Raw genomic sequence first — 288,358 nt, 5'->3', positions numbered from 1 at the left:
ATCCTTCTGTTTGACAGATAGAGGTAGCTCGTGTTGAGGTGCATTTAGCAACACACGAGACCATTCTCATTTTCACTGCAAACTCAGAAAGTGAGTGCACTCAAATTTACATATATTAACAACAACATTGTAACTAACCATTGAAGGTTGAATATATAGAGTCATGTTACTAATTTCACTATAGGCCTTTCTTCTGGTTATCTGTTAAATAGTTTTTAGTAATAATGTATGCTGTGTGATGATAATGCAGATGTAAAAGATGCTAAACCTTCAATGAATACTGAATTTCTGACTTTCTAAGGTTGTCTTCTGGTCCCCAATGCTTTTCAGGCCGTAGCCCCCTTCTCCATATATTGTAAAAAAGAATGCTGTTCGAAAATCCATAAACTTGGAATAATAATATAGAACACTGGTCACCATGCTTCAATGACACATACTGCTGATATGGATAGACGTTGATTTGGCATACGGTTAGGTCAGCTTGCTCACATGATTGCAAGTGGAAGTGTTGTTTAAATTAAATAATTTTTTCATCACAAATTTATACTTGGTAAATTATGTTGAAATCATGTTAATGTACATTTTCTAACACAATAACATTTTTGGGAGAAACAAGGACGATGTGGTAACCCTGAGACCCCCTAGACCCAGGTAATAAGCCAAGTCAAGTCTGCTGTTTTTATGGTGAAAGAATTGTTCAACATTTTGATAAATATGATTATTCACCTTCTTGATGAGAATAAGATTAGATAATTAATACCCCTCTTCTATTTGTCCTTCAGTAAGAAGCTAGAGCCAGTAGCCTTTTAGCTTTACTCTGCTTAGCATAAACAGCTAGCCTGGCTCTGTAAGGGTAACAAACCCTGCCTATTTGTTTGATCTGAAGTGCTAAAAGACAATTTAGATGATTTAAAATGTTTGTTTCTTTTCGTCTCCTGTGATTGCTTTGCAGCTAGCTCTGGCTTTAAATGCGCCAGTTGCTGTTTCCACCTGTTTCTAGTCTTTATGCTAAGCTAAGCTAGTCGTTTGCTGGTTTTATCATGAAAGCGGTATCATTTAACTCTTGGCAACTGAGCTAATACACGTCCTTCTCCAAACTGTTCCTCGGATAATTGCTCAAAAAAAAGAGTTTTTTCTTAGGAACTTAAAAATAAACTTAAAGGATGGGAAGTTGGATGGGAATAAACACCAGCTTAAAAGATTTTAGCAGTTCTTATTGATTGATTATTACAAATTTGTTAAGCCCTGCCAAATGTTTATCATCAGTCAACACACAAGAAAGTAGTACCACTTTTTAAAGTCTCCATGTTATTGTGGGCCTTTAGAACCCCTGAAAAACAGTAGCGTAGTGTGTCTGATTTTGAAAATTCATCTAAAAACATGAATCTTGAATCGTAGCTAGCTTGAAAGTTTCACAGTGTTGCTAAGTTGAAACTCTTTTCAATTGAGAAGGTTTCTTTTTAAGTTAATTTCTTCAACAGCTCTGCATTTATGGCTCAATTTTCTGATCCGCTGAAGGTGTTTAATTAACTCATAAGAACCCTGACTGGCATCACATTGAATTTTAACACCAATTAGTTTTCTAAATACAGACTTGGGGGCCTGTATACTTTACACGTGAATGTCCAAAATAAGACAAGACTTTAGTAAAATTAAAGCAACTAAGTGTCTGTAGGTAACAGGGGAGACCTTGTGCATGGTGAGCTTCTGGTTGCTATGATGGGACATGGGAACTCGGCACTGCAAAAGTGAAAATAATGCAATGTATAAAATCCGACAACTACACCCACTTAAGCTTCAGATCAAACAGAGCCGCATTAAAACCATGTCAGTCACTTCAAGCAGTTACAGTTAGGGTGCTCCCGCCTGCACTTTAAGCTCTATCTATACTTTCTCACCCCATAAATCTTCAAAGACTTTACATTGTTCAAACCGCGATGAATAACGAGCCCTCCACTATACCACTAGAGCACAGTTTTCCTTTATATTGTACAGTGGATAAAACAGCAATAGACAGATCTTTGATATGCTAGAAGCTCCTTCCTATTAAATAACAGAAGGAATTGCTCATATGTCCTTAATAGGAGGGGAGGTGTCTGGAGTCTTTTTCATATTAAAGTGCAGTGGAGGCCAGTTCAGCCTCCACGGTTCTGCACTCCCACGCAAGTTGCTGCTCTCCAAACATTAATAGCAGTTCTGTAAAACTTAAAAGCTGGCGTAAAAAGCAGAGACCTGAGCAAACACAAGCTCAAATACACCCAGCAGCCTGATCTGTCTTTATTTCCCTGCAGGGTCCTAGAGGCATGCAGTTTAACTCTGCGCTGATGTCACCAAGAGGTAGATGCAAATATATTTTATGCTGGACCATCCTGGTGATTTTGATTATGAGCTGTCTGTGTTACCTATTTCACAGTCTTTAGAAGTAGAGAGTGTGCATTGGTGTGAAACCGAGATGAAAGTCTTTCTAACGTTCTTGACTGCAAATAGTGGTGCTTACAACTGCAAACTTGCCTATTATTGAAGGCATACCAATGGTGCTTATTTTCAAACTCTTGTGCAGAGACGTGCTGTCTGCAGCTCCCTAATCCAGCCCAAACTGGGCCATGAGAGACAGCTCTCCATGTTTGGGTTGAATACCCCCAGGCAGCCAAGGAAGAGTTTGTTCAGCCTAATCTCCACTGTGTGATGTGTGACTTCTTCCCCTGCTGTCGTACTCGTGTAATCTGCTGTTTGTGCCACTTTAAGTCCAGGCTGTAGCGAGGGGTTGAAGCGGGAGACTACATGATGGGAACTGTCATCTCCGTCCCATCGATGGGTGCTGCCAGTATCCTGCTAATCCCCAGAGTAATCCCACCACCACAACAGATAAATCAGACACAGCATGGCAGGCAGGACAGGGCTCTGCAGCCCTCTGCACCAATAGTATATACTGTGGTGTATGCACACATGCACAGTGTTAACACAACCACTTTACATGAAAATTGGCTCTCTCGCATGATTGATGACTAAATTGATGTTTACATGTCTCGACAAATAAGAAGAATGTGTGAAGCAGCTGTGGATCGCTTGCATTTTGAGTGAAAGTGAGTCATTTTCGTGTTAGGAAAAACAAATGATGCAACTGGAGATGTCAGTGATTGAGGTTCGTGACAGTTGTCACGTTGTCCAAAACTTCTTGGTTAGGATTAGTGAGTTATTCCAGAAGCTTTTTTTTTTTTTTTTTTTTTCAAAAAAATACAAAAAACAGCTTTTCTAATTACTGTCTGAAGAAGAACACTAATTATTGAATGTCATTTTTTAAAAAAGAAATTCAGGTAAATGTATCAATTCTGGGCTTTAAATGGACCAGACCCACATTCTAGGTTCTTATGAATCAAGTGGTGTATTACACTTAAGGCTGACTGCTAGAGGAGGGTAGTAAAACAAAATAAAGAGACTTCCACAACGTGGGGCGGATTTATTGCTAAAGCTGTTAGCAAGCTAATTGTATATGGGAAGAGAAAATACTGTCAGACTTTCCCACTATTAACATGCTACCTTGACAGCAGTGAGTACAAGGGGTGTCATGATTCCCCAAAATCCTTTATTCAATTAGATTTTTGATTTTAGAGTCACGATTTTATTCGATTCTCAAGCTTTTTTCTTTTTTTTGCTATTTTCAAAACACTAAGATATGAAGGCTCGACACAACATGAAACATTGCTTGTAGTATCACCAGGGTCTCTATACATGAACAAGAGCATTGAGAACATTGTTTGTGTACAAGAGTTTACTAAAAAAGAAAGTTTTTCTAACAACTCACCTTAGCAGTAGCTTGTTCGCTCGAAGCCATCATGGCAGCCGAGAAGTATCGATCTCAGAATGCAACGTAACTTTGAGGAGAGTTAAGGTGGACCTCTACTGTCTTCTGGCAACAACTATCCATGCGATATCTCACATGACTTTTCTGGCTTTTGATTTTAGTATTGCTTCCTATATGAGGCTCCTTTTTCAGCTTCAAGGTACTTCAGTATTGTTTTTTGCTAGCGACAAAATTATCCATGCATTTATATGGAACTAAGCTTTAGGAGTGTTCCACCTTAACTCTCCTCCATGTTGCATCGCATTCGGAAATAGAGACTTCTCGATGGCAGGATGGCAGCGAGCAGAGGAAGCATCTGAGTTGTCCAAAAACTCTCTTTTTAGTAAACTCTGTGTACACAAACAATGTTCTCAATACTCGGGTTCATGTGTAGAGACCCAAGTGATACTACCAGCAAAGTTTCATGTTGTGTCGAGCCTTCTTAGTGTTTTAAAAATAGCAATTTTGATGCTATCACTAAAGTGCCCAAATCAATCCCATTTAAAATGAGTTTGACCTGAAAACTAAAATACGGTCAATCTTAAAAGTGCCTCTTTCGTCGTAATTAGGCTTTTACACGAATGTTTGACTCATATACATTCACAAAAAAAGCCTAGGTTGCATTTTGGCAAGAGTTCCACTTTAATCATAGCTATTTTGGATTAGTCTAGTCTAGGATCATTGGTTTTATGTCATGCTAACTCATTCAATATTTAAATTCTTCGTCTACATGGTATCATGAGTGATATAATCTCCATTATTCATTTGCAGTGTACCACACTAAGGACATATTGTCAAATTTAGATAATTTATTTATGATATAAATGTAACAATAACTTAGGGGCAGGGTTTAAAATCGGCACCCGTCACTCGCCAAATGCATGTAGAAATATGTTTTGACAAGTAAAATAAATAGGTCACATGCCATTGGCGGGCTGCTGAAATTTGCTGACTTTGCTATATAACTTTCAACATAAATGCCAAACAGTAAAACAGACACAGTTTACAGCTACAGCAGATGTAACTGGAAGGAAATACAGCTCTATTTATTGTATTTTAGTGCTTCCTCTATTTTATATAAGTATTAATATGCAGATTTTTTCTCACTAGCTTCCATGTCATGTGGCCCACTGACTTCTGAAACAGATTCTGTTTCTATAAAAAAATATATGATAATAAAGAAAATAAGGGTAAAAAAGTTCTCTAATGCTCAAGAGGTTAACATATTTTCAAGCAGCAATGTCAACTTCTACGCTATTTTGTCTCACATCTTCTGTCATTCTGAAGCCAAAAATGTCACCAGTAGTCACCATTTAAAGGGTTATTTTCATATTTTTCCTCTAGGGGGGCATGCCCCCGGACGCCCCTATAGGTTACTGACTCAGAGCACTGCTGCTACAAAAAAATCTCAGAGAAACACTGTGTTCGAAGAATTTTGGACGTGTGGGCCGAACTATTTCTTTCTAAGCTGAAGCCAACAACGGGACAAACTAAATATAAAGAAAGACATAGTGGAGTCGTATATTTTCCTGCTTTTTTGTCCTTTGCCAGTCACACCTATGAGTAGTAGAGGAAGAGGAAGAAGTAGTAGTTTAGATAGTTCCCTACTAAAAAACAATCAGTGGACAATTAACAATTATCTTTATGCTGTTCAGCGTTTACTACAGGTAATCTGTTAGTTAAGGTCGTGATTGTGAACACTTCAGTGGCTGGTCAAAACATATTTTGGCAGGTACCCCCTAAGCAGAGTATAAAATTTGATTTTTGACCTGCCATTGGCAGGTAGGTCAAAAATCAAATTTTGTACCCTGCTTAGGGGGTACCTGCTATCTAGTGTCCCTGTGTTGTAACTGCAGTTGTCACTCTTCACATCTCCTGATCAATGGAAGTGTGTATGGACACGTAGCTCTGTGTTGCTTTGGCAGTCCAGCAATCTGTCGGAAGAGCTGGCTGTAGTTTTCTCAGTTAAGTATACTTCTTTATGATGCCTGTGGAGATGTCCTGCCATATTATTCCTGTTGCCTGCAGACATGTATGCTACATGTACAAAGTATAACTTACAAATTGTGGTTTTCTTGTCAACAATGCGAACGTTGTTGACATAATTCACAGAGAACACAAAATATTCTGATTTCAGAGAAGCAAGAGGGGGTTCAAGTTCAGTTGTGATAGTGTGTGTCCTGTATCAGCGGTTGCCATGGCGTCTTATCATTGGCTGCAGCTTCAGGTGAGAGGAGGTAACTCTTCCAACTGCAACATGCTATGTGTGTTTTTGGCACAGGGGGCAGGGCTAAATCCTCAATTCCGCCTTTCATTTCCAAGTTCAAATTTGTGACATCATTATAATCAATATCCGACACACAGTGGAGTACAGGTATTGATGACAAGAATGCACATATGGACAGTACAGAGCCTCTGAGCCTGAGGTTAGCAGCATTGGGACATTTAACAGAGTTGTTTTTTCATGTATTCATTGGACTAAAAAAGCGAGTTGTGGGACACGGTGAATGAGCCGCTAACATATTTCTTCCTGCTGGCCAGAGAGACACATAACATTGTTCGAGGACCATCATTTAAACTGACCTATGTTTTGATGCACAACTCTGTGACTCATGTCTGTGTTCTTTCTGGAACATCATAATTAATGTTCCTCCACGCTGTTGTGGTTCACTTGTTATTTTCATTTTCTGTTCAGTTTTATGTCACTGTATGGTGTAGAGCACAAAAGTACTCCTTAAGGAAAATGTGGTTTGGGTTAAAGTATACCTCTCTACAACCTTAAATGCCTGTTTGAGAGGCTACATCATCCAATATGTGTATTGATAACAGATTTATCAAGTCACAAAGCTATGACATTACAGAATACACAAATCTTGATTCTGGTATTGCTTCTGTGGTTTCCCTTTTTATTTTGAAGTTTTACCCTGTAATGTTTTGCTTTTATTTCCTTCTATTGCTTATTTCCTGCCCTATTTCTGTGTCCACCTGTGTCTTGTCTGTAATCAGCCCTTGTGTGTTTATAAAGTGAGTGTGCTCCCTCATGATCTTTTTTCTTGGACATTCTTAATGCCCCCATGCCTCAGCCGTCAGCTCCAGTGTATGTACCGCTCTAGCCACCAGCCTGTTAGCCTCCTGTCAACCCCAGTGTCTGCTAGTCAACCGCCTGCTAGCCTCTTGTCAGCTCCAGTGTCAGCTAGCCATCAGGCTGCTAGTCTCCCCTCAGCTCCAGTTTCTGCTAGCAACCGACTAGCTAGCCTCCCATTAGCTCTAGTTCCTGCTGGCCCCCAGTCAAAGATTGTCTCTAAGTTGATGGGCACCAATAGTGTTGATGCCTCGACCAGGCCCCAAGTGTCTCCTTTCTAGGAAACCTGCCTAGCCTACAAGGTGTCTCCCCCAAAAAAGCAAGGCTCCCAACCACATCCAAACTGCCCTGGTCTTCTGTTCCTTGCAGCTGCCCAGGTGCCTGTGTTCACAGCTGCCCAGTGTCTCATAGCCAAGCCTGCCCAGCACCACAGAGCCAAGCCTGCCCTTCCCTGCCCTGCCCCGGCATGGTGGCCGTGTCATCATCAGCGCTTCAGCCAGTGGTTTCCCATCAGCAGCCAAACCGACCTTCACCAGTGGTTCCCAGACTCTTTTATGATGGCAAAGACAGACATCAATTATGAAATTCCTGGAATAACACCAGCATGGCGAGATTAGATTGCGCATAGTCAGGCAGTGCACATTCATGTGGTAGCAGGAGTGGCTCTGGAGGTGAGGTTGAAAGGTTGGGTTGGGATTTTTTCGGGTCTGAATACTTTTAAAGTGTTGCCTGTTCATGCTTGTTTCTTTAATCTCACTCTACCACCATTAAGCAATCGAGGAGAAATGTTCTAACTAGAGAAATCATCAAACTTCCCAGATAGAATTTACTTCTGTTTTTCCCTCTGAATCGATGGCTATATGAAAGCTCATTGAAAAGAGAGAAATGTCTAAACAAGCAAAAAAAATCTGATGTCATCCTCTTGTGTAGACTAACAGCTGTCTCAAAGTCTCAAAGCAGATGGAATCTGACTGGGTTAAAACCAGATGTTTGATTGTTGTAAAAAAGCTTCTTTTTACTGTGCAAACATTTCGCCCTTCTCAATTTTTTTTTCTTTTGTGCCTAATGAGGAAGCTTTGATGTCTTGGAGAGGGAAATAATTCTTACTGGAGGCTGCCGTCTTGACAATTATCCAGGAAATATATGAACAATAGTGACATAAAACAATAATAAGGTCCTTACATCTTAAGATTTGTTCCCTTTTAGAGCCAAGCGAAGAAAAGAATACATCGTAGGCAATTATCAGACAGTTAGTTTGTCTCCGAGATCATTTGTAACACTCTGAATCACCATGTTTTAATGATCATCTCAATAATTTCCAGTTTAGTTATCCTAAGGCGGTTGTAGAGGATATATAATAAGTGATGCAGTATTCAGGCCATAATTAAGCATAGATATCTCTATCCACACTGAAATATCTCAACAACTTGAATGGATTTCTAGAAAATATTGTACCAATATTCATAAACACATGATGAATAATGACTCCTGCTCTGGCATGATGAGGTTGAAATGGATTTGTTCTGAAATGTATCAACAACTAGACCGCAACTTAATTTATGCTCCCCAGGGATAAATTGCAATCACTCCTGTAATGCTGGGAATTTCCATCTGGAGTCGCCATAAGGTCAAAAAGATTATTTGTCTTGATGATGAAACACCTTCAAAAGTAAGTACATTCCCATCAGCCTTCACTGTATTTTGTGTTGATGCTTACTAGTAGATTTTTTAATGTTGTGAATTTGAGTAAAAGAAAAATATCATGTTAAAAAAATACTCAAGTGAAAGTCAGCCATAGGAATGGTACTTGAGTAAAACGCTCTGATTCAGCATGTAACCTGCAAAGTAACTAGTTACTAAAGTTATCAAATAAATGTAGTGATGAAAACAGTAAAATTGTATCCTCTAAAATGGGGTTAAGTGGAAATATAAAGACGTAGAAAATGCAAATACTAGAGAACAAGTACCTCAAAATTGTACTTAAGTACAGTACTTGAATAAATATACTTTACTCAAGTACTGTAAATAAAGTTACTTTCTATCACTGCAAATGTTTTCACTTTTACATGCTGTGTAGTGCTGCTGTGTCAAAACCAGTGTTTTTATACACGACACTCATACTGCAGTAAAAGTGACAGTCACCGATACAAATAGTGTTTGAGTAAAAGTCTTAAAGTATCTGACATTAAATGTACGTGAGTATCAAAAGCACAAGTTAAAGTAAATTCTGCATGTACCAGTCTACAGATTATTGGAATCCGATATTCAGCTTTTTTTTTGGATTAACACAGTGTTTTTTTTTTCTTCTTTTTATTTGAATAAATTAAACTAAACATGTGCTTAGTTACTTAAGATATCAAATAAATGTAGTGGAGTATAAAGTAATATTTTCCTTTAAAAATGTATTGTAGTGGATGTACAAAGTAGGAAAATTGAAAAAAAAAGTAGCGTACACGTACCTCAGAACTGCACTGAAGTACAATTCAATTCAAACTATATTTCATACTCTCAAGCAATGAAAAAAGTAAAGCATAGAATGTACACAACTTGAGTAAATGTACTTAGTTACCAGCAGGGTATAAAATTTTACCCACCAAAATATGTTTTGACCGGCCACTGAAGTGTTCACACTCATGACCTTAACTAACAGATTTCCTGTAGTAAACACTGAACAGCATGAAGATAATTGTTAATTGTCCACTGATTGTTTTTCAGTAGGGAACAATCTAAACTGCTACTTCTTCCTCTTCCTCTACTACTCATAGGTGTGACTGGCAAAGGACAAAAAAGCAGGAAAATATACGACTCCACTATGTCTCTCTTTACATTTAGTTTGTCCCGTTGTTGGCTTCAGCTAAGAAAGAAATAGTTCGAACACAGTGTTTCCCCGAGATTTCTTGTAGCAGCGGTGCTCTGAGTCAGTAACCTAGCAACACTAGGGGGGTGCCCCCCTAGAGGAAAAATATGAAAAAAAACCTTTAAATGGTGACTACTGGTGACATTTTTGGCTTCAGAATGACAGAAGACGTGAGACAAAATAGCGTAGAAGTTGACATTGCTGCTTGAAAATATGTTAACCTCTTGAGCATTAGAGAACTTTTTTACCCTTATTTTCTTATTATCATATATTTTTTATGGAAACAGAATCTGTTTCAGAAGTCAGTGGGCCACATGACATGGAAGCTAGTGAGAAAAAATGTTCTGCATATTAATACTTACATAAAATAGAGGAAACACTAAAATACAATAAATAGAGCTGTGTCATTCATCCAGTTTACTAATACAATCGGCTGCTGGTTTGGAGTCACTGGGCCACATGACATGGAAGATATCAAAAAAACTGCAACTATTTTGTATTAAGATATTTATGCTAAGTAATATAATGACGGTCCCTAAAACAGTCTCCATGAAGTTCCGTCGTGATAAATGAATGGAGTTGCAGAGTGACATGAAGACATCAATCAAAGGAACAAAAAACATTGACAGCGGTGGATGGTCATTATTGCGCAACTTGATACATTTTCAAAAGTTGAATGACGGTGGACAGCGAGGGACAAATTTAAAACACAATCAGTAGATGTGCTGTAGCTGTAAACTGTGTCTGATTTACTGTTTGGAATTTATTTTGAAAGTTATATAGCAAAGTCGGCAAATTTCAGCAGCCTGCCAATGGCGTGTGACCTATTTATTTTACTTGCCAAACCATATTTTTACACGCATTTGGCGAGTGACGGGTGCCAATTTTAAACCCTGGTTACCAGTGTTTGGTAATGTAATTTTTGAAATCAAGTCATTATGTTACAAGATTATTAACATTAAACTAGCTACTTTTCTGCGTTATCTACTGAGAAAAGTAGAGTACGTTAGAGTTACCAAAACAAAAACAGTAAAACCCCTGAGGTGTCTGCACAGTTACACATTCCGAGCTAAGATTTAACTGCAACAGTTTGTTTTTCCTTATGGTGAGTTAAGAAATGTGGCCAGTGTAGTGTTTACATGTCCAGGGGCCCCTACGGAGCACTAAAACTGAATTTATCTCTCATGCCATGAGGTTTGGAGCTGACTTAATGTATACATTTCCATATAAGCATGAAGAGACAATCCGGTCAACTTTAGGCTGTAAGCTCTAAATCTCTCATCAGCAGAGTTAAGTAATATACAGAAGCTATTCCAGATGGAGTGGAGATAGGTAACTCCATTGGCTAGATGGACCCTCAATCCACTAAAGTGACCAATTAGAAGAAGCAGGTAGGTGCAGGCGATTGGACTTTAAAAAGGGCTGCACCGGCATAGAAAATTAGTCGGTAATTGTTAATTATCTAAGATCGAAGGCTCGATAGGATTTCTGATAGAGCAGAGGGCAAAGCGTTGGGCATTACTTTGCTATAGATTTTTGAATACCAGAGTGTGGCCACACTTGTTCGGACGTAGGCTTGAGATCTGTTTCAATAAAAATCACTCTATCATTCCACCCAGCCTTGCCTCCGCAGATTCGTTTATTAACAAACTACACGCTGACACCTATGATGAAGACAGCCCAGAAACTACACCCCTTTGCGACCTTGTATCCAACTGTACATGCACCTTTGGATGTGTTGACTCTACCGTCATTTTTTTCAAAACACATTCCCACATACAAATAATTAAACTTGCATTTCACCGTGACGTTGCTCTTGTCCTTCACCCAAAAATTCACAATATTGGGAATATTCCCACAAAGTTAATGCTGTCCTCTCTGCCATCTCGCTACTTTGAATTAGCTAGCTACACATGCTGCTGACACAACCGTAGGTTTACCTTCTGCTGGCACCTGCTGAGCCGCAGGAGAGAACAGAAACCGTGACGATGTTTCAGTGATTTGATTTTATTTTTAATGGTGACAAAAGGAAAGGGAAAAGACAGCAATTCTTTCCCAGTAACGGATTACATGAATTGCAGAACTAACGCCTTAAGTTATTTGTTACAACAAAGTAATCTGAGTACATAACAAATTGTAAAAAGTTACACCTAACACTGTTAGTTACATTCCAACATTGCAAAGCATGCTAACATGCTAAACTAAGCTGATGAATATCGGAAATAGTATACCTGTTAAAAAACACATTTTAGCATGCTGCCTTTAGCTCTGTTGTGCCAAAAGTAGTTACACATAACGCTAGTACGGCAAAAGATTCTTCTTTTTACCTGAAAACAAGTTTAAAAGTTTAAGAGGTGTAATTATACACACATCACACCAACACCTCCCACATTCTCCATACCACAAGAGTTTAATAATGATAACATTTTCATTGTACTTGGATCACCGATTTGGTGAGCATGTTAAAAAGAAATGGACACACCACCATTTTGTATACTTCATGTACACCAACAGGCTGACCAGCTCTGTGATAGCAGGTGTGGAACAGAAGTAGTTTCCCACTTTGGGGTCATAAAATCTTTTGTTGAAACAGTGTAGAGGTTAAGTGGTAAAATGGATAACAAAATACTGGGACTGTTTTTCATCTCTGCATCCATGACAGCTTTAGTGGATTAAATTTCTGTTTGGGTGACAGCTGTAGAGGTCAGACAAGGAGACTAGACAGACTCTTATTTCAGTCTCTGGCAAGCTGAGAGGCCTTGACCCAAATTGAATATGTTTGCCAAGAGGACATGTACATACTCAGTATGAGGAGGCTGTTGGCTGCAACAATGAAGAGAACCAAGAATAGATGATAAAGTGATGTCTAGCCTTGTCTATAACAAGACAAGTGAACTAAAGGGCAAAGATGGCAGGTTATTTAAGTGCAAGGACAGTTAAGTACAATGCAGGCAGGCAGCAAAGGTATTAATCCAGTTTCAGAGTGGCCCATAAATGCTACCCAGTGGACCTATGAGGCTGATGAGGTTGATGGAGGGGTCACTTTGAGTGAATTGCAACACCCCATTGGTTGAACATTAAGGTCATGAGGTAGACCTTGGTAGAATCAGATTGTCAAGGATGAGAGGTGCCGGGGGCAACGTTCAATAAAACATGAGAGCAATCTTCTCACCAGGAGTAAAAGTGCTTTGCAGTTCAACTCCAGGCAGCCCAAACAGATTTCCCCTGTGAGCCAAAAGCACCGCTGCTGATCATTCACCACGGCTGGCAATCCAAGCTGCCATCAAATCGACAGCCGTTGCCAGGAATAGTGCTGAAAATTGGTCAAACTATCACACAGTATCTGACCTCTGACAAAGCTTATCTTGCACAAGAAAACGTATGGAGCTGAAATGATAGTGTCAGTCTGCTCCAGCTCCTCTTTCTGCCTCATTAGTTGCTGATATTGGATAGGTTATCTCAGCTTACAGCACATTTTTAAAGTTGTATTCAGCTCACCTTATCCTGAAAACTCTGCAGCGGAAAGGTTACATTTTTGTAAGAATATCACACCTGAAACTCGTTATGAATATCATGATTAAATATGTGGCCTCTGCTTCCCCTATATGTCTCCTGTGTAGCAAAAAAGGTGTGTGTGCAAATGATGGCTACATCCTGACTTTGTTCCATGGCTGAAGACTGCCTGCTACAGGGCATGAAATGAGGAGACAGATGATAAGCTTCTCCCTCACGCTCTGGGGAACACAGTCAGCCATGATGGAATGAATCATGACAGGCAGGAATCTAAGAAATAGATAAGTATGTATACGCCAGCACCCCATGATGCATTCACAACAACAACATTATGGACAGACCGTGGTCTCTATCCATACATGACCTCTGGATTCTTGGAGTTCTGGATGCAAATATACAAAGTGTTTGTGTCGCAGTTCAAAGTAAATTCCTGCACATGAACAGAAACAGCAGCCTAAATATTAAAGCAGTAAGTAGCACAGACTGTAAACATCAAACTTCCAAGTCTTCCCCTTCAGCATTCTTAAAGACTCTCTGCAAGGCCTGAGGGCCCCCACATCTTAAGCCCAATTTCCCTTTCACTGATAGAGTGCCAAATTCCAGGAATTACCTGGCGAAGTGCGATCGGGTCCAGAGGATTAACACGAATATTCTCTTCCAAGAGTCAGACGTTTTTTTTTTTTTCACGTCCAGAGGGTGGTTTAGAAGGCCAACAAGTTGATGTCAGAGCTCCACATTAATTTATGTATATTTCTTTTCGTGCAAGCTCACAACAGCATGACAGGCAGGCTGAGCAGTTAGTCAGCCATGTTATTAGATTTTTTTTCTTACTGGGGAGGTTGGTAAGCACATGAGGAGTTTGAGGTGAGGCAACATGTCAATCTAACCGCACGTGAATGGACAGACATTGTATGTAATCATGTTATGTCAAACAAATGATCAAGTGAAATGTGTAAATGTCTAAATAGTCAATCTGGAAATGGTGCAGCAGTGCAGCTGTGCTGCCATCTAGTGCTACAGGGCTGCAGCTCGGTCAGCCTGCAGTGGGATGTGAAATGAATTCAGCTCTGGACTGCATTCATTTTCTTTTCATTTATCTCCTGTGAATTGTGTGTGTGTGTGTGTGTGTGTGTGTGTGTGTGTGTGTGTGTGTGTGTGTCTAGGGATTGTGCCTTAGTACACACTTTTATCCAGAGCATCTAAGAGTGCCAGAAGTACACATGTCTCTTGTAAGGGTGATCCCAGAGGGAATCAAAGCCACAGTCCTGGCAGTGTTATTGCCATGCTCTATTCGTTTAACTTCACAGAGAGTATCTGTGTACATGGTTTTTTGACAGCATGGTTTGTAGTTCACCCACATTACAAATAATTAAATTAATGATTAAGTAATAATTAAATATGATAGTACAAAAGTGGACGTATGAGTGATTTGCAGAAACACTGACTGCCAACATTTTATCCTGGTGACCCGGCTGGCTAATGAATAGAACTAGATGCAGGTCATTAACTCTTATTGTGGCAAAAGCAGCACAACTAGTCCCTTACTGGACCTACAGTAGAAAATATTCTTGTCATTTCAGGTGATACAGATGTCACCTGGAGTTTTGTTATTGCTCTGCTGTCCTCCACAGGATGCTGTTGTGCTGTGGCTCTACCCTGTGATTGACTGTGTATGCAGCTGGATGAGCCACACCAGGACAGAGCCACTTATCACTCCAGGAGCAATGAAACAGGAAGAGAGATGCAGCCTGGACCGCACACTGTGTCATCTGTCAGCCGGCCACCTAGGTGAACTGGAGGATGAGAGGAGATGAGCAGAACCGAGATTTAGAGCTGGCCCTCCTCACATTATCTTCCCTCACACCATTGCTCATGTTGCGAAACTTCCTGGAGCTAAGAGCCACTGGAACAGACTTTACAATCTGGGAATAGAGGGACAGCTGAAGGATGAGGGGAGGCATGCAACACCATCGGCCGCACACTGTTGTGGCTGTATTTCTAATGAGAATTGGACTCCAAATCACTTTATTTATTAAGTACAATGGGTGTAAGGGAATTCGTCTTGTCAGCATTGCTGCAAGGACATATCGATAACTGCGCAGCAGTACCTACAAGAAAAATCTCAGGACATTTATTATCATTCAAGGAGTGGAGGTTACAGTTTGATTACAAAACTTCCACTTCAATCTTGTCCTTAAAACCTCTTCTGGCCTGCTGGCCGTGGATGATCCAAGGGGATTAAACAAATGCATCACACAGTCAAAATAACTCATTTATCCAATCATACTTGAAAAAACAAGCTCTTTCCATAAATGCCTACATGTGCAGTTCAGTCAACTGTTCAATCTGCTGTGTGTGAGGCAGCCGGCTACGCAGACAGGCACATCTCTCCATCCGGTAAGAGCAGAGGGGGGGGATGGTGCGTTCAGTGGAGCTGACAGGTACCTACCTCTCATCCACTATGATTTATTTCCACGTGGAGCTCGGACGTGGCCAGTGCATCGGCAGGTCAATTTGGTTTGGGTAGAAGAAGAGTTGTCTGATTGATAGAGTGGGGGCTGGCCATGTTCTCTACGCTTGGCTACCCCTCCATCAGGGCCCCTGCTATGGCCGATTAATCCTCAGCACACAGAGCAGAAGCTCTGGCAGTGATTGTGTGTGTGTGTGTGTGTGTGTGTGTGTGTGTGTGTGTGTGTATTTGTGTGTTTGGGTAAGCCTCCGTCTCTGACCTAAGACTGCCTCTTCCTGGGAGCAAGCTGTCGTTTGGCTCATGTTGGCATGAGTGCATCCTGTTAGTTTGTTAGGTTTAAAAAATATATGTTTATTTCCGTAATATAAAGCCAAGAAAGTTATCTGGAGTCCTCCATTACCTGCTGTTGTTTAGAAATTTGAATTAATCAGATACACCACTAGATGGCAATATTGGCTAAAATATGTTTGGTAGTCTTTTAAAGAACGGCAGAGCATGCTGTACATGGTGGTCTACAGATATCTGGAAGTTATTTTTAACCATTTAAGCTGGAATACCAAGTCCTTGACTCCAAAGCTGTGTCCGTAAATCCAGTTGATTGTTATCCTTGTCCCTCTTTGTCATTTTGAGATCTGGCATCATAAATTCAAAATGGCGGATGGAAGGAGGAGATGCACCTCTGGAAGAACTAATTGATTAGACTTGATTAGTTTAATTGACCAACAAAATGAAATAGTCATGGTATGTTATCTTAATATTAATATCAATTAGCAGAATATATCTTCTGCACACTGCAGTGAAAATTCTAGTTGTCATGTGGATAAAAGTTTTTCTAACATCTTATTTTGTTAAGAAACATGTTTTATCTGTCTGTCTTTCTGAAATTAAAAGGATTTAATGGTTATTACTAAAGGACTGTTAAAGGGATATTCCGGTGTAAATTTAATCCATGGTCTAAATCACCGTGAAACTGTGTTAGACTCCCTCTCGAGAGATCAAATTATCAGACCGCTAATTTACGGAGTTTTATCAACCTCAGAAACAACCACACGACAACAATACATTGCAGTCAATGGGTCCAAATATAAACTGCCACCAAAAAGCCACAAATAATGCTCAGAACAGCACCAAACTTCAGCAACAGTACAAATAGGGTCTCAGCACATAGTCCGGAGCAGTCTGCTAACTTGATCTCTCGAGAGGGAGTCTAACACAGTTTCACAGTGATTTAGACCATGGATTAAACTTACACCGGAATATCCCTTTAATACCATTGATGCATCCCTAAGCTTCAGTTTTTGAAAAAGTAAGAATAAAAACATACATTAAAAAAGTATTTCTTTGTGATTAAATACAATCTCTGTTTGTATTATATGTATATATTCTTCAGGTAAACTCATCTTCTCGAGCTATATTTCTAAACATCTACAGGCCACCTAAATACTGCACATATTTCTTTGATGACCTTGTTGAGTTACTATCTCTTATCTGCACTGACTTTGATTGTGTGTTAATTGTTGGTGACTTTAACATCCATGTCGACAAGCCTGAGGACAGATGGACTAAAGAACTGTGCTGTGTCCTTGATAACTTTGGACTCACTCAGCATGTGACACAACCCACACACAACAGGGGCCACATCCTGGACTTAGTTATCTCAAAGGGTCTGAACATTTCTAAGGTTCTGGTATCTGATGTCGCTCTCTCCGACCATTACTGTGTTTTCTTTGAGAGTGATATATCAGTGCACACAAATGTTCAAACTCAGGTTGTCTCAAAGCGATACATCACTGAAAACACTGGTGACATATTCATTGATGCTTTCTCTTCCACACCACCCCTCTCTAGGTTCTCTGTCAATGACCTTGTACTTCATTTCAATTCCAAAATTACAAATGTCATGAATGCCATTGCACCCACTAAAGTGAAGGTGGTCTCTGGTAAGAAAAAATCTCCTTGGAGAAACGCCACGCTTGTCAAGATGGAAAAAAGGGAATGTCGAAAAGCTGAGCGCAGGTGGCGAAAAACAAATCTCCAGGTTCATTTTGACATTTATAAAGAGAGACTTTACATTTTTAATTTAGAATTAAAAAAGTCAAGGCAGTCCTTCTTCTCAGACATTATCACCAAGAACAAAATAATGCTCGTGCCTTGTTTGCTACTGTCGACAGGTTAACAAACCCTCCTGTGCCAGTAGCAGCTGAACATCTGTCTACCAGGGCCTGTAATGAATTTGCATCATTCTTCACTGCCAAAATTCAGAACATTAGACAAGCGGTCATTGCCACTCTACCAGGTACTGGAGGTGTGTTGTCGTTTTGTCCACCTAAACCCAACTCTAATACCCTGACACAATTTGATCCAATTAATGACAAAAACCTTCAAGACATTATACAGCATTTGAAGTCTTCCTCCTGCAGCCTGGATATTTTACCAGCAGGGTTCTTCAAAAAAGTTTCAGACTGCATGATTCCAGACCTGCTACAGATTGTTAACACATCTCTTCTCTCAGGTGTCTTCCCCCAAGCCATTAAGACAGCAGTCATTAAACCACTCCTGAAGAAGAGAACTCTAGACACATTAGTAATGAATAACTATAGGCCCATTTCAAACCTCCCAATTTTAAGTAAAATAATTGAAAAAGCTGTCTTTCAACAGCTGAACAATTACTTAATAATAAATGGCTGTTTTGATGCTTTCCAATCAGGATTTCGACCACATCACAGCACTGAGACGGCCCTCGTTAAGGTCTTCAACGACATTCATTCAAACACAGACAGCGGAAAAATCTCAGTCTTAGTATTACTGGATCTCAGTGCTGCGTTTGACACAGTCGACCATAATATACTACTGGACCGACTGGAAAACTGGGTTGGACTCTCTGGTACAACACTAAAGTGGTTTAAATCTTATCTAAATGAGAGAGATTACTTTGTGTCTATTGGTGACTACACATCTGAACGGATGAAAATGACAAGCGGAGTACCCCAGGGCTCCATTCTGGGGCCTCTACTATTCAACATTTACATGCTCCCTCTAGCTCAAATAATGGAAAACAATGAAATTTGCTACCATAGTTATGCAGATGACACACAAATTACATAACCATATCACCAGGGGACTATAATCCCATACATACCCTGAGTAGATGCATTGAACAAATCAATGATTGGATGTGTCAGAGTTTTCTTCAGTTAAACAAAGATAAGACTGAAATAATTGTTTTTGGATCCAAGGAAGAACGACTTAAAGTCTCTGCTCAGCTTCAGTCTGTAATGTTGAAAACTACAGACCAAGTCAGAAACCTTGGTGTGACTGTGGACTCAGACATGAATTTCAGCAGCCATATTAAGACAGTTACAAAGTCAGCCTACTATCACCTTAAGAATATATCCAGGATAAGAGGGCTTATGTCTCGGCAGGATTTGGAGAAACTTGTTCACGCATTTATCTTCAGCAGACTTGACTACTGTAATGGTGTCCTTACAGGACTCCCTAAAAACTCCATCAGACAGCTGCAGCTGATTCAGAACGCTGCTGCTCGAGTCCTAACAAGAACCAAAAAAGTAGATCACATCACTCCAGTTCTTAGATCTTTACACTGGCTTCCTGTCTATCAAAGAATAGATTTCAAAGTCCTGTTGTTGGTTTATAAAGCATTGAATGGTTTCGGGCCAAAATACATTTCTGATCTGCTGCCGCGTTATGAACCATCCAGACCTCTGAGATCGTCAGGTACCGGTCTGCTTTCAGTCCCCAGAGTCAGAAGTAAACATGGAGAAGCAGCTTTCAGTTACTATGCGCCACATATTTGGAACAAACTCCCTGAAAATTGCAGGTCTACTCCAACACTCACCTCTTTTAAATCAAGACTTAAAACATTTCTTTTTGCCACTGCTTTTAACTGAAGTCTTTGAACTGCATTATTACTCTGAGTTTTTTTTTTTTTTCATAATGCAATTTTTAATGTCTTTTAAATGAAATGTTTGTCTTTTAATGTAATTTGTGTGTGCCTGTAAAGCACTTTGAGTTGCCTTGTGTCTGAATTGTGCTATACAAATAAACTTGCCTTGCCTTGCCTTGCCTTGTAAACTTTACATGACAACATTTTTGAAAAACATCACTATTAATACATTTTACCCCAATCGTTGTTTCTGTTGCCTAAAGCTGGTTACACACATTTGCTTGATTAGAAGCAGGCATCGCCTTCATTTACACTAACCTTGATGTTCAAAATATGCTCAATTCAGAATATTATGAATAGGAAATTGTTCAACCGTTAAGAATATAAAAGTGGATTTAATCATGGATGTACAAAAAGATGCTTGCATTTATACGTTTGCGGATGATATACGATATACCAACAATTAACTGTTTGTCCTTGGGTTATCTACACTTGTGGTCCAAAGTTCATGTGCACTTGCAAAGAACATGTATATCATGGCAGTCTTGAGTTCCAATGATTTCTACAACTCTCAATTTTCTGTGATGAAATGAGTGGAAGAAATATTGCTTTGTCACAGCAAACGTTTATGATGTTTGGTTCAATAATGAATTAATTATCTTCTGAAAACGTGACCAAATCTGCTGCAACAAATACGGCATCTTGAGCAATACATTTTGGTGATTATAGAAAGTCGTGGTAATTGAATTGTCGGCTTAACGGCGTTTGAGTGATTCTGATTGATATTGACTCAGCCACAAACACTATAATGGTTTCTCATTATGGTGTGGTCCACGGATCTGAAGGTCTACGGACCATAGCATTGATCTGAAAGTGCACATTATTGATTTGATCAACTGTACAAACAACGTGTAAAGATTAAAGTGCATGGCACAGATGTGTCAGGAAGAAAACAAAAAACACAGTCATCAGGTCAGGTCAGGACGTTCAAGAGTAAACCAGAAAACACCAAAAAGCAAGTCTGCAGTGAATTACAAGCTGCTGGGAGACAGGTGTCAACAGTCAAGTGGGTTTTGCATCAACATGGGCCTAGACAATGCTCCAGATGTGGCACCTTGAAGCTCGACTGAAGTTTGCGGCCCTCCCAATGTCCTGACTTGAACCCTATCGAGAACATGTGGTCTGTGCTGAAGAAACAAGTCCGTGCCAGGAAGCCAACAAATTTAGTTGAACTTCACAGATTCACTCAAAAGGAGTGGTTAATAATTCAGTTAGAGGCCTGCCAGAAGCTTGTGGATGGCTATCATAAGTCCCTAATCTAGGTGAAAATGACCAAGATATATATCAAGAATTAGAATTTGCATATATATTTTGGACCAAGCAGATCATGTCATGTTTTCAGAAGATCTATAATAAATTCATTATTGAACCAAACTTGAACCAAATAAATGTTTTTGTTGTAGTTTTTTTTTGACAAATTAGTATGTGTGCTACACATTCCATCATAGAGAAAAGAAAGTTGTAGAAATCAAGACAGCCATGATATACTGTACATGTTCTTTACAAGTGCTTTTGACCAATTTTGACCACAACTGTAGATATAAAGCAAAACATCTCTGTCTTGTCTGTCCACTATTTGCATGTCTCGAGAACCACTGAGCAGATCTTTTTACTCTTGGAAGGTTCATTGCTTTGGACCCAAAGAATTGCAGTGTCTCAATTGGTGCAATTTGGACTTGCATCACCTTCTATATTGATACCACAGCAGTGGGGGCGTGGTTTCAGCATTCTACAGACTAAAGTTGGGCTAACATATGATCCCTTTTTGACATGACCTGATGGGGAAGCAGACATAAACAAAACAGAGATTAGCATGGTACAACCCATTTGTTGTACCGTACAACAAATTGCTTTAGTAATGCATTGCATTGACACAAAAAGAAAGCTAAACAAACCTGGATGAGTGGGGAGACAAAGTCAACACAGGTTTTCTATCCTTCAGCGAGAACTCGAAATTAGATTTTAATTTTCTGTCGACAGTAGTATGCTAGCAAATGTTAGCCTCAAGGGCTGAAATGTATTTCATTGCTTGGCAGCTGCACCAGGATACTCTGTGTGCTAAACAGAATGTTTTAAACGGGCACTGCACTAGTATAAATACAGTTGACTTGACTTCATATGTGGACACATTTTTGTATCAAACTGTTGTTTCTGATATATTAAATAATGGCTGTAGTTGTCCAGTTATTGAAACATTGCTGGCTGGATTCCCCTGGCTGCTTGTCAAAGTATCCTTAACCTCCTGACTACCAGGGAAAAAAATATTGTCCAATCACATTTTTTTTTTAATTCCCCAATCTTTGTAAGGTAATTAGAATACTGAAAACATTTTCTTTGAAAAAAAAAAAGCTTTTATTTTTGCGATATCATATGTCCATGTTACGACCCTCTTGTAACAGTCCACTACAGTGGACACTGGAATGCCATACATGTGAAACTGAACCTTGATGGCAACCAAGGTGCTTCTGAGAATGACTGCCTTTCTTTTCATTTGAAAAAACAGAACAAAGTGGAGGAAATAACTACAAATGTACACTACAGAGGACATTTTTAAACACATAAATACTATGCTAAAATACAGTTAAAAAATTCAGACAATGTTTTAATGTGTTGTTAAGAGACTTATATAAAATATGCCAACAACATTTCAAGTCAAAATTTGCTCAATAAAAAGTATTATGTGTTTACTTTCCTCTTCCCATAAAATGTGCTTGCCATTTTCCTAAATGAGGAAGAGAAAGGTACCAAAGCCCCACCCCTTCACATTTGGTATCATTGAAAAGCCCTAAATGTCCTCTGTAGATAGCAAAAGGAGTTAATTTAGTAGTATAAAATGGGTGGGAGATATCCAGGTTTAGAAATGTCCTCCACAGAGGACAAATTTGAACCGTTGGTAGTCAGGAGGCTATGCAAGGCACCAACCCCAAAATTGCTCCATTGCAGCCTCTACCATCAGTGTATGAATATGTGCGAGAATGGGTGGATGTGACAAATGTTGTTTAAGCGTTCAGTAAAAAGTGCTACATAAATGCAACTCCATTACCATCCATCCATTTACCTGAGCTATTAAGTGAGTGCAGAGGTACCCCTGGTTGGAAATCACTGATCCAAGTGTCAGCTTCACTGTTGGTTTCGTATATGCAATCAATAAGACATTATCATATAATGCTACTGAAACAGTCTCAAAAGCAGGCAAATGAAGGAGAGCAAAGAACTGCTAACTCTCTGCTTTATCAGTCACAGCTGCACAGCTGGCCTGCTCCCTGTAGTTCACTTCAATCTGCCTCTCCTGGTGCTTCCTCTCAGTGCCCACCCTTAGCCTGGCTGTGTTGGATGAGACTTAACAGCCCCTCAGCCCTTCACATCTTCAAGGCTAGCTGTGGTCAAAGTGATGCCTGATGTCCCACTGACCCAGCCCACCTCAGAGCAGATTTGCGGCCTTCCTTTTGGCCTGAAACCCCCCAAAGGCATTTTATCCCTTTATCCGGGCACAAGATCAGTATTCCAGATCAGGATTAGGGTCAGTGTCTGGATCAGTTGTATCAGATATCTATTGAAGCATATCTCTCCATCTCCCTTTCTCCTCTCTAGCTTTGCTGGTCCACCAAAAGGCGTTTTATCTTGTGTTCTCCGTCTCCTCTCTCCTGGAAATGAGTGACACATCAGAGATAGCCTTCAACTAATCCCATCCTTTATGTTCTGTGAAAGTAAGTTGTGAGCCTGTAGCCCTTTTGCACTTTATTTGTTGTCGTTTGAAATCATACTTAATGTCATGCTCAACGTCAGATGGGAACTCGCTGCCTTTTTAAATTTCACTCAGTCCGTGATGTGCCTCTCAGAAACACAGGAAACTTAAACATCAAAGTGAGACAAGAATTCTTCCAGTCAAGCTGTTGGTTATTGTTGGAGTTGCTCCAGGAAACAGTTGATGAATGCATTGGCAGCGTGCCTTTCAAGCCTGCATTGTTTTGGGTTGGTTTTGGTTTTGAAAGCTTCCCACTCTGCTGTCATCACTGGACTCCAGACACCAGGGGATGATATATGCAAGGCTGTGATGATTAAAATTAAACTTCACCCTGTTATATATCTCTCTAGCATCCATAAAAACCACTTCACAGCTAAATATCAGGCTTTCTTTGTTAACTTTTCTGCCTTGCTAACATCTGCTGTCACTCACACTGAGCACCTTCAACATTGTTCGCTCATCTGTCCAGCAGGTGTTGCTGCAGAGCTGGCGTTCCCGCAGAGGGACATTAAGTGAGGCGATGGTATGAAAGCGGACCGATCCCCAGAGCTTTACCTGACCTCCCATTCCCCTCCGCTGCACACACCTTGTCAGCAGGTTGGGCCTTATCTCTCCCCGACTGAACTGAGCCATTGAATGCACACTTGACCTTGTCACTATCTTGTACCTGGCTTTGTTTCCACTCTCCTTTCTACCTTTTGTGCGTTTCCTGACTTTCCCTTTCCACACTATTTGAAAAAAGATAAGAATAGAGTCTATTTACACCCCCCACCCTCACCTCCCTCATCACACACACTCTCACACACACACCCTCTCTTCTATCTTTCTCTCTCCTATGTTTATGAAAGAAGGCTTGTGTTTATAACAAAGTGAGGCCCTGATCATGACCTTCCATTGGGGTTTGAAGCCTAACAGTCAACACCACTTTCTTTATCTCCTTTGCAATATAGTGGAAGGGCAGAGGATCATACTTTTTTTAATCATAGCACAAAGCATATTTAATGTTGTATACATATCCTCTTCCTGTTAAACATTAAAGAAAGAGACGAAGAGTTCTAAGGCCATTAATCTCATCGATTATGTGCAGCTCAAGGCCCAAACAACAAGAGAAAAGTCATTTCAGGAGCACCGTGCAGACCTGAGAGTGATAAGAAAACAATGTGATTATAGCGATTAGATAATCACAGGTGTAACTTTAAGCTCGCTCACATGTTTAGTTTTTCCATTAAAGGTGCAATATGTAAGATGGTTAAATGTTGAGCCTCATGTGTGTTGCGATTTAATGACCTAGTTATGACTCCTGTGATGATGTCATAAGGTAGTGCTGTGTGGTCAGACACTTGACCACACAGGAATAAGTGTTGAGGTACATTTTCTTATAAAGAAGTCAGAGCCTGCTAGCTGCTGATAGCCGTTGTTAAGCAGTGTTGTTAGCATAGCTAAGAAGTTTTATGCTCGCTCCAATGATGCAAGGGCCTCCTAGAGAGAAGTAAGTGTAAGACTCATGGCTTGGTTTTGCCTTTTCGGTTGCCTGTTTCTCCTCATTTTATTCACTGGAGTTGATGTTTTTCTTGTCAAGCAACCACCATTGCTGATTAAAATCTATCTGATCTGAGTATCTGACTCGGGCAAAAATGATTACGGATGAAGTCAATTTCAAGTTTCATTTGGTCACATCGTTTATTACTCATCACTCTCTGAAGTATCAACTGATGTTAACCAGGAAGTTATAGTGACAGATGAGTAAATAAAACGCACCATTACCTCAATAACATTTCGTATTTCTCAGGGTTTGAACATTCAGAATAATGTAACTGACAAATATATGACAAAAGTTTAGTTTTTTTGTTTTTCATATTTTGTACAGAAATGTGTCATATTATTTCTTAAAGTCTACATAATTATCCAATACTTACCTACTAGATTCATTGAAAACATTTCTCAATCATATCTATGAAGCTACAGCCAGAAGAATGTTAGCTTAGCTTGTCATCAAAATGGGGAAACAACTCGCCTAGCTCTGTCTGAAGCCAGGTGCAAAAATCACCATGCACATAACCCCTCTAAAATCACTTGATTTAAGATTTGTTTTTCCCATGGATTATACAAACAAGATATAACATGTTGATAAGTGAGATTTGGAGGTAGCTCACCTCTGGCTAGCATGGCGCTGTGCAACAGTACAAGCTAGCTGCTGCCTCCCTGTTCAGCTAACCACCTGGTCAAGTTCATACAACCACTTCAGACAGGGGGCAGCAGCTACAATAAAAATGTAAGCTTAGAAAAGGTTGTTAAGGTGATATGCGGCATTGTTTTGAAGCTCCAGAATTGTTCTGTGGGCTAAAATTCACCTAGCTTTCTATCGGCATGGTGGTGAGTCGTTTTGACTACATTTTTGGGTGAACTGTTACTCATACTGTAACTTACACTGATGCACTGTATTCCAGTCTCATAGTAAAGCAAACAATTGCAATTATGAATAGTTTGATAAGCCGAGCACCAGGCGTTTTTGTCCCGATACATTTTCTACAGCATTTCTTAAATTAAATGAATGAAGGAAAACTGTGACGCTCTTGTTCTGACTGTAACCATGAGATGCACTTGTGTTTCAAAGTCGCTTTTGAGATGCACTTGTGTTTCAAAGTCGCTTTTGGAATTACAATATGCATATGCTACCCATAAAGCAAGCCTCAATATATCTGTCTATCAAAAGGTTTACTGACAGCATGCAGAGAGATGCTCGCCTTTGATTCTAATGCTAAGAGCATAATTTATGTAAGATGTTTGAATGGCTTTTTCAGTAAGAATAGATTAAAGGGAGCTTCATGCTTGAGGAGTCAAAAAAGTGCCTGCAAAGCACTGTTTTTAAAACTCCTGGGGATGCAAGAAGGTTGATGAACAGGGCGGGTGCAAATGGTGATTAGCTCAAGCCATTTACTACGCCAACAAAACAGTGTGCCAATCACAGCCATCCCTTGAGTTTTCGCCTCTTTTCTGTAAATATGAAAGACCTTGTCACGACAGTGACTTCAAACGTGGCAGCGGCAGGCCCCATACCAGGCCATGGTGTCTCCCTGAGCCCTTCCCCTCCACACATCAAACCTCGGCTGACAAAAGCAGCTCTAGGTGGCATAATGAGACGCACCGCTCCTTTCAACTATGTGTGAAGTGTGACATTCTCTGTCTTCTTGTGTCATGTGTTGACACTGCAGCCTATGTGTGAGGAGTTGACCGGACAGTCCAGACAGCACCCCCGCTCCTTGGACACTAGCCACGAAGGGCAGCATCAAAGCCCTGCAAGTTCCTTAGGTCAACAGTCAGGGCCGTGTACACTCACACATACACACACAACTCACTCAAAGGGAGAGAGCAGTTTTGGTGCAGCCCTCCCCCTCGTAGCTTCCTCAAGACTGTTTCTTGTGTGTCCAGAGGAAAGCCTGCAGACCAAACGTCAACTGATAACAAAATTTTCATGAAGCCTTCTTGGGAGGCAGTGTCAGTTTCAAAGAACAGTTCACCCAAAAACGGAAATTCAGTCATTATCTTCTCACCCGCCAAGTTTCGTAGTCCATGGAACATTTTCTGGAGCTTCACATCAAAACAGCGTTGCTGCATTCTCCTAGACAAAAAAACAACCAAGAAAAACGAAAATGGACTGGACATCCCAAACTGATTTGAAGTGATTTGATGTTGTTTACATATTTTCTAAAGCCAAAATCGTAGATGCTTAGCTTAAAGTCTTAGCCCCGCCTAAAGCTACAATGATTATTTCTATCTTAAAAAATGCTGTAAATGACATCTTTTCAAATAGATTTGGGATCTCGGTGCTCACAACTGGGGGAAAAAGCCAGGAAATAGTTCCATACAGCTCGTCAGGCATAATCCAAGTCTCCAAGAGCCCAAAGATCCCAAAATGTATTTAAAAAAATATTATTTACACCTTTTCGAAAGCGAATCTTCTATAAAAGTGTTAGCGCACACCATGACTGAAGCTACAATGAAGATTTGTATTTGGTATGGAGCTTTGGGACTTGTTTTATAATGTAAAACAAAAAACAGCTGACAAAAAAATGAAAAGCTCCATATGTGTGGCATAAACCCGTGGCAGAGATTCATCTGCTTTTGAACCACATTTTCCCATAAACAAATGGCTGCATTGTAAACATAGTTTACCTGCTGATATACTATGCATGTTACTGGAGGGTACCACGTTGCACACATTACCTTGTAGTCCCTGCTGCTGACATGTTTAATATATTGCATCTTGCGATGCAGCGCAAACATTTTTGAGGATGTGCATAACCGATGGTCCAAAATACTTTAGACAGGTTGGACACTTTTAGCTTTATAGCTACAGTGAACATTTTGGCCTAAATCAGTTTGGGATTTCAGGGCTGGATAAGCTGTATGGAGTTACTTTATGGGTTTTTCTTTCAAGTCTCCAGCTATTTTAGTTGTTAAGGAGAATGCTGCAATGCTGTTTTGCTGTGAAGCTCCAGAAATGCTTAGTGAAACTTCAACCGAATTTCCATCAGCATGGGTCTGAGGATATAATGACTGAATTTAAATTTTTGGGTAAACTATTCCTTTAACTGCAGTGCAGTTTAAGCTCTATATTTCATGCGCACATGCTCCCTATCAGATAGGAGATACTGGTCAGCATACTTCTGCCTCGTGACTGACTGGTATTTTTGGAGGTGATGAGGGCCATTATCAGTGGATTAACGGAAACTAAGATGGTGGGGGCTCACAGTGTTGGAACATACTGCCCTAATTCTCCCTCGCTTGTATCCCATGTATTATCCTTGTCTACAGGCGGGCAGATAAGATCCACTGGAGAGACGGAAGCTACGCAACCACCCGCTGCATACTCGCATATGACGACAATGCAAGAGCCAAAAGTAAAAGGCAAGTCCAGTAAACTGCATAAGCCTTGCCTCGTTCCAATCCACTGACAGCTTTTCAAGAAACCTGGGCTCTGAAACCTCCGGAGGCACATAAAGTAGCATTCAACGTGTCACAACACAGCCAAAAAACAAAGACTGGTTTCTGCTCCCTGGAAGCACACACAAAACAGCTGCATTCATATCCAACCACCATTCATGCCGATTCATGGCATAATACAATTGGACAGGTGGATTGATAATCTAATATGGCTTAGTTTTTTTTTTATCCTATTCCTCTCACTTTTCAAATAGTTTACTTGGAGCCTGAGGGTGTGAGCCATCCTGTTTTCTATGGCCACCGAATTACCTCAGAGCATGCAGTGCCTAGCTGGCTGCCAGAGAGGGAGGCGAGTATTGTTTTCATGACAGAGATCAATGGGTGGGTGAATGTGCTTTAATTCTGCAGGAGCTCCTCTCCCAGGCTAATAAATGCAAGCCTCCCTGCTGACTGGGCTGTCGTGCTGAGCCCAGCGGGGGTCAGCCTTTTTGTGTTCCTGTGCCCAAATTATGGAACCATCAATACGCTCCCTGGAACCAGTCAATAGAAGCCTGCTTTGTGGCCGAGGGGAGACCAACTTCAAGGCTAATCAAAAATAAAGGAGGAAAAAAAAACTAAGCTCTGACACATTTACCAAATAAGATCAGGATCAGAACATAGAGATATATAGCACATTCAGAAATTCAGAGTCGCTTGTATTGCTAGTGCAACAGATATTGGGTGTGCCCCTCCAGCCAAACCTGTTTTGACACTTTGTTAATCATTATTTACATGTTGCAAATACTTTAATGGTCCATGGTGTCAGTGTGCTATAACTGAAGCTGCAGCCACTTCTGGATCATTGTAGCTGTTCTCTAAATGTCTATGCAGGGAGGTACATTGTTATACTGGCTCAATTGTATCCAGAAATGTAAGGTAGACTTACTTTTGTCAGTTCAATTAATGAAATCCATTTTTCCAACATTGGTTTGCCTTTGAGGGTTCCTAAACACAACGTTTTTAACAAAATACTACATTTGTGTTGCCTGAACGGGGGGATTGTTGTGACACACTTTCTTTTGACAACGCGTGGCCACTGAAAACTGTTGTCATGCATGAGGCGTGTTTCCATACTGCCTTACTGCTGCATGTAGCATCAAGAGAATTATTGAGTATCCGGCTTCAAAAAACCATGTAAAACTCTGTCCTCAAAATCTCAAACTTTTTTCCTCGCCTCTTGCCTTTTCTCTCTCTTTTTTATTTTTGTTGGCTTCTCAAACATCAAGTTGTCTCCGGATTTTCAAACGGGTTGAAAAATAAGAGTTTCCCCAGCTTGCAAGCACATTCAAAGGGCGCGTTCTTCAGATGTGCCACCTTGCAGCGTGGCGGTGGCTGTGCAGGAACAGGATCATTCAGATATGCTAATGGATCAGCGGGGTAGCTCCAAGCGCGGCTTACCCTGCTTTAAAAGACAGCTGCCTTCTCCCTTTCTTTTCATGCCCTACTCTCAGCCTGCCTCTCTCTTTCCCACTCTGCATTGATAGCAGGTTGAAATTTAATAACCATTAAATTTCTACTAATTAGACAGATAGAGCAATTAGCCTGGTGCATGTAAATCCAGGTTGTGAAATATGTTGGACAAAGAGAGTTCAGAGGATGAGTTTGGGCAGTCGTTGAGCGCAGATGAGGTTGGAGTCAGTGCAGTGTAATGATATCATGCTCAATGCGGGGAGCTGCAGATAATAGAGCCAGTGCCCACCGGCCCTCCCCTTGGTAAAGTGGCCCTCTGTGTCAGTGCCTGTGTATGAGCCATTGGCGCTGCTGCCGAAGCCCCAGTCCCACACTCTCCTGGGCTATCTATTCTCTCCAGCCAGAGTCATGCTGCGCAGGAATCCTGGGTGATTGGGTTTCTTTCAGGGGCCTTATAGTCAGTCATAAATCGGAGGGGATCTTGCCCGGCCCCTCGCTCTCGCCCCTAACCCTGGCTCCAGCTGGCAGGGGACGATTGTTGGAGAGCCGAGGTCATTGCAGGGTCGCTCTCTGTGGCGCTTCTTAACTCTCCTTGCCTATTTTTTCCACCCCTCCTCTCTTCTACCCCCCTCTCCTTTTTCTCTGTCTCCCGGCTGAGGTTGCTAGGGCTTGGTATTTTCTTTTTAAGACCATGTTGTAATTACAGAGGAGCTCCACTCCCCTTGCTGCCTCTGGCTCCCTCTCCTCTTTTTTTATCACTGCTGATTGGTGGTAAGAAGCTATACTGGGGCCATCTCAACCCCACAACCGGCTTTTGTGCTGCCTCTTCCCTGGGCACACATAGAACTGATTCATTCACATCTCCTAACCTTTACAGAAGTAGAGAAAGACCAGGGTGGCCTCCTCACGCCAACCGGACAGCAACCAGAGGAGTTGAGCACCTACAGAGTGAGGATGGTGCAGGATTCCCAAAAGTCTCTGCAAAACAAACTGTAGAAAAACAGGTATTATCTGTTGCAGTGTGCTGTAGTCTCAACTCAGTGGTAGACACGCTGTTTTTACTTTCTTCAAGGACGTTATGTTTTCACTCGTGTGTCACACGTTCATTTGTTGGGTTGGTTGGTTGGATGGTTGGTTGGTTGTTTGGATGGTTGGTTTGTTGGTTGGTTGGTTGGTTGGTTGGTTGGTTAGTTGGTTGGTTGGTTAGTTATCTGGCTGGTTGGTTGGTTTATCAACAGTATTACACAAAAACCACCAAACAAACTTCCACAAAACTTGGATGAAGGATGGGTCATGGACCAAAAAAGACCCCATCAACTTTTGGTGGGTCTAAAAAGAACGGGTCCATATTTATGTTTCCTGTAAAACGGTAAGGTAGGCAGGGACATGTTGTTGTTAGCCAATAGTGCTAGTGCTGAATGTGAGTTACCCGCCCTGCAATAAAAATACAAAGTCAAAGTCAAAGTAGGCTCTGTCTGATCCAAGACTGACAGCTGCCAATTTGACAAAACAGGGAATAAAGTGCTTATCTTGCCAGGTTTGAGTCCTGATAACCCGGCCTAGGGCTTAATCTTATTCAGCTAAACAGGACCGCAAACATTAGCTGCCCAACTAAACAAGAAAAGGATAACTGTCTAACAGCAGTTAAACTCTGTGAACCAAGCAGGTACTAGATTCCCTGATGTCAGCTGCAGTTGGTCTCGAAATTTGGGTTCGGTTCTGACAGCAGCTGCGATCACTTGGAGGCCGGTACAGTTACAGGCTAGTTACACTGGGGGCATGAGCAGCACTGATGTGCCGTGTTACTTGCGTCTCATGCGTCACCTCATCTAGAGATTCAGTCAAACCTACACACGCAGTTCTCGAATAGACAAAAACAGACCTGAAAACCACCTGTAGACAGTCATATCGACATCATATCAGCGTTTCACTATTGTTTTAAAGTCTGTATCTGAAGAATATGTCACAGACATGAAGAGAATACACATAACAGTTGATGGGCAGTTTTTACCCTGTGCTCTCGCTTTTTCTTTCTCTCCCTCTCTTTCCCCGTCTCACTTTCTCATTAAGACATAAGAGGGAAAACCAGTAAACACTGTCGCAAGAAAATATGATCCATCCATCCATTGTCTGTAATCACTTATCCTTTTCACACCTACGGACAATTTAGATAATTAAGGCGAAACTCTCGCCAAAAAGCAACCAAGGCTTTATTTGGGATTGCATATGGGTCAAACCTTCGTGTGAAAGCATAATTACGATGAAAGAGGCACTTTTAAGATTTACAGTAGTTTCGGTTTTGGGCATGTTAATTTTGAACAGGAGTGCATGGGGCAAGACATGTGACCTGACAGGCAGGAGAGTAATGGTGAACCGCTCCTCAAGTGTGCCTGTCAGGTCGCACTCGGGGATCGACACTTTTTGCCTGGCATGACGGCGACGCGCAGGAGCGCAGCAGCTAGCGTGAGTAGTTCAAAAACCTTCTTTTTCATAAACTCTGTGTACACAAACAATGTTCTCAATGCTCTTGTTCATGAGTAGAGACCCTGGTGATGCTACGAGCAAAGTTTCATGTTGTGTCGAGCCTTCTTAGTGTTCTAAAAATAGCGATTTTGATTCTAGCATGTCTTGCCCCATGCACTCCCATTCAAAACTGACGTGCCCAAAACCGAAACTACGGTAAATCTTAAAAGTGCCTCTTTCATCGTAATTATGCTTTCACACGAAGGTTTGACTCATATTCAATCCTAAATGAAGCCTCAGTTGCTTTTTGGCGAGAGTTTTGCTTTAACCTGAGTTTTTTGCATTTCTTTGGATTGTGGAAGGAAGCTGGAATACCCGAAGAGAACCCATGCAGACGCAGAGAGAACATGCAAACTCCACACAGAAAGGCCCTGTGTAAAATATGATCCACTTTGACCAATGAATAAAGTTATAAATGTATGTTTTTTTTATACAGTAATCAGGGAGAAACACTGCACTTCAGCAGCGTCCTTATGACATGATAAGTTAGCGCTGTTCCCTCACTTACCGCTCGGTCCTGTCCCATTTCTAGACACTGAAGACTCTTTTTTTTTTTTCTGCACCTCTATGGAAACATGGTGAAAGCACCTCATGGATAGAATGAAGGAGGAGAACTCAAACTCTTGTAATGTATAATTCCGTGAATCATTAATAATAATATTATTTTTTTTAGATATGGGAAAATCCATATTTTTTGATTTTAGATATTTTTACTCTTAGATTTACTTATCATTACTGGTGAAAGCTTTTATAATACAGTTTGTAGAAGCTATGATGGGATTTTTTAAATGTGACAAGTAAGCCATATAATTTCTTTGCTTCTGGCATTGATAAATGGTATACTGTGGGCGATTTGTGACAGAAAACATGCCTTTGAACCTACCTGTGGATTTCAAACTTATGTAAGCACACGTGATATTTATTTATTTTTTTTTAAGATTTTTTTTAGGCATAGACACCTTTATTTAGACAGTGGATAGATTTTTGAAATGGGAGAGAGGGGGTGTGTGACATGCAGCAAAGGTCCGCTGGCCACTCAACTACCTGGGCGCTGCACTTGACATTTTGATTTAAAAAATACAAATTGCGGTGTCATTTTCTTTGGTATATATTGTTAAATAGGTTCAGAACGTGACCATGGATGTGATGTAAAATGGTTAGACAGGCATTTTTCAATTCAGCTAGACTTTTACATTGTAACTCTTTTTATATGCTATTATTCTTATACAACACAATGAAGACGATGTCTCATTCTGGATTGTTATGTTGTCCTGGTGATTAGCCGTTAGAGATATTATGGGTTTAATTATGGTTTAAATGTGGTATAAAATGTTGAGTTGTACAGGGCTCTCGAGTTTGATTTTGGATTGAGTGACATTCCAGCTTGGATATAAATCTGCTGTGTCAGAATCAATTAGATTGTAATTGCATAACAGTTCATTTTATTAACTTGGTCTACAAAACTTGGTTGCCACAGGCTCCGGACGCATTTCTTTCCTGTATCGGCCAATGGTTGCGTGGGTTTTCTTGGAAGAGAGAGTCTGTGTTTGCTGTTTTAAGAGAACTACACCACAGAGAACATCAGGCACTGCCCCAAATTGTCTTTTCTGTGTGACTGCACCCCTCTGCCAACATCTGGGACCGTAAACCAAGATCAAAAGTGACAGTGAAAACAATAGTGTAATGACAACAAACACACATGCCATTGGACAATAAGAGGGAGGAGGAGTCCCCTTGGACTACACTTTGGCCAAGGGGGGTCCTCGCAAAGAAGAGACGAGTCGCTTAACTTTGCAGCTGCTCTTGTGCTGTCTTTAATTTAATCTCATTTGTAATATAACAAAAACAAGCTGTAGGTGCAAACTGCCAAACAATTTTGTGGGAAGAGCTAAAGTCACACAGTTCATCATTCACTGCAGCTGCTGCTCAAACCGTCCTGGCCCTGAGATGCAGCAGCTAATCATAAATACACTGTACGTATAACTATTAAAACACGGTCTGGAACTAAATGATTATATCCGCTTCACAAATCCTTTTTTCATTTGATGCTATGCAGAGGCTTGTCTTTCCCCTAACACACTTCAAAGCAAACAGAACCAAAATATCACAAAAATGCGTACAGTGTAGAGCTACAGAAGCATGGCTTTTCTTTTATGTATATGGAAAAGTGCCACAAACTAAGCATTGTTCCCTATGAAATAGGATACAGGCTTGGAAGAGCCATTGTTCTATTTCAGTTTGCTTGAATCTCCTCTGTTGCATGCTGGCTCGCTGCTTCACCGTTCTGACTTCTGACAAACAGCATCTGCACCAGGGACGCCACTTCCTCCCACGAGGCAGATGGGAACAAACCCAGTATAATCACTTCAAATAAACAGGATGCCATTAATTGTTTGCCCTATCAATTGAAGTGTGTCCCTTGGTATTCAATGAGAACTTGATTAATCGTTTTAACGGTTTGACTTATTGGATGCCAATGAGGAGAGATAAATTGTCTGGAAAAGAATGAATCAGTGGTTGAAGCCCACATTACTCTGCAGAGGCCAGGCTTATTCATAACTATAGACGTTTAATCCAGTAATACTGGCTGCTGTACTATAACCTCATGTGGCTGTAGAGAGCCGAAGTGAAACAAGAGCTTCAAGGTTTTATTCAAGAAAACGTCACTGAAAATCATACTGACATTTGTAGTGATGGAATAACTGTATGGCATTACAATAACTTTTATTAAAAAACACAAGATCAAACATAAGATCTAATACGGATGTTTCTTTATTTATTTTTTGTGTGGACATCATCTCCAATAAGCCTTAAAAATTGTTTCTCAAACTTTTTACATCATGTAACACTTCAGAAAACATTAGGCTACCTAGCACTACCATAATGACGATCACCGAAATACAGTATAGGTGAAACTGCAGCAGTGCCACTTAAGTGGCCACCAGCACAGAACAGAACCTCCAGTTTTTTGTGATGTCCATGTAGCTGTTGTTCCTATGTAAATGAGTGAAATGCGTCCTCCAAGTGGACTCCAAAAAGTTCAACATGATGATTTACATGCATAGTCTGTTTTCATGTGTTCCTTGTGGCATTTTTGTTTTTTGATGCTCAGCCAAGTTTTTAAGCTTTATCAGTTGTTTTTTTTTTCACTCAGGTTTTTTTTTATGATCAAATTGATTAAAACAGGTGGATCTAAATGTGCTTACAGACTACAGATGAGTGAGAACTCTGCTGAAACAAGTTGAAGAGTAACAGAAAACATGTAATAGGATTTAGTAATTAGGATACAAAAAAAGGTAACTGTTTTCTATGAAAGTAACAGGAAAAAAGATGTAATTATATTACAGATAGGTTTCCTGAAAACAAAAGTGGATTACTAACTGAATTACACTTCTCATCCAAGTAAAATGTATCAATATCCATATTTGCTGGGTAGCTGACTGAAGTTCATTCATTCAAGTTGATGTAAAAACAGATATTTCAATTGGCTGAGCAGACACAAATAGAGATTCTTGCTCATTCCTGCTATAGACATACCAATGTCTTAAATGGACACGTATACGGAGGTATAGTTGGGATTTTTATTTTTGTATCTTCCTAAAAATGTGTACTTATTTGAAATAACAAAGGTATTCTCTTGTCATAACAAGCTAAGTAGAAGATAATCATTCATCTCAGAATGCAGAATGCAGGTTTTCCTTCGAGGTCAAGGAAAAGCGTTTAGGTAAAGACACAGGAAGTATGTCAACCACAGTCGACTTAATCTTAATACATGCCTGCAGAGTAGACTGATACCGTTAATATGCATGCAAGCATGACAAGAAAAGACGTTAGCTTCATATTTCTGAGCTCAGACAAAAGTGTCAAATACTTATCTCACAATGGACTGCACTCAGTAATGACATTCACACATGACATATATCGCTTACACATATCAGATGTCAGCACCGAGCCATATGTCAACAGACGTAAACAAACACCTCCAGACAGCAGAGCAAACAGTTATTAGAGAGGGAGCAAACAGAACTGAGGACTTCTTGGCTGTGCTGTTGGGTCTGTCTGCCTCGACATCGTCACAGCGGCAGGTTAACAACTTGGCCATGGCCAGATCACAAGGGCTGTGACGGCTGGATGAAAGAGCTTCACCAAAAGGTGTTAATGGAAACGTCCTGAACCTGAAACACCAGCCTCTCTGTCAAAACCACAGAGGGAGAGGAGGAAACAGACACTTACACGAAAGAGAGGCTACAGTTGTTTGTCCAGACTGAGAGGGTCATGGTGGTGACAGCATATCCTATTCTTTACGGTGATATCTAGAGGATAGGGGACAAGGGTGTCAGTCGTCACAAGGGAGCGAAGTTGGGGATGGGGGGGGGGGTTATGTGTCAGCTCGTGGAAGACAAGGGGAAAGCTGATGGTGTTGTCTTTCACTCCTGCTGACCTGACTACTGTCACCCTGTTTGGACAGCTAACAGTCTGCTCACACTGAAGCCAGACTGTCAACAACACTTGACACTCAAGAAGCCACTTAAGACAGAAGTTTTGTTTACCCAACGTTTGGTCTTCCTCTCAGACGAATAAAGGCTTAGATCCTCTCAACATCTGCAGTGGAGATGAAACAGAATAATAGTTGGAGGAAACTATTGAAAAGGCTGCTGTCACCCAGACCTCAGTCTTATTGTAGGAACACCTGGTACATGTTGTGGAAGGATCTGCAGGTTAGATGGGTTGTCACTGTAAGAACCGCAGAGAGAAGTTACAACATGCACAAACAGACAAAAACAGATCTCGATTTTGAAATATTGTTGATTACATAACAAAATGAACACCAGGTAAAAGACATCAACCCCATGGGTGTGTTAAATCACATTTAGATTTGAAGAGGTGCACAGTGGCTCATACTGACTTCAATTATGACAAACAGAAATAACATCAAGATTCTGTTTGATACTCCTGGTGAGTTATAAAAAGATAAAGATGAATAGAGACAAAAAAGAAATTGGGGGGAGAGAAAAAAATCTTCAATTAATAAAAAGAGCGCAAACACATATTTTACAAACTTTTCAACTATTGTTTTAAGTCTGTCTCAGCCAACTTACAGCCTTTATAGCCACTTTATTCTCGCAATCATTCCAGTAAAATTTGTATGTTCCTCTTGACTGGATTGCCATGATTGGTCCTAATAAGAAACTCTTGTTTTAAGAGAAATAATAACGACTTCAAAAAGCAGACAAAGAGCTCTAAGCTTTAGGCCGTGAATGCGTTTAATAACAAGCTTAAGGGCTCAAACCTGGTCTGAGTCTGTCACACCTAATCACATCGTAACAACAACAGCCATCTTTGAGCACTCAGTGTATACTTTTTCTTTGCTTGACTCACTGGCTTCTTATCAGAGCCACAACCAATAAAACTGCTGTAAAATCCCTTTACTCTGCATCAACATCCTCTCACCGTGACAAGAGGCAGCAATGGCCTCATCTGCAGGAACTATGAGGAAAGAAAAAGGAATGTGTGTTTGTGTGGTGTGTGTGTGTGTGTGTGTGTGTGTGTGTGTGTGTGTGTGTGTGTGTGGGTGTGTGTGTGTGTGTGCGTGTGTGTGTGTGTTACGTGTGTGTGATGGATAGATAATGAATGCATATTGTTTCATGTGTTGTTAAGTCGTAGGAAAAACCAGCCTTTCCCCAAAGATACCATCCTGTTTTACTTTAGAGATAAAGCTGAGGCGTATCAAACAGGATGTATGAAAGTCGCATGTCAAACAGCTCCAAACAGGACGACTTCTGTCTTAGTGGCTCCGTCTTTTGACAGTGTTGGATAGCTTACAGGGTTGGAAATCACTTGGTGTTAAGTTTGATGTCATGTCTGGGACACCTTCTTGAACACCGAACACGCAAAGTCAAACAGCCACTGCACTTGCTCAGAGTGTAAGAGGAGGAGAAAGGCCCACGGGCACGTTCCATGACTGGGTTGCCAGCAGCTGTCTCTCTGATGAGGCCTGAAATTTGTGAAAACAAGATATTTTTACTGCTACTATCAATTCAGCTCATTTCTGAGGCGTTTTACTGCAGTTTAGATTATAGATAAAACGTTTGCTTGATAACAACACTCCTCTATCTCCTGAGGACGGCATCTTAAAATGTGTAATCTGGATCGGATTGATTCAGAACGTGAAATCTTCGTTTTCTCAGTCATTGATCAAAACGATCTCATTGACTCTGTCCGTGTATTTCAAAGCTCTGGCAGGCTGGATCACAGTGATCCTGATCAGTGTCGGGTGGTATTACTTTTGAAAATAACATGGTAAATTACAAGATTAAGATTAAGATTTTCTCGTTTTGCAGAGTCACACCTGCACACTGACACAACGCAACGGCACTTACACATCCCAAGGTGGCTGCATGCTGCCTGCCAAGAAATAGGAGAGAAACAGAAACAGGGAAATATGGTGCATTTCTTACAGTAATGGATTACTTATTAGAAAACATAAATCAAGCCAGCTACTCAAATTGTCACATATTTAATAATGAGGGCTTAATGATTTCTTAGGTCATGCTAATGGGTGCTAACTTGACCCTGTTGATTGCTTTGATATGGAACTAAGGCTTTATTTGTGATTGAATATGAGTCAAACCTTTGTGTAAAAGCATAATTACGACAAAAGAGGCACTTTTAAGATTAACCGTAGTTTCGTTTTCAGGCAAGCTAATTTTCATTGAAGTGCGGGGGCACTCGTATGCTAGCATCAAAACACTAAGAAGGCAACATGAAACATTGCTCGTAGTATCACCAGGATCTCTACACATGAACACGAGCATTGAGAACATTGTTTGTGTACACAGAGTTTACTAAAAAGAAAGTTTTTGAACAACTCATGTTAGCAGCTGTATCTCCGGCGTGCTGCCGTCATGGCAGACAAAAAGTGTTGTTCCCCGAGTGCGACCTAACAGGCAGGAGGGTGATGGTGCACCGCTCCTTAAGCATTCCTGTTAGGTCGCAATGTTCTTAATTCTCATGTTCATGTGTAGAGACCCTGGTGATATTACGAGCAAAGTTTCATGTTGTTTCGAGCCTTCTTAGTGTTTTAAAATAAGCAATTTTGATACTATTGTACCAGTGCCCCCGCACTACATTGAAAATTAGCTTGCCTGATAATCTTAATCTTAAAAGTGCCTCTTTAGTCATAATTATGCTTTTACATGAAGGTTTGACTCGTATTTAATCACAAAAAAAGCCTTGGTTGCTTTTTGGCAAGAGTTTCACTTTAACTTGAATATTTCATTTTTATGATACTTTTTAACTTCCACTCCATATCATTATACCTTGCCATTCTTTAAATTTCTTCAATTACTTGGTTCTTTTAGAACTCAAACAGCTTTTGAAGGGGTACATTCAGTTCATTGTTCAAATGTAATGAACATCTTTGGAAACGGTATATGTAAGGAGATAAGCCTAGGCTACCTGTAAATCTATGTAAAACCCACCTCTGAGATCAATCCAGATCTCTGCCTTATATTTTGAAATACCCTATTTCAGCATTTTATCTGGATTAAAGGTAGGATGGGATTTCCAAATCTGAATCCAAATCATCAGGATCAGAAATCTTTGGCTCTGCTTTGAAATACATGATTATCATATCAGAATTCAATCCAAGCAACATAATTCTTTGAGATCCTTCTGAAATGCTATCTGTCTGTCTGTCTGTCCGTCTATAAATCAACCTACAATGGTAGGATCTTTACACTAGAGGTTACACCATTGTAGGATAATTTTTTTACACTCAAAAATTGGACCACAAGCTTGATCACGCAGCAGCGTCTCTGTTCTGGGGAAGGAGAATGACAGGTTATTTAGTGCTGTTTTGATATTTGAGCCTGAGGAATTCCTGCGGATACACTGATCCTTCTGTCTGAGAGGGAAGCTTCATAGATGAGGTAAGACTGCTTACAGCTATGAAACAATATCTGAAACAGATTAAAAGACATTTTCCTCTGCTTGATTCATAGTCCTTTCAGCGCACCCAGGTGTTACACCTCACAACAGAAAGGTGAAGCGAGCATAAAAGATGTGCAAATGCACCCTTGCGTGTGTTTGGGAGAAGCAGAAAACAAAGCGGGTACTTTTTTTTTTAAGCTGCTGAAACCTCCAGTGTCATCTGACAGATGTTTTAGATTTCTCATCAGCTTTCCAACAACTTTGCGACATTAATCTACTGTAGATAAAGACTGATCTGCAAGAGTGTGTAAAGATCCAACATGAGAAGAATTACATCGGAAACAGAGAAACACTCTTGGTCTGCGGCGTCTGATTGTTCCAGCTTGTCTTCATACCTGCTCAGGTTTCACTGCAAGGCTTGTCAATTCCCTTCGCGGACTTCAAACGCAGCACTGAATCCTTCACCTGCACCTTCACTCATCCCTTCACACCTTTGCTGACAACCCGCAGCGCAAATACAACAACTGTAAATGATGCATAATTACCAAGATTTGAGTTCTAAATAACAAAGACATTTTTCTTTGCTGTTGCGTTATTATTGGAACATCACATTCGAGCTCACTCTCTCTAATTAAAGCTGACATCTTTCCCATGTGTAGTCATGTGCTGCGCGGCGCTGAGAAAACTTCGAGTCTTTGTGCTCACACGGAACATAAAAGCAAGTAAAAATGGCCGGAGAAATGTCTGCAAAAGACACTCTTCAGTGTTGTTGTAAATCTAAACTTCAGAGACGGAGACTCCACATGTGGTTCCTTTAAAAATGCACCAGATAAAAAGACAATGACAAAACTTGGCTCTGCACGCCTGCTTCTATCCAGAGAATCACATCTAATAACAGAACTAGACAATGCTGTTCCAATGCTCGCTCTTGATGCCACTCTCATGCTTGCCATTAGATGTTCTCATTATTCTTCCCCGTGTCTCAATGCAAAGTGAAAACAGATTTTGACGGCAATGAAAAGTTACCCAATCACTTAGATCTCTCGCGCCCTGTGAAATCAGTTCATCCCTGATCATTATGACAGTGTTTTTCTGTCTGTATCGATAGTCATTTCCTCTCTCCCTGCAGCAGCCTCACAGTCTCCGATGCTGGCGCTGAGCACAGCACAGTCCCACGGAGTGCAAGCAAAGGAGGAAATCAATGGAGAAAATATTGCTGCAGGCTCACACATTTTTATCTTGCTTTGAACGAGTCAGCTTTAATTTTGCTTTGATCTCAATTTGCTGCTTTTGGGATAGCTTGGCTGCACATTCAACCAGGAGGAATAAGCTTCCACCAGGGCTTACTTACAAAAGACCCTTTCAACTGAGGCCTTTATTTTGCCTATTTGCGTCAGTGTCCATTACTGCGTTACAAGGAATAAAGATACAAGGAATCAAAACAACTAATACTACAGGACTCTGACACACTGGCGCACATCAAATGCGGACACTCCGCCAACTTCACTTTATCTATTCTAGTCAGGGAGGATTTATCGGCCAAGCAGAGCAAATGTTGGACAATGTTTGCGAGGGGCCACAATAAAGAGATCCTTAGTGTTGCTGTCAGAAACGGCTCAGTGTTGTTTTGGGGTAACAGGTTGACAAGATGCACAGCTGGCGTTGTTCTCACTGCTCCGCCACACCACTCTGCTCCTCCACACATCATTAGAGCTGACACACCAAAGGGATGGCGATATCATAGCATCACCTAAGATCTGCTAAAGATGTCTGCCTCATCCTTTTCCAAAACCAGCGCATTCTTTGGAGGGGAGTTGTTTGGGAATTTGTTTCTCTTTTATAAAGCAGAGACAAAGGGGAAGGATAAATGACCGGGCAGAGAAAAGACCAGCGCCTTGCTGGGGAGAAAGGGAAGGGTCTAATCTCATTTGGTCAGAGGAGGATGTGTGTGTGTGTGCGCACATGCATGGCTCCGATGCACAGTGTGAGGGGACTGTGGGAATGGGACAGGAGGGCCGCTCTGGTGAATGGAGCTTCCAGAGCCAGAAGCAGTGGGGAGTCTCCCCAGGCGCGCTGATTCCAGGCCGGCCACTCAAGGAGGGATTAGACCAGAGAAGGCCTTCCTGATTAGCAATTCACATTCAAGTGCCCCCACGAGGACCCTGGGTAATAATATTGCCATCAGTGTCCTTCACTGATCCCGGCAATAAAATGTTTACCCCCTTTTTTTACTTTTTGTTTTACCACTCCTCCTACATCTATAATGTCCACTAATCACTCTCATGTGTTTTGAGAACACAAAAGTTGCCCAGCTTTTGCGCACTTCTCCGTCGTGACTTTCGACAACTAGAATGCGTTTTGCAAGCAGTTGACTGTAACTGTTTTGGTTCATTTCTATGTCTCAAGCTGCTGAACTTCAACACCCCCTCCCTCCCTCCATCCTCCTCCTTCTCCACTTCTTCCTCCCTTCCTCTTTTCTGTGCTGTTAAAGGACCACCACATGAAAGGGTATGATGTAAGAGCCCTAATATTGCTGTTTCAAAGCAGCCTCAACACTGACGTTATTGGGCTTCATAACAAACAAGAATTCATTACAACACTGTTTATTGCAGATTGGCTGACAGCTCATATAAAAGTCCATGCTTATAATGATACTAATCTACTCTATAAACACTTGAAAGGTTACAATAACGCAGTGACTTCCTCTTATCAACCACGACACACAATGAATGAGGTCAGCGGGTTAACCTTCAACTGATGGGAGACTCACCATAATAACAGCAGTGAAACAAAGCAGATTTTAATGGAGCAAAGCAAAAAGAAGAGTGAGACAAATTAGTCCTCATTAATAAGTTACTTTATTGAACTATTTAAACCATATGAGCAAAGAATACTGCAGGCTTTGATGTTGACAGGGGTCTTCAATAATTAATTGCTTGATTCATATGCGTTTCCTCAAAACATCTGACCCTTTACTGAAAACTGGTGCTCTTATTAGAGCTCCGGCAGTTCAAACGGGACAGAAAAATACCATGTTTATTATAAGGCAGAATTATCTCTACTAGCAGCTGCAAAACAATCTTTAAAAACTGGGATAGGACAATTTTACTATTGATGCTTTCCCATCTTCTTTTCTTTCTTTTTTTTTGGCTCCAACCTCTTCAGAAGTCGTAGATTAGTGATAAGAGAGAAAATAACAGATGATGTTGATAAATAGGATCATCCTGAGCTAAACGCTGAATGCGTGCGATCAGGAGGGAGAACAGGATCCTTGGACAATGCGCAGGGCATGTGGACAAATAGTCTCACCTCCAACTGAGTGTGTTGTTTCTTCTCATTGTGCTCTCTGAAAGAGAAGAGGAGGGCCTTGGTTAAGAAGATTATAGTCCTACCCCACCCGTACGTTTAATCAACATGCCCTTTCAACGCCAACAACAATGCCAAACATGTCTAAAACGTCCCCCATCTCTCCCATAGCATACCTCACATGTTGGAACAGCATGCCAGTCATCCAACCACAGCAATTAAGAGGAAAACTAAGATTACTGATACGGAGTTGGTGTAAGTAGATCATATTTCTCATCAAAGACACGCCGGTGTCATTTGCAGAAATGTCACCATCAGTGGCGTGTTTGATACCCGTCTAATTTCAGGCTACGCAAACAAAAATGTATTAGCTTCAGTTCATTTTAACTGATCAAAACTCCCTTAAGAACCTAAGGAGCTTTGCTTTCCTCACCCTTCATTTCTTTCATCCATGGTTAAATATGTAAATAAAATGTCTAAAGTCATTCTTCAAAGGGGAACAAAAGAAAAAAGGGGGCTGAGGGAAAAGACAGCCATAAAATTCCTCCGATTCTCCATAACATTAGCCAGAGGGGGGCCAGCTTCCAACCAGAGCCTAGCAGCAGGGGAGCAAGCTCGCTCCATAGAATCACACATCACAAATCCCACACACAAAAAAAATAAAATATCTTTTCAGCTTCAGCCATCAAAGGGCCCCCTCCCCTTTCACTTTATTAGTTACAGAATTATCTCACAGTTGCTGATTTCTCAGAGATGGCGGAGCTGCGCTGCTTTTCTTCATCACACTGTTATGGTTGCAAAGATGAGATAAAGTTGGTGTGTGTGTGTGTGTGTGTGTGTGTGTGTGTGTGTGTGTGTGTGTGTGTGTGTGTGTGTGTGTGTGTGTGTGGTGGAGTGTGTGTTGTGTGTGCCCTTGCCTGCGTGTGTCATGCACATGTGTGTGTAGAAATTGAGCTATAGGCGGGGGCTGTATATGAAACGGGGTAAAAAAAAATCATAAAAGAGGCTGTAGTTGCTGCAGAGGCTACAGATGCTAAAGAGTGAACAGGCCTGATGATTCCTCCCTTTTCTTCTCACTTTCAAAGAGATACCATCATGACCAGCTAAACAATCATGAAAGGGAGGGACGCAGAAGGAGAGACAGGAGCGAGAACTGAACAAAGGCGACGAATTACCACAAACCAGTAGACTGTGTCTTCTTATTAGACTCTGTGACAGTATTATCTTGTCAGCTTCATTACACCAAAGGCAGCGATAATAAGGGCAGATATTTGCTTTAAAATATGCCAGACAGGGTTTCCTGAAAGCTGGATGATCGGTAAATGAAGAGCAGAATCGGCCGCGGCTCTGGGAACGCATTGATGTTACATTATTCTTCTTCACATTAAAGCCGTCATCTCTTTTTGTTCTACTCCTACACATCAGCTCCCTAATAAAAGTCTAGTGGAGAGGGAGGGACAGAGCAGGCATGTCAGCTGTTGTCCTTGTCTTTGTGAGGGGTCACAGTATATGAAATGCATGCTGCTTCTGCATCTGGGCTTTTTTTTAACAAAGGGAAATGGTTTGCATACAATTATGAGTTTCCCACCAAAATTATTATAACTCAACAGAGAAGGTTCAAAAGGCTAGAAATCAGACAGCGTGGCAGCCAAAGATATGACTTACAGACTAGGGAACAGATTAGCAGCTGAACATTACGTATTACTTTTTCACTCCAATCGAAGGGATAATACGTTGGCAGTAAACATTGCTGCTAATAACTGATACATTCACATTTGTAACTCTAACAGCCTATCGACGCCTACAAAACGTGTCGTAGTTACAAACAAGTAGACCGGCAGGCCAGTGACCACAATTCAAGACTGTGTTTCAACATTTGTGTGACACCACTGGATATTACCAATACATCTATATACAGAAACAACTAAAAAGGTCCATTGCCATTGATCCCCAAAATGATAGTCTGTATCATTGTTCCCAAAACAGCATGACTGTTGCAGTGTACACTTGAAAGGGATAGAGGACCTTCATCACATGCTCGAAGTCTGGTTAGATTTAGACTTATCTAGGCATTTAGGTGGTGATTCAGTCTTGTGATGTTAAGAAGGTGACGTGCAATGACGCAAAATAAAGATAATTGATAATTTCCCTCAAATGCATTCAAACTAAAGTAACAAAGGAAGAGAGTACAGTTTTCTCTCTTCAAATTACTGCTCCTGACTTCCTCCTTTGCAGATCACTTCAGCCGCTAGAGGTCACCACCTGACTTCAAGGAACGAAAAAAACAGTCATAATAAACCGCTTTCCCAGTCGACCTATATGGTTGTTTTTCTGATGCGGATGGCCTGGATATTTTTGATGAAGGACCATAAAGTTTTTTATCATTTGTTAACTTGACACCACAAGATTTTTTTAACGAGACCTCAAGACATCTCCAGCTTTGTTTTCGGGCAACCACACCAGTTTTGACATAAAACATGATCTTTTCCTGACCCTTAACATGTGGTTTTTGTGCCTTAATGTAACCAGAACATAGGCGTAGTGTTGAAAATTGGACTTAAAGAAACGTCAAATTTCAGCACAAAGAAATGTAAAGTCTCAACATGGCTGTGGTTTGCAGAAACCTACATCGCCAAACATTTATTGAGTGACAAGCATTTTCTCCTCAACTTTGGACCAACAGCTTCAAACATTAACAGCTGGATAAAATCTGAGAAGCACACACTGCATAGGAGTAGGGTATTGTGTTCATAAGTGTATTCAAACCCTATATTTATGCTCCTGCTGCATACACTGAGTGCTAACAGCTGAAATGCCACCACTAAGATATGCTGTGCTTAAACCATTTAGGCACGCTGGTGCCAGGTTTCTCATCTTGCCCGGGCACATTTCTGAAATAGTTCTAAAAGCACTTTAGTGACCCTTGTAAAAATGTACTAAAAGCACTCCTGTTTACTTCTGATCAGTGTTGCAGCCTTGATGAGGACCATGGCGGAGTATAAATGTCACCACCACACACTTTTTACAAGGTAATGTGAGTGAGGTCTGGAGGATCTCACACAAAGCCATACACATAAAAATGGCCTCTTAACCTGTTCGTCTCTCCCCCTTCTTCTCGTGAGCAGACTGACGTAACATGTAACCAAGATGGGTTTCTTGTGCATCGTCAGGGTTTACTAGTGCTGTTTATCCCAGCATTCTGTGTATTGATGAGTTGTCTTTGGTTTATTTTATGACACACTGTGACTTTGTACTGCTGTGTCTTTTGTAGGCCGTCTCGCTGCAGGAATTGTTTCGCTTTAACAGGCTAATAAAAACCCATCCATCCATTCATTTTCTCAAGCACTTATCCTGTCCAGGGTCACAGGGGGCTGGAGCCGGTCGCATGCAAGAGACAGGATGTATACAGGGAAGTTTAACACAGGGCTAGCACATATATATTCAGTATAGCATCCATACTCACAGCAAGATGGTCATTTGACTGAACCTAAATGTCTTTCTGTGCATACACATATTCTTTACTCAACCCAGGTAAAAGCTTCATCAAGAGAAAAACTTGCTTTCGAGAGTAGAAAATGAGTGAACCAACTAAAGTGCAATAAACGATCAGGAAAACAAAGTCTTATGATGCACAAACAACACGGTTCTAAATCTGATCTAGAGATTTACAGTCACATTGACGAGGAGTACTATTATCAAGATCTTTTTAAATTTGACTTCAACTCAATTTCAGGTCCTTCTGTAGATTATTCCAGGAATTTTGAGCAGCATATTTAAAAGGTATCCAGCCTAATACTGGTCTAACTCTGGGGACCAACATCTGTAGAATATTGTTAGCGTGCGGGCCATATTGAATTCGGTTTTTACATACAGATAAGAAAAAATCAGCCCAAAGAGATTATACAGAAAAATCTCTGTGGACATTGCAGAGAGATGGCCGTTTTGGCAGCAACATACAGAGTATAGTGGTGTGGGGAGTTGGAGTGTGAGCAGAAAGTAGAGCGCTTGAAGGAGACCCACATATGAGGTCAACTATCTAAATATTCTTCCAGCCACCACTGATTCATGTGCAATCGTAAGAAATTATTTTAAAATAACACAAATCACTATTCAGGCAACAGTTGGGCCGCTTGTAAGTACCTTGTTCTCCACTGAGTTGGACAAGATATTATTTGGAGAATGTTCATCGTCCGATAAATTGGATCTTATTAAATTGTAAGAAGGAGTATTTACGGGTGCATTTGTGATATCGCTCCCAGCTGATCTAAAGTAGAGCCTGACTGATACTTGAAATATGGGGCCAATGCAGGGAGTAACTGAAGGGAGTAATAGATTCTGTTTTCAAGCGATACAGTGGATATATTGGCCAGTATTTTTAACACATATAACACATATACACATGTCAAATTATCAAACACTTAGATAGGTCTGTAATGGAAGCAGGAGATTTTACATTTGAATGATAAATTGTCTAAGAATGACATCAGTGCACTGAAACAACAAACTAATTAAACAATACACAAGCATTCTTTTGTGCATTATGCTCTGTAAAAACATGGTACTGCATATCGGACAATATATGCAGCATTTAGATACAGATAGCTCTGTGTTCCGTGAAAAGTCATATGGGCCAAAACTCACGACATTGCTGTGACGGTTCATTTATGGCTTAACTAGAGAAATGGACGCCAGGCAAAGTGATGAAAATACTAAAACTGTCACTGTGAGACATGGCAATTGAAGACTCACAGCAATTTACTAACAATTTAGTAAAAGGAATGGAATCTCATATTTGTTTACTGGATCACTTCCTTAATTGGAAAAGACAGGATGTGACTGCAAAGTGCTGTTGAGTTTTACACTATGATAAAATTAAATAGAACACACACTGATCCTACATTATTTATGCCATCATTATAAATGAATCTTGCTTCTATTAACATCAGAGTTTCATACAGACTGACAAACACTTTCTTTGTCAACCGAATAAAACTGTTATTTTTCATTTTTCATTTCAGTTGTCTTCCTGTTGTTGTTATGTGTGTGAATATTGAATGCCAACTTGCCTACTAATAAATGAATAAAGCCTATTCAGTTGAACTAAAGTGATAAACCCATCAGAATCTTTTACTCACAATCAAAAGTTCCATCTCATTTACGTGTGTGTGTGTGTATATATATATTATTACATATCACATTATATAGTATTATTTAAAGGGAAAATTTTACTCATCTCCATATTACACTATACATCAGCATTCACTATGCAGGCATGATTTTGAGAGGTTTGGTATAATCATCATATTTTAGTTTTAATATACTAGAAATCACTATGGAGGATTCCAGTCAGTCTACAGGAAGTTGTCAATGTCAATGATGAAAAGTAACAAAGTAAATGTTTTATCAAGTACTGTACACAAGGACAAATCACTTTTGTAATTGCTACTTTTGTACTGCTGATTTTTTCTTAAACTCAAAAACATTTCAGGATTATGTTATTATATTTACGTTACTACATTTATTTGATAGCTGTTACAAGTAACTTTGCAGGATGAGATTTCACACAGAGAAAAACACAACATATGGTGCATTTGTATTGAGTAAACTATTAAAACAGCATATAATGCAGTTAAAATCAGCTCAGTTGAACGCTGCTTGGATGTTAATCAAATAATCAGAATAATACCTTTATGTTGCTTGTTTTTACTAAAAGCGCTTTATTTTAACAGTGAAATGTCATTCTTTTTACCCAAATACTTATTCCAGCCCCTGGAGAAAAGCATGAGCTCTGTTTGTGCCGCCATGCTTTTTCAGTCCTGTCTGTCTGTGCAGAAGGGAGAAAACTGAACCAACTTTCATATGAATTCTCTCATTATTTTTTGGTGTATCCTTAGTTTGAGTGATAACATATACTGTATGAAGTCTGTAATGCAAAATGGAAGGTTGCACTGGTCCAAAACGAAAGAAAAAATGTATGTGTTGTTAATTGCACAAAAAGCATGGACTACAGTCATGCAAACTTTAAATGTTCTGTTTTTCCTTATTCGTCTCCTATTTCAAGGAGGTAAAATGAATTCTAAACATTTCGGAAAGCAACACAATGGGGTCATTAATAAATATGACTCATATGTGCAGTGAAATCATGACTTGTATCCAAAAGCTGTGGTTTTGGTGCGTCTGGACCGGTACCGCCTGTGAGCCATATTGCGCAACATTCTGGTTATCTCATAAAACGTGTCTTCGTCCTGCTGTAGTTTAAGTTTGTGGCTCAGCACAAACAAACAGAGAGAAGGAAGTTCACTGTGAGCCTTTGAAAGTGCTGTAATGAACAAGCTGTTCCGCACGATTTGAAAATAATCCGCGTGTCAGTGTCATCTTTCTTATGCAAAGTAGCTGTCTTTGAAGGCGGATCTTTTGGCAGGTTAGACCGGGACGGAGGCTCCGACCAGCTCAGACGAGCGCTGCCACCAAACGCATCGACTGCCTGCAGACGGGAGGAGCATAATCCTGCATTTCTGGGACACATTTGTTGCCACCACCGAGGATATTTATTGAACTTTATTTTTCGCTGATTAACTAACTATTTCGGCGCCTCGCGTGCAGCCGTCCCCGCCGCGTAAAGGACCGGAGGACATTTATTTTTGTTTCTTTTTTCCAACTTGTCGCACCAGGACTGAAATCGCGCTGCTTTGCACACACAGATGCTCATGAAAAGTATCAGAAAGCGAGAGTCGTTTGGAAACATGACGGGAACAAATCGGAACACATGATCCTTCAGTTTCACTCTCAGCGGACCGACATGCGACGCGCAAGAGGCTGAACAAGTAGCTCCAACACTTCAGAGACAAACTGAGCGCATGAAAGCATGGACCTGAACGCACGCTACTCCCAACGAGAAAGCATTTTCGGATCATTGCGGGATTTATGTTTTTAATAAACTCTCCAAACCTAAAATGAGGAACTGGTGGTCTTGCAGCAGATAGTTCTGTAAGTTTTTCAATTTATCTGACGGAGGAAGAGCAGCCAGGTTTGACTTTTTTTAATGAAAGAAACCTGAGTGTTGTTGGCGGTGGTGAACATTTGGCCTAATTTTTTCTTTAAATCAAGAGGACACAATGATTTCATCTATTGAACTGAGCCTCATCTCTGTGCTGCTGGTTCTCTGGAGCAGTGGGGGATCAGCCATCAGCTCAATAGACCCGGACTGGTCAGGAGAGGGGAGATGTCAACAGATCAACATCCCCCAGTGTAAAGACATTGGCTACAACATGACTCGCATGCCAAATCTTATGGGCCACGACGACCAAAAAGAGGCAGCGATAAAGCTGCAGGAGTTTGCGACGCTGATACAGTTTGGATGTCACAGTCATCTCAAATTTTTCCTGTGTTCGCTGTATGCACCCATGTGCACGGAGCAGGTTTCCAACCCAATCCCAGCATGCAGAGTGATGTGTGAGCAGGTCAAACTGAAATGTTCACCTATCTTGGAGCAGTTTAGCTTCCCCTGGCCTGACTCTCTGGACTGCTCCCGGCTGCCAACCAAAAACGACCCAAACAACCTCTGCATGGAGGCACCAAACAATGGCTCCGACGAGCCTCCCAAAGTCTCCCACACCCAGCCTCCTGACTTCAGGCCACAGCGGCCTCTGAGCGGGCAGGATTTGCACCTTAAGGACAGTGGCAGCAAGCAGACCTGTAGCAATCCTGGCAAGTTCCACTTTGTAGAGAAAAGTGAGTCATGTGCCCCTAAATGCTACTCCAAAGTGGACGTGTACTGGAGTCAGGGAGACAAGCAGTTCTCCCTGGTGTGGATAGCCATCTGGTCCATCCTCTGCTTTGTCTCCAGCGCCTTCACTGTGCTCACTTTCCTCATAGACCCACAGAGATTCAAATATCCCGAGAGGCCGATCATCTTCCTCTCCATGTCCTACTGTGTTTACTCTGTGGGCTACCTCATCCGACTCTTTGTGGGGGCTGACAGAATAGCCTGTGACAGAGACAATGGGGTCCAGTATATTATCCAGGAGGGTCTGGAGAGCACCGGCTGCACTATTGTGTTTCTCATCCTGTATTATTTTGGCATGGCCAGCTCCCTCTGGTGGGTTATCCTGACCCTCACATGGTTCCTGGCTGCAGGGAAGAAGTGGGGTCATGAGGCCATTGAAGCCAACAGCAGCTACTTCCACCTGGCAGCGTGGGCCATCCCCGCCGTCAAGACCATCATGATTCTGGTTATGAGGAAGGTGGCGGGGGACGAGCTGACGGGCGTGTGCTATGTGGGCAGCATGGACGTCAAAGCTCTCACAGGATTTGTTCTCATTCCTCTCTCCTGCTACCTGATTATCGGCACCTCATTCCTGCTGTCGGGCTTTGTGGCCCTCTTCCACATCCGGAAGATCATGAAAACAGAGGGAGAGAACACAGACAAGCTGGAGAAACTGATGGTTCGCATAGGAGTCTTCTCTGTGCTCTACACTGTCCCCGCCACCTGCGTCATCGCCTGCTACTTCTATGAGAGGCTCAACATGGACTACTGGCGCATCCTGGCAGGGGAGCAGAAGTGCGTAGACAGCAGCGGGCCGGAGTCAGATGAGTGCGTCATGAAGACGTCCATCCCTGCTGTTGAGATCTTCATGGTGAAGATCTTCATGCTGTTGGTGGTGGGCATCACGAGCGGCATGTGGATCTGGACCTCAAAGACGCTGCAGTCTTGGCAGAATGTGTTCAGCAGAAAGCTGAAGAAGAGGACGAGGGGGAAGGCTGCCAGTGTGTTCACCAGCAGCAGGCCTTACATCAAACCTCACCCATCTCTCAAAGGGCACAGTACTAAGTATGAGCCTACACGGCCTCCTCCGACATGCGTCTGAGCTGGCTCTCTTTGTATAAACCCAAAAATACGTGTAAAGCCCTTACCTAAACGAGACTTTGTAATCAGAGTGCCATCAAAAGAATTAAGGTTTATGTTTTATTTATGCAAACTCCATTGAAGACCATGAAATGTGGGGTTTTTTTGTATCTTGAGCCATCTCATGCAACAAGAGCTGCCTTTGTTTGAGGAAAAAAATCTGCTACTCCTGGATTCACTTATCCTATTGAGGAACTTGGTTGAGGGGAAAAAAAAAATCGTATTGTTCCCGAGACAAAAAGAGTGGAATAAACCATTTGGATGTGCCATGGGGTTACTTGAATAATGTGCAATAGATGTTTTCCTCACAGGCAGAAAAAGACACTTGTACTGTTAGTGACAGATTACAGACAATAAAAGGACCCCACAGACAATGGAGGCGAATGGTCAGAGAGATGAGTGTTGTGTTTGGAGGCTTTTTAATGGAAATTGAGGCAGTGTCATATATGTTTGAACTGGTGTGAGAGCAGCTGTTGAGAACTGCCCATTATGAGGCAAATCCATGCCATAAATTAATCAAGCACTCATTATTGAAAAGTTATTTGTACACACAGTTGAGTTTTCCATTGTTTTGTCTTTTGCTGTTTTATAGCACAAGGGAACGTTTGTATATATTTCTAAAAACGTCAGATTTTATAGAAAAATTAATAAAACGTTCTAGTTTTAAATGTTTGTAAAGCTGCAATCGTGTGCTGCGACTATGTGTTCTTCCCTCCATTCTCATCCAGCCGCATGAAGCTTGTCCTTTTATTACTGCAGCACTTCTGCTTTTCCACGCTTGCGGTTTATCTGCAGACAGTCATTTTAATACATCATAAAAATCTAAATCATTAACCTCAATTTGTGAATATGATGGTATGTCAGGGCTAGGTTTTCACAGTGTGTTTGGCTTTCAGAATAACTTCTGACAAAAGAGACATTTTACTAAAGCAATAACTGACTGGTTTTATGATTATTTCAGAACAGCTCATAAATGTAACACATACTTTATTAAGTCAACACAGACCCGAAGCATTATTATCAGTATCTTATTCCTTAAATGTTAACAATAACATGACAATGGGATGTTTACGTGTGTCCCTTTTTATTATAGACTTTAGGAGACTGAAAGCAAATTAAAAAAAACGTCTTACTCAAGTGAAAGTTAAGATATCATGGTAAAATATTAGTCAACTATATGAAAGTACTTGAGTAAAAGCCTTAAAGTACCATATATTAAATGTACTTAAGTATCAAGAATAAGAAACTGAATTCTATATATAGCTACATGTTTCTACAGTATATAATGAGTACTAAGGGTTGACTAGGTGTTACCCTGGCCAATGCTGTTTTCAGCAATTTTACAATTATTGGAATCTGTGTTTTTTTTTAATCCAGTTGCCAATGAATTAACATGAACGTGTGCTGCATTACCTGTGATGCAGCATGTAATCTGTAAAGTAACTAGTAACTTAATGTAGCGAGTAAAATATAAAATCTTTGCCTCCAAAATCAATTTTTGATATCTTGGCACCATCTTTATCTTTTGTTTATAAATATTTATAAGGAAATAATGGGAAATGTGTGCCTATACCTATGCATAGATGTAGTGCAGTGTTGTAAAAGATTACCCAAAAGTCATACTTGAGTGAAATACATGCATTTACATACATATATATATGTGTGTGTATATATATGTGTAAATGTGTGTGTGTGTGTGTGTGTGTGTGTGTGTGTATATATATATATGTATATATATATATATATATATATATAAATATATATATATACATATATATATATATATATATATATATATATATATATATATATATATATATATATATATATATAGATAGATAGATAGATAGATAGATAGATAGATAGATATATATAGTCACATCCAATATTCGGCATTCTGATAATCTGAGTCAGTATTTTTATATCTGACCGCAAATGAAATAAATTAATTTCAAAGAGGGGTGCTTTGGCTCTGATAGAGCATGCAATCTGCAAAGTAATTAGTAACTAAAGTTATTATATAAATGTAGTGCTGTAAAAAGCACAGTATTTGCCTCCAAAATGCAGTGGAGTGGAAGCAATACTCAGAGTACCTCAAAATTGACTTAAGTACAGAACTTGAGTAAATGTACTTAGTTACCTTCCATCACTGAATAGCAGCATCTCTATTCTTTTTTTTTTTTGGATGTTTTATTCGGAAACAATTTGACATTTGTGATTGAATTTTAAATCCCATGTTAAGTTGGGAGTGATTTTAACACTTTAAAGTTTATTCCTGTGAAATTATCAAAACATTTTTTTTTCAGGTTTGGTTACAATTTTGCAAACAAAATCCATACTATATTTGATGGGGGAAAAAACTTTTCATAGTCATACAGCGCAAAACGAAGATGGCAATGTCATCCAAAGAACAAATTAACATTTGCTGGTTGTGTTTGACTAAATGTCCTAGCTGCAGTCTACATCAGAGTTCTGATAACCTGTCACTGTCTTCATGCTGGATATTTCCATAACCCTCTGTATAGTTTTTCACCTCAACTAAAGTGGATATACAACTTTATTTAAATCCAATCTCATCTTGTACCCCCCTTAATCACCCTTCCTTGCTGTGTTGCATGTGTCGGTGTGTATCAATGAAGGGGTTATACAATAATCCAGCTGTCCTTCAGGACAGGATTAGACCATTTAAAGGGAAGAGGATTGGCTGCAAACCCAAAAATACAGAATATCAGTCATCTCTTCTTATCTTATCAGCAGGGCACGGTGGCATTTCTAAAGACACATCTGGCCAGGATTTGAAGTAGTTACATATTGACTGAAGTGGCTTTTTAAAGCGTGAACAGACTGAATACATTGTGTGGTGTCCTGAGATGTTTGGTGTTAAATGATCCTTACACCGTCAACAGTTTTAAGGTACACACATCGAGAGCAACAAGTCTGGTCTTGACTGTTAGCAGCACAGAGCTGTCAGAGCAACAGGAGAACATGGATACTTAAAAGTCATTTACAAGTACAGTATCTCAACCTTTTAGGATGGAAACACATGCAGTGATGGAAGGTAACATTTACTTAAGTACCATTCTTGAGTACTGAGGTAGTTGTCTTTACTTGAGTGTTACCATTTTCTTTATTACTTTATTATTTTATTACTTTATCTTCCACTTCTTAACATTTTGGAGGGAAATATTGTACTGTTTACTTAATGATGTAATGTAACTAATGACATTTACTCAAGTACTGTGCTGAAGTACAATTCAGAGGTTGCTGTACTTTACATCAGCTACTTCATACTTCTACTCCACTACATTTTGAAGGCAGAATTTTGTAGTTTTTTCAACTTTATTTACCATAGAAACTTTTAAGTTTCTTTGCAGGGCAAAAGTAGCACATTTTAAAATGAATTTATCTCTAAGTGGATTAAAAAAACAGCAGATTCCAATAATCAGAAAAATACTAAATATCTTTATTTTATAATCGCTCAACCCATACAGTATGTACATACAGGTACATGTATATGTATGATATAAAAAGTATTATTTACTTTTACTTGAACTTTTATTTTTGATATTCGAGTATATTTATATCAGATACTTTAAGACTTTTACTCAAGACTGTCACTTTTAAATAATTTCCCAGTATTTGCCAAAGTAATATTTTAACATATCATAACTTTTGGTTTTTGGGGGTATTTTTTACAACACTGTTTTAGCTCCACTACTCTCATTGCCACTTTTATTGTTACTTTTCAGATTGCATGCTGCATCAGAGCCAAAGTAATACAATTTTAGATTAAGGTTTTCCTTTTTTTTTTTTTATCTGCAATTGAACAGACAAACAAACAAACAAAAAACAATACAACACCGATGAACAGAAATATACTAAAAATCTAATCAGATAAATTGCCAGGATCAGTTGATCAATAATAGTAAGCATACATGTAAATATATGCATAAATGTACTTAACTTTTACTTGTCCCTTTATACATAAGTAAATTTGATGCAAAAAAAAACTAAAACTTTCAATGGTGTTAAGATCCTAATATGAAAGGGTAAAGCTATAGTTTTCCAGGCTTTGGGAGGTACTACCACATGTGTGAAAAAGTAGTATAAAGCCCTTTGTGGCTGCTGAGGAAGCTGCATGTAATCTGATGGATTGCCTCCAGTGATGTTGCTCTGTGACCAAATTGCATTGTTGATAATGTGGGCACCAAGTTTTGAAAAGCAGTCCGCTAGTTTAGCAATGCAGTCTTTTAACACTGTTTGATGCGTTATGGAGGGTGAACAATCATCAAACTCAGTACAGCAGAACCGGAGAGATTTTTTTATTTTTATTCTACCCAATTTATTTTTTCTTTTCAAAACCAGGCACCTACATCACCCATAATGCAACTCAGCCACTGAGTGACAATTCATCAAATTACGTGCAGCTTCCTCAGCAGCCACAAAAGGCTGTATACTACTTTTGCGAACATGTAGAAGAAATCCCCAAAACCTGTAAACACATCTTGACACCTTTAATTGACTGACCCCCTGTACAAAGTGTCCCTCTGCCAGGCATATTCACATTATCACAGAACAACTGCACACACAAAAATTGATGTATAATTTATTTTTTTCATTAATTTCTTGTATTCGTTTTGCCTGAAACACCACAGACCCCACTTTGGCCAGCCCTGCTTTACAACAAATAAAATGTGACTTCTATTGACAGCTCAGGTTGGGCACTAACCCAAAGTGTTAGTATTTGACAATCTGAAGATTTGAGTCAACAATCAACCATATTTCTCCAGGAAGTGAGCTTTACATAGAATACAAACATGTACATACAACAAGTACTTTTATTACCAGATGCTTAAAGACTCAAGCACTACTCATATGAGTGGCTTTCACTTTTACCATGTTAATATATTTAACACTATATCTGACTCAAGTGTAACTTTTGGTTAGACTGATCACATGTAGGAATAGTGACAGGTTAGTAAGCATAAGAATGAAATTATGCTTTTTAGTATTTGAAAAAAAAGGTTCAGTTTTGTAGTATAGGCCCTTTGTTGCCTTTATCAGCCTTACTTTCAAATCCTTTTTGAGAGTTAAAACCTATGGCAGAGTCCTCTCTGGTCTAATAAAGTTTCAGAAGTGTAGTAATGCTTTTTCCCGGAGGGCATTCAAGTTCCAGCGTCAACCCAACCCGTTTTAACAGTCAAAAGCACATGACTCACAACCTTTATGTGGCTGAATCAAAGTCAGCCACTGTCTATTGATACTCCGAGTTGCGAGAAAGGTGTGAGTGCTTCTGAGAGCTTCAACAGAGGCCACCTGGATAACAGCCCCTGAGGTGTGTGGGAAGGCTGTAAATATAAATGACAGTTACCACCCCCCTCCAGGGCTTCTTCAGCCAAGCAGCCTTCACTTCTCTTCTTCTCCTCTCTTCAAAGGGAAAAATCCTGCTCAGAGCAAGGGCAAAGTATTTCTAGCAAGAAAGTTTTTTTAATTTATTTATTTTGAAAATCAAACTGAACTGTATGTTTTACTGGATTTAGGCCTTTAAAAGTATAGATCTTATTTCATCCGATCACAGTTTATCCAGCCAAGCGTGTCTGGCAGCAGACCGAAACATCTTTCGTCTGCTATTGCTGATCAAGTTCTGTTCTTTGTGATGGCATGTTTAACTGGCAAACTGGGGAAACCCACCACAACCATGTGACTAACGCTGATGAATCTCAGACACACAAATTCATAAACTCCACCGGAATGAATGCCGTCACCCCACACCCATCTACTTCCTGTCTCTCATTCCCTCTGCTATGCCCGGCAGGAGAAGAGGAGGCTGTGTTTCCTTATGATGTTTTGGCAAAAATGAGCCCCTGCCTGTGATCGGTGTTGTTGAAACGGCATCAGACCGATGATAATCACTAGATTTAATTCAATGTGACTGATGTGCCAGCAGGCCAGGACATTCAGCTTTTAACACTCAAAAATTGAGCTGATGTTGAGTGAGTTTGTGGAGTAAAACACGAAATAAAATGACGGGACAATTAAGCCTCGTCTGCATGTCAAAGGCTGATTTCGTCACTCATCAAGCCCTTAAATCTATGCCACAGTAACAATAAATGACTCCCCCCTTTTCTCCGTGCCATGTTATTGTTTCTAAGGCTGTGGAGGAACCTGTGTACCTTTTCTTTGTTTGCTGATGTTGCAAGCAGTCATAAAGTTCTTTGACACGGTGACATAAATCAAGTTGCAGGGATGACTGGCGGCTGAGGCAGCTCCTCTTTGATCAGGCTTTGTGGAGACGCCCCATGTCCTCATCCTCAGCTGCTCCAGCAGCACCTGTTTACCAGTTCAGGCCTGTCTGTTTGGAAAGCAGTGCTTAGCCTCTCAATGTCATAGACTCATACATGACACACACAACATACACACAAAGGAATTTTGCTTGTGCTTGGGGATGGGTGGGTGTCTTCCAACATGTATGCTCCTAATGCGCTACACCATACTGATTCTTGGCACTCGTTCCTCTTATTAGACAGCTGCTCTAAATGTAAATCTGTCGCCTTTTGGAGAGCTCTGCCTCCTTTGGCTGTAGTAGCAGAGAAGAAAAATAGCTAGTACACCATGACAACTGAAACAGCTTTGTTGAAGCTGAAGAAGTAACATGGGGTAAAAGGGTTATTGATGAACAAACTTTACAGAGAGAGCTGCAAGTTTCACAGACCAAAGTGTTATCAGAGAATGCAATGAAAGCACTCTTTCATCCCTCAAGTTCTTCTGCTACATAAAGCCTGAGTTCTGAGGATTATGGTTGAAGGAGGTGTGGGTGGGCTTCAAGTTCTGAATCGATCTATGTAGCAAAGAATCTAGGGCAATGTAAGAGTACATTATATGTGCCCAATCTGCAGTTACAAGCGCTAACAGCTCATAGACACACACACACCTCAGTCTGCTGTGGAAAGCAGTTGTTCCCAGCCACTGCTGAAGGTGAGAGTAATTACATAAAAACCTGGCAACAATGAGTTTTCTGCCTGCGAGGCGGGGGCAGGGCACTTTTTCAAATGCATAATGAACCGCTTCGCAGGCCCTCTGCTGATCAAACAAGTGTTTGATAGTGGCTTTGGTTTGAAAGAGGACTGAATATGTTTATTTGCATGTGGAGAAGTGAGTGACTTTGAGGTGGAGATCAGGCGGATTAGTGTTAACTGACAGAGACCTGTGCAAACAGACACTCCCCCTGCATACAAGCAGGACAGCGACGCACTTCCCCACAGGACTAGTTCAACAGAATCAGACAGACCGGAGCATGGCGACTCCAGCTACTTTTCATGCATTGTTCTTTTTATGTCAGGCTCCTCCCATACTTTCTCTCTCTCTCTTTTGTTTTTGTTTTCGGTGCATGTAAAAGCATGAAAACTGATTGTTGGCACACCTCATGTGATAGAGATGAAAACACCAATAGCTGGCAGATACTCATCAAAGATATTTTCTTAGAAATCATTTAGAAAATCCCTTGATAAACACAATGTGCACTGTGAAACATACTGACATCAGATAACCATGTGCAAGACGATTTTAAAGAGTAGACACCAGACCACATTAAAATGCAACCGTAGATTAAGCTGCTTCATCATCTTCTCTTTCGATGTATACTTAATAATGTTTTTTTCTATTCCATTGCCAGACAAAACTGTCAACAGAAGCTGAAGAAATAACTATGAAGAACAAAGGCATTAATCCCCAAACCAATAGCACAACATTCTGGGAAAAGATCATTCACCTTCTTTCTGAGAGTTAGATGAGATGATCAATACCACTTTTAAATATTAAGCTGCCACAAGCACATAGCTTGAAGCCTGATAAAATGGATTTGATGGAGTTCACATGTGATGTGTCATGATGTGATGATGTGATCTCCTTAATCCATCTGCCTCTCAAGGTAACCTCTAAAGTCAGGATTTTGTTACTTTAAAGGAGCTCTCCTTTTTATTGGCCATACGTGAGCAGATTGCAACGGGACGTGAAAAATGAGATCTTCCCTGTCTCTCTCGGTTGAATGCACAAACCTGTGGATGATTTGTTGAAGTTGTTTAATGCTGCTGGACTGTCGATCTCTTTGAAAAGGACTCGGGTTGAATTATCGCCAGCAGTCCAAAGGATGTGACTGTATGTATGTTCTCCAGTGCCTCGTCTCGGTGCCTCTCCGCTAACAGAGAGCAACAGTAGCTAAAGTTAGTTTCGAAATGGTTTCCAGTGACATAAACCAACAACCAGCTACAAGCACAGCACAGGAGTTCCACAGAGCCCTTTTAAGAAAGAGCCAGGCTAGCTGCTTGGATGCTATAGTGCTGCAGGGATGACATATTGTCACATGACTTCAGTTTCACTCTCACTAGCTTCCCAATACACTGCACTATACACAATAGTTTCTCAAACTTTTCACACCATATGCCACCTCAGAAAATATTAGACTCTCCAAGTACAACTGACGTTAAAATACAGCAGCATAAGGCCTACTCTTTTTAGCTTATTGTTTTGTGGCGTTTTCTGCTATTGCTAGCAGGTGCTTTGGACACTTCAGCGGTGTTGCTTAAGCAACATAAGTGGCTAGCACTTGTGCTCAGTCCATCTTGCCACCACAGTTTGACTTAAGCTCGTAGCTAATCATGGATGATGTATGCATTTGCAATATGCATTAACATGGCTATGAAGTGGAATGAAACAAAAGTATTACAGGAAAGACAACATTTATTTCAAAAAATATTTCAGTCGAAGCATTGGAATTCAAAATACAACATTCTGCAGTGTGTTGACAGTATAAATGTATGTTTTTGAAATAATCTTGTATCGTAAAACAAAGCATGAAACCACAGACCTTATTTTAAGCGTTTAACCCATTTAAAAACTAATTGACTGATCGGTTTATAGACTAATTCCTGAAGCAATCGATATGTAGTAATACTGCAAAGCTAAGATGACTGGCTGCTGGTTGTATAGTTGGTGTGCAAATGCCAGAGTAGTATCACTCTCCTCATCTTATTCTGTAAGAAAGGGAATTAGCTCATTTCCAAACATTTCAAACTATCACATTTTTTTTTTTGTCAAGAACATCAAGTAAAACGCAATGCTGACGTTCTCTGCCGCCACAAAGACGGATATGCAACATTCAGCACAACACCGTCAGATGTAAGGAAGAAGTAGTACAAGGAGCGCTGGTACCCATGCGCTGCAACGTGACTGAGGAAGCGAGAGATTGTGTGGCTAGAGGGATGTGAATCGTCTGGTGTCAGCTGGAAGCAAGGTTTCGCCATGGTGATTTAGCTGCAGACTCTAATCTACCACCTTCCTAATCCACACTGCTCTCATCATTTTAAAACACAGCTGAATCAAAGGGGCAGCTTTCTTTTGTCAGCGGACACTCTCATATATACAGCCCTGCACATATATAGGCTGGTTGTGTTGACTGATTGTCTTTGAAATTCAGTATGCTTCAGAAAATCAATGAGATTCATGTTAAGTGTACTACTGCATGTATATGTGGCTGTAAGCAAATGTGTACCAATGCTTCTTTTTGTCGTTTAAGTGGCGTTGTTCAGAAAATTTGATGTAGGCAGTGACAGCATTGGTGGAGCGAGCCGGAGAGAGCCACAACAGGAGACTGTCTACATGTGTATATATTTCTGTGTGTGACATTGCAGACACTATAGCTGCTATGGAGGCATAGACAGAGGGAGAGGGATGATGATGGATCTGGCAGGGCTCATGAGCACCGCTGGGAGAAAATGCCTGTGGTTCAAAGACGCTCTCAGCAAACTTAACAATGAAAGCTGGCACAGAGGGGGAGAACATGAAAGGAAGCTACACTATCATCTCTCACATAAACTTGGAGAAAACATCCTGGTCCTGCTGGCTGAATATAGTTTAAGCAGACATTTGACAATTTTTACATAAACTCAAGACACAGAGACACATAATAGCACTACTACTACTACTACTACTACCCATTTAATAATGAATTAGTAACACAACTTAATTACAAATTCTCACACCAGATCATTTTCGATGCCATCTATGTCTTGCTTGAGTTAACATTAGCAGTCTTGAAAGGATGGTTCCCCCCCAAAATCAATTATTTTATTAATCTTTTTATCCATCTAGATGTTTTTGGTGTGAGTTGATGGGTTATGGAGATGTTGGCCTTACAGATGTATGTCTTCTCTCCAATATTATGGAATAAGATAGCACTAGATGCACTTTTCTTTCAGGAAATCATGACCCGGTTTCTCAAGATAATCCACAGACTTTGTTGTGAGCAGTTTATGTTTGAACTTCTGCAAAACCACGGCAAAGAAGAGTGCATCTACTCATGAACAAGAGGCTAACTAACTAAGCTAACTAAACCGGCTAATGATAGTCCTACAGCTCACCTAAGAAGGACATTTACATGCCGTGCTCCCGTGAGAAGTTTGTAGGTGTAGTCTGGTAGAATGAAAAAAGTTATATACGCCAAACAGGCATAACATTACGACCACCTGCCTAATATTGTTGGTCCCCCTTTTGCTGCCAAAACAGCCCTGACCCGTCGAGGCATGGACTCCACTAGCAGCTGAAGGTGTCCTGGGGTATCTAGCACCAAGATGTTAGCAGCAGATCCTTTAAGTCCTGTAAGTTGCAAGGTGGGGCCTCCATGGATCGGACTTGTTTGTCCAGCACATCCCACAGATGCTCGATTGGATTGAGATGTGGGGTATTTGGAGGCCAAGTCATCACCTCAAACACATTGTTGTGCTCCTCAAACCATTCCTGAACCATTTTTTCTTTATGGCACGGTGCATTATCCTGCTGAAAGAGGCCAAAGCCATCAGGGAGTACTGTTTCCTTGTAGGGGGCACATGGTCTGCAACAGTGCTTGGGTAGGTGGTATGTGTCAAAGTAACATCCACATTGATGGCAGGACCCAAGGTTTCCCAGCAGAACATTGCCCAAAGCATCACACTGCCTCCGCTGGCTTGCCTTCTTCCCATAGTGCATCCTGGTGCCATGTGTTCCCCAGGTAAGCGACACACGCACACCCAGCCATACATGTGATGTAAAAGAAAATGGCTACAGCCCCCTACGCAACAAACTGCAATGCATTGTGTATTCTGACACCTTTCTATCAGAACCAATATTAACTTTTTCAGCAATTTGAGCAACAGTAGCTCGTCTGTTGAATTGGACCACACAGACCAGTCTTCGCTCCTCACGTGCATCAATGAGCCTTGGCCCACGACCCTGTTGTCAATAGGCGATTTGAGGGGAGATGATGGGGGTTGTCAGCAAAATGACCAAAATAACAGTAGACAACCTGGATGTGAGGCATATAGACATCCTGTTTGTACACCTACGAATGACCTTCTTCTCCCCAGCCTATGATCAGTGGGTCATGCCTTTGCCATAGTAGGATTCAGCATACATCCTGAAGAAATTGGCCACATCAACAGATGAAAAAAAACATTTGCTTTTAATGAACAACCAGGATGCAAGGCCTATCATTACAACGTGTTTTAAACAGGGGGTGAATACATGTTGCATTACATAACACTCCATTCACTGTTTTTAGTCATTCATGCAGTACTCCAAAGTTGATTCTGCTTCAACATTTTTACTCCAGTCAGCTGCTACTTGATTCACTGTATTCTGTCTGAATGGGGCCTTAGTCTAGTCTGTCTGACTTATCAATCCTTCATCTAACTGAGGTTGGTAAGAGTTGGAATTTATTGCACTGACCAGAGCTCTTAAAAGAGCAAAAAGAGACTGTTTGCCAGTCGCAGGTGAATCAAACAAGCCGAGTCCATCAGCCCTGTGGAAAATTAACAAATTGCTATCCTCTGATTGAACTCTCTAACTTTTTTACATTAAAAGATGGATCAAGTAGTATAAAACAAGTAGTACAATTATTTAAAGAACTTCTGTACTTCAGCTGATATATTTTTTAATATGAACACATGATGATAGCAGAAGGAAGTAAACCAAAAAAAATCATACCTTGTCTTTTCTTGCATTTGGTTTGCCCATAATAAGCTGTGGTGTTCAGTTACTTGGTATCCACATTGATAAGATTTGCAATTCAAAATCTCACTTTTACATAATGGTAAAATACAAAGCAACACAACTACATTGTTTGTCAACTTGCTCATGTTTATTCTGCTCAGGTTTTGGCCAAGTTCACTTCAGCATGCCCAGAATCCTTGCAGAGATTTTCTTTTTTCTTCGGGCATCAAGTTTATATGAGTGGGCATGCACAACACAGAACATGTGTTGCTCTACAGCAGTCCAAGACAAGGTCCCATTTTGCTCCCTGCTTGCTTTATGCAGTGACAAGACTGGAAGCAATTTGGGATAAGTATCGAGGAACAGTTGAGGAGATGATAAATGACTTTATTGTTGGGTTTTGCAACCGTATCTGATACCAGTGCATGTGTTCCTTTGAGTAATCAAGCTTTAGCATGGTAAAAAGAATCTTGGTTTCCTGGACGCTGGTGGCAGGCCAGATTGTCTGGTCCTGATAATAGTAATGGGAGTGATGGCAGCAGCAGCTAATCTGCACAGAGAAGGGGTCAGGGCCCACTTATCTGGCCTGAGTGGAAAATAACAGCCCACTTAAAGAGTGAGATCTGTGATTGCAGTATGACAACCCGACTATAGCACTATTGCCCCTCTGCAGCCTTTGTTTACATAGGTACTTTCGGAGTTTAGACCGTTTTTTTTTTTTTCATAGTGACATTTATTTCCTGAGCTTTTGATGTGGAACTTCTGGCTGCTCGAGGTTTGTTTATGTTCCTAAACGTGTCAACACTTGAATAAAAAACACTTGTATTTTTAGTTGCAATGGTTTAGGAAAGTAAAAATATTTATTTCATTGTACATGTCAAAGAGCAGATGTGAGCATAACTAGGACTTGCATGGCCAAATAAAAAAAACCTGATTGTAGTCCACGAAACAGCTGTCATAAGTACAAGACAGGCCCAAGCCAAAGGCATGCCATCGCGCTCTGTGATAATGGGTGTTGCACAAAAGCATGCAAACTATGTGTCCACATATTTACTGCACAACACCTGCGCGGCATGCTTATGAATGTTCATATTATAGTGTATCATAAGTGAGAGAACGGCTGACATGGAAATGAAGGACTAAATTTAGCTCCCTGTTTGATCAGAGCCTCGGGTCACAGACAACACTTTGAACCAACCAGGCCAGATTCACAAAACAACATGAAGACGAGTCTCTGTTCTTCTGCTCTTCAAAGGAAAGAAAGGAGCATTGCAGCAGACAACAAAATGTTCTATTAAGCAGGAAACACATGACTTGATGCGGATGGGGACTAAATTGATTGGTGCTGTGTTTTTTTGACATTACCAGGAGCTTGTTCACATCCTCTGTAAATGTGTTTGATCAAATACTTTATGGTGTCTGGTATAGAACGGATTTTTATCACAGTGGTTTGTACCCCCTCATCCACGTCAGATCCCAATCAAATACCTACTTACTATTCACATCCATCATAGCCTAACTCAGAAACACATGGAATTTTATCATAGAAAAATGAATGAATAAATTCAAGTTTGGTCCTGTGTTGTTGGCAAATGCTAGGCAACTCTGAGAAAAACAGAAAGCAATCTGTTCATTCTGCATCAACAATAATACCACTTGGACACACTAGGTGGAGGAAAATTATGTTTCCACTTCAGACCTCCGGTGTGGAGGAGGCACATAGTGGTAAGGTGGCAGATTGCAAAAAACGTATACTTCCGTATCTGTTAATTAATTCAACTGTGTATCATCAGTTTCTCTTGATTAATTATTTCAAATGTTTATTTTTAGTTAACCATCCACTCCATTCTTTTTGCTAACTCTTTAAAATGTTTCCTGTCCTAGCACACAAATTAAACCTTTTCATTGGTGACTTTTGGCAAAATATGTCAGCTATTTCAATCAATCAGTTTGATGAGTGATATTTGTAGCTAACCTAAGCTGTAGCTCAGCAGGTAGAGCAGGTTGGCTAGTGATTGGAAGGTCGCTGGTTTAAATCCCTGCTCTGGGCTGAGCTGAGCTGCATATCGAGGTGTCCTTGAGCAAGATACTGAACCCCAAATTGCTCCTGATGTGCGGTTGACACCTTGCATGGCAGCCTCTGCCATCAGTCAGGGCCCTGCGGTGAGCTGGCAACTTGTCCAGGGAGTACCCTGCCCTTGCCCAGAGACAGCTGGGATTGGCTCCAGCAAAAAACCCTGCAACCCAATAAAAGGGATCAAGTGGTTAAAGATAATGGATGGATGGACATCTGAATTCTAATATGTTTGTTTTTGTAATGAATTAGTTCATTTTTTCAGTCATGAGGCATGACTTGTTGCGACATGCGACTCAAGTTGCAAATTTCCTTTCCGTTACAGTCAGTCAATCTGCTCGCCATCTTTCAGTTATACAAAGAGTGAGTGTGCATATTTGATGAAGTCGGTCAGAAAATGTTTGCCCAGGAAGGGCAAAAGTTTTTTATTTTTTCCAAGCTAGCCTACTTTGAGCAATTTTTTCAAATGTTAATTCCATTTTAATCATTACTTTGAACTATTAACTATGTTTAAGCTGTAGTAATTTCTTTTGGTTAATTATTTCATTTTTCATTTTAGATCACTATCCGGTACTTTTAACTCTTTCAAATATTTATCTTGATCACAGCTTTCTATTTAAAGCCTTTATCCATTACTTTTAGCAAGTGATTTTGACATGTTTTCTCACTTTCTAAGCTGTTTTAATGCAAATGCTATGGCAACTTAAGGCTTTAAAGTGTTACAACCAGTGTTAGGGGTAACTTGTTACAAAGTTATCCATTAGAGTACTCGAATTTAGTAATACGTTAGTTCTGCAATTCAAGTAATCCATTATTTAGTACTACCGATTGTTGGCTGTAAAGAAGGCTACAAAAGACAGTTAAGTCAATACATTCAAAGGTACATGTATAGGTGGTTACACACCGCCGGGTCTATTTGACTGACATGCCGCAATGAGCCGCCAAAAAGGGTTCTGCCTTAATTTTTGGTAACTCTATAGTGCTGTAACGCATTTTCCTTTCTCATTAAATAACACAGTAATGTAAAAATTACTTTTTAATGTCAGTAATCTTGTAATGTAATGAGTTACTTTTAAAAGTAACGTTACCTAACACTGGTTACAAATGACACAGGTCAGAGGTGTCTCCTGTACAGTTTTTTGTTGTTAGATTAGCCTGATTACGTTTGTTTTTCACCTGCAAACAAAAACGTGGATATAGTTTTCTTATTTAAGTCATCATTTCATTTTTTATTCAGATGAGCAGAGTCACTCCAGGGTCTTTCCACCTGGCAGCTGCAGAAGTATCCCCTGCAGCAGAAGTGTCTCTGGTTAGAAATTACTGATCTAGCAGACAACAAAGTAACTGAGCCAACTTTAAACTCGGAGCAGGAATGCGTGTGTGCTGATTAAGTGTTGTTTAACCCTGTGGAATCAGTCTGGCAAGAGTCTGGAAGCAGGTCAGTAAGGGTCAGAGAGGACAGCCAGTGCTTCTTATGAGAGTTGGACACTTTTGAGGACCACTGCAAGGGGCACTGAGTCAGTTCATTGATATTCAAGGATTTGACCCACTGACAACAGGGATGTCACAGAGGTTAAGACAGCCGTGCCTCTTTGTATTGTGTCCACCGAAAAGCCAGGGGGTCCCCCAGCCCCGCACCCCCCCTCTGCGCGGTTGTCATGGTGAGCAAATCAGTCCGGCAGGCAGCACTATGTCACACTCATGTGGGCACATTCTCTCTTTCTTCCTCTTTTTCTTTTCTTCGTCTGACTTTGTATCGTGCTGCTTCACTGAGGGGCCTGCCAAAGAGAGCTTTCTGTCCACTGACAATGCCTGGTGTGTCATGGACATCCCCATACATGTACAGTGCAATGAAGAGCAGGCTCTAAAAATCCAAAGGCTTCCCTTCTGAAAATGCATGGCAACAGATATATTTCCTCTTTGTTGGGGGATCTGCTGTTTTATAGCCAAGGACATGTCAGTTCAGGTGGTGAATCGACACTGCAGTCGACCAAGTCCAAATACCCGCCAATCATATTTCATCCAGCAGCTCGGGCGAGGGGTTGTTGCACCAGTTATGCCTCATTATTACTTGGAGCTACCACTAGTCTGTTTATGGAACACAGTAAAAGTAAAGCTGATAAAAGTCACTGATAAAAGCAAAAATCTATCAACAGAAATTAATTTTTTCTTCACATTTCGCAGCGCATACGTTCCTCATAACCTTACCGTGTCATCTGATGGAAAACAATTGACTGATGTCTGGCACTGCGATGTCTTGTTGTCACACAAATATGTTCCAAGAGCCAATGTCAAGGAGATTAGGCTGAAGGGAAAATTGCAGCTGTACTTAACAGTAGAGCTGGCGAGTGGCTGCTCTCAGGTGATGGGGCATGTCTGTGCTTCACCCTATCTGAACCTGAAGGCTGCTGCGGTTGGCACTGTAATTACAGAGGTTAGGCATAAATCACAGAGCAAGACGTCGGAGAGAGAGGGAGCGCGAGAGGGGGGAGAGAGAAAGTAAAGAGGGAGAGACTAGTATAGCCTGAGGGCCAGAGGAGGCCCTGACACTCAAAAACATACTGTTCTCTCCAAAATGCTCTCCCCCTCAGTCCCTTCTTTGACTTTCTTTTTTTTTTTTTTTTCTTTCTCCCACACACTCAAACACAAACACACACTCAGAGTCTGTCTGTCAGGGTTTACATCCTTCCTGTGGCTGTGGCAGTCAGACCATAGTGGGTCGTATACTGGTCCTGTGGGATCCTGATTACACCCTACTCCTTCATCCTGTATATATTACAACATAGGCACCAGACCACAGAAAATAATGGTTGGGACTGCTGATGTTGACCTATGCCACTGTTCTAGTTCCCACATCCGCCTGAAAATGTGTCACAACCAGCGTGACAAAAAAAAAAAAAAAAAAACACATTTATCCACCTTCAATTTTGGGAAAGTACTCCTCTGGGGCATCTTTAGTGGAGAAATACAGTACCACAACACCACATCAGGTACATGTTTTTAATGTGATATTTTGCAAATCTCTGTCTTTATTTTGAAGCTGGACAGTAGTGAGGTGACCAGGAATGAGGCCTAAGAGAAATGGACGACATGCATCATAGAATCCACCCAGAATCAAGCTGTTGTGATTACAGTATGAAACAATCACCTTAACCCTTAACCTTAACCCTTAAGTCACCAAGACGGCCCACAACAGGTCTTAGTATTATTAAGTGGAACTGGAGTGTCTTTTTTTTTTTTTTACATCTTTACGTCCCCAGGTATTTTGCTTGTGTAGGAGAAAGCTGCAACACTGTTTTGCTGCGAAGCTCCAGAAATGCTTGGTGGACTACGAAAGGCGTTAGATTTGAATGATTTTTTCATTTTGGGTGAGGTTTTCCTTTACCTCAAGGCAAAGGCAAGGCAAATTTGTTTTAATGCAGTAGCACGTTTCATACACAAAGGCAAGTACTATACAGATTTCACAGATGAAAGCACAGGCAGGAAATGATGAAATCAATAAGAGCAGGCACAGAAATGCATATAGAGATTGGCTGTCAGCGGAGTGCATACCTCCGCCATGGCCCAACAGTCTCATTTTGTACTCACTCATATGCTCATGCATTATTCTCTGAGAAACTTAATGATTAATGAATGATGATCTTGGAATCTCTAAGAAAGTGAGCAAGTTTTTTTTCTGGATCCACACCAAAAGCTAATGGGGTCTACTCTGAACTGAGACCAATTCTTCGTCCAAGTTTTAAAAATCCGATCAGTGTATTTTGTGCAATCCTGCTGACAAACTGACATGGGTGAAAACATAACCTCCTTGGCGAAGGTAATAAAACAATAAGACAAACTTTCAAATGTATGACATAAAATGTATTCAAAGGCATTGGTAAACTAGTAGTTATTAAGCTTTGATTGAACAGTAGTTAGCACTGTCTCAAGTCTTAGCTCTTCAGGCATTTAGTTTCACATTTGAGAATCAGCAAAAGCAGCATACTGTGTTTAATTTTGACCCGGAGAACAGCCAGTAATCCACAACCAGCCCATTTGAGAGATCTGTGAGGTTCGTACTGGGTCAGAGATCTGACAAGTACCATGATTTACAGACAAGTGATTCAATTTCAGGTTAATCGTTTGAAATTGAGACTGTTTCTGTTTCTGATATTCTTGTTACGACAGCAGCAGCATTCTGAATGAGCTGGAGCTGTCTGATTGCTGCGTACTGTCTACTGCAACAGTCTAGCCGGCTTGAGACAGAAGCATGGACCAGTCTCTCCAGATCATCTTTAGAAACCATGTCTCTGATCCTTTCTGAGGTGGTAAAAGGCTAATTTGTTATTGAATAAATGTGACTTCTCAAATTAAGGTCAGAGCCCAGGACAGCAGAGAGGTTTATAACTTGATTTTTACTCTGCAGTGACAGCATACTAAGGTAAAGTCTTTCTTCATTTGCCACCTCAGCAAGACAGAGTTTTATATTCTATCAATAGCATCTTTCATGAGACATCTTCAGGGTTATTTCCATAAAGTTTAGAAAGATCCCTTCAGAGCCACAAAAGACATTGTACAACTGTTTGTGCAGACTGCTCTTCATGTAAAAAGTCCTCCTAGTTGAAATGCAGTATGCTGTACATGTGTTCCATGTCCTCCTGAACTGTACACTGAAGCATTTTCTGAGCTGAGGCCCTTCAAATAAATGATGGCACTATGTTAAATCAAGCATTGTTAGCATGTATGTTTACTTGCTAGCAGTTGTTTTGCAGTGTATCTTGATGTGTCAAAGCCACCAGTTGATGAGTGGAATAGTGGGTAATTGTCAGTAGGATTATGTATCTCATCGCCTGCAGTACTAGAGAAAAAACTTAGTTATATTTTAGCCGAGTTCAGACATCATAATATTGGCCTTGATTTTCCAATCGCCAACCCCAAACCGGGCGCAGATGGGCGTTTGCTGACCATGTGTAAACTGTTAAAAGATCAGTTTGATGATGATCAGATTGATCATTGTTATCTCGCAGACACTCCTGTCCATTATCTCCCTCTCTCCCCCCAGCTATCTGAACCTGAATCTTCATCATGCATGTGGCGCGGCAGAATAAAAGCATATTGCTTATATCCTGAAAAAAAAAACCCTTGTTGCTCTTGACGTACGTCTTCACTCACCCATGTTTTTTTCTTTGCCTCCCTTGCTTGTTTGGTACAAATCAGCGTACAAATAACCTGGTCTGTTGCTGTGTCATGACTCGAGCGTGTGATCTTGTAATGTGTGCACTGATTAGTCATCGAGAGTGCAAGCCACAATGACTGCAGGACTGCCAATTACATGACAGTTACAGTTGTGTATTGCGGACATTACAGCGATCCAAGAGCTCTGAAAGTCGCGGATTATGAGCCAGGCAGGCAGTATGGAAGTCCTGTGGTTTTGGGAAAACGCACTATTTTGTAAAGGTTAGTGGACCATGGTCATCATGATTACAATACTGATGGTGTGATACAGTTGGGGCAAGAAAAGAGTCATGGTTAAAATAAAACAATGGTGATGGCCACTACAGAAGGGAAACGAGCAGTGGTCTCCTTTGTTACAGTCTGATGTTTTCCTTACTCAACTGTCCACACTGACTATCTCCCTCTGGACTCTGTCGCGATACAACAACATGACATTACATCCGTTTTTAGCACCCCACAGACAAGAGTCATCATCTCTACACCTGTCTCATTCACAGTGCTGTTGCTTTTATCAGTAGGAAAGTCTGAAACGTAACTTTCTTTGTGAAAAACCTGTGGTGTATCCCTTTCAAGGGTAACTCCACCAATTTTACACATTAAAGTGTGTTTACGGGTCTCAAGGAGTACTACTGCATTTGTGAAAAAAGTATTATAAAGGCTTTTCTAGCTCCAGAAGACGCTGCATGTAATCTGATAAATGTCACTCAGTGGTATTGTAGGTAATGTAGGCAGCAGGCTTTGAGAAGCAGTCCATTGGGATTTCACTTCTATAACACTGCTGGACTCATAATCTTCAGTTTAAACACATGTGATTAAAATCAGTACAGCTCAACTTTTGATTCATGCTCCCTCTCAAATCCCGGTGCCTACATTACTCACAATGCAACTGAGTGACATCACTGGAGGCAATTTATTAGATTACATGCAGCTTTCTTTGGAGCCACAAAAGTCTTGATAGTAGTTGTTTCACAAGTGCATTAATCCCCAGGTCCCCAAGACCTGTAAACACATTTTATTTTGTGTAAAATGTATGGATTTACCCTTTAAGCAAAATAAAGCACAAAAATCTACTAAATCAGTTCAGAAACCTTGAATGACAAAATGCCTCACATATTATCATAATCTCCAGGAAGAAAAATCTATTTTATCAAAGTGTGCATAATAAAGATAACTAAATCCTCAGTGTATTCACAATGGAAAAGACCTCTTCTGAATACATCCCATTAAAGCAGCTAAAATGCCTTATCAGTCAAACAGAGTGCATTGAAAACAACGTTAAGAGAAGTCTTTGATCTTAATCTGTTTATGCTTTCCATAGGGGCAAAGACTTCTTGAGATATTTAGAATAAAGAGAGGAAGGAAAAGAAACCTACTAACAAGCTCTAAATGTGATGGCGTTAAAGAGGAATACTGCAGGTCACAATCGATTACTGAGCCCCCTCAGTTCCAGCTTGATGATCATCAACTGTCTAAAACTGCTTAATTTGTAACTGTGTTTGTGAATTTTTGTTTTCCTACATTAGATATTATTGAGTATTTACAGCTGTTGAAGGACACGATATCAGCTCCACTGACAAGCCTGGAACAGGAGAACCAGTCTTTTATGATTGTCAGTCAGCTGTACATTTCCTCTCTATTATCTGGCTGTGCGTTACCCTTCTGTTCAACTAGCAATATATCATGCTGGTGGGAAAATCGATACACTGTCACGACAAAATCCACTGAGTCTGGATTATTTTCATCCTTTGAGCTGTGAAATGGGAGTCTGAAGCCTGCTGAATTAGGACACATGGAAATGAACATGTATCGGCCACAGCTGCTCCATCCATATCAGGGCAAAGATGGAGGCATGGCACTCAAGGTCAACATTTTCATGTAAAGATAATGTAATGTTGCTAAGAAAACAATCAACTCTTCTCATTGCGTTCGGAGCCAAAGACCATAATATTACTTCTACTGATCCACAAAATCATTACCAAGAAGCTTTTAACAGGTTCCAAGGACCAAGGCTTACTTTTTGAATAAAATATAAACAAGGGAAAATATCAAACCCATTAATCTTTCATTAAGCTCTCTGGATAAAAAAGAATCGCTTAAAGTATCATTCGTTACCATCACTGCGAGTGCAAAAGCCCCCTGCTAACATCAAAGGCTTCTCAAAGAAACAGAGCGGGAGAGAGTCAGTTAGCTGAATTTGGCTGAGAACCAGCTTGCGGTTGGGTTTTAATTTCCACTGACTCATAATGGCACCGATGAAGAAACGGGGACCCAGTCTGTAATGGTTTTTGTGGAATCAAGGCCTTGTTGAGCAAACAGTCACATAAACAAGTCGTGTTGCTGTTACTGAAAGGGCCGGGGATTCAGGCTGGATGTTGACAAAGGTTGAGAGCTCATCCTCATCTCGCACAACTCTTCGTGGCATCGAAAGATCAGAGGCTTCTCATGGCCAAAGAATGGAGATCGTCCATTTCAAATACATACACTACACATAGGAAGGAGGGGTTGGCATGTTTGTGAGGGAGATGTAACAGCACTCTTTAGGAACAGAGCTCTCCTGCTTCATGTGTTTGGGTGGCGCAGCACTGTGCTGCAACTACTTTGTATCTCGCCAACGTAGGATCATAAAATAACATGAAAATTATACGCAACATGTTGGAATTTCTGCATCAAACCATTTTAGAGATGCTGCCACTGGCCTTGCGCATGACACATTCAACATATTCGTACATAAGAACTGGCAACTGAAAGACGTACAGATTATTTACCTGAATGGAACACAATGATAATCCTGCTGACATCCTGTCTCTTCCTTTAGCTCTCCCGCTGTCATTTCAAAGCACAAAAACAGCCTGGCAGTAATGCCAAGTAGGTTAATAACATGCAGTGGATTAAGGTTTAAGTATAGCTCTGCTGCTATACTAAAGAACTGATTTAGCAGGGAATAAAATAAACCAATCCTAATGTATTTTCCTGACTTGCATGGTGTGCTGAGGTACATCTCTGTCAAAATACAGTGACACCCTCATTTCTGTCCACAGTGCACAAAGAGAGCGACGACGCATTCAATAGACTTCAGAGGCCGAGTGTATTACATGAGTTAGTCATGGCTCATACTGAATTAAACATGGGAAGAAGAGTTTCTTTTTATCTACAGCCAAAGTACTAAATCTGACCACTGCAACCAATACTTGCCCACTTCAAATCCTCCCTTTGATAGTGAAAGCGTAGGAGCTTCAAAATCAGTTTGTCCTCGTTTTTTTAATGGGTTTTAGTAGCAAACACCGGTTGATGTTTGCAGCCGAAAACAAAAATATAAAAAGCACTTTTTTCTGCCTTGTTCCCTGCAGAGCATCCGCTATATTTTGGTCATTTTTCATATCTGATTTTATTCTTTGTTCCCTTCTCAGGTAGATTTAATCAACCAACAGCAGGGGAACAGTTTCCCTCCAAACCATCCTTGTTAGGCGTAATAATTATTACACTGGACATGAAGAGACAGGCTTTTGTGGTCTCCCACTGTTCTTTGGAGTTGGATGATAGTTAGATAATGCTCTGTTTATCCCAGAGATGCCACAGACGTGTGTTTTTGCTTGTGCTGGGCTCGTCTTTGCTGTTGTGGAGTTGTGATATTTTTGGACAAGCAGGGATGAAAGCCCAGGGTCCTGTGGCTAATGAGATACCGAGGCAGTGGGAATGATGGTTTTAATTACTGCCCAGGCCTGGTCTAAAGGGGGTGATTGCTGAAGAGCCTGCTGAGTGTCCTAGGTTGGGAGTTCAGACCGATGCCAGTCATGCTGTGCCGGGCTGCCTTTGATGCTCCCTCCCCTCTGCTTTATTCCCACATTGTGCTTATTAGATTCTTTGCTGCTGATGCTTCACTGCACCTTTGTTCAAACCAATGCTTCAGACAAAGAGAGGCATAACCAGTGAGATTTCAACTTCAAACCCCTAGAAAGTTTCAGTGATGCAGAAGGCAACTTAATCTTTTGTGGAAATTAAATCTGCAGCGCTCCCATTGTGCGGTGGCTCTCTGGCACAGAGGAGATGGATTGTGAGTTTGCTCAGCGGAGACGGCGTGATATTTTTCATTGAAGACTCAAAATGCAGGAGACCGAGGGTTAGTGTCAGACAATGTATGTAAACTAAAATGAGCGCTAAAAATAGCAAAGGCCTCTGAAACGATGGAGACTGAGTTGGGGAAGATTCCCCCCCCGCTGTCAGCTCACATTCAGGGGGAGAAATCTACAGAAGATTCACGAGCAGGCTGTGTCCTCCGTCTCCTCTGCAGCTCCCAGCGGGTGGGTGTTGCTACGTGTCTGCTCTCTGTTCTCCTGCAGCCCAGCTGTGGATCAACCCTTGTTGACTTTTTAGAGATCACATGGCATTCTCACTGAGGCCGGCTCTGCCTCTGCAGGACTCTGCAATGGTCAGCACGGGCCTCCTCCTCCTTCTCCTCCTGCCTTTACCCCCCGCAACTCCAAAAAAAGAAGGCTGGGCTTGCCGGTGTTTGAACACATCAGGAGTTTTCACAAACACAATATTTCATTTTTCTTTCACAAAAAGAGTCAAATGTTGCGATCACTTCTTCTTAGCAAGCTGACAAATGATTGACAATTGCATCTTTTTTTACCTTTTTGAATTGCTCACCGTCTACATTTACTTTATTCTTCATGACTAGTGAATCAAATCTGTCTCTACCCAGAATTCTCGTATCTGTCCACACAAATAATCGTCAACAAGTCAAGGCCTCCAGCCGGGGGATTTTATTTTCAGACGAACAGGAAACAACATTTGCCAAATAAACAGAACCTGAATGGGATATGTCCTTGGCACTCAGGCTTGCAGGAAGTATAGATAAAGGGTTGAATAATGATGATGTGTGAACCTGGTTAGAGTTTTGTTTTTATATGTCATGATTAAGCTTATGCGCGGTGTTGAAGGATCATTTTTTGCTGTGTGGTTTACCAGAACATTTTCCTGAAAGACATGGAAGCAAAATAAGAGATCATACGTGTCAATTTGAGTCGATAGTTAAGCTCTTAAAGGAACAGTTCACCCAAAAGGGAAAATTCCGTTATTAGATATTCACCCCCGTGCTGATGGAAAGTCAAGTAATTTCTGGAGTTTCACAGTGAAACGGCGTTGCAGCGTTTCCCTGAACAACTGAAGTAGCTGGGGACTTGTTTTAAAACATAATGTTAATAACCATCCAGAAAGTACAAATTGGCTCCATTAAGGTCATTTGGCATATTCGAAAGACTCCATAAACCCTGAGATCCCACATTGATCTGAAAAGATGTAATGTACACCCTTTTTAAAGTTGAAATCTCTACTGCAGCCGCTAGGCTAAAAGTCTTACCAAGCATCTCGTCTGAAGGGGGTGCATAATGTCTTTTTTAATCACTTTGGGATCTCTGGGATTCAGGAGACTTAGATTATGCCAGATCAGCTGTATGAAATCATTTTATGCTTTTTCTCAGCAGTTTTTAAACAGCGTTGGGGTAAGCACATAATGTATGAATTATCATTTTTGGGTGAACTGTTCGTTTTGGGTGCATCGCAGCTACCTACTGTGACAAAACGAGAATGGAAAGAAACTGAAATTATGTGACAGGGAGTGTATTATTTACACAATAATATCATATGTGAGTTATTAAAGCTGCTGTAAGCATTGTGGTCAGCTAACTTCCCCTCATTTTTCCAGGTAGCAGACCCCTCCCTCCTCTCTAAGTCACAACACTAGCACGAGTCCTTTCTTTTGTCGAGGCTGCTCTCTTTGCCTCTTTCTTTTCTTCAAGCTTTTGTCATCACTTGGCCTGTTTGGTAGTATAAGCCATTACTGGGAGCAGAATTGGTAGCTTTCCCTGTTCCACCATAGCAGGTATAGGTACCAGAACAGGAGGACCCTGCCCTCTTTGTGTTTCCCAAGCAGACAGGACAGCCTCTTTAAGAAGTTGTCTGTTCTGATTGGATGAAGTGGGCAGGGATACCAAAAGATTTCCTTTCTCTTTTACGGCACCAGCAGGGGGAGGAGGGATGGGTGTCTGACCAAACACTCTGTAACAGTGATTACTATTGGAATACAGAGCTTTACAACACATATTTATCAATAACACTTACAGCAGCTTTAACACAATATCAATATTTAATCTTTAAATATGATCCTTATAGTCAATACCAGCAACGACCTGAAGGAGGAACTTAAATGTTTTGAGAAACAAAACATTCTCTTATGGAATTTTGTCATGCTGAATCTGTTTGGAAATAATTCTCTCCTTCTGATGGAGGACTGCTACCACTGCTAACAAAGACAGTAACTGTTACAGTCTTTTCTGTTGTCATTATAACACCAGTTTGCCCGAGATCGTACATACTGTATCACTGGTTTGACTGCTTATTCTGCATGGAATCCGCTCTTGTTTTAGTTCTGCAATCAGGAGTTTACGCTTAATAGACCTCTGTGATACATTCCATCTGGTTTTGTCGTTTCAAACTGGAAAGATGAGGTTAAAGGCTATGAGTATCATGCAAATACCATCTTTTAATAAAGAAACACCTTCCTGTGATGACGATGTTGATACTCTTTGGTTGTGATGATAATACTATAAGAAAAAGGGGGTGTGTTTTGTGAAAGTGCAGGCAGTTTGATATACTAACTGTGTTGCATGTTTCCTTTCATCAGCTTTGGGCTGTAGTATTTCACAGAGCATGATTAGCGTAAATGTGGAATCCACACCGCTGGGGGCTGCGGGGCAAGCTTGAAGCCTGAAGCGCATTCATCAATGTCCCTGGCAGGGTGCACCTTCCTCAGCCGCACAACGCTCAGCTTGCAGCCATCTACCCAGCCAAGTTTAGTCTTTTTCTTTCATTTTTACTTTTTTTCAATGGCCTTTGTTGTTTTTTAAGAGATAGCAAAACATTTCTTCTTCTTTTTTTTTAAATCAAAGCTTCCACAGCACTGGACTGTTTGTGTCAGATGCGTATTGTTCATCATTATGACAAATTAATATTACTTTGTGTATGTGTAATGTTGAATCACATCCGTCACCGTTCAGATGCTCATAGGCACACACACCCAGTTGGATTTTGGTGTGTTTTGTGGCTCATGGTTTTTTCTCCCCTCAGTCTTCTTCCAGTAGGTAAACAGTAGCAGGTCCTCTCAGGCTGGTCCCTCAGGTCTGAATTTGTAATCACTCTAAGATCTCAGACATGAAAGACTTGAGTTCATCTTCCTAAAAATGCCCTCGGAGGTGCCAAGTTCTGTTTTAAATCATAGGATGTGGAGAAGAGAAGAACATTTTGGGAAGCCATTATAGCTTGTGATCGGGTGCCTCTTAGAAGGAGGGGAAAAGAAGAGTTTTTGCTTGGTAAAGACATTGTCAGCTCTCTGAATCATGACTTATTGTTGTAAGTTAAACTTCACAAGTGAGGGAATGATTAACTTGACAGACAGAGCCCCTTCAAAAGGTCTGGGAGCACGCTTTAGCCTGAATCCATCCAGGCCTTACTTACTGGCCAACAAGCCCCATTAGGACCAATTTCCTCTGCATCTATAACCTTCACTCGATTTACCCACTGTTAAAGCTTGACATATAATGCAAAGGTGACATGTTTAAGTCATGCTTAGCCACTCATTTTACCCCTTCATCAGGGATTTTGATCAATGACAAAAACTTAAAAACTTATGGCTCTTGTTATTATTGTGGTTCAGACTGAGTTGTGGCCTGAAAAGCACAACTGGACATTTGTCAGTTTATTTCTGATTAATAGAAACACCCACGATGTCTATCAGCCCTGAGATTCATCAGTGAGTCAGTGAAGGCGCTGCTCTGTCCAACAGCACCGGTCTGGATATTTACTGTAGGGGCGTTGCTGCCATCTAGTGGTCATTATTGAGATCGCAGTATTTGAAAAAAAAAAAACAGCACTAGGTCAAACGTATCACTGCGCTTAACAAAGTAGTCCAGAGGCTTGTCTAATAAACAATTTCAGCAACCCTTGGATGACGTCTGTATTAGATTAATTCTAAACAATCGCACTTTTAGAAGAGGATGATAAATGCCTTGTTTTAACGAGGCATTTAAGTGAAAAAGTGATGAAAATGTGAATTGCAAGCGTATTGATTTTCTAAGTGAACAGGCCTATAAGTTAGAAAATTTCAGATGTCCTGTCTTTTCCATCGTGGACTCACCTGTGGTGATTAAAGAGCAAATCTCCCAACGTCGAATTGTCAATTTCAACAAACCCTCTTTAAGGGTGAGTATGTTTATTTAAATTGATTGACATTTGGAGCCAATTTGATCTCTTTACTTGGATATCAATATTAGCCAGCCAGTAAGGTCATGGCCACAATAATGTTAGCTGTTGACTAATGTTAACTAGCCAATTAATTTGAGTAGCATAACAATTACGTTTTATTGTGTGAGTTTCGTATCCTACAAGTGTAAGAAATACAGTTAATATCTGGCGGTGACTCTTATTAGCATGCTATCATTAGCTAGCGACAACTTTAGCTAGCTTAATGTACTGAGCAGGCGGTGTGGCGCACTTATCACAAAGAGCAGGCGCCCTCGTGGTGCAAGAGGGAACACATCGGCAGCTCAAGTTTAAGATTAAGTACAACTCTCGTTTAATTATATTAATATTTTTCTGGTTTAATTTTGGTTCAAGTTGGCCAAGTTACCGGTGGGATTAGTGACTAGAAAATGTTTATCTTGTAATATTCTTTTGATGCCAGAATAACGTTTTTATTTTTTAAACAGCTCTCCCATTTGAAACTCTACGAAAATGACTGGTCGCGCCCGAGCAAGATCAAGAGGCCGAGCACGGGGTCAAGAGACGGCGGCGCCTGGAGCGGTATGAGCACTCCTAACTTGCCTCACTGTAATCTTTTGGAAGCTGCACTTGTTGGTTAAGCTTTTTATATCTTAATGATGCTTGTGTGACTATTTCAGGTCTGCCATTTTTAAAATATCGCTGTACAAATAGGCCTATATATTTTCTTACAACTCTTGGGCAGGGATGAAGGTATCTATCAGTTTCCATCAGTTACCATCCACATTAGTTGGAGCTTATTATGACATATCATATCTGATATAAGTAATTTTCCCTGTAAACTGGTGAAATTATCCAGCAACCAATGGGTGTCATTTAGTCACATGTGCTAGATAGAACCTCAGTGTAGTGGACTGTCTGTAACACAGTTCTAGCCAAGAGGATCTTGAAATTGTTTAGTTTGTGATACTGCAGCTTGCAGGATGGATGATGTTTTATCTCCTGAGAAAAGTTAATAGTGAATACAAGGTGATGTCAAGACAAACGATTAACATAATTAGACCAGCAGCAATTATGTGATTACATCACCTTGGCACAAAGAATACATTTGTTCATTTGTAGGCTGGAAGAGAGACGATATTGATTAATTTTAAGTACTTCTCCAAAGTCAATGGAAGGTGATAGGTGGTCTACATTAAGACTTGATTTCAATGCATTGAATGTTACATATAACATGTAAGTTTGGACCTTAATGAGAACAGTTCTATACCTTTATGAAAAATAAAACCATTGTGCTTGCTGCTGTAAATCGCATGCAACTTGTAGAGCAAAATTCAGAAGTTAAAGAAATGCATGCGAGGATTGTATGTGGTTGAAGTGGCGTAGCAGATAGAGCAGCCGCTTGCCAGTCATGGAGTTTGTGCCCTGAATCTCCAAGTGAAATTTATTATTGAAGTGTTAGTGTTTTTTTATGCAGTAAATGCAGCCATTATCCCTGACAATAATATTTTTTTTTGTTTTTTAATTTCTCACTTGAAAACCAGTAATCCCAATGAAATATAATTGAAATGTGAATGTTTAAGCAACAGCTTATTAATTAGATGTCTACTTAATCAGTAGCCCAAATTTAGTCATGTTCCAGCCTAGGCCTCAGTTATTTATGGAAAGCCATTATGTCTTTTGGACACAGAATTTCTTTGAATGAGGAAATGCAAGTTAAAGGACACACCACTTTACAATCTGTTGTTCAATATAAAAATATTTGAAATGTCTTTTGAATAAAAAAAAAAGATTTGTTAACTAGGGGTGGTGAAAAAAATCGATTATTGATAAATCGCGACTATAATATTGGCTATTATGATTCGATTATTAAATTTCCCAAAATTTATTAAAAAAAAAAAAATCTTTTTTTTTTTTTTTTTTTTTAAATAGTAATACAAACTGGAGTCCTCCTCTTACTGGCTTCCGCTACATGGGCCACAGTCTGGAGCCAAGATATGTTATTCCATCCCGGAGCTTTTTCACACTTAAATTGATTCCAAATCTTTACAAGGAGACAAACCTTTCCGTGCAAGTGCCCCTCAACTCTGCTCACAGGGTAGCAATAACCTGCAATGCCTGGACATCCAGAGCTACAGTCTCATATGGGACCGTTACAGCTCATTATGTCAGCAGTTAATGGAACAGGGTTCGTACGGGTGCTTGAAATCCTTGAAAGTGCTTGAATTTCAATGTTGCATTTTCAAGGTCTGAAAAGTACTTGGATTTTAGTTTAAGTGCTTGAAAGTGCTTGACATTATAACTCTGTGTCTTGGCAAAATTGGGATCAGACTGGATAGTTTGCTTAGTACAAGGAGAAATGAACTCAGTGTGTTTGTATCATCACACATGCAGCCTGGTAGGAATAGAGAAGGATGGCTGAGGAGAAGGTGAATTTGATGCAATTTGGACAGATGACATGTTCAGTATTGATAAACTTTGATGAATAAGCGAACAGCTTAAAGTTTATTTCAAAAAAGAAAATTACAGGGTGTTCTCAGGTCTCTCCTTGTCTCGGTGCAAGTGTGCCTGAAGAACGCCAAGTGGCTTCCCTTGTTTTTGGATAAAACTTTGTGTTCTCCTTTAATTTCTAAAGTTTTTGCTATTTGACACATCATTTTAGATGTTTACAGCATAATACAATGTACATAATTGTGATAAAAAATGAAAAAAAAATAATAATGAGTGTATATATATTCTTGTAGATATGCATTTTACCCCAGCGATAAGGTACTGGAAAAGTTTGAAAAAGGCCCCTTAAAGTGCTTGAAAAGTACTTGATTTTGACCTTAAAAAATGTGTACGAACCCTGATGGAAGCTAATGTCCTACGTACTTCAGACGAGAGCTATGGATGACAGCCACACAGGCGCAAATATGTGTGAGTTTCTCAAAGCAATGGCAGACGAGTGGGGAATAGAGAAACACGCCCTGGTTCTCGTCACCAACAATGCTTCTAACATGAGTCTGGCTGCTGAGCTTGGCAGCTTTCTTTTAACAGTGAAACACTACATTTAAAACAAATAAAAAAAAAAAAAATTTGATATTACAGTTACACTATACAATATTGAAGGTGCTGTGAGGTGTTACTCAAAAGATAAGTAAAATAATTCAGCAGCTGACTGATGTTAAATGGAAGATCAATAATCGTTAATAATTGAAAATCGAATCGATAATCGTTAATAATTGAAAATTGATTTGTAATCGAATCGGGAAATCAGGCCGATTAACCACCCCTATTGATAACACAAATCACACATCTCCAACTTTTTCTTTCTTGAAGAGCCAGGCTCGAGATCCTGCGCCAGCAGCTCCCCCACCCACAGAGGGAGAGCTTGTTGGTAGAGGGAGGCAGAAAGGTGCTCCGGGACCATTTTCTGCAGAAGGTACAGTCAAACACTTCATATATTTTCTTTCTTACTTCAAATGATCCCGGCAAATCCCTCTTTTTGAATGTCTGTAAAAGTGTGATTCGAAATGTATCTTTCAGAGAGGTGATTGCATTATCTTTCAGTTCCAGCAGTGCAGGAGAATTGGCTATATCAAGCCAGGGGATATTTTTTTCGAAACCCATAGCAAATAGGAATACACTGTTCTTGTGGAGTAAATAGTCTGGCATCACTGTGGTGAGCAGTCCCTAAAGTGTTGCCCATGCTAGTCGTAGACTCTTAGGGCTATAAAGTAGAGGATGAACATTAAGCACTTTGGCCGATTAATGAGCACCAATGGACCTTTTTTACAAACCATTATCAGCTGAACTTGGCTCCAATGGCAACGGGCCTTCATTGACCACACGGGGGAGTGTGTTACCATTTTGCATGGAGGATACACTCAGTACATCATTTTAGGGCCACTTCTGCTGAAAATGTCTGCGTGTGATTGACTCCTGATAATCTGAGGTAAACAAATTAAGTCATATCCAGCCATAACGTTACAAAGCCTGAGTTTCACTGTTATCACCGAGAGGGTGAGAGGGACTGGGTGGGGGGGAGAGGGCCCTTATGTTCAGTTGAACAGTTCAATAAAGTCAATACCAAAAATATGTTAAATTTAAACAGTGATACATTAAAAAAAAAAAAAAACACACAATGATGAGTATGTGGTATCATCCAGCTTTCACCACCACCCAAAAATTTTAATTGTGTGTGTGTGTGTATATAGTATCTATCCATCTCTCGCTCTCTCATAAAAACTTTGTTTTTATCAGCTGTTCTGCAGATTTCTGCTGGATTTCAGCAGGTGAAGCTTGGAGAAAGAGGTGGACGCCGCAGGGATTTTCATGATTCGGGGGTTAACACCAGGCAGGCCATGGAGCATGTTAAGGACTCAAAGACTGGTTTGTTATTTGTTATTCAGCAAATATACATTTTGTAATTAGTGCAGTAGATTATAAATTGCTCACTGAAATTATGTGTACTTTTCCAGGAAGTAGTGGCAGTCCTATTCAATTGACTGCAAACTACTTTCGCATCCTGTCGCGCCCTCAGTGGGTTCTGTATCAGTACCACGTTGACTACAAACCACCAATGGAGTCTCGTCGCCTGAGATCTGCTCTCCTCTTCCAGCACGAGGAAGCACTTGGCTCAGCGCGGAGCTTTGATGGGGCTCTGCTTTTTCTGCCCCACAGATTGCACAGCAAGGTAATATCATACCAAAATGAACATGCACAACTATTTTTACAAACTGTTGGAATAAGGAGTTTAAAAGACAAAAAAATTCCAGGTTAATCAGATGATTACGAGTTAACTCTGACCAGTCATTGAGAATGCATCCTTAGAGCCCTGTGCTATCAAAGCTACAATCATTACCCATACCAGTCCTTGTTTGAAAGAAAACACATTTTCATTTAAAAGCTGTATATATTGCTAACCCTATTTTGATGTGGTATGATTGCTATTATTGTTGTATGGTCTAGCTCAGTTTAAACCTTGCAGAGAGTGATTTTTGTACAATATTTTTTTATCATTTAGTCAGTCATAACAGAAAATGAACAAAAAATAAAGAAATCTAAAAATTCCTTTAAAATGCAGCAATTTTTCAAATGGAACAGTCAAAAACAGTAATGCAACAGAAAATTAAATCAACTTAAATTAACTAGTGCAGTGCCCGTAAGAAGAATGTATTCCTATAAAAAAGTGGGAGGTTAAGAGGCTTTTTCATGGATGGCCAAATGAGGCTGTGTTTGAAGGTGGGGCGTCAGGGATATTTAGGTTTGTTGTGAAATCCGATATTCCAGGGTATAATTGGCTGTTTTTGACTATTTTTGATTTTGCCATTATATTTCACCTTAAACTATTTACTTGGTGTCATTATTTTCAGCACAACCTCACATGTGACTGTAGTTATTTTTTTATTTTGACAAACTGTATTAACACAATGGACCTAAAATCACGAAAAAAACATAAAATCCGAGTAGAAAGTTAGATTTTTTTTACTGTGAAAACCACAAATATGTTTAACAAACCATTTTTTTTTTTTACTACATACTGCAAATATAAAGTGATGTTTGCTAAATTTGTGCATACATTTAAAAAAATGTACAAAGTTATATGTAACTATTTACATTTAAATGCAAGCAATGCTCAGGTCTGCCTGTGCTCCTGCCTGCTCCACATTCAGCTTCTCCTCATTATTCTGACTCATTAAACAAAAAACCGACTCCACTAAACACACTACACCAAACACTACATAACACACTCCAAACACGCTAAATGTCACAAATCTCAACTCTCAATATCGCTGTCTGTACACCGACCGTCGTTGCAAGTCAATCATCCGCCTAGGTCCCGCCCACAACTTCCTGTTCCTCAACAACCAAACTTGCTGCTTGGACACGTTCGTGACAAAAGCCCGTTTTTACCGTTTCTTCCTGCACCAGCACAAAGCAAACGTGACAGCAATGTTCGCGAAAAAGCGTGGCGGACATTATTTACCCTAAGTCCGGTTTTGGACGTGCCGATGCGTCCGGTCCGTTGCCTCGGGAGGTGGATCGTGTAGCTAGCGGCTAGCGACACACGAACATCCACAGATTCCGATTCCACTTTGTTGTCCGCGCGTCTCCGGATCTCCTCAGACCCGAACAGACTCGGTCCGGACTCGTTTAATCTCATTAATCCACAACAGTCAGTTTAGATGCACAGAACAGAACGGGACCAAACCGCCGGCAAAATCCCGGTCCAGCTCGCGCTGCTGCAGGTATCAATCCGCTTGTTTCTTCAGGTATGTCGTGGGCTTGAGCTCTGCAGTGATTGGCTCTAGTGTGCAGTGATTGGCTCTGGTGTGCAGTGATTGGCTCTGGTGTGCAGTGATTGGCTCTGGTGCGCAGTGATTGGCTCTGGTGCGCACGTGGCCACGGTGTGCACTGATTGGCTCTGGTGCGCACGTGGCCACGGTGTGCACTGATTGGCTCTGGTGCGCACGTGACCGTGGTGGCTCCGGTGGACAATGCTCGGCGGAATTTGTAAAGCATTTATGAAATTTATTCACGGTATCATTGCAGTCCAAGCAAATGCTTAGATGCACACCACTGAACCACGCAGCAGCCATGTTGAAAGTCTCGGGTCAGTGTGATCCTGATCCGAAACAGAAACACACACACACACACACAGACAGAGATTCCGTGCTTTTATAGAGAGATAACTTGAATAAATCATTCCCTTTTTTAAAATGTACTCATGGAACTGGTTTGCTTGCGGCACTGCACTTTGGAGGGCAAATGTTGATATTGTGTCCAAACTGAGGTACAATGTCAGTAGTAAAGCTGTTTTTTGCTCATAGGGCTGGGTGATAAAATGATCTTGATCATTTTCATGATAAACATTTTCTCGATGATACATTTATTTTTTATTCATCTTTTTTTGATTCCATTTTCCTCTCCCTCGAAATTACTACACCCACAGCCAATGGCACAGCAGAGAAACAAAGGCATGTGGTTGATGCATGTTTCCGGCCCCTCTCACACAACAACTCAGAATGACGGTGACCACCTGTGTGCCTAGCCGACACATGAAAATGAGTGGTCCGACTAGCAAAACCGAGTGCGAGGAAACTGACAAAGACGGAAAATTGTAACAAAGAAAGGTCATACCACTTTTGTTATTTGGAAATAGTTCGGGTACCTGAATTCTGACAAAGGACAGATCAGCATTGGGGGCAAAGTGTGTTGGCAACCACCAACCTCTTCGATATCATGCTTGCGTCAGCCTCCCCGCAAGTAGCCAACATACAGGCCCTACTGCTTCTACTAGTCAAACTTCAGTTCTACAACAAATGATTGTAGCTGCTTTTTCAGCCATTACCCTATATGAGAAGTAACTGAAGCGATACAAAGACATAACAAGTGCAGTTATGTACTGTTTCGCTAAGTCCCTCAGCTGCAAGCAGAGTGTAGGGTAAAGGTGGTGGAGCAGCTCAGATGTCAAGCACTTCAACAATCGCTGATATGTGGTCTGGTTGGATGTCCTAACCACATTAGGTCTCACAGAACAGGAGGCCAATGAAGCTGAACTGAAACTACCTGCAAGCTCAAGAATGTGCAATACTCAAAGAATACGGTAGCATAATCATCCTCAACATTTACCATTTTTATTTTCTTTAATCAAAGTTCAGTTCAGTACACTACCTCTAAAATGTCTGCTAACATAAAGCCATTTGGTTGGTTGGTTCTGTTGAAAGTATCTGATGGGTTCTGTCCTAAGGAGAATACTCTTTAAACTGTCCATTCAACATTATTGTTGTTGAAATGTACTGTATATCGTTAGAGCAGCGAAGAATTGATTTATGTGTAATCTTAAGCAGAGCTACAGAGCTCACTGGAAAGTAGCAAGGTCCCGTTTTTTTAATTTGAGGTATTGGGTCAGTGCATAGACTCTGGTACACGTCGATGCATGCATTTTGGTCATTATCAGCAGCATTTCTGATACAGGTATCGGAATCGGAGCAACTAACCAGAAAGTTTGGTTTTGTCCTGATGTTTTCCTTTGTTGTGCTGCAATGTCTAACCTTGTTTTTAGGAGACTGTACTCCATAGCGAGACAAGGAATGGAGAAAAGGTTCAGATAACAGTCACCCTGACAAATGAGCTGCCACCCACATCTCCAGTGTGCATTCAGTTTTACAACATCATATTCAGAAGGTAGATTTTCCACTTTTCTGGTCTTTATGAAAATAAGTTATGAAAAATAAAATGAAATTATGCAATGCAGCAGTCACGTTAAATGAAACGTCCTTCAATAATTGCCTTTGACTCATGTACTTATGGTTATTGCTTGTTGAAATGGAAGTAAATCGATATACCAGTTCACAACAGCATTTTAGATCTTTGGAAACTTCCAAACAGCTCATTGATGGTGTCATTTCTTTTCTACAGGATCTTGAGAATCCTCAACATGCAGCAGATTGGACGCAACTACTACAACCCTGATTATGCATTCAACATTCCACAGCACAAGTATACACGCGCAGCATTGGAGCTATTCACACTACATAAAGGGCACACTCGGTTCACTTTTTATCAAATTGGATGTGAATGTGTACAAAGTAAAGTTGCAAGTAAACTATTAGACAGTTACATTAACCAGCCCCAAACTAAGTGACATTAAAAAGAAAATGGTAAATACGGATAAATATAATTTAATCGAAATGAATAGAATGAAGAAGAGGGGAAAAGAACAGGGGAGTTGAGTCCACTGATGAGGTTGGTAAGGAATTAAAGTAGTTTATGAAAGGCTTCCATTTATAGGTACATTTTGTAGAGTCGCCTTTTCGTATATACTGATTTTAGGAAGGACACAACATCCGTAAGCCGCAGTGGTATAGGTGGGGGTTAAAATATGACAGCTCACCAGAAGGGAAGTGAAGACCAGTATTTGTGATGACTCCATGTTGGGCTTGGATAGATATAGATATTCTTGTGTAAAATCACAAGTCTTCCATGCACACCTCTCTCCTGTCCTAGGCTGACAATCTGGCCAGGCTACACCACTGCCATCTTGCACTACGAACATTCCATCATGCTGAGTATTGATGTCAGCCACAGGGTGTTGCGCAGTGAGACAGTCCTCGACTTTATGGGCAGCCTGAGGCAGCAATGTGGAAACCAACGCTTCCCCGAGATCTGCGCTAAGGAGCTCATCGGACTGATAGTCCTCACCAAGTAAGATGCACATTTCACACACGCATTCTTAGATTAATTTGTAGAGAGATTGAATGCAGAGGTAATGTTTCAGAGCAACTGCACTTCACGTAATTCCATAAAAGGGCAGGACTAACTCTTCTCTTGCGGCCTCTCATTTTGTTTATGTTTTTAGGTACAACAACAAAACCTACAGGATTGATGATATTGCCTGGGATCACAGTCCCAACAACACATTCAAGAGGGGAGACTCTGACATTTCCTTTAAGAACTATTACAAGTCTGTAGGTGTCTCTCACTCAACACAAGTATTGGTCTAAAAGGGACAATAATACAATTTTCTGCCTCAACAAACGCACATTAATCTTTTATAGAGCTCTATACTGGCACATTCAGTTTAGGTATTGGGATTGGGCAACAAGAAGGAAACTGGCTCAAGAATTAAAAAGGCAATTAATCAAATTACTCAAAGTTTGAGGTGAATAATGGAAGACATTTTTAGGTTTAAATATGGAAAACGAGCTCACTAATGCACTTGTATATCCTGTCCTACTTTCTGTTCTAAGCAATACAACCTGGAAATCACTGATGGGAACCAGGTGCTGCTCGTCAGTCATGTGAAGAGGCTGGGTCCTGCTGGAGCTCCTCCTCCTGGCCCAGCCATGCTCATCCCAGAGCTGTGTTACCTGACAGGTTACCATCTTAGTCTGTCTGTGTATATGTGTGTGTATATGTATATATGTGTGTCTATATCTATCTATCTATATATCTCACACTACTCACAATAAGTTAGGGATATATGATTATTTACATGAGCGCTTTTCCTATTTGGTCTGAATTTTAATGAAATAAGTAAAAGTTCCCTTTGATATTACTAATAATGAATGAGAAGAAACACCATTTTCATTAGTTTAATATTTATTACCCCCAAAATTTAGACAATAATAAGGATGGCCCCAAATAACAAAAATTGACAATGTCAGTAGCGGGTGTTTCCACCATTTGCCGCAATGACAGCGACGTCTCATGCTCCTCACTAGCTTCATGATGTTGTTCTGAGGCAATGCGTTCCACTCCTCCACAAGTGCTACATGCATTTCTGCCAGGTCACGTGGGGGTGGGGTACGATCATCCAGTCTCTGCGTCAGCTGGTCCCAGACGTGCTCTATAGGGTTCAGGTCAGGAGACATTGCTGGCCATACCATATGAGGCACTCCGACTTCCTGAAGTCGAGCTGTGACAATTCTGGCACGATGTGGTGGAGCATTATCATCCATGAACAGAAAGTTGGGGGAGGGGGGGTGCTGGCGGAATTGGGGGATGATGATGGGTTCTATGATGTCTCTGAGGTAAGAACGTGCAGTGACTGAGCCATCTACAATAACCAAATCTGTTTTGCGCTGACTGGTGATGGCTGCCCAGACTGTTGGGGACCATGTTGACCTCAGCGTATTGCTCACCTCGCCTTCCCCAGCAACGCTGATGACCATCATTTCTGTGCAAGGTGACCCGACACTCATCAGTGAACAGGACGGTAGACCACTGCTGCATTGTCCAGGTCACATGGTCTTGTGCCCACTGCAAATGTTCATGGCGGTGTCAGTGGAGTCACATGCAACGGTCGTCTGGCATTCAAGCCAAAGTGATGGAGTCGGTTTCGAATGGTTTATCTGGAAACCCTAGTACCCCTCACATCTCGTAACTGGGCCTGCAGCTATGTGGCAGTTGCATAACGATGTCTAAGTGCATAGGTCCTTGGGTACTGGTCATCGTTGCAGTCTGTCACTTGTGGGGCTCCACTCCTGGGTCTGTCACAGACTCTGCCAGTAGTTCTGTGTCTTGATGCAAGTCTGCTGATGACATTTTGAGACACACCAAGTTCACGAGCAACATCTGACTGCCTGCCACCGACCCGAAGGCGCGCTATGGCCAGGTGGCGCTGCAAGTGACGTTGTGTGTTCATGGCTGTTTGAATGATTAACTTGGAATTACTTACTGACAATACCAGCTTTTTATACCCACAGAATGTTGAAATTGATGCCACATTGAAAAGGGTTGTCTTTTAGTTTTTTGGTATTGGCCCCAATATGTAAGGCACACTGTACACAGTGAGACCATTATGTGGAAAACACAAAATGAGGTGTCTATCACCCCAATACAATTGCCTCCCTATCCCAGAACTCTGAAGTGAAACAAACACCGTATGTATGAAATCCACTGAGTCTCTCACAATATCCCTAACTGAGTAGTGTATATTAGAAATGTAGTCACAAATGGTAATTAGAGTCTAAAGTGACACTAATGGTGTTTTTTGTCTACTCAAAATAATAAAAAAAAATTAATGAATGGGAAATAATTACAGCTATATATAGCTTATAGCTGAAACCATGGAATGATTTTTAATTAAAAAAATGCGGAGGGAGTCCTGCTATTTAGGTTATAAGTGAAGTCTGAACAATTGAAATTGAATTGTGTTCGACAGGCTTGACTGACAAGATGCGAGCTGACTTCACCATCATGAAGGACTTGAGCGGCCACACCAAATTGACCCCAGAGCAGAGGGAGGAACGCCTAAACAAATTCGTCATGAACATACAGAAGTAAGTTGAGGAGATCAACAGTAAACTAGGTTTTATTGGTGTTGTTGTGGCTGACAGTTTGAACTAGCCACATAAGAGCGATGCAGTAATTCTTGACCTGCTGCCCACGAAATGTTTTATCAACATATGGTAGTGTAGATTTAGTTGCAAGGCCTTACATCCTTAAATGTTCCTTATTAGTACCTCGAGTAGAAAAGTTGTTAAAATCATGTGATTTTTTTTTTTTTGATTATTTCCAAAATGTTTATTAAATTGGTCACAACTGCTTTTTCCTGCAAGTTTAAAAACTAATTTCTCTAAATATTTATACTTCTCCTTAAGTCAATCATGTAGGCTCTTAACTGTTTGCCCTCAAGTTGACCTCATCTCAACAGCTGGTGTGAAAGTCAACATCTTCAGGCAATATAATCCCAGGCTTTGATTTTAATCCTTAAAATTACTTCATAGGGATGCTGATGCACAGGCCGAATTGGATAAGTGGGGGCTCAACTTTGATAAGATGCTCCTCAATCTAAATGGCAGAGTTCTCCCAGCAGAGAAGATTTTCCAGGGATCAAGATCGGTATAATATTCTTTTGGTTACCTAAATTTGCTCTTAAGAATTGGAATTTTGAATCATGGTTTTATTCATATTAATTGAGAGATTAACAAGATTATTTGTCATCTAGTATATGTACGACCCCTGGACAGCCGAGTGGGCAAAAGAGATGCGCGGGATGTCTCTGATCAGCTCTCCACCGCTGGATAACTGGATCATTTTTCACACCAGACGCAATGGCAATGAAGCCCAGTCCCTCCTGCAGACCCTGCAAAAAGTCTCAGGTCCACTCGGTATCCACATAAAAAGACCCATCATGTGAGTTATTGCATAAAATCAGATTACCTGCAATCAAACCAGGGTGTTGCTCTGCACTTTGATCAGCAAATTTACTCCTGACAAAGGTAGCCATTGATTGTTGATCTGTGGCTGGCTACTCGCTTTCTGCTGGGTGCATTACACTCAAATTACTGCACAGTTGTTTTTTGAAAAGTTGGCTTTACATGGTTGAGTCACAGTGCTTAATCTTGATACCTGATTGTGCATCTTTACAGTCTCCCCAAAACTGAACCACTAGCTGCGTCTAAAATTCTTTTAAACATACTGTCAACTAAAACATCAGTTTATGTCCGAAACCTTGATATGAAACCAATATTATGTGAATTGCATGCTACCATTACTGTATGCATTGTTTGATTCCTGAATTGATTTTATACTTTAAGCTCTAAGACCGTTAGCTCGATGCTAAAACTTAATTGGAATTCCTATTAATGCGCTGATGGAGGTTAGCATCATGGGCACAATGAAACTGTATTTACAAAATATCTTTTAATTTGCATACTTCCCATATAGTGACGTGTGACCATATTTACAACCATATACAGTTTTATGTTCTGTACAGCAAACTATAAGGTTAAAAACTCAGAATGCTCAATGGGTTTAAATTACAGCCACCAATTGAGACATTGCGTGGCAGGAGAGGGCAGCACATACAAGGTGTATAGCTTGATGTTTTCTATTAAATGTATTCTTATATCACTCAGTTTGAACAATAACTGAGAATAACTTTAATATAGGGAGTTTTGTATTAGACCAGTCATTTTAGCTTAGTGTGCCTAATTAGCTGGCAGCTATCTAAACATGTATAACAGTGAATTTTTTTCAGGCATCATGTTAGTAAAAAAAAAAGTAATGTCATGGAAGTTGAATATTAAGACTTTAAACCTAAGTCAATGTATCGTTACCGTACTAGGTAAATTATGGTTATTTTGATTGTACTGCCCAGCCCTATTTGATCATGTTTATATTAATTATTGAAAGCTGCCCTTTATTCAGGGTCCAGTATGAGGATCAACAGGAGTCTCTCCTCAGATCCCTGCAACAGAATGTTGGACCCCAAATGCAGATGGTGAGTGAATGAATATGATACACAAAGAAGCAATTCAACTTCTTGGCTTTTAATGTTTATCACTTGCTCAGTGTTGTGACGTTACTTGTGAAGTTTAATGTTAACATGTTTATGTATGAGATGGTTCAAAGCAGTCATTTGTGTTTGTTAGGTTGTGGTGGTCCTACCCAACAACAGGAAGGACAAGTACGACAGTGTCAAGAAATACCTCTGTGTGGACTGCCCTGTTTCTAGCCAGTGCGTGATAAGCCGTACTCTGAGCCGGCCTCATACACTCATGACTGTGGCTACCAAGATTGCGATGCAGATGGTTTGCAAGATGGGAGGAGAGCTATGGAGTGTGGAAATCCCTGTAAGTATTGTGTACACAATGTTGGATAGCTTAAATAAAAGTCGAGGTGTGTTATGGAGTAGTTTTCAAATGGTTTCAGCTGTCCTATGTTTAGGAGCGGATTGAGAATGAAAATGATACTGTGTAATATCAGTTATTTTAATTGGTGGTGTTTAACTCTGTTAAAATTGGCATCAACAATGTCAGGTTTTGTTTATTGTTCGATATGGGGCAAATATGTAATGATCTAGCCATCTCCTTCTCTACATATTTGCCCCATATCGAACAATAAACAAGACTGATTCAGACCCTCAAAGTGCCAACTGTTTCTCAAGGGGCAAAGAATTATTTTTTTTTCCCTTGTAGTTGTTGGGCCTTTTGCTCAGTGTTTGTCAGCCCAAGCTTACAAACCTGGATACTGGAGACTGAATTATACCAACATGGTTTCTCCATGGGTGTAGGTTAGTGGATGAATTCTGTAACGTCTTGAAATTAAGGGAGTTTCTGTTTGAGGCTGAAGAAGTGGCAATGCAATAGTTTCAAAGGTGATGGTTGGGGTAAAACTTAATGCAGTTTGGAATAGAACAGCAACATAACACTATGCTGCTAACTTGTCCCACCTGATTGCTGCAGCTCAAACATCTGATGATTGTCGGCATTGACTGCTATCATGACACGACTGCTGGGAAAAGGTCAATCGGAGCTCTGGTGGCCAGCCTCAACCAGAGCATGAGCAGGTTAGTTTCCACAGCAGATGTTTTTTATATATATACTATACCCTGGTCTGCAGTGAAATTTAGGTTGTGGTAAAGACGTTCACTCCACTGCTCTACACTGAATGTTTTTGGTGACCAGTATTTGATGCAGTGTCTTAGTACAACCGTTTGTTATTTTTGTCTGTTATGTCTTTGTCAAGGTGGTTCTCAAAGTGTGTGCTGCAGCACAAAGGCCAGGAAATCATGGATGGATTGAAGATGGCCTTAAGTGGTGAGTTGCTTTCTTTCACTTGACACAATTCTTTTATTTTGAATACACATGTTAATTCTTTATTACACATGTCATCACGTTGTTTTCCAGCTGCGCTGAGGGACTATCTGAAGTTCAACAACTGTCTGCCTTCACGCATCATTGTGTACCGTGACGGAGTTGGAGACGGCCAGCTGCACAGTGTGGTCAACTACGAGGTCACGCAGATCATGGACTCCATCAAGTCTATGGGTCACGACTACATGTGAGTTTTTCATGTGAAGTTAAGTTTAAGTTTTATCATTATGTCCCCAAAGTGCTGATGCCATTATCACCTGTAATAAACACCTCCATGTCTTGTGATTTGTGTACGACTGAGAACTGACTCTGGTTTGTCTTTTTGCATTTGTTGCTTAGTACTAGAGATGCACCGATCAGGATTTTTGGGGCCGATCACAGATCACCGAAAGCAGTATCTGCCAATCCCGATATTGCCGATCACAGCGTCAAATCCATAAATTCTTCTATATTGTTGTCTTGTGTTACTTTCGTATATTTAATTAATGATTCTTCTTACACAACATTGACATTGTATTAAGTATAAAAATTAGGAGATGAGGAAGCGTCATGAATTGACCACCGTTTTATTGCAGGCTGAAGCAGTGTGCAATATTTCACACTCTAGAGACTCTCTTAGAGACAACTTGGACTCAGCTTACATAGAGTAACTGTAGCTTACTAGTGATAATGCATGCAGTCAGGGTGGGAATTTTCCATTTGGCCTTCACTTTTTTTTTTCAGGGGCACAAAGGCCACTGAGTAAAATTTGTTGATTTACCTTTCAGACTAATACCATAACATCCTAATTTATAATAAGACATGGATTGTGTATTAAAACATTTTTTAATACCAAAATCAAGTTAAAGTTACATTAGAAAGTAGTTTTTGTTAAGTAGGGTTAGGGAGATGTGATTTTTGTGACACCACACGGAATATTATCCCCAAAATTATAAAAAAAGCACATTTCTTCCGAACAAAAAATTGAAGAATAACCAGCAGGAGACCACTGATGTGTGGAGTGATTTTGGTGACACTACACTCTGAATAATAGTGAAGTTATTTAATTTTTTGTAGTTTCTCTTTTCAGTGCTGCACTTTGTAGACGGTCCCTGCGCCCTCGTCTCACAGACGGCTGACCATACAGACCAGAGTTAATGTCCAGACACTCGTTTTGATTAACATACGGTTGTGGCTCGTTGTCTTCCTTACTACGGTAGGAAAGAGCCGTTGTTTGTGTTTTAACAAGGTTTCACTTATGAGTTATTGATCCGGGAAGTTTGAATCTGTGAATATATTTCCAACTTTACCGGACTAAATCCTACCACATACGTCAGTTACGTATCATGTCAAAACCGGCTGCGCTCGCTCGCTGTGCTGTAAGTTTCGTTGCTGCTGTTTGAGAGGCTTTCACGTGAGATCGTGATGATGAGACTCCACCTGCGCGAACCGTGGACTCACTAACTGAAGTTACTGTGAGTGACTACTGTGCACTCGGGTGGCTGTAATTAAACGCAAGCCCGCTCCGCTGACCGGGCCAGGGGCACAGAAGCCACTGTGGCTGTACGATGAGTTTTTTTTTTTCCACGCTGCATCAAGGCCAAAGTGCGGGGCAACAGCGGCCATGGCCACTGTGAAATTCCCACCCTGCATGCAGTCAGTGCACTGTCTCTATATTGAAAACGTCATCTGATCGGCCTGATTTGATCTATTTTGAGAACTCCGATCAAAACCGATAGGGGCATTATCGGCCGATTGCGATCGGTTGCCGATCGATCGGTGCATCTCTACTTAGTACAGTAGCTTACTTTCCACAACAAGTCAAATACAGCTCAAATTATACAGTAGATTTCTAGTTTTTGGTCCATCTGTTCATGGTAGGCCCAAGCTGAGTGTGGTGGTGGTGAAGAAGCGCATCAGCAGCAGGTTCTTTGCCCGTATTGAAGGCAACACTACCAACCCTCCTCCAGGCACCGTCATCGACTCTGATGTCACCCGTCCAGAGTGGTATGTTACTTTGCTGACCCTAAATAGTTTTATGTATTTATTTAGTAGCAGTTGTATTCAGCGGCTGCAACCCTTGTTTGCCAGGTATGACTTCTACATTGTGAGTCAGGCTGTCCGTGTTGGAAGTGTCTCCCCAACCCACTACAATGTTGTATATGACACCAGTGGATTGAAGCCTGATCACATGCAGCGACTCACCTACAAGCTGTGCCACATGTACTACAACTGGCAGGTAGGCTGGCTTTAAAGTGCGCAATTATGATTCATCCTGTCGAAAGGTTCCTATCTAAACAGGATACATGTCACCCAAAACATAACAGTGACATCTTCAGGGACTTCCTGGGTCCAGTGGGTGGCGCTATGGATATGACACGGTATTGATGCATACGTATTCAGGGCGACAGCCTCTACATGTGTCAGCAACTTGGTGTAGATTGGAAATTGTATGTTGAAGTTGTAAGGACTTCCTGCTTTATGGCGAAAATGGCCGACTTCCTGTTGGACTGACGGTATGACGCATAGATGTATTCAGGGCGACATCCTGAATTGTGACCCCAGTTTCCATCCTGGGGTATAACGTGGACATTGTTGAACACTACAAATATCTGGGGGTGTTTATTGACAATAAACTGGACTGGATTAAGAACACTGAAGTCCTCTACAAGAAGGGACAGAGCCGCCTCTATTTTCTGAGGAGGCTCTGCTCTTTTAACATCTGCCGGACGATGCTGAGGATGTTTTATGAGTCTGTGGTGGCCAGTGCTATTCTGTTTGCTGTGGTGTGCTGGGGCAGCAGACTGAGAGTAGCCGATGCTAACAGACTCAATAAACTGATCAGAAAGGCCAGTGACGTTGTGGGGGTGGAGCTGGACTCTTTGGCAGCAGTATCAGACAGGAGGATGCTGTCGAAGGTGCGGGCAATACTTCAGCATGTCTCTCACCCTCTCCACAACGCTCTGGTTGAACAGAGGAGCACCTTCAGCCAGAGACTGATTGCTCCTAAATGCACCACTGAGCGCCACAGGAAGTCATTCTTACCTGTGGCCATCAAACTGTACAACTCCTCCCTCTGATGATTGGACTCATTTGGCTATTTATAAAACAAAACAAACAAGATAACTATTCATTCTCATTTTACTTATAATGTTACAACCACTTCATTGTATATATTTCAGTTTGTATACTATAGGCTACTATTTTATTTGTATTTTATTGTCTACTTTGATATTTTATTTTATGTAATGTCTTTCTTTAATATTTTATGTTATTTACATCTTCATCTTATTGCTTGTTTCCATTCATGCTTTATTTCTATTTCTTCTTTACATGGAGCATTGGAGTAAAAACAATTTCCCCCCGGGGATCAATAAAGTATTCTGAATCTGAATCCTCTACGTATGAGCAATTTGGTGAAGATGGTAGATTGTATGTAGAAGTTATAATGACTTTGTACTTTATGGCAAGGTATAACGGAGGCCGAAGTTTTTGATTTTTAATCAGTAGGTCCTCGCACCGTCACGGCCCTATTCTTTCAGTACAGATGTAGACATGGATGTGGGCAGGTCCTTCAAAGTCTTCAAATGTCAGACTTTAGCAGTCATTCAGTACCTACATTTGAATGTGTGCTGACTTAGTTAATCTAATTGAATTTATCCTTTTTGAATTTGTTCATGTCAAAATTGGTTGCTTTTGATGTTACACATCTTTAAACCTACCACTAAACCAAGACTAGAGCTGTGGAAACTGCGACGAAAGCGCCGCTTTTATGATTAACGATATTTTCGTTTTTGGGTCAAAATCATTTTCAATGGGAGTACTAGGGGCACTCTTATGATAGCATCAAAATTGCTATTTTTAAAACCCTACGACAGCTCGACACAACATGAAACTTTGCTCGTAGTATCACCAGGGCCTCTACACATAAACTCAAGCATTGAGAACATTGTTTGAGTACACAAAGTTTACTAAAGTTTTTGAACAACTCACTTTATCGGTTATCGCCATCTTGCCAGTCGAAGTGTCGATCTCCGAATGCGACGGAATAGGCATAGTAAAGGTGGAAAGCTCCTAAAGCTTGCTGCTGGGGTGGGTTGCCACTTCCAGTTGATTTTGGGGACATGGAAAAAAGTTTGTAGCACTGTCCCGATTTGTAAGGGAGGGGAAATTTTCAATCCTCATTCCTGTTGGGTTGCATTCAGAGATCGACACCCCTCAATTGGCAAGATGCGGGTGAGCGGAAAAAACAACTTGTAAAATGAGTTTTTCAAAACCTTTTTAAGTAAACTGTGTACACAATCAGTACGTTTACATGCACAGCTTAGTCGGATTACAGCCATAGTTCGACTATGCTACTCAGACAACTGCAATTGTTAGAGTATACATGCCTATGAGAAAGTCGAATTAATTAATTTGGCCAGAGCATGTCACACCCTGATACGATGGGTGGCGCTGTACCCATTTCAACTAGTGGTAATTGAGCCACCTCCGGCTGACCTCTTTACGTCACCAGCAACAACAAACTTTGCCATCGGCGTTCGAGAAAGATGGCGTACGAAGAGTAAGACGAAGCTACATCTGTGACTAGGTGATGCAGACTCTGGCGATACTACGAGCAAAGTTTCATGTTGTGTAGAGCCTTCTTGGTGTTCTAAAAATAGCGAATTTTTAATGCTATTATAGTATTGCCCCTTGCACTCCCATTGAAAATGATTTTGACCCCATAATAAAAATGCGGTCAAACTTCAAAGTTGTGCTTTCGTTGTAATTATGCTTTTAAACTAAAGATTTACTCGGGTACATTTACAAAAAGACCCTAGGTTGCATTTTGGGGAGAGTTTTGCTTTAAGGTGCATCAGGATATGGTGCAGAGGCCTGTAATCGATATGAGACGATATATGCATATTTAACACAATCGGTTACACATTTATATTGGCTCACAAAAAGCAACTAATATTTTTCCCTGACAATCTTATTACTGAACTCTTAAGTGGAAATATTGTTTTATCAATGGTCCAAGGCTTTGAAATGGAGAACAATCTATTTTTAATAAAAAGAAAGAAATGGACCTGTTCACTATGAAGTGACACATCTCTTAAATGCAAATGTTTCAGTTAACTTAAAGAGCCTTTGTTGACATTTCAATTATGAACATAAACCAAAAACATCTGACTGCTGCTGACTTATTCCCAACAGGGAGTAAATGATATCGTCTTGGCTGCCTGTCATTTTCTTCCCGGTGCTAGCTGGCAATGTTTTAGGAAAACAATTTTATTGTAGATTTATAACTAATGTGTAAGGCACTGCAGATGGGTGAATGTTTATGTATTGAAAAGATGCTTTTATTTTGTAGGCTGCTGTAGTCTGATTATTGGAAGGACTCTCTGAATAACAGCACCTTAAATGATGAAAAAGTAGCCATGTGTGGGTAATATGGTCATTGAAGATGCAATACACCGAGATGCATCGAGAATTGTTTTGCATTCGAATCCTTGACAGCTGAAACGCAATTGAATTGTGAGGTCAGTGAAGAGTCAAACCTCTAACTAAGACTGTCTTTTTACTTGATACTTTTTACATGTTAGTAAAATTAAGATTAATCAAACTCACTGCAATAACCATATTCCTACATAAAACCTCCCTCTGCTTGGAACCCTATATACCAATCTGAAATACTTGGGCTTACAAAGAATAACCAGTCAAAGCCAACAGCATTTAGCCCTGTGAAGAAGTAATAAAGGTCAAAGTGTTTTATGATTACCATGCTCTAGTTAATTTTCTCTATTTGCTTTAGGGAATCATCCGAGTGCCCGCTCCCTGCCAGTACGCCCACAAGTTGGCTTTCCTCGTGGGTCAGAATATCCACAGGGAGCCAAATGTGCTCCTGGATGACCTGCTCTTCTACCTATAAGGATACAAGATGACCAATTTGTTTGGCTCTGACTCTGAAGTTTCCTTGTAAAGAACTGTACACATGTACACCTTTTGTTTTAGATGTTCACTCCAGTAAGTACATTTTAAGTTTAGTTTGATGTTAAGAGTTTGTTTGCATTTCTAGCTTCAAATTGAGTCAGATAGCCGTGTGTATTAATTTACACAGTTTAAGAGGTTTGTATTGCACTTTTAAGTCTAATGTAAAGGAAAAAGCCACCATCCAGAGGTAAAAAGTACATATTCTGTATGCTCAAGTAATCAATATGCACCCTGTCTGCTGTTGGAAGTTTGCAAAGTGAAGTGGATGATGCTCGGAGTGACATGTCACTTGATCCAAGAGTTAATCCAAGCAGAAATATTTCAAGAAGTCAATGGTATGTATTCAATAAGAACTTGATTTAAAAAATAAGATGTTGGATTGTGGCTTTTGATTAAGAAATATCTAGGAAAAGCTTTTTTGTTTTTTGATAATTGTTATTATTCATAAAGGAACCTAAAATCTTTGTTTACCTTTTTGTTACACCAGTGAGCCTCCAGTTTTGTTGATACTGTAAAACTGCTCAAGTGTCTCAGTTTGTTACTCATGGGTCAACATCTTTGTCCTGTTATTGGTGTGATGCAAATGGTTCTAATAAATATTTGTTTGTATGGTACATTCAAGATCTGGTGTTTATGTTGAATAACATGCAAACATTACAAAATATCAAATTTATTTAGATTCTTTTTCTTTTCTTTTTTTTTCTTTTTTTTTTTTTTAGAAAAGATTGCACATGCACACTCACACAATAATTTGTATTCATCAATATAGGCTGATAATTCTTTTCATAAAGCTAGCACACAACTGCAGACTTTTAAACAATATGGTCTTCAAGACACCATGGGGAAAGCTTGCACTGTTGGATTATAAAGTTAAATGTACAAAAAAGGCAGTTTGAAAATCAAGTATAAACATTTAAAAACAATTTTACAAATGGACAAAGTACAAAAAGAGCAACAGTCACTCAAAATTAATTGAAGCAATGTCTGAAGACATGGTCCATAAATAGGAAAAGATGTACAACAGTTGACCGCAGGTTAACATGGCTGTTGGCCGAGAATTGTACAGAAAGTATTACAGAATGTTTTGCATACATTCTTTTTTGGCAGTTTCAGTTCAACTCGTGCGTAGAAAAAATAAGTTCAATTTGAAAAGACATGAGGATGAAATGGAAAAACAGAATGGTGTGAGGAGATAAACGTGGACTGTTTAATTCCACGCACAATGACGGACATCTGCGCAATCCTTTTGGGCAGCTCTGAAAATACATTGGCTTTCATTTCATCATACATTCACTAACTCTACATTAAGGTGTAGAGTGAGAGAGAGAGATATATATATATATCGATATAGATATACAGTACTTGTTTCCTGCACCAACATAGCTTGGGACATACTGAACAGGCATTGATGACAGATTGGCTTGAACAAACATATTTCAGATCAAATAGATTTTGGGTTTGAAGGGTAGAGGGGCAGTGAAGAGGTAGCCTTGTGTCTCACTGCTAACTACTGCGAAAACAGTCAAACCTTTAGTCTTCTGGTGAAGCCCAGAAGTGTTTCATGTTGTGAATCATGCACTACAATGAAGAGATTTCATTTGCTGATGCTATATCACACAGATATTAACTATTTGTATATATATTTTTATCTGCTAATGTAATATTGTTTCAAAAGTAGAGTAGTCGTCATTTTAATTAGATGTGCATCAGCGTGGCCTCAAAAACAGTTAAAGTGCCTTCATACGCAGGGAGGTTTTTTGACCTTTTTAGAACTGTTTTCTAAAAAGCATTTTTGTAAGTATTTTTTTGGGCTCAACTAAGAATGATTAACACAATCAATACAAGAGTCTCAGACGATTATATGTAAGCTCTGGTCCTATGGAAATCACGACATTCACACAATACCCTGCACATCACAAGACGGGATTAACATCTGCAAACAGATCTTGTTTCATGAAGTCACAACATAATTGAATAGTAGGCATGAAACTGCATGCTCTACTGGACAAAGTACTAACCATTGTGCGATCATAAGGCAAATACATTGAGGTTGGATCTACTAGGCATTTCCATTCAGGCTGATTTTACTGCAGAAACCCTGTCATAGGTACAGTATGTGCTTGTTTTGTAAGTGTTTGACATGTTGGTGGTGGGAATGCTCTGCTCTATCACAGTTGTTGCAATAGGGCATTAGAATAGGAGTGAATTCTGCTGATTTGTCACAGTTTTACTGCACAGCATGTCAGCCACGCCGTATTAAAGTAGTACTGCATGCTCCAGGGTCCATACTGAGCCCATCACATGGCATGCACTCTCAGGGGATCAGGAGGGAATGTGCTGAAGTTAAGCATGCAAACCTCTCATACAGGTTAAATGACTTTTTTGTGATCTTTTTCTTCAGATTCAAAATAGACTCCAAGGTTTAACTGAGCCCTTGTTCGAATTACATTCTGATTTCTGTACACAGAGACAGCAGTCAGTCAGTCATAATGTGGTGGTGTAGTTCCATCAGACTTGACTAAGTGCAAAATGGAGAATGCCCCAGGCCCTGTCTCTGTCTACAGCAGAACTTAATCAGCGTCAGACTTGGAGGTTAGATGCTCTATACTAAATCAGCCGACACCACGAGGTCTCGGGACCAAAATATGAAATGTGTTGTTGAGAATATGTTGATACTGTTAACAAAATACAAATATTCTGGTATACAACAGATGTACAAGAATAATGCATTTGCTAAGCATACAAATGCCACCTGTCCACTGTGTTATATAGATTTTGAATAGTGAATAAAGAAAGTGAATAAAACTCTTAAAGTATGTCAAGATATTATTTTACAGCGCAAGTCTTTGCAATAGTTTCTTCCCTTTGGAGAGCAGTCCCTTATTCTTTTTGGAGGAGTACATGTCCAGTGGGGCCCTGATGGCACTGCCGGGCCCCACGGTGGCCGGGCCTGAGCCAGGGATGTGTGGATGCACTGTGGGACAGGCTGCTCTTCTGGGCGGACCCGATTTTTCCAACGGAACCTAATGGGAGACCCGTAAGGGACAGTTGAGGGTGTTAAAATGCCAGCTGCCTGTCACACCTCAGTCAATCCTCCCCTCCTTCTCCTAAAGTCCTTTCTGTCTCAGCAGGGCCACCGTAGATCTGAAGTCTACCTTCCTGAAAGTTGTCCTGTGAACTCAGGTATAGACACACTCCCTCCTCCCCCCACCTCTCCTCTCCCACTCTGTCAGGTAGAAACAGTGCTTGTTTTTGTTTTTTAATCAAACTGCTATGAATAAGCTACAACAACACAGAAGCATGATATTGACTAACTTCCACATCAATGTAAGGTGACATTTCCCAACAATGAATATCAAAAGCAGGGCAGTTTCTCTCACATAAACAGATACATGTGCATTTTGGGACAATTGGGACATATTTATAAATATCACATTCACTTTCCTTTCTCTGATATATATATATATATATATGTGTGTGTACATATATAGATATTTACTGATACAACTGGGTTACAGTGAAACTACTAGTCACTATTCCTTTTCTGTAATCATGAGCTAAAAGGCTCCTTTAAATTGCACTTTGGGAAGACAGATGGTTCAAGATTCCCATTATATGAGGCTGTATTTGTTAATATTATACGTGTGAATATAATTTAAAGCCAGAACATGTAAAATATCAAAATCAACCTGCTACATTTGCTATTTTATAGAAATTAGTTTAAAGTGAGACTGTGTGACTTCAGTTACAAATTAAACTTGTTTTGCTCTATAACACCTAGGGGTAGGGTTGCTGGGAGGGATAACAGGGTTTATTTGCTGCACTAGATACAGCCAGAGACCGTATATGACAGGAGACAAAGCACTTAAATCATTCTGTATAGAAAAATCTGTAACTTTGGAGACCACACATGACCCAACCCTTGCTGATAATGGCCAAATGTCTGCTTTTACACAGCCAAACTACAAAACGTTTCAGCCAATCATGTTGTTGCACAGACGCAAGTGCACAATTTATGGAAAAAACGCCTTTTCAAACCATAACGTCTGGGTACTTTTGGGGCAAAGTTGCCAAACGTATTAAGTGTCATTAACACAATATACATTTTTATATTTTTAAATATCATAATTTTCTTCATTATTCTTATATCGCGACAGCCCTTTACATAAATGCCATCAACAACTGCTGATGATAAGGGATTTGAAGCGTTTGTCTCATTTCATAGTGGGATTTCAACTAGGGCTGGGACGCGTAATCGACGACATAAATTCGTCGACATGAATAAGTTGCGTCGACTCGTCGTCCCAAACAGGAAGTGGTAGTACCTGCGGAGACTGAGAATAGCCCCTCTCACACAGAGACGCTGCATTAACGCCACAGCGGCGGTTCGTCAGTTCTCCACCGTTGGTCATTCACACAGAGCGAAGCACCGCTGGAATAAAGACGAACCGCCATGTAATTCACACAGAAAGCTGCGCTGCCGCTCCGTGACGGTACACGTCATGATGATGACGTCGGGGTGTTTCCCAGGTGTCCCCCCTGTCACTCTAAACCAGCGGACCGTTTATAATGTGTAGTGATTGAGAATCCGGCCCCCTTAACATCCTGGAAGATGAACGAGTTACGTTGTTCCAACAGCAAACATGTCGCTGCGTGACTCTGTCACTTGCGGGGACAGAGGCTGTTTTCTTGGGGAAAGTTCACTATTGAGATTGAGGAGTCACGTGCTGATTTGGGTGGGGTCTGAGCCGGTCGGCCATGATGGTAGGAGACGCTATCGGTTGTCAGGGGCAACGCCTGCAGAACTTCACAGAGGCGCGACTAAACAGTCCAGAGCTCTTTAATTTCTGCGCATTTATTATTTCGGCGGGACAGAGACGGATCTACGAATACGAGAAAGAAAAGGAAGAAAGTAAAGCAATGCAAAAAGATAAGGCGAAAGAAAAGGGACCTTACAGGAACAAGCTCACACCAAGCGCATAACAGCGGTATTTGGAGAAGCTCTCGGACATCCAAAATATCGACCCATACGAGCTCCCTGCAGAGGAATGGCACAGAGACCTGGATCATTTACCTCCATGCACATACATGGACATCGTCAGTTACCTTGTTTTTGGTGTAAGTTACTACACAATGCAGGAGTTTAAAAGCCACAAGTCTTTGGAAAGTTACGAGACTTTCTGCTGTGGCTGGGTGCAGGACTTGGCCATCTACAAGCCTCCAGGTGGTGAAAACAGCGTTGTACTGACAAAAAGACATTTTTAGAGAACGTACCCGAGTGTAAATGCAGAGGCAATACTGAAGCAGTTTTTAACGCAGCAGTGACTACCAGGCATGGTAAAACAGTGCGGAATTGTAAAAACCTCCTCTACTACAGAGTTAAGAACACACGTAAACAATCGTGTTTTGCCGGCGGCATCCTGCCATCATGGCGGAGAGGGGGAAGATCCCGCGAGATCGAGGGAGGGGCTTTGTACCATGACGACAACTCCTCACTCTCAATAGTCTCGGTCGGGAGGGCTGACCATCCCGTGATTTCTATCAACACAACCACTTGAGTGAGTTACGGGTTTTTGCCGGTGACAGATGCTGTTTTTCGGGCAGGAATGTGACGAAGAGTTGGTAGGACAGGCGGGAGGACAGACGCTGCTCCGCCTACAACGGCGGTAAGTTACCATGGACAGTTACAGTTACTACGTTACTTTTGTTTGGTCATGTAACGTTAAATTAATCGAAAAAGTAATCGCTAGATTAATCATTTGAAAAATAATCGTTTGGGACAGCTCTAATTTCAACCTCTTCCCCTTGTAACTCTGTTCTGAGCGGCAATGCGGCACTCACCAATAATGATTAGTGGTAAAAATTGTTGCGCCTTAGACTTACTACTCAAGCCCTACTTAGTCTGGTAACACCAGTAGTTTGTGGTGGCCAGTGTTAGCAAAACTGTAAATATCGCTGTATGACCTGGATTACTGAGTAATTTCCCTGATTGTGTGGCTCGTCGCATGTTTTGATACTACTCCAGTAACTAGCATTTTATCTCAATTCTAAAAAGTAGTGTAGCAATTTAGCATTATCCCATAATAGTCAATTGTAGCTGCAGGAGCCGCTGCTCATAAAGAAGTGCATAGTCTCACTTTAAATCAATAACTTAGATATTTCATCTTGGTTCACAAAATTAGCACTTATTTAAAAACCAAAATTAAAAAAAAAAAAGTATTTCATACATGTATTTTTAATCATTCTCTACATAAAAGAAAAGGGTTCCAAATGTGGTTAGAGCAGGGTAAACCAAATGACGATTATTAAAAAGGTTTTATGCTTTTCTTTGGGTTTTTGCATAGAATTGGTAGGATTTCTGTCTAGGATGCAGCATGTCACACTGCACTGAAGGTAGTCTAAATGTTAGTACCATTCATTTGATTTAAACTTATTTATAATTGAGCACAATTGTACAACTATGGCCTTTTAGCTTACCATGAGTTACAGCAGGAGACTTATTGCAGGAGACGGACATTTTCATGTACAACACTCAGAGAAACAACTGAAGATACCATACTTCTTGTCTAATGCATTGGCAAGGGTTACGATCTCCAACCAACAGACAGTATTGAGAGTTTTGGTGACACAAAGAAGATCCTATCGCTATGTAAAGGAATGTCATATAAAGTACACATGTGGCATACCAGAAACTAAGGGTACCCATGTCATCTGCATTAGACGAGGGGACCGTAATCTTGGTATCCTCAGTTGCTCACTTACGTGACGGAAACAGAGCCTTTAAGGTGTGAAATGAACACTCTTCTTCTGTTTTGCCAAGCGGGTGAGGAAAAGAAATAAAAAAAAAAATATGGTGATGGCATTTCAATAGTTTGCACTATTACAATGGCAAATTAGAACACACTGAAAGAAATATCTGATGACACCTAATAATATTTCAACAATTGCATTATTTGTTAAAACACGAAAATAACATCACATATTTACATTTAGTAAATAATTACTTCTGAAATTATTCTCTGATGGCAACATACGCTAAGTGACCTTTGCGTGCTACTTTACAAGAAAGCATATACAAAACAAGGCGTTGTTCAGGAGCAGATACAAAAGTTGTACTACACTAGACTTCTCTTCTTATATAAAATGTTTGAGAATTCATGCATCTGGACTATAGAGCATGCTGAGCTACAGACTACATAGTTCATCTTTCAGTACAACAAAACTATTTACTCTATTAGAAATTATTGGAGATCAAACACAGACTATATTCATAAAGCATCTGTTAGAATGCTAAATAAGCATGTGCAAAAAGTGTGAACTGTTGTTTTCAAGACATGACAGAACAAGTAAAAAGTCAAAGGACTCGTTTACTCTCATTGAGAATGCTTTATGAATACAATATATCCATGTATTTTTATACAATGCAGAACTTCCCCCTTTTTACAGCAGTAAACATGAAAAATAAAAGTTCCTCTGTCAAGTATAAGTCTTAAAGTTTTATTTTTTTCATAGATTTCTTAGACATCTATTTATTTACAGTGTAATGCTCCAAGGTCAGAAATCCCATTGTACTTCAATGAGACACACACACGCACGGACACGAAACTAAAGGAGATAGAGGGAACTGAAAAGAGTAAATGGATGACAGAGGGCTAGTACTGCAAAGGAGCATGTACCCTTTTGGTCTTTATCCGTGCTGGAGTGTCCTGGGTGTAACGAGATGGTGAGTCAGTGAGAAAAACCTCGACATCATCAGGCACTTCTTCTAGAAAGTTGGAAGGAACGAGTCCCTTGTGTCCATTGAGTTCACCCTGTGGAGTATAGAAGGAAAGTGAGCCTCTCTCTGCTGTATCTATCAACTTTAATGTTCCCATGAACCAGCTGGTGGAGTGCTGTTCACATCCATATCCTATAGTTTAACAATTTCTACCCATACTTGTTTATATTATGACTGGGACAATGTGCTTCTCCCTGGTTTGATACTATCACAATACGTAGATGGGAACTTTGACCTTTTTCAACCAGGTTTGTATTACTACAATGATGGTAGTATAAGGCAATTAATTATGTTAAGTCTGACAAAGGACACGAAACATCTTATCTGATGGACAAAAGGAGTGTTGTATTAACTACGTTTTGCTCCGCATATTGTAGACAGCCAAGTTTTATACAAGGGCCATCTCTCCTGTGGTGATCTACTTCAAGTGCCAATTTGGTTTATTTTGATTAACTATTGAGATTCTATAATTATAAAAATATTAATATTACACATCACCATCTGTCAGTATTTTTTCAACAGAATCATTGCTATATTGAATATACAAGTGGGTATAAGTAAGTACAATATTAAAAGCCAGGGTTTGTAAGATTGTAGAAACCAGCTAGAGCAATCTAAATTTAAAAATGTAAATTTTAAGTGTTTCAGAGGTTTGGCTCTGTATAAATGCACACTGCCTGACTTCCCTGTAGCCCCTAGTAACTGTGAGGTGTTTAAGTGAATCTTAGCTTTTTTTAGACTAATAAATACACAAACAACTCTTTTGAATGCAACAATCATGTAAACACAGGCAAAGTAACTGTGTAAGCTGCTGAAGGCGTAGGGTCGCTCCTGCCGTTAACTACAACAATAATAAGTAAAATGGAAAATTAAATATACGCTGTATATGTACTACCCTCTATGGGCTTCACAATGTCTCCCCCTAGTGGTGGTTGTAAACTCATGGGGAGTTTTGATGTTGCTGAAGCTCATGAGTGTACAATGTTGAGTCACCGTTGTTAAGCATGTGAAATAAAATTGATCAATTGTCGAGATAGAAAAGTCACGGCCCTGTTGCTAATTTCTGTTCGTGGTAATTCTCATGTGTTAGCATCGAGTTTCAGGAACTATATAGAAGATTATCACCATACTTACTTGAGTATGTGTTTTTTAAATGTAAATGTGTGTGTACTGTAGGACACCTGTAGGGATACACTGTGCTCTAAATAGTCAGAAAAGAACAAAACAGACATTGATACTTAGACAAAAATGTTTGTTACTTACATAGTAAAAGCCGTCTTCATCTATTTCACCAAAAACTGTGATGACGTCACCGGCACAAAAGGTCAGTTCAGCCTGTTGGAGAAGAATGGACCTTGAGACACATTTGGCCTGTTGTACTTTGGTTCTAGTTTACAGCAGTGTGAGTTTACCGAAGACTTTCCACTACACCAAATCTACTGGGGTTTGATGAGTTTGAAATGCTGTGCTTCCTTCTCCAAGTCAATGTGATGCATCTTAAACATGAGTTTCAATTCAGTCTCGGCAGACGGACTGTTGCAACTGTAAATGCATCAAATGTTTGAACTTTGAAGACAGGACTGCAACACACTGAGCACATATCTCCTATGGGATTCTTGAGAACACACAAACCAAACAGAGCGTATGTACAGTATGTAGGAGACAGGTCGACACAAGAGACCAAACCGAGGAGGGGAGATGCTGGCTCAGGCAATGCATGAGGGTCTGTAATCATGACCACCAGGGAGAGAGGGTCGGGGCCCCTCATCTCACGCCCGCCTCCTCGTTTGCACTCCAACAAACGGGGGAGGAAACACACACAGAGCAGACAGTACTGTACCCTCCTCACCCTCACTCACCTCCTCATTCAGTCTGTTTCCCTCATACTGTGTCGGTGGCAGTGCCAATAGAAAGGTGAGAGTAAGTGAACGGGGGGGAGGGGCAAAAAAACAGAACGCGAAGGTAATTTAATTTTCTATCTTACACAGTGCTAACTGAAGCCCCTCATCCAACCTCACCTGTGCACACATTGCCCTGACTCACACATGAAGGAATAGTTCAACATCTAGAAGATGGCTGCAACATAATCCTTGGGGGCAACCCTGACAATAAAATTACATTAATTGAACATGCTAGTTTGTGCAACTGACAGGCTCAGGGTGTTATTCTGAGTGTCTGTGGAGGAATCATTTCCATAATGTTGTCAGAGATACCCTTTTGTTATTTAATACAATATTTTTTGAAAAAAATTCTTGTTCAAGGAAAAGTCTTGCTCTGAAAGCTTGCAGGGTGAGTTGTTACAGTCGTCTACACTCCAGATTGTCAAAATCATTTAACTAAGACAATCATGACTTTGGAAATAAATACTTGCTGGCAGTTCCTCAAGGTAAAACCCCACTTTCCAAGTCTGACTCCTGTTTTTCCACCTTCGTCTGCTCAACTCACATCATGCAAGATTTCAGAGCGAGACTTCTCCTTGAATGAGACTTGTGTATCTGGTCACAAAACACAAAATTAGGATAAAGTCGTCAGCCTGTCAGTGGATGTAACTTGACAGTCAGAGTTGCCCCAAAGGGTTACATTGCAGCCATGCCACAGCTGCTAGCTGAGGCAATCTACTTTGGTAATAAAACGTGCAAATACAGGGCCCAGGATTAAATAATTATGATACTAAAATGTATCTCTCCTATTGTTTTTAGGTCAAATAACCCTTACTTTAGAGCTGGGGAACATATAGGAACCTGGGAACACAAGAATAACTCTTTGTTGGAAGTAGGGATATTCAGCTAGCCTGGCTGTCTAAAGGTAACACAATCTGCCAACCAGCACCTTGAAAGTTGATTAATTTATGTTTATATCTCATAAGGAAAAAAAGAAAAAGGGATTTTTTTTCCAGATTTATGGGAGGGGAGCAAGTCTTGTCAGTACTTGGAAATTACTGTGAAAATTGTCTTTCAGGTTGGTCAAGTTTGAAAAATTAGTTATATTGGGTTGAATAATGAGTTAAAGTATTAGTTTACCGCTCTATCTGTCCATTTATACAAAGCTAGGCCGTAGCTCAGCATAAAGAATGGAAGTAGCTTAAAAATTAGCAGCTATCTTGGCTGCAGTATTATGGATCCAAATGGATTTGATAACAATAACTGCTGTGCTCTGCCTGTGATGACTTGTCCTGATATTCTTGCCTGAACCGCAACCAATCAGACTCCTAATGCCTGAGGGAGTGGTCACAATACAGTGGCATTCGCCTCTAATGCACTTCCATTCTGTACGAGCGAATGGGCAAATAAAACATTCCCTTCTGGTGGCGAACCAAATTCACATCTTGGCTTACGTGCAGTTCAACCTTGCTGAACTTTGACCAGCGAGGTTGCAGCCTTACTTCCTACAATGTCAAACTATTCCTTTAAATTCTGAATTGACAAAATCACAAATACAATATCGTCATTTCAACATATGTTTTCCTTTGACTGTATTTTTGTCAACATGATGGTGGTGACAGAGAATGGTCATGATAAAGTGAACAGCTGGAGCCACAGGAGTGCAGTACCTCTACATCAACGTTAGGGGAACTCTCTCGAGGGTCGTAGTCATACAGAGCCACCATTCTCCGCGTTGACGTGGGATGCTGACGGCCACTTCGCCTGTTCCTCTCTGCGGAGAGGAAAAGACAGGAAAAATGACTAATAATTGAGAATAATGTAAAAGCTTCACTGAAAGATGTGACGGTACATAATGCCTTTCCAGCAATTCCAACAATCTGATCATCTGGCTTGCAAGGTAAACACTCCATATGTTTTCAATTTAGAGAAAACTAGCTAAAAGCACTTCACAGATGGGATGGTGAGGAGTGAAAAAAGCAGTAAAGTTGAAGCAGAAGGGCATCTCACTGGACACAGACCTCTCTTGGATTTTCTGGACCTGCGATTTATTGAGCGGCCATCTTTGAAACGATCACAGTTCACTTTACAGGAAAGCAGAAAAACATAATTAAGAGGGGAGGATAGAGGACAAGAGAATCATGTCAGCTAAAGACAGTTCAGCAGAACGTTAAGTCTCAGAGGGCGTAAGAGCAAAGTAAAAAGAAAAAAAAACAAATAGCTGAGGAGGTCCTGTAGGAAAATGATGTCTCACCTAACTTCTCCACAGGAGTGTTGAGTGGCAGGAAACCCTGTTTGAGTAGCTGGTCCATCATTTCGTCATCCTCTGTTTGGATCTCTGAGACCATGTTACAAGGGATCAGACCCGCTCGGTCTCTGATCTCTGCCCTGTAGAAGCCATCCGTGTCTTTATTTCCAAACACCTGAAGGAACAACAAAGTGTAAAGAAACCAGTACAGATAAAACCTGAAGACTGAAATGACTACTAATATTAAAGTCATTTTAAATGCACTGGCTAAGATCTTGTTTAAAAGGACAGTTCACTTAACAATCAAAAACAATTTTTTCTTATGCATAGTGCCATTTATCCATCTAGATTGTTTTGGTTCTCGCTAATATAATGAGACGAGATGGAGCTCAACCAGTGAATGAATGTAACTAGGTACATTTATTCAAGTACTGTACTCAAGTACAACTTTTAGGTAACTGTAGTTGTGTATTTCAATTTTCTCCTACTTTATACTTCCACTCCACTTCATTATGGAGGTAAATATCCTAGTAATGACTCCATTACATTCATTAGATAACTTGAGTCACTAGTTACTTTACAGATTACATGTTACATTTTACCTTTACTTTTTATTATTATCTGGTTTCTTTAATCCTGTATGACAGTAAACTGAATATCATTGGTTATGGACAAAAGATACATTTCAGGATGTCACACATAACACTGACTGCCATTTTCACCATTTTATGTTAATAGACAATGAAAATATTCTTTAGTGGAAGCCAGATACTGAACTGCACCCATCCACTGTAATGCTGCGCAGAAGTTCCAAGTGTTCTGCTACTCATGGACTAGAGGCTAGTCAACTAAGCTAGCTAATGTTAGAGCTCAGCTTGACGAGGATGACATTAATGTTTACATGGCAGACTCTCTGGACTGTAGCCCATGGGTAGATGCACACTCGACCTTTCCTCCTGCCCAATAATATGGTTGGCAGGTGCAGTTTGGCAGAATGAATCATCATTTTTAGAGAGAGATAAAGTTCCCACCTTGATGATCTGTCCCTCCTTGAAAGGCAGCTCCTCATCGGCAGCGTCAGGGTTCGGCGACATAGACATGGGGTCGTAGTCAAACAGAGCCACAAACACGCGGGTCAGCTCCTCCGGCTCGGACTCGTCATAGTAATCCAGGGAACGCCGTCCCCGCCCGTGCCTCCGCCCGCCATAGCCGTCTGAAACATAGAGGAGGCCTCTGCTGCTACTACCAGCCTTATACAGCCACGCTGGCTGTAGAGGCAATGAGAGCAGAAGATGTCTCTCTGTTAGAGCTGACAGGGGAGAGGGCGATGAGGTGCGTGTGTGAAAAAAGAGCCAGAAATCGAATGAGATAATTATCCTTTTGGTTTTTTAATTCCTTTAATTCTGCTGTTGTTTCACGCACTAAAAGCAAAGGATGCATTTAACAATAAACGCTCTGCACAATGGTAGAACAACAGGGTTCTTCGTTCACACATCTCTGCTTGCTGGCGTGATAGTCACCAAACATCAGAACACAGAACAACACAGCACAGACAGGAAACACATGTCAAGCGGTTGTTGGGGTGCAAGGGAATACTGAATGACTGTGCACACCAGGAGGACACAAGTAACACTGCACTATTCATTGCTGTTTCACTGCCTTATCTCACAGAGGCTGATCAACATGCATGCTTTTCCGGAGTCAGACATGATGAGGGCTGCATTCCTACAAATGCAGGTGTACCGTCATGCTTATTGGATACATCTGGAATCATCAGTTCCCCATGCTTCTCATGGATCACCATGTTAAATGTTTAAATGGCAGATTGTAAGTCTGAGGAATGGCTCAGCGGCTCTGCAACCAGTGCTAACTAAGCAACTGAAATGCGCTTTTTGGGAGATGTAAAATGTGCTTCGATTTTGATGGCAGCAGAGTTAATGAATGTGCAACCGAGCGATACCAACAAGGCAAGAATGCACCAACCCATCGAGTAATGTTTCTTTCCTTCTCACCGTATTGTAAATGGCTCATGCAAAATTAAAGAAGACGGGCTGCTGGCCAATGAAGGTGGGAGGAGAAGGAAAAGAGAAGGTGGAAGAGGAGGTTGGGCTAAGTTGAGGTGGGGTGAGAGAGTGGCCTGAATATGGAGGGTGAACAGGGTAAGTGAGTAAGTGAGTTTCCTGGGATTGAAGGTGTAGGAAGGAGTACATACAGGGAAGGGATTTTCATTCTCCAGCAACGGGAAAAGTGGCCAGTCTTGTCTTCCCCCGTCAGCTTTATTCAGCTAAGGTAAGCTAAGCTGACTAAACAAAGCAGCTGACTGTCCAGCACAGAACAAAGACCACTGTGATATCACTGCATGTGTTCAAGAACGATTCTTTGCCTTTTCTGACCTTGTCAAGGTGAATTGTCATCTTGGAGAGAAGCTGCACCACATACCATATTGATCCTCTGAGGACATAGATCGCCATATCCTGCGCCGAGCTACACTGCCATAGTAAACATCCTCCTTGACGGGTGAGAGGTTCCCCTCACTCCCCTCACTGTTACTGTCCATGGTGATCTCTACAGAAGACACCAATCACAGCATTACGGTCAGAGATCCCCCGCACACACACTCTGCTCTACCCCATGGCCCATTCACTCATGCTGAGACAGTAGGATGATGAGGTTGCCCTGAGGTGGGGAAGTGTGTACAAGGCAACAGGTTTCACTCTGGAGTCACTGGGTGTAAAACAGCAATGCTTGCTCTGTTGCAGGGAGATCAAATTGGGTGGTCATGTCAACATGTTAACCCACAGTAAACACAGGCATTGGGGGTGTATCGGGGATAACTTTCCTGCAAAACTGCGTGTGAACATTTGGCGATTCCAGCTGCCAAAGATGGACAGCTACATAAAATAAGGACTACATGGTTGTTTAAGCTCTATGGGCGAGATGTACAGCTCAGCTCACATGGATAAGGGAAACACATGGTATAAATAGCACAAACATCAGTGGCCCTGCAGGTGGGGATGAGGCGTCTCCTCATGTGGTGACCACACTAACCAATGGATGGGATGGGCCGTTGCTGAGGGGGGGTGCCGATGTGAACTAGCCTCCTCCCTGAGTGGTCCAGACGATCGGCGCTTCCGTGTGATGGTGAGTTCCCAATGATCTTTAGAGTGAAAAACAACAGCAGAGACGTTAAAAAACAAACTGCCTGCATTTTCAAGATGACTAAACATTTAAAAGAATCCCACCATCCTGTTAAAACAACAAAAAATACCATAAGAGCAAATGATGTGGCTTCCATTTGTCCTTAGGGAGGCAAAACAATAGAAGAAAAAAAAAATCCATCCATCAAAACAAGTAAATCAAATCAACCCCAACACAACAACATGGACTGGGAGTTAGGAAGGTTCAGATGTTAAGCTAAAGACCATTTGTTTGGTTTGTTTTGTTCTGTGCATGTCAGCTCCTTGATGAGAAAAGAAGCAAATGATGGTATAAAAGACAAAAACGATGAGTGAAGAAGAGAGAAGGGGGGGATGAGAAGAAAGGGTGTTTATTGAGAATGGACAAAGATGTGGTTAGATTAGCAAAGCCATTATAGCTTCAGCCTGGGGCTTTGCATTACAGCAATTGACACATTTAATATATGAATACTGATGATGAACAAGATCACTTTTTTTGCTTAAACAAGTGAAAGAGATAATCGAGAGCGGATGTGCATGGGTTGATGGCTAAATGAATCACGGCAGGCAGCAAAAGTCTTGATCTGGTCTTTTGTTTGTACGTGAAGCAATGAGATGCAGGAGATAAAGCAACACGCACAGGGTGGAGTGATACAGCTGCAGCTCTGCAGGTTGAGACACTGAGAGCACCAAATGAAGTTGGCAGCTGGCGGAGAGAAGGCGTGGATAGGGGGAGTAGAGACGGGAGCAGCATGTCCCCATGCACTGCACAGAGACTTTCCTTTAAAAGGAACCTTTCCCCTCAAAGACATGAGAAGTCAAAACTTGGTTAAATGGCCTTTAGGTATTTAAAAGCTTTACTTTAAAATCCACCATCCCACAGTCTGAGTACAAGCAAAGTAATTTACACAAAATAAAACATCAAATCAGACCAACCATGAACATGTGATACTCGAAACAAATGAAAAACAAAATGCCAAATAAAACAAAAACAACTGTGTGTGTGTGTGTGGGGGGGGGGGGGGGGGGGGGGGGGCTAAATCATAAAGAAAAAGACAACATTAATGAAACAGAATGGCTGCAGCTTGCTGATAGAAAGTACAGCAGAAAGTCTGAATCACACACCAGCGGCTGGTCCCGGTTGAGCCTGGACAAAGACTGGGCCCTAGCCTCCCTGTGGGGGCTGTAATAGACCCTGTCCAGCTCGTTCAGCCGGCCCTCGCTCAGGGCCCCGTCCCTGGAGTAGTTTCTTGGCCCGGCCTCCCGACCAGGCCCAAAGTGGTCCCTGTTCCTAAAGTCACCCGTGTGTACTGACTTGGCTGCACTCATTGGCACATCAGAGAACTCCTCCTCCACGCTGCACTGGCGGGTCAGAGTTCTTTTACGACCCATCGCCAGCGCCCGCCTTTCTATTGGGCCTTCACAGTGAATGATGTGCACGGGCCCCCGCATGGGGCTCCCATGAACATAGTAGCCTCGATGACTGCGGCCTAGAGAGCCTTCTTCCTCACTGCCACAGTCTAACCCACTGTCAGGACTCTTGGTGTTCTGGCGGTTGGGTCGTCCATGACTGCGGTCGTCTGGATTGTAGCCATAGCGGCCGTCGGTGAAACGAGGGGAGGAGCGCTGGCGCTGCAGGTGACGGGAGCTCTTGCCGTGGGTGAGATGGTTGTACATGTGGGAGTTTTGGGCGTACATCCTCCGCTGAGTGTGTGGTGTTCCCGGCCGCCCGCCGTCTTCAAAGCACAGGCGCTGGCCCATGCCGTCCACGCCGTCCAACTCTTCCTCAGCCACCTCAGGGATGCTGTGGAGACGTTTGCTGCGGAGCGACTTCTGCTTTACAACCTCCCTCTGGAGGTCCCAGCAGTCTCTTTCCTCGGCTAAGTCCTGACGCTTGTAATATGCCTTCAGTCATGACCATGAGGCAAAGTTCCACAATTTCACAGTTCAGTTAGTCAATTCAAAAGGTCAAAAGGTTGAAAGTTTTTCGAAGGTTTTAGGACAAGCAGGAAACAACACAGTATGTGAATAGAACAAATGGGGGGGAAAGACAAAATAAAGACAGAATTAGTTATTTGTGGCAATGTAGTAAGACATGCATTCTCATTCCGTGAGAAGAAAATGGCATGCTCTGAACAGGAATCTGCAAAGGCTCAAATATGGATGGATAACTGATAAACTGAGCGTGGGCACGGATGTTAGATGTGGAAAAAGGTACTTAGCTTGTGATAAATTAGAAATATCCAGACAAACATTAAGTAAAAGGCTTAGTTTGTGCCACAGGTAAGGGATACATGAAAACGTCAATGTGGACGGAATAAATAAGTCTTCAAAAAAGCAAAAAGAATTAACAACATGAAGCTGAGTGAGTAGAAGAGTCAGTTGCTAAGACCATACTGCATCAGGACACTTCAGATGTAGTCAGACAGACACAAATACCTTCCATGTGCTCACAGAAAAAAAGGAGAGGGAAATTTCACTTTAAAGGAACAGGTCACCCATAAATGAAAATTCAGTCATTATCTACCCATCCCCAGGCCGATGGAAAATCAGGGGAATTTTGTAGTCTACAAAACATTTCTGGAGCTTCACAGCAAAACAGCGGTTCAGCTTTAACTGAAGTAGATGGGGACATGATTTAAAGCGCAAAAAAAAAAAGTAAAATGGCTCCATAAACCTAGTCTGGCTGAAATCCAAAACTCCGGAAGCCCCCGAGATCCCAAAATGATTTGAGAAGACGTCATTTATACCCTTGATGCCATGTTGAGCTCAGGCACCCACTTCAGACGTGGTATGCGTTAACACTTTTAGCTTATCAGCTACAATGACATCGGCTTAAAAACGGGTGTAATAACATCTATTTGAGGCCTTTTGAAGACTTGGTTTACACCAGACTAGCTGTATGGAGCTTTTTATGTTTGTTTTTTTTTTGGTTTTTTCTTTAACACAAGTCCTCAGCTACTTCAGTTGTGAAAATGCTACAAGGCTATTTAGCTGTTAAGCTCTAGAAATGTTTAATAGACGTCGAAATGAGGGCAAGTAGATAATAAGAGGACTATTCCTTCAATAATTTCCTAAACAATACTTAATTAAAATGTTTACATCATAACTATACACACTTTGAAGTAATTTATTTACAGAAATATAAGGGTGAAGGATAAAATGCAACAGTGATTTACAAAATAGGTGATGGTGGCGAGAAGGAGATGCTGTATTGGTGTATTTAAAGGGTAAATACACCAAAGAATATACTTTACACCCCATTTTGTGCAGGTATTTAGACAGAAACGGAGATAACTTAATGAGATTTGCTTCTGATAGCAAGTCTACTTTATTACAAAGGACCAATCAGCCACTACAGTACACCTTACTCTCACAACAGGATACTTTTCTATAATGATAGCAGATTGGCTTTACATCCACACATCCCCACTGAAATGAAGACAGGATCATGTACCGACAATGTTCTACATCCATAGAAAAATTAAACATTAGGACATGACAGACAAAACAAAAGTGAATATTTCCATTTAAGTACTCACTTAAATGAGATTCCCATATGCACGTCATATGCATGACCCTTTGATACAACACAGTAAATGTCAATTTGCAATTTAAAATGAAATTCTAACATTTGGCTTTTACACTTGTAACTCTTCTTTGGTGCAATATTAAGAGCATCAAAATGCAATGCAAGCCTTTATAAAACGTTCTGCTCCTAGTGTAGAGCCTCCCCCCACTAGCATGCTATATTGTTATATTTACACAGCCATTCCCGCAAGCTCAGTCTCAAATGAATAAAGCGGTGCCGGAGGGGCGGGGTGGAGGAGCAAGGCTGTAGAGGGGAGGCTGATTTGGTTAAGGCAAGGCGGGGGAGCTCAGCCAGGCAAAGCCACGATGGGCCTGGTCGTGGAGCCTGTGAGAGAGAGCTGTTCCCTCTGCAGTGGGCAGACCCTCCCTCCCTCAACCTCCGGCTACCCCAACTTCTTCTGCCCTCCCCTTAGTCACTACTGTGCAGAATGTACCTTAAGAGTGTTGTGAGAGTTGATGCTGCGCCTTCGGCCCTCCTCCAGTTGCATCTCAGAGTAGAGATCTTCCTCGTCCTCCTCCATTATGTCAGACAGATCAGAACCCCGGCTGCTCTCTGTGTGGTACTCCTCACTGTGGCTGTAGTGGTGATGATGGTGCTGAGGGAGATTGAAGTAGAAAAGAAGCATATTGGGTAGAGAACAACAAGTTCATAGTTTTATCAGGGCTCTTGCAGAATTCAAGTCAAAATTAGGGGCTATGAAAGACCTTTGTAAGTCCTCAACAAATATAATTTAGAACCAAAAAAACTATTTATCTGATACAAACATAGCCCCCCTGCCTTTTGTTTTGGCGATGACAAAATGCTTGCTAAATGCAAATTCTTGTGAAGCTGCCAAGTCAGAGGAAGTTTCAGGTGTGTTACGAACAAACAATTTAGCCCTTAGCATTGCCCTACTTGTTTCTGCTCATGTGGGATTCAACAGCTTTCCCCCTATGGTCCCTAACCTGCATGGTCTTTGGGCATTAATTATACCCTGCTTCATTTCCTGCCAACCATAACTCACATATTCCCATTCTGGCTCATTACTTATTAGCTACCCTTACAAAAATGAAGTATACTTCAGTTAATTTTATCAAGTGAACTTAAGTTGATTTCAAGTATATTTTAAGAATATATTTAAGTATACTTTATGTAATAAGTACCCCAACCTCAATGTATGAGTACTATACATGTAAGTGCACTGCCTCAGTACTTCTTGGGACTAAATGTGTCCATTTTTTAGTTCATGAAAAGTATACCTCTAAGTATACAAAGTACAAAGTGTAAGTACTACTTTAAGTACACAACTTATTTACAACAATATAGTGTACACAGTGTATGTGTGTATGTGTGTGTGTGTTTGTGTGTATATATATATATATATATATATATATATACACACATATACATGTGTATATGTGTGTATATGTGTATATGTGTGTATATATATATATATTTTTATATATATATATATACACACCACAAGGTTTATTTGAATACTTAAGACCTTGGGGTTTGAACAGTGAAGTATATCATGAGCAAAAGATTGAGCAAAGTATAAGCCAGAATTAATCAGACTTCACTGTATACTTATACTGTCAGTATAAACCGAGTGCACTTAAGTATAATTTTTTTGCGCATGACAATTTTCCTGTTAGCCTTAGACGCATTTTATACTGAATTCAAGACAATTTATTATCTTAATTTCCCTTTTTTTAATTTAAGACCCTTTTAGACTTCAGACTAGAAGGAGCTGTAGGAACCTTGTTCACTGTGACATCTTTGGAGGTGGATGACATGGAAATCTTCAGTATGTGATTACCAAAGAGTTGAAAGAAAGTGTCTAAACTCTACAGAGACTAAATAGCACTAAAGATGTCACCTAAAGACTTGGACACCGCCATTAAAGTACAAATGCAGCTATCACCTCCAATGTCCTTGTAGCTTTCATTATTAAATATTGGTATAATATTGTGTGTATTGTCGCAGACTGTTGTATAGCTGCACAATGTGCAGTTTTACTTTGCCAAAGTAACATTTCCGTTCACAGCTAGATTATACATGACTGGTTCATCCAAATATGTGCTATGTGGTTTCTGTGAGAGATTTAGGTGCTATTCTGTTGTTCTATTTACTTTCCTTTAAAAGGATACACATTGCCCCTATTGGGATGTATCTGTTGTGTAGTTTTGGATAGCCTATAATTAGCACACTTGTGTAGTTTCACTGTGATTTTGCCAGAATACACGTTGAGGAAGGGTGTCTTGCTGAACAGCCGTGTGGCAACAATTTGATGAGAGTGCTGTCTATAATTTTCTTTTGTTTATACACGACTGGAAAACAAATAAGTCTACAATATTCTTCCTAGAAACAAGTGATTCAAGCTGATTGATTGGCTGAGCAAAGCTTGTTTGTGTTCTCTGTAAAGTACCTGTCTGCCCAACTCTGAGCCTCTAAGGAATTCATCCACCGAGGCTCCTCTCCTCCTTGCATGAGGAGAGTCATAGCCATCCTCCTCCTCGTCAGAGTTGAGTGGATGCAAGGCGTTACCTCGATCACTGAAGATATTCCTTTTCTCAACCTGATAAAAAACACATTGTAGTAATTAAGATGGAAAAAACATCAAAATAATTTAGTTTAATATTCCTAAAATCCCATTTTCTTTCTGGAACCAAGCAAAACATTGAGAGAGATATTTCCATTTTCACTTTTGGCAAAGGAGTTTAATAATACCAAAGACAAAGAGTTCTATCTTTTTTTAAGCAATATATATATATTGTGTATATCATCCATGGCACAATGGATATAACGATTTCCAGGATCAATACTAGATTTCTCCACATGCTGAGATAAATACTGTCCTATAATTAAATACCAACTCACCCGGTTGCCCTCTGCAAACACTCTCTGGGCAGCTTCCCTGGCCATGGCCTTGGCGATGGTGTTGGGGATGGGGACTCCCTGAGGCTGCGGCAGGATCCTCTGAGGCGAGGGCGATCGCCTAGGCGGGAAGTGTGGTGGCTCCAGGTTGGGTCCGCGCATGGGAGGCAGCGGAGAGGGGGATCGCTCCCAGGGCTGGGCTGATCGCAGGCCAACCTCGTGCTCTTTGGTTTCTGGCTCTCTGGCACTTATTAATGGTTTGGACTTGGGCATGGGGTGGCGCTGGAAATGAGGCTGGGGCGGGGGATGAGGAGGCGGGTGGCTGGAGGGCTGCGAGTGCGGCTGTGCGTGGGGCAGCGTGTGGGGTTGGGCTTGTGGCACAGGCTGTACCTGGGGCTGAGGGTGATTCGGGGGGTATGTTGAAGGATAAGGAGGATGGGTTTGTGAGTGCACTGGATGGGACTGTGGGTGGGGGATTGGGTGGGGAGGTGCAGTGGTTCGGCGGGAGAGGTGCGGAGAGCCCAAGAGATTGTGCGGGATCGTGGCAACAGGAGAGTCCTGGGACTCTCCTTGTGTCGATAACGTCCTTACAATGACTTCCCTGGCCTCCAGACACTGAATCCTGTTTAACTCCACGGTCACATAGTCTGCTGTAGGGTACAAGACCTCTGCTATCTGCATTCACAAAGGAACCAGAGAGTCCTTACCAAAGGGCAATTCAGAATGTTAGCATGCAAAAACACTTACTCTGTCACCCTACCATCATATACACATATTTACTAGGGGTGTCACGATTTCTATTTTAAGGCTAAAATCGTTCAAATTTAAAATCAAAAGCAGCACTGGTTTATTCTCCCAGTGTATTTAGCCCTTCTCCACCAGTGATGTTCATCCGAAACTAAAAACACAACAACTAAAGGGCAATACAGCTAGCTTACTGGTAGCCTGTGGCTACACTTCCAGACACTTATCCTCTGTGCATTGCATTCAACAGTGTTGATGGTGGGTTTATTTTCTTTGACATAGATCCTTTTTGGACAAATCCAGATGTGATACTATAACAATAGCAGTCATTTCAGTGCTGAATGAAAATATTTTTGAAATCCAGAATCAATCGAATCATGATCTTGAAATAAAAAAGTCAAATCTAATTTTGGATCAGGAGAATCATGACACCCCTACATCTACATGCATCTATTGTACTCATTTTGTGCCCAATGTGTACCCCTTTTCCCATAAATGGCAAGAATTCATAAAAGGTTCATGTGGTTGGCTTTGATTCTCCCAAAACCCATCCCACAGAGCAGTGTGTATGACATGGTCCCGTCTTATGAAACGTATAAAGTCATTTTCTCATAATTAATGATCTTGTTATGTCAAGACAATAACATTTATTATTCTGTGATACTGACAAAAGTAACTTGTGATCTGGAGATAAATTTACTCACTAGAAAATGGATGAAATAAAATGTTCAATCAATGCGAGTAGCTTTCTTAATTGTCAGTGCGAGAGAAATACCTGATTATCATAACACAGAGATTTTTTGTGTCCAGTTCATCAAACGGACCATGTTTAAACCTCAGCTACAGCCCCCACCTCAAATCTGTTAGAAAATGGCCACTTTATTTCTTTAATCAGTCCAGCATGGTGATTTTATTTTAAACTTAAAGGAGAACTTCGGTCGATTTAAACATGCAGCTTCATTGCTCAAGCTACCCTTGATTTGCCAGTACCGAAGAAGTGAACAAATTTGGTCCAGCCATTACAGAGCTCCGTGAACGGAGACTTAGCATTGAACGCTAACAGCATGGGGTCAGAACTTTACACTGTGTTTTAAGCGTCTTAACATACTCCACATCTCACACCAAAAGTTATGCAACATCAGCAGACACCTCACAACACATCACTGTAGCGTGTATGACTCAAACTGAATAAAAAAGTAGTTAAAACAGTGTGTTTGTGCAAGGAGCTACTTACCTGTTTGTTGACATCCGTGTGCTCCGGTAGCTAGACCAAACTAGCATATCCATCGAGTGTGCACTTAACAGGCTTAACAGGCTATTGTAAGGCTCATGGCTCATGACAGGCTGTAACATGGACATGTACATTATGAACATAAGCACGAAAATGCTGGAATACGTTTCCGTCTCCGCCAGTGAGGGAGTAAGTGCACGCTCGACGGATTGACTAGTTTGGTCTAGCTACCGGAAGACACGGATGTCAACAAACAGGTAAGTAGCTCCTTGCACAAACACACTGTTTTAACTACTTTTTTATTCAGTTTGAGTCATACACGCTACCGTGCTGTGTGCTAAGGTGTCTAATGATGTTCTCCTTTAAAGTTGACACTATCATGTTTGTCCCTAGGGGCTGAAAATCAGCATTATGTAATTTCCCCAGGAGGTGGCAATAGAGCACTGCTCACAGAAGTCATCACAGAGGCAGGCAAAGGTTTTTTAAGCACTGTAACACACACAAAAATGACTTGTCTGACATGAGGTACCTTTTGTCCCTTTGTGCACACCGCATAACCAATCACGCTGGCCCCGTTCGAGGTTCCTGAAGACGTCAGAGGCGGCGGCTTCCATCTGACCTGCAGAAGCCCGGGTGTCTGACCACACTGAACCTGCACCTCCTGGGGAGGGAGAGGGGGTCCTGGGGAGCACAACACACACACTGGGTAAGAAAAGAGAGGAAAAAAAGATATCTCACCAACAAACCATTTCGCCTGTTTGATAAAAAAAAAAAAAAAAGAAAAAAGAAATTGCTGATGTCAGTGCTGTGGTATCACATTCAATAACTGCTTAATAAATCTTACATATAAAGTACTTTATAAAGATGAATCTTGTGGTATTGCCAAGAATTGTATCAAAAACACTATGTATGCTTAAGTATTTTAAAAGCATTCTCAATTTCACTAAAATGTTTGAAAAAGCATGTTTTGCCAACGTTCAGCCATCAGTGTTCGTGGAGCAATATCCTGTCTCCAGATTCTCACTGAAAATATTCTATGGGCATAATAAAACAAAAAAAAAACATGGTTTGCTTTTTTCACAATCTGTAAGTGCTGCCTGCATACTAAACAACATCCCCATCTGTGCAGGGCTGCTGCTCCCCTGCAGTGACATGGGGAGAGAGGGCAAGCAGATGCAGTCAGCAGTATCTCTGAGCTGCAATGTGCAGCTGTTTGTGTGTCTGAGAATCTACATCGATGCAATCTTGATCACATTTCTACGCTGAGTGTCAGCAGACGACACACAGTCTTGGAACAGCAGCAGGATCTGTTTGGAGATTTAATTTCCTCTTGTCACAAACAAGCTCCTCTGAGAACTAAACCAAGACTTTAAATGAACATTTCAGTGGGGCCTATTTCATTAACACTGGACACAAACAGCAGACACTGACTTGCAGGCGGTGAATTGGAAGCTGTAAGTAATATTAATACAAATATGGACTCACTAATAATGAAGCCACTTGCTTTGAAGAACACATGCTGAGTGTGAGAGCCTATTACAGAGCCTCTAGACGCTGCCCTCTTTATTGACAACAGTTGTTCACACAGATACTGACACCATTTCAGACACGTCTAATTAACATGTTCAATAGACGGATCATTTAATGAACTCAAAGCATGTTAGCTTGTCAGCTGCTAACAGAAAATGTCAATTCAAACTTCAGCTTTTCACTCTTTGTCCTCCCCTTTCTTTCTTTCTTTCTTTCTTTCTTTCACTCTCTGTGTCCTCCCTATGTTCCATCCCTTTCACTCTTCTATTCATTACATAGATATTATTCATTGCCTTCATAATCTCTCTGTTATCGCTGTCATTTTCTGAACTGCTGTCTTATTCTGGCACCTGAAGAGTTTTGCACTCCCTCCATGTCAAATAAACACATGGAGGGACACAACTACACCAACTCTTTATGCATTGAAAATGTATTTTACATATAGTGTAAACTATATGTTATGACAACATTTGCACCTTGTAATATCATATAAATTGAAATAATTGAGAATCGACACAGGCTTGTGTTTTAAGCAAGGAGTAAAAACCTGGAGTCGAGGAGAGTACAGAGTTGTTTTTAACTATTGACGTACAATTGATTATAAAATGAATTATTCTCTATATTTTCACAAGTATATAAACCATTACTGTTTAATATATATTGTAAAAGATTCTAGTATTCTTTTGTTTTCTAGTACTTTTATAATATTATGATGTTTAAATTCATATCACTATGTAACGAATATATTATCAAAATAATCTTATTATCAATGTTGTATTATTTAAGCATAATGACAACATCGTCATCGTTAATAAGTATTGTCATGTATTGTGAAAATATATTTGGACTCATTTTCAGATTTGTCATATATTACATTGAATTTTCATCCATCCATTGTCTGTAACTGCTTATCTTTTTATCCAGCTCACATTGGGCAAACAACCATTCACGCTCACAGACACATCTAGACAGCAGACTTTTTGCATGTCTTTGGATTCTGGGAGGACGCCAGAGTACCGGGAGAGAACCCACGCAGACAACAAACAAACACTGCACAGAAAAGGTCCTGCCCCAGTCAGGTCTCAAACCACGGGCCTTCTTGCTGTGGGGCAACAGCTCAAACCACTGCATCACAGTGCTTCTCTATTTGTATTTTTCAGTATGTTAGTATATGCTTGTTCCATAAGTGCCTGACTACTTAGACCTATAAAAAGCAACAATATGTCAGGCCTAACCACATTTTATCTGCATCCACAACTGGCTAACTAAACTGTGCCTGTACATCTACACACATAAAACAGTGGCATAAATGTAGCTGGCTGTGGAGAGCGTCACTCTTATTACATTCTCACTTTCCCGTGGTGAGGCAGTCAGGCTGTGAGACCCGAGTTAGTGCTGGCAGCAGCAAAGCATCAACGAGCCTCATGGGAAATGAAATCCCAGAGACCTACGCTCGCTATTTACACTAGTTTGGCTTCAAGAGACTTGTTTCCAGTGTTGTGTAGCTTTATTCAGAAAACCCCTCTTCGACGTTTTCTTGTTGGACTTGCATGAGTCTTATTGCAGTAGTACACACTGAAATCCTCAGGGGCAGTCTAAAAGTGGCTGGGGAAAAATGAAAATGCCTGAGATGTTTGTCACGTTTGTAAGTGTAAAGGGCTCAAAGCATTTGGCAGATTAGATAAATAGATTGCTGTGTTTGATATAAATTATCAGATGGCCTTCATTGTGAAATATCAGATGACTTTGAAACAGAACTGAATATTACAGTACAAGGCCAACAATAAGATTGAGAGGAAACAGGAGAACAATGTTACCCTTTGTCATAAAATCTTCTTTTACATAAACATTACAAACTGACTGTGGAAAGAAAAATAAGGCTTTGGTCAGAGAGCTCTCAGCAACCTTGTTTAACCACAGCCTATGCTTTTTTCCATGAAAAGCTCCCATAAACAACCTCTATGTTACCTGCCCCACCACATGTTTAAATAAGTCACAACTGGCAAACAAGTTGATCTCAAAAACTTTGTATGGCCCCCAGGGGGCCTAAAAATCAGTTGAAGACCAGTACTAATGATCTACAGCCACATTAACGAGGCTGTACTCAGGTAGGGAGCCGCTTTGAGCTAAAATACGAAATGCAACATGATAACATGCTAACACTCTACAATAACAATGCATAGATGCTAACATTAAGCTGTTAACCATGATTTTCATCTTAGCTTAGTGTGCTAGCTTTCTATCTTACTTTAAGCACTAAACAAAAGTAGAGCTGTGGCCAGTGAGAATATTAGTTTTGCAAGATTTGGTCATAAACAAATAAAATAAAAAAAGACCCAGGGTTTCACAATACACCTGTATTGGAAATAACCATGGCATTACAAAATGACATTTTTTATATTGTATTAACAATACACAGATAATATTATTGTGAATAATCCAACACAGATATGGTTCGTCTTTTGTGTTCAGTTCATCCGGTTTTCATTATTTTTTAATAATTGTATAATAAGCAATTGTTTCTTTTCGTACAGCTCCAAATCACTATATTTGTATTTTAGGTGTAAATTAATTGCCAGGAAAGCAATAAAACACACAATATACAAATTGAAATGTTCTATATATACACCACGGAAATATCGCTATTGTGAATTTGTTTGGGCACAACAATCGTGCAGTGATCTGGTATCATAGCCGTATTTTGATTCTTGTACTTTACGGCGATATGAATGACGTGAATGTCTGGAATTTCTTTGCAATCCATCCCACGTTAGTTGGGATGATTCACTCAAAAGGTGAAATAGAGACTGTTGTGCCCACATCTTTTCAGAGAACACAGATAACATACAGTGCAACTCTGCACTGTATAATGACTCATTAATTAACTTGTACCTTGAAAATCACAAATGCTAACATCGTTGTGGCACTAGAGCAAAAGTCAGGGGATCCCCAGAGTCATTGGGATAACTTCTCGACGCATATATGTACCAAATTTTGCAGCAGCGTTTCAGGCTGCATTGGTTACTCTAGTACAAACTTGACAGTTTTTTTCAAATCTGAGCACTATTGGAATATCCCTTTAGGTGCTTCAGGACACCATACTCTTGGAGTGGCAGAGCGCAATCTGGGCTCTGTCTGAGAAGCTGCAGCAGCTAGCCCTGTGGTAATGGAATTGCAAATCCCTGCCATGCTGAGGTGCCGAGTCAAACAGAGTAAAGCTGAGATAGCACTAGGTATGAAAAAGATCCAGAAGTGGACCAACAGACCAACCAACAGATCAGCACTTGCCATGCTAGATATTCCAGAGGGTCTAGCCATAACTATACAATCATACAACACGTTAAAAGTTTCTGCATTGTTGTGATTTACTGAACAGGCTAGCATGATAATGTGAGTAATGTTTTGGAGGCTGACCTGCAGGCTGAGTGCAGAACTCCACTGAGATTTCCCTCTTGTCCCTTTGATCCATCGGAAGCTGCCAAGGCACCTGATGCGGCTGCGCCACAACCTTCACCTTGTAAACTGTCATCGCCCTCAAGTTGAAGAACTTGTACTTATAGCCCCCTGCCTTGACCATGTCATACTCTGCACTGTTGAGGAAGATTGTGTGACTGTAGTTGCTGTTGCTGGGCATCCAGGAGAGCTCAGCAGAGAGCTGCGTGATGCTGTCCACCTGCAGGTAATAAGGTGCCACCACCACATCCTTTCCCACGAGCATAGTGCACCGCAGCTCGTCCGACGGGCCGCGTTCAGTGATGCTCTGTACTGAGATACGGTAGGTGTTGGTGGCCAGATTGAGCTTTTCAATAAGAGACTTTGTCCTGCCCCCGTAGGGGACACTCATGCGTACCTCCTTATCCACCAAGACATTGTAGCCACTGATGGAGCCCCAACCCGGTGGGACCACAGGAGGATCCCAACCAATAATCACACTCTTGGCAAGTTGTTTAATCAGGTTGATGCGGCGGGGATAAGGCACAATGTCTTCACCGACTTCGTCAATGCTGACATCCAAGGTTCCTGTCCCGTTGCTGGAGGAGTTCAGGAGGTCCATGCCCAAGCTGCTGGTGCTTAGACAGTCTAGTTTACTGTCAGACAGCATTCTGCTTATGCTTGTTCCTGTCCCTGTGCCGACCCCCAGTCTCTGAGGCCCCAGACTACTGTGGTTGAGGTAGCCAGGTTCTTTAGCTACTGTGTCCCTGTGTTGGACAGAGGGTGTCTCTTCATCTTGGACAAAATCCACAAAATTAGATGGAACGAGTCCCCGCTGTCCATCTAGCAGCTCTCCTGAGGAACAGAAAGGAGGTAGTTGGTATTGAAGTGAAATTAAGCGCAATAGATTAAAGGATAAGTACACTCAAAAATGAAATCTCAGCCATTATCTACTTACCCCCATGCCAAAGTCAGGTGACGCTTCGTAGTCCACTAAACATTTCTTGAACTTCACAGCAAAACAGTGTTGAAGCATTCCCCTAAACAACTGAAATAAAACAACTGATGATTGAAGTCTCCAGAAGCTCCGAGATCCCAGATTTATTTATATTATATTATAAGACTCTATTTACACCCTTTTTCGAGCTGAAATCTTTACTTTGGCTGCTGAGCTAAAAGTGCGCATGCACAAGCTCGACCATGCGTAGAGGGTGGGATCTCAGGGCTTTCAGAACCATTCTATATTTTTTTCTTGATTTTTCAGTTAGTTCTAGTCGTTCTTTTTTTAACTGTACTTCCGTTGTTTAAGAGAATGCTATAAAACTGGTTTGCTGTGAAGCTCCAGAAAAGTTTTGTGAACTACATAACTTCCCCCAGCCCTTCCACCGGCCGGCATGGGGGAGAGTTCGAGAGATTATGACTGAATTTTCATTTTGGGATGGACTTATAGTTTGAACAATAAGAAAGCAGGTCAAACCTTCGTAAAAGCCATCCTCATCCATTGTCCCGTAAACATAGAGGTACTTCCCTGCCACCAGGGGGAGCTCTGCCTCCGGATGCTCATTAGGCCCATCGTAAGGATTATAACTACAGTGAAAAACATTGATGAACAATTCAAATGCCACGTTATTTCACACAGTTATTTGTACAATTATTCTCTATCAAGGTTATTTTCTTATGTCCAAAACTCCAGTTCTTTAATATATGTGTCAAAGAAAACAATTTGCAAGGTGTTACTTCGAAAATATGAAGTTTGTGTCTATTTTGTTTTTTAACAAGTATGAGGGAGCTGTGTGGGTTTGAAGCTTTGGCCCTGTTTCACATATTTGTGCTCCCAGAATTCCAATTATTTTTTGTGCTGACAGGTAATTTTCTTTAGAGATAGGGATAAACACTGAATCATCTTTAAGACCCCAGCCTTACGCTGTGAGAGGAAGCAAATAATCTCAGTAGAGTTTGTCCATGACTTGTCTACAGTTAGCGGCCAGTGCGATTTACAGTTTTCTGACCACCTCTCTAAGGACAGTCAACTGTTTCAGTTTGGTTCGAGGGTTTCTGTAATGTGACCACAGAGCTCCTTTTAACTTACTTACATTTACACTTACTCTGAAAATGAACTGAAACCATATAAATACTGTTATAGTGAGTGAGTTAATGCACCTTTTAGAAGGACTTGAAAGAACTTGTTGGAATCAGTAACAGCTTGATTCCAGTCAGAGGTTGTTGTATTTGTCTGTGTCCAGTGTTTTAAATAAACAAGTTACACCGTGAATAAAGCAATTGTGTGTTGTGTATACATCAGAATCACAATGGGAAATACTTTACACGCACCTGTACCGAGCGATACACAGACGAACCTTCCCTGTGAACCTCAGTTTGGACCTGGTAGTTGAGCCGAACTCTTTGTCCATCTAGCGAGCACAAGAAAGGAACAATTTGTGTTATAAACATTCAATACTCATTCTTTGTTTTGTCACCAGGGATGCACTAGAGATGATGTTGGCTGGTATTCACCTGGTCGGCCTTTTTAGAGTGCTGGCAAGCTCATCTTACAAATACACAAATACACAGCTCACAAATGTATCAGCAGCTGGATAGAGCCACATTTGGCCATACTTAAAGGTTTAAACTCCTTAGCCAATGTTAGAATTCAACAACTTCCTAGCTAACATTATCGTTTGATTACATCCAGTGTGTTTGACTTCCAGGTTTAGACAAATGTCTCAAAGATGTGTGCCTGATATTTATGAATGAATTTATGCCTTTCCTAATTGTAACATACCAAACAGTAACATTAGCTACAATGTGGTTGAATGCTAACGTCACTTGTTGTTTAGCGGAAGCTTGAAATATGGTCTGATGTCGCTCTGGATTAAACTATTCATTATCTTTACAGTTGCTGATCAGTTGGGTAGCAGGGAATGATAACGATTGGTCAGATTGGCTACATTCATATGTCTTGGACCCGAGAACACGGTGTTATGACAATTGAGATTCCCACACTGAGTGTGATCTCAGAAGATAATGGCCAGCATATGAATATGGTCTATGGTAGTGGGGGGATGGGATGTCTCATTTACTGACTGAATATTATCAATAACACCTTTGCACAATTTGTGATTTTAAATATTTTGATAAATCCCAAATAGTAAGGCTGCAGGAACAATACAAGGAAGCCTCCTGCATTAATGCTGCAAGGATTCTCTCCTTTTCAGTCACTCAAACATTTTACTTTTGATTCATTCTTTACAATGAAGCAGCATATAAGTAAAGGATAAAAAAGGTATGAGAGGAATCAGATCTCACATTAGTGAGATGAGTTGGTGACAACAGGATTCCCTTATTGTAAAAAGGAATTAAACAAAAAAAATGATTGGGGATTCTTCTCTATTGCGGCCTCACATCATGTCACCATGTCAGGATGTTTAAACAGTCTTTGTTTGTACACCTTGGAGCTAATTACACTCCATTTTTGTTTATAGATGTCATTCAAAGTACAAATGCATGTGCAGTAAAGCTGAAGCCATTTGGGACGCAAACAGATACCTCAGAGAGGAAAGCCCGTGCTGGGCTGCGGGCTCGACTGCGAGTAAGGAATGTTGGCTTGACAGAGAGGAGCTCTGGCTTGTCTCCACTGATCTGGAGCGGTCGAATGAACTCCGATATCAAAGATCTGCCTGTTGGAGCCTCATTGCCTGTGGAACAAACAGAACTTTGTTCACCAGACCCTCACATCTCAAGAACAGAATTAACATCAAACGTGTGACAAATACTCAAATTACAGAAGAGTTCATGAAAGCTAGGTTTGGAACATTATTCAAGCAGCATTTCGTTTTGTTTATTCATGACAGCAATCAATAAAGTGCATACCCACACCAAGGCCCAACAGCCCCCTTCTTTGCTCTCGTACAGGCTGTTCATATTTCATTTTACTATCCATTTTGAGTGATTTGATCAACAGTCAACGACTTTAAGCCCTTCAATTCACACCTGGCATTAGATGCGTCTCGAAATGCGTCTGGAGTCAGTGTTGTGTTCAGATCACACTTCCCCACAATATTCAAATATAAACTTCAGTGGGGCAAACTGAAATACACAAAGAAAGAAGTATCTTCATGTTTAACCTTTGCGAATTAACGAGTTGGCCCGAATAGTTAAGAATTTGTTACAGAAAGTGTTTCACAAAGTTTATAAAGTTTCACCTAAAGCAGCAAAACTCAAGATGTAGCTTTTTATAAGGGAGTCTGGGGACTCTCTCCACAGGCATCAAAGAAGCCTTTATCAGTTACTGTTAACTGTATTTATAAAGTATGACGTATGTACCGTCTTTATTTCAGGTTACCTGATTTGTTTTCATCAGGATTCACGCATAATTCCCTGAGAAACGAGAATTAAACACACCCTACTTCACAATTGTTAAAATGAGAAGAAATTCCTGGATCCGTCTCTTTATCTGGATTGCTTTAGCAGTTTTTTGTAATCCTGCTGATAAACCAACCAATAAACAAAGAAACAAACAAAACAAAATAACCTTGTTGGCAAAGGCAATAATAGCCATGTACCTGTACGACTACTGGCTCTCACTTTAGAGGGATCACTATTTAAATACATATAGTGAACACGATTCCTCTGTTTCCATATATTTGTACAAAAATATGAAATTAATTAAAACATCCCAGCAAGAGTTGAATGATACATACGATTGTAATTAGTGACGCTAACGTATTACAATGTATTCAACAAAAAACAAGTCAAAAACAACCAGAGAACAAGTTTAGCCAGCTTGAGGCTTTTTCTCGCTATGATAGATTATTTCATCAACAGTTTGTGTGCTCTGCAGATTAAGTGCGAAGACTTCTAATTTCAGCTGGGAATTCAAGTCACAAATGAGTTTCAGCCACTTCAATAGGACAGCAAATCAAGTATTTTCTAAACAAAACTCAATACTCAAATATTAATTTGATAAACTTGATAGACATTTTATTTTGCTCTGAAAATCAACTGTGTGGGTTACAGTTTGCTGTCTACTCAACCCACTCATCATTCTCAAATCCCAGCTGACATTTATCATTTACAGCAGCATATTTTGGTTACTTCCACCTAAAATGTCAATCAAAAATCAGGCCCACTAAGAAACTGAAAGAGTTACTTGTGCTCATGCTCATGACCAAATTGGACTGCAGATTTCTTGAGATAAAAGGTCAAGTCAGCTCTACCTGCTTTACAGTATTGATAATTTTCTCAATTCTCAACAGATTTGCAGAGGTTTTCAATAGACTTCTCTTTAGAATGCCCCTGAATGAACATGACAAGTCTGTACTCATTATACACTCACTGACTCCGTCCTGTCCACATTGCTGGAAATATTTTGGTTAGGTTGATTCCCCACCAGGTCAGTGATCCCTCTGGACTCCGAAACTGTTTAATTTTATATATATTTTTCAAGGATCATATGAAGTTAAATGGCAGTGGTGTGGATGCCAAATGGGGCCCACACCAATGCCACCACTGCCACCATTTCTCACTCCAAGGTTTTCTGAAAAGTTTGCAGCCCTGCAAATTCATTGTACAAAAATCTCATGGCAGTCCTATAAAACTAAAGAGTTAAGCGCACCTCAGACACACTCATGAGTGCATGCATGCGCCTGACTAACCATGGGATTGTTTTTAAACAGGCTTGGTTGTCTTCTCGTGCTTTTCTTAAACTTGTGGAAATGGTTTCCATATTTATTACTGTGAAGCTCACACAAAGCCCTGCACGGGACACTTATGGAGTAGGTGACAGACAACTTCTGTCATAACTTTGTATTGTGAAAATGTCAGAGTTTATCAAATTATGTGACAGTTTTTCAATCTACTTTTCAGGTACATCCACCTCATTACTTTCATAACTACAAATGGCATTTTTGCACATGAATAATATAAATAATAAATGTGAGATGATTAGAATTGGAAAACATGGCTCGGATTTCAACATTTTACGAATGTTTACATCAAATTGGCATTTATCACTCCATTTTTCATTTAACATGCATTTATAAATTATGTTTCATGCATTCTGGTGGCATTTGAAGAATGAAAATCTTTTAATTATCAGACAACGCAGAATCATTTACCTTTTATCTTTTCATTCATGCTTTCATTTTTTGCCCCTGACTTCTGGGGCTGGTGGGGGCAACATTTTTTTCCAAAGGGTCAGACTGACTAACAAAATGAAAGCAAAGGGCCACAAATTGGGCAATTGAATCAAAACATAGTGCTGAACTATGTTAAACTAATCGTCAGTGCCAAATGCAACAGTGAATGAAGAGAAGATCAGGCTAATATCAATTCATGAACAAACATATGATCTTACACTTCATGTATGAGACCACATTAACAGAAACATTAACAGAAATGGGTTCTGATCACTAAAATTAGAGAAGTATGAAAACGTATGAAAAAACCCAAGCCTCCAGGGAAAATTGTGATGGTTGGCTAGTATCATTATCAGACATCTATCTATAAATACAAGGAACCTCTGTCTGTCTGTGTGTGTATGTGTGTGTTCCTCAAATATCTCTGCGGATCAGGATCAGACTGACCTGAGAGTTTCAACATGGCTGCTGCGTGGTTCAAGGGTGTGCTATTTCGCATTTGTTTGGACTGCAATGATACCGTTAATAAATTATTTCATAAATGCTTTACAAATTCCACGAGCATTGTCCACCGGAGCCACTACAGTCACGTGTGCACCAGAGCCAATCACTGCAGAGCCCACCGCGTCCCCCCATCTTAAGAAACAAGCAGATTTATACCTGCAGCGGCGCGAGCTGGACCGGGATTTTGCCGGCGGTTCGGTCCCGTTCTGTTCTGTGCATCTAAACTGACTGTTGTGGATTAATGAGACTAAACGAGTCCGGACGAGTCTGTTCTCGGGGGAGATCCGGAGGAGATCCGGAGATGCGCGGACAACAAAGTGGAATCGGAATCTGTGGATGTTCGTGTGTAGCTAGCTGCTAGCTGCTAGCCACTAGCCAACCTACACGGCCCACCTCCCGAGGCGACCGGACCCACCGGCACATTCAAAACCGGACTTAGGGTAAATAATGTCCGCCACGCTTTTTCGCGAACATTGCCGTCATGTTTGCTTTGTGTCTGGTGCAGAAGAAACGGTAAAAACGGGCTTTTGTCAGAAAAGTGTCCAAGCAGCAAGTTTGGTTGTTGAGGAACAGGAAGTTGTGGGAGGGACGTAGGCAGATGAATGACAGGACAGTCGGTGTATAGACAACGATATTGAGAGTTGAGAGATTTGTGACATTTAGCATGTCTGGAGTGTATAGTTAGTGTGTTATGTAGTGTTTGGTGTAGTGTGTTGAGTGTGTAGTGGAGTCGGTTTTTTGTTTAATGAGTCAGAACAATGACAAGATGCTGAATGTGGAGCAGGCAGTGCAGCTCTTAATTCAGCTGGAGGGAGCTCAGGCAGACCTGAGCACTGCCTGCATTTAAATGTAAATAGTTACATATAACTTCGTACATTTTTTTAATGTATGCACATATTTAGCAAACAACAATTTATATTTGCATTATAAGTAAAAAAAAAAAAAAAAAAAAGGTTTTTTAAACATATTTGTGGTTTTCACAGTAAAAAAATCTAACTTTTTCTACTCGGATTTTATGTTTTTTTTTGTGATTTTAGGTCCATTGTGTTAATACAGTATGTCAAAATGAAAAAATAACTGTACAGTCACACATGTGAGGTTGTGCTGAAAATAATGACACCAAGTAAATAGATTTTAGGGTGAAATATAATAGCAAAATCAAAAATAGTCAAAAACGGCCAATTATACCCTGGAATATGGGATTTCACAACAAACCTAAATATCCCTGACGCCCCATCTTCAAACACAGCCTCATTTGGCCATCCATGAAAAAGCTTCATAACCTCCCACTTTTCTATAGGAACACATATTTCCTACGGGCAATGCACTAGTAGTAAAGAAAAATCCTTAAACACTGAGAACCAACATGATCCAATACGTACCTTTGCCTATAGGGGCGGCCAGTCCATTAAGGAGCTGTGACAGGGACTTGTTAGGCGACCCAGGAGATTCACATAAAGTTAAGTGTTCAGCGCTGAGGATATCAAACTTCCCAGCCTGGAGCCGGAACTTCTCCAGCTCTTTTGACAGGAGGTTGAACTGCTCACTCTGAGTCCGACATTTTTCCTCCAGCTCACGAACTTTGGCCTGATGACGGCGAGGGAGGAGAGTCATCGAGAGAGGAGTGAGAGGGACAGACAGACAGAAAGAGACAGACAGACAGATAAAAAGGGAAGAGAAAAGATGGGAAACAAAGGAAAACAACAGGAGAAAAAAAATAAGGAAACCACAGGATGCAGAACTGAATATTCTGCACACAAAAATACAACAGTACACATATGTGCAGTAGTTACGTATACGAGGATATACGTCTACTGTCTGAACAAAAACAGAACATGGAATGAGGTTTACTGTAGACGTGTAGATCAGTCATTACAGAGAAAAAAACTTCTTCAAATGACTCTCGAACTACAGTTCACAATCCTGATTCCAAAGAAGTTTATACGCTGTGTAAGTAAAAACAGAATGCCATCATTTGCAAACTAATTGCGTTTACCAACAACAGTTTTATAAAGTGTTCCTGAGCCCATGTAGCAGTTTTGAGTTTTGAGCCTTTTCCAATCATGCTTGTGAACGACTGAGTCATTTGTTAGCAATGAACCTGTTTACCTGTGGAATGTTCAAAACAGGTGTGTTTGGAGCATCCCACAACTTCCTTACTTGTTTGGAACAATACAATTAATAATAAGCATACACTCATAAAAAACATCTAATATGCTGTTTATATTTGTTTTCAATTTTGGTAACCCTAACCCTATGTCAAAAAGAATGAGCAAATTATCACATTCTGTTTTATTTGTGTTTTACACAGCGTACCAACTGTTTCTGGTATCGGGGTTGCTGTATACAAATCACATGCATAACTACAGTAAATGTTAATAATACTGAAAATAAAAAAAGGTTCTTGCTTCAAGGTGGTATGCATTTTTCTTGTCCTATTATTGTCGTTATCCCATGAAAAGAACAAAACCAACATTCATTTAATCATACTAACAAGCAGTCTTGTAAAAGTACTGTAAAAGTTCAACCTAAGCAAAAGTAAAGATATTGCACTAAAATGTTATTTTTGGTATGAGAAAAAGTCCCCCAAATACGTATTACTTATCAAATACAAAAAGTCTCCAAGTATCTGATATTATACGTACCGTATTAAAGATACTTAAGTATCCAAAATACAAGGGGAAAAAAATTATCACATATGTACTGTATATACTGTATACTATTGGTTGACCGAATACCAGCCTGGCAGATTATCTGACCCAATACTTTCAGATTAACGGAATTAGTGTTAATTTTTATCCAATAAAATTAATACATCAAAATGCACTACTCTGGCATTAATGCGGCATGTAATGTGCAAAGTAGTAACTAAAGTTATCAAATAAATGTAGTGGAGTAAAAAGTACAATTAGTACCTCACAATTGTACTTAAGTAAGGTAAATGTACTTACATGCTACATCCCATCACTGCTAACAAGTATCGTCTAAGTAACCAAAGTCTATCATATCTACTTCCACTGTGCCAGCAGACTTGGTATGCAAATATCTTGCATACATGTACTTCTTGATAGGCAAGATGTTCCACAACACAAACCCACCCGCCATGCAGGACGTGAAGCTCAGCGATATGTTTATTCTGAAAGTATGCCTTAACTTTCAGTCTTTCACAACTCTCTCCATTTCACTCTCTCTCTCTCTCTCTCTCTCTCTCTCTCTCTCTCTCAATTTATTCAGCTGACAATGGGTGTTTACTCTTTCAGTGAAACCAACCAGATTTGCCTAAATTAAACCAACCAACAGATCATGTCATTGCTAACACACTATAAATCTTTCCTCCTCTCTGAAATTGTCAGCTGTCATTTCAGTGCGTAATCGTTGCGACCCGCCACCACGTTCACCTCTACTTCGTTATATCCGTTGAACAGGTCCAGTTCACCAGAATCCATCGCATCACATCCAGATCTTGAGCCATCATCCTAATCGTACTAACTCCTAATACAACTATTTCCTTCTACTACTTTCTACTAGTTACGGCTTCAGCTTCCCTCAATAAATATTACTCATTCAAAAATGAAGTCTCTCCTGATTGAACTGCGTCTGTTGGAGCAACAGACAGGGTAGGGAAGTGACAAAAACAAAATATTGTTGGTAGTGGTCTTTTCATGGAATTTAATAACATTAACCCAAAATAACAGCAGTCATTAAGACCAAGAAACTTCACTTTGCATACTAAAACTGAGCATAACTATTTAGGCAGGTAAATTCCAGGTGTTGGAGCATGATATTTCAAGTTGAATGATGGATCATCAAAAATCCCTTCAAGTTGACAATAATGCTCTGGAGGACACTTGGAATTTTTTAAGCACTGCCCAACACACAGCAACCCTGTCTACGCTGCTCTGTTGAGTCAATATCATGCAGACAGGTGGTTGTTGGATAAAACATGCTTTTAGCAGACAGACGACAAAGGAAATCCTGCAGCTTTGAAATAGAGTTAGTAATTTAAGAGACTGGTTTTTATAGCGGCATACAGTTCTCATCTGTATGACAAGACGACAGTTTTTAAAACACATGCTTAATAACATCCATGCAATTCTACAAAGGTAAAGGATCCCATTCATCAATGTGATCCTTTGATTACAATACAAAAACTAATATCTACTATTTGCATCATATTATAACACATTAGATGAAAAAAAAGAAGCTTTAATTCTAATGCAATAGATTTTCAGCATTCACTGATTGTATTCTGATACTTTTGTTTGTTCACATCTAAACACACACTTCTAACACGTGTTTGGTTTTATGAAGTTAAATTTGCTCGCCTCAGTATGCTGATGGGCTTTGATTATGTGGAATTGAGGTCGGTCAGTGAGGCCCCAGGCATTCGTCTTTAATTGAAGTCGGTCCATATTCTGAAACTTCACGAGTAGAATCTTTTCATCAAATGTTAAGCGAGCGTGGCTGAATATTTCTTTATGATCAAGTCAGAAAGACCTCCAGTTTGTGCTGTCAGTCATGTCCCAGACTTTCAGAAAGCACTACACTTGTGAGTTTGCTTTGATGGAAAATGTGAAACATAGCTGAGTGGGTAGTAAAGCCCAGAAGAAGCAGCCCTGAATATGTCTGAAAAACCAAAAAGTGAAGATCACACATCACATTAGTTCTTAACTGACGAATGCTTCATGTTACCTTTTACCCTCTGAATACCACTTGTATATTTATCATGTTCATTATCAATAATAAACTAAGATTGTGCTGAATGATTGTGTTTGTACTGTGCTGTTACATCACAATACATACTAGGCCGTAGAAAGCATGGGGCTACTGTATACTCTACTGACTATACTGGGAAAGTTGTCAAAACAATATCAGGTAAATAAATAAAAACAATTCTGAAATACCTGCATGCTGTCCAAGTGGTTCTGTATAAGCACAAGTACACACCCATTCAGTAAAAAGAGATGTAGGAAAGAAATAAAGCACAATTACACATGTGGCACTCATACACATCTTGAAAGTACAAGGACATTATGACCTGCTTTGACACTTTGTGACCTTTCATGTGTTATGATTCATTCACCTTTCTTACACAGCTTTGTTTAAATGTGCACTTCGCAAGTCAATTTAAAGAACCAGTTCACCCAAAAATGTTAATCCAGTCATCACCTCCTCATCCCCACGCTGATGGAAAGTCTGGGGTAGCTTCGTAGTCCACAAAACATTTCTGGAGTTTCACAGCAAAACAGCACTGCAGCATTCTCCAAAACAACTGAAGTAGCTGGAGACTTTGAAAAATCCAAGGCAACAGAACCTCCTGTATCCTGAATCCTGTTGTTTTTTTTCATGTTATTTACGCCCTTTTTTAGCCAAAATCGTCACGCTAAGCCACTAAGCTAAAACGTTTGAAACAAAGACTGTCAATAGAGCAGACAGTCACCCATAGGTTTCTGAGGAGCCAGAATGAAGCTCAAAGTGGGTGGTACCAGCCGTCGCCATCTTGGCTGTGAGTCTGCCTAACCCCAGGCTTATCAAAAATGGCCAAAAGGCTGAGGGCGGGTGAAGCTGAAGTGTGCCTAGTTAGTTCGACAAGCATAGCTGGAAGCTACCAAGCCAACTAAGGCTAACGAGCTATTTGTGTTCGCACATAAGGGGAAGAGAATTTCACCTTGTGTTTTTCACGTATTTGATCCCAAATGACTTGTGTTTGGTTGAGAAGCAAGAGTGAAGATAAATCCACTTTTTAATCCCAAAAGTTTAAAAAAACCAAATTCGCCGAGAGGGGAAAATTGGTGACTGGAATTAACTCAGACGAGAACAGTGGCAGCTCACGGCTAGCTGTTGTGTAAATTTAGGCATAAATAGAATTGCAATGAGGTTAAATCAAAATGCACCGCCTGTACAGTCATCATGAGTGTGGAAATTAGAGCCTTAGAGACCAGGAACTTTTTTTGAACCAGGCTGTTAACATGCTGTTATAGGGATTGACTTGCTTTTGGAGCCTCACATGGCCACGTGATTTGCAGTTGGTGCACAAGTTCAACCATGCAGGTAGTACATGAGGTTTTTTCAAATCAATCTGGGATTTTCTGGAGTCTCGGGTTACACCAGACAAGCTGATTGGAGCCATTTAATGTTTTCTTTTAGTTGTTTTATTTCTGTTTTATTTTAGAAGGGAATGCCGTATTTCTATTTTGCTGTGAAGCTCCAGAAATGTTTTCTAGATTATGAAACTACAACTGACTTTCCATTAGCGTGGAGGTGAGAGGTTGATGACTGTATTTTCACTTTTGGGTCGGTCATTTTAACATCATTGTGACTACAAATCTTTATACGCAGCCTAGGATCCATATCTTAAAACATGAGAACTAAAAAAGAAAAATGTGGACTAGATAAAGCAGGAAATGGCTCTAGGTATACAGAGGATTGCCCCAGGCTGACTAACCCCCCTATCCTCCAGCAGCAACCACATAAACACACACAGTCAACCCCCCCAGAGTCCAGACGCTCACCTCTAACAGATGGACAGCGCCTTCATGTTCCTTTTTAGCCTCAACCTGAGCCTGGGAAACACAGGGTGCACTGTTTCAGTTCACTTTCATTTAATTAATTTCAGTTTAAAACACCAATGAAAGACTTTGCAAAAATAAAGATGTAAACACCTTTTTATTTAGTGTTGAAAATGGTTGAAAAGAAAGCCTATCTCTGTCCTCACTGCACCATGTAGGATGAAACTAAAGTGCAGTTTATTTATGTTCCCAATATTTAAAGTTCACCAACAATGCCTCGCTTTAGGAAGAAACCAATTCTGACTTCACCACAATAAGCTAAAGATTTAGTGGCTTTTCTTACACTATTTTCACCATTTATTTATCTATTTATGTTTTTCATGTTCAACAGAGTATTCGTATGTCAGTTTACGACTTAACATGAGCTGAAACTGGTTTCGCCTTCTGACTAAAGATCAATACCACTCAGATGTCTGTCAGTTAAGTATGGTGTTTGTATATTTGTATGTGTATCTAAAGGACAGATGTATCGGGTGGTGATGATCTTCTCGTCTTACCCTCTTTCACATTTAATGTGTTAACAGTGACCAACAGCACCTTTTACAACACTTCTGGCAACTACTTTGCTCTTTCTTAGCTAAAAGTCAGGCTAACCTGGAGCCAGGACAGCTTCAACAGAAGTAGACTTCTTGCTCCTCCTCTTGTGTGATCCACAAGCAGAAAGCTGCAACACTTCATGAATTTTAGGAAAGAACAACCTGGCAACTGGCATCCAGATAGTTTGAGTTTGAGACCCCTTATCAATGTATACTGTCCTTGAATATTACAATATTCCTACTTGAAAATGTATACTCCACTGATATCCCATAGTATTACATGCAGCAATGCATTCTCTGATTAATGAGCACATTTCCCTCTTTTATTTGTCAATGTCTCTCTTGAAAGGGTCACCATTGCAACATTTGTGCAAATCTATAAACCTGTTGATATCCAAGTCTTTTACAAGTCTTTTCACACCATCAGTTCAGTGCACTCCGTCCAAACAAACGTAAAAAAACACATGTATTGTTGCATTTCAGTTATGTTCTGGTTCTTGGTCGCACTAACTCCAAATGAACCAAGAGGAAGAAGCATTAAGTTATACAGACACTTTTGGCAACTGTCATACTGTCAACCTGCATTATAAGTGCATACTCAAGTAAAGAAATCAAAGTCCACCGTAGTTTATGTAGCACTATAATGCTTCTGATGTGTATTTGTAAATTGGTGTCACAAAGAGTTTAAAAAGAATTAACTGATTATTAGCAATATTGGTATTGTTAGACTTCAAATCGATTGCATGTATCACTTCTCGGCTATCGATAATAATAATAATAATAATAATGCATTTTATATATATGTGCCTTTCAAGTTACCCTTCCACTGAAAGAGTACCCTAGAGGGCAATTTATCATGTTTTATTTATGACAGGGGCACCCAACAGTGCACTTCTACAGCGTCTTTTGAACATGGGGGCATGCAACACCATTTTTAATAGACTTAATAAACTGACAAAGTATATGCAGTATGTTACAGCACAGCAGTTTTGACAGCTGTAGATGTTAACAGCCAGGGAAAATACCCGTGCTGACTTGCATACGTGTTACCAGGAATTTTTTCTTCAAATACAGATTGATTCTGACATTGCGATTCTCAATCACCAGATTGATTTATTAGTACATGAGAATTTGAAATCATGCTTAAACCACATATCTGTCATCAAATTTCTGTGGTTGGTCCGCTTGCTTTCACACCACAAACAAAGTGCATCAGAGACCAACTTCCACAGGCTGCCTCGGTCTGAGTGAACCATTGTTTGGTTCACACTAGGGTCAGATTGAAAGCTTTCAAACCAGGCCAAGTGAACCACACTAACTGGAAATAAGGTACCATGATCTGTTTTGATGGAGCCATCCAGGTTAGGTGTAAAAGCATCCTAAAAGCAGGTGTATTTTTCTTATTGCCCAGTAATGTGAGCTATTATTTCGCTATCTCTACCCCAGCATGGCAAAATGTTGCTTAGGAAACACACAGAGCTGACCATAAAAAGGCAAGAAACTGTGTCTTGCAAACCATGGTAAAAACCCCAATTTAGATGCATATGCAATATCAGCATATCCCACAATGCTACATCGCATCAAAATTGGTGGACAATGTAAAAATGTAAATGTAAATGTAAATGTTGTCAGTGTAGGTCTGAACCTGTCTATTATTTCCCTTTATATGATGATAACTACCCTAGAAGCTCATCCAAAGATCGTACATGTTACCAGCTTGCATGTTTGAATGGTTGTTTACTCTATATTGACGAAAAATGGCCTAGACTGAGTCACTGTGCAAACCAGCATTATTTTAAGCAGATATAAAATGTTCAATGTTCTTTTCAAAATAAATTAAGAAGGCTGGTGCATTCAAGAGGATTACGGTTTGGGTATCACGGAAGCATTGAACTGTTCAGAAGTGCAGCATATAAAACACCATTTTTCTTATGGGAATGAGAAACATCTGTTGAGAAATAACAAGTGTTCCACATGAATATGAGAGCATCTGTGGACTTTACAATTTCATAAATCTACTGTGCAGGCAATTAATTTAGGAAAATGCAGAGAGCAGCCAGTGTCTGAAGGAAGATAAGGCAGTAATGAGCTTCTGTTAATGAGAGAAAAAAGCTGAGAACTCTGCCTGTGAAGGGCTGACTGTGAAGTAACACTGCAGCAACAGCAACACTGGGATACACACACTGTTTCAAGAGAAGGCATTGGTGACAATTCCTATCAAGTTTATACTATCAGCAATCTCAGCTGTTGCAGGGCTTGCTCTGACATTACAGGCAGCTCCAGTGCACAGAGCAGGAAGGCCAGCCATCAAATGGCCTGGGCCAGCGTTTTTTGTTTAAGCAAAGCCTCTATAAAGTGTCATATCTACTCTGGGGTTTGAAGGTTTGATTTGTTTGCTTGTAACAAACAAGAGGAGGGCTACTGTAATTTTAAGCACTAAGTTTGGAGAGTGATAGACAGCTGAAGTGTGGGGTGAAGGGGATGCACTTGGAGAGCTGTAGTAATGCCAGTGATGGGAATGTTTAGAGGTGAGCCTATACACAAATCTGGGGAAATGGTGGTAGTAGACAGGTTGGCTCCCTACAACTGAACAATTTTCTACCTATACTTTTTTACTTTTTGGGTGACGTTATTTTTTTCAGCAATGTTGAAGAAATAAGAAAGAACCTGTACAGCTACCAGCTGCTCCAACAGTGCTTGCAAATTTCAACTTTGGGAAAAGATTGAATCAAGCAAACCTTTACTTGATGAAAAGCGCCGCTGTCCTGAAACCATAAACGTGATATACATCCCCAGGGCATGCAGAGGACCAAGATGTTCACCAGAAGTGGATCAATAATATCAAAATACTCATTGATTAATCAATATCATTAATATTGTACTTTTGTTCCAAATATATTTATTGAGAAACATTTCATTCAACAGGGAACTTTGTTCGACAGTTTTACATGTTTCTTTAAGAATGATAGTATCACCAATAAGTAAACAGTGACATACACCAGACAGAACTGTTGACATACAGATAGACATACATGTAAAGGAAAACTCAGCCAACCTCACAGGGGTTTCCTTTCCCCCCTCACCCACCCCTCCCTTTGCTGGAGTGCACCCTAACTCTGGTCTCGGTTTGTTTCCCTTTCTAGATGATTATTATTGTACTTTCGAACCTCTATGAGTGATCGTTAAGCCTAGCTGGCCAGGCAAATAATTTTGAATACTTAAACAAATGTTTTTTTGTTTTATTTTATTAATGTAACTGGTCTGTAATAATTAAATGTAGCTCTTGAGTGCTTCTACTGGCTCGCTATGACAGAACATTTGCATATTACAGAGTATGTCACAGTAACTAATGTCTAATATGGAAAATCTGACAACTCATTTCATTCAGAATGATGCCCTCCTTTCACTTGAACAATAATGCGGATGTCCACATTCGCTTAATAACTGTGTCTTTAGTGTATGTAAAATTATTCCCAAATATATGAAATGAATACGAGGATATGATTTTGTACATTGATGGATTGGATGTTATATTGTCTATCTTTTGAAAGATACAAATTCACATTTAAAATACAATGATGGAAAAGAGAGACAGAAATGGCTGCTGACAGTATTTTAAACAAAGCAGTCACATTTTACTGCCTCATATTTTTGGTAAAACAAAAAATGAAATGAAAGCACCAAATGGCAAGCCTCATGTAGAGTTGTCCAGGCCTCTAACACGTTATCATGGCGTTAACTTTGACAGCTCTAATAATTATATAGGGAGATTATTTCTCAATCGGTGCTAAAATCCTTGCCCGGACAGACAGCTGCTTTTCCCAAAAGCACCCGTGTATGTGTGGACTAGGCATGAGTTGCCATTGCAGTAATGGTGGCGATGCTAGATGGTGTAACACACAAATCACTCCCTGGATTTTCTCCCTGGAGAGAGCACTATTCTTTCCTCTTCTCTCTTTAATGCAGTCTTTTTGGTGACTTGTTGGACTCTTGAGCAACAGTGCTAAACAGAAAGTTTTTTGACCCATCACACGGACACAGGCTTGGCCAGCATGAAGGCCCAAAACCTCTGGTGAGTGTTGAATTTCCTTACCTTCTGCAGAAGGTCAATCTCCTGCTGCTTTGCATTGAGTACAGCCAAGGCCTGCTCATGCTCCAACTCTAGCTGCTGCCTCCGCTCCGCAGCCTCGCGCATATGCTGTCCGCAGGAGTTTCAGGGATGGAGAGCCAGGGGGGAGGATAGTGGGGGGGGGGGGGGGGGGGGGGGGGGGGAGCATAGAGAGGGCTGCTGTTAGTGGAACTAAAATCCAGTGGCACTGAGCCAACACAAAATGCATCTCCAGTCTCCTTATTCAACACTCAGAAAACAACACAGGTGTTACATGTGCACACACATCACACATACAGAGGCTGGTTAACAGTGTACTGACCTTTACAACCCTTAAGAACAATAAAGACATAAACTATGCCACAGCAAATGAGAGAACAGTTTATGTCAAATGATCTACGGGAGAGATCAGATCTAATTGTGCACAAAGGTGCTCATGGATGAGGACTTGAGATGCTTTACTGTGTGAACAAAAAAACTAACATCAATCCACAGTCAGGTTTGCTGCCCCCTTTAGGTAACACAATACCTGTTAGAAGCCCAGTTACTGGGACTGTTTGAAAAGCTGTCCTCAGCGCTGGTGTCTTTGCATGATCAAGACAGGGTTTTACGTTACATGAAAAGGGTGAGCAAACTCCGTAGCGTGCTCACTTGTCTGTGGTCATCCATAACAACAAAAGAAGCCATACAATACAAGGGACTGAATGCTAGGCTCTTCATAACACAATCTGCCCGTGTCATCCAGTCACATCAATGCTCCCACTGTATGTGAATATTTGTCAGGTGAACGAAGCACATGACATCTTCATGCCAGTAAAGAATCAAGGTCCAAGATAGGTAATGTCATCAAACTGTAGGTGACATTATCATCGTGAGGGGTGACCCAGTCTCTCTATCTCCTGCTTCTTCCCCCTCCCGTCATCATGAAGCCAAACTCTTTGTCCTGCCTCATGCAAAAGTCACATTCCACAGTGCTGTGCTCATATAGCCAGGTGACCATTCATATATCTGGTAAGCAGCCCACAGGTAAAGGGGGAAATAAGCACAGCCACTGAGGTGGACAAAGCATTCAGAATGGGACTGTAATTACTGCTCCCTAACAGATGGGCATAGCAGTGATACCTTATAAATCTAGCAGGGGGAGAGGGGACAGGGACAGGTAAGGGAGGGGAGGGGAGGGGAGGACAACATGAAAGGATGGCATAGGAAAGGAAAGAGGGGCAGACTGCTCCAAGCTTCTACTCTCTCTTTCACAGCTCCTGGTCAGACCTCCAGACACGACACTGGAAGGCAACAGAAATGTCAGGGACATTAGACAGTATAGCTCAAGAGAACCAGATGGGAGGTAGTGTAGCACAGGTAGGAGAATGGGGAACTAGCAAAGGGTTAGGCTCCATAAAACAACTGAATTAGGATCCCAGGATAGACGCACTCAAAGAACTGGAAATGCACACAGTACTGACTGATAGTGGCTTTAGATCTGCCCTCGGAGCTGGCCTCCTCACCTTGAGCACCTGCTCTAGGTTCTCCAGTTTGTCTTGGAGCTGGTTCTTCTCCCACAGGGCTAAATCTCTCTCCTGCGTCACAGCACCAAGGGTCTCTTTGAGCTTGGCATATTCAGACTTCACCTGTGCAGACAGAACAAGCAAGAGCAAGGTGTTTTAGAGTGAAGCCGTTTCATTTGGGTCAAACTAGACTGTTTTTTTTACAGTAGGGTTGAAAAGTCTGAGAACCCTAGTGAAAATACTTATATTTTGCAATTATTTCAAATTTAGTACTATATTTTCATTACAAATGATAATAACTAGTATTTCATTTGTCCTCCCATCAACTTTATTGAAAGCATGCACTCATCCTGGTAGAGAGGAAGGTCCATGACCATCAGGACTTCAGGTCTTCTTTGGTCTTCAAGTAGTTCTGTCAAAACTTTGAGGTGAGTTTGTGCCCATCATCTGGCTGCAGCATGAAGTCGAGTGAAATCATGAATAGGCTGAAGGTTTCTAAGGGGGCAGTGCATAGAACTCTACAACGCTTTACAGAAACTGAATCAGTTGTATGCATAATCAGGCAGCGTAAACTGGACCAGAGAAATCAATATATCAAACTTTGTTCACTGAGAGATAAAAAAGCAGTCTTAAGAAAGAAGGCTGTCTCGTAGTATCTCAGAGGATGAGTAGCAGTTTCTAAATCACTCCTCAGGAGGACAAACAAGAGCAAACATTTGAGGTGGCTAAAGAAATACCAGAATTTCACAGTGGATCATGAAAAAACATCTATTTACTGATGTATCCAAGTTCTAGATTTCTGTCAGTAACAGAAAAGTGTATGTAACAGGAGAGAGAATGAAACCACAGAGTTTCAAACCCACAGTGAAACACAGTGGTGGGAATATTCAATTCTGGGAGTGTTTTTGGACACCTGTGCTGAACTTACTCCACCCTGACCAAGGAGATGTACCAAGAGACATGCTCCACACTCTGGTCTGATCTTTGTGGAGAAGGATTAGTACTGCAGCAGGATAATGAGCGCAAGCACACATCAAAACTTTGACAAACTCCCTCTGTCACAAACTTTCCCTCGTCAGGTCAAGTGCATGCTATCAATAAAGCAAATGGGGTGAAATGCCAAATGCTAAGATATTCCATAATTCAAGATATAATTTTTCACTTGTGTTGTTGGGGTTATATTGTCATTTGTTATGAAAAACCACACCATGCCACATCTCCCAACCGACTTCGACATTTTTTTTTCCAACATCAACACAAACGGAGCACTTTATTTTTCCTAAAGGTTAAGCCATTGCTTTGGATTGAATCCAGTTAAACAGCTGTTCCTATTTTACAGGTAGTCTGTGTTGATTTGAAGCACTATGCTGTAAAGAACGATTTACTTTAATGGCACCTAAAACAATCTGAGCTTTTAAAACAGGCAGAAAGTGTTTGGGGCCAGATGTTGGAGCAAGCTGGTTTTGGTGATAAAAGCCTTTAAATATTATGATAATCCAACAGTAACATAATTTCACTGACAACCAAGAATGTGGACCACAACATTACTAAATTATTCATGCTTCATTGTTATCCAAGCACTAAACAGTCAGCAGACTGGAGCAGTTGCACATTCTATTAACACTGTACACCAATTCAACACCAGTGAGGTCTCTACTGCCGCCATGAATAAATATATGCAAAATTAGACTATTTCTATCTCAACGTATTCTTCATAATCCCATAGACTAGTTGTGTAGTTACTTAAGAGGCAGTATTTTTCGATCAGTTTTTTAGAGGTCCCTCATTTGCAGCGTAACGACTGGTTCCTGCAGCTGTAATGTGGCAAAGCCTCTTCCTCGGAGCAGCCATGAATGACTAATGATTCCTTGAGGAGGGCGTTTCAACAAACATCAGCAAGGCAAAACACAAACAGAAACCAGCGACTGTGCCTCTGAATGGCCCGCCTCCACACAAAGCAAACTCTCTGCATGGATTGGAGCAACTGTCAGGCTTAATGTAGATGGATTGAGCCAAACTATATTGGATACAGTAGAATCAGGTCAATAGTCTATTCTGAGTGGAGGGAGGTGGCGTTGGTTGCCCCTCCTAGTTCATTCAGAGACGATAGGGATCAGAACACAGGGATGTAAGCGAGGGCTAATATCCACTCTGCCCTACAGAGTGCTGCTCTCATATCTGTCAGTGTGATAACAATTCAGGACAGCTGCTCCAAGAGCCACCCCAGTCCTGATAAGACATCAATAACTAGCATTCCGCCCTTCAGCAACTACCTGCCAATCAGTTCCTCCAGGAAATTGCCTTGCTGTCCATGGAGACAGGCCTGATGCTCTGTGTTTGTTGAGCTACTCCAACTTTTTGGTGTTTTGGGGCTAAGCGGAAGGTGAGGGTGCTTTCATATGCTGTTCAATTATATGCTAGAAAATTGGAAAATCTTATGGCAACTATGTTAGAGTGTGATTTAGAAAGCTCATCTGAGTATTGATGTAAAGACCAGAGAGGGTGTGACCTACGAAGAAACAACACTGAGGCTGTGTCCCAATTCAGGGTCTGCACACTTCAAGTGTGCATTTGAAGTGCGATTACGTCGCTACGCCGTGGCGAAGTGTGTCCCAATTCAAAGTGTTCTCATAATGCACCCCACAAATGCGCACTCCTTTTACCCTTTTTTGGAGTGTGCACCGCTACTACCCTTCGTGGTCTCACATATCCCAAGATTCATTGCGCACCCGAAGAGAAGAAATAAATAACCTCAAGTAGCGCAGATCTCGTATTTAAATGTAAGTATTGGGTCTATACTCAGTTTTTACTCCTTTGAACATCCAACGCCAGATATGTTAAACTTCAAGGTAAAATACGTTGGTAATGCTCAGCTTGATGCCTTTGAAAGTAAAGCCTTAAAAGCCTTCACTTTCAAACGTTAGACATTCAGAGGTTGACTTATATCTTATATCTTATTGTGACTGTGGAGATGTTAGATACTCGTTTTACATAAATGGAACAAGATGAACAGATTCAGATCAGGCTGTGATCCCTGCTTAATTTTCAGACTGTAACACTGTAAAGTCTAGTTAAACGTTTGAATAAAGAGCTAAGTTTATGATTATCCTTATGATGATTTTATATATATATATATATATATATATATATATATATATATATATATATATATATATATATATATATATTGCTGTATTTGAACCCTTTTGTCTGTTGACATAACACAAAACTTACATTTCATTGTGTTTTAGGGAGCAAAGAGAGAGGAGGAAGAGGAGGAGGGAGGATGAAGGAGGACATGAGGCTGCAGAGAGGATGGAGAGGCTCTTCTCTGCTCCAGAGGACAATCCTTACATTATATCTGTTGTTATTTAGTTAATGTATGGGTTCTTTTTATATTATTTGTTCATAATTGTTCATTTTATATAATTCATTAAATAAAATATTGTTTTATTGTTACACAGTGTCTATTCCATTCAGTATTTATAACTTAAGTATAATTTATGACAGTAAACAGCATCAAGTGCTGCTTTTCAGGAACAACAAGGGATTGAATGTTTTATTTTATTTCTAAGGTCTTAACATTTACAACTATTTACAAAATTACAGCATAAATAACTATTTACAGATTATTATTCACTATTAACAAAAACAATTATTAAAAACAATATTAAAACAGTTACAGATGATGGACAGTAACAGGCTGAGCAGGAGTCTCTGCAGTGCTGCTGGGCTGGATGGTGTCAGTGGGACATCATCTGGGTCGGAACTCGGGGTGTTTGGGGGTCCAGTCTCCTCTGTCCACCACATTGTCCATCAACTGGGTTTGCAGTTCTGACTCGATCGACGGCTGCCATGTCATTAACAATGTTTTAAGAAAGAGGCAATTTCATAATATAATTATAATAATAATAAATCATTTCAACAAACAAAACTATCTACCAAACATTTTAAATAGGAATAATGCCTTTAAAATTTAAATAAAACCATAAGTGGTGATCAGCAGTTTATATGTCAGCATTAACGTAATATATTGGTATGTTAATGACCCCAAACTGTTAGCTAGCTAATAATGATAATATTGATAACATTACTGTGGGTTCAATAACAGGTTTACCTCTCCACGGTCCTCTCAGCCGGAGATAAACCAGAGCCGCTTCTGACAGTCAGACTTTACTCTTCTTGTCACTTTCACGGACCTGGGCTGCAGAAATAGTGACGTACGAGTAGAGACAGGAACACCTGGTGACGCAACCAGGAAATGCTGCGAAGGGTAGACTGTCCCATTTAACAAAAGTTGACACGGCCTGCAGGGCGCACCGAAGTACACTCCTTCGGTGAGACCGCAAAGGGCGGGTCCTTGAAGTGTACTGACCCTGAATTGGGACACAGCACGAGAGTCTACAGGCACGTAGCAGCTCTGGGTGGTTAAACACAGCGGGGCCTTGTGCTATGACAATGTTCAAATCTTAGTTTAGCTGATTATATTTTTTTTCCAAGTATTTAGGCATAAAGCAACATTTTAAATTCATACTGAGTGTAAAACCTGCACATTTTTTTCAAAGGCCTGATCTAAAGAAAAAAAAGAAAGAAAAGAAAATGTTGATATCTAATGTTTACTACATTCATTCTGCTATTCTCTGCTACCAGCCAAGAAAAAAAGTTATACATTGTTGTTATGTAGAACCTAAAATCTTATGTTTTTGTCAGTGTTAAGTGTGTCAATCAGTGACAATCCCTGTGTTATCGAAAATGGTATTGAATATTGGTCATACTTGAAGTATTGTACCAAAGTTAGAGTTTCCTGTTCTGTGACTTTACTAATATAATATAATAAGTGTTTGTAAAATAGAGTGTGAGAAAGGATGAAATGAGCCCCTTACTCTCTCGTCCTTTATGGTTGCTTCAAACACCAGTGTGGTAACAGCACAGGTAGAAGCCCATAAAAGCCAATTCAAATTACTTGAAGCACTGAGCTTAACTAAAGTGAGTTTGGCCTTTTAAGAAGTAATGGAAGCCACTGCTGTTTAGGTAGGGGTGAACTGAATTCATAACACAGAAATAAATGAGAATTTTATTTCTAAACAGAACGGGGCACGTTTTATCTCTACTTTCTATCACAATTATTTTCATAAATGTTGATAATGGAAAACTCTAAAAGTCAGTGTCCACCACCATTCTCTGGTCACAATAAAAGTCATAAGTTGATCCATCAAAATCTCATGGCAATCTATCCAATAATCATTTCGCTATAAACATGTTTTAGGTGTACTTGTGCACATGTGAGCTTAAAATGAACGCAAATGGAGCAGCACTGCCATGTAGTATACAGTCAAAAAGTCAAAACCAAGGCTCTTTCATGTCCTCTTACCTTCTCATACTCAGATGCCTTGTGGCTATTGTTGAACAACTGGAGGCTCAAGTGCTTGTTCTCCTGCAGGAAATCTTGAAGCTCAGTCTCCTAAAGAGGGAGAGAGAAAATTGTGTTGAGAAGCCAAGAAGTCACCATGATTAGACAGGCGTGTAGCACCCAAACTCAGTGTGCTGTTAGCAATAACCCATGCATTATTTATCTGAGGAGTCTGCTGAGGAGGTTCTCTAGTATGCTCTCGGAAGAATGACTGAAAGAAGCTGCCATTTTAGCCACCACAGCAGAGTGATAATAGTAATGTTGTCTAAAACATACTTGAAGAAATGTGATAAGAAACAACGAATATTTTCTTTTTCACCATCTTCTGTGAATGGATGTAAAGCAAACACGCATTCTGATACCTACCTAACCACACACACACACACACACACACACCATAATGGCCTCCTTTCCCCACTCTTTCCTGCCAAATGCGTTGAGCTGAGGGTATAAAAAAAAAAATAAATCCCTCCATTGCAGAGGCGGAAACCTTAATTACACTCAATCAAGCTGTGGATGCAATTTGCAGTGTCGACTGGAGAGTTCTCTGAGATGTGCAATTCACCGCAGTTACAGCAGCATGTAGGCCAAGTGTTCGTCTTGTCAGGAGCTAAGAAACCTACTGGCTCATGCATGATACATTTACAGTAAATACAGTGCTTCTTAATGGCTAGTGATGGAGCGCCTGCTCCTGCTCCCTTATGTTTAAAATATAAAGGATATTTCGGACAGGACTAAACATAAAAAACTGACTTGCATGCACGTGTACACATGTGAACAAACTAGAATATGTTAAGCAATTTCCTTCGCTGTAGTAAAGCATTGTAAAATTTGTGTCTACAGTAAATAAAACACATCAAATATCATAGGTAGTGATCATGGAAATTCTCCTTTTTCACAGACTCCGTTTAGCTGCTTCAGTTTCAGTGTCCTGATATTGTGCATGCTGTCTCACCGTCACACTGTGACTGGGACACTTGAACGGAACAGAGTCCTCTTTACATTTATTTAAGAAAATCGGAAATGTTCCTACTCTGCAAGTCAAAATGTCTGCGGGATGAAGACAAAAGAAGAAGAAGAACAACAAGAGGAAAAAGGAAAGGAAGAAGAGGACACGAGGAGGAGAGGGGGAGGGGGTGAAGAACAACAAGAAGGAGAAGAAGTAGGGGAGGAGGAAGAACAGGAAAAGAGTAGGAAGAAAAGGAAGAAAAGAGGAGGGGGAAATAGAAGAAGAATAAGAAGAAGAAGTACTGTATGAAGAGCAGCGTACATGCAGTGATAAGCACTGCCTGCACATCATAGAGGAGAAATTCTGTCAAGGAGAACTGATAAGTAAACAACAGCCTGAAGACAGCACTGTACCAAAGTCACATCTGAGATCTTTTCACTTAATTTCATTTCTGTCACGTCCCCAAATAATATTGGCATTTCAACCTGCATTAATTGTGTCCAGTCAATTGTAATACTTCCCGTACAAGTTCTAGATTGCATAGGCATTCCTATTCATATCCATTGATCCTTCAATTCAGAACTAATGTGGGCTGGCTGAGCCTCCAGGTGTTCAATCTGAAGGACAAACAGCTATCAGAGAATAACAGAGAGTGAGCTCACATTTTACTGTATGCACACTGAACAGAACAAAATACTTTTGAAATACAACCGTGTTGTTGATTTAAGCATTTCAACATGTCTGCCATCCTCATTTTAAATCCTTTTTTGGGGAATTTGGATGTTACAACACACACACGTTGTGCTGCAAACCAAATTGTCTTGAAATCAGAGAATCAGCTGTTTCTTTGTCCTGCATTGTCAGTTTGTTAACGCTTTAAACAGATCAGTGTACGTCATAATCCCTTGGCAAGACACATTTGTATGGTGAGCATGTGAGCCCAGTGGCAGAGAGAATTATGTGCAGAATACACTGTGGCCTGTATTGAGCTGTTTCCAGCATTATTCAGCCAAAGAAAAAAGGGTTTTCTGCTGAGGTATGATTTGTCATTTGAGATTTGCTTTAAATAGGAGCATCAATGTACACATGAAACATACACAGAATAAATATAGTTTGATTGATGACTCATAATGCTGTAGAGACTGGATATTAGGTAACAATAAGTACAGAGGATGGGTATTAAATTGGTACTGGTTCCTGATTGGTCAGTACTGAAATATTCATAAGCTCCTACTGCTGCTATTGGTATTTATGTAATGTTAATTCATCCTAACATACTGTAGCTGGCATTCTCAAATTCCTAAAGGTCCCCTAATGATGATGAAGCAGTTGTCATCAGGCATTGTGTAACTGTGTGTTTACATTCTATGCTCTGCGGTCATGGCTGACAGGGCAAAACGTTCAACAGCGTGGACTCACTTAACTACGTTTAATGAAAATGCAGTTACATGAAATTTATGCAAAACGGTAGTTCTGTGTAAAGGGGCTAACAATAGCAACTTTATGAAACAATTACCACTACAACATTCTCCAGTAAATGTTAGCGATGTCCTCAGTGCAGCCAGAGATAAACCACCGAAGGCATTTTGATTGAAAAGTCTGTAACGCCAGATATGCCGATTCTATGACATTTCCCATCACTTCCCCTCCAAAAGTGCATCACCTGCTTTATTACAACTAAACCCAAAAACATATCAGCCAGGCGTGTTGATGTGGCAACAGCAGCACACAGTTTAGATTCCCAGTTTCAATTTGTTTGTGCAGCTGCAGGACTTACAGTATAGGCACAGAAGATATCCCAATCAGTGTTTCCCACACATTAATGTAGTTGTGGGGGCCCGCCACAGTATCATCATTGGCTGCCACATATTGATTTTTTCATATTTTTGGAGCTGTGCGTCACATTCTCGCACACCTGTCTGTGAATAGCATGGTGTTACATACTCACGATACAGTGGATGGCAGTGTGGTTTTTTAGTCCACCAGTAAAACCAACGAAGAAGAGGAGGAGGACTATTTAACGCAGTTGGCCTGACTTCCTCTGCAAAGACGACGTCTGCCTCATCGTCAAGATCAAACCCTCACAAAGAGCGCCAGGCCTTGAAGCCAGTTTTTGTTGTAGCCAAGCCATGTAATTACATCGTCATGTGATGCACTGGGGACCAGTGTCGGTCAAGTTACTTGGAAATAGTAATTAGTTACTGATTACTTCTCCAAGAAAGTAATCCAGTTACTTTACTGATTACTTATTTTCAAAAGTAATTAGTTACTTTACTAGTTACTTTACTAAGTTACTTTTCAAAAATTTGATGCACAACCTGAATACGCTATAAAGCAATAGACCTTTCGTGGCAGCAGGAAATAAATGGACAACAGTCAGATATGAGATAAACAAACCCAGTGTGAGCCAATATTAAAGTAGCACCAGCTCCCAAAAGGCTTTGCATCACTACCCACCTCTTCTAGTAGGGCTGGGTATTGTTAAGAACCTCACGATTCGATTTTGATTCTTCAGGTCGCAATTCGATTCAATATCGATTCGATTCAATATTGATTTAAATGCTTCGATATCTATTCAGTAATAAGCAGTAATTCATTAGAGTAGGCTACCTGTTGATAATTTTTAAATTCAAAACAGTAATCTTAAATTATAACCTTTCCTCTAGGAAGCTCTAGTTGAAATGTAAACAAAGGCACACGATGTGTTAAGTTATAAAATAGTGCAACCATAGTCAAGCTGAGAAAATACCATTGTTTCTGGGATTGCATGGCACATTTTTGTCTGACATAAACAGACATAACCGCCGTCCCTCCGCCCTCCGGCTAGACGCAAGGGGGGAAAACGTTGACACTGAGCCCCCTCTCTCCCCGGAGGAGAGTGCTACTCGCGGGCGCACGGTGCAGCGGCCAGGATGAGACCTGCTGCTGGGAGTTTACAGTCTCTGAAAGTGCGGTGCGTCAGACATCGGCTACCCGCCTCCACAGCTCCAACGGTGTTTCCGTGGCGCATCACCCTCCGACCCTCAAGCGAGATTGCGGGCGAGGCGCTTCCAGCTGCTGGAGGCGGGGACCGAGAGGCATCCGGCTTAGGACAGCGGGTGGTCGGGGGCCGCTGCTTGCCTGAATCGATTCAAAGGATTTTCTGAATCGTTACTGGTTTTCCATACTGCTCGTTGCCAGTATAGAAAATCCAGATTCAACACAGCTGCTTTCTGGATCAATCTGTTTGGCCAAGGCCCGCCCCCACCGTATTTCTGAGTGGCTAGTAGACCTATCGTTAGTGTGATTGAGTGAAAGTTGGCCTCTGTTAGATCCAGAGAACTGTGGGCAAACCCGGCACCGGAATGCAATCAGCCCTGCATACGTCATTGTCACTCACGAGACAGTCTCACAAAAAATCACGGTTAAGTAACGCAGTAACGCAGCCTGCTTGCGGGAAAGTAACAGTAATCTAATTACTGTTTTTGCAATTGTAATCCCTTACTTTACTCGTTACTTGAAAAAAGTAATCGTTACTTCTAACGCGTTACTGCCCATCAGTGCTGGGGACTTTGTCCATTCTCAATAAACATGTGTCTGTAAAACAGTAATAAATGCCTCACAACCCCTGCAAAAATAATTTGTATTACTGTCAGAATTTGGCCAATTCAGTCCATTAAAATAAGAGTCTAGAAGAGCCGCCTGATTAAGTTTTATCCCCACCCAAGTTAGCTCGCCACTAAACCGTAAGTTAGCTGACTCGGTCGGCAGAAGTCTCGAGTGTGCATGCTCTTTGGCACCCCAGACAGCCACCGCCACAATTAAAGTCTGATTCTGTGGGAAACATCACCAATGATGCACAAGATTACCAAGAATGATGAGGTAATTCAAACATTACAATTTCATGTCAGGGAACCCTGGATTGAGTCGGTGACAGGAAACCTTGTACAGGTGTAGTTGAAGTATTATCTGTGGGGGGAAAGCTTTTCAAACCTTGTTTTGGGGCAAAGTATTCAATTGTTTTAAGCAGTTTATATCAGATTCACCTAGGGCTGGGCAATATATACAAGATATATCGTTATCCTGATATGAGACCACATATCATCTTATAGTTTACATGTGACGTATTTTTCTTAACTCATCAGACTCTTCTACTTGTTCAAATACTTGTCTTAACCCACTTAGTCATTATATCCACATTAGTAATGATTATTTATCAAAAAAAATGATTATGTTAGTATTTTGTGAAAGTACCTATAGTTGTCCCTACAACATTGTTGTTAACATTTATGAAGTGCTTTTTAGAATATTTCGAAATTCGAATTTGAATATTCATAATATTGTGTATCGCAATATGGCCTAAGACTATTGATATATATATATTTTTAAAGTCATATTGCATTAGATTTGCCTGGTGATTCAGTACATGCAGTTCGTATGTCCCGCTGACCATTAAAATGGATGTTATGGCTCTCGCCCCATTCATTTAAATTGTAGCCTGGTCTTGTTGGCCTGAAAAAACTGACCAACTGACCTGCCTAAAAGGATTTTGGTATAGTCTTCCAGTTCCAATGCTGATGGACCAAACTAAAAATGTGACTGTATCAGCCTTGTCAAGTCAGGCTAACACTGCTTACAGTTAGCATTGATTTTAAGCATTTACATCCCTGGATAATCCCATCAGGGCCGGTCTGAGGCATAAGTGAACTAAGCGGCTGAGAAAAAGAACCAAGCAGAGAAAAAAAATGTTGTTTTTTTTTACATATTAAATAAATTAAACAAGTGACATAAATGAATGAATGAATGTATGAATGAATAGGACCCCCCTTCCCCTATTTGCACCCACTTTTGTACAAATAAGGTAGGAGGGTCCTTATGCATCTGTGCCCAGGGGGACAGAAGTTCATAATCCTTCACTGTATTAATACAATTTATAATGTCAACATAATAGTGTAACATTTGTGTCAATAATTGTCAAGCACAGGTTAACCACCAGATAACCACAACTTGTAACTTATTTCTAAGTTTCTACTGTTAAATAGTGTCACATCTTTTGATGTAATTTCTTTATTTTCTGCAACGATTTATGGAGAACAGAATCAACAAGACCACTGAAGAGTATCGATACGATAAGCAGCTAGCTATATGGATGAAATTCCAACAATAATCCAAAAAAATTTATAGCGCATTAAATCCTCAATGACATTTAACATTAGGGGCTCTATCTTGCACTAAGCGCAATTGACTTTGTGCACTGGCGCTTGTATAATTCCTATTTTGCATTCAACGCACATTGGAATTTTCCCTCCACAGACGCACGTCCTTAAATTAGGGAATGAATTTGTGCTCCCGGGGCGGTTCAGCGAAAAGAGGAGGCGTGTTCCGACGCAAACGTTCACTGGTGCTATTTTGCAGTTTCAGAAAACAATTCTGCAACAGACCAGGAAAAACCTAGTCTAAAGTCAGTGGTGCTTATTCAGATGCTATTTTAAGGGCGCATGCTTGGCCATAATGTAGCATGTGCTCAACGTGCATACACTTTGCTTCTCTCATCTACAAGGAAGCAGTTCCCATTTTTGCAAACCATACAAAAAAAAGTTGAAAAGATTTAAACAGAAGAACTAATTCTTTTTCCCTCTGATATGCGACGCGCCCGCCGTAGCCGTTAGGGTCCGGAAGTGGCAATGCGCAATGTGCTCCTAGTGGAGCGGGTGGACGGAGATGGAGTGGGAGGAGGAGGAAGGGGCACAACAGGAGCAGGTGGTGCGTTTGGAGACTTGAGGCGATGCGCCTGAGAGGCCGCAGCAACATCGCCACCCGGTCAAGACGGGCATTAATACCTTGCCGCATCCCGGACAGTGCGGTCCCACCTGACAATGCTGCCACGGCGTGTAGTGGGTCTGGATCCTCTGCACCTTGGTGTTTGCGCTGCTCCCTGATCAGCTGGCCTGTGCGCTCTGCTCGGCCCGTGCGCACTGCTCCCGAGGCCCGTTGCGATGTCCTGGGGATGCCAGCCGTAGAAACAACTGTGGCAATTTCCTCCCACGCCCGTTTAACCAAAGCTAATTTGGATGGGTTTCTCTCATCCCCATACAATGCCACTTCTCTGTCTTTTACGGCCCTGACAAGAACGTCGGTTTCCTCGGCTGTGAACCGCTCCTGGTGTGCGCCTGGCAAATTCGCCATTATAATAGCAATCCGCCATGGAACAAGCGCGCCTGCTTTTTAAGTAAGAGTAAGATCGCTGTCAAAAAGACGTGTCCATGATTCTAACATTCGTATTCGTAATGTTAAACTTTTGTGTGCAAATAAAATTGTTGTACACAAAATTCTACTGTCATATACACAAGTCTGAGAAATTGTTTGGGTTAGGATTGTTTTTATGTGAGTATGAATCTAAAAGCTGTGAGTGCAAAGTCTTGTGAGCACGACTCTAATTTCTACGACTACTAAGTCTTCACTGTGAACACGAATTCAAGTTTTTGGGTACGAGTAGAAAAGTGTTGAAATGACGTCACGTAGGTCACAGGCAGGTCACAGGGGAAAATAATCGAACCTCGATCACTCCAAACGGCGCACTGTACCTGTCCTCTGTGACGGGGGCGGGTCGAGAGGCGAGCTGCCGGAATCTGACCGGACCGAGACCCCAAGACCAAGAGAGAGATTTACTGAAACTGTAGCGGAACCACAAGGTCCAAAAGACTGAAACCATCAGGCGCCCAGTGAAGGAAAAGAAGTAAAGAAGAGGAAGACGTGAAGAAGATAGAGGTACAGTAACGTCAATGTGATGAAGAGAAAGGAAATTAATAGTTTAACGATCGTAGTTACCGTTGTTGGAGCAGAGTGTTAGCTTGCTAGTTTACTTCGGACGATAGCAGCATTGTTTAATAATCAATAAATAGTTTGAGTTGACGTGTGAGCCTACTCCACCTTAAATTCATCAGGGACGTTTGGAAAGTTAACGTGAGGTCTGTTCAGGTGTTATTTTACAGGTGTCTTTCCTGCTTGTATGTCAGTTAAAATGCTAGTAGTTTTCCATCCCCTTTGTAACAGGGTCGTTGTAAGCCTTTGGTTTATTGTGTCACAGTATATGTTTGTTAAAGTTTACAGCAGTGTTAAAGTGTATTACTGTTAATACTCCACATCTTAGCTTTCCCATATCATTCATAGGTGAATGAATATATACAGTATATATATATATATATATATATCAGAGGAGGCTCCTCCATAGAGGCAGAGGAGGTTGGTCCTCCTCTATTTTTTGAGAGGCAAGAGGAAGACCAATTTTTTTTTTTTAAGAAAGAGTAACTGCTTGAAATAAATCATTACCAAATCTCAGTATCATTTATAAAATATTATATATATATTATATCATTAAAAAAAGTTTCTTCTTTGGAAGAAAATCCACTTAAAACGGTTGAACAGCGACAGCTGCAGACGGAGGAGACAGAGCAGTCTGTGAGAGGAGCAGGGAGCAGGAAGGTGGGGGCTAGAGGAGGACGGAGGGCTTCTGTCCTCCGTAGGAGGGATCTCCTTCCATTGACTCAATACATTTAAGATTTTTTCATGCTGATCTATGATTGGCTAAGACACGTAATTTGACGCGCTAAGGGAGGACGTCCTCCCTTACCAATCAGCAACCAGAATACAAGATTGACAGCAGGTTGGTCCAATAACAGTTCCCAAATTTCATTCTCACATTTATACAACCGTAAACAAAAAATACTACTATGTATTTTATAGCTTTCACTGCCAGCCATGCTCGGACAAGAAATATGGATATTCAGCGATATTGGAATCGGTTTCAAGGAAATATAAGCACATTTCTGAAAGAAAAAAAACTGTTAGGAGAAATCAGAGAGAAGTTTTGTTTCTTTCGTTCGTCCTGCTGGAGGACATAAAGTTAGCGGCACGACCGGGACAGCAACACAGTTACAGCGCACACAATACAGAGCAGCAACAAAGCCACTGTCGTGAAGGTCATGTGTTGAGTGCTAAGATAGCACAGGTGGTAGCGCAGTTGCCTGCTATTCAGGTGACTGGGGTTTGAATCCCAAAAGAGATAGAAGTTTATTTATTTATTTATTTTTTGTCTTGTATTTTAGCTTTTTAATGAAATGTTTTTTTTAAAAGAAGTCTTGTAAGTCATTGTTTTATTGCTTAATTTTCATTTAATATAAGACAGTAGGGTTAATTAGTTGACTTGTATAAAATAACATGACACCGTGGACTGGTTTTCCTCCTGTCCTCCCCAATTTTTTCAGTCACCAGCCGCCACTGATATATATACATATATATATATATACACACACACTGCACTTGTACTCTGATTAGACTTAATTGTATTGCAATGACAATAAACTGAATGAATCTCATCACATGTTCGTTATTAGTCTTATGTATAGCACACATCAAGCATCTGTTTTTATTCTTTTATTAAAATGTAACATGCAGTGGTCACATATACTTCTCTTCTCTCTTCAGATGCAGTTTTAAAATATTTCACCAGCCCAGTGACACAACATCAGGTGCTCCTATCCCTCTACCTCAGCACAGCAGAGTGACACAGCATCAGGACTAAAGGCTGGACCAATAGACCTGCTGACTGGACATCTCTTCTGACTAGTTCACAGAGGACCAGTTCAAATAAAAAAGCAGTTACGCATTTTCCAAAAACAAAGATGGGAGAGTGTCAACATGACTTTTGTAACAGAGTCTTAGTCAATGCTGAAAAAAATCAAAAGAAGCTGGCTGATTTACTCAAACAGAAATATAGCTTGCACTGCTTCTGCTGCTAAATGTTTCCTCCAAAAGAATACAGACTTAATAAGGAAGGACTAAAGGACTGGAAAAATGCAAGCCACTTGATGAAGGTTCATGAGGATAGCCAGGGGCACAATACCCACATGGCAACATGGAGGAGTTGGAGGTCGTTTTGCAAAGCGGCTGACAATAGATAAGAGAGAGATAATATGTTTGTGCAATGCCTTATTTATATTGTATTTTTATCATTTGTTTCTTTCTTCGGTTTTTATTTGGTGTGATATTTTTGACTTAAAATAAATAAAATCTTGAATACATACATGCAGTTTCTGTGTGAGTGTATGAACATTGATTATGAAATTGACGGCTAAGATCTTGCCTAGGGCACCAAATTACTCAGGGCCGGCACTGTGGGTGGAGCTGCCAGCTCAGGTGAAGCATCTCAGGTAAAGTCAATAACGTATATATCCAATATTTATTTCATAAAATTGTACAATTTCAAATAATATACAGTTCATGGACTTACAGACTTACTGCTTTAGCTTGCAAGCTAAATTGACATAAATCTGTCCATCATATAGTTCCGGTTTCTGTTCCTCTCGGTCATGTGCATTTGTCTACAAGGAAGCCAGCGGGAAATCAATCAGTGGATCGATGGATTATCATACACACATTATGACGTGTATATTGTGTAGTCGTATCTGTCATAAACAAGAGATTATGGGTTACGGGGCGCGTTTGTGTCGCGGTGCTGCAGAGACGAGAGCTGGGACACCGGGTCGGAGGCTCCATTCTCCATGTAACAAGTTACAAGCCGTTAATTTAACCAGCACTATTACTCTGAAGCTGTTTAACACAAAAATTAACCATAAGGCAAATGTCCCGCATTGTTCATTTTTAGCCTCTTTCCATCTGTGCTCCTCTGATTAGAGCGGCGTCTATAGCAACTGTCTGTTTTACAGAAATTGACACAATTTATCGATAAAGTCGTATTTTGATCAACATTGTGTCTCAAATTAATCATTTCATATGTTGCAGGTCAGTGCTAATTAACTAGCACAAGCCAACTTCTAATGCTAGTAATAGTAGCACTAATTTCGCGTCACTGACATGTCGTTAGCTTGAAAGCTAAAGCAGTAAGTCTGTAAGTCCATGAACTGCATATTATTTAAAACAGTACAATTTTATGAGTAAATACTGGACATACACGTGATTGACTTTACCTGTGATGCTTCACCTAAGCTGGCATCTCCCGGTCCACTTCTGTTAGCCAAGGCTTTGGCGCTTGCACATTTGGAGTAATCGGAGTTCGATTATTTTCCCCTGTGACCTGCCTGTGACCTACGTGAAGTCATTTCAACACTTTTCTACTCGTACCCAAAAACTTGAATTCGTGTTCACATTCGTGTTCACAGTGAAGACACTCTGCTCCAACAACGGTAACTACGATCGTTAAACTATTAATTTCCTTTCTCTTCATCACATTGACATTACTGTACCTCTATCTTCTTCACGTCTTCCTCTTCTTTACTTCTTTTCCTTCACTGGGCGCTGGATGGTTTCAGTCTTTTGGACCTTGTGGTTCCGCTACAGTTTCAGTAAATCTCTCTCTTGGTCTTGGGGTCTCGGTCCGGTCAGATTCCGGCAGCTCGCCTCTCGACCCGCCCCCGTCACAGAGGACAGGTACAGTGCGCCGTTTGGAGTGATCGAGGTTCGATTATTTTCCCCTGTGACCTGCCTGTGACCTACGTGACGTCATTTCAACACTTTTCTACTCGTACCCAAAAACTTGAATTCGTGTTCACAGTGAAGACTTAATAGTCGTAGAAATTAGAGTCGTGCTCACAAGACTTTGCACTCACAGCTTTTAGATTCATACTCACATAAAAACAATCCTAACCCAAACAATTTCTCAGACTTGTGTATATGACAGTAGAATTTTGTGTACAACAATTTTATTTGCACACAAAAGTTTAACATTACGAATACGAATGTTAGAATCATGGACACGTCTTTTTGACAGCGATCTTACTCCATATTAAAGGGAATGTGAGATGACGCACTGATTGGTTTATTGCACGTTACGCCCAAACCACACCTATGAGTAATGTAGCTACTTCAGACCAACCCATTTTAGATTTGCTTCGGGCGCAAGAGTCATTAATCCCGCCGGCATAATAGCAACAGCGCCTGAGATCCACCCACAAAGCTACTTGTGTTTTGCGTCTGATACTTGCGTTTTAGATCGTTAAGATAGAGCCTTAGGTGAGTAGGTTAGTTCATTGACAAATTTTGTAGATTTATTTTGTATACTAAATCAATTTCAAATATTACAAAAATACAATCTAGTGACCAAACAGACAAAATGAAACTCTAAATTAACTAGAAATTATTGAGTAGAGATAAACAATTAAATAACAAATATAAGTTTTTGTTCTTAACAAGCCAGGATAGTTCATGAATTATCGACAGTGAAACAATATTATTAAGCCAGTGGTGGGGTACCCTGGGTGGGTTACTGCTTTGTTTGAGTGCAGTGCAGAGGCAGTTCTGTGTGTTGTCCAGACATGGTCTGACTCAGCCTGCTGTGCCACAGCTATGTTTAATTTTGACTGGGTGGACGGGTGAATCGACTCTGCCATTGAACACACAAGCAAAGCAAATATTTCACTCACTTACTCTATGCTCTGAGGACTGTGTAGGCAGCATCTTTTGCTCTTGTTTACTATAGACAACAGCCACCATTACTATTTTGCTAATCATCAGTTAAACCATTTTAGATGCTTACTGTACTTCTTCACCAAGGCCATCTGCATTAAGGTCTAAATGTATACAGCCATTACAAAAGCAGGGTGGCTTTGAACATTCCTGATAACTGGCTGCTTGTAACATTGATAACACGAACATAGAAACATCATAAAGTGATTGCAGTAAGAAAATAACTTACTGTCTGACCTTTATTTCATACACCTTCTATCTATCACAGATTCTGTATCAGCTAATATTTTGACCAATATTTGCAAATGTTGTTTTTTTTTTTTTTGAGATTATAATGCAGAAAAGATGCTTGGCATAATTTATAACTATTACAGACCCAGTGAAGTTTACTGTTTCAGTGAAATGTTAGCTGCATTTGAGGGATTATTGCAAAAATGAGTGAAGCCTATATCAATCGATATATCGATTTAGACCTTTTTCACGTTCTACTATCGGTACTTGCATTGGCCCCGACAGTTGCGTATCAACTGTTCTCTAATTTTAATTCATCTTTAAATATGTACATTACTTACAGCTTAAAAAAAAAAAAACTTTTTGTCATGCCTCATTAGGCCCGCCTGCAATCTGCGGGCTTGGTAAATGGACATTTCAATAGTGTTTCTTCAGTCTACAGACCGCTCAAAGTGCTTTACAAAACTTTTCACAATCACCCATTCATACATGGATGGCACAGGCTGCTGTGCAAGGTGCCAACCTGCTCACCAGAAGCCATTTTGGGATTCAGTATCTGTACTTCAAATCGAACCAGCGACCCTCCAATCACTGGATGAGCCACAGCTGCCCCTTTTTTGTGCAATGACAGAAAAAGTTTAACCTAAATCTAATTTAAAATCTATCAAGAAGTCGCGGTAGATGGATGTGCCCCGAGTTCCTAAGTAGGAACTCCAACTTTGAGTGGTGTTTCTATTGTACTTTCTTTTTAGTAGGAAGTAGGAAAGCTGTCACAGAGTTGCCAGCATGGCTGCAGACTCTTAGTCCTGTCCTGTTTTACAGATACTATTTATGCCATTCATCCAAGCTGCCAATTCAACTTCGACAAAAGCTGTTTGTCCTTACAAATAGCAGATAATGAAAGCTAAGCTGACCACAAGACAGACATTTCACACCTGCTATTGGGCTAAATTTGAGCACAAGCTCTTAAAATCATTGAACCTGTTGCCTGCTCTCTGCCTTAGTATTCATTTTCAATTAACACTGATACATATTTGGGTGACACTGGCACAGCAGATGCTTGTCGCCATGGTAACAGGTTTTAAATGTTCGCGGAGGCATGCTCCTTTGATGGACTGCAGTTATACATCCGATACCCAGGAAGGTGGAGGTGACAGATGGTGATGCAAGTGTTTGCAGTTACTCACACATTCAGTGTTTATATACGTGACAGATGAACTGACTAAAGGAGACATGGTTTTGATACCAGCTGGGATTTCAAAGATTTGTTAAGAAAAATAAACGCATTTTCCAGTGTATGCCGTCTGTGTTGTAAATAGACTTTTAAAAATCAAGCTGCACTGAGTCACTAAGAGCTGCACCTAATTCTTTAAGTGCAGTCTTTACTATGACCTGAGAAGAAGAACAACAGAGGAGAGACAGAGAGGTAAGCCAGTAGAGACAAAATAGGGAGTGACATTACTGTCAACTCGCCATCCCCTCACAGTAGTGTTTATTGGTCTTGTCCTTGTTTGCGTCTCTGTTCTTGGAGCTCAGCGCAGGAGGAGATAAGAAGTGTACCGCAGACTGTGGGGACCAGCCTAATATTTCTGCACGCCATTTGGGGACAGTTTGTCCTTTGGGTAGCTTCCCCAGGAGTCAGCAGGCTGACAATGGGTGAGGAGGGGAGTGCTGCTGTGGGCAGGGAACGTGAGAGGAGGGCAGCAAATAAAACAACCCTAATGGAGTGTTTATTTGGGGCAGAGAGCCACACACAAAGCCAGCTCATCTAAAAAACGAGGGCTTGGGGGCAAGGGGGAATGAATTCAAATAGTCTGGGACCAAACAGTGCCATTCAAATTACTGCTGAATCGCTCCAGCTCCTGCCTTTCATAGGAAAAATCTCACTCTAGGCCATCTGCACTACTTCTGTGCCTACGTCTGCTTGCACAGGTTACAAAGGTGTATAATTTTAATGAAGCACTTCAACTTCAACATCAGTCATACAGCTCTCCCAAACCACAGACCGAAGGCTTACACATGTATATACTTATACATTCTCCAAAAATCTGAGGGAATTCCACTAGAGTCAAACTCGACATGTTTCTGTAGAGCCTATTGGGACTTCTCTTTGAGAACAACTACTGAAACATCACAGCAGTAAGAGTCAATCTCTTTTATAGTAAATCACAACAGCAGCTCCGTTCTGTGTAACATAATATAAAGTGATTAGTCATTCTGTTTAGTGGAGTTCCCAATACTGTACTGGAAAAAACAGTCCGACCAGAACCACTCACTGAAGCTTATTCATGCTGTGAACTCTGATGTTCTCCTGCTGTGAGAGACTGCTGCTCTTATCAAAGTTACCGAATGTTTCCCTAACAAAACAAAATAAATACTACACAGGGGGGCCACTAATTGCCCCTGCTGATCAATGGTTACTTCATCTTCCACTCTGACAATAACAGCTGACTACACACAGCATTATGTGATATGTCAATATTCCATAATTTCAGGGAAACTCCTGACACACATGCCAACGCAGCCACAGTGGAAAAGTTGTTTAACCAACCAAACCAATAGTCAACACTGTCACTGATGGCCATGGGGCAGTAGCAAATGTTAATCACTCACATCACTCACTCAAAAGATAATGCATATACAGAAATAGATACATTTTAACCAAGTGGCAACCTCCAGGGCTGACAAAAATAAAGCCCACACAGAATTGCCAAAAGCTGCAGTTTTTCAAATGACCACATGAGGCTTGGCTCCAAAAGAGGGTCAATTCCCATCAGAGCCCATTTAAAAATACCCAACTTTATAGCAAACATAAACAAGTTTACAGCCTGGTACAACAATAGGTTTTCTCTGCTCATGAGAACTATATGTGGGGTCAAATTTTCTATAACTCACTCCTTTAAATTATATTAAGCTTAAAGTTATCGATAATTAAGGATGTGGGCACTCTGAGTTACACACTGCAGTTAGCGATCAGCACCCAGGCTTCAATTGGCCACCCCAGCTTCACCCGAACTCCACCTTGTTGCTGGGAGTTGGAGGAGTCAGGCACCGTCAATGTGGTGACAGTCAGTACCACCACACCAAGCTTCACAATGCTCAATCAGAAAGCTGTGGGTGATGTCACAAGGACTACATTCATGTTTTTTACAGTCTGTGATTTCTACTTATAACAACTATTCAAACAACAGCCATGCATCGCTTGCATCAGCTTCCAGACTTATTTTTGTATCATTTTGGTCACAGATGCAGCGGTAATGTTTCTGGTGTCTTTGTGTGTGTTAAGTCTACTTGTTCAAGCACTGAATTTCTTAAAACCAGTCAATCACCTTCGAATGCCTGAACATATTTATCTTTTTAATATGTTCTGCAACATCATAATGGAGAATGTATTTAAGTGGTATTTGTTATTATTTCAATTAATACAAGTAATAGTGCTATTATTTTGAAGTCTCAGCTGAAAGTCACCTAGAAGTCTCACTGGGTGACTCTTATGTAGGGAAGACTCATAAGCAACACCAGCAAGCAAGCAGAAAGCATGGACATCTGGACTTTGTAAAAGTATATGCTCGCCATATTGAACTTCAATTGTATATGAAAGGCGATGAGGAAACCTTAGAACCTGAAGACCATTCCCTTTTGAAAGCAAACAGCCAATGATGTATTGTGTTTTGTTTTTCTGTATTTTACTTTGGTAAAACGTTATTTCATATGCTGTGAATCCTATTGTTTGTGTTCAGCTGACATGGTTTGTATACTGTGTATTTAGCCACTTCTTTCTGCATGTGGTTCAAGGAAATTATGTGGGACCACTGCCACTAGTGCAGGCCTCTGCAGTTAAAATGAGCACAATGCTACCCCGTTTCGCTTCACATGCACAACATACAAACAATACTGGGAACCCGCTCATCAAACACTAATAGTATAGAACACACCTTTAAGTAGTTGGTGACTTCTGATGTAAACATCACAACATTACAACATTCCCACCATTAAAAGAGCTTGAACCAACAATTGATAATAACCCAACGCTAAAATGTCAAGACAATATATTTAACAAAGCAGTGTGTTGTATCCTCCTCTCCAGGTTCTCTCCACCATATCTTTTTTTCCCCTTCCTTTTTCCCAAGTCAAGGCCACTCCAGCAGGCAGAATGACATTTCTTTGGCACTGTGAGAAAATGTCCTTCAAAAAAGGTACTAAACACCACATGACATTCCAAGACTTGTGCAATATGTCCCTGACCTTTTACAGTGGTGACCATTACTTGATAATGGTCCTGTGTGCTGCTGTATACTTAAATAACAGCAGTGTTGTAAAGAGCACTGTGAACTAATGTGTGCAAAAGAAACCAATGTGGCCTCCGTCTAAGGATAACACTTGTTATGTACACATCATCGCTGTACACTGTGTTTCTTATGTGTTCATCACACACAGTAAATGATTACAGCTACAAAGTCTATCTCTCATTTGCAAATGTATTCCCCGTGCTAACAAAACCTGACTCACAGATACTGCAACTTGGAGTTAACTGCTCCCATTTTTCAATTTCAGTCATCACCGCCTGAGAAGCAAGCTATCATTACATTAGACCGCCACTCATTTTCTCAAGGGACATTTGTGTGTGATGATAGCAGGCGAGGCTCTCAGGTACAAATCAATTTTAGCCTTGGTCTTTTTGCTCAGAGGCCAAAGTGTATTTTTGGACCACTTACCAAAGTCTGACATGTTTGATTCTTTTTCTTCACCTCTTCTTCAAGTGCTTCACACTCCTTCCTTCTGGTGCTGATCTCTGTCTCCTGGGGAGAGGGGGAAAAAAGCAGAGGACAGCTGCTATGGTTTGTCAGGAACACGAGCTTCCTCAGATAACTCAGCGAAACTAAGCAGGGAGCGAGGGAGCTAGAGCATTTCATTATTCAGTAGCATTTAGGTGTGTGACTGTGAATTTGAGTGTACAACAGAGACTCTTGGAGATTATTTAACAGATATTACAACATGTTTTCATGTGTAAAAAGCAGAAAGGAGGTTGCAGTGATTCTCAGGTTCAAATGTCGAGGATGTAGGCAGTGGTCCTCTTGGAAGGTTCAAACAAAAATCTGTCAAAAAGACATAACTCAGTTCGTCCAGTCAGAGTTAATAATAATAATGATAATTCAGTTAATTTATATAGCGCTTTTCAAGGACCCAAAGTCGCTTACAGAGATAGCTACAAAGATAGCAAACAAAGATAATACACAAATAGCAAACAAAGATAACAAAAGACAAAGCACGATAGGGAAACAAAAGCAATGGTGGGGCGTGGAGTAGATAACGCTGGTACAGACAAACAGACAGAAACAGGTACAACAATAGTCAAGAGGTGGGGGGTGGATTGAAGAGTGGTGGGGGGCTGATGAGTGAGGAGAGTGGAAGGAGAGTGTAGAGGGGCGGGTCATGGGGAGAGGGCAGGAATGAATGTAGTTATGGGTAGGGGAGATCGTAGGCTTGTGAGAAGAGGTAGGTTTTTTAGGCGGGATTTAAATGTGGTAAGTGAGGGAGAGTCACGGATGGGTTGGGGGAGAGAGTTCCAAAGTCGGGGTGCAGTTCTGGAGAAGGCTCTGTGTCCAAAGGTTTTGAGTTTGGATGGTGATATAGTCTCAGTGAGAGAGGAGGAGGATCGGAGGGCTTGGGAGGGGCGGTGGGGGATAAGGAGGTCAGACTGGTAGGGTGGGGCCAGGTGGTGGAGAGCTTTGAAGGTCAGGAGGAGTATTTTGAAGTCAATGCATTGTTTGATAGGGAGCCAGTGGAGGGTGTAGAGAACGGGGGTGATGTGTTCACGGAACCGGTTGTGAGTGAGGAGGCGAGCAGCAGAGTTTTGGACCGTTTGAAATCTATGGAGGGAATGAGAGGTGATGCCAGTGAGGAGGGAGTTGCAGTAGTCGAGACATGAGGAGATGAAGGCTTGGATGAGGGATTCAGCAGCTCTGTGAAGTTGTACTGTGGCAGAGAGATGATTTTAAACTAACAACTTATTATTGTTATAAATTAACCAACAGCTTAAAAGTGTGTCTTGTCCTCTCTCTTATAAATCCATCCTTCATATATTGTTTTTGTCTAACTTGCTGTACCAGTAAAAGTTACATTAATGACAGATCTGTTATATGGAAGGGTCTCTGTAAGGTTTCGCAAGGTAGGTAGCTTAGCAGAGCTTAACTGAAACTCCCAATTGGAGCACTATTGAACCAATCACAGTGGGGTTTTTTTAACAATAACTTCACACACAAGCTTACACACACACAATTGAATTTTCTTTTTTCATTGTGTTATTTAAAAATGTATACATTTCTTATCTCTAAACTGAATGTTCAGTGCTGTCATATCTCATTAATAGCCCCACTTTCACTGACGTTAGCTTGGATACCTAATTTACCTGTTGGGCCACAGTTCTACGTTGTCTCCTATGCAAATAAGTATTGATAACTAGACTGAATTGGTCAAACGATAAGGTTTTAATTTGTTTGAACTTTCGTTGAACTTCGGTTTCGTTCTGTCACTTTGTATGTTGAAAGGATTTAACCAGTGACTAGCTAACACTCAATTTTCCCTCCTGAAAGCCTGTTATGTTTCCATCAAGCCGCCTTTGGGCTGAGCTGGCACTTGAATGTAGTGTGGACAGAATTGCATTCACTGAATAACAATGGACAGAAGTTCAGCTTTCTTTATAATGTACAATTTACAGCTTATATATGACTAAAGTGTGCCACATTTTCCATGGAGAGAGACTTGTTTAGTCTATCAGTCTTCAACTCATTACCGCTGGCTTTTCAGTACAAATGGGATATTCCCATTAAAGCTGCCTGTGTGTTCTACTCTACTCTGGAGATTAACCAACTTTTAATCAGGAGGTTGACACTTTCTGATGTGGAGGGTTTATCTGTTTAAACAAAGAACTCACACCTTCTTTATGGGCATTAATGTAATGCATCGCTATTGCACTGCTCTTACAGTATAAAATACATCAAAGTGTTACATCACCATCTGATCCTCTGTTTATCACACTGAGCTCTCCATCAGTGTATGAGGAATATCCTTGCTGTGGATGGGAGTGAAGTGCAGCTGGATGTTCCAAGATTAGCGTATAGAATTAAACAGGATTTTATCTGTGTCAGTGTGTGCTACTAGTGCGCACACACACACACACGCGCACACACACACGCACACACACACTGGAAGCATGGCACCACGTGTCCCTGAGCAGGACTAAAATAAGCACCAGTAGAAAAACCAGAAGCTCAACAGCACACAATACATTTAGCATGTGAGAATGCATGAATGTGCACTTCATCAGAGAAAAGGTCACAACTCGGTTTGACTTTGAATATATATCAGGATCCATTCAAATGGAAGACAGTTTTTGTTCTGCTACATCAGCAGGTGCTCCTCTGTGCGGACAGTATCTAATAAGACAGTGAGCAGGAGGAGGATCTAGCTTCGCCCGATTCTAGTTCTGTGACCTTGAGGCTTTTCACCCCAAGCAGCTGACAGTTGGTGTTATTAAAACTTTGACCTTTATCTGTCGTAGCTGGTCGACCACAAGTGACCCTGCTCAACTGTTTGTCTGAGTTAGCATGTGCTCGTAATCTTTTCAAGAATTAAAGCCCTCACATAGACAGAAAGATGTTGAAAATATGACCTCTGAAGTGAGGATATCATGATTAAAGAAAGACTAATAGCACAGGGTGTGACTTTGGCACTCTATAAACACAGCTGAAGTGTGATATACTGCCAGTTGGGCTCATCATCCATTTTGAAAAGGAAACTGTATGGTGGTCAGCTGGTCACAATGAACAGCACCATGGTTCATGTGAGCACTGCCCTGTTTTACAGTGTGATCTGAGTTCTAAAAAGCCTCCATTTTAACAACACAAGAAACAATATGGTGGCTACAGTACATCAGCGTCACGATCTTTCTTCATTACAGCTGAACAGAATGTTAAGTATGTTTCAAAAAGCATTTTAAGATATAGACAGTGTACAAACAGAATATTGGTTTAAAGTTTATCAGCACTGCCTAGTTTTGACAGTTTGATCGGACTTTGTCACTCTCTTTCAGTTCAGCTACACTGTGTCCATGGATGCGGGCATACAAAAATGTGGACGTCAAATTTATAATTCATACAACAGCTTTCAAATCCTCTAGATAACATGTTTTGCATTATCATGGGGATTGTTGCCGGGAAAATCTAAGAAAAATCTAAGGAAAATCTAAAACTAAGATTACCATTGTTCAGGTTGTAGTGATATAAAACTGATTAAAACATTGCCATTCCATTTTCTCCATAAAACACAATCCAGTTTCACTGACAAAGGTGGTACTGTGTGACATAGTGCTGGAAATCATTATGCACCTCTCCTGGGAGATCCGACCCTCCCACCCAAGTTACATCGTGCAAATACAAGTGATCAGGGCATAGATTGGACTGACATCAACACCATTCTCCGTCAAGTCAGTGGACCATCAAAATAACTTTGAAATGGTTATTTTAGTATGAGATTGTTACTTAAAGGTACTTCTAAGGCACTTTTTTTTAAGTCACAAAAGAGAGATTTACAGCTTCCAGTTTGAGAAAACACTACTGATGTTTCAGATAAATATAACAAACTTGGTCACATTCACACTTGATAGAGGATTCTTTTACGTCCTCAGCTAAAAATGTTTTTAGCTGCTCTTTGAAAAAAAAAAAAGACTAAAAAAGCTTGGACCTGGTCAGAACAGTCCACATATGCACAATATAAACCACCATGTTGATTCGAAATGATTTCCTTGAGTGAATCACACGCAGCCTCTGTTGACAGCTTGCCATCTCCCATGTGGGCTGGATTCTAATGTGTACAGTGTTTAGGACCAGACGGCAACAACACACACGATGAATATTTCACTCAAACACAACACACACACATACTCAAACACATAGCTCTCAGTCTTGCTGAGGCCCATTTGTTTGGAGCACATTTGCCAGTGTTCAATTAAAAATCCCTCTGTTAAAAGATTCAAATGGTTGCCATTGTGAGTAATGAGCTCCTTAGTAAGTGAAGAGGCGTTTACTCCACAGCAGATGAAGACAGATGAGAAAGACCATTCCCTTAAGCTGGATCTAGCATTCGTGCCTCAGTGGCACTAATGCAAATGCATGCCTACAAGAGGTGCATCCACACTGACCTTTACTGCTTCTCTTACCTGTCTCCTATGTTCAATGTGGAGCAGGAACGTACCTTTCTGTTTTATGGGAGAACATCTTAGAAACTCTTTATTTAAGGTTAATGCTCAGTACAAGGTCTTCAAGAACGAATATAGTTTGGTTTGTTGTGAACACATTAATAACAAGTAGACTTTTTACTGTATCTAAAAAGATTTGGTGATTAATCAGTGAGCCCATTGAGAGAAAAATAGTCAACCACAATTGTGACATTTGATTAAAGGCATATTATGCAGGATTTTCCTGTATAGACTGCTAAAAGACCACATCAATAATCTTTCTCACTCGTCACTTGACACACACAAAAAATAGACAAATCCTGCACAGTAGGGCTAGGTAGCATCTTGATGTATGTATCTAAGATGTGTCGATATACATCTTTAAATGACTATAAACATAAATTCTGTCTTCTGTAAAGTGATGCCAGATTGGCTTTTCCCTATTTCACAAGTTCTCCTGCAACCTCGAGGGAGGGAGGTACTCTATATTTTAATCAGTCTGTTAATTAGTCTACAATGTGACATATGCATTTGTGTGATACTTGTCTGTGCCATGACTGAAACTGAATCACTGAAACAGTATCACCCATGCAATGCAGCGTTGCACTGTATGTTTGTGAGACGGAGCCGCTTGTTTGTGTGAGGTGAGTGTTTGTGTGCTTTCTTTGTGTGTGATGTGATTCATAGCACATCACTGTTCTACTTAGAAGTTGGTGTCTACTGTGTGACGATAGAACATCACCTTGATGTGGGCTACTGATGCTGCATAGTTACAACACAGACATTTCATAGACAAGATGTACACTATATGCAGGCAAAGGTGTCTACTAGTGGATAAATAATAAAAATGTATAAGTAGATATTCAAAACAATGTGTGTATTTTTCTGTACTAAATGTATATAAAAAGGCCATGGAAAAGTTCCCCAAAATACAGAATTTAAGCTGTCTCAAAATACAATGAACTTACTTGATACTATCAGTTTAATTTTTAACTGTTTTGTGGCCTGTTCTACAAAACCTTCAACCTCTGTAGCAACAGTGCTATGTGAAAAAAAAAAAGTTAACATACAGCCCAGCTATTTCTTTTCTATGTTTTGCAGCTGTATATTTTCAAACAGGGAAAAAAGCCCCTGTCTTTGCCTTTTATTTTCATCATAGTCTGTTTTAAGTTTCAAAGTGTTTGTGACATCTCATGTGTGGCTACGACTTACAACTGAACATTCGTAGAAAATACAGAGATATATATGGTGCATCAGCATTTATCAGCCTTAGCAAAGCACACAACAGCTTCAGACTCCTTGTCTATTTTTTTAATCTGCCACTCAATAATGACGGTATATATGTATATATATATATATATATATATATATATATATATATACATATATACATATATATATATACACACACACACAAAGTTCCTACCTGGAGTAATCTTAATGAAAATACAAAACCAGCATGGATATTTGCTTCTTTTCCACACTTTTGTTTTTCTTTAACAAACAAACTCACTAAACATACCCCAAAAATGGCCTTTACCGCTTATTCTCATTCACTACATTAGCTCTAAATCACATCAGAAAATGTTTTTCAAAAGAAAGCAAGACGTGAAAGCAGGCACGGCTCAGCTGTGAGCCCTGAACACGCCTGTCTGTTCAGCACCATGGAGACTTCCCCCTGGGACAACACAACAGCAGCATGTAATGTATGATACACGGTTAACGTCCACTATTGCTGTTGCTGCTGACTCTCCACTGTGAGTTCAGTGCGCAGCAACATCTTGATGAAATATTACAGTTTTATTTCTGCAATGACTAATTAACATGGAAGGCTTTCCCCATCTTATTCTCAGCACTCTGTCCTCTGATCTTTTGTAGTTGGGAAAGCTCTGTGTATAATCTCTGGCAAGCAAGGGTAACCTCATTTCTCTCTCTCTCTCTCTCTCTCTCTCTCTCGCTCTCTCACTCTCTCTCTCTTTCTTTCATCCCTTGTTGTGTTGAATATGCATGATGTGTAATGATGGAAAATAATCCTGCCTATGGCTGAAGAAAAAAACTGCTAACGTTTTCTACCAGGAGGCAATACTATGCATATGATGGACATATCAAATACAGACAGAAAGCACAGGAGTAAGACTGGCTCCCGGATGTCTTTTAAACCAGCTTCTGCTCTTCTTGAAACATCTTTTAGCTAATTACAACTCCAAATGCTAATCTTTTAAGAAATATGCAGGCACAGTTTTCTACAACTCAGCTGAGCTACGTTTAAATAAACAGATCGGCCACCCAAAAGAAAAAGAAATTTGACTTTTTCTCTGGGAGTAAAAACAACCAGTATATCACGTCTAACTGTGGCACATACTGTAGCTTTACAGCTAATTTGTTGCCCCTGCTTCATGGGACACTTCTATTGTTCTGAGACACTTTTTTCCTCCTATTATGTGTTTGTTTCCTTTCTCCAGCCAAGCTGCAGACAAGGGGATGGCCATTAAGGCTGGAGGAAAGACTACAAACGCTGAGTGTTGTCAGGGTCTTTAGGAGAGGATTCCCCTCTGCTCTCACATTGTGTCATGTGGTATAGAATATACTGCACACACTGTCAGCCCAGATGCATAGTAATCAAGTCCAGCACAGCAAGCACTTGTGTTTTCAAATCATTTGAAATGGCAGAGTAAGTTACATAACTCCTACAGCTTAAGTCTGTGCACACAGGCACAGATGCCTGCACTCCACTCTAATACTGTACTCGTCTGCCGCCTGCAAGTGTGTATCTGTGTGCATGTGTATGCACAGTAACATGCAGACTGACTGCTGAATCACAGATTTACAGGAAAAAACAAGTTTAACTCACAGAGGTCAACGTGTACATCCACCCCCACCCATGCAAATACACACACATACACATACAGACCAAAATAAATCACAGGAGGAAAAAAGGAAAGGTTAAAGAGTAAGGGGAGTGAATGATAGTGAATGAATGTGTGATCATGAGAGAGATACTTCAAAGCAGCAAGGCCAAGATAAGAGTGCAAGCGAAAAAGAAGGCCGAATGGGCGAAATGAAAAATGGAATGGAGGCAGGATTTACCGTCTAAGCTCCTCAGCTCTGCAGCATTTTGTCCCGTGTATAAGACCTCAGCGAGGTGTCCTCTATCAGGCATATTAAACATCATGCAGCAGAGGCAAAAGGACTAGCCTAGTCTGGATTCCACTTCCTCTCCCTCGGCCTCTCTTTTTTTTTCCACAAGCATTGGCATACTACAGAATAAGAAATGAAGTTGCCACTATCACCACGGTCTGACCTCGCTGAGTCACCGAACGCTACACGACCTGCCTGCTGATGTCTTACGAGCCCAACTCACTGCTACTGAAGAACACAAAGGGAGGAGAAGAACAGAGGGAAGGGGAACACTGTCAGTGAGAATGAATGAAAAGGAGGAATAACAAGAGGGAGAGCAGAACCATTTTGCTACAGTCACAGTCCTCGATGATAAAAGGAGTGATAAAAGGAGAGTGACAGAAGCAGGACAGAATAGACAGGATCCTACAATCTACAATGAAATGTAGAATTGTTGAAAAATGGGGCTAATTTCAAAGAGCAGGCTCGATGCGTAAGGGAGGCTCCAGAGAGAGGACTGTAAATCTGATAATCCCACTGAATGAACACAAAGATGTCAGATGAGACTTTTACCTTAATGGAAACTAAACAATGACTCATACAGCCACAGCAGACTCCTACAGAGATAGGACGCTGTGCAGTGCTGGATACAATAATGCACTGTTATGTAGAGAAAATGCTGAATTTATGGAGAATGAACAGGTCTTATTTTTGTGTTTTGGCAGCCGAAACCATTTTGCTGACTAAAGGCCCACAGAGAACATCTGATGATCACTGCTGCAACCAAGCAAATGTTGGAAGCCCACTGCTGTTGCCCACTCAGACACAGAGGCTTACTCACCCCCAGCTGGATTTTTTGGCCGAGCTTCTGCAGACTGTCATTCAGTTCACATGGTAACCTTCATCTCTCATGGCAGCGCAGTCTCGTAACAAAAGAAGCTTCTCGTAAAAACGGATCACCTCTGAAGCTTTTATTGTGGCTGCCGTCTGGAGAGAACTCATCCGACCAAAACATCAATCGTACAGTACACAGTGTGAGGTGATGTGTGTGTGGGCAGCAAGTTATATTATTTATAATGGCTGTAAACTTTGGGGATTGACTCTCTTCAAAACAAACAAAGAGGCAGTGTGTTATTAATCCTGTGTTATTCCTTTCATTTGAGATTGCACTGCACTCTACAGAGTTTCAGAGTTTCGCAGCTGGCTTAGTCACATTAACAGGGCTGGGTATTGTTAGAAAAATGTCAGTACCGGTAGGGATTGCGATACCTTGACTTTCTGAATGATACTTTATTTCTATACCAATTTCATGAAATCCATTTTAAACAAATATTACACATACACAGGGGTGGACTGGCCATCTGGCTCAGTTGGTAGAGCGGGTCGGCCTATGTTCGGAGGGTCGGCGGTCTGATCCCCGCCCCTGCCAATTGGGTCATGGTCGTTGTGCCCTTGGGCAAGACACTTCACTCACCTTGCCTCGTGTGAATGTGTATGACTGCTGTATGTTTGTGGTGGTGGTCGGGGCCGTTGGTGCTGAATGTGCAGCCACGCTCCCATCAGTCTGCCCCAGGGCAGCTGCGGCTACTATCGTAGTTCACCACCACCGGTATGACTGTTTGTGAATGAATGGAACCTGGAACCTTGTGAGGCGCTTTGAGTACCTAGAAAAACGCCATACAAATCCAATCCATTATTATTATTATTATTATTTTTCAATTCTCCATGTATGGTTTCATAATAACTGAGTCACCGTTAATACAAATGAGTTCCAGCTCTAATGCTGCTACTGTCTGTAATATGTTTCTATTTAGATTATTTGTCAGGATATTTTGTTATTATTGTCCCTATTTGGGTAGAGGTAGCGCCCACCCCGAGTCTGGTTTTGGGTTCTTCCCGTTAGTCTCGTCCCACTCCTTGTCATGACATAACTTCTGTTGTGATTTGACACTATAATGAATAAAGATTGATTGGTTGATTGCTATAGTATCAATTTTAGTCCTTGAGTTCATTAGAGGTGGGTGCAATTCATCGATGTGGCGATGCATCGCGATGCATCACGTGACGATTTGGCATCGATTAATTAACGTTGATGCTCTGCCGCAACAGCGGAACAAAAAACACATAACTGGAACCTTAGCGCGCACCGCCCGGACTGTTTAGTGAGTGGGATCACAACAAAAGGAGCAGTAACGTTAGTTTCTTTGCAAAATGGCATCAGCTGTAGCAGCCCCCAAAGAGCGGCCGATTCTCTCGCCACCGGGGTTCACTGAAACCCTGTGGAAGCACTTTGGATTTTATGAGAGAGCAAACAAGACGACTGACAAGACCTACACGATTTGCTGTTTTCAGTGTTTTCCGCCAATAGAGGGGGCTCTCGTGCAAGTCGAGCTTTCTCTGGTCAAAGTTAAGTAGGTCAAAGTGCAAATGTTTACATAGTCATAAAATAAAATATTTTGTGTCTTTGAAAAATACAAGTCAAATGTTCAAAAAACCTTGTTATTTACTTAATGAGTGTAGTTTTAGAGGAACTGAGTTAGGGGAGACTGGGGTAAGATGAGCCATTTTTCAATATATCTGCATATATTTCAGGATGTTGTGCATCCCTTTAAACAAACAATGAGTGTAAACATAACTGTTTTGATAATATAGCATGTCCAAAAAAAGTGGTCTTGTGGCACAACTTACCCCATGTATGGGGTAAGTTGTTCCGTCTCCCTCCTCCCCACCTCCACCCCACCCCTCCCTCACCTTTTCCCTCCCTAAATAACAGTCCCTTCTTCACAATCATGGATATTTTTATTTATTATACACAATTTAACAGGTACAGTAACTTTTTTTATCATTATTGCATATTACTACTAAACAGCTGTTTTGTTTTTGCTGTTAACATGAGAATACCTTAAAGTGCTCTTGGGAAGAGAACGTGTTTTTGGAAAGAAAACACTAGAACTGAATTCTTGGTCCAGAATCAAAGTTTCTTGGTGTCCTTGCTGACAGTAAGGTCAGTTATGGACTAGTAACACATTTGAACAATCTGAACTAAAACTCTCATCCTCTCATCCTCCTTCCTTCCTTCCTCTGTCTATCCTCTCTTCTTCATCTTCGTTAAACTCCTCCCTCCATCTTCCTCTCATTCCATCTCTCCCCATCTCTCCCTCGATCCATCCATCTACCACCTCTGCTGGGTGGCTCAACTTACCCCAGTTTGACTTGTATTAGTCCCCAGGGCTAAAATGGTGCACTTCTATGCTAGGTTTATGACCTCATGTTGTAGCTCATAGATACCACAATTGATGCATAAAACCAATTTAAAATGATCTATTTTGGTCTAAACACAATTCTCATGAAACTTACGATAGACTAAATTCAGTGTGAAAAATGTTTTTTTGGAAATAAATGTCGAACCACTTTACCCATGTGGTTCTTACCTTCACAGACTCCATGAAACGATGCCTTCCTCCTAAATATTTGGTCACATGATCAATGTTTTTTACTGTTTACCAGCAACAAGGGGGGCTCAACTTACCCCAGTCTCCCCTAATTCATAGGCTATATATTTACAAATGTAGCCACAGATGAAGACAAAATCAATCTTTTATGGAAAAAAACAGTAAAAATCACAATAATCGAAGAATCGAAGCTCCCATAATTGAAATCAAATCGAATCGTGAGGTACCCTTGTTGGTACACCCCTAGAGTTCATAGCTACGTGCTTTATTTGTTAACTGCTATCAAGGAATATGACTCTCCTTTGTAGTATGTGTGAGAGAAGACTTCTACGTGGTGTCCACTGATAATGTAGTGGGCTGAAAATGCCAGGGCTGAATTTTTGTCCCAGTCCACCCCTGCACATACACATGGAAACAGTCCATCCCTGGACATAATCTAGTCTTTTTCCCGCATGCCTTGAGTCAGCCAGTCAACAACAATATAAGATGTTGGAATAACAAGATGGCTCACTGACGCTGATGAGATTAACTCTTTAGGTCCTGAAATTTGGTTTTGATTGACGAGACATTTCTCAGTACTCAATAGTATCCAGGCAACTTGGTCAGTGTCATAAAGACAAAATTCAATACCCAGCCCTACACATAAATATACTGTACACCCATGCCGAATGCTCTAAAACAAGGATCAAAACATCCAAGAGTCAAAGGTCTCTCCAAAACTAGAGAGGCTAACATAATCTGACTGCTGCTCACTATACTCTATGCTGTAGCTATCTTTAGCTGAGTTAACTAGCTGGCGCTAGGAAGTAGCTCAGTTAACAGAGGAGCTTAGTGGACCTATTAGCTTACAGGAGTCTGGTAAGATCGCCACTTCAGAGTTGCCACTGGCAACAGGGTCCAGCCTCATCTCACTCAGCCAGAAAAAAAAACCAACATACTTTGGTCGCACTTTATTTGACATTACCTTAATAAGACGTAACGGGCCGTACTGCTTCACTTTTTGTACCTGTTGGGCAATATCCACTAGTTTCGCCAATAGGTGTCAGTATAGGCTTTCCAAGGCCAGTGACTGGCACTGCAATCCTTGTAAACGAGGAAGAAGTAAGCTCAGTTGCAAAGCGTTGGACAGTCAAGACAGCAGCAAGGAGAGCCTGTACTCTCACACAACTGTCTTTTGTTGTACTTGTAGGTGAGATAAGTGCACAAGCGCCCTGTTCAATATGTTAACTCTGTCTGTAAGTTGCGGTGTCATGTTTATATGTTTACAGTGTTATGAATGTGAAGAAATAAGGCCGCTAGCAATTGCTAGCCTCAGCTGCTAACATCAGCATGTCAAGTGCGCTAACATTAGCTTAAAACTGAGAGCCTCGTGTGAGCATAAACAAGGCCTAATGGCGGCGCGCCGTAATGTCAATGACCTCACCGTAGTGTTTTATTGTTTTCATGCATACAAATGTTGAGTTTTGGAATTTGTTAACATGAAGCCACAGATTTAAGCAGTTATAAGATGTGTTGCACATACAGTAAGGTGTTCAGTGTAACACACAATGTTCAGAAGTTCATATGAGCAGTTCATTTGGTACATATAAACATGGTGTTCAGTGGCCATTATAATATTAACTGTGAAGATAAGCAGTTTATATGGTTATCTTTTACAAATAAAGTCGGTTTTTAGCAGCAGAGGCAACTGAGTGTATGAGATAAGCAGCCAAAACATGAGGTATGTTCGTAAGTAGGCTTTACATGTAATTGTGTGTATTCATTTAATTAATTTAACTAGTGCAGTGCCCGTAACAAAAGTGTATTCCTATAAAAAAGTGGGAGGTTAAGGAGCTTTTTCATGGATGGCCAAATGAGGCTGTGTTTGAAGGTGGGACGTCAGGGATATTTAGGTTTGTTGTGAAATCCGATATTCCAGGGTATAATTGGCTGTTTTTGACTATTTTTGATTTTGCCATTATATTTCACCTTAAAAACTATTTACTTGGTGTCATTATTTTTAGCACAACCTCACATGTGTGACTGTACAGTTATTTTTTTTTATTTTGACAAACTGTATTAACACAATGGACCTAAAATCACAAAAAACCCATCAAATCCAAGTAGAAAAAGTTTGATTTTTTTACTGTGAAAACCACAAATAAACATATTTACAACAAACCACAAACCATTTTTTTTTTTTACTTATAATGCAAATATAAATTGTTGTTTGCTAAATTTGTGCATACATTTAAAAAATGTACAAAGTTATATGTAACTATTTACATTTAAATGCAGGCAATGCTCAGGTCTGCCTGTGCTCCTTGAGATCTTCTCATTGTTCTGACTCATTAAACGAAAAACCGACTCCACTACACTCTAAACACACTACACCAAACACTACATAACACACTAACTACACACTCCAAACACGCTAAATGTAACAAATCTCTCAACTCTCAATATCGCTGTCCGACCGTCATTGCCTGTCAATCATGCGCCTAGGTCCCTCCCACAACTTCCTGTTCCTCAACAACCAAACTTGCTGCTTGGACACTTTCGTGACAAAAGCCCGTTTTTACCGTTTCTTCCTGCACCAGACACAAAGCAAACGTGACGGCAATGTTCGCGAATAAGCGTGGCGGACATTATTTACCCTAGGTCCGGTTTTGGACGTGCCGATGTGGCCGGTCCGTCGCCTCGGGAGGTGGGCCGTGTAGCTAGCGGCTAGCGGCTAGCCGCGCGCGTCTCCGGATCTCCTCAGACCCGAACAGACTCGGTCCGGACTCGTTTAATCTCATTAATCCACAACAGTCAGTTTAGATGCACAGAACAGAACGGACCGAAACCGCCGGCAAAATCCCGGTCCAGCTAGCGCCGCTGCAGGTATAAATCTGCTTGTTTCTTCAGGTACGCCGTGGGCTTGAGCTCTGCAGTGATTGGCTCTGGTGCGCACGTGGCCACTGTGTGCAGTGATTGGCTCTGATGCGCACGTGACTGTGGTGGCTCTGGTGAACTATGCTCGGCGGAATTTGTAAAGCATTTATGAAATAATTTATTCACGGTATCATTGCAGTCCAAACAAATGCTTAGATGCACACCACTGAAACACGCAGCAGCCATGTTGAAAGTCTCGGGTCAGTGTGATCCTTATCCACAGAGATATTTGACCAACAGACACACACAGACACACAGACAGACAGAGATTCCGTGCATTTATAGATAGATATGAAGACAGTAATAGCTGCATTATTTCTTTTTATATTATTTTGGCTATAATCTTTGTTTTATCTTCTTTCTGCCGTTTCTCCGCAGTTTTGCACAAACACCTCACTACAGTTGCTCCGTTTCTCCGGCCGCTCTGTGTCTGCACTCGCTGCGGCTGCCTCCTCTCCCCCTCCCCCTCCTGTTGCTGCTTGAAACATGACACCGGCTTTGGGACTGACTGGCTGATGATTGGCTGTTCTGCCTTAAGTCCCGCCTCTCTTGCTGTGTTAGATTTATTGTTCAGCTCGTGCTGATGATGCGGGAACTACCGTAAAATACCAAATATTAGCCGGGCGTGTATTTGTTTCAATCTGTCAGTCACAAACTTCGCCAGCTTCTCTGTGAATTCTCTGGCATCCTTCTGGGCACAACACGTGAAAAAGGCGAAGAAGAAAAACGTGCAGTGTCAGTGGTCACGTCTTCTTCCTTGATGTTTTTTCAAAATAAATTAGACTCAGCATTTATTTGGAACCGGCGGTTATTTATCAAAATATACACCTGCACCCAGCGTTTAAAGGGGACCACATGATGTGTTTTATAATGTTTTTATGTGTTTACAGCTGCTAATGTATGTAACGCTGTTACTGTGATGATACATGACAGTTAAATATTGAATATGTCTGTAATAACCACATCCTGACATGTAACTGTGATTTTTGATGGCTACTAATAAACAATCATGACAAAAAATTTACAAAGACTGCAGATCACGATAAGAAGCTGCAACTGGCAGTGAGCTGCTTTCTTTTCTTTTAGCAGTGAAGTGATGTACTCCATGATAGAACATTATAGAATATGATAATGTAAAAAATAACATTTAATGGTAAAAAAAAGTACAGTTGCAGTAGGCTTCTATTATAAATATGCAGCATATATATAGTTTATTATTATTATTATTATTAATTGTATTACGACTACTATTTTTCTGCATTTTCTTGACTTTGAATGGGAGCTGCTGTAAAGCGTTTCTGTTTCAGATTCATATATTAGGCAGTCAGTTGTCCATATTTTAAGTTAAATTAAATGAATCAAGACAGATGTCGCATTTACATGTCAGGGTGTGGTTATTTTAGGTGCCTTTAAAAAATGATCCACCGCCGGTCAGCCTTCGCCGTAAACTGCCGACATACTTAACAATCAGTGTTGGGAAGATTACTTTGGAAATGTAGTTGGTTACAATTACAAGTTACCCTGTTGAAAATGTAATAGTAGTGTAACTATTTCAATTACTTTCTCAAAGTAATGTAACTAATTACATTTGGTTACATTATGATTACTTTTCTTTATTTTGAATGAAATCTCTCAACTGCTAACCATTTTGACATTTTAAGACCTATAGTATGATAAACCTTTCAGTTCAAAGGTTTAACCATATATTATGAGTCTGACCTTAGGCCTGTACTGCGAAGGAGGCTCACTTCCTCACTAAATGGAGCGACAACTGGCTGATTTCAGCCAAGAGGAGCAGGTTGTTTTAATGGAGAGAGTATGAGCGATACAAAAAAGCCTGATCACAGCCTGAAGCAACAGTGGTGCTGCAAATATGACAAGAGGAGGCTGATTTTAATTTCTGACAGCTCTACATTGAGCTGCTTTTAAATATGAAGCTTTAGAGCAACAACAACTGTTGTGTTATACTGTGTTTTATATTGTTTTCATATATTTCACTGATCGCAATTATAAAATGCCAGTGTGTGTTTTATTGAAAGCGAGGCTGGGTGAGCGTATGAAAATAGGTTACAGTGGGTTTTTTAGGTGCTGTAGCTACAAGCAAATCTCATGTTGTCTCTGTACAAAGACCTTTTTAAATGTGAGAAAACAGAGTAGACCTACTCAAGATTTGCGTTTGGGCAACACATAACAGGCGAAACAATTAATTTATTCATGGCCACATTAAGTTAAATTATCTGTCCTGCTGCGAGCGCACAACTTCTTTCAGTGGTGACTGACTGTATATAAAAGTAAATAGGCTATAGCCTAATAAATGACCTCCCGACGCGAGTCGGATCAACAGATGAGCAGTGTATCCCCTCAGATGAACATCTGTAGGCGGAGACGCTCAGAGAGAAAGTAAACAGCAGCGGATCAGCGCGATCTCTCCCTCCGTACAAATGCTCCGTTCTGATCCAGCTCCACTGGACTTTCAAAGTAAAGGCGACGCCAGCTGTAAATGAGTTAAATAGTGAAACAGCTGCGCTTTTATAGCCGATTTTATGATTAAACTCTGAACAGAACCTGGTCGGGGCCAGGTTATGAGCTAAGCATAAGTTACCATGGTGATCTAGCCGGGTTAAAAGAGAGCCACCTTTGTAATACAAGGAAGCCTGGCTTCTGTCTGTATGAAGTGTTTTTTGTATTTCCAGCCCATGAACATCTTGTGCACCGCTGACACTGTTGCTGCTGAGTCTGACTGCCGCCGTATGGTTTGTCGGTTGAGTCGAATGGCACATGACCAGAGAGAGCCAATCACAAGCGTCAGTTTTGGCAGGAGGATGTTGATATGAAAATAACTAAAAACAAACATGAATCCAGGGGGGCGAAAAACTATTTGATAAATCCGAGCTTTTGCGGCGATTTTTCAAATGTAACTTAAGTTGTAATCATTGAAATTTCCAAAAGCAACTGTAATTTAATTACATATTTTCTCCCAGTAATGTAACGGATTACAATTACGTACATTTTGTAATTAAATTACGTAACGTCGTTACATGTAATTCGTTACTCCCCAACACTGTTAACAATACATTACGCCGTCGCGGTGGTTCAGCCAGGTATAATGATCCCTCCACTTCGGGAGAAATAATGGTACTGTCTGTACAGTGCTTTCAGAACATCAATCACCTGAAAAATGATAACAGAATTATAGGAGTGAGAGAAATGATACATCTCAAAATATTAAATATGTTGTAATTTCAATTTTGAAATTTTAATACTTGTTATTACGCAAACCCCTATTACTTTTTACCATCATTGCCAGATCATACTGATTTTGCAGGGACAGACTCTCTAAACAATTAAATGGGAACAATTTCAATAAATAAACAAGTCTTTTCTTCCAGTTTAAATGGTTTTAGCTGGACCTGGACTTAATGAATTAATAAACTTTCCTGGTCGTTTTTAATAAATGTTATAATTTCATACACACATTTGCATTGTTTGTCTTTCCTGGTTTTTGTTAAGGCAAAGAGCCAGTTATAACATTAAAAATTAGTCTATAGGGTTAGGATTAGGCTAAATAAGTACTTTATTTGTTTTAAAATGACATTTTTACCAAAATTGCTGAATTTTCATTGTGCTACAAAAAAATGTTGTGTGCTACTAAATTTTTCAGCATGGTAGCACAGTGCTACTTAGAAAAAAGCTTAGCGTCAAGCCCTGGCCTTGAGGGACACCAGTTTCCAAAAAGCAGTGTTTGTACAAGGAGTTGTTCCATGTGACCGGAAAGGTGCGATGATGTGAACCAGGTTAGAGCAGAGTCAGCACTGCGAGGAGTCGAGGAGAATCAGGACTGATGAGTTGGATGAGGCTTTAGCGGAGGAGTGAGGAGGGCCGTCTCAGTAGAGTGACCAGTCCTGAAGCCTGACTGATTAGAGTCAAGGAGGTAATTTTCTGAAACATAGGAGGACAGTTGGATATAGACTGCACGTTACAGGGTTTTCGAGAGGAATGAAAGAAGAGATACAGGTCTGTAGTTTCGGATGTCAGCTGAGTCTAGTGGGGGTATCTTTCGGAGTGCCTTTACTGTGGCTGTCTTGAAAGGAGCTGGAATAATGCCTGAAGTGAGTGAGGAGTTGATCAGAGTTGTGAGGAAAGGCAGGATGTCGTGAGAGATGTCTTGGAGAAGGAGGGAGGGAATCAGGTCCAGGGAATGGGTGCTGGCACGGTTAGACGTCATTAGTGTGAGAACACCTTCAGAGGAGAGAGGGTTGAAGCAGGGAAGGCCATCGGAGGTGACAGTCGGGGAAGGGGCTTTCTGGATGGGCATCAGAGTAAATGGGTAAATGGAGTGTGAAAATGAGTAGGCAGATGAGAGGGCAGCTGGAGTGACAGTGTTTTCTGGGTTGATCCAGGTCTCGGGAAGGGCCAGGAAGTGGAGAGTCTGCAGGGAGGCACAGGTTGAAATGGTGTCTGCCTTCTTGACTGCAGACTGGCAGTTCCATAGCCCCCCTAGTACTTCAAGTCCAGTACTGGTGGAGAATGTCGGATAGCAGAGATTGGCTGGGTTACAGCCTCGAATATGTGTCTGTAGTGAAATCTTATCTGGTTTGATGTCCTGACTGCAATTGGGTAGACTTCATGGCTACAATCGGTGGTGGACAATGAGTTACTTTGACTTCCTCGATAGACTCATATTTCAGTACATTTGAGCATATTGCAGTTGCTTTGCAGTGGCCAAGGGATGTGTTATGCTATTTTGTTACAGTGCAAATTAACTGTTAATGTATGATCTTGTGCTCCCGCATCTTTGCTCTACTCTTTCATCAACCCCACTAGCCTACAATAAGACAGTGTACACCACTAACTTAATATAAACTGGCATGATGTCAAAATCGAGGAAAAACACTAAAAAGGCCATCGAGGGAGAGACCTCAACCTCAACCACATGCAACAACAACAACTCTGTAGCTAGCATTGCTAGCTTATTGGAGGACCACAGAGCTAGCATATCCTCCGACTTCAAAACTCTGTTCCGGCTTTAGAAAGCGAAACTGAACTGTACACAGGCTGTGGTGACGGAGCACGGCCAATGGATTGACTAGCTGGAGGCTAGTGCTGAATAACAGGACCAACGGATTCAGGCACAGGAGGACAGGTGTGCAATGCTAGCCGAGAGCAACGCTAGGCTGAAGGTGAAGACGGTGGACTTTGAAAGCTGCCGCCACAGAAACAACATTAGGAGAAACGGACTTCCGGAGTCTATTTGAGGTCCACGACCGACAACATTTTTTGCGGACCTCTTTGTCAAATTACTTGGCCAACAGACTGTCTCGTCACCCCCTGAACTAGACCGAGCACACTGCGTGCGACCGGACGTTGAAGCTGACTAATAAACTCTAGCTGGACCGACAACAGGCTGCACTAACTGCACTGTCTAGCCTTTTCCAGGGCTGGACCCACTTCGCTTTGCCAGGGATTACAGATCCTGGGCCCGCACACAACTGAGACAACCTTCAGCAGGTGAGCTACCGGTTAGCTCGGGGCTACCTGGCATCCAATTTGTGGCCCAGTGGGTGACTTTTTATTACCTTTTAGGGACAGAAACAATGAAGACGCTGGACCAGAGACACGGTAAACTGAACCAGTAATGTAGTCAGACACTTTAAGGCCCCCATACACCACCCAGACTCAAACCAACAGCCAACCGCCTTTATCTGACCACTCCGTTGCCCCTTATCTGACCCGTACGAAACTTACCGCCTCGACGGCTGCCAATTACACAGTTGCGTGTGCGTTCTGCGCTTGCGCGAGATCGGGTGGTGCTAGTCTTGTGTCAGTAATTCAAAACATGAAAACAGGAAATTACGGAACGGAGTGCATAGAAAAACAAAGCGCACACCATAGAGTTCAGCGGCGCACATAGAATTCCGCCCCTCCCACACTCTGTGCTGATTCGCTAGCACACCACCAATCAGAATGATCATACAGCTAGCACACAACCAATCAGAGTATCCAATGGCTCAGACTTTACATGTTTAATTGGAGCAGATGCTGTCCACGTGTATGGAGGACTAAACCTGACATAAGTATAAATAAATAAATAAATGCATAAATAAATACATAAATAAATGCTGAAATAAATAAATGTATACATAAATAAATGCATAAATAAATAAATGCATAAATAAATGAATAAATAAATAAATGCTGAAATAAATAAATGTATACATAAATAAATGCATAAATAAATAAATGCATAAATAAATGAATAAATAAATAAATGCTGAAATAAATGTATAAATAAATAAATCAAAGTATAAATAAAAGAATAAATGCTTTTTATTTATTTCTACATTTCTGTTCACCTACATTTATTTGTTTCTGTATTTCTGTGTCCATATGTAAATGAGGAGGTAGGAGGTCCTAACCTCAGTCAAGAGCATGATTGGTTACACGAGTGTGCTCGATGAGGGTCTACTACTTCTGCCTTACTAGCGGCGCTGATTCCTGTACACTGTACAGGAATGTTGCTGGCTACCAGCAAGCCCGCTCAGCTAACTATTAGCTGTAGGGCTGCCCCCGACCAAGGATTTTCTTGGTCGACCACCATTTCGAGCGATTAGTCGACTTATCAACGCATATATATATATGTGTGTAAAGTGCGCAGTAAAGTGGATGCGCCTGTAGAGAGATTTACACAATAAGTAAAGTTAGCTGCAGTTGTTGACATTTGTTCATGTAGCTCTGGTTTAGTAATGAATTTGACTGGCGTTCATTTTAACTTGCGAGGGTCCCAGGTGTGCTGGTGGTGTGGTTTGAGAATCCCGTCTGGAGAGAGAGGGGTCCTCAGCCATGTCCGCTAACCAGGAAAAACATTCTGCTCATCGCTCCAAGTCATGTATATGTGTGTTCTAGACGAGCGCTACAGAGCACAAATCGTCCAAAAGTGTATGTTGTCGGTCTCATATCTTCGTCGTGAATGTCTGTACTCTCAAATAACTCATGGGTTGAACAGGCTGAGGCATTTGTTCACGCCGAGCGGCCCGAGAGCGGCGTGGAGACCCCTGTTAGCTCTTATGTTAGCTGTTAGCTGCTCGCTGTAGCGCAGCGTCCAGGTTACCTTGTGACACCGGTTACCATCAGGTATTTTTCATTCCACACTGCGTTCAAATGGTTACTTAAAGCCATCGTTCCGAGCCGCATACATCGTTATTGAGCTGAAGCAAAGTCAGTGTGAAAACTGTACACTGTCATACAGCCTGCTGATCAAACAGTCTGCAGAGTACGTTGACATTCAGCCCGAGCTCAGCGTGAGGTCAATCAGCTGTGGCAAATCGTGAGACGTCCAGATCAACCTGTGATACAAACACCAGTAGTGACAATGGTTCATAGGAAAGCAAAGACATGTATCTCACTCTCGATGGTAACAGGTGTCAACAGTTAACCTGGACGCTACGCTCTCAGCGCTACAGCGAGCAGCCAACAGCTAAAAGCTAACAGCTAACTGCTAACAGCTAACATAAGAGCTAATAGCGGTGTCCACGTCGCTCTCGAGCCGCTCGGCGTGAACAAATGCTTAATACTGTTCCACACATGAGTTGTGCTCTGTAGCGCTCGTCTAACAGTGGTTTGCAAGTCGCAGCCCTTGCATCTCCGTGTGGATAGAAGTGTTCAAGCCATGTCAAAACGAATACACATATACATGACTTGGAGCGATGAGCAGAATGTTTTTCCTGGTTAGGACCCCTCTCTCTCAAGACAGGATTCTCAAACCACACCACCAGCACATCTGGGACCCTCGCAAGTTAAAATGAACGCCAGTTAACCTGTCACACTGGTCGAGGCCATTAAGCTAACTGGAGCTGGTTTACAACATTTCAGAGGGTGAGGCTTGGGATCAGGAATCGTTTGCTTTTGTCTGGCTCTCCGATTTGACCAATCATGCTCTTGACTGAGGTTAGGACCTCCTACCTCCTCATTTACATATGGACACAGAAATACAGAAATAAATAAATGTAGGTGAACAGAAATACAGAAATAAATAAATGTAGGTGAACAGAAATATAGAAATAAATACATGTAGGTGAACAGAAATGTAGAAATAAATAAAAAGCATTTATTCTTTTATTTATACTTTTATTTATTTATGTATACATTTATTTCAGCATTTATTTATTTATTCATTTATTTATGCATTTATTTATTTATGCATTTATTTATTTATACATTTATTTATTTCAGCATTTATTTATGTATGTATTTATTTATTTATTTATTTATTTATTTATGCATTTATGCATTTATTTATTTATTTATACTTATGTCAGGTTTAGTCCTCCATACACGCGGTCCCAAAAGCTTTCAACGCAGCTGAACACACCAAACAGTTTTGTTCCTGAACTCGTCTGAGTCTCCTAAAAAGCTTCAGACGGCCAACGGTTGGCTCGGTGTGTTTCAGGCTTTAAGTTGTTCAGCCTATCTCCTATTTTCCTTGAATTGCCGAAGATATTTTCTGTTCCAGTGTTGTTTTCTGCTTGGCTGTCTGCCTATATATACAGTTTAGATAATGGTGAAATGTGTCCCATGACAGACTGTTTCATACACTGTTAAGATGACAATTCGAAGCTTGTGGCACCCACAAATATAGAATATATAAAAATAGGGTGAAGTTGAAGATGAAGTTGCCTTGACCCTGGACTATGACGATGATGATGATGATGATTAGGATACAAATCTACTGATCTGGGGTCTCATTTATAAACGTTGCGTGCGCACAAAAGAAGGAGTACACCACTTTCTACGCACACCGTGGGATTTATAAAAAGAGAACTTGACGGGAAAATGTGCGGTCCTCCACGCAAACTCTGACCCATGCGTACGCACATAACTGGGGTAAGGAGAAACTGCGCCACTGATGGCAGAAGAAAGAAACGGGAGAAACTGTGTGAAAATGTATTCAAAAAAATATTTCTACAATGAATAAACAAATATACTCCCTGGAGTGCACACGGGAAACATATGATTTAGAACAATAGTAAGACAACAGTAGAGCAAATTACGTTTACACTGATATGAATGTAGTTTAATATATTAATATCCTATATCATATAGACCATTTAGTTTCAACTCCGTTTTCAATGCATAACGCATAAAACACTTTGTAACTGTGTTTTGTTGCCATACAAATAAAGACTATAATTATCTTGTAATGTTAGTCATTTAGATTATTCTCACATGTGTAGCAGATATTACCTAATAGATGGGTTTATAAAGGCATGTATTCACTAAGCGTTTTGGCGCACAATGGCTGCTTTGGCACTTTTGGAGGATGTGGCAAAGGATAAGGAGGGAGCGGAACTTCAGAGACCAGCAAGATCCACTGGCCAACAGTGATGAGTGGCTGATGGGCCCAGCGTTAGAGAGGAGCACCCGCAGAAACCACGCCGTACCAGTCCCGCTTCAAGTGCTCAGAACATTCGGGTTTCCAGAGGGAATTGGCTGACAGGTCAGGGATTTCCCAGCCGACCTTTAGCCGTGTTATGCCAGACGTGTTAGGAGGTATAATTGGTTTGTCGCAGCAGTACATAAAGTTTCCTTATATGGTGGGTGAACAGGCAAATAAAAATGCGCAATTTGCAGCAATGTCTGGTTTCCCAAATGTAATCAGTACCACTAACTGCACTCATGTTTCTATAAGAGCACCGAGTGAGAATGAATTGGGCCGGCACCGGTGTCCCCCTCCACCACCATCACTACGTCACTCAGGAGGGATTCCCTGATGATCCCCGCCAGTTGTTCATCCAGCGGGGTGAACTCCGGTTGGCCCGTTTCCCCGCCAGTGGCACAGACGCTCTGCCTGTGTGACGCCAGGCGCTTTTTTGCTTCCACTTTTATGTCTGATCACTTTTTTTTTTCATTTCGGCCACACTCCGACCTTCTGAGGCAACAGCATTTACATTGTCTGCCACATACTGCCACTCTAGAGCCTTTTTGGCATTGGTGGCCCGACCCAACACTGTGTCCACCAAATAATACAGCCTTCCTCTTCTCCACCTCCTCGACAAGAACTTCCACCTCACACTGGGTGAAATTGTGCATCTTCGCCTTTCTCTCTGCTTTCGGATTGCTTTCAGTCATGAATGAATATTAATTAGGGGCGTTTCTCTGAATATTCATAGGCAAATATGGGCGTGGTATTACCCGCACACAGGTGCGCCACATTTAGAGTGGATTGTGATTTATAAAGGGAAATCGGAGGACGTGCGTGCGCACTGTTTTATAAATCAGGATATTTTTGTGCTTACGCACTTTCTGTGTTTCGTGCGTACGCAACCTTTTGACGTCAATCCTACGCACAGTTTTATAAATGAGGCCCCTGATCTGCCTGCTAAATAAAGACTCTTTGAAAATACCAAGCAATTATTGACATCTCTCACCTGGGCCCATGTTCCACTTTAGGGACCACAGTCACCCCTCATAGTAGGATAATATGGGAGGATTATACATTTCCTGAATTGTTACAGTCCTGTGAGTATTTCAGTGTTTGTTATTTGTGTCAGTGTTGTTCCTACATGTTACACTGCTATAAGAAAGACTACAGTTTAGGCGAAAATTGTGGAAAAACAGTTGTTGTTGACAGTTTGAAGAGCCCATGTGACCTTTGAATTTTTTAGACAGGCCCAAAACCTGGTTTAAATGAAAGCTATGAATCTACCCTTTAAAATCCTTCCAAACATGCCCTCATAAAAGATGAGTAAAGCTCTGAAAAATTAGCATAAATTAGGATATGCACCTGCGCCTGGAGGCCTATTTATTGTAGGGGGTGTTTAACTTCATGTGCTGACACAAAACTACCACTTAGGATGGGTTATCATACCAAAATATTATCTATGGACATGTATCATTTCAAAAAATGTTACTAGGTTTTGCCACCTTGAGTGGTACCGAAAAGTCAAATTTTGGCCTATGGCCCATGGACTATATCTACACCGTTAGCGACCCGTGGTTGAATAAACTGATTAACACATTGGACAAGCGGTATGTGTTACCATCACGTCACCATATCAGCAGAATTGCGCTGCCTGCCCTTTGTGACGAATGTTGCGGAAAAGTTGCAAGAGAAGTGTCAACAGCATTATATTTTGCCACCACAACGGACCTATGGTCGAGCCGAACCGGGATAGTGTTTATTTTAGATTTTTACATATTATTTAATTCATTTAATTGATTTTTCTCTTATTTATTTGATTTTTTCTTGTTTTTTTAGGTCAGACTTATCGTGTTAAAAGAAATACCAGAGTTCAAAGTTCAATAAGTGCTTGTTCTCAAATCAATGAATAATCGTCTTTAATAGTCGTGATTACAATATCAATCAAAATAATTGTGATTATGATTTTTGCCATAATCGAGCAGCCCTAGTAAAAAGTACAAATATTTCATATTTAGTTCATTTTACCAGAGGGGAACCCTCTGGGCCTTCTAGGTATTCAGTGAAGGCCTAAGAAAAAATATTGAAATAATTTTGTGTACTCCAAATAAATGTATTGAATTATATATTATTTACTTATTTGTTTGTTTTTATTCACTAAAATAATATGAATAATGTGTATATTATATTTTAAACTTGGACTCACTTGTCTTGGCACACAGTGGGTTAATATAACGGAACGAGAAATGGACCAATCACAATATTTCTTCTGTTGGTATCTGGGTAAATTACTCCCTTCTCAGGGCCTTCGGTAGCAGCAACGAAGGCCCGTGTAATAGAGCTCAACAGTGAGGTTCCGGAAGTGAAAATGCCAATCATATTCTGCATATAGATTTTGATTATTGGCCATAATGTCGTAACCATCCAAAATAGACTCACCACGAGCTATCAGATTGTCAAACGATGATATATGATCCTGTAGAAGCCACAAGTCCGTATGATATCATTCTTGTTTTGAGAAAAACATGTTTTATTCGCGATGTCATGGATAAGTACTACACTACCCACAATCCTATAGTGCAACAGCGACATCTCTGATTGGTGGAGCTCGCTGTTACCATGGAAATGTTTACCAAACCCGCGAATTTCATGTTAGCTAGTTACTGCTAACACTGAACTCTACGATCATTTACCACAGAGCGACCATGATTTCACTTTCTGACCTACTGCGTTCATTTAGTGATGAGGAGAAGAGTTTATTAAGGGTTCAGCCGAACATGAAATTTGCGGGTTCGGTAAACATTTACATGGTAACAGCGAACTCCACCAATCAGAGACGTCGCTGTTACATTCGCAATGGTTTATGGGGTGAGTAGTTGCTTTACTCTTAAGATAATTATGTACACAGTCTTGTACCTTTGCTTTTTTCTCAGTTTTCCAACATTTTTTTGCGCCGAATTAAATGTTTTGTGGTCACGATTCATCTGCTAGCTGATTGGCTTGGTTCCAGGCCTAAAACTCTTTATACAAGGATTTTATGAAACGTCAATGGAGTAAATGAATGGCAAATTCACTTCCGGAACCGGAGCCGTTAAAAAAGTGGGCGGTCACTGTTGAGCTCTATTCAAGTGAATGTGGCATGAATTTGACATTGACAGGTGTCTTAGCCAATCATATTTCACTGAGGTGGTGGCGGGATCATTTCACGGCATCTTCCGGGCATTCGCGAATACCTAGCATGAACGTATATAAGCAGGACAACCCGCAAAGGTTTTCAGCGAGGGAGTGAAGAGAAGAACGAGCAGGGGACAAATAGATAAATAGTAGTAACGAAAACTGTGTGATTACTGGATTTATTGAAACTCCATTTTCAAGATTGCCTTTTCAGGATAAACTTGAAATTGTCCAGAAAGTTCGACCATCACCCGCCTTGCCAGGATTGGTGCAATCTAGCAAGAGCTACAAGAGGCATTCTCAAGCTAGCAGTTAACGTTAGCTAACGTTACAGCCGCTAACATTTCCCCTGGCTAACGGGCAGCCCGCGCACCAACAAACTGTACTGCTGGGATTGCCTACTTTTCAGTCCAGTCAAGGGGCCCGGTGCAGCGCGGGATTCAATAATTTGAGTTGTTTGACCAAAGCAGCTCAAAAACATCGCAGCTGGGCTGTATGACCCAGTCATTGCACACTTTGTTAAAAAGGATCGCAGGATGGACTTCATTTTTAAGTGATCTTCATTTGGTGAGTAACGTTACCTTTTTTTCAATAACGTTAACCATAATAATAGGCCCTGCTTTATACATACATTTATTTCTTACTGTAAAGGTGCCACAACTGTGCATCAAATTAGATAGACCATGAATGTTATTGGTTTGTTGAAGCAGCAAAAAAATAGATATTCAAAATATTCAATACACATGTACCTCTTACTAACATTTTAAGTTTGACAGAATATAAGCATGTTGTGCTTAGAGCATAAGCTCTACCGAACAGGATGAATTAATGTGTGTGTGCATTTCCCAAGGGGCTGAATGTGATGTTTGAAGACCAGCAGAGGACCCTACTGTGGAAAGCAGGTAGGGAAGAAATCACTGTCTGCACCTTGTTGCTTTGCATTTGTTCAGTTGCCAGGTCAAAGGAAATGGACACTTAGTTAGACTGTGATTAGCTCTTCAGGCTGTGTTGCTTCTTGAAGCAGTTTGGAGATAATGTATCATAATAGAAAAATTAAAATGGCTGTGACTGTAACTGTGTGCATCTGTATGTGTGAGTGGTCAAGGTTTCAAAGGAAAGTCGAAGCCCAACCTGTCGGAGCAGGAGACCAGCAGTCTGACGTGTGGCCTGCGCATCCTGTTTCGTATGAACACAAACAAGATTCGCCAGAACGCCTGGGAGGAGGTCCAGAGACGGCTGCTCAAGTAAGGAACAAACGTGACACGTTCATATCCCACTGCACCATCACTGTGACTGTTGACCCTTAAGTGGTAGTGGATGGTAGTCAGTGGATATGAGAATTGCACCTATTCACCTACCTCCATTGATATCTAATATGATTTCTAAGTAGATGCAACACTCTTCTCATATTGTTCTGACACCCATCATTGCAGTTATAACTTTCAGTCCCCCTGTGACGTACCACAATATGCCCACAGACGATGACTGATATAAATGAGATTTAAGTGCCTAAAAGTGTTTTTTCTGTCTCTCTCACTCTCTCTGTCTCATCTCACCTCTACTCTCAGGTCAAGGCTCATGTCTCCAGATACCACCCTCTGCTGTGTGAGATCATGGAGTTCGACCTGATCCCTGAGCGCCGGGCTGTTCTAAGAAAGTTTGATCAGCACATCGGCCTTGTGATTTACATCGCACAGCTACCTGAGCCCAAACCAGAACCTCAACCGCCACATGTTGAGCAAGAGGCAGACACAGGTGGGGTAGGAGGCTGGGGAGGAGGCCCAGTGATGCTGCACCACAAACAGCCTGGAACACAGAGCTCTACTGCTGCGACTCTATGTCACCTCAGGGCCCTCCATGTGGTTTATGACAGACACTTGACTGGTGTCAATCAGCTATCTGCTACCACCCATTTGAAACTCTTAACCTCGTCACCACACACACACAGAGTACTTATTTTCAGAATAAAACAGTAATGTCTTGTACAAGCTGCAGCGATACCTCCACTGGATAAAACTACTGATAAACAACTGAGAGTTACCCTTATTGCTGATGTGTTCAGATGGAATATATTTCAAGGGAATAGATGAATATTCTAGATATTTTACTTTCATTCCAGCTAATCATATAGTACCAGTCAAAAGTTTGGACACACCTTCTCATTCAATGGTTTTTCTTTATTGTTATTATATTTAACATTGTAGATTAATATTGAAGACATCAAAACTATGAAGGAACACATGGAATTATGTAGTAAACAAAAAAGTGTTAAACAAACCAGAATATGTTTTATATTTTAGATTCTTCAAAGTAACCACCTTTTGCTTTGATGACAGCTTTGCACACTCTTGGTATTCTCTAAATCAGCCTCAAGAGGTAGTCACCTGGAATTGTTTTCAATTAACAGATGTGCCTTGTCAAGAGTAATTTGTGTAATTTCTTGCCTTCTTAATTTGTTTTCAGACCATCAGTTGACGTTTCTCTTTACTTAGTTGAGTGGTTCTTGCCATAATATGGATAAGAATAGTAATCAAATAGGGCTATTTACTGTATAGAACTGTGTACCAACAGTACCTCTGCACAACACAACTGATGGTCTCAAACACATTAAGAAGGCAAGAAATAACACAAATTAACTCTTGGCAAGACACACCTGTTAATTAAAAATCATTCCAGGTGACTACTAAAATATAAAACATATTCTGGTTTGTTTAACACTTTTTTGTTTACTACATAATTCCATAAGTGTTCCATCATAGTTTTGATGTCTTCAATATTAATCTACAATGTAGAAAATAATAAAAATGAAGAAAAATCATTGAATGAGACGGTGTGTCTAAACTTTTGACCGGTACTATATATGCGAAATAAGTCAATATGATTTGCTTGTATCATTTGTTTTCACAAAATAATCCAATTGTTTTACATGTCATAATTAGATGTAGTGATGTCATATAGCCAGCTTTGTGTGCCTTGTTTTACTGAATGGCCTTTGTGTGTTGTGAAGTCATTTAGGGCAAAGAAACCTTTAAGACCCAGCAATTAATTTTTGTCCAATGTAGTGAACATGACACTGGGGCCTTTATTTCAAAAATGCATGCAGTTTATTTGAGTCCTACTGTCCTGTGTAAAGCACATCCTGGGCTTTCTAGTGATGTAACACACAAGGAGGGTGTGGTCAACAGAGCTCATCTTCTGTCTTTTCAAAATGGTGGGAATTGCAACCAAAACATTTTATGCCAGTAAGAGAGTTGAGTGATCAAATTTATACAGAAATAATGTTTCTGTTTATCCTGAGGATGTTCTTTATTTATGAGAGTCTTAACTATATTATATTAAGATAGAAGATTAGACTTGTATGTTAATGTTAAGCCTTTCAAAATACACATTTTAACCCATGTCCTTTGTGGGGGACAGTGGGACTTGCTTCTTCTCATTTCCAACCATTTTCCATACTTCAGGAAACAGAGGCAGGAAAGATTTTGTCTAAGATTATTTAGGGAGAGTAAGACATTGAGCTGTCAGGAGATGAGGAGGAAGAGAGGAAGGCAGTAGCCCAGATTTTAAAATGTGTTGTTCAAATGAGAAAGAATTCAAAGGTAAATGCATTATTTTATCATTACCAAATCGTGCCTTGTAATGTACTTTTTGTGGAAAAGAGTGACCCTGATGTCCACTACAAGGGACAGGTTATAAACAATAAATCAATAACATTTTTGAGAAAATCATCTTGGTGATATGTTTATTACAACAATTAATTTAATTATTTACAAAAAAATGTTTTTCTTCCCTGTCTCAGGAGGATATGCTGACCTTGCATGTCACATGTAGGGCTCTGGCTATTATTTTTATTGCTTTGTTTGATTGTTTATTGCCAAGTGTGGCCCGATGGTCCAAGTGAAGGCCCAGGGTCCAGGGCCACGGTTCGCCACTGCATTTTACTTACTTATTAGACGAAGCAGCGATCTTGCCGCTTTCCCATCTCCCAGCTGAAACTATTGCAGCTATCATACCACCACCTTTTGAGGTAAAAAAAGAGGCATTACGAGACGCGGCGGGCTGGAGCTAGCCGGTTAGCATAATAACTTCATAGACGTCTCTGTAACACAGTACATAGACAACTTTGACAAAATGTCACCAATGTTGTTTCTTTACACTGTTGATCATTTTTGAAAAAAAATGTTTGGGCATATCTAACACACTGCCCCTTTAAACCTTTCTCAGACAGAGCTTATTCGTAGGCTGGATATCAATCTTCACAAGCGCTACCAAAAACACATCTTTTTTTCCCTCGCAATTTCATTATCAAAAAAGGTGCAAATTACAGTGCCTCCCAATTGTTATCAACAAGTACCTGCACAATCAATCAAACGTTTGGCCAAATGCACAATAAGAACTGTGAGATTCTTACTGTGGCATTAAACATTTCAAAATACAGTATAAACAATCCAGTAAGATTTTATAGAAGGGAATGCCATGGTTACTAAAATAATGTCCAAGCACAATTTCAGAAAATATGGTAGGTACCAGAACAAGACTCAGCTTGCACTCACATTAGATTTTCAATGTTGCTACACTGCCATCAACCTCAACTGAAGGTCAAAATGTGGACTGTAATATTTTACTTTCAGAAGAGGACAGATTTACTTGTATAAATACCCTAAAATGAATATGAAAATAATCAATATAACAGATTCTAAAAAAAGTTGGGATAATGTATACAACCTAAATAAAACTGAATGTGATAATTTGCTGATCCTTTTTGACATATACTCAATTGAAACAGCACAGACAGTATATCTAATGTTTTACCTCAGCCATTTTGTAGATCTTTTTTAATATTTACTTATTATGAATGTTATGCCAGTAACATGTTTCTAACAAGTTGGGACAGGGGCAACAAAAGACTGGGAATTGTGGCACATCTGTTTGGAACATTTCACAGGTAAACAGGTTCAGTAGTTGAAGGTTATAGTACAATGATAAGGTATGAAAGAGGCATCCTCGAAAGGCTCAGTCATCGGAAATTGAGCAGGGGAGCAAACAGGAAAACAAACGAACCACGAATCAGGACTCACTAATATGATGCAACTGCACACACAGGAAATCAAGGTACTTGTGGGGCAAGGCTAACACAGCATGTGTTTATTCTCTCTAGCAGCCTGTTGGCCACAGAGAACCACAGAAAAACATGACTATGCATTAACAGACTGTAATTTGGTAATTCAAATAACAAAATTACTTAGTTAACCTATGCATCACTCTGCTGTACCTGCAAAACATCTGCCCGGCGGGAACTTTTTTTTCCAATCAAACATATGATGTTACTATATTTGTGTGACCTGTTCTCTGTCAGGTCACCACAGAAAAAAAAGCATCTTGAGACCCCCCCTAAAAAACATTTCTGGAGCTTCTCTGTAAAACAACCCAGTGTGTGACCCTGGTTTTTCTATTGTCCTGTAATTTTTTGTTGTAATATTCAGCATAACAAAACCCTTCGGGATTGATAAAGTTCTATCTCATCTTTTTTCAATTATTTATTTCCATTTTAAAACAAGTCCCCATTTACCTCAGTTGTTTAGGAGAATGCTGCAACTGTGAAGCTCCAGAAATGTTTTGTGGACTACCAAACTTTTCAGCAGCATGCGAGAGAGTAGATAATGACTGAATTTTCCTTTTTGGGTGAACTGTTCCTTTGGGATCCGGCTTGAACTTTTGTACTATAACACTGATGCCTAGTATGTCCCACACTATTGATGGAGGTCATAACCACTAGGTATAAAATGTCAAATTGGTGGAAAAATAACATTGATCTGATGTTAAAAACTGTATAAAGTACATTGCTCTACTATATGTATAAGTTCAATGTTGCACCCATTATCCAAACGATAATGACTAGTGGCACATAGAAATTACATACAAATTAAGCAGTTAAGAAATTTGATTAGAAAAAAGTCAAAACAGTAAAAAGAGCAGCCCTCATGCTTTCAGGATTCTGCCAGTATCACTCACTCCCTGTCTGCAGGGAGTTGTGCTCTCACATCTGCGCCCCTCTCAGTCAGAAGCTAACAGAGAGAGAGAGTCTCTCAAACCTGCCACCATCAAATTAATTCACATCGAACCAGGCGGCCTGTTTGTCTGCACACTTGGGCCCCAACCAGATAAGCTGATTATAACACAAAATATTACATGCTGTCCTATTTGTTCTGATCCAGTGTTATCCTGATGTCCCTGGTAATGCAAAATCACTGACCTATGAAATGTCAAGATAGACTAAGATGGATAATTATGAGGTATATTCGGTGATCCTTCAGATCCAAACCGGTGCAGCCTTTATCCCACTTATGATGGTTTAGCTGTGCTCATTATGTCCAAAAAAATGTATTTAACTACACCTGTAATTTATAAATCTGACTGAAGAGTTGAAACACAGAGGCTCCCTCTCCACCCAGTGGCTCCCTCTCCACCCAGTGCATCACCACCAGTGTTCAACTGTAACACCTCCAAGGATGGGACAATATAAGGATTTATTGCGGATCATGATTAAAACTCTCAGGATAAGTTGATCGTGGTGAATTTCGAAATGGGTATAATCGTAAATATCCTCACATGAATGAGATGAGAAAGCTGTCTAGCTCTAACATGCAGTCTTATATCGATTTCCTATATTTTGAACTGCCACCCACATCTTTCCAGTTATTCCATTACACTAAGCCTATCGCCATGGCTGGAGGTTCAGCATGCCCATTGTATCCCCCACAAATTTAATTTATGTGGGAGGACCTTATGATTTATCATTTCTACAAGGCCTCACTAAAAAGGATGTTCACTTAAAAAAAGATGCGTGGACGATCTGTGATGCAATTAAAATAGTTATATCCTAATAAAATGTAAGATAAAGCCATTCCAGTATGCTTTAGATGATTTTTTATTACTTATTTTTATCAGTAATTATGCATCCACCAGACAGAACAAATCAACGTGCACAGATTTGACATTTATCTTACAGAGAAACCAGATACCTCTGATAAACTCCCTAACCCTACAATAACACAGTCCCTCCCCATTTGTACACATAACACAGCATGACTAATATCACAAATATGGTGAAATGTCATGAGAAAAAAAATGACAAAAAGACAGACAACAGAGCCTTGTCTCAGACTTAAGCCATTATTCTTCAGTCAAGTGCCTTCCAGAATATATTAGGTGGGCCTTTTCTAGGTCCAATATAACGGTCCCTCAAGGAATGGAGTCTAAGCATATTCTGATGTTCATCAGGCAGGGTATGTTATGAGGTGGTTACTTTTAAGGGTACTGACCGAATTATATTGGCACCAGAGTACCGATCTGTGTTCAACTGATTGGTGCCCAATTCTGGTACCTGAGTGCTCATCTTTAAAGTAAAGTTATAGAGAGTAAGAGAGAGATCAAGTAAGTCAGTGCAATAATTAGAATAAAAATACAATTCTGACAAGGGCAACACCAGGTCAAAAAAAATGAAGAGTATACTGTCTTTGATAGCCTGAAAGCCAGCAATGTGAACAAAGAGGCATCAACAACTTCGACACCTACAGGTTATTAATTCTCTAGTGAGATAACAGGGCTTTTTCACAGTTGTGGTTATCATACAGTAGCATTTTTACTTGTCAAATCTCAGCCACAGGCTGCCTCCAGAATTCCTTACCAACATTCTCTTTAGTACTGAGAAACAGCATATGAGGTGTTGTAGTATGTACAATACCAACAGTATGTGAATTACAGTATTATCCAGGAAATATTACAGTTTACAAGCACTGCTTTAGTGACAAAACTGATAAGACAACGCTGATGTTTCCTCTTCTTTGGATCAAGCAGACTAGACTTAGACAATAGACCATGAATGCTCATTTTGAAAGTTATTTATATATCTTTATATAGTCCAGTACTGTGCTGATATTCCATCCAGTTAGGTTGAGTAAAGTGTGCAGAGTAAAAACAGTTTCCTCATGTGTTTTAAAGTGCTTCCTCCTTTGAAGAAATGCAGGTCTTTATTATTTTGTTATTACAGAGAATGAAAAGTACTGAAAAAAGTACAGATGGGTGCTGGTAAGGAAATTCCAAGATTGGTACCGGTTGAAATGTGAATGTTGCCCAGATCTATTATTGGGAGAACATCATAAATAGCTTTAATTAATCTAAGGATAATTTTGATGTCAAATCATAACATTCTTGAAGCTGACTTTGACAGACCAACCGGTATAAGCTCTGTAGGTGCATCCCCATCCTTTGCCCCAACTCAAAGCTCAGTTCAAATGAATTTAATGATAAACTCTTTACAAACATTAATTTTACACTGGCTGCAGCTAAATTAAACCATCTTACTGCTCAACACAGTGAGAGCTCAGGGCGTTAGGGGCGTTAAAGGCTCAGGGCCTGTCACCAGCTGAGGTGGCTTGTCTTCCCATTTGATCCTGAGCCAGCGCCACAGACATATGCTGCTCCATCCTGCAGGGAGGAGCTGTACTGGATACAGGGAACAGCTCTCCATCGCCATTCCATTCATTAACTACATTTCAACAGCTGCTGAGCAATTAGTTTGCTCTCCAGATTGCAATATAATGAGTACACCTTAACTTTTATATCCTTGGTCAAAGGGGAACAAACTTCATGTTGACAAAATATAGTTTGTACAATGCTGCTGTGAACAGTCGAGAGCTGGCATGCATGCTTGACACTGGATTGTTTCCATTGTATTCAGACGGAGACTACACAGGTTGTTGCTTTTTCTAACCTGAGCCCCTGCACCAGGCTTTAACATCCCTCCCTCAGCCCAATCTACAACGCCTGCCAAGAGCTCCTGGCCCCACAGAGGCACCCATTAATGGTTCTCTAAAGCCAGAGCAAGAGAAAAATAAAAGAGGAAGGTCATATGTGGCCTGATGTAGAGGATCATGTGCTTGTAAACAGGTGAGTTAGAATGGCTTCCTGTCTGTGAATTGATTATTATGAGATGTTAGACTTGTCTTTTGGCCTCAGCAAAACCAGACAGGCTCTGATGTGCAGAGTTTTCATATTAGGGTGTGGGTGAAGAGATCTTGTGACCAGTAATGGGAGACAGGTGGTGCCCAGGAGGAGATGAAGAGTGAGGCTCTCACCCTGCAGGAGTCTGGCACAATCGCAGCCAAAACAGACGCCTTTGGCTCCCATCTGGGAGACGCTCTCTAACCATCACTGCCAATTTACAGGACACTCAATTACTGGTCATTACCTGAGTGCGGACTTGCTGCCTGAAGCATCCACGTGCCAAATCATACAAGTGGTCAGATGGAGAAGATTAATAATGCCAGCAATGGATAAAGATTAGATTCAGCTCTATTATTGTCATAACCAGTGGTTAAATTGGCTTTTGTAAGGAGGGGGAGCCCTTCTTCACTCAGCGGCCATTATCTCTCAAAATATTATTTTTTTTCCCTGCACCATCAGCGTGATACATATTTACATTTACATATTTCATTTACTTAGCATTAGCTCGTCTACGTTTAGCTAATGAGGAGGGCAGTTAATCAAATGAAAACTACTCGCCCTCCTCACCTTTTTAACAATTTGCTAACATAGCATTAGCTATGTAGAGACTTCATCACAAAAAGGTGAAAAATACAGACATTTAGTTTCAGTAAATTAACAAAGTTAACATTTTGCTGTGACAGTTACTTCACCCACCTACTGTGCGACAGCAGCACCGTGTGTATGCGTGGACTGGAGTTTCATTGGTTCAGGTTTTATCTCAATAAACGAGCGGAACGGATTCAGTAATGAAGCTCTGACACAGCGCTCTGAAAACAGCGCTGAGTGAACAGGCTGATGTATTGATGGGGATCCAAATTAATGATTTTAAAAAGTCATATAATGATAGTTACACCCATAATTACAATGAAGCACTGAAGCAGAGGGAGTTCAGCTCCTGCTGGCTGTACTGACGAGGTGAGGAGGCGGAGCTGAGCTCCGGAGGGCTTCGGCCCAATTTAATCTTTGGTCATAACGTTTGCAATACAATCTGTAGGGAAGGAATAGCAGGGTTCTCCCCAGAAATTCTTTGTATAGCGGCGCACCTTCTGTCCGGGGGGGGGGGTGCGCGACCGCTCGTCAACGTCAGTCCGGGGGGGGGGGGGGCGACCGCTCGTCAACGTCAGTCCGGGGGGAGAGACACGGACGTACGGACAGCCGGTCATCAACTCCGTCAGCCGGGGGACGGACGGACGCTCATCGCCGTCAGCCGGGAGCTCCTAGCCGTCAACCGGGGGACGGCGGACGGACGGACGGACGGACGGACGCTCGACACTGTCACGCGCGGAGTATAGCGGCGCTGACCGAGCGGTAGAGCGGCGCAGCGCCGCTGTTCCACCGTCTGGGGAGAACCCTGAATAGGAAAACATGACAGGCAAAGAGGTCAATAAAAAAACTACAGAAGACAAATACATCCGCGCACGTATTTTTTTTTCCCGAGCACTTTTCCAAGCACTCGCAAGCTATTTTTTATCCTGCATCTCTGCCCCCTGGAGCAATATTGTGGCCTGCAAGGAGAAAAACAGCTCGAGCGTGCGCAGAGTCCGCTCGCAATACTTTCCCCTGCTCGCGCACGCAGACTGCTCGCTCGCACAACTCTCCTCTCGTCGCTCGGAAAACTTTCACCCTGCTCGCGCGCGACTGATTTTTTGTAATGGCCGGTTTTTGTTAGTAAGGGGGTGGGCCTTGGGGGCATGCCAATCACCATTATATCCCTGAATAATTGGTTGAGCTTATTCGCCAATCGGACAGCAGGGTACAGCAACACCACTAGGACAAACGGGACAAACCACACAGCCCTGAATGCCTGAATGACAAGTATTGTAATTTGGTGTCTTGACTAGGGCTGCAACAACTAATCGATTAAATCGATTAAAATTGATTCTAAAAATAGTTGGTGATTAATTTAGTCATCGATTCGTTGGATCTATGTTATGCGCATGCGCTGCATGCGCTGCGGCAACGTCTCAAGTGGTGGCAGTAAGCCAGCCAATGCCGTGCCGTGTGCAGCTCATGTGATGACGCCGTCTACCTTGCCTGGAGGAAACGTCTGAAAAACGGCGGAGGAAAGCAATATAGATAGTTTAGTGGAGAAACGTGTGGAGATAAATTATACCACGGAGAAAAGTGTATGACCCAAGTCATCAAAAGTGTGGGAACACTTTACGTTAAGGCCTTCACAGAAGACAGTTAGCTGCAAAATGTGCAGCGTTGACCTCGCATGGCACGGTATACAACATCACTGCGGGAGCACCTGAAGAGGAAACATGTTGGAGCCATGGATGAAGGGAACTCACGGTACGTAACTTTAAATATCCATAGCCCGGGTACATTGATCCGTTGTGTCGTGCACATGTGTTTTTAATTGAAGCTTAATTGGCGAAGTTTCAGGAGCAGGACCACACCTCAACAGCACCAACTTCCACATTTCTATAAATAACCACCTGACCCTCTCCTCTGCTTCGCTCTCGTATTCTGCACCCCTCCCCCCCACCCCATTTCTCTCTGCCTGTTTCTTCTTTCTCTCCTCTCCTTCGTAGGTCCATGAGGGGGTCCGTCGCTGCCCGGGAGCGGCGGCGGATTCTCTACAAGAATCCCCACAACGCACTCGAAGAACTCAAAAGAACCAAGATCTTCGACACTTCGTTTTCCTTCGTCACTAATAAATCCTTAAACGCATCTCATTGACGTTGTGGTCCTTGCTAGTGAATCATTTGTTAACGAGGAGTAATCCGATTGCTTAACGAAGCGCAGCAACAACTGCTGTGTGTTAATGTTTAAAGTGTTACAAACTTTTTGGAGAGTGCAACGACTTCATTTGATGTGATGTTTTCAGTTGCAATAGACATTCATGAGTTCAGCACGCCAGCTATTTAGTTTGAGTATCCCTTTGTTGCAACTCGGTGCTGATAATTTGTCGTTCTCCGGCAGATTTGACTCCGTTTTGAGAGAGAAAACGCACGGTTACCAATTTCGAAATAAACGTAACGGACATAAATATCTCCGGTTCATTTCATAATGGATCAATGTATCCGGGCTCAATAAAGCTATTTACATCTATTTAGGTTGGAGAGACACTTTAGTATAACTAACATTATGGAGTTGCTGAAATATTTCATGCTATTATCCAGAGACAGTCTAAAGTGAATCCTTTATTACTTCACAACAGAAACTTGAACAATATCTGATCCAGTTCTGATCTGATTAGTTACATTTCCGTTTTATTTTTGGTGTATGCTGCATCCCCAATGTCAATTTATTCAATTTAGTTTTTTATGTGGTGGCATTGTCTTTATTTGCCTTTTACATAAGAGATTATTAATTAAATCAACAAGGTATGTAAATGGTGCTACTATATACGTTCATTATATGGTTTCTTTCATTTCAGAAAGAAACAACCCAACATTAGTGACTTCGTTCAAAGGAAGGTCTGCACACCACAGCAAGCGGCTGCATTGACTGATGGTATCCTGAATATGTTGGTAACTGACATGAGGCCACTATCAATGGTGGAGGATGAAGGATTCAGACAAATGATTCACGTCCTCAACCCTGGTTACACTCTTCCTTCGAGGACCCATTTTACTAAGCTAATGGAGAGGAAGTACGAGCAGACATTCCAAGCAGTGAAGAGTGACATAAAAGCCACCCAGAGCAAAATTGCTCTCACCACTGATGTGTGGACAAGTGTAGCCACGGAAGCCTACCTTGGCATTACATGCCATTACATTGGAGACGAATGGAACATGAAGTCAATCTGTCTTACAACCATGCCAGGAAAGACATTCAGCATCCAACATTGCAGAATGGTTGGAAGAGGTAGTAGCCAGGTTTGAAATTCCCCCAAGCAAAATTATTGCTATTGTGCACGACAATGGTGCCAATATTGTGGCTGCAGCAAAAGTACTAGAGGAGAAGCATGGGTGGTCCTCAGTCCGCTGCACTGGCCACACCTTGCAGCTGGTGATAAATTCTTCATTGAAGCACTCAAACATTGAAAAAGCAGTTGGGGCTGCAAGATGTCTTGTGGAACACTTCAGAAAAAGTGAGCTAGCCTGCAACAAACTGAGACAAAAACAGCAACAAATGGGAACACCTCAGCACAAACTTGTCCAGGATGTAAGCACTAGATGGAACAGCACATTTTATATGATTAGCCGACTACTTGAGCAAAGGTGGCCTGTAACTGCCACGCTGTCCGACTCGACTGACACAGAGAGGCAAAATGATACCTTGACTTAAAAGCTGACCAGTGGAACCTACTTGAAGAGCTTTCCACAGCCCTTAAACCCTTTGAATGTGCCACTGTGTTTATGAGTGGGGAGAAGTACACGACAATCTCTGCAGTACCTCCACTTGTGAAGGGGCTAGTGAAGTCCACCCAGAGTGTTGTCTTTGAGTCAGCGGCAGTGCAGGCTTTCCAAGTCACTGCTACAGAGCAGCTTCAACAGCGATGGAAGAAGGAGACTACATTCTCTGACACAGCAATGAACACAGTGATCCTCTCCTCTGCCCTGGACCCGAGGTTCAGAAAACTAAAGTTTCTGACACCTGAGCAGGTCTTTAAGGTGCAAGCCAAAGTGCAAACAGAGGCAATCGAAGTGAAAAGGGATCATCAGCAGCAGTGTTATGGTGTCCATGAGCAAACCAGTGTCACCTCCACCATTACTGTAGCTGCTCCTGCACCTACAACTCCTCTTTCTTTACTTGACTCACTCCTTGATACTGAAACCAGCAGTGAAGAAGAGCATAAAGAGGGGGAGGGTGAGGATCCCAATAGCCAAGTGAGGAACGAGGTCCTCGCATACTTTGGAGAGAAGCCCCTTCCCAAGAAAGAAAATCCATTACATTTGTGGAAGGCTAATGAGAATAGATATTCCACCTTGGCCAGGTTAGCAAAGTCCTACTTATGCATTCCTGGCACCTCAACACCATCTGAGCGCCTCTTCTCTGCAGCAGGTAACATCGCTTCCAAGAAGAGAGCCAGCCTTAGCCCAGAACATGTGGACATGCTAACATTTTTGCATTGCAATGCACAGTTTCTTGTAAGTCAGTGAGAGTGAGGGTGTTCCTGCAGAACCATTCTTTCATACTCCAATTCTACCTCTATGGCCTGTTGTTAAAGAGCCATTTAGCAATGCCTGTTAAACACTTGGTTTGTATTTTTTTTGTTTTGTTTTTTGTTATGTAAACTGTTCTTTAGCTAAATCACCTCCCTTATTTAAACTGAAGACTTGAACAGGTTTTTGTTTGAGAATGATTGGAAAGGCCTGCTATGTGTTTTGGTTGATAACTGTTACAAACCGTTCAGCTACAAACTGAAGTGCACTTTATACATTTTATTATTGTTATTATTTTTTATTAATTATTATTATTTATTTTATGTTTTTGTTTAATTCATTTGGCTCCTTTAAAAATACTTTGAAAGGTTTTTGAGTTGTGAACAAATGTAAATGTAATGTAGTTATGTGCACTTTATAAAAAACAATTTTGTAACATTTGCTTTGTTTTATTTGGCAAGTTGTTTGAAAGAACATGGTACAAGAAGACCAGTACCGTTTTTAGAATAAAATACTGGAAAGGATAGAAATTTAGTTTTTCTCTTTTTATCCGATTAATAATCGATTAATCGAAGTAATAATCAACAGATTAATCGATTATCAAATTAGTTGTTAGTTGCAGCCCTAGTCTTGACTTGAATGTTTGCAAAATGTCACACAGAGCAATGAACTTCAGTATGTTTGTCTGAGTGCTGTCTTTGCTTTTCTCCATCGCTGACATTAATCTGATAAAATGCTGATCATTTTTTGTAACTTGGACCCTGTTGCACACATACATTTTTTATTTTGGTAAAACTGTTTTGTTCATATTCTCGATCTAGGCTACTTTCTCCCTGAAAATGATAAACATTATAAAAATAATAATAATAATAATAATAATAAAGATAGAAGGCCTGTGGTTAAAAAAAAGGCGTCAGCAACTCTTGATATGAGAGCAGCACATAAGCCTATGTCCAGATGCAGATGTGTGTCAATATAGTCGGCTATTTCTCTATATGGGAGGGGCTTTTATTTAATTCTGAACAAATCTTATGCACAGCAAAGATGGAAAAATATAATATAATCAACTCATTATTACTGTTTAAAAGAGTTATAGAGAGAAAGAGCCGGATCTGGAGCACACATTCATTTAAGTTTACTAGCGATTAAACTTATAAATAAATGTGTTGCTCCGACCACAGACTGTAGCCATACAGGCTCCAGCTCTTTCCTTGGGTCCGTCCGAGCTCTCAATGGTCAGGCTCGAACAACTCTGTCCAGATGTGCTGGGTTAAAAAAAAAAAGGACAGCGAGTGCTGTCAGGAAACACAGCGACATGTTTCCAAGCATAAATCAGCATTTCATTAAGAACATGCAGCCAAGCAGCGATTCGGATCGAAAACATTAATAACCTCGAAACAGACCCGGCTTCTAATTGAGGCCGGCTTTTATTTACTCAAACTTGTATCCAGACCTGGTCTAGTAGGAGACAGCGTCGCAGACTAGGATCAGTATTTGAGTGTACGCTGCTGACCAAATTGCAATTCTCTTGGCATTAAAGAGGATGGGAGAAGTGACTGCAAATAAACTACTCGTTCGTGCATTAAAACAGGACCAGGCACTTAGATTTCATATAAGCTGTTGTTTAGCCCAATCAGGGGAAAAACATACCGTTCATGCAGTAAATAGGGCAACGATTAGCCTACTGCAGGTCTACAGAACAAAAGACGAGTTAGGCAAAGATGGCCTTGGACACTCTTTTTAAGAGACACAAGATTGATGTGCAGAATAAGAAATAATGTAAAATGATGTCGTACAGCAGGTGGCGGTATGCACCTGACAATTGTTCGTGTTCCGCCTGTTCCGTCAGTAACCATGGCCGACTGCAAGGAGGTAACGTTAATTTCGTATCTAAGAAAAGCATAGCTTACCGTATCATTTATTTTGATTGACAGACAATACAGATACTTAATACATTTGAGACAAACTGCTTGTAAAAATGGGCTGTACAAATGAAATTGCCTTGCCTTTTAATGACTACACAAAAACGTACACAAAATCTTCACCAGACAAAAATAATATGCAGTTGTTATTATTATCACTGGTTGATGTCATTTGATTTAGCATTTCTAACCAAAAGTTGTGTTGGCTTGTAGGCAATAGCCTACATTAACACAATACAGATTTCACATGGGAAAAGCTCACTAGATTTTTCCTGTATGCGTGCTCAAGCGTGTAGTTCTATTGAAGGTTTTTTTTTTTTTTTTTAATATTACGTCTATACTTCTCAGGGAGAAAGAAGTAGCCTAGATCGAGAATATGAACAATACAGTTTTACCAAAATAAAAAATGTATGTGTGCAACTGGGTCCAAGTTACAAAAAATGATCAGCATTTTATCAGATTAATGTCAACGATGGAGGAAAGAAAAGACAGCACTCAGACAAACATACTAAAGTTCATTGCTCTGTGTGACATTTTGCAAACATTCAAGTCAAGACACCAAATCACAATACTTGTCATTCAGGCATTCAGGGCTGTGTGGTTTGTCCTGTTTGTCCTAGTGGTGTTGCTGTACCCTGCTGTCCGATTGACGAATACGCTCAACCAATTATTCGGGGATACAATGGTGATTGGCATGCCCCCCAGGCCCGCCCCCTTACTAACAAAAAACCGCCCACTAAAAAAAAGTCACTTGAGCGCGAGCAGAGGAAAGTATTGCGAGCGGACTATTGCGAGCTGTTTTTCTCCTTGCAGGCCACAATATTGCTCCAGGGGGCAGAGATGCAGGATAAAAAAATAGCTCGCGAGTGCTTGGAAAAGCACTCGGGGAAAAAAAATGGCAGTATTCTATGCCCATACAAATAGATCGGACACTCATGGTAATAGTGCCAGAGCTTGCACATGTGTGTGTGTGCGCCACATTTGCACATGAAGTTATTGCCTTGTTCTGCAAAGGGCATTTTTAAAGAAAGGACTTGTGAATTAAACAACATTATACATTCATAAACGCATTTTATTCCAATTGTCTGAATGAGACAAGAAGCTCTATGAAGTTGTACTTAATGCTATCATCTGTTTACAACCTCTTTAAACCAAGGCCCCTGCTCAAAAACTACACAGTGAATATGAATAGAGTTTATCTTTGCAACTACAAGGTCTTCATGGATAGTCTTGGATAATGTGCGATGTCTCTACTGAGGGGTATGCACAATAGATGGAATACAAGCATCAATGAAAGACATCATTCCCACCTTATAAGGAGAATTTCCCCTTTGGAATTATGCAGTGGCAGTACCTCTAGCAAACCATAGCACAACTTCCAAACATACATTGTGCTAATAAAGTGAAACTCAGTAAGGCTGGAGAGATTTTTTGTTTTACCCATGTTTAGGCATAATGTCTGGTTGAAAACTGCAGTTGTGAAATAAAAAGGGGTCTGGACATGCTCTGCTGTGTGCAAGCTATGCAGGGCAAAATCTTGGGAATCAATTGGTCAATTTGGAACATTGACACCTTTATCCAACCATCAGAGCCAACAGAATAAAGGAGCAGTCCTACAATCCAGGGACTAGAAAAGCCCTCCCTAAGCCGCGTTAGAAAACTCCCCATGGAACTGAAAACAGCCAGAGACTCTCAGGAATAATATCCGACATTGGATAGTAGTTGTTTTGAAATCTTTAGATTATTATCACTGAGTTTGTTAGTTGTTTAGTGTTGGAATTGTGTTTCCTTTAGGTTAAATTGCTTATCATGAGCTTTTAGCCAAGATTCCTCTCATTAAGTTGGTATGCTCTTTGGCAAGGAGGTATAAAGCATTGAAAATACCAAACTTTACAGTACAGTATGTCCATAATGCTTTATAAACCTGTGTTAGAAGTCGTTATGCATGATTAAAAACATTCATAGAGTTTTAAAGTTTTAGAGCCCTATGAATAAATGATAATGTATGGAAAGTTTTACCATAATTTTAATATCAAAATTCCCCTTTAACAGTATTTCAAGTTATTTTATATTTTATAGCAACAAGCATATCAGAAAATTTACGCCTAAATACTCACAAATGCAGACACACAGTGTGGTCACACAGACATTGTAGCTTAGAGCAAATGAGGAGGCTTCCCTGCTGAGGCTCAATTGAAAACAAATTACTTATTTTAACAGAAGAGAGCCCTGTAACTCCAGGGTAAATGAGGACTGCAAATGTGAAACTAATTCTGTCTTGGGCCTGTGGCGCCCCAGAAGCCACAGTGAAGTAAATTTCATGATCAACAGACCTTTGCTGTTGAACTAAATTTAGCCAGTATTGTATTCTCACAGATGCTCCAGACAAAAGATCATCACAGGTGACATTTGTGTCTTACTGAATAGGAGTCAAGTTTAATATGAAGCCCGCTGTGCACAACCAGCAGCACAACAGAAAGTGAGTCAGGAGTGACAAAGTCCAATATTAGCATATAAACAACAGGCTGGAGTAAACGGCTACTGCTGCACAAGGCTTGATTGTCAATATACTCACTGGTCCTCATCCAGAAATCAGAGAGAGGCTGTCAGGACTTTGATTCTTGCTCACAGGGGAGAGATAGACAGCAGAAAAATGGCACTCCACCCTGTCAATCATTGGATTCTCCATTTCTATCCTTATGAAGTCCAATTTGAGCATTCAGGACAAAAAAGAACTCCAATTTGGTTTCAGAAGCCATATATGCCTGATTGGACCCAGTCTGTGTGGACGTGTGTGACCTGTCCTCTTTGCATGTAGAAAGGAGGTCGTGTGGCCCTGGTCCTATTTGGTGACACCTAAATTTGATCCTGAAGCCATACTTTTTTTTTAGGATATACATGTATCAGTAATTTTGTTGTTATAATGTTGCTCTTCCTGAGGTTTCTTTCTGTTTTGTCCTGTTAAAAGGGTTTTATTCAGGGTAAACTTTGCTTATCTGTATCAAGGTTCTTTCATGCTCTATAGATTGGCCTGACTGAGATTTGAGTAATTTTTTTAAGGGAAAAAATTCAAAATTCCAGCTTAATCAAATGTAATTACTTTCTAGTTTCTAGGACCAACAAACTGTTGAAGTAAACTGAATGTACAACACGTTCTCATTCCCAGCTAGTCAAATATGGCAGCTTGGTCAAGGGTTTTGACATATGACTTTTGGAATGGTATTCACGTTGTCAAATGGCCACAGTTTGGTTAGGTTTAGGCCCAAACACTACTTGGTTAAGTTTACTTACTAGGGCTGCATGATAAACACTGACATTGCAATAATGTTCATATAAAAAACTGCAGGAATTTCCCGCAGGTAAGTAAAATAGTTCTATTTGGAAAGCATTATTCCTCCTAAAACGATGGGATGATTTTGTAGGGCAGTGTATTTTATCATTCAATCAAAGTAGGCCCTGATGTGTTCGACAAATTTGATAAAAATAAAATGTGCTGGTTGCTTTGCATGCAGAGCCTGCATGTTAATCACAAACAACAAACTCCCATGTATCCAAGAACCCTTGAACTGGACTAAATTACATACTATTAGACAGACTTTTCTTGTAGATAAGTCAGGGAACATTAGAACTGTGCATGAGAAAGTTTTGCTTTTGTATAAAGCACCAAAACAGTTGTAGCAGGCCCGGTTCTAGACTGCCTTGATTGGGGGGGCAGTAAGAAATGTTGATGGGTCACCAACTGCTACTGTTTTGAGTGCCATAGAGATGACGTTTTTTTTTGTATGCCTACCAGTCTATGATGCCAACCCAGCATCGCAGATTCGCCGTGGTTCCATCGGCAAAGCTCTAACGGGAATTCTTTTTCTGGATTGACGAAGAAAACAAATTCTGTGGCCAACAAATTATTGATGTCAGTCAACTAACATATTTTCTATTTTAATTTGAAGCTACAATGTAATTGGCATTTTACATTTTAAGCCCACCTCCACCTCCCCGATGTAGGACAACTTTATCAATGCCCAATTATAATTAGTTATCTAATATTAAATGGAATCTAAACCTAAATATTGCGCAACTGGCAGATAGAACTTTTGACGCACAGAAAGAACACACACTTTTGAGCCCCAGTGATGCTATAACAAGTGCACCAAAACATGGACATATCAATGCACAACCCCAATGCATAACTAAATCATCAGAGCCAGCCGTTCCATAATAAAAATGTCTTGCCATCATTCGTTATCCATGTTTACCTCTTCTAGATGAAGCTGCACTTGATTTTAAAAACAAATCAGTCGGTTTGCAGCATTTTTCACCGTCAGCCTACAGTGCTCTCAGATTTCTCTCTCTCTCTTTTCTCCACTCACCCCTTGTGTCGCTTGATGCCTCGATTCTTTTTTTTGCTAGCTTAATCTCAGTCAGTTTCCAATTTTCAATCTCCAACTTCCAACAACCACGCAGACACGGTCCACTCGATTCAGTCTTGAAATTCCCAGAAGGCATTGCTTCATTTTTAACTTTTGCAAACAAATAATCAAATAAAAAAATGGAGGTAGATTTGTATTATTTCAAACCATACACACACCATATAAGAAATTCGCTACAAAAGAATGCAGACTGATGTAAAAGTTTGTGACTGTAGAGGGTAACCATGACTGTGATATAGAGACATGTATGTGGTATGTAAATAGTGATCAGATTGCTGTTTTAACCGATGTGAAAGAATTGAAGAGACTAAATTGCCATTTAGCTTTTGAATAACGCTGCACAAGGAACAGAGTGATTAGTCAGCCGACCCATAAGGGCTTGTGGTACCTCTGGCATCTGCCAACGTTTAATATTGTCAGTTTGTCACATACATTTTGCCCCACCACCAAATTTCCCAACCTTCATTGGGGTCATATCTACCCCAATGAAGGTTGGGAAATTTGGTGGTGGGACAAAATGTAAGTTTCTTTATATTCTGTGACAAAGCCATTTTGTAAACAGCGCTATAAAATAAAAAAAAAGAAATCTTGTCTGATTGGTTGATGCTATTTTATTGTGCACCACTTTCTCGCGCTTTGGAAAGTCGTGTGTGCCTGCCTGGGTTCCCTGTTTCTCCCTGCCAGATGCCAGCAGCCTCAGAGTAGCCGCAGGTTATGGAGTCCCCTCTCACTAACGTGTGTTGTTTAATCCTGTCGGCGGGGGTGGGTGAGGCTCGTGGGCCAACAGGACTAACAGCGGGGCTGGCAAGGGTTGAAGGTTGAAACCCGCTTCACAACCGGTACGTAGCCTGCCTGTGTGACGCTTCCCATGCCGCGGAGCAGGGACAGAGACAAACTCGGCAGCAGCCGCCGATGGGACTAGGCTACTACAAGCAGTTGCTAGCCGACATGCTAACAACTAACAAGCCTGGAGTGTCCGTAGTATCTAATGTGATGCTAACTGAGAGAAGCTGCTACTGACTTTATGCACGGTACAAGAGAGAGAGAGACACCGGCTCTGTTGGCAGAAGAGCCATGGACTGTGATTACTCTGAGCAGCATTTATGGGAATACGTTACAATATTATATATTTGAATATACTTTTTTTTTTTTTTTCTTTTCGGAATGAAGCGGGGTCAGTTTGGTGGGGCAGCCGAAGCATTTGGGGGGGCATTGCCCCCCCGTGCCCATGCCTAGAACCGGGCCCGAGTTGTAGCATGATGTTATGAGCTTATTTGAGTTGTGGACAAAACAAGATATTTGAGGGCATCATTTTAGACCCTTGAACCACTGACTAAACTTTTATAGAACAGACAACTACGCAATTAATCAATAAAATAATCTTATAAATAATTAGTTGCAACTCTAGAAAATACACTACTGTAGACCCATCAATGGTGTCTGTCTCCACTCAGCAGGGGCTGGGTGATGCTGGTTTGGAGGGGACCAGAGCCAACAACAGTACTGATCCAAGCACTTTATTCTCAGTGGAACTCACCACAATAACACGGCTAGCATGTAAACACAACAAGCACGTCGAACTTCTCACAGACATTGTACCATCCTTTTGCATAGCTGCTAGCACACAGTAATAAACAATACAATGTGTATGTGATGGTTGCTTCAACCATCAGTCAACACAGGAGCACGTTGATTATGTTTCCATTGAGAACTTAATCTTTCTCCGCCGATCAGCTGTTAGCCCCGCTGGTCAGCTGTTACCCCCGCTGTTAGCACCTTTGATCAACCCTTAGCAACGCTAACTTCCAAACCGGCGTTCTCAATTCTCTGTGGGCTATCCAGCATTACACCGTTGGTCCTCTTTCCAATACAACCTCAGGATTATTCACCGCCTGGCTCCTGTTTCACTCTCCTCTGCCACTGTGGTCTCCCCTGACTTACGACGATGTTGGTTGGTCGCTGCTCCGCCGCTGCTGACGGGGTTTTTAAATACTCAGCGCTGGAGCTCCTGGACCTTTGCTGTAACTTCACCCCAAACTCCATCACTAGGATTAAATCTCTTGGTCTCCTTCGTCGCCCCCGCTATATGCACAGGAGCTCTATACGGAAGTTTATTACGGACAATGCTATTCCCTCCATGCTGACTGACAGGCGCTCCGTCGCACCGGCTCAACTTCATCTAAACCAACCACAGGTGCGCACACCGAGCTATCTGAGACCCTTGACTTGTGTGAATGGTGCTGCTTCCCCCACATCCCCTGCATCAGCATATGTGAACAACACTGCCACTTTCATGCTGCTAAATCCACGTTCACTAAACAACAAAGGACTACTCATCCATGAAATCATCACAGACAGGAAAATTGACTTTCTTTGCCTAACTGAGACATGGCAGCATCAACAGGACTTCTTTACTCTGAATCAAGCCACTCCCCCAGGCTATGTTTACATCCAGAAGCCCCGCTCTGAGGGCTGTGGTGGTGGGCTGGCAATCATACATCGAGCCGACATCCTGGTTAAACAACTTCCAGCGCTGAATGTCACCTCATTTGAGTGTCCAGCCTTCTCTCTGGCTGGGCATACACAGCTACAGGTTGTCCTCATCTACCGCCCTCCAAAAGCCTCTTCCACCTTCCTGTCTGAGCTGTCTGAGCTACTCACCTCCATCTGCTCTATGTCTACATCTACACTCCTGCTTGGTGATTTCAACATCAATGTGGGCCCCACCAGCTGCCCCTTTGCCTCTGACTTCCTGTCACTCCTGGATTGCTTGAACATCACACAGCATGTTAAAGGTCCCACCCATGTCAAAGGCCACACAGGCACAGCTCCGTCCCATCTACAGTGCCTGGACCTCGCTGTTTCTGACCACTATGCCGTCCTTTTCACTGTTCCTGTCCCTGTGCCCAAGCAGCGCATAAGTCGAAACATCACATACAGGAACATCAAGACATTGAACACTCTGGCCCTGACCAATATCCTGGAAACCCACCTGGCCTCTGATCCCCTCGGCACCTCACTGGATGGGCTGGTGGCTCACTATAATGCTACTGTCTCCTGGGGTCTTGACTCCCTTGCCCCTCTTAAAACCCGGACTGTCTCATTTACCCATTCTGCCCCCTGGTTCATCATTGAACTCCGCACCCTAAAGACTACTGGTCGCCGCCTTGAGAGGCTCTATAAAAGATCTGGCCTCACCGTCCATCATGAAGCCTACAAAGACCACGTTAGGTCCTATAAAGAAGCTCTCTCTAAGGCTAAAAAAAAACTACTACGCCACTCTCATTGGAGACCAGCAAAATAACCCCAGAATGTTATTCTCCACTATTAACTGGCTCCTTAACCCTCTCGATGTCCCCAAGCTTTCTGGTGCCCCTGACCTCTGCTTCAAGTTCCTAGACTTCTTCCAGGAAAAGGTGGCTACCATTCACCAGCAACTCCTGGCATCTGCCACCACCCCACCATATGCACCTCAGACACGGACAACTGATCCTCAAACTGTTCGCCTGCCCCAGTGCTCTCTTTCCTCCTTCTCTCTTGTGGACTCTATTTCTGTTGCTAAGTTGGTCTCCCAGGCCAAAGCCTCCACCTGCTCTATGGACCCCATGCCGACAACTCTGGTGAAGTCTTCCCTGCCTGCCCTATGCCCCCTCATGATGGACATTATCAACTTATCCCTACAATCTGGCATGGTACCACCCACCTTCAAAACAGCTTCAGTGACCCCCATCCTCAAGAAGCCAGGTCTGGACCCAGATGACTTACATAACTACCGGCCGATCTCCAACCTTCCTTTCCTAAGCAAAATTTTGGAAAGAGCAGTTGCCGCCCAACTCCAGCAGCACATGTCCAACCATGGGCTCTATGAACCCCTTCAGTCTGGCTTCAGGGCACACCATAGCACAGAAACTGCCCTCATCAAGATCACCAACGACCTCCTCATCACTGCAGATTCTGGCCACATCAGTATTCTGATCCGTCTGGACCTCTCTGCAGCCTTTGACACAATATCCCACACCATCCTCCTTACATGCCTATCTGACTACCTTGGTCTCACCGGTACAGCACTCTCCTGGTTCCAGTCCTATTTAACAAACAGGAAACAGTTTGTCACCATTGGAGACTCCAGTTCCACCCCAGCTCCAGTCAACCAGGGTGTGCCTCAAAGCTCTGTACTTGGACCCCTCCTCTTCACTCTTGGTCAGATAATTCGCAAACATGGTCTCAACATCCATTCCTATGCTGATGATACTCAGTTATATCTCTGCACCAAACCATCCACCCAGCTACCCCCACAGTCACTTGTCAACTGCCTGCATGATATAAAACTCTGGATGACAGCAAACCTACTCAAACTAAACACCAATAAAACAGAGCTCATGGTTGTGGCCTCCAAGGCACCTTCTCCTGGACGTGGGGTTAGGGTTAGGGTTAGGGTTAGGGTATCTCCCCATCCACAGAAGTCCGCAACCTGGGTGTCATCCTTGATTCCACACTATCTTTCCAATCACACATAAAATCCATCACTAAATCAGCTTTTTATCATCTCAAAAACATCTCTAGACTCTGGCCCTCTCTCTCCGAACCTGTGGCTGAGACCCTCATCCATGCCTTCATCACCTCCCGCCTGGACTACTGTAATGGAGTCCTGTCTGGGCTCGCTTCCAAAACCCTGGACAGGCTCCAGTATGTGCAGAACTCTGCTGCCAGGGTTCTCACCCGCACCAAGCCCTGGCAACACATCACCCCCACTCTCATCCGCCTTCACTGGCTCCCAGTTAAATCACGTATCAATTACAAAATTCTCCTCCTGACCTATAAATCTCTCCATTCCCTCGCCCCCCAATATCTGTCTGACCTCCTCCACCCCTATACCTGGTCTTGGACACTGCGCTCATCAGGCATACACCAGCTCTCCATCCCTCACACCAAACTACAAACCCTCGGTGACAGAGCCTTCTGTGTGACAGCCCCTACTCTCCAGAACACTCTCCCAGCTGAAATCCGCAATCTGACTTCTCTGGAGACTTTCAAAACAGACTTAAAAACCCATCTTTTTAATAAGGTCTATCAGCTCTAGATCTAGCCACATCAGTGAACTTTTCTATTTCTTTATCTTATATCTACTTTTTTTTGTTTATCCATTTATTCTTTGTTTTGTTTGTTCCACTTTGTTAAGTGTCCTTGGGTATCCTGAAAGGCGCTATAAAAATTAAATGTATTATTATTATTATTATTATTATTATTATTATTATTAGAACACATTAGAACAAATGTTGCACAGCTCTCAGCAGTTACCATGACATTTGTGCTGGCACAGCAAAGCTTTGTATTTGAAAGTGAAGGGAAAGTGAAGGGATGAATCATTTACACAGCAAATAATTCAAACATAGGGCCGAGGTTTAAAAATACCACAATTCCCCTTTAAAACCATGTTACTGGTGTTTCCAGCCTTACTTGAACTTACAACAGTAATATTTTTATTTATTGTAACTTATTTTATTTATTATAATTTCTTAGTTTATATTTTTATTCTTTTGTAGATTTACCACTAGTACTGTCATCTGTCTGTCACACTTGGAGTATTCCATCCTCTCCGCTGTGACTGTCTTGCTGTATGTTTCCAGCACGGGTTTGACATTATTGTTTTGCAATGTACAACTGTAAACACATGCCAACAAACTTGGGGCTAACTCTTCCGATCAGACAATTCGGAACCTGTTCCTGATGGTGTAGGTTCTCGATTTCCATCCCTGGTAAAAGTACAGAACAATTCTGTTCATAGAGATTTATCTTAGTGAGCTACTGAGGATAACTGATTCTCACATACAACTCCCTTGTTCATAAATCATCTTAACAGGATATACAATGAAATCTGCCTCAGTAAAAGTGAATTTCAAGTCACAGTATGTTTTTTAATGAGAATATGATGATGGTCTGCAAGTAACACTTTATCATTGTCAGTAGATGACATATTAGGAATCCAAGGCACATTCACGGCTCTGTTAAAGCTGCCGGGAACGCTGTGCAATACTGCAGATCAAACAATGAGTGGAGTATTTCAGACTTTATCCATTGAGAGGTTTGATACGCTTACAAAATACGACCCTCCACTTTGCATTAAGATGAGGCTGAGCACACAGGAAGCCCACTGACAACAAAGGACAGATCATCCTCTTTTATTCCACTGGCCTCCACTGACCTGCCTTCACACTCCAGTACACCAAGAGAACCACGCTGCATGCCAGCGGCAATCCACAGCTTTTCACAGACTCCCTAAAACATAGACTGCTTTAATTTAAGCAAATCAGTGCACCGTGCATTCTCTTTTACCTTCAGAAATAAGAACTAAGAAAGGAGCAAAGAGCAGGTCAAACAGGGACAGGAAAAAATGTGAAAAAAGGAAAGAAATGAAAGAAGAGAGGTAGAGTGATTGGTAGCTGGCTGCCGTCCTGGCCCGGTGGCCCCACGGCTGATGCACAAGGTTGTGTAATGGTCTGCATGCAGTGTGAAGCGCAGCAAACAGGGCTTCAGCACATGTAGCTGAAGAGACCACTCAAGCCTTCTGGGGAAGGGAAGTTATTTCAGTGAGCACATACATACACAGGATGAGACAGCCATGTTTTGACACAGTGCACTAAAAATAGCACATTCTTAATAGAAAAAACTGAGTGCCAGTCAAATCTAGACTGGCACAGGAAAGGGGGGACATTTGTTCCAAAGACAGTCCTGAGAGCTCAACTAGGGGGCATGGTGAGTAAGAGAAGAGCGATCCGTTGCAGGGCAAACCACTCAGATTCTAAAATTGCTCACATCTTACTGAGACTGTGATCCCACCTGACGCGCATGTGCCATGCTAGGCCATGCATCCGCAATCACATACAATACACTAAAGCAATTAAGAATCAGCATGAGCAACTTTGCAGATCTGTTATGTAATTCTCAGCCTGTGGTGCCGTGTGTTAGGAAATGGCAATAGACAGGCCTGTTGTGTTTTATGCTGCAAATATATGGCCATTAATCACGCTCGGTCTCTCTGTGCTCTTTTTCTATTTCCAGAGAAGCGGATGCCTGAGGGCGGCAGACCTACGGCACTGAAGCACGTGCAGGCTGGACTTCAGCATCACTGCAAATGTCACACAATGTTAGCTCGCTCACTGGAGGCCAGCCGACGGTGAGAGGATCGCAAGAACAATCTAAAATGGCACCTTTACACCCAAATCTTTATGCATGCACGCAACGTTTGCTGATGCTTTGATCTCACCCTCAACTACCTCTGCTAAAATAATGACCTTAAAATGTGGGTTCCTTTCTCCTTTTAAGATGTCATAGATGATGAATGTAAATTCACTCCTGAAGCCACTCGGTTGCAGATAAGTTGATTGCCTGGAAAAAAATGCAAAATACACTCAAGGGTCGAGCAGTGTAAAAACACCAGCTGCATTTCTGCCCTGCAGGACACCATAAGGAATACTGATGAATCCAGGTACTTCTGTCAACAGACAGACAGAGCAAGTAGATCAGGACACACAAACAGGTGTGTGAGTGCCACGTCAAAGAACTCCCTCTCTCTCTCTCTCTCTCTCTCTCTCTCTCTCTCTCTCTCTCTCTCTCTCTCTCTCTCTCTCTGTCTCCCTCGCTCTCTCCCTCCCTCTCTCTCTCCCTCCCTCTCTCTCTCAGTTGCATGAGAAGAGATTTCTGCAGGGTGTGTTGGAGTGTGAGTCATCATCAGTGCAGAGAGAGGAATAGGGGAGAGGCATTCTTTAAGTCGAAGGCAGAGCTTATGGCAGCAATGCAGCAAGGAAATACCAGGTGCCCTGCCCCTTTAATAGGCTTCAAATCCTTCACTTATACCAAACACCAGCAGGTAAAGGACTCCCAGCTGTTAAATGTATATGCATTTTCAGTGTTATGCAACTCAAGTCAGTACAGCAGATCCGGAGTAGCATATTGAATGATCAGAGTATCAAACACCATTGAGCTGGGCTGAAGCCGAAGCTTCATGTTGAATAACAATGAGGGACTTTCCACTGTCGTCATGTTCCTGTAATGAAGATGGCCCAGCACACATGTCTGTAGTTCATGAATGAGGGGTAATCGGAAAACATCCTTCAGAACCAATTTGGTAAAGATAACCCTAATCCTAACCCTATTTCTAGAAAAATAATCTGCAACACATTTGATGACTGTTTTATAGCTTAGGTAAATTACTGAAGGTGTGAGAATTCAAAGGTATAGCTCCAAAACTATAGGATAACCGTTAACAGATGCCACTTTGAAGATTGTAGATACGGTATGGAGGTGATTTACAGCCGCTCACATCAGGACTATGACTGTAGGGATGAGACGCCTGGGCAGGCAGGGACAGGAAAGACAGGAAAGGCATGATGTCGCAGAGGAGAGAGAGAGAGAGAGAGAGAGAGAGAGAGTCAGGCATCAGAAGCATCTATCACCTTTTGAGCTACAAAGTGGTAGCTGGCTAGCTGGTTAAAATGCTAACTTCAGTAGACATCTCTGCAACACAGTACATAGACGTCTTTGACATAATGTAAACACTGTTGTTAAATCCGACTCTGTAAAATATGGCAAGAATTCTAAAATGATCAACAAACTGCCCCTTTGAGAAAAAAATCCCCAAATTCTCTGATTCCACCCTCTCCAATATGTGAATTTCTGTTTTTGACTGATTAATATAATTGTAAATTTTTTTGACATTGGACCATTTCTTAGACAAAATAAGACTTTTGAAGACGGAAACAGCTCATCTGCATACAGCAGAACATTAATCATATATCATCAAAGCAAACAAAGTGACTTTATATTGCTCGCTGAATGTTGTTTCTAACTAAACCAATCGTCTACTGGAGGAATCTGCCCCTCCCTGCCTGGTTTTATAATGAAGTGTTGAAGCTTGTTTCTAGATATTTCCACAGATGGAGACGGAGGTGCAGGGGCTATCTAAAACTCTAAAGCTTCACGTAAACACTAAGACTCGATATGATAAGTCACTAGTTTAAATGAAAATGACTTCATTATGCGGACTGAATTTGAAAAGAGAAATTGGATGAATAAGCACTTGTTAAAATTTAAACATCAAATTCTTCAATCAATAATACATTTTAAACAAAAGGGTCTTTTAACTGTAACACCACTAGGCATCGAGCTTTTGTGCAACTGTTATTGAAGACTAACTCCTAAAAACATTTTTTTTTTAAAGTCAGACGACTTTCTGACACTGACAGATACTGGCTACTTGTCCCATCGTGAAAACGTCAAACAGACAGTTCAATCCACCTGCCAAAATGTCCACTGACCCCCTGAATTTTCTCACCCACTATGTACAAAGGTCACCTTCTCCAACTGGCTTAGTCTTACCTTCTCCCACACAGAGACGGTGCAAGCCTTAAAGACTAGTTCCCTCATGTCCAGATAAACAGCAGGTGACAAATGGTGTCTGCCTCTACGAGTCAGTCCGGACTGCTGCGGAGATGGCAAGAGACAAACCTCTCTCCACAGAACTCTGAAACCGCAGCAGAAGTCTGCAACCTGATCCTGAAGTTCAGCTCGGGTCCATGCTGCCATCCAAGCCTGCTGATTAAATTACTACATGCTGCGATAGCTCCTGTCGGCCAATATTACACCATCACAGACTCTAACTGATAGGCAGTGTGTTTGACACAGTAAATTAATATGAACTAAATGCTGCTTTAACAGCTCTGTTTTTTCAGCAGCAGTTAAAAAATATGCTTCATCCAACAAGTATTTCTGATTCCAAGCCGTTTCCTGGTATGTCACTTACTCTCTTAGTAAGAAATTTAGTCCCTAGCTCTGTGCCATAGCTTGCTCTGTAAGACCTCTGTCAGACAACGCTTTTTCCGTTTGCAGAGTACATTTAGATGCAGCTCTGGGAGTGGGAGATTGCCTCCTTGCTCTTTTTTGGATGAGATAAAATTAAAAAAAAAAAGCTGGATTTATATTCACTCTGATTTTGCTTTAATCTGCGCATGCAGGACTTTTCCCAAGCTGGCTCTCATTTCACTGGAAACCTGTGTGATACCTGAGACATAAACCAAAAAAAAGAGAGCGAACAGGAGAGGAAGAGAGATGCAATCTAAGCAAATGACCCAGAAAACAACCTTTTTCTGGTGAACTCATTGGATGAAAAGTCATGTCAGCAATGTGACTCATCCTGAGTCGGTCTGTCAGGTCCACTTGCCCCTTACACTCATCCCAAAGTACCTACTACAGACAAAATCTCACAGTGGACAGCATCTCAAATGCAGCAAGAGGAGTGTGAGCTTAACAGTCGACAACAAGCTCCAAGAAAAAAGGCCTAACCAGTGAACAAAACGCTCTGATGAACAAGCAACCCCGACTGAGACAAAGGAGCAACTCGAGGAAGCAAGAGAGGGTTGGAGCGCGATACAATAACAACATCCCAGACACAGACACAGCTCATCACAACTCCTCTGACACTGTGAGTGGCTGTCTTATCAGTCAGCTCCTCCGCTGTATGAGAAACGCTGGCAGCCATCATTGGCCTTTAATTCCACCCAGGCACCAGTCTAATTAAGGGCCACTAGACTGAGCACCTCCTGATGATTTACACATAGATTTCAAGATAAAGTTGATAACATGTTTTACAAATGTGCATTTTCATAAAAGAAAAAAAAAAGACAAATAAGCCTAGACAAATGTGTACTGTATTTTTGGAGCTCTGATCATTATCTACACCTCCGTATGTTGCACCAAAACTAAATGGATGGATAGGGGTGAAGGTAGCCAAGTGATTACTTCATAAACCAAATGATTTCAGCCCAGGATTCTTGCTGTATATCAAACATCTCTCTCTCTCTCTCTTCCTCTTCCTGTCTGTCTAAAAATGGCAAAATAAATGTCAAACAACTGGAAAACACCATGTTTTTGTGTCTATAGGCCCCCACACACCGCCCAGACGTCCAACTGCCTTCTCCGACCACTCTCCGACCACTCTGTTGCCTCTTGTCTGACCCGTTCAGCAGAAAAGTTGCACTGAACACACCGCTTCGACGTGCTGCCAGCTCCACAGTAGCGTGTACATTCTGCGCTTGCGCGAGATGCAATAAGCGGGTGGCTCTAGTGTTAAAGACGCTGGACTAGAGGTTTATGCACGTAACCAGAGACGTTCTACTATTGTAGAGACAGATCACTCTGATCATTTTGAATGGGGAAATCTGTGACGCCAAAGACGGCGCATATCCCGCCCCTTTCACCAACAGCCAATCAACTGCGTTGTCACAGCCGAACCGAGAAAATTATAGCCCAATCATGTTGTTTCACCTGCGCATGCGCACAAGTAGTTTTTACAACAGCGAGAACGTCTCTGGTAGAGTCATTAACGGCACCGGAGTAGTGTCCGAAAGTCCGTTTTTCTTTCTGCCGTTGAGCTCAGTATATAGTGCACTATGTTGGACTCACTATGTAGTGACTAGGGAGTAGGGAATGAGTGGGTGATTTCGGACACAGCCCCAGAGCACAGCAGCCGGCACAGATTCAGCCGTACGATGGACGTTGGTGTCGTAAAACCGCGCGCATGCACAGTGAAGTTCTCCCTGTAGGAAAAGAGCGTTTTAAACATCATTTCTACGGTAAAGTCGATGTTTTTTGGTTTTTATGTGTATCTTATTTCACTGGCGAGCATGTCTGTATGTTTTTTCCGTCCTGCTATCACGTTAAAGGGTGGATTTGACCATGCCTCCATTCATTTAGATAGGGGTCTGGTCTCTTTGGGCTTTTCGAGGCGTCGCCAAGATGGCCGCCGAGTGGCATGACTTGCCTAGAAGGACTTTGACGTAATTCTCTTTACTTTCGATCAAAACAAAACTATTTCAGACAAAAACAGCTGCATACTAAACATGCAGCGAGGCATTACCAAACAAACACAGATTAATTCGTCCTGAACGGACATAATAACAGCTAGTCTCATGCCAGTACTCCAAAACATGAAAACAAGAAATGACGGAACGGAGTGCGTAGAAAACCAATGCACACACAGTATTCCGCCCCTCCCACACACAGCACTAATTCGCTATCACACCACCAATCAGAGTATCTAATGGCTCAGACAGCCGACAGCGAACCTCCTCAGACTTTGCACGTTAAATTGGTTCAGACAACGTCCGAGTGGCTCCGAAAGCTTCTGACGCAGCTGAAAACACCAAACATATTAGTTGCCGACCTCGTCTGAGTCTCTCCAAACGCTTCAGACGTCCAGCAGTTGGGCCGGTGCGTTCCTGCCTTAAGACATCAAAGTTGGTGAGCAAAATACTTATTGGTGTTTCAACTAAAGGGGATGTTCAGGAACACATTTTCTTATCATTCTTACATCTAATGAGAGAACTTTTATAATATGGTACCATAGGTGAGGCTGTAGTTAGCCTTGCTAAGCTTAAAGGTTTACCAAAAAATGAATACGCAGTCATGATGTTCTGACCCCCATCTTGATGGAACATTTTGGAAAGTTTTGTAGACCAACACATTTCTGGAGCTTCACAGTAAAACAGCACTGCAGCGTTCCCCTTCACAACTGAAGCTGATGGGGACTTGTTAAAAACAATTGAAAAGAAACATCAAATAGCTCCATACAGCTCATCCAGCTTAATGTATGTCCCTGGAAGCCCTGAGGTAAATAACGTCTTTTCAAATCAGTTTGGGATCTTGGGGTGTCAGACAACTTGAAATACATCTGACGAGCTGTATGGAGTTTTTTTCTTTGTTTATTTCAATTGACTTTCCATCAGCATGGATCTGAGCAGATAATGACAGAATTTTCATTGTTGGGTGATTTGTTCCTTTAATTCTGAAATGCTGAAATGATTTTCACGACAATGATGACATACTGATGTTTAGCAAGTATAATGTTAAAGGAGAACTTCGGTCGATTTAAACATGCAGCTTCATTGCTCAAGCTACCCTTGACTTGCCAGTACCGAAGACGCGAACACATTTGGTCCAACCATTACAGAGCTCCGTGAACGGAGACTTAGCATTGACAGCTAACAGCATGGGGTCAGAACTTTACACTGTGCTTTAAGCGTCTTAACATGCTCCACATCTCACACCAAAAGTTATGCAACATCAACAGACACCTTAGCACACAGCACTGTAGCGTGTATGACTCAAAATGAATAAAAAAGTAGTTAAAACAGTGTGTTTGTGCAAGGAGCTACTTACCTGTTTGTTGACATCCGTGTCTTCCGGTAGCTAGACCGAACTAGTCAATCCGTTGAGTGCTACTACTATGCTGTGTTAATTTGATAAATTTTGACCTGCTGATCACACTACATGAAAAGTTAAAGTTATTGATACATAATGCAGAGAACGTTATGCCTTCATCAATTTCATGACAATCCATGCAAAAGTTGTTGAGATATTCAAACTTAAACCTTGGTAAAGTCATTAAATTTCATCCTATTGACTATGAATAACTTCACCAAATGTCATGGAAATTTTCTTAGTTGCCAGGCTGCCATTGTAAATAAGAATTTGCTCTTAATGACTTCCCTGGTCAAATAAAAAAGTTCAGTCCAGACATGGTGAACCAGCCAACCAGCAAACTGACCAACTCAACCAACATTCCCAAAGAGCCACACCACTAGCCGGGCAAAAAATGCCCAAAACATAATCTAAATAAATTGATGAACAGCACACTGGGTTAAAGGACAAAACAACTGTGTTTAGATGTGGCCTGTCCCTTTAAACTGCTCTTTTACTTGACTGTGCAGCTTGGGGATTTTAATGACAGGCATTGTAATTAGCTACCACATAATGGGAATGACCTTATTAAGCTGCTGCTGGGTCACGAGCAGATTTAGGTTAGCAAAACACATGAGGTCCCAATTATTCTTTACTATCTGGTGATATCTACTCATATATGTTTGTTCTTTGTCTCGACTGGCTCATGAGCGCACACACACACAAACACACACACACAGAATACACAAAGTCAGATCTTTCTTTAGGAGAGCTGCTATCAATATTTATGCACTCGCTGAGTCCATAAATACCAGTGGCCAGTCCAAAAATCAATGCACGCCTGCTACATATTTTAATCTCCCTATGAAGGTCACATTACTTCAACAATGCCTGAGAGGGAGAAGCACACTCACACACACACACACAAACAAACACATATAAACACACACACACAGACGCGCACGCACATACTCAACTAAATCAGCCAGCAGCTTTTGCATCCACGCCACCCTGACCCTGCCCCAGTTCAACTAATGTCACTGAACTAAATACCGTATTAAAGAGTGTAAAAACAGAGAGAGCTCAACAGACATACAGTAAATGGATTATAAAAGTCACCAGGTGACAGGTGCTCTATCAGCCTCTGTGTTTTCAGGGTTAAGCCCTGTGTAACTCATGTACATTATAGATGAGGCAGAGGAGAAGGGGAGTGTTCAGTGGAGCGCTATCAGTTACCAGAAGGCCAATCTAAATCTCGCCCATCATGACTTACTTCTATTTCTGAGCCACAGGGGTGACACAGCAACAAGCTGAGCCGTCCCTGCGGGCAGCTTTAAACTTAGGCACGACTTCCCGGCCTCCACGGAGCTGCACCGAGGGAAAGAAAAAAAAAAGCTGTATTCCCATTTCTAAAACTGAGGGACTGCCAAAGTGATTCCTGCCATCGCATGAATTTGTCACTTTGCTAACAGGGCTTATGAAAGTTAAATGAACATTTTACGATCTTGTTAAAACCAGTTACATTATTAAAAGGGCACATTCATCCTGCAAGGCGAGAAAGAGAGCCTGTAGCAGATTGAAATTTTAATAAACTCAATGCAATGGCTAGAGATAGAGGAACTTGGCAGAGATTTAGCTTTGAAATCCTGAATGTGGGCATGAGATGATTTAGCCGCATTGTATCATGCATGCACTCGAGCGGGTCAAAAGACAGGGGATTGTGCGAACCTGTGATAAACCCATTAACCGGCTTAACTTCAGACACTTCCCCTGGCATTTTAATCTGAGATGTGAAGCAATGTTACTACTGCTATTTTCAATATAGCCAGTAGTATTTTTTTGTATTTTTTCTTAGTGTATTTATAGTGTAGTTCAGCATAGAAAGGGACTAGCACGACAAAATGTATTTTTACATGACAGGATTTTTTGGCTTGTGGCGAAATTACTGTGGCTTCACAGCAAGGTTGGGCACAGAAACTACTTAACATAACATCTGGTTAGCTTCCTTACAAAAAGTTTACATATGATGAAATATTATGACTTAGTTTAGGGGTCAAAAACTACTTGGTTAAGCTACAAAAACTAGTGTTGTTGATGGATGTAACATAAGTCTCCTACGTCATTAACATATGTTAACTTGCTTATGAAACTTAACTTAAAGGATAACTTTGGTCGATTTCAACATGCAGCTTTATCGCTCAAGCTACCCTTGACTTGCCAGAACCAAAGACGCGAACACTTTTGGTCCAACCCTTACAGTGCTCCTTGAACGGAGAGTTAGCATTGACAGTTAACAGCATGGGGTCAGAACTTTACACTCCAAATCTCACCCCAAAAGTCTGCAAAGTTATGCAACATCAGCAGACACCTTACAACACAGCACTGTAGCGTGTATGACTCAAAATGAATAAAAAAGTGGTTAAAACAGTGTGTTTGTGCAAGCAGCCACATACTGGTTTGTTGACATCCCTGTCTTCTGGTAGTCCAAACTAGTCAATCCGTCGAGCGTGCGCTTACTCCCTCACTGGCAGAGACGGAAACTTGAATTTTGCAGACAGAAACGTATTCCAGCATTTTCATTTTCATTTTGAGTCATACACGCTACAGTGATGAGTTGTAAGGTGTCTGCTGATGTTGCATAACTTTTGGAGTGAGATTTGGAGCATGTTAAGATGCTTAAAACACAGTGTAAAGTTCTGACCCCATGCTGTTAGCTGTCAATGCTAACTCTCCATTCAAGGAGCCCTGTAAGTGTTGGACCAAAAGTGTTCGCGTCTTCGGTACTGGCAAGTCAAGGGGAGTTTGAGCGATAAAGCTGCCTGTTGAAATCGACCGAAGTTATCCTTTGAAAATACACAAATGTGAAATGTACTCCAGTCTATGACCAATATAACCACTCTAACTTTTTTCATTCTTTATATTACTGCAGTAGAGGGGCACTTCAAGACGTGACAGTAAAGATCAGATAAGATGTATTTTTATTGATCCACCATAGGGGAAATTCAATTTGACAAAGCAGCACAAGACAACAAACAGTGTGCAAACAGTTGCAAAAACCGTAACGCGAGGGTAGGAATGTTCTAAGAGAAAAATTGAATAGAACAAAATGAAAATAATACTAAAAAAAATCAGATAAACTGGAAGAAAATGCTTTATGAAGGTGATGAATTTTAGTGCATATACCTGGGCAACGTTTAATTCCTGAGATATACAGTGTATACACTCATACAGAGTGTTTGTATGTACAAGTGCAAGAATGTTAACTGCAGCATGAAACTTAGAAGTGTTTGGCCACTGACCAGGCTGCCTTATATGATGCATTGCAAGTGAGTGAGAACAAGCTGCCCTTACCGACTCTTTGTGCCTGAACCTAACCACACCACAAGCACAGCCTTGCCGCAACATAAAATGAAAAAACTCCTAAGCCTAAGACGCAACATAAAGAAATGAAAAGTTTCAGCATATCCAGGGTGTGCAGAAACCTCTATTCTGGGTTGGGTTTTTTTTTTTTTTAATGAATTCTGAATGAATAAAGAGAGAGTGGTGTGATGTTAAAGCCCTTGGCCATAATGACAGACCAGACTGCAGATGAAGGTGGCCGGTGACAGCAGGCTCAGAAACACCTGACCCTGGAGGAGACTGGAAAGGACTCTCTGCTTCTTTCCCCTATCCCTGATAGGGCTGAGATAAACATTATCACAGCATCATAAGTGTACCGTTATCTATGGAGGCAGAGGCTCAGCCACTGACTACATACAGTGCTATGTATGTTTGTATGTGTGTGTTTGCCCTTGTCTGTGTGCATACTGGCAGCAGACGCGCAGTTTGTTAAATTGTGCCATACACCCCGCCAGCTCCTTGCAGACCTGTTACAGCAGCAGAGGCAACGGGCCTCGTTCCAACAGCAACACCGTCTAACAGCTTACATTCAAGGCTCACAGTCCAGAACCATATTCACTGCTAATGAAGGATTTTCTCTGTGCACTGACTAGCGTTGTAACTAGAGCTGCATCTAAGGGATATTTTCATTATCGTTAGGGATGCACAACAAATATCAGACTTGAATCAAAAATGAAATGTATATTCTCCTCTATTTATTAATATTTTTGAAATTCTAGTTGATAAACAGAGCTGATATTAAGAGGATATATTGGCTTCATTGACTTAACTTGCACAGAATCTTGTTACGCATCTTTAAAGTTGGTTTGTGAGAACGAAGAAGAAGAAGAGAAAGAAGAAGAAGAAGAAGGAGAAGGAGAAGAAGAAGACCATAAGAAGGGAGAATAACAAAGAGATGGAGGAGGAGGAGGAGAAAAAGGAGGGAGAGAGAGTCCCTAACTACTTTTTAATATTTTCATGTCAATACCAGATCATTGTGCAACATCACTCCAACTTTATCGTGCACAAATCTGGTGAAGACTGGTGGATATTCATTGAGGACAAACTTCACCGATTGTCTCAATATTCAAAGGCCTACACAAACAATTACTTCTGGTATAGTCGATATTATAAATAATCACTGTCCACATGTGAACTATTCCACCTTAGGCTGTATTTGCCATCTTTGTCTTGAAGCCACTACCAGTCCTAAATAAACACAATATTATCAGGGAGAAACCTGGATGACCCCTGTGCATCAGTGAGATGATGACTGATAACTAGTCAGTCCACTGGAGCAGCAGAAAGGGCTGCTGAGTGAATGGTGTGTAGCAAAAGCACAGTGCGGTCCTGGGTCAGCCAGCAGCATCGGAGCGTTAATAAGGGAGGTAATTGAATTAGAGGATCAGTGGAGGCCTGTAGTGTGGGCACCACGTGGCTCTAATTTCATTACAAGTGATGTAAACAATGTGGTTGGCCCTCAGCACGGGGGCCTCCCACATCAATACATGCACCAACGCACACACACACACACAATCCTCACTTGAATAAACTACAGAGCAAAATCTACACCTGTGTGTTTGTCATGTAACATCTTATCACACTGGTGTGTATTGCTTATTGTCTTGCCATTACTTAGAGCACCTTCAAATGCTTCATATTCTTAAAATCTGCAAGATTAAAAATAAATAAAATATATTGACCCAAAACAACTCTACTATAGAAATACAGACAAAACATTTCTTAATGCTTCAGAGGTTATTTGAACCTTGTACATTTTTGAATAACTGATATTTTCATTTCCATGAGCAGAGTCAATAGGCATGTTGATTTGAGTGCCTGCATTACAGTTTGTACTTAATGTGATGCCATGAAAGAGTGTATTACACACAACTGATCAAAAAAATGATTTAAACAAAAGATGATTAACAAATATAAAACAGAAGTATCAACACCATGAGTGTACATACAATTAGTTTGGGAAAAGAAATTCACTAAGACTATTGGCATCTTTTAAGATGGAACATTTTCTTGTGTGTTACTGAAAGGATGCACTGATGTCATGAATTAATCAGCACGTTAAATGTCAATGTGACATCTTTGACCTTTACATTTGTTTGGGGGTTCTTTTGGTTGTCGTTTCTTTAGTGATGGCTGGATTGAAATCACTTAAAATGTAGATGATTTTAAAGCAATCATGCAAACTGTGAACATTTTATTTCCTGACTTCCTCACGGAAAAAGCTGGTGAAGAGGGGCTCCAGTGTGCTCCAGCAACACTACCCTGATGGTTGCAGTCACTCAGCTGAGGTGATCTACTGGACCGATTCCAAAAGTTTTGGTAAGTATGAATCATTTACAAACCAAATATGAAAGATAGGGTCCAGGTTTAAAAGACAGTGTACGTCAATGAGCTATATTGGCTGACTGATTGACTAAAATAAATGAAACTGTGTCAAAAGAATTGAAAGGCATCTCTACACTTAGAGTAGTGGTGTCAGCACATTTTGCACCGTATAACCCAACATAATGACATCATTATGAGCATACAAATGTGACTTGAAAGACAAAAGCCTCGGCTTTATGCTGCAAAAATAATTAATGCACTAACTATTACAGTTTGAATCTTTGATCAATTTAAACATAATAATTCATAAAACAATCTCTCTCAACCAGTTAGGAGCCACCTGCAGCAGGTCCATCTTCATTGTGTTAAAGGAAGTAATAAAGAAGATGCAGGAAAAACAATTCATTATTATGTGGCACAAGAAAAAAAACAGCAGCACTGGGTTACATCAGCTATTAAAAGTTTCATTAAATCTGCAGCACGTCCTGTTAGTGTTTAATGTTGTCATCTCATAGCAAGAAGGAGATTGATTCTCAGCCCCTTCTGAGATGTTTATGTTTTTCCAATATGAATAGATATGAATCCAGCATTGATGTCTGTGTAGGAGACATTAAGTTGACACCAGGGAATATTTTTAGTCATGCTTGTTTGGAGGAACATGATGCTATGATATCCATACTGCGAGGCGAGTGTGATGTTTCCGATCTGTGTGATGCTTATTTATGATCAGCAATCTGATGTGCCATGAACTGATGAGTCATTTGACCATCCAACTAAACGCAGCACAAGTGAACCTGTAGGCTTGACTGTAGGCCTGCTCCCACTGATGAATAGTTATGAGGGCAGAAGTTAACCAAGGAGAAACCACTCACATCCCCAGTAAGTCATACCCCTCGCTACTCCAGCTGCAACAATGAGACACTCTCAGAAACAGATGGGTAATGGGTCACACCCTCAGCTTTTCAATTTGTGGATGGGCTACTCAGAGCAGAGGAAGACAGAAATAGTCTTTTTGGCAGCATAGCGAGAGGAAAACATGGACGAGTCACTTATCAGGTAAATATCCCGGTTCGACAGGCAGCCATTCTTTTCATTTTTCATTTTAGAGCAGGACTATGTGAATCTTGAAAGGAGAAATGACACATTCTTTTTTCTGCAAATGAAAACTGATCAGCACAAAAGCACATCTTTGCCCAGTTCACACACAGATTTTGCAGATACAACCTTCGCTTGGGGGCATAACAGTATACTGCAGTACTGGGGCTTTTTGGCTTGACGTTAGCCAAAGCAGGGACTTGAATCCACACTACAACAGGGCTTGAAGGTGTGTCTTTAATTGAATATGCATTTCCTCCCAGTATTATTATCTAAGAATCGCAGTGGTAAACACTTTTCATTTCCTAAAAATTCTTTGGAGTGAAAGTCCTGCAGTAACCAACACAACTCTCCAACTGAAAGTGAAGATGATCAAACAAAGCAGGAGTGAAACTAAAACTTCAAACCACAGAGATTGAGTTAAAAGATTGAGCATCGCAACACACCCTTGTTTCGGGTTTGTTGTCATGAGACCTCGTCGCAGCTCGTTTGGTGGTAAGGCATACACGCTTTGGAGTCATGGTACGGGTTTACAGAGTCTCATGGACGCTTGACCAACAGAGGTTACACCCTCTCAAACACTTCCTGCACCTGATTGGACAAACAGCATTGGTTGGCTGTCTGGTCCCAGATTTTAAACCAAACCAACATGGCAGCTTGTTTGGAAAATTAGAATTTTTCATAACTATGAAAATAGTTCACTGAAATGTGTTCCTGAAGACATTTTAGACAAAAAATAAGCCATGCAGTGGCTAAATCTGTCTTCATTTTAACAACATTGGAATACTCTTTATTTTCTTGTGTGTCACATTAAACATACCAATGCATGGAAAAACAGTAGAAAGCCACAGGGAGGGCAATGACAATGTTAGCTTTTTATACATTTTATACCTGTCACTTCAGTCTCTCTTGAAAAACCAACACTGACTGAACAATGTTGGAGTGGCACTTGTACAGAATCAGATGAATGACTTCTATATTCCAACACCCTTAACTTCAAACGGCATCAAAGCATCGTGCAGGAAATAATTAAATCATGTCCAATCACGTGTCATTTCCATCACTGCCAATTGGAGTCATTTTGCCCGGGAAATAATGCTGTTGTACCCTCTTTCACTGAAGACAACATCCAGATGTTAGTTGATGTTCGTGGGGTTTTTTGTCTAGTGTAGAAGACGTAATAATGTTGCTTAAAGAGAGGGTTTTGCAGGAAGATAGCAGTGGAGCCTCGCCTGTGTTTATGTTTTGTTCCTTTTTGCTCATGCATTCTTGCAAATTGCATTCAAAAGCATACACATCTGGCTAGTGGATTGGTTCTGTGGATTTGGATGCACTGATTTGAACAACAGTTTAAATAAGCATTGTATGAGCAGGTGGATGCTCAAAATATGGAGCACCTCATAGATGTGTTTAATGACTTTAATTATATTCCCATGAGTGCAGTTTCCAACTGTAGATGCATCATTTATAGGCAGCAAAGTAACTCTAGACAAAGCTGCTTCTTTCTTTTGACACTTTCCTTGATCTTAAAAAAATCTGCATTCAAACACTAAAACGTCAGAGGAAAAAGTTATGTAAATGTCAACTTTTGTAGAATAGCAAATATAACTCAGTATTCATTAATTCCCCTCTTCCACACAAATCTACGCAACTAAAAGACCACAAACAACAAAAATAAATAAATAAAAAAAGGGGGACAAGATCTCGATGGACAAAGTTAAAAAATGTCACTGTAATCACTTACAGGGAACAAACTGCCTAAGACGGAGAGATTTAATGGCTGCAGACATCTGTGTACTTGAGGAAGATACCTTCACCAAGGTGTGTATGCGGTTTGTTGATTGCATCTCCATCATAAGATAACAGAGCTGCAGGCTAATGGAGCTTGCTGAAGAAGTGCCTCATGCTCTGTCAGTTTTTCATTAACCACTTCACTCAGAATATTCAGCACTGGCAATTACTGATGCTATGCCAATCTTTCAGGACCCATAATCGGCTGTTTTTCCACTCGAGGGAACTAACAACCCCTCCTCTAACCCGCCCACCCCCTCACCAGTAACCTCGGTCCTCCTAGTCCATTTCTTTGTTGGCTGAGCTGTGCAAAACACCATTTAACGATACCATAGGATGCACCTTTGACGTCAAAAGCAATTGTTTCCCAGCAACCACAACAGGTACGAGGGGAGAGCCTTTGTGTGACCAGAGGATGTCATAATTATCACAAGTTACAGTGAATTAGGACTGAATAATGGCAACACCTAGCAAATTAGAGTACATAAAATATTTTGTCAAAAGTGGTCAATGCCAAATCAGATATCCTCTCTGCAGAATAGTATCAGGATTTATGGGGGGGCTGACAGATGTAAAAAAAAAAATTGTATTCCGCTTTTGAATAAAATACATTCTTCACATTCCGTTGCTTTAAAAATATTGGTAGGCAGGTGATCCTTTAAATAAATAGTTACCCAATGATTCATTATCTACTCACCCTCCATACAGCTCATCCAGGGTAATCCAACACTCAGATCCAAAATTGATTTGAAAAGACCTTATTTACACCTTTTTTAGTAGCCGAAATCTTTCCTGCTAAGCTAAAAGGGACACCCCATTGGAGGTGGGTGCACAAGCTTGACCACACATCGAAGTCTTTTTAATCAATTTGATTTTTAGTTTCAAGAAATCTTAATATTAGCATATAATTCATGGTTACATTTAGTTCATTCCTAATTATAGAACATTCAAAATGAAAGCAATGGAGCAAGAAAGAAGGGTGCACAAGCTCAACCGCCTGTCAAGGGTGTAAATAAGAGCTTTTAAAATCAGTTTGAGATTCTCGAGGCTAGGCTCATTAAATATTGTAATATTTGCCATAATATGCAATACAGCTGTTACAGCATTTTCAGGCTTTTATTTTGAAATAGGCATTGGTATTTGGCAGGTTATTAAAGAACATTGCCCTGATGTAGCAGCATGCATACAGAGGAGCTAGTGTCAAAAAGAAAAAAGATCTCCGGTTTAAAGCAGGAGAAAATGGCGAGCCAGGGGATTCTTTAATTTGCCGGAAGCAGTTGTTAACTCAACAGGGCAACACCGCAAATTTGCGATCTCGGATCACAGTCCATCATCCAGCGCAGTTCGCTCTGCTGAACTCTCCGGACAAATAAGCAGCAATGAATATCATCTATGGCTATATTTGGTGGACAATGTTGTGATATCAAATTTTGGATATCGCCCAAGCCTACTTGGGTCTTCCACCGACTTGGATCATGCCGGACCAGCTTTATGGAGCCATTTTATGTTTTTATTTCCATTTTAAAACAAGTCGCCATCTATTTGATTAGCTCAGGACCATCTGCAACACTGCTGTGAAACTGCAGAAATTATAATGTGTTGATAATTAGTGAATTTTCATTTTTGGGTGAACTGTTCCTTTAAGGAAATGTTGACAAGCTAATTGTCAAGCAGCCATTTCACAAGCAGGCGCAGAGTTTAAAAATACAGTTCACACCACCATCATTATGCAAACAACCACAGTCAGTAGTGCTAACATCACACCCCTATAGACTACAGCTGGCAGACTTTGACACACAAAGGCCATGCTCTCAGGGTTTGAGGGTTGTGAAAGTGGTGTAAGAACATCATGAGCTGTAAGTCAGTAAAGTGCTCGTTACATTTACTGCCAATAACACAAACTCCTGTTTAAATCACTACAGCAGGAAATATCACATTAACTGTTCGTTAACACACAAGAGGAAACTGCTAATGACAAAGTTTCAGTTTATGGTTCAGCAAAGGTGTCACCCATAGCGTTGCCCTGAGTGAGAGCAACAGTCTGGTGGGTGCTGAGGAGACACAGGACAGAAAGCAAGCAACCACACACACACACACACACACACACACACACATACAAGACTCATCCCCTCTTGCGCAAGCAGCACACTGAGGTCTAATCGATACAGCTCATTCATATTGAACCACAGACGTCGGGGGAAGCCGGGGGAATTACAAGCAGCCTCCGCTGTGAGATTGCAGCCTGGAGGAAGCCTGAGGAAGACAAACCCAGCTTCACTCTGGCTACTTGCTGTTTACCGTCCACAGCAGCTTCAACAACATGGCTACCAGGTCTCCTTACTCCAGAGGAAATGACACTTAACAGGTTAAACATTAACCAAGCTAGATTGTCATATAGCAATATACTATATTGGGAATTGGGAACACTCAAATATTTACTTGTCAGAAAATTAATAAAAATTGGCCATTAGTTGAATTGCTCCAGTGCTCTGTAATGGTACAAATATATGCTGTGTTTATCAGTATGATCCAAAATAAGAAGACAGCTGACATAATTTTTCAGATGAGCAGCAGGGCCGGATTACACCACTGAGGGGCCACTGGGCAAAAGCAGATGTGTCCCATCCCCCACCTCCCTACAGAAGACATTTGATTAAGCTCAGATTCATTGAGGCATATCCTCTGATATACAGTACTTAAGGTACCAAAACTCCATTTCATTGAGTGTCCCATGTGCAAAACAGGGTTTCAAGATTACTGTAGGTAAAAATGCAGAAGTCCTGAAGTGGCATGATTTGCATTGATAGTATACTAGCCTTGATGAGCTGCCATGTAATTATTTGCCTTGCATTTATTTTATTGTATATATATAGCTGCTGTTGGGCACCTGAATGGCTCACCTGTACAGCGTGTGACCCTTGAATGGAGGTTGTGCCCCACCAGCCGTCTTGGTTCAATTAGAGCCTCGGGCCTGCTTAGAATTACAGTTTGACTTCTTACTTTCTGAATCCCCAAACTTTCTGATGATAGGGGATTGGGAATTATGTGGCAATATTTTAGATTTTCAACGTGGGCATTTTTCAAATATTGAATTTAAAATGTTGATTGGCTGGACATTCTGCCAATATGGATCTCTCAGGAAATAAATAACCATCAAGTAATCAGTAAGATGTGATTTAATGTTAATGTCACTTAAGATTCTGTTGAAAATATTGAATAAATAGATTTGTTTATACATTCTCATGTTATTATGAATAGATACTTACTCTTAGAATGCCAGATGGAGCAAACTGTTTTAAAGGAGGGAGAATTGTAGTGGGAGCACTGGGGTGTCAGGCGGGAATGTGTGGCAATAGCAAATGATTTAAATGGCTCACGGGTCAGAGAGCAGAATTAGCTAAATTTTTGCTCAGGGCCTCGGGGAGGTCAGAAACTGCTCTGCACTCTCTCCACTGCACTCATCCACAATCCAAGCACAATGTTGTCATTATTTAACCTCTTAATTTTGCTCTCAAAGCGCACCAGCTTGATGCATTTAATTTTTCAAATGCATAAAATTGTATCTGTAGCTCATGCCACTCAGATCCTTCAAGAGGATCTGTGATCCACACACCACAGTCTCACAAGACCCTGTGGGAAACACTGCTGCCTCTTTGACTCCAATTAATCCCAATGATGATTCTAAATGAACACTAGCATAGGCATGCACAGCTCATTTCAAATTTAAACCAACATCTTCAGGAAAAATAACTCATGGCTCACAAGTTCACAATCCGAAGCAGAATGAGCAGCATGAGAACCCGACAACCGCTGAGAGCGAATGCCTCCACAGCAGTCTTCATGTGCCCCAAATGGTCCGTGTCCAGTCCAGCATCAACAAGACTTTATCTCCCTTTCTCACTCAGACATCTCACCAGTAACTTTTGCTTTAGCCTTTGGTGACTCTGAGTGTCCGGGCTGAGGCTCAGAGCTTGGCTGTTGTCCTCTAGAAGACGAAAGCTGTCCAAATGCTGCACACCTTGGAGCTGGAGGGGGGAAACTTCATTTCTCAACTGTGGGAGAGAAACAGAAAAGAATACAAGAGGCTGCAGTCAGTGAAAGTATTTCAATATTAAAGATAAAGTGATAATAGCTTTTTTGTATTTTCTGTTTAAACAAATTGCACTGTGGCCAATGGATAATTGGTTTGTGCAATTATTTTGCTTATTGTTTCCAAATAACCCTTCACCACTGGTTATAAAATCTGCTAGCACTCTATCTCTAAGTGTAGGTGAGTGCTTGCTTGGAGCCAGCAGGTGGAAAAACAGCTTACAGCTCACTCATGCAGTGCTCTCTCTTCATTGATCCTCACAGATACTGTTTGACAATAGAAGGAATAACTGGACTACCTGCCCACCTGCTGCACTGAGCCCACAATGAACACAGCCTAAACTTTGATCACCTGGAAAATAAAGTCACTGGTTATTTGTATGATGTTTGTGCAGAGCTTGACACTAGAAGACTGTTTTCATGTGCAATGCTCCAAGTTTACATTTTCTCTCACAAATAGTGTGGAGGCTAATCCTGGTCCAATATTCAGCAAACACAACAAATGTAATGTGAAAACCTGAAGCCTGCAGTGCACACACACTGAGAACGGAAGTTACAGTAAAAGGAGAGATATTGTCTTGAGGCATCTTGTGTTCAGCAGTTAAACTTATGGAATGAAAATATTTGCATAATCATATATTCTGGATTTTAATGAGGGAGAAGGAGTAGGTGTGTTTTTTTTAGAAACACTTCACACAAAGATGAAAATTCAGGAATTTTCTTTTCAACCCTGTGCCTATGGAAAGTCTGGTTGTTAGCCCTGTATCACTCTATATTTTAAACCATCCGCATAACCATTACTTAAGTTCACCAGATCTAGGATCCACATCAAATTTTACTCACTCATCGATACCAACCACCCATACATGACATTTTTTCATCAAGATTCATTAATTATTCCCTGAGAAATTAACGAAAAACATTATAAAATGCCCTATTTCGCAAATGTTAATGAAAATGAAAAATTATTCCTTGATTCGTACCTTTATCCAGAAATGACCTTAAACAGCCAACAAACTGACACAGGTGCAAAAACATAGCCTCCAGGGTAAAAAACAACTGAAAAAGGCTCAAAACAGCTCGTCCATCAAGTCTACAGAAGCCCTGAGCTTCCAGAAAAGATCATGTTTTTTTTTTAAGTGTTTGTCTTTATAGGGTTTTAAACGACTCCTCAGCTACTGCCGGTATTTAGGAGAGTGATGCAATGCTGTGCTGCTGCAAAGCCCCAGAAATGTTTTGCGGGCTACAAAACAGGGGTGAGTATATAAAGACTGAAATTTCATTTTTGGGTGAACTCATCCTTTAAATATTTGACTGTAGAAATGATACTTTTAGTGCAGAAAAAAAAAATCAGATGCACTTTATTGTTCCAAGCAAACTGTCTATATAACAGTTTAATACATGTCTAGAGGGGATGTTTTTTTGTTTTTTTTTTGGTGATGGATTTGTTGTAAAATAAAATGCTTGTTAGACATCAAGTGATTGGTATAATGGTGACTTAATTGTATTATCACAATCACCCAGATGCTTCACACATCTCTGTTTACTCACATTCAAATTCTGCAAGCAAACCAAGCAACATGTTGACCGGCCGTATCAATGAAAAATAACACTTAAGCATTCATTCAACCAGATACTTACAAACCCACACGCGTATAAGATGCCAACGAGGTAAAATAACATCTTCCCTCCATGTTCAACCACTTAGCCAACGATGCTGATAGCACTACCTAAACTGCTTGTTATTGACAAGCTAGTGGAGCTGGATGGAAATAATAATGCCTCCTATTAAATTATTCATGGCTCCAGTCAGGTGGAACCAGATGCGTCATAGTCATTGTGTCATAGAGGGAGAGCTGTAACTCGACTCAAGCGTGGAAGGCCGTCGCTGCATGGAGGTAAAGCCTTCATGGAACAAGTGCGCACGCTGCTGGGCTCCACACAAAACACAGGATGTCATGACACTCGCCCGGCTGTTTCCATGTGACATTTCCAGACAGAGGACGATGGTTCAGTAGGTTGGTCCAAATGTGGGTGAAGCCTCAGGTGCTGCTCGCAGTACGGCCACCCTGTGTTGGTGTCGCTTTATTACCCCACCCTGACATTTGTGGCCATGGCCAGAAGATGACCTTTTTTGTCCATGCCATGCTTTAGTGCTGAATACTAATGCTATGGTGCTTTGTGCCCGCCACTCATGGGAACAAGCAGTGCTATTTTTAGCCACATGTCCCCAGCTGCACATCTCCAACCCGGGGCCAATGGGCAATTAGTGTTTGTTTCTAATGGCGGGGGGCAGTGCCATAACCTCCCTAACGCAAGCAGACATCTGGACAAAGGCTGTCTCCGTCCTGCCCTGTACCCCTGTTGCAAGGCACCACTCCTAAAGCCATACAGTCCTTCCATCCACCTCGACCTTGGTAGGTGCTGAGAAGCTCTTCTCCGTAACATCTGCTGCGATTCACACTTTGAAATAGGGTAACTTAATTACCACATCATGCAATGATTTATGGCATTGTCTGAAAATGATGTTGTCCTTTGTTCAGATACAAGTAAAAGTGAATCCTTGATAAGCTCAAACACTGACTTGTTTGTCAAAGGGTCCATCAATTTTAATGGTCCATATCAGATGGAGACAGATATTAGAGTTGAGTCATTCCATACCATCACACCTAGGCCCTTCCAGTTGGTGTTATGGAATTTCTTTTTCTTTTTTTTTAATCAAGTCAAAACTTTTTTTGTTGGACATTTTGATCAATCTTATTTTTTTATGCAGGACCAAATAACATTTAGATGTGATACAACAACAATAATACTGCACAGAATGAAAGTGAAACGACAAAGTGAAAACTAGTGGAGACAGCATTTTTTTAATAAATGAAAGATTCTTTGTCCTGGTAAAAGTACTGTTATTAATTGGATTACTTTAAACATTCTGAAACAACAATTTAATAAATACATTATGCAAATTATCCTTAAGGTTTCTTGAATGTTCAGACAAATTTCCATCCGGTCCAGTGAAAAATAAGCAGTTGCTGAGGCTTAGACTTTATTTAGCTCAGAGTGCCAAATTTTAACAAACAAATCCCCAACTTAAAAAGTATTTAGATTAGAGCACTATCAGACCCATTCCTTTCATAAAAAAAAAATTCTGGACTCCAGGTGAGTTGTCATGGAATGACATAAATGCGGAATATGTTTCAGTATTCATGGAAATGGTTATTTTTTTCATCACAAGTTTCATTTTCACTGACAATCCCACTCAAATGATGATGATGAGACATTTGATGGGGTCTATACCAAAAAAACACCAAAGAACAAGATTTGTCTGTCAGGATATCTCTGTATGATGCTGCTTTTTCACACATTTTACCTTTAGTAAAAAAAACTAATTGCAGTTTCTGCTATTTGGATTTTGTGATTTCAATAATATTTCAATATACTCTCCTGCCCTTGTCCACATACAGAGGGTTACATGAAATTAGGGTTAGGGATTTGTCTGACCAACACTTCAAAAAATAAAATTAAAATGACATGAGTCACAGAAAACTTACACCTGAGGCAATGTTCTGTATTTTTGTTTTCCAAAATAGTATAACTTAATATTAGTTATAGATTTATTTATGAATCCAATTTCATTAAAATTCACATACATTTCATCCCTGTGTGCATGATTTGCCTGTTCAGACATGCACGATCTGATTGAATAACAGTTCAGATCGGCATGAGCTCATTATTTGTGATAATTGTCAGGGTCGAGGGCAAGCTTTCTGTTTTCATCTGTATTAGGACGACTGTTTTATGCAGGCACATCTAATTAAGTAGAATTAGACACTGTTTGTTATTCCAACACCACTGATGGGCAGTAACGCGTTAGAAGTAACGAGTAAAGTAAGGGAATACAATAGCAAAAACAGTAATTAGATTACTGTCACTTTCCCGCAAGCAGGCTGCGTTACTGCGTTACTTAACCGTGATTTTTTTGAGACTGTCTCGTGAGTGACAATGACGTATGCAGGGCTGATTGCAGCGGCTGTCCCTCTCGGTCCCCGCCTCCAGCAGCTGGAAGCGCCTCGCCCGCGATCTCGCTTGAGGGTCGGAGGGTGATGCGCCGCGGAAACACCGTCGGAGCTGCGGAGGCGGGTAGATGATGTCTAACGCACCGCTCTTTCGCAGACTGTAACGTAAACTCCCAGCGCAGCCGGTCTCATCCTGGCCGCTGCACCGTGCGCCTGCGAGTAGCACTCTCCTCTGAGGAGAGAGGGGGGTCAGTGTCAACGTGTTAACCACTTGCGTCTAGCCGGAGGGCGGAGGGACTATGGTTATGTCTCTTTATGTCAGATAAAAATGTCCCATAAAGGTCCCAGAAACAATGGTACTTTCTCAGCTTAACTATGGTTGCACTATTTTATAACTTAAAACATCGTGTTCCTTTGTTTACATTTCAACTATAGCTTCCTAGAGGAAAGATTTATAATTTAAGATTACTTTTTTGAATTTGAAAATTATCAACAGGTAGGCCTACTCTAATGAATTATTTGTTTATTACTGCTTATTACTGAATCTATATCGAAGCATTTAAATCAGTATTGAATCAAATCGATATTGAATCGAATTGCGACCGAAAGAATCAAAATCGAATCATGAGGTTCTTAACAATACCCAGCCCTACTAGAAGAGGTGAGTAGTGATGCAAAGCCCTTTGGGAGCTGGTGCTACTGTAATATTGGCTCACACTGGGTTTGTTTATCTCATGTCTGGCTGTTGTCCATTTATTTCCTGCTGCCACGAAAGGTCTATTGCTTTATAGCATATTCAGGTTGTGCATCATGTTTTTGAAAAGTAACTTAGTAAAGCAACTAGTAAAGTAACTAATTACTTTTGAAAATAAGTAATCAGTAAAGTAACGGGATTACTTTCTCGGAGAAGTAATCAGTAATCAGTAACTAATTACTATTTCCAAGTAACTTGACCAACACTCTCCAGCACACATGCATCATGTTGGGCTGCAGTCTTAAACTGTCAGCATCTCAAAGACAATACTGTGTTATGATATATTTGACTGAGCGGGTACAATGAGTCAGTTTGGGAGCCTGTTTGTCATGATGACCTCTTTAATTCATTTTAGCCAGGTCAAAGCTATTTTAATCCACTTTATTACAGCTTCTTCATGCAATTACCCTGTGCCCCTATTCACTGATGGGCCAACATGGATGCAGTGGATTGGACAGCACAGCAACAATGTAGCGTGCCCCATCATGCATTTATCAAAGATGAATCACTTCAAAAGAGGAATCATTGTGCTCCAGCGCCCACTGCACCAACAAGCTTTTTTCCTTGTAATCTGCTGTGAAATTCCACTTCATCGGGACATTAGAATCAATTACATCACCACATAAACACAAAGCATTAACTCCGGAGCACATTAGCATTCCATTAATCATCCTCAACATTAGTTGGGTGCTGCAGAAACAGCAAGTGTGCCTTGAAGTGAATGGCACAGTGTGTCTGTAGCACTGCCTGCCAATAATATGTAATCAAAGAGCGCGCAATTAACCTCCAGCATGGTGGACAATACACAGAGCAGAACGTGTCCATATTAACGACATGAACACTGGACAACAATGTTCACCAACCACCTCCGACATCATAGGATCCCACTCTTTCTGTCTATTAGAATCAATTCTTGGGCTTAATGCCAACACTGATATTAGGAAGCAAAAATTATATACACAAACATAAAAATAATATACACACATTTGTGGCAATTATCCCTCTGTGGTTATCAAACTCAAAGATATGTAATGGAGACAGTCTATTTTACAGTTAAACAAGACTTAAGTATTTCACTGCTGAACAGATGTTCCTTGTATAAAACTGGTATTCTGCTTTTGCTAAAAAGGTAGAAAACCTACAACAAGGACAATGCACCCCGCCATACCGGACCAATAAACACTCCTGTTGATGGGTGACATACTGTGGGTTGGTGCAGTGCTTGAATTTGGCGAGTAAAGAGACAATGAACAGGTTCATATTTGATTGTCACTGGCTTGTTGTGTTCTGTGTTTCTTCAGAATCAGTTTTTCACAAAAGAGGAAAAAATCTGGCTGCCACCTCCAAATCCAGACTTTCTCTGTTGCAGCTGAACAGCACTCCGAAGCATGTTACTGAAAGCATTTTAGGTGAGAATCTTGGTTTATATTTCATCACACTGCCTAGATCCAACTTCACTCTTTGTGTCCGTGGACAAGGGCATACAAAAATATGGAAGTACCATCTGTAGTTGACACAACAGCCCCAAAATCAAGTCACTAGTCAGATTGAGGAGGGCGGCTGTGAGCAGATAAAATGGAGAAGTTCAACGTTGTTCACTTGTTCAAAGGTGGGTGAGAAAACTCTCCAAAAGTGGTATCATTGTTGCATTGCTGCTGTTGCAAAGAACTGGATCATTACCGTCTTCTTCATGTTGTTCACAAATCACAAAAAAACGTAAATGTATTCAAACATTTAATATCTAACTGAAATGGATCACCAGCTAAGAAAAACTTGTGTAGTGATAGCGAGGTTCATAGGGCAGAATGTAAACACAGACTGTTTCATTATTCAATACCTATAATTGTATGATCACCATTTACTTAATAATGATAAATTGAAGATAAAACCTGGCAATTGCCAATTTAATAACTATAAATTTGCCCAAGCATCTTTTTCCGCAGTATAAACTAAAATAAAATGTTTTACATCAGCGCATGTCGGACAACACATATGCTGATACTGACATATTTGTGTTAGGTCGATATCAGCTGTAAATGACACATTTGTTGAGCTACATGGTCTACTGTTGTCAAGAGTAAGCTGAAAGAAACAAATGAACCAGCGTTCACATCACTATGAATCGCCTTTTTTAAATAATATAATTTAGCAGATTTGGGTCAAATTAATGTAGGCAACATCATACTGAATTTTCAGTTCTGTCAGGACATAAGCAGACACTGGAAAGAGAAAGGCAGAGACAAGTACAGGGACCGAGATTGAACCTGTGGAGATAAGCTTTTTATTACAAAGCAAATCCAGACAAATAATCACCACTGACTGTGGATTTTGGCAATATCCACATAATCATCCCCAGCCCCCGCCCTGAGGTGACATCGTCCACCTTTCAGAATGGATCCAAACAGCCCTCCACCCCACTGAGCTGACCCCAAACACAGACTGACTGACCGCTCAGACAGAGCCACAAGCATCTCTAAAAGGTTAAGATTTATGTGTATGCTTTGAGTTTTATGAGTTTTGTTAGTCAAGCCAGGCTACTGTAACTAAAATCATGCCAATGATGAAGACAGGTGCTCTGCCTTGTCGTCATACTCACCAAAGCAAATCAATGACCTGTCCATAATAATGTAACACTTAGCATAATCTCTATCCTACCAGAGTAGAGCCTGCAGCTTTGAATGCAAACACTTGTTGCTGCAACAAATGAGTAGTCTGTCACATCTAAAGCCTCAACAATCAATTGAGAATAACAGTTGCCTTTACACTTTTTAACTCATTGTTAAATTAATTGCAAAAATGTTTTTCTCTGTTTCCAGCTTCTGAAACGTTAATACTTTCTGGTTTCTTCCTTACTCTGTGACAGTAAACTGAACATCTTTGGGTTGTGGACATAACGAGACATTGGAAGACGTTGGACATTGGGAAACTTGGCAGTTTTCTGACATCTAATTGATCAAAGAACCAAACAATTATTTGAGAAACTAATACAAATCTAAATCAACAATAACAGTAATTACTAAATGCAGCAGATTTGCAGGATTGCAGTTTATGTAGATTGTTGACTGTCCGGCCTCAACTGGACGCTAACATTGTGAAGTTACGTCACTCTAATGCTTTCAATTGTGTGCGGACATTTGGCAAACGTCATGTCAGAAGAAGGCAGAAATCAGCAGGAAGTGATTTAAATACATTTTTAAAAAAAGGACCCAGTATGAAAGCTCATATCTGGGCACATATCAAACATTCTCAACTTGCTGGGAAACACAAACTGGACGAGCTCCACGCTGTGTTTAACCTCTGACTCGCGACAATTAGGAACCATGTTATTAGACATTTTCAACTGAAGCTAATGTCTGCAGCCAAAGAATACAGCGACCCCAGCTGATGAGCCATGAATTTAGGAGGCATAGTAAACTCTTCTTTTCCAACTCAGAGAGAGGCGTATGCAGCAGTCGTGCCTGTGATGTGTGTCTAAGAGCTGCTACGGTATTATTATTGTAGATTACAGCACACATGTAATGTTCTGCAGATGGATTCATGTTGTTTTTGTACAGAGGTGATCACACAGATACTGGTATTGATGCGATGCAGCTTTTATATTGTAGACTGTTGTAGTCTGATGATTAATGGGACTTCCTAAACAAAAAATAATTTAAATGATGAAAAAGTTGCCGTGGGTAGAAATATAGAGAACGTATGATGCTATACATTGAGGCACAATCGAGAAACGTTTCACATTCTTATTGTTGATAGCTGAATCATAATCAAATTTAGAGACCAGTGAAGATTCACACCTATAATAGTCACATCTGTAAACTTGAGTAAATCTAACAACAAACCGCAATGACTCATTTCTGAGGGTCTCATCTAATCTCGTCCTGTTCACACTAGATCAGTGATTTCCATCAGACTGAGTGGACAGCCCTGATCAACTCCAGGAATGATCAATTATGAATGCAGTCAGATCCCTGTGGTGATTACTGGCTACTCTCCTCTGACCTCCACTGAAGTCAGCAGCCAGGCACTCCTGGCCATCTGAGCACGAACACAGCAGTCAGTCAAACTGCCAACATGAAGACAGGTGGCACAACATATCTACTCACATTGCATTTGAGCTGCAGGAGCTATTCCTTAACACAAACATGTGCAACATGTAAACATGGATATATAAGAACTGCTACATTCGCACAATGCTTTCAAGAACAACACAATGCTTACACTGAACATGTGTTTAGAGCTGATCTAGTCCACAGGCTTATATAGCACAAAACATAAATCTGTCCTCGCATGAAAACACCATCAGGACACACGCTTGCTTTGTCATGCATGGGTCACTCCAACAATCAGAGCAAGTGATGCGGTCACTGACAATGATGTTGCACTTTCACTCTGCTGTCACAGAGTCTCCCGGAGCCATCTTCACAGAGATTTCCCAGTGAAGATGGTGTTATGTAACTGCGGCCGTGGACCCTGCTGTTCATATCACTAATGCCTCACACTGTGGCCGGATCACGTGCTTTATCCAGGCCGCATCCAGGCGCCAGCAGCAGCAGTGTTCCAGCTGTTACTACCGCCTGGCTTCAGACACTCAGGAGCATGCTGAGCCATGCTCCTCTCACACTGCCGCTGCTGCATCTTCCCCTGAGCAGCCATGTTCAGCACTAATTCATTCACTTTGGTCTTTCTAATACTGGGGACAATATTTCATACTAACAATACTATTCAGCTTATCTACCAAGCAATGTACATACTGTACATACAGGAGACTATGATGCATTCCTTTGGGATTTTACGTGTGCAGCTTAGTCACATACTGAATGAGGCATGGTACTGTACAGAAATCTTCAAATAAGGGCTGTCATGATATCGTTATTTCACGCCACAAATATAGTTTCCAAAAGGATTAACGATTAGGGTATCATTATGATATACACCCGCACTACAGGTAGAGCATGTCGCTGCTGTGTTCTAGCAAAAAAGGACCCGAATGCAAGAATCGAGACTGGAGGGTTGCAGAAACAAAAAGCGAGATTTAATAAACAAGCTGAATCCCAAAAACAAAAGATGGGGAAATAAAAAGCAGGAAACAAATACAAGAATCCATGATTTTACACAGTAGTAGTAACCACACACTGTGGCTGATAGCTAGTTATTGTGTCTTGCTCTTTTTATGTTTTTCAGTTTCATGTTGGTGTCAAACAGCATTAAGGTGCCTTACATACGAATCTACTTTTTAAACCTGGATACAGTGCAGCTGTTCAGCCTTGCATACAATTTTGCCCAGTGGCCCAGTGCAGCTAAAGATTCCTCTGCAGCCCAGAAAGTATTTTCACCATCAACCACTATTACATAGGACATCTGGTAAACTGTTGACAGGACTTCTACAGCCAACAAAATCAAATATGATTGATCCATGGAGGTTTGTATTTGTACAACTTTCCTTGAGCCAAGAAAAGCCACTGAATAATCTGTGATGTCATCACAATCTAAATCTATGGGCAGGAAGTTGTGGGCGGGGCCAGCAAGAGAAACATAATTGCACATATTCAGTGGGCTGCATAACCAGGAAGTAGACCCTGAAGCTAGAAAACTTTCTTTGCGTATATGTGAGGTGAGCAGTTCTCACTGAGTCCAGTGAAAACTGCGCACCTTTGCATCTGGTATCTAGCTTGTCTTATAAATCTACCCCCATCTACTATGACAAAGTGAGAACAGAACAAAGTGGAATGATTTAAGAAGAGCTGGATTATTTATATAGTATTATAAGTGTATTATTAACACAACATATCAATATTCAGCATTTTTTGATATCATTGTTATCATCAGTACCAATATATTGGGATACGCCTACCTCAAATATACATTTTTGTCCATCATTCCATCTTTGTTGTCTGTGTACACCATCAACATTCCCCAATTGTGGGTAGCTAATTGTGTCACTACCGAAGACTACAAACGCTACACTACATGCTGCACAATGTTGCTCTTACAGTATTTTATACAGACCTGTACACATCTGCTTGAAAGCGAATTCACTTTGTAGCCAAAGTGATGCACAAGAGTGGTGATATTATACTTAAATCCCTGCCACTGGGTTTGTATACAGAATCCATCTGAGAAAATATTATCTAAACGCAAATAATGGTTATAATTTAAAAAGGTGACATGACACTATTGGTGTATCTTTAGCACCAGTTTTGTCATGTAATACATAATGAGAACTCTTGACAGCTTTGTACAAAACAATCCTGATCCTTTTGCATGAGAATCATGAGGTGTGGATCCAATCTTCCTTCCAAAGATTTACAAAGTAGTTTTGTGTTCCAACACATCAGACTGATCAGCTCAGATTTGTCTCTATAGGGAATCCACTGGGTCCAGGCACCTTACCACTATTCATTAATTCCCTGTGACAATTAATATCCGGCTGTTGAAGTGCCATCTATTCTTTTTTTGTTTCCGTTGTCATTATGTTTATTTATTTAATTAAGATCATCACAGATTAAACACTATTTGCGGGTTCTTCAAAATCAGTGTGCAAAGGTCAAGAAATGGACGTGTCAAAGTTATGTTTGAAGTAATTCAGAAACACTTCCTCCATTACAAAAAATGTCCACCGGGTTTATCTTTCAACCTAAAGCGGTTCTAATTAATAATTTTATATTAACAAATGTCATCAAAAGTCTATGTGCATGTTGAAGGGGCCACATGTAGTGAAAATTACAATCAGTTCCTCTCAACTCTTTCGAGCATTTTAGCACTTCTCAGCTCATTGTTTTTGTTTTATTGCCCACAATATTTGCTGTTTTACTTTCAGTCATCAGCTTCATTTCCAGACACAGCAGGTCGCTGTTATAAACTACCTGCTGTGGTAGAGACCACAACAGAGCTAAAAGGAGATTGAAAATTTGATTTATGTTTGCCAAATGGACAACAAATTATTGCTAATGTTGATGCGTCTGGTGGGTGTATAAATAAGAAACAGCTGGCTAACAACCTCAAATATTAGCTTAAAGGTTGATAACTGTGTGTTGAGTCACTATTCAGTCTGGTGAAGATGAACATGGCCAATCACGTTTGATCTCGGAAGCATGAATGGGTATACCAAGTGCTGTAAGCTTTGAGGCAAGAGGGTGGAGCAGTTGATGAGAAGGTGTGTATCTGAAGGTCAGTGGTTCAATCCCGGCACCCTCTGGCTTCAAGTCGCTGTATCCTAGGGCAAGATACTGAACCCCAAATGCCTTATGATGGCTTCTCACCTGGTGTGTGAGGGTGTGTGAAGATGTAAGCATAGGTTAAGTATCACTGTATCACTCCTGATGAACAGGTCAAGACCTTGCATGACAGCTTTGCCATTAGTGTATAAATCTGTGAATGTGACTGTAAGTGCTGTGAAACGCTTTGGGCAGCAGCTACACAAGAAAAGTACTTTATAAGTGCATCCATTTAACAATGCTACGAGTCGTCAAGAAATCAGTGTAAGTGTATATGTCCCCATTGGTCACAAATGTTTAACAGCAAATTTAAATATAAAAAATATGTGCTTGTTTCTAGGCTAAAAAACACTAATACATCGATCTGAATGTTTTTTTTAAACTCCTAACACCTCAAAAATCCAGTCTGCTTGAGTCTTCTTCATAGAACATATGGACGAATACCAGATGGCTTCATTATGGTATAAATTCAGTGAGCAGACGTTTTTTTCATTTAAGTTTTCGCTGACTGAAAACAAAATGTCTGAACTCTCGCTGCGGCAAACTCTGTTCATTTGGAAGGAACCACGAAGTGGAAAAAATATTAAGGAACTTGTGCAAATATTATTTGACCCAGGGCTAGATTTCAAAAAATGCTCAATAGCACTCTTCCTCCCTCCTTGAGGTCCCCCACCACCACCCTCCCACCTCCGCTCTTGCAATCAAGTCATTGCAGAGCAAACAAATTTTAGGCAAGAAATATGACTCCTCGTCTCCTGTACTCCTGTACATAGTGAAGATAAAAGTCACTTGCTGGCAGCTCAGGGATAACCAGTAAAATGATGAATGGCTGTGTCTGCTTGTCAAGGTGGGCAGGAGGAGCCACGGCATGAATGGAGTTTGTCGCCAGAGTACTCACTCATATTGTGGTGTGGGTCCAGACTGACAGCCCTAATTATCGAAACTCCTCAAATGAGTGACCTTGGAAGGCAGCAGAAACATCCATACCTGTGTACATGTGCACACACACACACACACACGCACACACACAGACAACATGTTTTTACACAGTTCACTCTTTATTTCCACTGCCACCCTGTGCCCCTCACGACTGCCACCTATAGGATCTTGTCTCATTGCAAACTGAGCTTTGTAGCTAATGACAACACACAGAAACAGGTATATTCTTTGCATATCCATTAATGACCTCTACAACCCACAGTGTCAATTTGTGATGCACACATGCGGTCAAAAACTGTTGTCATGACAGTCTTGTCTATTGACAACAGTTAACACGGATCTACACCACTGATGGATAATCTGCAGAAATGCTTGACAAAATCCATGCAAACAGTTTTATCAACATCAGATGACTGCAGTCTACCAATTAGCACTCATCCCTCCAATTCTTTAATACAACTTCATTTACCAGAGTAATCCGTCTCAACTAAAAACTACCGTATCTCCTCTGCATGTAGACTCTGTACATAAAGCACCTTCTGACAGGCATGGCAGTGACAACCGGAACTAACATCAACACTGAAAATCATGCTATATCACACAGAGGATAAACAGGGCTCCTTCTACACCAACTAGTATTCTCTTCAACATACTGCAGCATGTTTGCAGTTATATGACAGTGAATCCTTACTGCATGCAAATGATGTGCAATGTCCTCTGGCTCTTCTCAGTGCTATCTAACCTGTATATTCTGCACTCCTGTGCAGGACAGCTCAAAACAGGCTGATCCGTCTCTCAAGAAAATGCATTTAAGGGCAGGGGAGTACATGTGCATGATAAGCAGAGGAATATATTTCAATTACCGTAGCCGCTACGAGTCTGAGACGCTAAGACATGTTATGATGATCATCCTTATCTCCCCAGCAGCAGCAGCAGCAGCAGCAACAACAGCAGCAGCAGCAAAAGGATCCTGCAGCAGAGGCAGCACAACAATCCCTGGTTAAAAAAAAAACAGCTTGACAGCAGACAGGAGATGGTACAATACCTTAGCAGCATTGGGGAGAGGACCAATGCAGTGGCAGTTGTTTCCTCCTGCGATGGAAGGACAAAAAAGCAACCAGCAGAAGGACTGGTACGATGGCTATGGCAGCTCTGTAGCATAAAATGGTTCATCAATGCTCGGCAGAAAGAGGTACAGCACAGGGGGAGAGAGAGAGAGAGAGAGAGAGAGAGACAGCCAGCGAGCATCACTCAGCTCACACTATCGTGGCTGTGCAGCAGAGCACACAAATCAACACGCCCCCTTTCTCTCTCTCTCTCTCTCACTTTCTCACACACACTCACACGCACACACTTGCTTAGTCACACAGACACAGGCATGCAGGCGTGCAGAGGCAGTGCAGTACGCAGCAGTACTGAGCAGCGCTCCCTCTCCAGGATGTCTTTCGTCTTCCTTAATCAGAACTGGTCATTCTCTTTCTTATTCTCAGCAGTCACAGACAATCCTGTCAATAAAGCCTTCCAGCCACTTGCTCCACCACACCGCCTGCCCACCTAACCACCACTGATGAGCCGCCATGATTGAAGCTGGCAAGGTCATGTGAGGTTCCCTGACGCCCCCCTTGGTCTTTGCTCCCAGTTTTGTTGCTGTGCTTCTCAGCTATTTTTTGCAAACTGATAAGGGACTCTGCTTCGCCTCGTCATGGGTCATTATGCCACAGAGGCTCCCCGGAGGCTCCGCTTGACAAACCCTCACTCACTGAATGGTGGGCCAGACCAATCAGCTACCACAAACAGCAGCAACAACATTACTGTCCAATCAGAGACCGGGAAATCAAGTGCAGAAGGGTATTAGAGGGGATTATTTGGGCCATCCTGGGTTTTTCACTATAGGAGGAGATGTGGAGGGGAGCTGCACATTGTGTGCAGTATGGCTGCCCTCTGTGGCTGCCTGTGGTGCTGCACCCTGTTGTGGGAAAAGGAGAGAAGAGGAGCAGGGCCTAAAACAGATATGCTTTCCTCAGCGTGGATGCCTAGCAACCGCAGCAGCCCCTCACCTCTGTTTAGAGCCCCCCTCCCCCTCCAGCGGGACCCTCTCTGCAATCCCAACTGAGAGCTTGTATTGTTCAGCGGCTGCTTGAGACTCAAGGCACCACGACATCCTGCCCTAGTCCTCTACCTGGTGTGTAAACACTGAAGGGAGGGTGCTAAGCTCTGACAATGAGCAGGAAGCACACCTGATGTTTTCACTAGAGCACCAGCTGCTATGGGCAACTGCACTGTGGTTTAGATCTCCTTCAGGGCCATTAGTAGATTAACTAGCACCATAACACGGCGGGATTAAAAGCAGAGCTACAAACATTACACTTTGATAATTTTTCTACAACAAATCTGCGTTCCTGCATCTGTATTTAGTGTATGTAAAGTAAATGTAAATGTGTTTGATTGTAGATGTAATGAATGACCCTCAAATGTGTGATTGAATGTGCGTATTGTATTTTCCCCTCCGAGACAAGTTCAAACTGCATGGGTCAAATAATGTCACTATGTGCCTTTAAAGTTCGGGTCAAAGACAAAAGACTGACGGAACATTTTTTGTAAATTCATTAATTGCTAATGTCAAGCTGCAGATTTTCTGAGCTAAGCGAGATTGAGGCATTTTCTGACTCTTTACTCGGGAGGACAGAGCTTTGTAAGGTGCATCAACTAGCTGGTGCTGCTGCTGGTTTAGATTATTTTTTAAATAATGATACAGAGGACGCATGCCTTCCTTTGAATGCTACAGGGAACCAAACCTGCTCAGACAGCTGTCAGAAGGATGTCAGAAGGTGGACTAGGAGCTCCATGCATGCCTTAAATCAGATGGCCGAGGCACATTTGGAGGTGTGAAGAACTGTTTTGACATTCCCTTTTGTGAAGACTTGTGCAGATTAACACAAAACTGTGTGAGATGCAACAACATCAACGCCAAGAGCTAAAACAGTCTATATACTGAGGCAACACATCGAAAAGATCAAATAACAGAAACACTGATGTTTTAAATTGAGATATTGATGCAGTCAGATGAGATTTACACAAGACACAGTACCTTGATACAAGAATTTGTGTCTAGTGACCAAACAGGTAAAAGTCTTTAATGTTAAACTAACAATGGCCTAATCACCAAAATCTCAGACAATATGTAGTCTTAATTATAAAATATGGAGTTCATTACATCCATCTTCTTCACCATTCAAGAGCATAGAATTAAAGCTGTAACTATTTTTGAGAATCAATTAACAAGTTTTAGTAATTTTTCAAGGAAAAGGTTACAAAATTCTCTGATTGCAGCTTCTTAAATAAACATATTTTCTCATTTCTTGTTTCCCCTTTTACAGTATACTGATTATCTTTGGGATGTAGACAAAACAAGACGTTCGAGGATGTCTTTGGGAAACACTGATCCATCCAGTCGATTAATTGAGAAATAATCAACAAATGACTTGACAATGAAAACAGATGTTAGATGCAGCCCTAGATAAAAGTTGCCTGTAGTGGCTCTAACTAGGACTAGAACATTTTCAGATTTTCAACCAGCTTTGTATCACAACAGTGTTGGTAGTATATGTAAATTAATGAAAACGGACATTGAGCTAAAACCAAGCAACACCCAACTCACAGTACGTCACCCATCAGCAGCAGTGTTTATTGGTCAAGTGCAGCACAGTGCATTCTGGTCGTTGTAGGTTTTCTACCTTTTGAGCAAAGTGAATACCACAGTCCTTTCAAAAATGATTGTGTCTTTCTACTGTATGGACAGCCCTGTTTTATGCAAAGGCTGTCTTTCCAGCGGTGAAGTTTTTCTGTAAGTCGTAATGAATTGCCTTGTACAGCAGGCCCTGTCCTGCCTCCTGCTGTTTGTCTGGAGAGTGAACCACTCTGATGCTGTCCGTACCAGTATCCACCGAGCAGCTGCACTCCTCCTGTTTCTGCATCAAAGTCCTGTCTGAAGAATTTGGCTCTGTTTTCAAACCGAGCATCCATGAGCGAGGCGAGTGTGCTGGAATGACGCACACGCATTTCTCAATGGACTGAGGATTTTTTTATAAAGCAAGCTAGAAAACTGTCCTGCTACTTTCTCTGCAGGTACCAGACTCTCCTCTGCTACTGACCGTATAAGCAAATGGCTGCATGTTTGGTGATCATGTTCTGTTCTTAAATAATTACACGTAATAATAAGACAAGAGAAAATACTACAGGAAATACCAAACAGATGATGCTGTTCCTCTGTCACAACTATGTGTCACAACCTAATTCAAACTGTACAGTTCCACGCTGCATCCTCGAGCTATAGGATAGACATTTACTTTCCGTCAATATCTGCCCTGAACTAGAACAAGCAGACACAAAACTACCCCTTGTCTGCACTTGTAACTGACCAGAGTCATTGTCGACAACCTCACGTGTTGTCTTTGTATTAACTCCAGGATGAAGAGGCTCCAACAGGAGCTGCTGCAGCTGTAAGTGCTTCATGTCAAATGAAGAACTGACTCTAGAAACTGAGAAAAAAGGAAAATGGCAAGTGAATTGAGTATCTTTCCAAAATACCATTGCCACAGCCCTGAGCAGGTTCTTACATAGTTACACAATATGAAAGCAAAAAGCACGAACATGTGATGACAGACTGATGACTTGATCTGCACATGTACACTGATTAAAACTACTCAGGCTATTTATCAGCCAAGCTGCATTTTGTGCATCTGGGACATAACTGCATTTCATTTTGTATCATTGCATTTCGGCAGGGGTGGTTCTGGGGGGGGGGGGGGGGGGGGGCAACAGGGGCCAGTGCCCCCGTAACTCTGAGTCTGGACCTCCCTGTGGCCCCCCCGACAGGGAGTCTGCATCAATAATACAATGACAGATTTCTTGCAATGATTTTGTTTTTAAGGGAAAGGCAGAAATAAAGTGTCTCAGCAGTTTACTACCCAATCAAAATTGCTGAAATTGTAAACACTGTTTTGTCTGAATGAGGGATTTATCTTTTTTTCCGGGTTGTATGTGCCCCCTAACAAAAAAGCCGGCCCCAACCTGCCCCCCCTATTAAAACTGGTCTAGAACCGCCACTGCATTTCGGTACTATCTTTGCTTAAACAGCAATCTTAAATCAGTTCTGTTCTCTTTAACTGACTCTTAATTCTGAGTCAGTTGTACACAAAATTCCCTTACCAGTGGTTCATTGCCACTAAGTATAATTTCAGTGTTTCTACGCTTTTCTACGTCTGTCCTTGTGGGTGTATTATGGAAAAAATAATATTCTTTTAACCTGCACCAGATATTGTCCCTTATGTTAGTGTTAACATATTATGGTTAAGAACTTCTTAGGTCTTTAAATGCTAGGAAGGTTAAATGCTAGGAAGGTTGTGAAGGTGATAGGGCCACCTGTCAAAGGTAGCTCCAAAAATGAAGGGGGCTATAGCTGTCTTTGACTGGCAAGTAGCTCAGTTAGTTGTGCAGCTAAGAAGCACTCTAAACTGACTAGAGTCTGCCTGGACCAAGACCTTGGATCACAGTATGATTCCAGGGACTAGAAGACACAGCAGGTATTGACAGCAGAGGCATGAAGCAGCAGAGGAGAGAGGGAGAGTCAGACATCAGCAGGGGGTGAAATTTTCACATCTGACTCTGCATATTGAGGATTTATTTTGACAAAACCAGAAGTGATTGTGGAAAGACAAACCAAGACTGTGTTTTCTTAAGTTATATCGAGACAGGAGGGGACGGCACTAGCTAGTTTGCATGCTAACTTCAGTTGACATCTGCAACATGATTAATTTTTGAATGTTTTAAACTTAAATTCTCACCATATCTTACAAATTGCACTTCTAAAACTAAACATTTAGTAAGTACATAGGTGTGGTACAAAACAGATGTTTAGGTATGGATACCTACTTTTATAGACAAGTGCATAACATGGAATATGTAAAACACCCTGACCACAGCTATTTTGTTATGCTTGATTTAGTAAAATGCATATTACATAATGGTATGTTGGGTAATCTCTTTGAAAAAAAAAATACCACTAATCATAAAGCATTACAATATCTTGTCTGCTTGATCTGCTAAATCGTCTGGAAAAGAGATGAAAATACAATCCCTGAGTGCCACATATTGTTGCAATTGTTAATGATGAGTCGTGTTGAAAGTAAAGAGCCCTGGCTGAGGAGTGCAGGCTGAGGTCAGATTATGGCTGCGGGCATCAACAAGTGCTGATCCCGCTAGTGCCCCTGAAACGGCTGAATCAAAAGCTTATTCATCGAAAGCTTTATGAACAACACACAGGCGAACAACATGGCACACTCACCTTATCTGCGCCTCTCATCCGGCTATTCTTCTTTGCTGCGGCCGACCTTTGTCTCTGGCTCCACACCACGTCCCTCTGAGACTGTTTCAGGAGTTTCTCCACCTTGCAAGCCTTCTGACAGCCCATTGTCCCCTGGCATGTACAGTAAAAACAGATATCAAGTTAGGTCATGCATCAATCACATCACATCTCAGTGATCCATTTCCTGTTTGTAACAAGCAGCAACCTACCATGACAGAACGGTTTGCATGCTTCCCCAAACGCTTGTCACGGTCAGCTGTGCTGGGTGATGTCATAACTCTCCAGCATGTTCAGATTATAAATATCTGTATTCAGCAGAGTTACATAATAATGGATGTTGGATTATTGTCAGTGCAAACTGACAGCAAAGACAACCAGCTGCTACAGGAGATACATAAAACTATAAAAAAAAAAACATCTACAATTACATTTTGGGGATTTCCTTAATTTAATAAAAATCTATTTAATTAAAACAAACAAGACCTCCATGTAAAAAAAATCCCGTGGAGATGTTTTCTTGTTTATTGCTGTATTTCAACTGAAAGCTAATCTGGTTCCAGATAAAGAAGAAAGAATATATAATGTGGAAACATAAACAGTTTGACAGTGGAGATCACGAAAATGTTTTCAAATGCATTGCTTGTTAAAAAACGTTTTTTAAAGGTAAAAAGACAGTAAGATTGACTACATAACTACACTTTATTGATTATAAAATTGTTATTCACAGTAGCTGTGAGCTTCAACGTAACTACCGACTAATAACACTCCAGGAAATCCAGGATATTTATTGAATATTTCACTAAAACCCACCTATGTTGCCATACTCCAGTAGAAATTAAACTGCAATCAAAACATCCAGAGGTCCAGTCATCAGTTGCACCTCAGTTTTCTGGGTCATCCAGGCCATTGTGCTCTAGAACGACTGCAGTAGAAATTCTTAGATGTTGGATTTTCTTTCCCTGTCAGCTCCAATTTCACTAACACCCAGCAGTCTATTGTAGTCTGCAATTCACTGTTATCATTTTAAGAGTAGAGACATGTCTCATACAGTGCACACAGGAACACAAATATCTTTCTACTGCCTTCGCATGCTATGAGTCGTCTCTGCACAGGCCAAGTTGTATGACGTCTCCTGCAATAAGAGGTCCAGTTTTCTTCTCATTGGTCAGAGAAATATTTGGGGCCTGTTTAGTCATTCCAAACAGTCCTCTGCATTGTGTTATGCAAGAGACTTGGTAGAGTTTTTAAGGCCTATGAAGGTTACATCTGCACATACAGGAGAAGGCTCTAATGTGGGACCCAGTCATACTGCAACAGGGTTTGTACAGTAGGAAAGTCCAGAACATGAGATAGTTGACAGTGTTTCACGCTTAAGAGTCTGAAAAGAAACTGAAGAAGTGGATGCATTATTTTGAATTCAAGCCCTGCTTACAGACTTATATAACAAGCAGGTGTTTAGAATTGCTACTTCCCTTCTGTTGTGCCAAGATCACTCTCTTCGTGTGTCACCTTCCGGTTGATGTTTTAAGGTGCCTGTTGTGAGGGCCAAGAGATCATGGCCCTCATAATGTTACCTGTTCATATTCTAGGCTTTTTTGAATCAACATTTTCATCACACCCAGCCTCTCTGTTCTGTCTTAGATACTTCACAGATTTTTTTTCCCCTGATAATATTGTGATCAAACGGGGCAGGTCCAACCTAATATCAATAATATGATATAAAGCCAACTATAGAATATAAAATAAATATATCATGGATGCAGGACTATAACGTCACCCCCACTTATGGAGGACCAAACCGGACATAAGTATAAATAAATAAATAAATGCATAAATGCATAAATAAATAAATAAATACATAAAAACATAAATAAATGCTGAAATAAATAAATAAATGTATAAATAAATAAATGCATAAATAAATAAATGAATAAATAAATAAATGCTGAAATAAATATATAAATAAATAAATAAATAAAAGTATAAATAAAAGAATAAATGCTTTTTATTTATTTCTACATTTCTGTTCACCTACATTCATTTATTTCTGTATTTCTGTTCGCCTACATTTATTTATTTCTGTATTTCTGTTCACCTACATATATTTATTTCTGTATTTCTGTGTCCATATGTAAATGAGGAGGTAGGAGGTCCTAACCTCAGTCAAGAGCATGATTGGTTACAGGAGTGTGCTCGATGAGGGTCTACTACTTCTGCCTTACTAGCGGCGCTGATTCCTGTACACTGTACAGGAATGTTGCTGGCTACCAGCAAGCCCGCTCAGCTAACTGTTAGCTGCAGTTGTTGACATTTGTTCATGTAGCTCTGGTTTAGTTATGAATTTGACTGGCGTTCATTTTAACTTGCGAGGGTCCCAGGTGTGCTGGTGGTGTGGTTTGAGAATCCCGTCTGGGGAGAGAGGGATCCTCAGCCATGTCCGCTAACCAGGAAAGACATTCTGCTCATCGCTCCAAGTCATGTATATGTGTATTCTAGATGAGCGCTACAGAGCACAAATCGTCTAAAAGTGCATGTTGTCGGTCTCATATCTTTGTCGTGAATGTCTGTACTCTCAAATAACTCATGGGTGGAACAGGCTGAGGCATTTGTTCACGCCGAGCGGCTCGAGAGCGGAGTGGAGATCCCTTTTTAGCTCTTATGTTAGCTGATAGCTGCTCGCTGTAGCGCAGCGTCCAGGTTACCTTGTGACACCGGTTACCATCAGGCATTTTTCATTCCGCACTGTTCAAATGGTCGCTTAAAGTGTCGTTCCATCGTTCCGAGCCGCATACATCGTTATTAAGCTGAAGCTTAGTCAGTGTGAAAACTGTACACTGTCATACAGCCTGCTGGTCAAACAGTCTGCAGAGTACGTTGACATCCAGCCCGAGCTCAGCGTGAGGTCAATCAGCTGTGGCAAATCGTGAGACGTCCAGATCAACCTGTGATACAAACACCAGTAGCGACAATGGTTCATAGGAAAGCCCAGACATGTATCTCACTCTCGGTTGTAACATGTGTCAACAGTTAACCTGGACGCTACGCTCTTAGCGCTACAGCGAGCAGCTAAAAGCTAACAGCTAACTGCTAACTGCTAACAGCGGTGTCCATGCCGCTCTCGAGCCGCTCGGCGTGAACAAATGCTTAATACTTTTCCACACATGAGTTGTTTGAGAGTACAGTGATTCACGACAAAGATATGAGACCGACAACATGCACTTTTGGACAATTTGTGCTCTGTAGCGCTCGTCTAGCAATGGTTTGCAAGTCGCAGCCCCGGCTTCTCCGTGTGGATAGAAGTGTTCAAGCCACGTCAAAACGAATACACATATACATGACTTGGAGCGATGAGCAGAATGTTTTTCCTGGTTAGCGGACATGGCTCTCCAGACAGGATTCTCAAACCACACCACCAGCACATCTTGGACCCTCGCAAGTTAAAATTAATGCCAATTAACCTGTCACACTGGTCAAGGCCATTAAGCTAACTGGAGCTGTTTTACAACGTTACAGAGAGCGAGGCTTGAGATCAGGAATCGTTTGCTTTTGTCTGGCTCTCCGATTTGACCAATCATGCTCTTGACTGAGGTTAGGACCTCCTACCTCCTCATTTACATATGGACACAGAAATACAGAAATAAATATATGTAGGTGAACAGAAATACAGAAATACAGAAATAAATAAATGTAGGTGAACAGAAATACAGAAATAAATACATGTAGGTGAACAGAAACGTAGAAATAAATAAAGAGCATTTATTCTTTTATTTATACTTGTATTTATTTATTTATTTATACATTTATTTCAGCATTTATTTATTTATTCATTTATTTATGCATTTATTTATTTATGCATTTATTTATCTATACATTTGTTTATTTATTTCAGCATTTATTTATTTATTTATTTATCTATTTATATATGCATTTATTTATTTATTTATTTATACTTATGTCAGGTTTGTTCCTCCATACTCACTAAGCTTCTTTCTAAATTTTACTTAACACACTTTCCTATAAATGTATCAATCTTTAGGTTGTGAGTTAGAGTTTGAATAGTTTGCAATTAAAATCTCAGAAGATGGACAAGTAAACAAGTCTCTGTATTTGTCCTGATGGCGTTACATTTTTTCTATTTCAATTTTAAAAAGCCATGCAAAAACACATACACCATAGACAAATTCACCAGTGGGTACATATTGGCAGAGAGAGAGAGACACAGTCGTTATCGCCGTCAGCGGGGGGAGGGCTTTTTTAACAAGAAGACCGCGACAGCCCACAAACACTCGCTATAAAGTAGCTAACATTGAAAATGAGTAGTCAGCTGCAAATATGGTTTGACCCTGAAAAAATTCTAACAAAAGGTTTCTCAGTGGTTTACAGTAGTATCAGATGTACTTAAAAACATACTAAAAGTTTACCAAAGTTTGACTCCAAGAAAGGCCCCATTTTCAAAATGGCGGCCGTCAGGTCCTTAAAATGAGCATTACTCCTTTGTATTCCTCCTAGACCAGGAACACTGGTGCCTGATACATGTTTTGGCCATGTTATATTCTAATTAGCATATTTGCATGATAGATAAGTGATTATAAGTACAATAATATAATAAAGCAATTGGTTACAAGCATATTTATGTGAAAAATAAGTACAATTTCGAGAATAGATTTTTTCCTTATTCCAGTTAATTTTATCTCAAAAGTTACAAACTGCTTTTACCACACAAGGATTCTTTCAGATCATTCTGCTTTGAGTTTCGAAATAGAATTTGTAAAACTATTGTCAAATCCCAAAACCTGGAGATGTAATATTATGTTACTCTCAAAAGAGGATTTTACAACTTATATGACGGCTCATTTAGAAACTATTTCTGAGGTGCACCAAAACAGTGCAACATTCCCATTAATAATATGGGACACACTGAAGGCTTATGAGTTAGAGGATGTGTAATTGCCTTTTCCTCATCTTTAAACAAGAAAACAACAAATGAGTTGAAATGCATTGAACAAGATATAGTTAATTTGGAGAGGCAACACTATTTAACCAAGGACCCTAATTTGCTAATGCAAATCATAGATGATCTTAAATTGAAATATTACTCCATTAACACACACAAGGGGGCGGCTGTGGCTCAGTGGGTAGAGCTGAGGACTAGTGACCAGAAGGTCACTGGTTCAAATCCCTGGCTCCCCTGGGCGGGACTGAGCTACAAGCCGAAGCATCCTTGAGCAAGATGCTGAACCCCAACACTGCTCCTGATGTGCAGTTGGCACCTTCGTGGCAGCCACTGCCATCAGTAAGGGCCCTGCGATGAGCTGGCGTCTCATCCAGGGAGCACCCTGGCCTTCGCCCATAGAGCCACTGGATTTGGCCCCAGTATCCCCGCTCCACCTTGAAAAAGGTGGTATAAAAGCGGTAACATCACCCGCGACCCGCATGGATAAAGCGGAAGAAAACGAACGAACTCCATTAACACATACACTAGCGAAATGGCATTGGTGAAATCAAAGTTTTCTTATTTAGAACAAGGGGAAATGGCAGGCAAATTACTAGCTAGATAGATAGATGATCTTAAATTGAAATATTACTCTATTAACACATACACTAGTGAAATGGCATTGGTGAAATCAAAGTTATCTTATTTAGAACAAGGGGAAATAGCAAGCAAATTACTAGCTAGATAGATAAAAAGGAATCAGAGGATAGAACAATTGTTAAAATTAGAAAATAAGATATAAGTCCATTACAGTGGACCATCTTCAAATTAATGGTGTCTTCAAATCATATTATACTGAACTGTATACCTCTACATCACAGTCTGAACCGGATGAGTGTAAATCCTTTTTGGATAATATTTTGATACCTGTTTTAACAAAAGTTGATAGACAAAGTTTAGATAAAGATATATCTTCAGAAGAACTCCTGTCTACTATGGCAGTTCTTCAAAAAAGCAAATCACCAGGTTTAGATGGCCTGCCAATTGAGTTTTATAGTCAATTTTCAAATGATTTATTGCCTCTTGTCTTGCTATGATCAATGCCTGTTTTAGGAGAGGCTGTCTCCCTCAGTCTTTATGTTTGGCATCTATAACCCTTCTCTTAAAGAAAGATAAAGATCCTCATTGTGCCTCTTATAGGCCAATTTCAGTTAATAATGTAGATTACAAAATCATTGCCAAGGTTCTAGCACTACGGCTTGAAAGGGTTTTACCTAGTATTATTCAACTAGATCAAACTGGGTTTGTTCATGGTCGAACCTCTACTGACAATTTACACAGGTATTTTGATATTCTTTACCATACAAATGAATTAAATTCTCAAAATGTCATTCTCTCTGTCGATGCTGAAAAAGCATTTTACAGAGTTGAATGAAAGTATCTTATGTCTGTCTTCAGAAGGTTTAATTTTGGTCCTAAGTTTCGGCACTGGATATGAACTCTTTATAGTTCTCCTATGGCCGTTGTAAAGCCTAACACCAACTATTCTAAACCATTTCTGCTCTCAAGGGGAACCAGACAAGGTTGTCCAATGTCCCCTGCATTGTTTGCCATTGCTCTTAAGCCGTAGCTGCAATGTTCAGATCTCATGATCATATTAAAGGTATTACGATTGGGAGGGAGGAACATCTCATATCTCTGTATGCTGATGATATTTTGTTATATCTCCATGACCCCTTAAATTCTATGCCATTTATGTTATATCTATTTGAAAAATTTGGGAAGTTATCAGGCTACACGGTTTATTGGGATAAAGCAGAGATAATGCCGAGAAGACACCTTTAATTTGAATTATCTTCCATTAGTTAATAAAATATCAGATGAATTATAGAGAATCTGTCATCTCCAATTTCTGTGATTGGTAGAGTTAACATAGTTAAAATGTCTGTGTTGCCTAAGTTTTTATATCTATTACAGAATCTTCCGACTACTCCACCACAATCCTTTTTTTAAAAAAAGTACATAATTTAGTGTCTTCCTTTATATGGAACAATAAAACCCCACAAATTCGTATGTCAGTGTTACATTTGCCATATGAGTCCGGTGACCTGAAGCTTCCCAACATTTATTATGATTTTCTGTCATCTCAGCTTACCCAGTTTAAACAATGGTTTATAAATATTTCATGTTCATGGAAAAGAATAGAATCCTTTGATATGTATCCATACAGTTTGGAACATTTACCATACATTGAATTCAAAGTAGTGGATAAAATTACCAAGAATCCTGTTATTTTAAACAGACTCAGCATTTGGAAATTGTATCATAAACTGGCTATAAGATTTCTCTTTTCTCCTTTTTCTCCAGTTTGGAAGAACCCAAGTATTACATGCTGTATGGATGACACTTTTGAATTTTGGTAAGATAAAGGTATCCCAGAATTTTGTCATCTGTTTGATAATGGGACATTTCTTCCATTTGCTCAGCTGTAACAGAGATATGGATTACCTCTTTCCCATTTATTTAGATTTTCTCAAATAAAACACGCATTAAATATTGAAAATGGTTCTCTTCAAGAACCCACACCATCAGAAATTGATGCTATATTAAACAATAAGAAGCAGGACAAGCAGAATGTTATTTCTAAATTATATCATGTCTTTATTGATTGTTCTGTAGTAAATACTGATAATGTAAGACAAAAGTGGGAACAAGATCTTCATATGGAAATTCAGAAAGAGGATTGGTCCTATGTTCGTAGGCAAGTTGCTCTTACAATTTAAGGCATAAACTAGCTTTATTTAAGATGATACATGGGATTTATTACACTCCAGAGAAACTACGTAAAATGAACAGTGAGATGTCATTTCTCTGCTGGCTTTGTAAGAAACAAAAAGGGGCATTTTTTCACATGTTTTGATCATGTGACTCACTCTCCTTTTTTTGTAATTCTGTTATCCAGTTGATATCTCATTGTTTACATGTATCCATTCCATTGTCACCTCGTTTATGTCTTTTGGGAACTAGTATGTCTGACAAGTGGAATAAAAATCAAAGTAGGTATACAGATCTTGCTATTTTGGCAGCCAGGAAATGTATAACTTTAAAATGGAAAGAATCCGAACCCCTAGTAATAATGCACTAGTGGAATGAACCTTTAAGCTACCTCACACTGGACAGTATATATTATAGGAGTAAAGGCAGATCCTCAGATTTTTTAAAAATCTGGCAATCTCATATAGAATTTGCCTTTATAAGTGTTCTGGGTCAATATAAGGCATAGCAAAAAATGGTATGATCCGAATGTAATAATTTATATTGTTGTTTTATTGTGGTAGTTTTTTGTTTGTTGTGAGTGGGTCATTTCCCACTTTGTTTTATTTGTTTCTTATTTTTGTTGTCAGTGTCTGTTGTGTTTTGAGGATATATGTTTGGGTATTAATTTAGTTCTTTGACTGTTGTATATAAAATCTATAACAAGAAAAAAAGAAATCTGTCTAATGTTCTAACTCTGACAACCCCATAAAATGACACTAAGCATTTGTCTGAGAATAAGACATTTGTGCTGTAATTTCAATGAGGCAAGCAATATCAAATGTCAGTATTCTCCTCCACCATCTTCTGAATTGCTGAAAATTGTGAATTTAGTTTTGTTGGGTTTAATATAATGCCACCTTTAGACTCAAAAACATCTATAGAGGATGCATTACATATGTATTACCTTATTCAAATTGAAATGAGTGACCATTTTAGAGGGTTCACACACAGACCTCTGTTCGGGTAAATTCACAGTTGTTAATGATCAAAGTTATACAACTCCAATTTAAGTTACTTTTGGGTGCAATAACTTTTACATTGAATGTCAAGTCTGTGAAGAGCAAAAAAAAAGTGTATGTGTCCAAAAAATACTGAGTAGGTGTTACATGACATAGGCTAAATCGTTTACATCTCTGGTTTACCCCAAACAAAGATAAAACCTTACAGTAATCTCACAAAATCATGTATTCCTTAAGTATGCAATCATGCCAATGCAATTTAGACAAGTCCAATGGATTCATAGACCCAGAAAACATGGGGTTAGACACCAAGATTACATGGCTAGGTCAAATAATGAAGGAGTTAGGATATTTTAAGGGCTTCCTGCCTATCTTGGACACCATCTTGAAAATTACACCTTTCTAGTGGTCAAACTTTGGTAAACTTTAGTATTTAGTATGTTAGTAAGGACACCCAATACTACAAAAAGCAGCCGAGAAACCTTTAGTTAGAATTTTTTCAGGGTTAGGTGTTTTTTTTTCATTTATGCAGCCGACTAATAGTGGCGCTGAGCTAGTAGTATAGCGGCACAGCGCCACTGTTCTACCGTTAGTGTATTGGGGGGGGGGGGGGGGGACATGGTCGTTATCGCCGTCAGCGGGGGGCACATTTTTTATGAGAAGACCGCAGCAGCCCACAAACACCCACTATAAAGCAGCTAACATTGAAAATGAGTATAGTGGCACTGAGCTAGCAGTATAGTGGCACAGCGATGCTGTTCCACCGTCTGGGGAGAACCCTGTATTGGTGTATTTTATGTCACAAAACAAAATGTGAAACTCCTGAGTTCGTGTTAACCACAGCACACCTTGTTTCAGGCATCTTACCAAAAACCCACACAAAAAGTTCACTGCCTTTGAGACAAGGGAACCTGAAGTGTAACAATGCTTATATATTTGCAGGTTTTAGGCTCTTTTTTTTAATTTCATCTTTATTTGTAGAGGAACCATATACAATATTAAACAGAAATGTTGCCATTTGATGCATTGTACCAGATCAAGCTAATTTACTTATGCATGTAAATTAGCATTTATGCAGCATAATAGCTGCATGGTCATAATTTGGGGAGGTTTTGATTGCTGCACCAGTTTTTGGCATATTTCTGGTAACTTTGCCTTTGGATTGGCGAACATCAGAACCTAATACTTGTAGGATTAGGAGTGGGGAACTTTTTCCTGCATAGTTCTGGAAAGACATTCTAACACTATCTTACAAACTGACAGAATGGCAGATACGGAGGCAGATGTTGACAGCAATACCATGGAGTTTAGTGAGCAGGAGAGAAATCATAGTGATGAAAGGGGAGAGAGTATGAGGGAGTAGATGCACGAGGGCGAGTAGCCACAAGAGAAAGAAGAATGGACTCAGCCATCCATCCATCCATCCATCCATCCATTGTCAACCGCTTATCCAAAATCGGGTCTCGGGGGCAGCAGCTTCAGTAGCGAGCCACATCGGCTAACTCTGACTGGTGAATCCCCAGGCGCTCCCAGGCCAGAGAAGAGATATAATCCCTCTACCTGGCCCTGGGTCTACCCCTAGGTCTCCTCCCAGTTGGACGTGCCAGGAACACCTCCCTAGGAAGGCGCCCTGGTGGCATCCTCATCAGATGCCCAAACCACCTCAACTGGCTCCTTTCCACGCAGAGGACCAGCGGCTCTACTCCAAGTCCCTCCCGGATGGCTGAGCTTCTCACCCTATCTCTAAGGTAGACCCCAGCCACCCTCGTGAACAAAACCCCGAGGTACTTGGACTCCTTCACTCGGGGCAAGGACACATTCCCCACCTGGAGTAGGCAATCCACCGGTTTCCTACTGAGAACCATTGCCTCAGATTTAGAGGTGCTGATCCTCATCCCTGCCGCTTCACACTGAGCTGTGAACTGATCCAGTGAGCGCTGTAGATCTACAGCCGATGATGCCATCAAGACCACATCATCTGCAAAAAGCAGTGATGCGATCTTCAGGTCACCGACCTGTAACCCCTCCTTACCACGACTGCGCCTCGAAATCCTGTCCATGTATATCATAAACAGGAGTGGGGACAAGGCACAGCCCTGGCGGAGGCCAACACCCACTTGGAACAAGTCCGACTTACTTCCGGGTATACGCACGCAGCTCTCGCATTGAGAGTATAGGGATTGGATGGCCCTGAGAAGGGACCCCCTCACCCCATATTCCCGCAGCATCTCCCACAGAACATCCCGGGGGACCCGGTCGTACGCCTTCTCCAGATCCACAAAACACATGTGGACTGGGAGATTGTACTCCCAGGCCCCCTCCAAGACCCCTGCCAGAGTAAAGAGCTGGTCCGTTGTTCCACGACCAAGACGGAATCTGCATTGTTCCTCTTCAATCTGAGGTTCGACAATCGGCCGGACCCTCCTTTCCAGCACCTTGGAGTAGACTTTCCCAGGCAGGCTGAGTAGTGTGATACCTCTGTAATTGGCACACACCCTCTGGTCCCCCTTCTTAAAGAGAGGGACCACCACACCTGTTTGCCACTCCTTCGGCACCGACTCCGACTCCCACTCAATGTTGAAGAGGCATGTCAACCAAGACAGCCCCTCAACGCCCAGAGCCTTCAGCATTTCTGGTGGTATCTCATCGATCCCTGGGGCTTTGCCACTGTGGAGTTGTTTGACTACCACAGTGACTTCACCCAGGGAAATCGGCAATAATACCCCATCATCCTCCAGCTCTGTCTCCATTACAGAGGGTGGCTGAGTGGGATTCAGGAGGTCACCAGAGTACTCCTTCCACTGCCCTATTACCTCCTCAGTTGAAGTCAACAAGGTCCCATCCTTGCTGTACACAGCTTGGATGGTTCCCTGTTTCCCCCTCCTGAGGTGGCGGACAGTTTTCCAAAAGCGCTTTGGCGCCGCCCGAAAGTCCTTCTCCATGGCCTTGCCGAACTCCTCCCACACCCGCTGCTTTGCCTCTGCCACAGCTGCGGCTGCTGCCCTTCGGGCCCATCGGTGCCCCAGAACTGCCTCAGGAGTCCCCCGGGACAACATGTCCCTGAAGGACTCCTTCTTCAGTCGTACGGATTCCCTGACCACCGGTGTCCACCATGGTGTCCCAGGGTTGCCGCCCCTTGAGGCACCTAAGACCCTATGGCCACAGGACACAGCTGCAGCTTCAACAATGGAAGCTTTGAACATCGTCCATTCAGGTTTGATATCCCCAGCCTCCACAGAGATGCTAGAGAAGCTCTTTCGGAGGTGGGAGTTGAAGGCGTTCCCAGCTTACCCGCACTACTCGTTTGGGCTTACCTGGTCTTTCCAGGGATTTCTCCTCCACCGAACCCAACTCACCACCAGGTGGTGATCAGTTGACAGCTCTGCCCTTCTCTTCACCCAAGTGTCCAAAACACACGGTCGAAGATCAGATGATACGATCACTGATCACCGATCATTGACCTTCGACCTAGGGTGCTCTGGTACCATGTACACTTATGAGCATCCTTGAGTTCGAACCTGGTGGTCATTATAGACAGACCGTGACTAGCACAGAAGTCTAATAATAGAACACCGCTCGGGTTCAGATCGGGGAGGCCGTTCCTCCCAATCACGCCCCTCCATGTATCTCCGTCATTGCCGACATGCGCATTGAAGTCCCCCAGTAAGACCACGGAGCCCCCCACTGGGGCCCCTTGCAGGGCCCCAGCCAGGACCTCCAAGAAGGCCGCATACGCGGAACTGCTGTTTGGTGCATATGCACAGACAACAGTCAGAGTTTTCCCCCCAACCCTTAGGTGTAGGGAGGCGACCCTGTCGTCCACCGGGGTAAACTCCAACACGGTGGTGCTCAGCCGGGGACTTGTGAGCAGATGGTGGGTCCACGGGATGGGGGAGGGAGAAGTGCCACGTTGCTCTTTCGGGCTGTGCCCGGCCGGGCCCCGTGGCAGATCTGGCCACCAGGCGCTCGCTCATGGGCCCTCTGTCCAGGCCTGGCACCAGACGTGGGCCACGGGCAGGGTCTCTCGCCTTGAACCTCTATTTCTCGGACTCAGCCATATCAGGTGGAATGAGGATTGAGGGGAAAGAGGGTGCAGAGGACCTCAGCCATATCAGGTGGAATGAGGATTGAGGGGAAAGAGGGTGCAGAGGACCTGAAGGCAAGTTTGTTTAACGTGATGGTAAGATTCAAGAGGGAGGTCGATCCGCTGAAGCTAACATAATTAATTAAAGGACAAGTGGGAGGCGTACATTATTTTAATTTTGGTAGATGGAAACTTGCTAGGGTGTTATATTGATGTGCAGATGGAGAAGGTAAAGAAAATTATTAAGGTAGGAAACATCAAAGTAACCGAAGCATGGGGGAGCAGAGGTTCGCTAGCTGTAAGGATGTAATTACTGGAATATCTCTGAGCTGTTATAAAGAAACGAGTAGAGAACCTGGGGGGCAACATAGTGAGTAGAAACAAGTAGTGAAAAGAGTTTGAGATTGCATTGTGAAATAGAGACTACATAGGCTTACCAAAACATATGAGTTGTTTTAAATGCCAGGAAATTTGGACAATGCATTTGTTATCTTTAAAAATATATAAAAAAATAAGGGACTGTAATTTTTGCACAAATCCTACAGTGTGCCGTGAAATGTTTCTGTGGTTTTGTTTTACATTTTACATTTTTTAATCGAGACCATATTACACCAATTCATCTTACAAGATGGTTAGAAAAAAGGCATAAATCATAATCGTAAATACTTACATTAAAGTAATTAGCTCTCAAACATGGAGGCAGTGAGGAAAAAGAATAGCAAGGAGGATTAACTAAAACATTTAGTACGGGAAAACTAAAGAAAGAGCCAGCAATAAGTTATATCAAGTTGAAGTATGGAGGAACTGAGGAAGTAATTATTATTAAATAAGGTCTGGGAGGAAGGACGAATACCAGTGAGCTGGAAGGAAGTGTTCATTATTCCGATTAAGGAAACCTTGGAAAGATGCTTGTAAGCCGGCAAACCATAAACTTTTTGCCCTAGCATCTCATGTCTGTAAATTGATGGAACGGATGCTTAATGAGGCTAATGTCTTTCTTGGAGAAGAGAATTAAGGTGGCTATGTACCAAAGTGGACTGAAGAGGGAAAAATGCACTATGGATCCAGTGTTGTGTCTGGAGGGTGAGATAAGAAAAGCGCAAGTAAATAAAGCCACAGTGGTAGCTGTGTTTTTTCTATGTTGATAAAGCATATGACATGTTATGGAGAGAGGGCTGCTTATCAGATTACTTTTAACAGAAGTCGGCTGGAAAGTTTTCAACTGGGTTATTAGAGCCTCTGAGAGGATGGACTATTCAGGTTAAAGTAGAATGAGAAATTTCATAAACTTGGAAAGTGGAATGCTTCAGGGGGTGTTGTAAGTCCTGTTTTATCTTATGTTATGATAAATGATGTATATGTTGATACGCGGGTGAATATGGAAAGATCACAATAATACAGTACATAATTAATCAAGATTAAATGTGAGGGACAAAGGGGGGGATTCATATTTTCAGTGGAAAAAAAGATTCCCAAGAAAGAAATACAGGTGTGGTTATATTTTGAAATTGTATGGAAATAACTCCACCAGTGTGTGCACACCAAGTTAAGCCAGGAATAATGCTTCCATCAGAGACAACCAGATGGGCACAGAGGTAGTCATCCAACAATATGGGTCACTGGAAGACATAGCAAAAGGAAACAAGACATGAGTTTCAGTTGGACAGGGGATTGTATGGCACACGAAGATATAAGTAGTCTAAGTATTAACACATTCATCAGTACATTGGTAATTTTTCAGATTAAGCACAGTATTTTTTCAGCAAACACTAATTTGATCACCAGCCGTGACAGTCTTGGCTGGTAAGGTTTTCACCTTGTGAGTCTGTGATTGTTTATGTCATCGTTGCAGAAAGTGTTTCTGAGGACACCTATCGCAGCAGTTTTGACTACTTCCGGTCATCCCCCCTGAAGCGTCTCTTCTGCACCTGTTCCGGCTCACAGACGGCTTCATCGGCTCCCACACATCGCGGGGGTCAAAGGCCTGATCACCTCCGCACTCGTCTCATCCAGTCTATCCACACACTTCTTCAGTTTGAGGGACAGCGACTGAACAAGTTATCTCGTCGCGTCCGCGCTGTTCAGCATTCTCTTGCCTCTGTGCTCAGCCTCACACAGCTGTGAGAGAAGAGCTGTGTGAGCTGTGTGAACTGTGCAGACATGCTTAAGAGTAGCTCCTGAACAATATTATCGTTTTTTGTTCAGAAATAAGATAAACACTGAAAAATAGTAAACTTGAATACAGAAGTCGACAGAACAAGCCAGAGAGGAGAAAGAGGAGAAAGAGAGGAAAAACAGCTGGAACAGGACCCTGGAGACAAAGATCAAGACAAAGATCAAGACTTTTAGCCGGTTGAATACAATGTTGCTAACCTAAGCAATCAAAACGACTTGAAGAAAAGAAAAGAAGAAGACAGAAGAGGACTCAACTAAACAAACAAGAAGACTAAGTGAAAACTACTGGACACTGGCAGTAAGTTTTAACACTTTGAATTACAAATTAATTACAAATAGAATCCCAACTGAAATATTAAAGCTAACAGCTAACTAGCTTCCACTAGCTAAATAACAGTTGGACAGTTGCCTAGCAACGGCATCAGTGGCATCTCCCTGCAGCAGTAGCAACGGAGCTTTCCTGGGGTCCGTTTCACAAAGCAGGTTTAGTGAAAACTCTGAGTCTGTTAACCCTGAAATGAGGGAAACTCTGAGTTTTCCGTTTCACAAAGGGAGGTAACTCAAACCAGAGAAAGAGGGGTAACTCTAGCCTGTTTCACAGAGAGAGGTAACTTAAGCTCTCGGTCAGTTACCATGGTAACATACTCTATGAACCTAACCTGGTCGGGACCAGGTTTTTCTTAACAAACCTTGAGTTTCTCTCTGTCTCCGCCCTCTCTCAGCCACACACGGTATTTGATTTCCTCATTCATTCAGTCAGAAGGTGAGTTTTGGCGTAGTATAGTTCTGCCGTCTGTTTTTTGAGAAAATCATTTCAAAAATCAGTCAGTAGGCCTACATTAGAAATTATATTAGGTGACGACTATTTTCACTACCATGGCATGTCCTTTTGATAATGATCCCGTGGATGAAGGTGCAGCATTACTGCGCAGAGAATTAAATATTCGTCGGGAGATGATTGTGAGACCGCGCATAGATGTTCTTGCATTTCCAGAGAATTATCTTTTTGAGCGGTACCGTTTCACGTCACAGTCCATCATTTACATACACAACCTACTCCGTCCTTACATTTCTAACATTGCCAACCGAAGTCATGCTCTCACATCCCAGCAGATATTGTGTGTTGCGCTGTGTTTTTTTGCAAATGGGAGTTTTTTATACAACGTCGGAGATGCAGAGCTCTTGAGCAAGGCAACTGTATGCAGAGCGGTCAGAGAAGTGTGCCTTGCCCTGAAAAGGCTACTACCCATCTTTATAATTTTCAGCTCCTCTGCCTCCGTTAGAGGTGGCGGTGCTGGGCCACCACCCGTTTTACGGGCATCTGCTTTCTTTCTGTTGGCTGAGTAGAAGTCTGTGTTAGTTTAAATAGGCTTAATTATTTAACAGAACACGATATAGATGAGAAGACATTTATGTGTGTAAAAAAAACAGCATTATGTTGGGGATAAAACAACTGTACAGTCAAACAGCCACTTAATATTTACTTTACAATGTAAAACATGATCAAAATGAGGTACCCCCATGAGATTATGCCGAGGTCTAATGTTTTTATGTTTCATCTTAAGCTGCAGCCAAGTGCGCTTCTCTCCCTCAGGTTTAAATAGGCTTAATTATTTAACAGAACACGATATAGATGAGAAGACATTTATGTGTGTAAAAAAAACAGCATTATGTTGGGGATAAAACAACTGTACAGTCAAACAGCCACTTAATATTTACTTTACAATGTAAAACATGATCAAAATGAGGTACCCCCATGAGATTATGCCGAGGTCTAATGTTTTTATGTTTCATCTTAAGCTGCAGCCAAGTGCGCTTCTCTCCCTCAGGTTTGCACCTAAATTAAATAAATTAATAGGCTACCACTCAAGCAGCTTCCCCCTGTAATATTATTGTGATTGCAAAGGACTACATTTAAACTTACACATTGACCGGAGCACCAATGTTCTCCCACGCCGTCTCCCTCTCTTTTGCTGCTGCAGCGGTGTTACACTTCCTTCTAAAAACGTGCTCAAACTCACCGTATGAGCGCATTAATATTTCCAATTCCAGTGGGGTGAAAAACGTAGCCCTCCTCTTCCCCGTTGCCATGGTGACTCGTCGAATCGGGGCTCCATTGATGCTGTCTTTTTAGATAGATAGATAGATAGAATTACTTTAATGATCCCAGACTGGGAAATTATTTTGTTACAGCAGTAGTGGGTCCGCAAATGAAACACTTTGTACATAACATAAATAGAATCCAATATATACATAGTGTATATATACAGTGCACAGTGTGCTATAAACAATAAACAATAATAATATATACAACAAAACAAAATATGCAAAATATACTATAACAATAATAATATATACAACAAAACAGTAGAGAGACCAGAGTTCTCTGTCAGGCAGAGGTGAGAGAGTTATTATATAAAGTGATGGATTGTGGCAGGAAAGATTTCCTGTATCTATTGCTATGACAGCGAAGCTGAAGCAGCCTTCCGGAGAAGGTGCTCCGCTGTCTGACCAGTGTGAGTTGGAGAGGGTGGAGAGGATTATCCATGATGGATAACAGTTTTTTCAGTGTCCTCCTCTCCACCACAGCCTCCAGAGTGTCCTGTTTGCAGCCAATCACAGAGCCAGCCTTCCTGATCAGTTTGTTGAGTCTGTTGGTGTCGCTGGCTCCAATGCTGCTTCCCCAACAAACCACAGCAAAGAAAAGTACACTGGCCACCACAGACTGATAAAAGATCTCCAACATCTTGCTGCACACGTTGAATGATCTCAGCTTCCTCAGGAAGTAAAGTCTGCTCATCCCCTTCTTGTAAACAGCTTCAGTGTTAGATCTCCAGTCTAGTCTGTGGTTGATGGTAACACCCAGGTACTTGTAATCCTCCACCGCCTCCACATCCTTTCCCAGAATGCACAGAGGTTGGAAAGCGGTCTTCCTCTTCTTCCTGAAATCTATCACCATCTCTCTGGTCTTGCTGATGTTCAGCCACAGGTGATTCTGTCCAGTCCACTCCACAAAGTTGTCTACCAGTGCCCTGTACTCCTCCTCCTGTCCCTCACTTATACACCCAACAATAGCCGAGTCGTCAGAAAACTTTTGCAGGTGACACGACCCGGTGTTGTACTGAAAGTCAGTGGTGTATAATGTGAACAGGAAAGGAGACAGTACAGTCCCCTGTGGAGCTCCTGTATCACTAACCACCGCATCAGACAGAACACTGCCCATACGGACGAACTGTGGCCTGCCTGTCAGGTAGTCAGTAATCCAGGAGATCATTGTGTCGTCTACACCCATCACCCGCAGCTTCTCCCCCAGTAGCAGTGGCTGAATGGTGTTAAAAGCACTAGAGAAATCAAAGAATGTGATTCTCACAGTGCCTCCTCCACCATCCAGGTGCGAATGGGCTCATTGCAGCAGGTAGATGACAGCGTCATCAACTCCCAAGTGGGGCTGGTAAGCAAATTGCAGAGGGTCTAGCAGGGCTCTCACCTGCGGCCTCAGGTTGGCCAAAACCAGTCTCTCCAGCACCTTCATGACGTAAGATGTGAGGGCCACTGGTCGATAGTCATTGAGGTCTGATGGTGTCGACTTCTTTGGAACAGGAACCAGGCAGGAAGTCTTCCAAAGCACTGGTATTCTCTCCTGACCAAGGCTCAGGTTGTAGAGGTGTTGTAGGACAGGAGACAGCTGGCTGGCACATGTCTTCAGGATCCTGGGGCTGATACCATCAGGGCCTGCAGCCTTCTGCTGGTGGAGTCTCTCCAGCTGTCTCCTAACCTGGCCTGCAGTCACAGTCATGCGGGGGAGGCTGCTGGTGTCTTCAGTGGAGGACGAGGAGGTGGAGGAGGAGGTGAAGGTGGAGGTGGAGGAGGAGGAGGAGGAGGAGAGGTGGTACTTATGGTGAGGTTATACTTGTGGTGCATGCGCTTAACTCCAGGTTAAACTACTCCGAGTTGATCAAACTAACTCAAATCAGCTGTTCTGGAACCGAAAACTCAGAGTTTCCTATCTCAGAGTAGATCAACTCAGAGTTCAGGGTTAGACTCAGAGTTTGTTGAACCTGCTTTGTGAAACGGACCCCTGTTCAAAAACTCACAGACCTCAGAGTGTTAACTGCTGTATCATGATGTCTGCCTGCTCTGAGACAATAGAACAGGGACGTGCACATGATTATAGAGGGGCACGGGCTCAAAGTCAGAAAAGGGCAGACATTTTTTTTTCAGGCCTTAATAACACAATATGTAGATTAACTTAAAATTAGTAAACAAAGTACTTATAGAAAGCTAACTACTTAGCTGTGTATCCTGTGTAGCTGTGAGTGATATGCAACTGCCATTTCTTTTGTGTCAGCAAATTATTGTCAACATGAGTTTATTCATATCATCATAATACTGAGGTTTAGAAGACATGCAATTCAGCTGCAATTCTTAAAAAGCAATAAAACACTGGTTTATTAGTAGGCTATTCATTGGAGGGCAAACTAGAAATACAGGCTAGGCATCTAAAATGTGACAAAACCAAGAAATGACTACTGTGACTGCTGCTGTGGATGTTAGTAGGAACAGCATGTTTACAACAGCAAAGTCATATTTTCTACTGGAAACCCCTATATGGCCCATACTAAACCCAGAAATGTTGTTTCCTATGAACTTTTATCATTAAAATGTCATCTATAGGTTTAGCAGATGAGATTAAGCTTGGTTGGTAAAAGTTGCATGTTGGGCAATTTGCGTAATTAGCATAATGAGGAAATTAAGGGGAGACACTACAGGTGAGGAATAGGGACATTTTAATATTAATAATATAATAATAATAATATATTTTAACTAATATATATGACCATGAAACTTCCCCAGTTGATTACTTACATTAAGACAATATTTTTTTGTATTATGAGTTTTCTGAAATTGTATGTTTTAATATGCAAATGAGGCATTATCTAATTAAAAATGCCCTAATTTGCATACAGAACATAAATCTAAACATTGGATAAAGCCAGGATCATAATTCTTGTTTCATTTTGTTGACATATTATAGCCAAAGGTTTTTCCAGAGGGAATGTTGGATTTCTCTTTTTATCACTCCAAAAATCAGAAAATATTGTCAACAGCCATAAAAAAAACAATTTTCGCCCTGTTTTTGGGAATAAAATGTTATATAAATCAGGCTATGAATGCTATATGAACAAACCCCTCTGTCAAAACCTTCAGAATATAGATAGGAATAAAACTGGAAAGTTTGGTGTCTAGAAGTGCTACTGAATTGGAGATTTTTGGCTCAGAGTATGAGAAAAAACTCATTTTGAGAAAACAGCCTTTAAAGATGTATTGTATAAGAAATCTATTGAAGGAAATAGGCAAAGTGAAGTAAAATGAACACCTAAATGTGTATTTTGGATGTTTTCTTTCCACTAGTCTGAAAGAAGACATGTTATGGAAGCAAAATAACCCAAAATCTCAAAATTGACAGTGCATAAAAAACAATGGGCCTCATTCACCAATATCTTCTTAAGAATCTTCTTAGATTCTTTCGTAAGTTGTTCTTAAGAGGTTCCTTAAGAAAACCCTACGTCAGATTCACCAACGCGTTCTTAAGCCTCAGAATTGTTCGCAGCTGTGTTCTTACATTGATGAAAGCCATAGCAACAATATATATACCATTGTTTTGCGGGCCTTGGATGGAGAAATGCCACATATAAATAGGGTGGGGGGGGGTTACTAATTGATGGCATGTTTCCAATTTACTTGATTTATCTTAAATCATTGGCACATTTAATTTATTTTAGAATTTAAATTATTTGTAAATGACCAAAAATATAAAATAAATAAATAAATGAATAAATATGACAGAATTATCACTGTAATATTGCATTTTATTGAACTACACAAGAGAAGAAAACACAACCATGCCAACATTTTGGCACTGAAATGTGCGTAAGAGTACTCCTGAGTGTTCGTAGGATTTGTTCTTGCCTAAGAAAAAATCCTAGATAAGAAAAAATGAATGCCGCAATCTTCGCAAAATCTTCGTAAGTGGGACTTAAGAACAAATTTGTTCGTAAGAACGGTTCATGAATGAGGCCCAATGTTTTTGCCTGCCATGTTTCCCCTTAATCGCAAGAAACTGAAAATGGCTATCATTTTGCTTCTAGTTAACTTTGAAAGGTGATCTAAGAGTGTATGTCCATGTTTGTGATATTCAAAAATCCCAAAGCGCCAAATGTTTTATAACCCCCCTCCTCCACCCTTCTATAGATATCTTATACAATGCATATCTTTAAAGACCATTTTCTCAAAATGAGTTTTTTCTCATACTCTGAGCCAAAACTCTCCACTTCAGTTGCACGTTTATACACCAAACTTAAAAGCGCACATTTAATTGGATAATTCCTCATTTGCATATTCAAACATACAATTTCAGAAAACTAATAATACAAAAAATAATTGTCTTAATTAAGGGGTGGACTGGTGATTTTGGGCCGGGCCTTTTTCTTTTTTTTTTTTACTAATGGTACTAGTATTATAGTAATGGTATTAATCATGATACCTATTGGTACACAAAACTGGTAGATCGGCCCATTAGTCATGATTGACTCCGGGCTGGACCAATTACAGCAGAGGGCCAATGCCTTCCCTCTTGGCCCTGGGCTGTCAATCAATCAATCATACAGAGAGAGAAGATCACGAAGATGGAGAACAGCACTCAGCGGAAAGGAGGCGTGGAAAAGAATTGAGCGAAAAAGAGACAGGCCCTTCAGGCATTTGCACAGAGGTTTGCTGGTGGCTATGGCTGAGCTTCGTCTTCAGCAGCAGCGGCATCCGAAGCGGCCGCAGGTAACGTTAATGATGGCGGAGATGGCCGTCAGGTAGATGAGGGGAAGGGGAGGCAGGAGGAGGAGAGACCCGCGGCGTCCGCCGGTGTTGTGTCAGAAAACGACTGCTTGCCAAAAAACGACTGACCCCAACGGGAACGCCCATCGGGGGTGTTACTGGTCTCTCCACAGCAAATGACTGCTCCCGACGGGAACGCCCACTCCTGAGTTACAGGGGCAGTCATTTTTCGGCAAGGCCTCGCCAAAAAGTGACTGCCCCCTGTAACTCAGGAGTGCAAAGGGTGACACTGACCAAATTCAGTGTACATACACCTGTTACCCTCTATTATCACTTCCAGAAAATTCTGTGAATATTGCCCTTTGCACTTCTGAGTTACAGGGGGCAGTCTCTTTTTGGCACGGCCTTGCCGAAAAATGACTGCCCCTGTAACTCAGGAGTGCAAAGGGTGACACAGACCAAATTCACTGTACATACACCTGTTACCCTCTACTATAACTCCAGAAAATTCTGTGAATATTGCCCTTTGCACTCCTGAGTTACAGGGGCAGTCACTTTTTGGCAAGGCTTTGCCAAAAAGTGACTGCCCCCTGTAACCTTGTCAGGCAGCCTCATGCTTCCTTATCTTACAACAGCAGCAGCAGCATAAACAACAACGACAATAAAAGTATACCACCAAAACTCATCTCATGATTGTTAATTTAAAGACAAGTTGTAGCGTATGACAGAGTGACAGCCTACTTCTCAATACAACATATCCTCGCAGTTATGCTGTGGACTGCAGTAACACCCCCGATGGGCGTTCCCGTTGGGGTCAGTCGTTTTTTGGCAAGCAGTCGTTTTCTGGCACAACACCCTCTAAGTAAGTACTGTATACTTTATACTTTATACACTGTTCTAACATTCTACACAAAGTTCTGTTCGCAGATGATACAAATTTTTTCTTATCACACAAGAACATACACGATCTGCAAAAGAATTTAAATGTTGAATTGATCAAGGTTGATACATGGTTTAAAATGCAATAAATTGTCACTAAATTTAAATAAGACAAACTTTATAATTTTTCGGTCAAACAGAAATCGAAGCAATCTTGAACTTATTGATATTAAAATAAAGGAAAGCCCTATGGAGAGAGTGAAGACCACTAGATTCCTGGGAGTTTAAATGGACGAGTTCGTAAATTTCAGGGGGCATATTGATGTATTAACCAAAAAATTATCAAAATATGTCAGACTATTTTTAAGGTAAGGCATTTTTTACCTGGTGAAGCACTTGTAACATTATATCGGTCATTATTTGAACCACATCTTAATTACTGCAATATTATTTGGAGCAATACATTACCCAGCCACTTGGGGAATTTGAAAATTCTGCAAAAGAAGATCATTCGAGCTATGTCTTGGGCTAAATTTGACGCTCCTTCTGACCCACTTTTTCATGGCTATGGCCTCCTGAAAATTACTGAACTTAATACTTTTCATAATGCTTGTACTATGTTATATGTGTTGTTAATAAGCTCAATGAAAGATTTTGTGACCTGATTCCAGTTTCCTTTCCTCTGCATTCATATCAGACTAGGAAGAAGCATCTTATTAAGGGTAAAAATCGGAAACTCAAATACACCAGTCTCAGTATTGTTTGTAAAGGTCCACAGGTATGGAACAATCTTGATAGAGAGATGCAAATGTCCCCATCTATAACTGTTTTTAAAAATAGACTAAGGAGGCAGCTGTTGCTGAAATATTCTCAGTCATGATCCTGATATGGCAATTTCTCTTTCCTACACTGTAGTATAATTCTTCTTAGACCGTGTTTAGTTATCGGAATAATCCGGAGGACATTATTCCAAACACCTAACTGTACCAGTTAGCTTGGACAGTTAGAGTCCATTCAAAATCAATTTATTCAGTCTCAATATTCTGAAGTAGTGAATTCTTTGCACGTATCCATCGGTTCTCCACATTAAAATTAAGTTCCAGACAAAGACAAACGATTATATGTTTATTGACTAAATAATTTGGGTAAAATAAAAGACGTGACAATTTTAGACGAACAACAGATAACAGAAAATGTAAAGACTGTAATTAGGAAAGTAATAAAGTCGTGTGACCGTCAGCAGATGGTAAAGTTAAAGGGTCGGGTTTTTATATATTAAATATTACGGGAGTAATCTTTTAATACTTACGAGACCCTAACCTTAACTTTCTTAAGTTCATAAGATAGAAGTCAGAACTTTAGACAGAAGTCAGAACCTGAGACAGAAGTCAAAGCTTTAGACAGAAGTCAGAACTTTAGACACCACTCATTCTCACGTGTGTGGATCCAGCTGCATGAAGACGTTCAGCCAGTTTTGTCTTGGAGTCAGGAGACACTGAAGTTTGGTGTTCTTGAGAGTTCTGGGTTGGACTACGGCACGGCACGTCGGTCTAGTAGCCAGAGGGAAGGCCGGTACTCTGGGAGCACACAAAGTCTCTTTCGTTGGACTCTTTGCAAGGCTTGCAACGTTCTTCATCAGATGATCACAGTCTTGAAAAAGAC

The 288,358-nt window shown here is 41.0% G+C and overlaps 4 protein-coding genes across 32 annotated transcripts; 3 read left to right on the top strand and 1 right to left on the bottom strand.

Moving 5' to 3' along the window:
* Nucleotides 1-49,895: 49,895 nt before the first annotated feature.
* On the top strand, nucleotides 49,896-53,216 carry fzd10 (frizzled class receptor 10). The gene has a single exon (XM_030418312.1). It carries the CDS (start codon nucleotides 50,742-50,744, stop codon nucleotides 52,491-52,493), a length of 1,752 nt encoding a protein of 583 aa, XP_030274172.1. The 5' UTR covers nucleotides 49,896-50,741; the 3' UTR covers nucleotides 52,494-53,216.
* A 26,743-nt stretch (nucleotides 53,217-79,959) lies between these two features.
* Nucleotides 79,960-101,777, top strand: piwil1 (piwi-like RNA-mediated gene silencing 1). Of its 2 annotated transcripts, XM_030417512.1 has the most exons (21): nucleotides 79,961-80,096; nucleotides 80,603-80,696; nucleotides 83,436-83,538; nucleotides 84,360-84,488; nucleotides 84,578-84,792; nucleotides 88,165-88,286; nucleotides 88,521-88,601; nucleotides 89,109-89,306; nucleotides 89,461-89,569; nucleotides 89,852-89,978; nucleotides 91,768-91,885; nucleotides 92,333-92,447; nucleotides 92,554-92,741; nucleotides 93,759-93,831; nucleotides 93,983-94,183; nucleotides 94,796-94,899; nucleotides 95,079-95,149; nucleotides 95,240-95,393; nucleotides 97,067-97,192; nucleotides 97,277-97,424; nucleotides 100,983-101,777. In XM_030417512.1, the coding sequence occupies exons 2-21, from the start codon at nucleotides 80,628-80,630 to the stop codon at nucleotides 101,097-101,099; spliced, it is 2,568 nt and encodes an 855-aa protein (XP_030273372.1). In that variant the 5' UTR covers nucleotides 79,961-80,096; nucleotides 80,603-80,627; the 3' UTR covers nucleotides 101,100-101,777. The 2 variants fall into 2 exon arrangements, with proteins under 2 accessions (XP_030273373.1, XP_030273372.1); XM_030417513.1 differs by lacking the exons at nucleotides 97,067-97,192; nucleotides 97,277-97,424 and having other exon boundaries at nucleotides 79,960-80,096.
* Nucleotides 101,778-101,864: 87 nt separating this feature from the next.
* Nucleotides 101,865-244,697, bottom strand: rimbp2b (RIMS binding protein 2b). Of its 28 annotated transcripts, none has more exons than XM_030417490.1 (28): nucleotides 244,560-244,693; nucleotides 171,755-171,838; nucleotides 154,361-154,450; nucleotides 148,990-149,112; nucleotides 147,470-147,574; nucleotides 142,784-142,834; nucleotides 141,176-141,196; nucleotides 140,597-140,692; nucleotides 137,654-137,858; nucleotides 133,177-133,325; nucleotides 131,962-132,041; nucleotides 131,108-131,217; nucleotides 129,613-130,485; nucleotides 125,198-125,349; nucleotides 122,697-123,368; nucleotides 122,245-122,394; nucleotides 120,268-120,429; nucleotides 117,368-118,147; nucleotides 116,115-116,223; nucleotides 115,506-115,631; nucleotides 114,098-114,279; nucleotides 113,073-113,241; nucleotides 112,840-112,902; nucleotides 112,489-112,592; nucleotides 110,798-110,824; nucleotides 110,202-110,273; nucleotides 108,838-108,972; nucleotides 101,865-104,184 (listed from the first exon to the last, which is right to left on the bottom strand). In XM_030417490.1, the coding sequence occupies exons 5-28, from the start codon at nucleotides 147,569-147,571 to the stop codon at nucleotides 103,993-103,995; spliced, it is 4,782 nt and encodes a 1,593-aa protein (XP_030273350.1). In that variant the 5' UTR covers nucleotides 147,572-147,574; nucleotides 148,990-149,112; nucleotides 154,361-154,450; nucleotides 171,755-171,838; nucleotides 244,560-244,693; the 3' UTR covers nucleotides 101,865-103,992. The 28 variants fall into 28 exon arrangements, with proteins under 28 accessions (XP_030273350.1, XP_030273352.1, XP_030273362.1 ...); XM_030417492.1 differs by lacking the exon at nucleotides 244,560-244,693 and adding an exon at nucleotides 244,408-244,503; XM_030417502.1 differs by lacking the exon at nucleotides 140,597-140,692 and having other exon boundaries at nucleotides 244,560-244,697.
* On the top strand, nucleotides 198,244-200,505 carry LOC115581926 (brefeldin A-inhibited guanine nucleotide-exchange protein 1-like). Its single transcript, XM_030417517.1, has 4 exons — nucleotides 198,244-198,915; nucleotides 199,199-199,250; nucleotides 199,454-199,592; nucleotides 199,917-200,505. The coding sequence occupies exons 1-4, from the start codon at nucleotides 198,844-198,846 to the stop codon at nucleotides 199,975-199,977; spliced, it is 324 nt and encodes a 107-aa protein (XP_030273377.1). The 5' UTR covers nucleotides 198,244-198,843; the 3' UTR covers nucleotides 199,978-200,505.
* Nucleotides 244,698-288,358: the final 43,661 nt, after the last annotated feature.

The sequence above is a fragment of the Sparus aurata genome, chromosome 5, assembly GCF_900880675.1.
Source record: "Sparus aurata chromosome 5, fSpaAur1.1, whole genome shotgun sequence".
Lineage (NCBI taxonomy): Eukaryota > Metazoa > Chordata > Actinopteri > Spariformes > Sparidae > Sparus > Sparus aurata.
The sequence above is the reverse complement of the archived record's forward strand: the minus strand, read 5'-3'. Positions and strand labels throughout refer to the sequence as shown.

Coding starts and splice junctions, on each gene's coding strand:
- fzd10 (XM_030418312.1), top strand. CDS start 50,742: ATGATTTCATCTATTGAACTGAGCCTCATCTCTGTGCTGCTGGTTCTC.
- piwil1 (XM_030417512.1), top strand. CDS start 80,628: ATGACTGGTCGCGCCCGAGCAAGATCAAGAGGCCGAGCACGGGGTCAA. Junction 89,979..91,767: donor AGAGCTGTGTTACCTGACAG/GTTACCATCTTA, acceptor TGTGTTCGACAG/GCTTGACTGACAAGATGCGA. Junction 97,193..97,276: donor GATGTCACCCGTCCAGAGTG/GTATGTTACTTT, acceptor CTTGTTTGCCAG/GTATGACTTCTACATTGTGA.
- rimbp2b (XM_030417490.1), bottom strand. CDS start 147,571: ATGCGCGAGGCTGCGGAGCGGAGGCAGCAGCTAGAGTTGGAGCATGAG. Junction 114,280..115,505: donor GTCCTCAGAGGATCAATATG/GTATGTGGTGCA, acceptor TCTATGTTTCAG/ACGGCTATGGCGGGCGGAGG. Junction 110,825..112,488: donor CCCCTAACGTTGATGTAGAG/GTACTGCACTCC, acceptor CCACCGACACAG/TATGAGGGAAACAGACTGAA.
- LOC115581926 (XM_030417517.1), top strand. CDS start 198,844: ATGACCCAGTCATTGCACACTTTGTTAAAAAGGATCGCAGGATGGACT. Junction 198,916..199,198: donor TTTTAAGTGATCTTCATTTG/GTGAGTAACGTT, acceptor GCATTTCCCAAG/GGGCTGAATGTGATGTTTGA. Junction 199,251..199,453: donor GACCCTACTGTGGAAAGCAG/GTAGGGAAGAAA, acceptor TGAGTGGTCAAG/GTTTCAAAGGAAAGTCGAAG.